This window comes from Coregonus lavaretus (genome assembly GCF_964263955.1).
Source record: "Coregonus lavaretus genome assembly, chromosome: 31".
NCBI lineage: Eukaryota > Metazoa > Chordata > Actinopteri > Salmoniformes > Salmonidae > Coregonus > Coregonus lavaretus.
This window is the reverse complement of record NC_140018.1, coordinates 17,118,750-17,368,489: the sequence shown is the minus strand read 5'-3', so window position 1 is coordinate 17,368,489 and position 249,740 is coordinate 17,118,750. Positions and strand designations below refer to the sequence as shown.

At 43.9% G+C, this 249,740-nt stretch overlaps 2 protein-coding genes and 1 long non-coding RNA gene across 3 annotated transcripts; 1 reads left to right on the top strand and 2 right to left on the bottom strand.

Annotated features, from left to right (window-relative positions):
- Positions 1-41,509: 41,509 nt before the first annotated feature.
- LOC311106490 lies at positions 41,510-42,392 on the bottom strand. The gene is made up of 3 exons (XR_014610333.1): positions 42,269-42,392; positions 41,728-41,839; positions 41,510-41,639 (listed from the first exon to the last, which is right to left on the bottom strand). It is a non-coding gene; the product is annotated as an uncharacterized lncRNA (long non-coding RNA).
- A 55,601-nt stretch (positions 42,393-97,993) lies between these two features.
- On the top strand, positions 97,994-201,344 carry LOC311107199 (tyrosine-protein phosphatase non-receptor type 14-like). Its single transcript, XM_084149692.1, has 19 exons — positions 97,994-98,465; positions 120,579-120,963; positions 131,217-131,392; positions 172,781-172,878; positions 174,815-174,882; positions 180,942-181,012; positions 184,933-185,020; positions 185,104-185,192; positions 185,446-185,533; positions 185,827-185,909; positions 186,928-186,988; positions 187,819-187,897; positions 188,600-190,287; positions 191,670-191,807; positions 192,672-192,890; positions 198,696-198,824; positions 199,332-199,566; positions 199,848-200,011; positions 200,385-201,344. Exons 2-19 carry the CDS (start codon positions 120,790-120,792, stop codon positions 200,511-200,513), a joined length of 3,777 nt encoding a protein of 1,258 aa, XP_084005818.1. The 5' UTR covers positions 97,994-98,465; positions 120,579-120,789; the 3' UTR covers positions 200,514-201,344.
- Positions 201,345-205,619: 4,275 nt separating this feature from the next.
- LOC311106659 (N-lysine methyltransferase SMYD2-A-like) lies at positions 205,620-224,118 on the bottom strand. The gene is made up of 12 exons (XM_084149053.1): positions 223,865-224,118; positions 213,894-213,957; positions 211,384-211,494; positions 210,727-210,787; positions 209,558-209,682; positions 209,334-209,401; positions 207,824-207,926; positions 207,173-207,283; positions 206,930-207,065; positions 206,536-206,710; positions 206,084-206,192; positions 205,620-205,925 (listed from the first exon to the last, which is right to left on the bottom strand). The coding sequence occupies exons 1-12, from the start codon at positions 224,032-224,034 to the stop codon at positions 205,842-205,844; spliced, it is 1,317 nt and encodes a 438-aa protein (XP_084005179.1). The 5' UTR covers positions 224,035-224,118; the 3' UTR covers positions 205,620-205,841.
- Positions 224,119-249,740: the final 25,622 nt, after the last annotated feature.

Below are 249,740 nucleotides of genomic sequence, written 5' to 3'. Positions count from 1 at the left end.
TATCCGTCCAGTTCTTTCCAAACATAGTGCCCTGGGAAGAACGCATAGGTCCCTTTCAGATTCTGTGCGTCCACTGGCGAACGGCAGTAACTCGTGCGGGGTTATAATAAAGAGGGGCGCCCACAATTCAAGCGAGTTGGAGTGCGAACCCACGGGAGAACGCACAGACTCCAAGACAGGTTCTTTATCTGAAAGATTTCTAGTTTGACTGTTCTTTTGTGTTCTTCATGCCTTTGAAGAGCTGAATTGCGTCCTCACGCTGGTCTTTCTGCCTTGCCTGTGTCCTTCTCTGTTGTGTCTACGGTGTCCATCAAAGGCACACAATCCTACAGTATCAGTTATGGTGTGCTGTGTTGCTCCCTCCTCATTCAGAAATGTTGGGTAAAAGGTCACATTACTTATTCAACATTGGGTTCTATCTATTCATTGCATATTCTGTGTTATGCAGGGCTAATGTAGGCCAAAGTAAATTACTTATTCAGAGGTTCCAGCCCTAACACTTAATTTTGACATGCTGTCATATATGTATTTTCTGTTTATGTCAATGGCCAGCTGGTCTTAATGGTTAGTGATGGAGTAAGACATGTCTTGCATAATTAGGGGTGACAGACATTTTTCAATTAATTTGACTTTTACTCAAGGTTCACATCTGGGAGAATGTGTGTGTTTCTTATTCATTCTGCACACAGCTCAGCTTCACTAACTTCACACACTTTATCTCTCACTATCTTAAAGAGCCTGCACAGGCATACCTGTCAAAATGTTTTGTTTTTGCATTGTGCTTAAAAAAGAAGCAGTTATTAATAATTGTAATGTTTTTTTAGGGGCAAAATGACAGACAATGGTGTTGTCCCCCCAGATTTTGTTCTTGGCTCTGTTTCTGGTCTATTTGAACAACGTTGACTTAGCAAGTATTATCTTGTAGTCTATGTCAGGTGCATAGGCCTAATCTTGTATTATATGTTTGGGAAAAGTTCACAGATAATGTCTCTGGTTCAATTCAAAATGACTTATTGAAAATCCCATTTGTGCTTAAGCTGACAAAATATATAATTGCCTGCTGTACCCTTCTCCTCAAGAGAAATGCAATAATCAATACTCTGTGTGACATGAGCCCTCCTCTCCCTCCTCCTCTCCCTTCCCCCTCTCTCTTTCTCTCACTCCACATCCTCAAAGCTGACTTGTTTTATTTTTCACCATACACAAGGCTTCAAATCGGTCATTTTCCCCACGTATACTCATTAGTCTGCAGGTGTGAATGTGTATGCATTAGTGTTATATTTAGTGAAACCACTACCATTTTTCAACACATAATTACCCTATTTCCATACTAGGATTTTGGACCGTGGGTAGTTGTTGACAGTGGTGAGTTAACATGTGACCCACATTCAGGTGTACCTGTGCTGCGCTACACACACTAGTCATGTTGGGAGTCTGTGGCCCACTCTAAGGTGTTCAGATGCACCTGTGCTGCACTACATTTGAAGTATGGATAGCACTCACTCATGAATCAATACTTCTTCTTAACTAAAGGTACTTGGGTTTTAAGTGATGATTGATACTATCTGAGCTTGGTCTGTGTCTCAATGGGTTTTAAAGCTACAGTATATCTCTCTTAACGTCCTTTCCCTCGTCATCACAATTGCAAATTGGCATGATGTGTGACATCACTATGGTTGAAAACCCCTCCAGCCATCTTACCTCTAGGTGGCCATGAAAGGAAAGGATACAAGGTAAGGAGTATTTGAATCAAGCCTGAGTGTTTGTGGTAATCATCTTACCTTGTATTCAGTGTCTTTGCTCAGACAAGCCTGGTGCCATTCAGATAAGCTCTCATATGGTTCGACAGACTACTACAGTACAGTCTGCTGTTTGTCTTTTACAAGCCACACAGCACTTAGCGGCGCTAAGTTATGAGCTTGGCTGGGACAGCTGTGTGACTCAGGCTGCTAGCTGTACTGTGTTGTTTTCTGTGTTGTTACTTGTTTGGCTTTGCTTTGGGTCTGTGTTGTAACTGCTCTCTCTCTACTCTTCTTTGATGAGCTATCACTAACATTTGTGATTTGACAATGACATTGGCTATTAATTGTATACATTTAGGCCTTGATTGGATATTGATGTGGCTCACTTGTTCCTTACTGGCTGTATTGTGATGTGTCAGACTTAGGCCCTGATTGGCTGGGTTATGGTTAATTTGACCCTTATTATGGCCTGTTTTATAGCTGGATTGATGGCCTTTATGGGTTCTGTGTTCCCAAGCACTCACTTCAACAGTCTGATGGTTTTAAACAGTGTTGCGTGAGATGATGGAAGATTATGGTATCCTGATGGCATCAGCTGGATGAGTGGTAAGGGTCCATTTCAAGGCCTCTCTCTCTCCATCAAATAGACCATTATGGTCCAGGTCAACTATATTTATAAAATAGTCACATCTCCTGATAATTGCCTTCAAGCTATTCACAGATGAGTGATCTGATATGAGGAGGATCATGGTATGGTTGTATGTTGAAGGGACATAGAATAAAACAACCTGGTCTCTTGAATCAGGACAATGCAGGCAACTGTCCTCTGGCCACCAGCAGTAATATATTTTACAGATCAATGAGTTGAGCTGGGAGGTGAATTGCTATTTATGGTCTCAGTGTGTAGAAGTGAGGAAAGGGACAATAACCTGACTGGATGAGAGCTGAGTTGAAAAGAGGTCTAGGCCCATACTAGCCTGCTTTGACTCCAGATCTTTGTTGGCTTACATTTACATTTACATTTTAGTCATTTAGCAGACGCTCTTATCCAGAGCGACTTACAGTTAGTGAATACATATTTTTTTTATACTGGCCCCCCGTGACGAGTCATTCAAACATCATATTCAGTGGAATCTCGTCCCCAGGCTAATTGCGCATATACAGTGAGGGAAAAAAGTATTTGATCCCCTGCTGATCAGTCTATAATTTTAATGGTAGGCTTATTTGAACAGTGAGAGACAGAATAACAACAACAAAAATCCAGAAAAACGCATGTCAAAAATGTTATAAATGTATTTGCATTTTAATGAGGGAAATAAGTATTTGACCCATCTGCAAAACATGACTTAGTACTTGGTGGCAAAACCCTTGTTGGCAATCACAGAGGTCAGACGTTTCTTGTAGTTGGCCACCAGGTTTGCACACATCTCAGGAGGGATTTTGTCCCACTCCTCTTTGCAGATCTTCTCCAAGTCATTAAGGTTTCGAGGCTGACGTTTGGCAACTCAAACCTTCAGCTCCCTCCACAGATTTTCTATGGGATTAAGGTCTGGAGACTGGCTAGGCCACTCCAGGACCTTAATGTGCTTCTTCTTGAGCCACTCCTTTGTTGCCTTGGCCGTGTGTTTTGGGTCATTGTCATGCTGGAATACCCATCCACGACCCATTTTCAATGCCCTGGCTGAGGGAAGGAGGTTCTCACCCAAGATTTGACGGTACATGGCCTCGTCCATCGTTCCTTTGATGTGGTGAAGTTGTCCTGTCCCCTTAGCAGAAAAACACCCCCAAAGCATAATGTTTCCACCTCCATGTTTGACGGTGGGGATGGTATTCTTGGGGTCATAGACAGCATTCCTCCTCCTCCAAACACGGCGAGTTGAGTTGATGCCAAAGAGCTCGATTTTGGTCTCATCTGACCACAACACTTTCACCCAGTTCTCTTCTGAGTCATTCAGATGTTCATTGGCAAACTTCAGACGGGCCTGTATATGTGCTTTCTTGAGCAGGGGGACCTTGCGGGCGCTGCAGGATTTCAGTCCTTCACGGCGTAGTGTGTTACCAATTGTTTTCTTGGTGACTATGGTCCCAGCTGCCTTGAGATCATTGACAAGATCCACCCGTGTAGTTCTGGGCTGATTCCTCACTGATCTCATGATCATTGCAACTCCACGAGGTGAGAACTTGCATGGAGCCCCAGGCCGAGGGAGATTGACAGTTATTTTGTGTTATTTTCACCTTCTCACCAAGCTGCTTGGCGATGGTCTTGTAGCCCATTCCAGCCTTGTGTAGGTCTACAATCTTGTCCCTGACATCCTTGGAGAGCTCTTTGGTCTTGGCCATGGTGGAGAGTTTGGAATCTGATTGATTGATTGCTTCTGTGGACAGGTGTCTTTTATACAGGTAACAATCTGAGATTAGGAGCACTCTCAGCTCGTTACCTGTATAAAAGACACCTGGGAGCCAGAAATCTTTCTGATTGAGAGGGGGTCAAATACATATTTCCCTCATTATAATGCAAATAAATGTATAACATTTTTGACATGCGTTTTTCTGGATTTTTTTGTTGTTATTCTGTCTCTCACTGTTCAAATAAACCTACCATTCAAATTATAGACTGATCATTTCTTTGACAGTGGGCAAACGTACAAAATCAGCAGGGGATCAAATACTTTTTTCCCTCACTGTATAGGCAGAAGTGGTAAACAAGATTAGCCTACTTTCAGTGCTACTTTCCCGTATAGTAATTTAAGTAGCCTTAAATTCACACCTCAAGATTCTGAGCCTGCCTGGCAGGGTTGGTCCTACAAAGCCAGAGCCCCCGATGGGGGAGCATAATATACAAGGAAATTCTCAAAGCTGCTAATGAGAACCTTGACGACCTTGTACCTAGCCGGTGGGGATTCCGGTGGGGTACCCCCACCCAGGTAGTGGCAGTTCTGGCAACACTGGCTGCAGTATCCCATGGGGAGGGGGTCACACTCGGACAATCAGAGAGGGGGCTTACTATTGTGGCCCAAGTGGCACAAAATAATCAAAGGTATGACTGCACAGAGATGCTTGGGAAAATGGTTACAACGGGGGTCCAGAGTGTTTGTGTCTCAGGTGAAGAGGGTGGATCTGATCTCCATCACCTAGGACTTAACATAGATTAAATAGATTAATCAAATCTCACATTGTTGTTCACTTTTGCTCAATCTTGCATGCTTTCTCAAACGGCTGTAACTGTATATGCATTCGTAAATCAGGTCCTTTCTTGAGTTGGGCTCTGGGTTGTATCAACCATTGAGCATCTGATCTTGTGGCTGGTTGTAGGGGGGGGGGGGGGGGGGTTGAGTGTGTGTGCGTGTGTGTGTGAGTTTGTGTCCAGCATCAGTTGAATATATATTTTTTAAATAGCTATATAAATATATTGAGGTGAGAGCATTGGAAATGCTTTTGGCGGTTTACCTGCTTCTGTTTTGTGGGTGGCCTGGCCACTCGGGGGCATAGGGATCCGGGGGGACAGGGGTGGTATGATGATCACTGGGATGACGGCCCAACTTGGGATGGGGAGGGGTTTTAGCGGGGGAATTAGTGGAGAACAATTGGAGGGTTATTTAGTAACATTGCAAATATCATGGTATAGCTATATGGACACTCAATCACTATGGTATTTTCTATTGATAAATTTACAAACATACAGTGGGGAGAACAAGTATTTGATACACTGCCGATTTTGTAAGTTTTCCTACTTACAAAGCATGTAGAGGTCTGTAATTTTTATCATAGGTACACTTAAACTGTGAGAGACGGAATCTAAAACAAAAAAAAATCACATTGTATGATTTTTAAGTAATTAATTTGCATTTTATTGCATGACATAAGTATTTGATACATCAGAAAAGCAGAACTTAATATTTGGTACAGAAACCTTTGTTTTCAATTACAGAGATCATACGTTTCCTGTAGGTCTTGACCAGGTTTGCACACACTGCAGCAGGGATTTTGGCCCACTCCTCCATACAGACCTTCTCCAGATCCTTCAGGTTTCAGGGCTGTCGCTGGGCAATACAGACTTTCAGCTCCCTCCAAAGATTTTCTATTGGGTTCAGGTCTGGAGACTGGCTAGGCCACTCCAGGACCTTGAGATGCTTCTTACGGAGCCACTCCTTAGTTGCCCTGGCTATGTGTTTCGGGTCGTTGTCATGCTGGAAGACCCAGCCACGACCCATCTTCAATGCTCTTACTGAGGGAAGGAGGTTGTTGGCCAAGATCTCGCGATACATGGCCCCATCCATCCTCCCCTCAATACGGTGCAGTCGTCCTGTCCCCTTTGCAGAAAAGCATCCCCAAAGAATGAGGTTTCCACCTCCATGCTTCACGGTTGGGATGGTGTTCTTGGGGTTGTACTCATCCTTCTTCTTCCTCCAAACACGGCAAATGGAGTTTAGACCAAAAAGCTATATTTTTGTCTCATCAGACCACATGACCTTCTCCCATTCCTCCTCTGGATCATCCAGATGGTCATTGGCAAACTTCAGATGGGCCTGGACATGCGCTGGCTTGAGCAGGGGGACCTTGCGTGCGCTGCAGGATTTTAATCCATGATGGCGTAGTGTGTTACTAATGGTTTTCTTTGAGACTGTGGTCCCAGCTCTCTTCAGGTTATTGACCAGGTCCTGCCGTGTAGTTCTGGGCTGATCCCTCACCTTCCTCATGATCATTGATGCCCCACGAGGTGAGATCTTGCATGGAGCCCCAGACTGAGGGCGATTGACCGTCATCTTGAACTTCTACCATTTTCTAATAATTGCGCCAACAGTTGTTGCCTTCTCACCAAGCTGCTTGCCTATTGTCCTGTAGCCCATCCCAGCCTTGTGCAGGTCTACAATTTTATCCCTGATGTCCTTACACAGCTCTCTGGTCTTGGCCATTGTGGAGAGGTTGGAGTCTGTTTGATTGAGTGTGTGGACAGGTGTCTTTTATACAGGTAACGAGTTCAAACAGGTGCAGTTAATACAGGTAATGAGTGGAGAACAGGAGAGCTTCTTAAAGAAAAACTAACAGGTCTGTGAGAGCCGGAATTCTTACTGGTTGGTAGGTGATCAAATACTTATGTCTTGCAATAAAATGCAAATTAATTACTTAAAAATCATACAATGTCATTTTCTGGATTTTTTGTTTTAGATCCCGTCTCTCACAGTTGAAGTGTACCTATGATAAAAATTAAAGACCTCTACATGCTTTGTAAGTAGGAAAACCTGCAAAATCGGCAGTGTATCAAATACTTGTTCTCCCCACTGTATGTATATATGTATGTATGTGTATCTATGTATGTATGTGTATATACAGTGGGGAGAACAAGTATTTGATACACTGCCGATTTTGCAGGTTTTCCTACTTACAAAGCATGTAGAGGTCTGTAATTTTTATCATAGGTACACTTCAACTGTGAGAGACGGGATCTAAAACAAAAATCCAGAAAATCACATTGTATGATTTTTAAGTAATTAATTTGCATTTTATTGCATGACATAAGTATTTGATCACCTACCAACCAGTAAGAATTCCGGCTCTCACAGACCTGTTAGTTTTTCTTTAAGAAGCCCTCCTGTTCTCCACTCATTACCTGTATTAACTGCACCTGTTTGAACTCGTTACCTGTATAAAAGACACCTGTCCACACACTCAATCAAACAGACTCCAACCTCTCCACAATGGCCAAGACCAGAGAGCTGTGTAAGGACATCAGGGATAACATTGTAGACCTGCACAAGGCTGGGATGGGCTACAGGACAATAGGCAAGCAGCTTGGTGAGAAGGCAACAACTGTTGGCGCAATTATTAGAAAATTGAAGAAGTTCAAGATGACGGTCAATCACACTCGGTCTGGGGCTCCATGCAAGATCTCACCTTGTGGGGCATCAATGACCATGAGGAAGGTGAGGAATCAGCCCAGAACTACACAGCAGGACCTGGTCAATGACCTGAAGAGAGCTGGGACCACAGTCTCAAAGAAAGCCATTAGTAACACACTACGCCGTCATGGATTAAAATCCTGCAACGCACGCAAGGTCCCCCTGCTCAAGCCAGCGCAGGTCCAGGCCCGTCTGAAGTTTGCCAATGACCATCTGGATGATCCAGAGGAGGAATGGGGGAAGGTCATGTGGTCTGATGAGACAAAAATAGAGCTTTTTGGTCTAAACTCCACTCGCCGTGTTTGGAGGAAGAAGAAGGATGAGTACAACCCCAAGAACACCATCCCAACCGTGAAGCATGGAGGTGGAAACATCATTCTTTGGGGATGCTTTTCTGCAAAGGGGACAGGACGACTGCACCGTATTGAGGGGAGGATGGATGGGACCATGTATCGCGAGATCTTGGCCAACAACCTCCTTCCCTCAGTAAGAACATTGAAGATGGGTCGTGGCTGGGTCTTCCAGCATGACAACGACCCGAAACACACAGCCAGGGCAACTAAGGAGTGGCTCCGAAAGAAGCATCTCAAAGTCCTGGAGTGGCCTAGCCAGTCTCCAGACCTGAACCCAATAGAAAATCTTTGGAGGGAGCTGAAAGTCTTTATTGCCCAGCGACAGCCCCGAAACCTGAAGGGTCTGTATGGAGGAGTGGGCCAAAATCCCTGCTGCAGTGTGTGCAAACCTGGTCAAGACCTACAGGAAACGTATGATCTCTGTAATTGCAAACAAAAGTTTCTCTACCAAATATTAAGTTCTGCTTTTCTGATGTATCAATTACTTATGTCATGCAATAAAATGCAAATTAATTACTTTAAAATCATACAATGTGATTTTCTGGATTTTTGTTTTAGATTCCGTCTCTCACAGTTGAAGTGTACCTATGATAAACATTACAGACCTCTACATGCTTTGTAAGTAGGAAAACCTGCAAAATCGGCAGTGTATCAAATACTTGTTCTCCCCACTGTATATACAGTGGGGAAAAAAAGTATTTAGTCAGCCACCAATTGTGCAAGTTCTCCCACTTAAAAAGATGAGAGAGGCCTGTAATTTTCATCATAGGTACACGTCAACTATGACAGACAAATTGAGATTTTTTTTCCCAGAAAATCACATTGTAGGATTTTTAATGAATTTATTTGCAAATTATGGTGGAAAATAAGTATTTGGTCACCTACAAACAAGCAAGATTTCTGGCTCTCACAGACCTGTAACTTCTTCTTTAAGAGGCTCCTCTGTCCTCCACTCGTTACCTGTATTAATGGCACCTGTTTGAACTTGTTATCAGTATAAAAGACACCTGTCCACAACCTCAAACAGTCACACTCCAAGCTCCACTATGGCCAAGACCAAAGAGCTGTCAAAGAACACCAGAAACAAAATTGTAGACCTTCCCCAGGCTGGGAAGACTGAATCTGCAATAGGTAAGCAGCTTGGTTTGAAGAAATCAACTGTGGGAGCAATTATTAGGAAATGGAAGACATACAAGACCACTGATAATCTCCCTCGATCTGGGGCTCCACGCAAGATCTCACCCCGTGGGGTCAAAATGATCACAAGAACGGTGAGCAAAAATCCCAGAACCACACGGGGGGACCTAGTGAATGACCTGCAGAGAGCTGGGACCAAAGTAACAAAGCCTACCATCAGTAACACACTACGCCGCCAGGGACTCAAATCTCAAATGTATCGTGAGATTTTGAGTGAAAACCTCCTTCCATCAGCAAGGGCATTGAAGATGAAACGTGGCTGGGTCTTTCAGCATGACAATGATCCTAAACACACCGCCCGGGCAACGAAGGAGTGGCTTCGTAAGAAGCATTTCAAGGTCCTGGAGTTGCCTAGCCAGTCTCCAGATCTCAACCCCATAGAAAATCTTTGGAGGGAGTTGAACGTCCGTGTTGCCCAGCGACAGCCCCAAAACATCACTGCTCTAGAGGTGATCTGCATGGAGGAATGGGCCAAAATACCAGCAACAATGTGTGAAAACCTTGTGAAGACTTACAGAAAACGTTTGACCTGTGTCATTGCCAACAAAGGGTATATAACAAAGTATTGAGAAACTTTTGTTATTGACCTAATACTTATTTTCCACCATAATTTGCAAATAAATTCGTTAAAAATCCTACAATGTGATTTTCTGGAATTTTCTTTCTCATTTTGTCTGTCATAGTTGACGTGTACCTATGATGAAAATTACAGGCCTCTCTCATCTTTTTAAGTGGGAGAACTTGCACAATTGGTGGCTGACTAAATACTTTTTTCCCCCACTGTATATATGTATGTATGTATATATGCGAGAAAAAACAAAACATATGGGGGATTGGAAGTGATGCAGACAATTACATTGATGGAAGTTACAATTTATCTGCAATATTAAAGCTGATCTACCCCCTAAAAAAAATTATAATAATAATAAAAAAATACAATAAATAAATACAAGTTCACACTGTCAACAAAGTTAGAGTAATTTGATGTTCAGAAGCCCTTCAAAAGAGCCATGTGGTCATTTGTAAAGAAATAATCTCAGAACATGGTTGACTCTGTTCTATTTTGTTTCTCATTAATGGTCACTTCAGGAAGTAAAAGTCTGACCGTCAAACCAAGGCACGTGCGTCCGCATCTTTCATCAGAATCCGCTGACAGTTTCCCGCACGCAGACTTCCACCTGTGGCGGGAAGATGCTGCCTTTGTTTTGTGAGTAATAAACGGATTATAGCGTTACTGGCGACTGCATTAATGCCCGTTATTACTATGGTAATCTATTGTAATATTGCTAAAAACGGACGGAACGCAGAAGCGCAGTGGGCCTTGAGGAGGGGAATTATCTGGGTTGAGATGACACGGCGTGATTACTACGAGGCGACCTCGTGACCCTTTGAATTCAATTTGTATGGTGATGTAACATGATGTAAAGTAGTGTTTTCACCAACAACGAATTCAACAGGAGAAGTTCCGCCCCAAGGAATTTTCAACAAGTGCACGAGGTGAAATGTGCGGGGGATTGTGGAAAGGTTAGCGGCAAGAACCCTGCTTGTGGAGCGGTAGAGAAAATGGAGCTCTGCTCTACTTTATGCAAATTTCAAGTAAATCACCGCCTCTGGTTAAAACCCACTGTAAGGGAAATAATGCACACACAGGCATACAGTTATTCACCTCCTTAAACTTAAGCTACTTTACATTGATTCTGACAGCATTATACAGTGCCTTCGGAAAGTATTCAGACCCCTTGACTTTTCCACATTTTGTTACGTTACAGCCTTATTCTAAAATGGATTAAACTGTTTTATTTCCTCGTCAATCTACACACAATACCCCATAATGACAAAGCCAAAACAGGTTTTTAGAAATCTTTGCTAATTTATTAAAAATAAAAACTGAAATATCACATTTACATAAGTATTCAGACCATTTACACAGTCCTTTGTTTAAGCATATTTGGCAGCGATTACAGCATCGAGTCTTCTTGGCACACCTGTATTTGGGGAGTTTCTCCCATTCTTCTCTGCAGATCCTCTCAAGCTCTGTCAGGTTGGATGGGGAGCATCGCTGCACAGCTATTTTCAGGTCTCTCCAGAGATGTTCGATTGGGTTCAAGTCTGGGATCTGGCTGGGCCACTCAAGGACATTCAGAGACTTGTCCCGAAGCCACTCCTGCATTGTCCTGGCTGTGTGCTTAGGGTCGTTGTCCTGTTGGAAGGTAAACCTTCGCCCCAGTCTGAGGTCCTGAGCGCTCTGCAGCAGGTTTTCATCAATGATCTCTCTGTACTTTGCTCTGCTCATTTTTGCCTCGATCCTGACTAGTCTCCCAGTCCCTGCCGCTGAAAAACATCCCCACAGCATGATGCTGCCACCACCATGCTTTACCGTAGGGATGGTGCCAGGTTTCCTCCAGACGTGACGTTTGGCATTCAGGCCAAAGAGTTCAACCTTGGTTTCATCAGATCAGAGAATCTTGTTTCTCATGGTCTGAGAGTCTTTAGGTGCCTTTTGGCAAACTCCAAGCGGGCTGTAATTTGCCTTTTACTAAGGAGTGGCTTCCGTCTGGCCACTCTACCATAAAGGCCTGATTGGTGGAGTGCTGCAGAGATGGTTGTCCTTCTGGAAGGTTCTCCCATCTCCACAGAGGAACTCTAGAGCTCTGTCAGAGTGACCATCAGGTTCTTGGTCACCTCCCTGACCAAGGCCCTTCTCCCCCGATTGCTCAGTTTGGCTGGGCGGCCAGCTCTAGGAAGAGTCTTGGTGGTTTCAAACTTCTTCCATTTAAGAATGATGGAGGCCACTGTGTTCTTGGGGATTTTACGGACAATTCCTTTGACCTCATGGTTTGGTTTTTGCTCTGACATGCACTGTGGGACCTTATATAGACAGGTGTGTGTGCCTTTCCAAATCATGTCCAATCTATTGAATTTACCACAGGTGGACTGCAATCAAGTTGTAGAAACAGCTGAAGGATAATCAATGGAAACAGGATGCACCTAAGATCAATTTCGAATCTCATAGCAAAGGGTCTGAATACTTATGTAAATAAGGTATTTCAGTTTTTTATTTTTAATAAATTAGCAAACATTTCTAAACCTGTTTTTGCCTTGTCATTATGGGGTATTGTGTGTAGATTGCTTAGGATTTCTTTTTTTAATCCATCTTAGAATAAGGCTGTAACGTAACAAAATGTGGAAAAGGTCAAGGGGTCTGAATACTTTCCGAAGGCACTGTAGATACTTTTTTAGTGTTGACATATTTACATTTACGTCATTTAGCAGATGCTCTTATCCCGAGCGATTTACAGTAGTTAATACATACTGGTCCCTCGTGGGAATCAAACCCACAACCCTGTTGTTGCAATCGCCATGCTCTATCAACTGAGCCACACGGGAAATATCTATGTGAGTTACATACAAATATAAATTAAGCCAACAGACTTGGATGATAGAGTAGGCTAGCCAATCATAATAAAGAAGCCTGACAACTTGTCAACAATGTTCTTGGAAAGAAGAGCTTTGAAGGAAGAAGTTACTTGGCAGGCTTCTGGTGAAATTAGGATGGAGAAGAAGATGAGGAGAAAGAGAGAGAGAAAAAAAGTGCTGCTGTCAGTTTACCATAAGGTATGTGTTACGGATACAGGTATCCTGGATGGGTTTTTGTGTTTTTCCTCTCCTTCTGCCCTAATCACAGGTGTCCTTTGTGTTCCTGATTGGTGGTCGTTGGGGTGTCCCACCTGTCCGACATCCGTTTGTCTGCTGATTGCTGAGGTGGACCAATCAGTGGACATTCCTCTGCATTGCACCACCTGTTTCTGGTTTTTCACTCACACCTCCCATTGTTTTAAAAGCCAGTCAGTTGTGTTTGTTGAGAAAGACAATTTTTCGTATGTGAGTATGGATACTGTGGTGTCCTGTTTTTTTGTGTACTCTATGTTGTGTGTTTCTGGGAAAAGGGGGATTTAGCAAGTTGCCCTTGGGCTTACATTACCCGTAGAAAGAACATTGTCTAAAAACATTAGTTAGACCTGAGCGGACCACCCACTGTAATTTTTGTATGGTTAGCAGTAGCTTAGCGGTTCTTGAGGCAGGCAAGATCAGTTTAGTTTTTTTTTAACATTATTGTTTCATTCCTTGGGTTCTGCTCAGCCCTTTTTCCCAAACCTTTACCGTGTGTTCACAATAAACATTTTGTGTTTGACGGTAGCATGGTGGTCAGTGTATTTCTTGTTCTCACTGTTTCCGTGTCACGATTCTAATTTGCATGAATTATGTTACGGGTCTCTTTTCCATCCACCCTAGATTTTTAAAGCCACGGGGTTCGTAACATAACGTGGGGGTTCGTCCGGGATCTATCTCATTGATACCCATGCTACTCATGCAAATTGGTTTAGTGTCTGGTTCAGTGTTGAGCTTGGAAGCTGTGACTAACTGGTTTTGTGTTCAGTATTCGTCGGCTCGTGTTGCTAGCTTAAGATGGCTACTTTTGAGTTGGATGCCTTTTTGGAAAACCCTACGTGGGAGGTTTTTGATAATTGCCGTAGATTGGATCTACAGGCTTTGGCTGACCACTTTTCTGTACCCATACCAAGGGTTTTAGTGAAAGCAGAAGTTAGGAAAGCGGTGTTAGAGATATTATTGAACGAGCGAGTGCTTGAGTTACCGCCGCCTGAGCCTGCTGCTCCTGTAGGGGATGTGGCTGCTGCTCCGGTAAGCCCGTCGGTGTCTGAGGACGAGGCTAAGGCTCCAGCCATATTGCCCCGTTTTGACCCACTCTCCCCACTGTCCGACAGTGATGCCAGGATGGATGTCCGCTCGACACGGCTCCAAATGGAGGCGGAAGAGAGGGCACAAATCAGGCAAGACAAGCTGGAGACGCGTAAGCTAGAGGCAGAACAGGAGACGCGTAAGATGGATCTGGAGACGCGTAGGCTTGATCAAGAACTGGAGACGCGTAGACTTGATCAGGAACTGGAGATGCGTAAACTGAAACTGGAGGCAGAAACAGCGAGGTTAGTCTGCTCATACTATGCCTGCTAGTGAGCCGTCCTCACCAGTTGTGTCATCTGCTACTTTTGATATTAGTAGACAGATCACCTTGGTACCTGTGTTTAGGGAGTCAGAGGTTGATTCCTATTTCAGTGTTTATGAGCGTATAGCAGTAGCATTGAAATGGCCCGAAGAGGTATGGTGCCTATTACTTCAGTGTAAATTAACAGGTAAAGCCCAAGAGGTTCTGTCAGCGCTACCTCTTGAAGACAGCTTGAATTATGACGTGGTCAAAGCTACTGTTCTTCGTGCCTATGAGCTGGTTCCTGAGGCATATCGACAGAGATTTAGGTCTCATAAAAAGTATTCTACTCAGACTTATGTGGAGTTTGCTAGAGACAAAATAAATCTGTTTGACAAATGGCACACTGCTAGTAAGGTAACTGATTTTAACTCTCTACGGGAGTTAATCTTGTTAGAAGAGTTTAAAAATTGCTTACCTGAACGCATTGTAGTTTATCTGAACGAACAGAAAGTATCCTCACTGTCGGAAGCGTCTGTATTGGCAGACGAGTTTGTGTTGACGCATAAGAGTGTGTTTTCGGCTCCTACGGAGAGCAGGGCCGCGGAGTAGCTAACTTTTAGTCCTAGTCGACCAGCAGTACATCCAGCACGCCCAAAAGATGTGCGTCACTGTTTCTATTGTCATAAGGTGGGACATATGGTTAATGATTGCTTTCTGCTAAAACGCAAACAGGGGATGCCTCAGCACACCAGGCCGCCAACAGGTGTTGGGCGGATTCGTACGGTTGTAAGGCCGGAATCAAAACAGATGCCTCATAGTGAATGTGGTTTGAAAGTCCCAGTCCCAGATCACAGTTATGAACCGTTCATTTTTGAGGGGTTTGTTTCCATATCAGATGACGAAGCGTCTCAGCGTCCGGTTAGAATCCTCAGAGATACTGGTGCGGCGCAGACGTTCATACTATCTGATGTGTTGCCCGATAATACATATTGTGGTTCCAGTGTGTTAGTACAAGGAATTGAAATGGGATTCGTCCCAGTGCCATTGCACTTTGTGAACGTACACTCTGAGTTAGTCAGTGGATTGTTCAGAGTTGGGGTACGTCCTATGTTGCCAGTAAAAGGTGTAACATTTATAATGGGCAACGATATTGCCGGAGGAAAGGTGATACCCCTATTGGAGGTAATGGACAAAAGTGACCAGTCTCTCTCCGAGGAGCTGGCACAGGGTTATCCAGATGTGTTCCCCGCTTGTGCTGTCACACGTGCTCAAGCACGACAAGTGGGTGACGTGATAGATTTGTTGAACACGATTCTATTCAGAGAGTGTGACCCAGAGGATAGCTTGGGTGCTACCTCTGGTAAGCTGGTGCAGTCTGACCAACAGCCCAGGGAAAGGAAGAAGTATGTGGAACTTGTTGCTGAGGCAATACAGTTACCAGTCACTCGTGAGCAGCTGATCTCTAACCAGAAGGTTGACATTAGCCTGGCTAAATGTTTTTCTAGTGTTGTCTCAGTGGAGGAGCTAAAGAAGAAAAACATGGCATATTTCATTGATGGTAATCTCCTCATGCCTAAATGGACATCCCATGTTGACGCTGGCGGAGAATGGAATGCTGTTTACCAAATAGTGATTCCTACAGCCTTTCGACAAAATGTTTTATCCCTCGCTCATGATCACCAGTGGTCCGGACATCTGGGAGTCACCAAGACTTATGATCGGGTTTTGCGACATTTCTTTTGGCCTGGTTTAAAACAAGATGTGGTTCAGTTCTGTCGGACTTGCCACACCTGTCAAGTAACTGGGAAACCGAACCAGGTTATTCCTCCCGCGCCACTTTGTCCCATACCTGCCATAGGTGAACCATTCGAACATGTGATGGTTGATTGTGTTGGACCATTACCAAAGACAAAATCTGGTAACCAGTTTCTGTTGAGGATTATGTGTGTGGCCACCAGGTACCCAGAGGCCATTCCTCTGCGAAGGATTACTGCTCCGGTGGTGAGTAAAGCTTTGATCAAATTATTCTCAACTTTTGGGTTACCTAAGGTGGTACAAACTGATCAGGGTACGAATGTCCTTTCTAAGCTTTTCAAACAAGTGTTAAAATCCTTGTCAGTTACACACCGTGTGTCAAGCGCATATCACCCAGAGTCTCAGGGTGCGCTTGAACGTTGGCATCAGACACTGAAGTCTATGCTCCGTAAATATTGCTTGGAATCTGAGAAGGATTGGGATGAGGGAGTTCCTCTTGTTTTGTTTGCTGTTCGTGAGATGGTACAGGAATCCCTAGGGTTCAGCCCAGCTGAACTGGTGTTTGGACACACCATGAGAGGACCTATGAAAGTCCTTAAGGATCAGTTTTTATCACAAGAGTTGTGTGTGAAAGAAAATGTGTTGGACTATGTTAGTCGCTTTCGTGAGCGCCTACATAGTGCCTGTGCTCTAGCAAAGGAAGCGCTGTCTTTCTCACAGAGACGGATGAAACGGCACTATGACAATCTGGCTGTTTCTCGTTCACTGCAGCCAGGTGACCAAGTTCTTGTATTGTTGCCTGTACCAGGAGCGTCATTGTCAGCACGTTTCTCTGGTCCTTATGTAATTGAAAAAAACTAAGTGAAACTGACTACGTGATACAGACTCCTGATCGAAAACGCCAATCTCGTGTGTGCCACGTTAACATGTTGAAGACATACCACACCAGACCCGTCACTCAGATAGACAGTCCAGAGAAACTGGCCGAGTCGGCTGTCTCTATTGCTGCTGCGGCTGTAGTGGGAGGTCATGTTAATGATGTGGACGGAGATGGTTTGGAGTTGCGCAATACTCAGCAGCAATGTGCTAGATTGCCCAATTCAGAGATGCTGCTGTCTCTCCCGTCAAGCCTGATTCATTTAACGGATGGACAGTCAGATGATATTGTGAGGCTATTACACAGCTTTCCATGTCTTTTTAATGATGTTCCTACATGCACAAATGTGTTAGAACATTACATTAATGTTGGAAACGCTGCACCTATCAAGCAACATGCTTATCGTGTCAACGTCTCTAAAAGAAAGATAATGAGGGATGAGGTCGGTTATTTGCTGGAGAATAACCTGGCTATGCCGAGTTCAAGTCCTTGGAGTTCTCCGTGCATTCTGGTTCCCAAACCTGATGGGACATCCAGGTTATGTACGGACTATCGAAAGGTTAATGCTGTCACAGTGCCCGACTCGTTCCCGTTACCCAGACTGGATGACTGTATTGACACTGTTGGTGCTGCTACTTATGTAACCAAACTAGATCTTCTAAAAGGTTACTGGCAGGTGCCGTTAACCTCACGTGCCTCCGACATCTCTGCCTTTGTGACCCCAGACCACTTCCTACAATATGCTGTCATGGCATTTGGGATGCGGAACGCACCAGCCACATTCCAACGCCTGGTTAACACAGTATTGGCTGGAGTTCCTAATTGTAGTGCTTACCTTGATGATCTTGTCATTTATTCAACTGAGTGGTCAGATCATGTTAACACAGATTCAAAATCTGCAAGTGTATTTTTGATTCACAGCAGAATATTCATAGTCCTAAATGGATTTGCAATAATTCTGAAAATAAATTATGCTCGCAAATCTTATTGAATATATTCAAATATCAAGTTACAAGTTTGCGATCGTTGTTAAATCTTTAACACATTATACAATCTTGCGAAATTAAATGAAACATGAATCGTCCTTGCAACCATGAATCTGAATGTGCGACCACGAAATTCAAAATACAAACTCACGTAGTTCTGTCATCATTATAATCCCATAGATTAAAGGAACAATTATAAATGGTTTTGTACACATTTATCGTTCACCTGGAACCAGTTGTTGTGATGAATTATATTTAGCTCATTCTTTTCCCTCATTAAAGCAGCAATCAGTAGTTTAAACAATAACAAAGCACTCTCCGCCCCTGTTTCGGTAAAAATCTGAGGGATGGAGCAGGAGAAATATAATCACTCTCAAATTCATAGCCATAGCTATGTTTGTTTACATTTACTTGGTTTACAAACATTGGAGTAAAATAAGCTTATATTTTGGGTATGACAGTTGAACTATGCTCATGAGGCATTTATAAGTTATGTTCTTCAAGAATTAATGGGTACATATCATTTTTTTATAAATCCAAAAATGGATGTAGCAACAGCAGATTGCACCTTTAATGTATGTGTTTTGGTAACACTACTCTGTGTGAGTGTTTGATGTTGTAATGGTTCTGAGTGTTCCAGTCACTAGGTTTGAAAGAGAACTTAGTTCAAAAAGAATAATTTCAGCGTCACGGTTGACAGTCTTATCTCTTGCTCAGTGCACTGAACACTTGAAAATCTATCTCATCATGAACAACCCACTGAAATAAATGCACACTGGATTGAATGTGTGTATATACTCAATCAACATACACACACACACACACAGCGCTGATACAGTATATAATTCACATTCTCACACAAGTGCAATCAAATCTCATTCACATTTTCAAACACATATGCCTGTATAGAGTAGATACATCAATACTCGCTGTGCTTTGGAATTTAAAAAGCTCATTTAGCACAGTTGGGTTAAATGGATGTTGAAGTTTATTGTGCTGTAGTTGTATTCTGCCTCTAAAACCTCAGCTCTCTTTTTTATTGGAATAGTGTTGTACTTCTACTATATTCTTAATGCTGTTAAAGTGAGATTCGGTTAGCTAACATGGTTATGTTAAGTAATTAAGTATTTTATAATTGATGAAGGAAAAATATATTTTCTTTAAAGACTGTTGGGAGAGAGTGATGGGTTGTTAAAAAGAAAAGGTATAGAGTATGGTTCAATAAGGTCATTATAGATAGGGAAGAGAATCAATAAACGGACCCTATATTTTAAGATGAGTTTAGTTAAGCCAATGTTGGAAGTTTGGTTGTGATTCGTCTTTCCACGGCATGAGAATATATATTTTTTGCTGCTATTGCAGCAAGGACTATAAATTGTTATTTATGCGAATCAGTTTCATCTGAGAGGATGAATACGTGTGGTTCACATGGGAGTTTTGTTTGAACAGTTTTGAGGACTGTTTCCGAAAAGTTATATTTCTTTTAGACCAGTAATGTCAGTGAAAAATATGCTAACATGATTGCCCGCTAGCTCGGTTAAGCTAGCGAGAACTTAATAAGATAGTTAAGAAGATATTTGAGGTAAGAAAATCATGAATTCTTAAGAAATGTTTGAGGAATTGCACTTACGAACTATCTTATGTTTTTTGAATCTGGGCACTGAAGCATAAGTGAGCTTCGAATCACAGCTCAATTTAGACTGCGCCAGATTTCAATGAGCAGGGGGGGAATTTACACTTGATTGTTGGTAATGTAATATTCTCAGTTCTCTCAGACTTGTGTGTGTGTGTGTGTGCTACTAGCATCAGGGTATGTTTGTATATTTTAAAATTACATGTATCACCCTATTGTGTTGGCACAGGGGTGAGACACACACCATGCAATTCGAACACAAATTATCAGCCATCTGCCATCGGCACTGCTCCAGACTTCTGTCCCTATCATAACCCTGTGAGGACTAGCCAAAGCTGGGACACTACTTGGCCTGACCCTGGCCAACCCAGGAAAATACCTAAAGGTTATTAATGTAATGGAAGGAATGCACTGTATTAAATTAACCAACAGTGGTGTAATATACTTAAGTAAAAATACTTTGAAGTACTACTTATGTCATTTATTGGGAGTATCTGTACTTTACTATTTATATTTTTGACTTTTTCTTCACTACAATCCTAAAGAAAACAATGTACTTTTTACCCTATACATTTTCCCTGACACCCAAAAGTACTCATACATTTTGAATGCTTAGCAGGACAGGAAAGGGGTCCAATTCACACATTTATAAAGAGAACATCCCTGGTCATCCCTACTGCCTCTGATCTGGCGGAATCATTAAAAAACAATGCTTTGTTTGTAAATTATGTCTGAGTGTTGGAGTGGCGATCTGTAAATAAAACAAATATACAAAACATTGTGCTGTCTGGTTTGTTTAATATAAGGAATTTTAAATGATTTATACTTTTACTTTTAATACTTAATTATATTTTAGCAATTGCATTTACTTTTGATACTTAAGTATATTTCAAAGCAGATACCTATGGACTTTTACTCAAGTAGTATTTTACTGGGTGACTTTCACTTGAGTCATTTTCTGTTGTGCTTGTGACTCTGCACTTTCCGGCTCTTCCTGTTGTTGTCTCTGGGATTGTTATGGAGGCACTGACACATCCTGTTACCCAGAATATGAGGAAGCTTTCCCTGTGGGGATGTATGTCTGAGGGAGAAGATAACTATGAGACCACCCATCCTCTCATCTCTCCAGGAAGGGTGAAGGGAGATATCTGGAATAATTATATTCCCTGTGGTGAGCCTTACACATCATCCATTCGTCAAACCTGCCATATGTCAGTCCCAAGTCAAATGGATGACGCTTTTGCCCTTTTGGGTCCATATCTTTAAATTCAATTCAATATGGTTTCATTAATCTCCTAAGGAGCAATTTAGAAGGCATTGTCAAAGCTCAAGAGCACATACAGTGCATTCGGAAAGCATTCAGACCCCTTGACTTTTTCCACATTTTGTTAAGTTACAGCCTTATTCTAAAATGGATTACATTTATATTTTTCCTCAGCAATCTACACACAATACCCTATAATGACGAAGCGAAAACAGGTTTTTAGACATTTTTGCAAAAACAGAAATACCTTATTTAAATAAGTATTCTGACCCTTTGCTATGAGACTCGAAATTGAGGTCAGGTGCATCCTGTTTCCATTAATCATCCTTGATGTTTCTATAACTTGATTGGAGTCCACCTGTGGTAAATTCAATTGATTGGACATGATTTGGAAAGGCACCTGTCTATATAAGGTCCCACAGTTGACACTGCATGTCAGAGCAAAAACAAGCCATGAGGTCGAAGGAATTGTCCGTAGAGCTCAGAGACAGGATTTTGTCGAGGCACAGATCTGGGGAAGGGTACCAAAAAAATATCTGCATTATTGAAGGTCCCCGAGAACATAATTTTTAAATGGAAGGAGTTTGGAACTACCAATACTTTTCTTAGAGCTGGCAGCCCAGCCAAACTGAGCAATCGGGGGAGAAGGGCCTTGGTCAGCAACCAACAACCCGATGGTCACACTGACAGAGCTCCAGAGTTCCTCTGTGGAGATGGGAGAACCTTCCAGAAGGACAACCATCTCTGCAGCACTCCACCAATCAGGCCTTTGTGGTAGAGTGGCTAGAAGGAATCCACTCCTCAGTAAAAGGCACATGACAGCCCGCTTGGAGCATGACAGCCCGCTTGGAGCCTGAATGCCAAGCGTCATGTCTGGAGGAAACCTGGCACCATCCCTACGGTGAAGTGTGGTGGTGGCAGCATCATGCTGTGGGGATGTTTTTCAGTGGCAGGGACTGGGAGACTAGTCAGGATCGAGGCAAAGATGAACGGAGCAAAGTACAGAACGATCCTTGATGAAAACCTGCTCCAGAGCGTTAAGGACCACAGACTGGGGGCGACCCTAAGCACACAGCCAAGACAATGCAGGAGTGGCTTCGGGACAAGCCTCAATGTCCTTGAGTGGCCTAGCCAGAGCCCGGACTTGAACCCGATCGAATATCTCTGGAGAGTCCTGAAAATAGCTGTGCAGTGACACTCCCCATCCAACCTGACAGAGCTTGAGAGGATCTGCATAGAAGAATGGGAGAAACTCCCCAAATACAGGTGTGCCAAGCTTGTAGCGTCATACCCAAGAAAACACAAGGCTGTAATCGCTGCCAAAGGTGCTTCAACAAAGTACTGAGTCAAAAGTTTGAATAATGATGTAAATGTCAAATTTCATTTTACAAGTTTGGAAAAATGTCTAAAAACCTGTTTTTGCTTTGTCATTGTGGGGTATTGTGTGTAGATTGATGAGGGGAAAATCAATTTTAGAATAAGGCTGTAATTTAACAAAATGTGGAAAAAGTGAAGGGGTATGAATATTTTCCGAATGCACTGTATTTGACAGACATATGATACATAAATATGAGTAACCAAAAATGTATAATTAATCAAATCCCAAACCCGATACACACACACACACACACACACACACACACACAGACAACCGCAAACGTGATCGTCTGTCTTTGAGAGCTCTAGCTCCTCCAGTGTTTTTTGTGAACCTTCCAATCTCCCTCCAGACTAGTGCTTCACAAACAGCTGTCAGGAGCTGTGACAGGTTAATCAATACAGGGCTGAAATGAGAGGAGCACACGAGGGACTTGGCCTCTCAGATCTAAGTCCCACGAAACCCCGCTTTTCAGACTAGACCTAAGAATGCTACACGCTAACAACAACAAATAACTGACACTGTCTCTTTTAACTTTCCCCCTGCTGTCTGAGGGATGTGTCTGGGCGTATCAGGTCGTCGAAGGAGGAGGGCGTCGGGTAAGCTTGGCTTTATACATAGCTTGGGCTTTGTCGAGTAAGGCTTAAACTATGTATTTAGATTGTAGTTAGGTATTGTAGGTAGTTATCGTGGGTTGTTGTATGTAATTATTGTAGGTTAGTATTGTATTCGGCTGTGCCGGGTGTAGCACGAAGCTAGCTGGCTAACCCACCACCTGGACTAGCTGGCAAGTAGCTATTAGCAACGGTATAGTTGTTTCACGCCTGAGAGTGCCTGTAATTACGCCAGCTGGCTGCCTACAATAATTACATACAATTATTGCCTACCATTCAGCTGTTTTCTAACCTCATTGTCTGAACCGTTAACGTTAGGTAGCAAGTGGCTACTGTGCTTGAAATTCAGCTAGCTTATTGCTACCTGGATAGCTACTAGTAAACAATAGCTGGAACGACCGAGCGAACAGACGCGAACTGGCTGAGTCAATTCAGTGGCTAGCTTTGCACTTGGCTAGCTAACAGTAGCTGCTAGGGGTAAGTCATAACCTACATTTGTGTTTTGTTTTTTTACATATTGATAGCCCGAGTCGTTCAAGGAATTCGGGACATGGGTGACTAGTTAACGTTAGTTTGGCTCTCTCTGTGTGTTCGTGCCGTGAAAGGAGGGGTTCTTCTTTGTCTGAAAGCAATGGCTAGCTAGTTTGCTAACTATTCTAGCTAACTAACTGGCTGAATAAGTTGACGACGGACTCGCTCAAGCTGTCGGGACTAACCCACAACGTTAGACACGGACACGAACGATCTGCTTGCGTGTTGATACACTGGTGGTTTGTTGTGGCCGGCATGCCAGCTGGCTGTGGCGTCTTATGACGAGGTGCCCGGACGATTTTCACGGAATAATACTGCACCTAGTTAGCTAGCTGAATAAACTAAGTTAGTCTATTCCTAGAAAACATTGAACCGCTGTAGTTTACAACAATTATAGTTTCTGAGGTGGAAGTTGGGAGAGTTATATTTGGGGGTTGTGGTGAGGGAGGCCCCGCTCTCTCCTTTCCCAGATGTTTAGTTCATTTCATTCCGATCTCCTCTGCATTATTGTAGCCATCTGCTGCAGCCTGTCAACTATGCCTCTGCCTATCCCTGTTCTCTCCTCTCCGCACAGGCTACACAAACTCCTCACACCACGTGGCTGCTGCCTCTCTAACCTGATGGTCCCTGCACGCACCTCCCACGTGGAGTTCCAGGTCTCAGGCAGCCTCTGGAACTGCCGTTCTGCTGCCAACAAGGCAGAGTTCATCTCAGCCTATGCTACCCTCCAGTCCCTCGACTTCTTGGCGCTGACGGAAACATGGATTACCACTGAAAACACTGCTACTCCTGCTGCTCTCTCCTCGTCTGACCATGTGTTCTCGCATACCCCGAGAGCATCTGGTCAGCGGGGTGGTGGCACAGGAATCCTCATCTCTCCCAAGTGGACATTCTCAATTTTTCCCCTGACCCATCTGTCTATCTCCTCATTTGAATTCCATGCTGTCACAGTCACTAGCCCATTTAAGCTTAATATCCTTGTCATTGGGGCTCCTGAGTGGCGCAGTGGTCTAAGGCACTGCATCGCAGTGCTAACTGTGCCACTAGAGATCCTGGTTCGAATCCAGGCTCTGTCGCAGCCGGCCGCGACCGGGAGACTCATGGGCGACGCACAATTGGCCCAGCGTTGTCCAGGGTAGGGGAGGGAATGGCCGGCAGGGATGTAGCTCAGTTGATAGAGCATGGCGTTTGCAACGCCAGGGTTGTGGGTTCGATTCCCACGGGGGGCCAGTATAAAAAAAATATGTATTCACTAACTGTAAGTCGCTCTGGATAAGAGCGTCTGCTAAATGACTAAAATGTAAATGTAAATGTAATCTATCACCCTCCAGGTTCCCTTGGAGAGTTCATCAATGAGCTTGATGCCTTGATAAGTTCCTTTCCTGAGGATGGCTCACCCCTCACAGTTCTGGGGGATTTCAACCTCCCTACGTCTACATTTCTCTCTGCCTCCTTCTTTCCACTCCTCTCCTCTTTTGACCTCACCCTCTCACCGTCCCCCCCTACTCACAAGGCAGGCAATACGCTTGACCTCATCTTTACTAGATGCTGTTGTTCTACTAATCTCACTGCAACTTCCCTCCAAGTCTCCGACCACTACTTTGTATCCTTTTCTCTCTCCCTCTCCTCCAACACTACTCACTCTGCCCCTACACAGATGGTAATGCGCCGTCGCAACCTTCGCTCTCTCTCTCCCGCTACTCTCTCCTCTTCCATCCTATCATCTCTTCCCTCTGCTCAATCCTTCTCCCTCCAATCTCCTGATTATGCCTCCTCAACCCTCCTCTCCTCCCTTTCTGCATCCTTTGACTCTCTATGTCCCCTATCCTCCCGGCCGGCTCGGTCCACCCCTCCAGCTCCGTGGCTTGATGACTCATTGCGAGCTCACAGAACAGAGCTCCGGGCAGCTGAGCGGAAATGGAAGAAAACTAGACTCCCTGCGGACCTGGCATCTTTTCACTCCCTCCTCTCTACATTTTCTTCATCTGTTTCTGCTGCTAAGGCCACTTTCTACCACTCTAAATTCCAAGCATCTGCCTCTAACCCTAGGAAGCTCTTTGCCACATTCTCCTCCCTGCTGAATCCCCCCCCCCCCCCCCCCATCCTCCCTCTCTGTGGATGACTTCGTCAACCATTTTGAAAAGAAGGTTGACGACATCCGATCCTCGTTTGTTAAGTCAAATGACACTGCTGGTCCTGCTCACACTGCCCTACCCTATGCTTTGACTTCTTTCTCCCCTCTCTCTCCAGATAAAATCTTGCGACTTGTGACGGCAGGCCGCCCAACAACCTGCCCGCTTGACCCTATCCCCTCCTCTCTTCTCCAGACCATCTCCGGTGACCTTCTCCATTACCTCACCTCGCTGATCAACTCATCCTTGACCGCTGGCTATGTCCCTTCCGTCTTCAAGAGAGCGAGAGTTGCACCCCTTCTCAAAAAACCAACACTCGATCCCTCTGATGTCAACAACTACAGACCAGTATCCCTTCTTTCTTTTCTCTCCAAAACTATTGAGCGTGCCGTCTTTAGCCAACTCTCTTGCTATCTCTCTCAGAATGACCATCTTGATCCAAACCAGTCAGGTTTCAAGACTGGTCATTCAACTGAGACTGCTCTTCTCTGTGTCACGGAGGCTCTCTGCACTGCTAAAGCTAACTCTCTCTCCTCTGCTCTTGTCCTTCTAGACCTGTCTGCTGCCTTTGATACTGTGAACCATCAGATCCTCCTCTCCACCCTCTCCGAGCTGGGCATCTCCGGCGCGGCTCACTCTTGGATTGCGTCCTACCTGACCGGTCGCTCCTACCAAGTGGCGTGGCGAGAAGCTGTCTCCGCACCACGTGCTCTCACCACTGGTGTCCCCCAGGGCTCAGTTCTAGGCCCTCTCCTATTCTCGCTATACACCAAGTCACTTGGCTCTGTCATATCCTCACATGGCCTCTCCTATCATTGCTACGCTGACGACACACAACTAATCTTCTCCTTTCCCCCTTCTGATAACCAGGTGACGAATCGCATCTCTGCATGTCTGGCAGACATATCAGTATGGATGACGGATCACCACCTCAAGCTGAACCTTGGCAAGACGGAGCTGCTCTTCCTCCCGGGGAAGGAATGCCTGTTCCATGATCTCGCCATCACGGTTGACAACTCCGTTGTGTCCTCCTCCCAGAGTGCGAAGAGCCTTGGCGTGACCCTGGACAACACCCTGTCGTTCTCCGCAAACATCAAGGCGGTGACCCGATCCTGTAGGTTCATGCTCTACAACATTCGGAGAGTACGACCCTGCCTTACACAGAAAGCGGCACAGGTCCTAATCCAGGCACTTGTCATCTCCCGTCTGGATTACTGCAACTCGCTGTTGGCTGGGCTCCCTGCCTGTGCCATTAAACCCCTACAACTCATCCAGAATGCCGCAGCCCGTCTGGTGTTCAACCTTCCCAAGTTCTCTCACGTCACCCCGCTCCTCCGCACACTCCACTGGCTTCCAGTTGAAGCTCACATCTGCTACAAGACCATGGTGCTTGCCTACGGAGCTGTGAGGGGAACGGCACCTCCGTACCTTCAGGCTCTGATCAGTCCCTACACCCAAACGAGGGCATTGCGTTCATCCACCTCTGGCCTGCTGGCTCCCCTACCTCTGCGGAAGCATAGTTCCCGCTCAGCCCAGTCAAAACTGTTCGCTGCTCTGGCACCCCAATGGTGGAACAAGCTCCCTCACGACGCCAGGACAGCGGAGTCACTCACCACCTTACGGAGACATTTGAAACCCCACCTCTTTAAAGAATACCTGGGATAGGATAAAGTAATCCTTCTACCCCCCCCTTACCCCAACCCCCCCCCCCCCCCCCCCCCCCCCCCCCCCCAAAAAAAAATAATAATAAAAAAAAACATTGTAAAGTGGTTATCCCACTGGCTATAAGGTGAATGCACCTATTTGTAAGTCGCTCTGGATAAGAGCGTCTGCTAAATGACGTAAATGTAAATGTTAACTCTTCTTATCAAACAGATATTGGCATTTCTATGGGCTAGAGCTGTAGCAAGCTCTTCATGAGTGCAATTCAATTCCACAACTTTGTGAAAACAAATTCTTTAGGAATTTTTACATAGCCTATAGCAAATTAACCTGATAATCTACATGTCATTTGCTTTATAAATAGGCTTTAAAAAATAACATAACTCAATACTCACATACCCACAATCCCCTTGGTGAGCTATTTCCCTTTGGAGCCTTGCAGCCCATGGCAACCTACAATACTCACTCCAAACATTCATTATTTATTGGCTGACACGGTCCTCATGGAGTTGATGATGCCATACCTCACAGTCTCACCTGAATAGACGTGTTATTAAAGGTGAGCTGTGAGTAGCAGTGTACCTGCTGTCCTAGATTACCTGAGAATATGTTTGAATTCAAGTCAGTACAATACCTCAGTTGTATTTTTTCTGTGCTGTCCTTTCAACGTTGAGTGTTTTGTGTTTGAGTCAGGGTTGGACACGTCTCATTGTGGATCATTCCCTTCTCTCTTGACAGGAGCAGATGGAGATGATTGTCCAACACAGAGGTCAGTGGGAATCCGTCACTCCATCTTTCTAAAAACGGTGCCATTAGACTGACTGACAACTCAGTGAAGTGCTTCTGGCTCAGCTAATAATATCTTATAATTAGAGTGAATATTCAGTACCATTAGTGTAGCATGCACTGCACTATAGGTAGATCAGAGATGAAGGCAACACAAGCCTATTCATTCACATACAATACATGAAATGACTAGTGTCACAAGTACATTGTTTTGATCCCATGTAGTGATGTGAAATGTTGTTTTCCAGTTTAAACATGAAAGGGACACTCATGTCCTTGACACCCAGTGTGACCATCTGTGCACCACTGCAATGCCTATGCTGTAATGCATTCAAGCTTGTGATGTGAAACATGTTACAGTGCCGTACCATACCATGGATTCTGCATAGCTTGAAAAGTGATGTAATAATTGTAGCACTTCAAATTGTGTCATTTTTTCATGTACAAACAGCTCATCTATTGACAGAGGTCAAATGCTTTGTTATCCTTTCATATCATCATTCACTTCAAACATTCATTGTTTCACACATCTGTTAGATGAATCAATTGGTGTAGGTGTGTTAGATCTAACAGTTCCCCATCACTCACGTCACTATAGCTTGTACGCACAAGCACACACACACAGTGGGAGTCGGAGATCCAAATGAGCAGGGAATCTGTTTATAGGTGTCACACACACACTTCATGTTCTCATGTTCACATAATAGCTAATTTACCTTGCCCTATTACTTGAGCAATGTTCTACACCGTATGGTTTCATTCTCGGCTCTTTGGTTTACATCTAATCTAGATAAAAAGTTCAATAATCTTGTGTAGGATTTGCTTCAACAATGCAGAGATATAAAATACCTGTGTTAATCCATCACATTCTGTTTACCTGTATCGAACAGCTTATCACAATAATCAGACAATTATCTGTCAGTGCCACTGTTACCAGGATTACGTTGTTTATTCTGGCGCCAATGGAGACCATTTCCAGTGGCTGCACCTAATCCAAAGCATCACAGAGGTCTGTTAGGGTGAATGTTAAGCAATAACAAAGTCTACAGACGTATATGTTTGTGTGTGTGTGTCTGTGTGCATGTGAATGCATATGTGCGTGTGTATTGGGGGTATTGAGTGTGTGTGTGTGTGGGTGGATATGTGTGTGGTTGTCCGTGTGTGGGGCTATGGTTGCCAAGAGAGACGGTGGGCAGATTTGTGTGGGTGTGTAGCTAGTGTTCGTAGATCATTCATTATGCATAACATTAGCATTATAAAACTGTATACATTACATTACTGCTGTTAAACAATGTTTCAGCATGATCATTAGTTAGTGAATCTAACTATATAGCCACAATACATTGTAGGTTGCCGTTTATTGTCATCAATCTTGCCCTGGAGGCAGAACTGAGTGATGTGCACTAAAATTGGCTATATCGTAAACATTTATGAAAACGAAAATGTGCTTAGATTTGATGACTTTGTGGCTATGCTAGCTAGTGACCATTCTGCAGAGTTGCCTCCAGGTCAAGATTCATGACAATAAATGACAACCTGGCCATTCATTACCCAAGTCTGCTCACTCATGTCCCTCTTGAGGCAGGGTTGGACACGTCTCATTGTGGATCATTCCCCACAAGTTATGATCTGGTTTACATCCTATGCAAATACTGTTCTTATCTTTATATAAACTATCCTCATACCATTTCCTACTTCTTATGTTTACCCTTCCTTTCAACTTTTTCTCCAACTTCTCCAAATCCCTCCCTATTTAAAAGGCATTTGGAATTTCATTATTGTGCAAATACCAGCATCCATTTGATATCCCTTTAAATGTGAACAAGGGAAATAAGTGATTTATCCGCAGATCAAAACTGCATTAAGCAGACAGTCCGGCAGAGCCCCAGCTAGCTGGCTCCCTGCTGTGTTCATCTGTTCTACACAAAACAGTTGTGGCTTAAATATCATCCCATATTGATGTGTTGTCCCAACATCTCCATAAATAACGACTGGGCTGTTCTCGACACCACTGTGCCAATGATGGAGATGTTGATAAAACTTTAACGTTACGAATGAGTTATGGCCAACTGAATAGGAGAGAGTTTAAGCATGGTGGCAAATGCATGAGCAACAAAAAACGTCCGGACTGATTCACTTGTAGGAAAGAGCACTTCGTCCTGTTCATTTTAATGGATTGACATTTGGAGGGAAGCGGTGTTGATTAATGGGGGAGAGGGTTGGCGGAGAGGGTTTGTCTCAGGTGAATTGAAAAATGTTTCCTTCCTGATTGTCCCTAAATGGGTTCCTCTTTAAATTGAAACTCAATACTTAACTCTCCAATAAAACATTGATTATATTCAATTGGATTGAGTTTCATTACTATCACTTTAAAAGATGCATCCATTGAGATTTTGGTATAACCTACTAGAATATTGCAGCTTGATCATCAAGCTCTCCATTGAAGCTATTAAGAGACTATACCCATAAAAAATAGTTAGTAAGGGAAGTAACCAGATTATGCCAAGAGCAATGGGGTTAGACAGAATCTTCTCTGGTCATCAGTACACCACATCAGGTGCGCAACTTTGGTTTTAGAAGTGGGGGGGGACATTTCAATTATAAAACTGGGGGGGACAAAAATGCAATTTCAGAATGTGGGGGGGACATGTCCCCGTCCCCAGTGAAAGTTGCGCCCCTGCACCACATGACCATGTTATGGTGCTTTCAAGACAACTGGGAATTCGGAAAAGAACGAGGTCAAATCGTGACGTCAGTGATCTTCAGGTGAGAAAGTCAGAGCTCTAGGAAGATGCCAGAGTTTCCGACTTGGAATTCTGAGTTGGAAGCTAATTTCTTTCTGAGTTCCCAGTTGTCTTGAACGCACTGAAGTTGGAGATTTCTCAGTTCCCAGTTGTCTTAAACACGGCATTAGCTTCTATAATGACCTCGTAGGTGGAGGTTAGTGTCACATGTGTGGTAGTGCAAAACCAAGACTAATTTCCAGTTCTCAAATGGGGATCTATTAACTCATGAGGCTTAAGAGGTAGTTTGGGGAATCTTCATGTCCCAAAATAAAGTACACTCAAACATGGCAAACACTCCCAAATCAAACACTGGCCCTTTAAAGCAATATCTAAAGTAAACTTAAGTACTGGGAAATATATTATTCAACCAGGGCAGACAGAGCTTCAAAACTTATCATATTGGGGTTCTGTTCTGACTGGTCCAATGACTGCAACAGAGCTTCGTCTCCTTACAGCTCGCTCGCTCTCACCCATTTTAATGCCACTGCGTAGCCTTTGTACTGCTGCTGCAGCCCTAATTGCAAATCTTGGGGCATTGGCCACTACAACCCACAGGTTGAAGCTGAGGTGGGAGGTGTGTGAGCACCTGAGGGGTGTGCAGCTGAGTCAATTAAGTTACTGTGGAGAGCTGCCACACCTAGCCACCAAATGGGGCCAAAAGCGGGCCTTTCCCATCCCTAAAACCCTCGGGTGCTCGCACATCTACGACCTCAGCTTCAACCTGTGGGTTGTAGCAGCCAATGCCCCTAGAGCGTTTTCGCTTGACAGGGCATCTGATCCAAAGCCATTGAGGTTCAGCCTCACCCTGGTTCACCCTCTTCATGGGTCGGGATCACTGCCACTTTCTGGGAGACACACATGACAACTGGTTATTGAGAGGGAGGAGTTTCTCACCTCAATGCATCTGTACCTCCTCACCAGCCTTCCTGTTCTCCTTTGAATGCCTAGCAAGTGTCCTCCTTGAGCGGCTTGACTCCATCCAATTGTGCCTCAGCGTTCTGAGTCTTGTTCTTTCGTCACAGAACTGTTCAGAAATTGTATTGTCCTTAACAGATTATTTTGCTTTATCACCTCCGGTCTTTCTTGCAAAACCATGCTTCTTCAACCTACTTCTCAGAGTAGAGCAGGTGTCTTCAACCTTTTCTTGCCCAGGGACCCCCTCCCAGGCAAACCGGCAACCCAGGGACCCCCCTTAATCTGTTAGCAAAAAAAAAAAGTTCATGTCTTATCATCAGGTGAATGATAATGGAACATTCCCTTGTTGACGGGCAACAATTGTTCCTTCCATTTCACTCTATCCTGTGGCACACGGCAGGGCTGTTCGCGCTCTCCTCTGTTATTTGCCTTATCTTTGGAGCCTGTCGCCCAGACGGTCCGCCAATCCACTATTCACACACCAATCATTATACAGGACACCAAGCATTACATCTACATATATGCCGACAATATACTGCTATTCCTCCAAAATACCCAGCCATCTCTACCTCATATTCTTGACATCTTTAATGAATTTAGCCAAATTTCAGGCTATAAAATCAACTGGGTCAAGTCTGTCCTTTTTCCTCTAATTGATATGGGAGATTATCCAATGGCAACACTTGGTACCCCTGTAGTAAAACAGTTTAGATACCTGGGAGATGATATTCACCCACAATCCAATCCATAGTTGACCCTGCAAAGGCAAAAAAGCGCAGGTAGCCAAGGCCTTCCACATTTTTTGTATTATTTCTGGTAATTTGTTCTCCGCCCTCATTCTACATGGTTTGATCCAGACGCTCAGGTGGCTTGGCGTCCCATAGAGGAGAACCTAGTATATCTGCACAGGATCTGGTCCACTCCAACGTCTCCTTGAGATACTCCCCAAAACAATTTGGTGCCTTAATAAGGCACCGCCAAAAACGTATCCAAAACCAATTGGCACAATCACATATTATTTATACTTCACATACTATATCCTTCCACTGGTGGAGTGACAAGGGTGCACACATCGCAGCTGATGTTCCTTGATGAGGGAGGGCTCCGTGCATTTCAGGATTTACAAACAACTTTTAATTTACTGGGCAAATCCTTTTTCTTTTATTTACAACTTTGCTCCGCAAATTTATGGTGTCCATCTGCCCAATTTTTGAGAACCGGCCTAAACCCAGGGGACTGGTTTCTGATCAATACTTGCATTTCTTAAAAGCATCTCAGAAGCCTTGACAAGAGAGACCTCTCACCTTCAGTCACTGAAATTAAAGAGTGACTGCCCCTAAAAAACACCTAATCCATTTGAAAACAGCCTATGTGGCATCAATTTGAGTCAGAAACATTTATTCTAGTGTCAAAATTGACTCAAGTCTAAATAGGATAATTTTAGTCATAAAGTCAGCCTTGTCTAAAACTAAGTTTGGAACCTCGGTGCGTCACAACGAGTAAATGAAGGTTGGGTTTGGATTACAATTATGTCTTCTTCTTCTTCTTCAGTGGGGTTTATCGGTGGTTGGCATCCAACATTATGGTGCATTACCACCACCTACCGTACTGGAATGTGGGCCAGAGACAGGGAGAAACTAAATCCTACCTGCCAACCCTATTTCTCTTAACAAAGATAACAAAATATTTGAGACTATATCTAATGACATTTTGCTCAATATACCCTTTCAACTAATTTCCTGTATCCCCTTCTCCCTCATACTAAATCTCATCCTCTCTCTTTCCCTCTGATACTGCCCACACTGTAGCAATACATGCTCCACAGTCTCTATTTCCTGACAATAATCACACTTTCCTAATGGATGCTTTCCTATCACGTTTAATGTCTTATTCAACTGGCTGTGTCCCAACCTTGATCTTGTAAAAATAGCCTCCTCTTCTGTCCCTTCCTGCCGTCCTCCCCTCGCCGACTTTCCTCTGTACCTGAAATAAATGCCTTCCCTTATTATTTTTATTCCACTGCTCCTGCCATCTCTGCACCATCACTGTATATATCAGTATTTTTGCCTCTGCCTTGCTCATTGACACTTCAACATCAACATCCCCACTACTAAGTGCTTGTTTAGCCTGTTCATCTACTGCCTCGTTCCCCTCCACCCCCACATGGGTTGGAACCCAAGTAAATCTTATCTGAATACCCATCTGTTTAATCAATATTTTATCAAATAATTTTTCTAAAATTCCAAATCAAATAGCTAAATGATCCATGGTATGACCATCTTAAAACAATTCCCCCCTCCCCCTACGGCTTAGACTTTTAGAGGTTAACTGACAAACTGTATGGTCTAACCTAATTCTCTCTTTTAGAAATCCTAATCTCCTGAGTGGCGCAGTGGTCTAAGGCACTGCATCGCAGTGCTAACTGTGCCACTAGAGATCCTGGTTCGAATCCAGGCTCTGTCACAGCCGGCCGCGACCGGGAGACTCATGGGCGGCGCACAATTCGTCCAGGGTAGGGGAGGGAATGGCCAGCAGGGATGTAGCTCAGTTGATAGAGCATGGTGTTGCAACGCCAGGGTTGTGGGTTCGATTCCCATGGGGGGCCAGTATAAAAAATATATATATATGTATTCACTAACTGTAAGTCGCTCTGGATAAGAGCGTCTGCTAAATGACTAAAATGTAATAAAAATTATCCATTTAGGCCTCCCGAGTGGCGCAGCGGTCTACAAATCCTGGTTCGATACCGGGCTGTGTCGCAGCCGGCCGCGACTGGGAGACCCATGAGGTGACGCCCAATTGGCCTGGCGTTGTCTGGGTTTGGTCAGCTGGGATGTCCTTGTCCTATCGCGCTGTAGCGACTCCGGTGGTGGGCCGGGCGCATGCACGCTGACACGGTCGCCAGGTTCGGTGTTTCCTCTGACACATTGGTGCGGCTGGCTTCCGGGTTAAGCGTGCATTGTGTCAAGAAGCAGTGCGGCTTGGCGGGGTTGTGTTTTGGAGGACGCACAGCTCTGTCACGAGCTGATGTGGATGTGGTGTTGGAGTCAGGCGCAGGACACAGAAGCTTAGTCAAACCGACTTTACTTGTCAAACACGACAATACAAAATAACGGGCCTCAAAACAATGGAGGCGAGCGATTACGCATACAGTGCGTCTATACACTAAATACAAGAGAGCAATAACAAATCACCAACGGACAGGCGGACAACTGCAAACAAAACCAAAGGAAACTTATAGGTGACATAATCAATACATAAAACGAAACAGGTGCACCAACAGACAAAACCAAACAAACATAGAGAACATCAAGCGGTAGTAGCTAGTACTCCGTGGACGACGAACGCCGAAGCCTGCCCGAACAAGGAGGAGGAGCAGTCTCGGCGGAATTCGTGACAGGCTCTCGACCTTCGCTTCTCCTGAGTCTGTACGGGAGTTGCAGCGATGGGACAAGACTGTAACTACCAATTGTAAAGGGGGTAAAAAAAAAACATATATATATATATATACATGGGCCTGGTCTCTGCAGGGTATGATCTGTGGACAAAATGTAAATGGATATATCTATATATTAATATCTCCATTTAAATTTAGCAGAGACCAGGACCAGATTCCTGAACAGGCACACAGGGCACGTGCCCCTGGGTCCCGACCTCCAAGGGGCCTCCTGGAGGTCGTTGTCCCCCAGATAGCATATGAACATATCATAAGCAATGTCAAAATGTGTAGAAACGCAGAAAACGTTCTCTCATCCTCATGGCAAAATGTGAAGAATAGCATGAGATGAGATTTTTCACTCTGTCCCATGGCAAAATGTGTAGAATTGCAGAAAACTATCTCTCAGCCTCATGACAAAATGTGTAGAATAAAGTTATTATAAAACTGCTTTTAGCAGTTTTCCCCCCCAAAAAACTAAATATTGGGGGATTCTGGGGCCCCCTGGAGGTAGGTGCCCCGGGGCCCCAAATGCGGTAGTCCGGCCCTGGCGTAGATGGTTCCAAATGAAAATACATCCAACCCCAAAATGCTCTCTATGCCCTCAGGGTGCTCCTGGTACCTTTATTCATATGGTCTGAGAGTGCCCTGAGGTATCCCAATTCTGGAGACTAGTCTCCAATATGCTCTCCACAATTCTCGAAACATATTCCATGCTCAATGACACTCCAAATTGCATCTGTCTTTTCAGGAAAAGTAGGAAGAGAGGGTAAATGATTAGCATCCTGCTCTTTTCTTTTTTGTTTGTTTAATTTCATGACTGAGTGTGGGCGGGGGGAGGGTGGGGGTGACAGAGGGCTAATGTGACTCTTCATTGCTTTCTTTGTACCCCTCAGTCAATATACATTAATATAAATGAAATAAAAATTGTATTAAAAAAAAGGTGAACGATAATGGCAAGAAGAAGTAATCAACATTTTAAAATGAATAGATTTGGCAGGTAGTTGTTTTATTATTTTTACCTCCCCACATTATAATTGGAAGAAGTGTATACTCTAACATACCTTTATAGCTAATAGGCTAACTCCAAACACTTTTTCACTAAGCGCAGCTGTTTAGCTGGTTAAACAAAGGTCAGCAATGTGTTGGCAAAAATGTCCAAGTCAAGAAAGCTTACCAGAGGCACTTGCTGCACTGGTAGCCTATTCACAGATGCTTTTTCAAAGCCTTTGTCAGATTCTCCAGTAAGTGTAATTGGCTCCAATGAGTGTAAGTTGGACAGTCAATTAGTTAATAGACCAATAAGAGAGTTCCAAACAAATAACAGCTAGTTTTCAGTTTCCCCTCCCCACTCAGACCACTCCCAGACAGTCCTAGCTAAATTCTTGCTTGAGAAATTGCTCTTTGCTAAGAAGCTGTTTTTGTTTCTTTTTGACCATTGAAAACAATCACAGTAAGGTACTTAATTGTTAGTCAGAAATTATTTGATATTGAGATTTAAAAAACGGCTGCATTGGACCTTTAAGTTTATTTCAGTGTTTGATTTGGAGTGTTTGTCATGTTTGAGTGAGGACTTTCTTTTGGGACATGAAGAATCCCCAAGCTACCTGTTGAGCCTTATTAAAGGGTAATTGCACCCGCTGGCCTCGTTTTTTTTTTTTGGGCTTGCACCTCAAGAAATGCAGCCAGTCATGACAGAAGTCAAACGTGAGTTGGCTTGGGGGTGTGGTTTGATGTGGGTGTTTCTTTTGTGTGTCCTTGCCACCACCAAGACACACACATCTGTCAGAACATTGCCCGCAGCTGATTCCTTCCACTCAATCACGACAAACAAACCTCCTGTATGTTGAGTTCAATAACTACATGCAGATGTATGGTGAGATGCCGGAGGAAGCTTTGAATAGGTCAGAGTGATATGCAGTGCTTAATTTGAGCCGGCACCTCTCAGATTTGACTTTCTTTGTTCCGGCACCTATTTACCCGGATCCGGTACCTCTCGCGGCATGATTTATTAATTGTTTAACAGTTCGCACTGTAGACATTCTAATAAAAGCGATCAGCATTAAATCAAGTTGCCTCCTTGTTATTTCTCCCGATCCCCAGAAAGACCATCATGTAAAAGCGCGGTGATCCTTCTATTTAATCATCCTATCCTGCCACACTGATTCCAGACCTGCTCTCTTATTTGTACATAGAGGTTATGGGGAGGGCCAGTGGGGTAAGTAACTAATCTTGACACAGGTCTTGGTAGTGGTGGTCAGCTAGTGAAGAGGTTCCTACATAATCACATCACGTAGCCTAGTCTAGTTGTCTCCCTACTGAATTTCAATCGTGGGAAAGTCAAATAAAAAATTGATGAGAAAAGGCAATAGATTTTGATGACATTTTTAAAGTCCAAAAATCCAGAGAAAGATGGTGAATCAAACCCGGAACGAGCCAGAGAACTGTCAGTGCCAGAGGAGAGGAGTGAGGGGCAAACTGTTCCTGATGGCGATGCCTTAGCTAGCAGCGATACTAGTCCCGCATCACCACCGGCACCTCCACTAGCTAGTGAGCCTACTAGCGAGAAGTCAGACACAGCGGGAGAGAGAGACTGGGAGCTGGGGGGCAGTGCATCCACCGATGAAGTGCTCGGAGCTGGTGCAATTTGCTGTTCAAGAACAAGCAAACGTATAACCCCTGGCTTGTCATGCAGAATTCAAAGTTGGGCTGTACAACATGCAAAAAGGTAGGGAGCTTGGGTCTAGAAATGACTGGAGGGATTAAACTAGCAAAAGAGTGGGTGGAATGTACAGTAATTTAACATCCTATGCCTCAGACGTTAAAAAAACAAAACAACAAAGAGCCCTCAGAAAAAAAGGGGTTTGAACATGCCCGAACCAAGGCGAATTTGGTGGCAGCAAGCCTTGTAGACAAGGCTAAAGAGGACACGCAGGTTATAGTTAACACTCAAAATTAGAAAATAGACACTACAGCCAGAGTCTTCAGAACAGCCTTAGAAGGAGGCTAAACGTCACAGCCACAGGCCGGAGGTAAGATCTTTGCCTGTATCCCATTGATGGGCATGGCAGCGTAGATCAGCTCTTGGCCCCTCATCAAAGATACTGGTCGGACACACGCACAGAGCACTGATTACATTATGAATGGTGGTTAAGATTAGCATGGTGGAACCAACCTGATCGTTGCATTCAACTTTCTATTTCACTTCAGATATCATGATATGTGTGTGAAGTGAAATAGAAAGGTAAACGCAGCAATCAGGCTGGTTCCACCAGGTTAAGTTATGAAGGTGAAATGGGACAAAACTCGAAACTGTTTTGACCAGGTCTAATTTCACCAAGCTGAATCAAGTGTCCTCCCAGTTCCATTTATAGGAATGCTCACAGCGAGGGCATGTCTGCATGATGCTGAGGGTTCCCTTGCTGGTCTTCTCTATGTTGCATGTTCGGCTGCAAACTGGACCTTTATTTTTTTTTTTACATTTTGGTCATTTCAACAGACGCTCTTATCCAGAGCGACTTACAGTTAGTGAATGCATACATGTTTTATTTTATTTCATACTGGCCCCCCGTGGGAAACAAACCCACATCCCTGCCGGCCAACGTGGACCAATTGTGTGCCGCCCATGGGTCTCCCGGTCGCGGCCGGCTGCGACAGAGCCTGGACTTGAACCAGGATCTCTAGTGGCACAGCTAGCACTGCAATGCAGTGCCTTAGACCACTGCGCCACTCGGGAGACATCTCTCAAACAACTGCAGCAGGCAATCCTCATAAACAATATACTTCCTCATCTTATGAGGTGGTGTTGACTGGGAGGGCCTGTGACAGGGTGATACAATAGATGGCCAAGTGGTCAATTGCATTTTGTAATAAAGAAAGAACAAAGCTTTTTGATAAACTTCACAACCAAAATGACTCTACTACTTGTATCTGCATGGCTGGGTAATTAATCTACTTGTTTATCAAACCGGGTATTTTTTAAATCAACTTTATGTTGATGAAGCAGTCTGTGTAATCAGGGCAGTAACTCAGGTCAAGCTAATTCTAGGTCGTCACTAGTTACAACAGCCACAAAGTCATAAATCCCACCTATTTCTACAATTTCTCTTCATAATGTGATTTTAAACCTAACCATAACCACACTGCTAACCTTATGCCTAACCTTAAATTAAGATCAAAAAGCGAATTGTTGTTTTTATGAATTTTTACAATTTAGCCAAGTTTGACTTTGTGCTTGTGGTAACTACTGGAAACCCTAATTCAATGCTTTACAGATGCAGACTGACAGTACAGTAGCTCCAGATTGGATTAGATTCAGGCCGGTGACGCCATTAAGGTCTATTGCTCCTAGTTCACAGTATTAGTCAGACTCAGACATGAGTTAGCTACCGCCATAGCTGCATCCATTATTTAGTTTTGCTCTAGACAATACAGAAACCACTTATATGAGCTACGAACTAAATTGCAAATCCGACTTGGAGGCTAACATCGCTAGCATTATCAAATGATAACATTACATAACCAGCAATTTCTAGACAATAAACAATAAACTTGTATGAGCTACGACCTAACTAAGTTGTAATGAGGTAGCTAGCTACTTATCTAGCTAGCTACGCTAACATTAACTAAAACATTAGCTAGCCTGCCTCGCTAGCTAATGTTAGCTAGCTAGACTCCCTCTATCAAAAGATAGCTACCTACATAGCCAGGAGTAACGTTATCTAACATCGTTATACAGAGAGCAGTAGCGGTGCGTGGGTAAAATCATTGGGGAAGCCAATGAAACAAAACCGGATAGCAACCTCTGTCCAGTGAAGTCCACAAAGCATATTGCATGTACAGTAACAGACAGTTACATGACCTACAGCATGGTCACCTCTGCTTAGTCTAATACAATGACAACTAAAAGATACCAAAAGCTAAATATGATGTGGCTATCCATGGTTCTGATTTCTGTGTGCGTGTGTTTTTGTGTGTGTGTGCGTTCGTGCAAGTAGAAAAACATGTTGACTCACCCTACTTGTAGAAAAACGCCAATGCCATCCTCCTTTCTTTCATGTTGATGAAATTGTCTATCACTCTGTCATACAGTACACACTTTTATTTTTTGTTGTCCTAGGCTACCTGGCTAAAATGCTTGCTCGCTAGCCTAACTTCCATTCATGGGCAACGTTAGCTAGTAACATTAGCCTTCTACTTGTAGCTACATATTGAACTTTCATCCTCTCAGGCCAGGGGCACAACAATGTATGAATGAATGGTTGGATCAGAATCACTGTTGTAATCATTGGCCAGTACGAATAATTAAGTAAAACCACAAGTTCAAATCCCTATCTCCATCCACATACCTGCCAACTTTTCAAAAAACCTTGGAGTGAGATTTTGTCCTGGGTCCGCCTGGGTCCTGCAGTCGGTGAAAAGCAATTGCACTGCCTGCGTCTCAGAACTGCGGCCGCCTTGATCTCATGAGGTTATCGTTGCCCACGTGTGCATGACGTCAGAGAAAGTCGGGATCAAGTCGGACACAAATCTAACCAGCATGCATTGGGCGGTGATCGCCGGTGATCGATTCTGCGCAGACCTGGCTCATCTCAAATGAGCCTCTTGTCTATGATCTGTCGGCATGGTTATACTGGCCTGTGGCCTTCTTGGAGGCCTTGATGATATCGGAGGGGGGCTCCCATTTGAAGTAGGGCTCCAGATTGGCCATCTTTATGGTCATTATTGAGGACAGGGTGCCATCCAATGCTAGGCTGTTTCTTCTCTTGGTTTTGTACAGTCCTACAACTGAAAACACCCTCTCAGCATCTGCGTTTGCATGGGGCAACACCATGACAAGCTTGGCGACGGCAGTAAGCCTCTCGAATTATTTGGCTCCTGTCACCTATGGAAAACGCACCAAAACACAATGGAAAAACATACCTTGATTTTTGATAGATTAATACTGTAAGTATACTGTAGGTTGATCCATTAACAAAGTTCAGATAAAAACATGCATAATTTGCAACATGCATGACACATATATACATGCAACAATTTTAAGCAACAGATGTAGCCAAGCCACACCTGCCAAAAGGAAAGACAAAAAATGAAAAAATGTTTACCTTATGCTTCCGGGTTGCCATTTCAGCCCAGAAGCTTTCCATTTCAGTTTCGTCCTGCAGGGATATCATTGGCATGGTCTGATAATTTAGAAACTCCTCACCCAGAAGGTCATGCTCCTCTGGCCCATGGTATGGGAGGAGATGGGGAAACCTATTTATGAAAGTAGAGTCACAAGTTGTTACGTTTTAGGTATATAGTCATCAACCAGCAGCAGTTCATACACATCTTTGAGGAGAAGCCACATAAGAATATATCATGTGCAGTTTAGGAGTGAACACACCTCATCATAAAACAAAGGGTATTTTAGCTAAGATGATAGACAATAATTAGAGAAAAAAACTAACCTTTCAATAAAGTACAGGACATCTTCGATGTCACTTTCAGCCCTCTGCCGTACATTTACAAATTGTGCGTGCTTGATCAGTGGCTCTTCCAGTGGCAGCTTCTTAAGTGCATAGTCCACAGCACTTGTCAGGAAACACAACACAGCTTCATGGAATGAATCCACCTGCTGTGGTGTGATGTCACCCTCGTCGAGTAATCTGTTAAGTTTAGCCCTGGTTGTGAACCCAATGTTCAACTTTCTTCCTGTCACAGATACAGCATATCGGTATAAGGTACAAGTTTAAATATCACATATCACAGTGTTTGATCATAATAATAGTCAAATACTAACCTGGTAAATGGTTTGCCTTTTCTTTAAAGGCAATTTCACAAGGCTCCTCATGGCACTGCAGAGCTGCTGGAACCATAAACTTGGAACATAGCTTGCGTACGAATTTCACCATCTATAACAGACATTTACAAAAATAGTAGGTGAAACCTGTTTTAGAGGATCCCTGCAGAAATCAGCAAGAAACACAGAATGGAAAAAAACAGCAAAATCCAATCCCACCTCATCATGTAACAAAAATATTGATGACTGCTCTCTCTGAAGCAGCAAGTTGAAAGAAGTAAAAGTTGGTACGGTGGCTTGGAAGAACAGCAGGTACACTTCTGTCATGGGGTCAGTGAATGTCTGCACAAGTCTACTTCTATTGCACACATTTCCTGTATTTATGTTAAATTCTTTGGAATACATCTTACCTGTTCGAAATCAGCTGAGTTTACATTCACCACACTAAATCATGTTCACACGCACAAACAAATAATTTCTTTCAAGATTTAAAGTTTAGGAGAGTGAGTACTCAATTGGACGACATTTCATTGTTACATACCTAGTCTCAGCTCAGCTTCTTATCAGACTTCTTGAGGTAGTGACCGTTTCTTCTCCTGTTGTCTTTCGCGGCAATGGTATCTCTTCTTCTGTCGCTAACTTCGGGGTGCAGCGCATATGGTTCAGTGGCGCTCATCAGCACCATCTACCGTCGGGGAGTTTGAAAAAAGGAACGAACGAGTCTCGGACTATTTTTTTTTGCATGAGAAATTGGATGTGTGGCGTGAGTGCGTGTGAAAACAGGCAAAAACGTGTGTCACACAGCGAAAGCGTGATAGTTGGCAGCTCTGCATCCATGGCTGTACAAACAATAGTACGCAAGTATAAACACCATGGGACCACGCAGCCGTCATACAGCTCAGGAAGGAGACGCGTTCTGTCTCCTAGAGATGAACATACTTTGGTGCGAAAAGTGCAAATCAATCCCAGAACAACAGCAAAGGACCTTGTGAAGATGCTGAAGGAACAGGTACAAAAGTATCTATATCCACAGTGAAACGAGTCCTATATCAACATAACCTGAAAGGCCGCTCAGCAAGGAAGAAGCCACTGCTCCAAAACCGACATAAAAAAGCCAGACTACGGTTTGGAACTGCACATGGGGACAAGGATCGTACTTTTTGGAGAAATGTCCTCTGGTCTGATGAAACAAAAATAAACTGTTTGGCCATAATGACCATCGTTATGTTTGGAGGAAAAAGGGGGATGCTTGCAAGCCGAAGAACACCATCCCAACCGTGAAGCATGGGGGTGGCAGCATCATGCTGTGGGGGTGCTTTGCTGCAGGAGGGACTAGTGCACTTCACAAAAAAGATGGCATCATGAGGAAGGAAAATTATGTAGATATATTGAAGCAACATCTCAAGACCTCAGTCAGGAAGTTAAAGCTTGGTCGCAAATGGGTCTTCCAAATGGACAATGACCCCAAGAATACTTCCAAAGTTGTGGCAAAATGGCTTAAGGACAACAAAGTCAAGGTATTGGAGTGGCCATTACAAAGCCCTGACCTCAATCCTATAGAACATTTGTGGGCAAAACTGAAAAAGCGTGTGCGAGCAAGGAGGCCTACAAACCTGACTCAGTTACACCAGCTCTGTCAGGAGGAATGGGCCAAAATTCACCCAACTTATTGTGGGAAGCTTGTGGAAGGCTACCTGAAACGTTTGACCCAAGTTAAACAATTTAAAGGCAATGCTACCAAATACTAATTGAGTGTATGTAAACTTCTGACCCACTGGGAATGTGATGAAATAAATAAAAGCTTAAATAAATCATTCTCTCTACTATTATTCTGACATTTCACATTCTTAAAATAAAGTGGTGATCCTAACTGACCTAAGACAGGGAATTTTTACTAGGATTAAATGTCAGGAATTGTGAAAAACTGAGTTGAAATGTATTTGGCTAAGGTGTATGTAAACTTCCGACTTCAACTGTGTATATATATATATATATATATATATATATATATATATATATATATATATATATATATATATATATATATATATTTGCGAGAAAAAAACATATGGGGGATTGGAAGTGATGCAGACAATTACATTGATGGAAGTTACAATCTATCTGCAATATTAAAGCTGAACTTCCCCCTAAAAAAAATATATAAAAAAAACAGCAAAGGACCTTGTGAAGATGCTGGAGGAAACAGGTACAAAAGTATCTATATCCACAGTAAAACAAGTCCTTTATTGACATAACCTGAAAGGCCGCTCAGCAAGGAAGAAGCCACTGCTCCAAAACCGACATAAAAAAGCCAGACTACGGTTTGCAACTGCACATGAGGACGAAGATCGTACTTTTTTGAGAAAAGTGTGAAGCACGGGGGTGGCAGCATCTTGCTGTGGGGGTGCTTTGCTGCAGGAGGGACTGGTGCACTTCACAAAATAGATGGCCTAGTCAAAGTCCAGACCTAATCCCAATTGAGATGTTGTGGCAGGACTTGAAATGAGCAGTTCATGCTTGAACACCCACACGTCACTGAGTTAAAGCAGTTCTGCATGGAAGAGTGGGCCAAAATTCCTCCACAGCGACGTGAGAGACTGATCAACAACTACAGGAAGCATTTGGTTGGAGTCATTGCAGCTAAAGGTGGCACAACCAGTTATTGAGTGTAAGGGGGCAATTACCTTTTCACACAGGGGAATTGGGTGTTGCATAACTTTGTTTATGAAATAAATGAAATAAATATATAATTGTTGTGTTATTTGTTCACTGATGTTCCCTTTATCTAATATTAGGTTTTGGTTGAAGATCTGATAACATTCAGTATCACAAATATGCAAAAGTAGAGAACATTAGAAAGGGGGCAAATACTTTTTTGTAGCACTGTATATATATATCTATCTATATATCTATCTATATATCTATATATATATATATATATATATATATATATATATATATATATATATATATATATTCTTTTTTATTGGTCAGTTTTTTGGGGAAGCCTGGCTTCCCTTGGCATCCATAAATACACGCCACTGACAGAGAGGTCATTATATTCCAGTATCTCTGGTTATACTCACCACCACCGGTTGTTGCACACCAAGCTAGCATTACTGGTGCAAATTTGGGGACCGACGAACTCCAATCACCTATTCCACATACTAGTTAGGGTCCTTCGGCAGGGCATGCAATCTATAGAACTTTGGCTGTGGAGGCATGGTTATTCCGTATAGGGCTTTTCAGTCTGCCGTCATTGTGGGCGATGAAACAATGGAGTCCCATTCAATGAAGGGAAGCGAAGTGGGTGGAGGGGCAATTTGCACGTAGAGCTTGGCTTAAAGGGCCATGATTTGTTGACATAATTTTAATCCAAACCTTCATTTACAAACTCCATTTTAGACGAGACTGACTTTATGCCTAAAATTATCCTATTTACACTTTGTTGTCAATTTTGACACTAGAATAAATGTTTCTGACTCGTATCCGTGTCACATAGGCCGTTTTCAAAGGAAGAAGTTGCTTTTTAGTGGCAGTCGCTCTTTATGAGTTTAATAATTCCCCATTTGAGAACTGAATTGCTTCTTCTGACTCTTGGGTTCCACTACCACATGTGACAAACTCCTCCACCTACGGAGTTGTTACACTTCCTAAACTAAAGCCTTGTCAAAACCTAGTTTCTGCCACATATATTGTATATTGAGGTACGTGACTATTCATCACAACAGGTATCTTCATGCAAGGAAACTCATCACACATGGCTGTAGCTATAGCCCCCACCCCAAACTACTGCCACTCTCAACCTCCGCTACATATTCCTCTCCCCCAGCCTGTGCTGCTGCCCTGCCCTCCATCTCCGATCCAGATCCCCCGTGTGACTCAGCTATGTGTCAGGATCCTCTGCACGTCTTTCTCTCTCTCTGTAAATAACAGCTCCTTTCTCCTATAATAGGGTCATTTTATGTTTTCCACACACGGCCCAGTAATTGCAATTTGTTCTGCTCCTGTGGCCCATATGTTTCACTCGTCAGTCCCTCTGTTAACCTGCCTTGCGTTGTAGCCATCAATGGCTAATAGTCCTGAGAGAGAGACAGAGATCTTTTCCATTATACAATGTTTAATTTTCACCCTGCATTACCTTGGTTTAATGGAAATGTGACAGCCATTTCAGGGAATAGCTGAGAACATTGTGCCTCAGTGGATAATCAAACCCTGGTCTCCCAATTAAACCTGAACACCATCCCACTTAACCCAAATTAGACTGAAGCAGTGTCACATATAGTTGAATTGGCTCCTTATTTGAACCAAGATGCAATACAGAGAGCCCCATCCCTCTGTCATTGCTTAACCATTATGTTTATTTTTCAATATCCAGGGTCCCCTTGTAAATACTCAACCCTACTCCTTATTTGAGACAAAATGGATGCCCACTACAGAGTGGTGCTCTCTGCTAAAGGTACAGTACTCTCAATTTCACCCTCACTATGGCACGCACCGTGCAAAGCATAACAGCTGGTCAGCACAAACACACTGTCTTGTTCTATTGTGTTCTGCAGCTTGTGTGGACTGCTCCCCGCCCAGATCTCTCCTCACCAGTATCAAATGTAAGTGCTTTTGATATAACCTCTGGGCTGCTGTGCCATCTTAAATATACATATATACAGTACATATACATACTGAATCTAAGTAGGTAGGACTGCAGAGGAGGCAAACAGATGGTGATAGCACACTGGGTGCTTCTAAAGTGCTTCTCTTCTTCCTCTCCTTCCTCCCAGAAGCAATTTAGAACCAGTGGAGAAGACAGTCTGTCCGATTAGTGTCTTTCTGATGTGGTGTTCACAACCCTGTAACTAATATAGCTGTCTCTGCCACTGCCAGAGTCAGTATCTCTCTGAGAAAATGGGGGCTTAAATTGCTAATATATTCCCACAGACGCTACATTGTAGACACTCTCAAGCATCATTAGCTTGTTGGTAGTTGATTTAAGAGAGGATAGAGTAGTGATGTCCACATTCAACACACACTTAGGAGGGATTCTCTAGAGAATTATGATATGTACTGTATCTCACACATTTGTTTCACGTTTGTAATTCCTACGTTTTATTAATGCAATCAACCATTTGGGAGTGACATCCGCTGAACTGATGTGAGTGCACTTATCCCAAAATATAAATATACTTGAGACACCTTGGCTAATGATATGTTGATTGGGCCATCACTTCAGTATGATTGTGAATAGATTACTTCTATTTGGTATGATAACTGTCAAATCTTATAATATTGTTGTTGTCTATGCCACAGACTGTGACTGGCAGAGGAGAGAGAGATCCAGACAGAGGAGAGGAGACCAGAATGACAACCATGCAAACCCAGCCAATCCCAGCGTACAAACAGCTCTCAGTGTGAGACTTGTCTGTCTCTTATCTAACACCGGACACGTATGGCCCAAATATCCTCAGACCTGGCTAACAGCTGCTCTTCGAAAACAACTTCTCAAATCGTTCACGATGGACCAAGCTGACCACAGCCTTTGTGTCCACACCTGGTATTAAATTGTTGTTTTTATCTAAATGCATCATCATCTAGATAAATACAATAGTGGTCCCCATGGACTGATCTCGATCCCATCACAATACCCATTTTCCATGTCTACACCAAGTCAGAAACATGTAATCTCACTGAATGCACTGCCAACAATCCAATCGCGGGATGCGTTTTAATATCAATTGTAGGTGTTGCCTACTTGGCGAGGGCTAAACATTTTCAAGAATTTAGATAGCCATTTACCCTTGGTTCTCTTTGGGGATTGAGCACATTTTACGTCATTCATCTCATGTCAGTCATCCACCAATCCCTGTAGAGCCCCTTTCCATCTGCTTCATGTATCCTTCAATCAGTTGGTTGGGACTGCAATTGATCATATGGAATGTTTCATATATACTGTACAGTACAGAAGATCCCCCATATATTGTTGCATATACTTATGGAGTCTGTGAATGTCACTAGCTTTAAATGTAGACGACTGATGGTTCAAATAAGTGACGTTTCAATTACTGTTTGTTTTGTGAATATTTGTAGATAGCAGGTGAAAATTAGAACTTATTAAGCAAGATACATTTCTGCACACATGTTGAGATTCTCTCTCATTATTCCAATTGGTTTGTTACCGATTTGCAACAAAACAGGTTTTTTGGATTTGGATGTTTGTGCACAGGTTACGATTACATCGTTGCAGATGATTGAACAAAATCCACTGCCAAAGCAAAAGTAAGCAGGTGCTGGAATTTAAAAAAAACACAAGTACATTTAATGGGAATAAGTGAGAAGCATAGAGAGATGGGCTGCTGACATTCTGACATAATGATGAACCTGTAATTGCATTCCCTGTGTGGACCGTGAATGCATCTCATCTCCGTATAGGATATACTGAATGCAGAGTATTTTCATTTTTATTTTTTTTAGGGGGAAGTTCAGCTTTAATATTGCAGATAGATTGTAACTTCCATCAATGTAATTGTCTGCATCACTTCCAATCCCCCATATGTTTTTTTTCTCGCAAATATATATATATATATATATACACAGTTGAAGTCGGAAGTTTACATACACCTTAGCCAAATACATTTAAGCTCTGATTTTCACAATTCCTGACATTTAATCCTAGTAAAAATTCCCTGTCTTAGGTCAGTTAGGATCACCACTTTATTTTAAGAATGTGAAATGTCAGAATAATAGTAGAGAGAATTATTTATTTCAGCTTTTATTTCTTTCATCACATTCCCAGTGGGTCAGAAGTTTACATACACTCAATTAGTATTTGGTAGCATTACCTTTAAATTGTTTAACTTGGGTCAAACGTTTCGGGTAGCCTTCCACAAGCTTCCCACAATAAGTTGGGTGAATTCATAATTTTCCTTCCTCATGATGCCATCTATTTTGTGAAGTGCACTAGTCCCTCCTGCAGCAAAGCACCCCCACAGCATGATGCTGCCACCCCTGTGCTTCACGGTTGGGATGGTGTTCTTCGGCTTGCAAGCACCCCCTTTTTCCTCCAAACAAAACGATGGTCATTATGGCCAAGCAGTTCTATTTTTGTTTCATCAGACCAGAGGACATTCTCCAAAAAGTACGATCTTTGTCCCCATGTGCAATTGCAAACCGTAGTCTGGCTTTTTTATGGCGGTTTTGGAGCAATGGCTTCTTCCTTGCTGAGCGGCCTTTCAGGTTATGTCGATATAGGACTTGTTTTACTGTGGATATACTGTAGATACTTTGGTACCTGTTTCCTCCAGCATCTTCACACGGTCCTTTGCTGTTGTTCTGGGATTGATTTGCACTTTTCGCACTAAAGTACGTTCATCTCTAGGAAACAGAACACGTCTCCTTCCTGAGCGGAATGACGGCTGCGTGGTCCCATGGTGTTTATACTTGCGTACTATTGTTGTACAGATGAACGTGGTACCTTCAGGCATTTGGAAATTGCTCTCAAGGATGAACCAGACTTGTGGAGGTCTACAAAAAAAAAATATGAGGTCTTGGCTGATTTCTTTTGATTTTCCCATGATGTCAAGCAAAGAGGCACTGAGTTGCAAAGAAAAAGCCATATCCCAGACTGGCCAATAAGTAGAAAACATTAAGATGGGCAAAAGAACACAGACACTGGACTTTTCTTTGCAACTCTGCCTAGAAGGTCAGCATCCCGGAGTCGCCTCTTCACTGTTGATGTTGAGACTGGTGTTTTGCGGGTACTATTTAATGAAGCTGCCAGTTGAGGACCTGTGAGGCGTCTGTTTCTCAAACTAGACACTAATGTATTTGTCCTCTTGTTTAGTTGTGCACCGGGGCCTCCCACTCCTTTTTATTCTAGTTAGAGCCAGTTTGCGCTGTTCTGTGAAGGGAGTAGTCCACAGCGTTGTACGAGATCTTCAATTTCTTGGCAATTTCTCGCATGGAATAGCCTTCATTTCTCAGAACAAGAATAGACTGACGAGTTTCAGAAGAAAGTTATTTGTTTCTAGCCATTTTGAGCCTGTAATCGAACCCACAATTGCTGATGCTCCAGATACTCAACTAGTCTCAAGAAGGCCAGTTTTATTGCTTCTTTAATCAGCACAACAGTTTTCAGCTGTGCTAACATAATTGCAAAAGGGTTTTCTAATGATCAATTAGCCTTTTAAAATGATCAACTTGGATTAGCAAACACAACGTACCATTGGAACATAGGACTGATGGTTGCTGATAATGGGCCTCTGTATGCCTATGTAGATATTCCATTAGAAATCAGCCGTTTCCAGCTACAATAGCCATCTACAACATTAATAATGTCTACACAGTATTTCTGATCAATTTGATGTTATTTTAATGGACAATTTGTTTTATTTTATTTAAAAAACAAGGACATTTCTAAGTGACCCCAAACTTTTGAACGGTAGTGTATATGCATATGTATACATATACTTTAAAAATATATATATTTCCCTTTATGACTTTCCAACCCCACCACCCCTTCCCAAATTGGAGTAAACTAGTGAACAACAATGCTTAGGCCCCTACTTCCAGCTTATACATACTATATACATTTTATGGACACAGTCAATTTTACAATAATTATATTTTGTTTGTTTTTACTCCTGAACTTCCTCAACCGCTCCGATCATTTTCATGATGTCCATCCGGTTTGCTTCTATATGCCATATCTTTCTAACTGTGCTCTTTCACAAAAGCTCTCAACCTATAACCTACATACTTATTATGGACACAGTATGTTTTACATTAGTTATCTTGTTGTTATTAGTTGTTGTTAGTTGTTATTAGTCCCATCCTTCAATTCCATTCAACACCTCCCATCTATCTCTTAACACCATCCATATTGGATTTCTATTTGCCATATATTCTTCAACTGTACTGTGATGTTTCACAAAAGTTCTGAACCCTTCTATTCTCATTGTTTCTACAGATTGTAAATTGAAAAAAAAACATTTTTGCAAAAAGTACTATTATATTATTGATCGATTGACTATGAATTTTCAGATCACCCAGTAGTGATAACTGCAGGGTTAGCTCCAGGTAAAAATTGCAATCCTTCAGCCATTCCTGGACCTGTGTCCAAAAACAAGCTACAAATGGACAGTACCAAAACAAATGATCTAATGATTCTGTCTCTTCACAGCAAAATCTGCAGAGCTGGGAAGATTGTATCCCCCATGTAAATAACATTCTATTGGAAGCAAGAATTTGGTATAATAATTTAAATTGAAAAATTCTAAGTTTTGAATCCGGCATTTTGCGTATCAGTTCATAAACACTATGCCATGGAATCGGTACATCAAAAATCTCTTTCCAACTATTTTGCAATCTATATGGGACGGCTGTCAATCCTTTGGTCTTTAAATTAAACTGGTATACTTTTTTATTTATCATAATTTTCTTTAACCAATTATGTTCTTTAATGCAGGGCCGACAGACAAGTTCCTTACTTTCCCCCCTTCCACTTTCCTCTTCCATTTTTGCGGTAAAACTGCAATTATTTGGTTGTAATTTTGGGTAGAGCAGACATTTCCATATGTTTTTGTTAGCTGCATGTGCAACATAACTCCACCAGTCCTACCTATGATATCAATGGTTTTTTATCAATTAGTATATTTGAGTTTAACCACAATATTTGTTGCATTATTTGTTCGGTAATTTCTGGAAGATTAAATTGAAATTGCAACCAACATTCTATGGCTTGTTTTAGAAATAATGATATTTGGGAGATGATTTCCTTTTCAAATAACTGAAAGTGAGAGGTTGTCATCTGAATAAAGGGAAAAAAGGCCATTCTTGAACATTGGGTGAGACAATCTTACTAATTTGCTAGAGAACCAGTTCGGATTGAAGTATAACTTTTGAATGACTGAAGCTTTTAGTGATAGGTCCAATGCTTTAAAATTGTATCATTTCTGTCCTCTAAATTCATATTCATTATATAAATAGGCCTGTTTAATTTTGTCTGGCTTGCCATTCCAAATAAAATTGAATATTTTTTTCTCATATAATTAAAAAAACTGTTCACTAGGCGAAGGCAAGACCATAAGCAAATAGGTAAACTGGGATAATACTAAAGAGTTAATCAGGGTGATTTTTCCACAAATTGACAGGTATTTACCTTTCCATGGTAGCAAGATCTTATCTATTATTGCTAACTTTCTATTAAAATGTATTGGAGTGAGATCATATATTTCATTTGGGATATGTATTCCGAGTATATCGACATCACCATCATACCATTTTATTGGTAAACTACATGGTAATGTAAAAATTGTATTTTTTTGTGATCCAATACGTAATATAGTACATTTATCATACTTTGGTTGTAATCCAGAGAGGTTAGAAAATGTATCTACAGTGGTGGTCAAAAGTTTTGAGAATGGCAATTTGCATATACTCCAGAATGTCATGAAGAGTGATCAGATGAATTGCAATTAATTGCAAAGTCCCTCTTTGCCATGAAAATGAACTTAATCCCCCAAAAACATTTCCACTGCATTTCAGCCCTGCCACAAAATGACCAGCTGCCATCATGTCAGTGATTCTCTCGTTAACACAGGTGAGAGTGTTAACGAGGACAAGGCTGGAGATCACTCTGTCATGCTGATTGAGTTAGAATAACAGACTGGAAGCTTTAAAAGGAGGGTGGTGCTTGAAATCATTGTTCTTCCTCTGTTAACCATGGTTACCCTGCAAGGAAACACATGTCGTCATCATTGCGTTGCACAAAAAGGACTTCACAGGTGAGGATATTGCTGCTAGTAAGATTGCACCTAAATCAACCATTTTTCGGATCATCAAGAACGTCAAGGAGAGAGGTTCAATCGTTGTGAAGAAGGCGTGAGGCCGCCCAAGAAAGTCCAGCAAGCGCCAGGACCGTCTCCTAAAGTTGATTCAGCTGCGGGATCGGGGCACCACCAGTGCAGAGCTTGCTCAGGAATGGCAGCAGGCAGGTGTGAGTGCATCTGCACACACAGTGAGGCGAAGACTTTTGGAGGATGGCCTGTTGTCAAGAAGGGCAGCAAAGAAGCCACTTCTCTCCAGGAAAAACATCAGGGACAGACTGATATTCTGCAAAAGGTACAGGGATTGGACTGCTGAGGACTAGGGTAAAGTCATTTTCTCTGATGAATCCCCTTTCCGATTGTTTGGGGCATCTGGAAAACACCTTGTCCGGAGAAGACAAGGTGAGCGCTACCATCAGTCCTGTGTCATGGCAACAGTAAAGCATCCTGAGACCATTCATGTGTGGGGTTGCTTCTCAGCCAAGGGAGTGGGCTCACTCACAATTTTGCCTAAGAACACAGCCATGAATAAAGAATGGTACCAACACATCCTCCGAGAGCAACTTCTCCCAACCATCCAAGAACAGTTTGGTGACGACCAATGCCTTTTCCAGCATGATGGAGCACCTTGCCATAAGGCAAAAGTGATAACTAAGTGGCTCTGGGAACAAAACATTGAAATGTTAGGTCCATGGCCAGGAAACTCCCCAGACCTTAATCCCATTGAGAATTTGTGGTCGATCCTCAAGAGGCGGGTGGACAAACAAAAACCCACAAATTCTGACAAACTCCAAGCATTGATTATGCAAGAATGGGCTGCCATCAGTCAGGATGTGGCCCAGAGGTTAATTGACAGGTCTTGAAAAAGAAGGGTCAACACTGCGAATATTGACTCTTTGCATAAACTTAATGTAATTGTCAATAAAAGCCTTTGATACTTATGGAATGCTTGTAATTATACTTCAGTATACCATAGTAACATCTGAGAAAATTATCTCATAACACTGAAGCAGCGAACTTTGTGAAGACCAATACTTGTGTCATTCTCAAAACGTTTGACCACGACTCTGGCCGTGGAGGGATTCAAGTTGTGAATTTAAAAGAAAACATGAATCATCAGCGTACAATGACACCTTTGTTTTTATGCCCTGGATTTCTAATCCCTTGATATTATTGTTGGATCTGATTTTATTAGCTAACATTTCGATGGCCATAATAAATAGATATGCCGATAGTGGACAACCTTGTTTCACTCCTCTTGACAGTTTAAAACTTTCGGAGAAATAGCCATTATTTACTAATTTACACCTAGGGTTACTATACATGATTTTAACCCATTTCATAAGAGATTCTCCAAAATTGAAATACTCCAGGCGTTTATATATAAACTCCAGTCGTACTTTATCAAATGCCTTTTCAAAGTCTGCTATGAATAGCAGGCCTGGTTTCCCAGATGTTTCATATTGTTCTATTGTTTCCAATACTTGCCTTATATTATTTCCAATGTATCATCCATGTAAAAAACCTGTCTGAGTAGAATGAATAATGTCCGACAATACCTTTTTAATTCTATGCGCTATACATTTTGCAAATTTTTTTGCATCACAACACTGAAGTGTAAGGGGCATCCATTTTTTTTATGGACTGGATCTTTATATTTTCCACTTGTATCCTGTTTCAGTAATAATTAAATCAGACCTTCTTCTTGAGTGTCTGATAATCTACCATTTACATAGGAGTGGTTAAAACATGCTAAAAACGGTCCTCTGAGTATATCAAAAAAGGTTTGGTATACCTCGACTGGTATGCCATCCAACCCTGGAGTTTTCCCGGACTTAAAGTCTTTAATTGCATCCAGAAGTTCCTCCTCTGTAATTTCACCTTCACATGAGTCTTTCTGTATGGCTGTTAATTTTACATTATCAATAGAAAAAATATCCCAAAATTAGCTTCAGTTAGAGGAGATGGAGGCGACTGAAACAAAAACATATGCTTAAAGTACTTTGCTTCCTCCTTCAAAATATAATTAGGTGAATCATGGGTGACTCCGTCATTTGTAACCAGTTTCAGTAACTTCTTTTTGGTAGCATTTCTATGTTGAAGATTAAAAAAGGATTTGGTGCATTCTTCCCCATTTTCCATCCAGTTTGCTTTATTTTTATAATATATTACACTTGATCTTTCTTGAATAAGTTTCTCAATTTCTTTTTATTTTTCCTCTAATTTATTCTGAGCCTCTATGTTACTGTTTTTATTGCTACAGTGAGGGAAAAAAGTATTTGATCCCCTGTTGATTTTGCACGTTTGCCCACTGACAAAGAAATGATCAGTCTATAATTTTAATGGTAGGTTTATTTGAACAGTGAGAGACAGAATAACAACAAAAAAATCCAGAAAAACGCATGTCAAAAATGTTATAAATTGATTTGCATTTTAATGAGGGAAATAATTATTTGACCCCCTCTCAATCAGAAAGATTTCTGGCTCCCAGGTGTCTTTTATACAGGTAACTGTCACAAGAATTTTGTTATCTCAATGGTTGAAGTCAAATACTTCTTAAATCTCTGAATAATTCCCAAAAGGTTGTAAATCTCTTAGTTTTAATAAATTAAACAAAGACTCAATCCTGCAATGGTCAGCATATTTATTCATGAGAGCACTCTGAAACAAAATGGTTGTACAATATTTTTATATGCACACGTCAGTGGAAAAATCCCACCCCTCTTTAGGCGGGCTGTGGTTTTCCACTGGAAAACTGCTCTCCTGACCATCAGGTCACACACACACACACACACACACACACACACACACACACACACATACACACACACACATGCACTCTTCCAAGCCTAACCGTTTCTCTCCTCCCTAAATTGTGAGGTCTCTTTTTCTTGGTTTCTCAGTTGTCTGTAGACAGTTCTCCTTGTCCTTTGTTATCTGGTCTAACTTCTATTCACATTGCTAAATAGTAACACAATGTCATAATCTTTACTGGTCCTACACACACACACATTATTAGATTATAGTCTCAGGATTCTAACACAATTAATAAAGTGGAGTGTAATAATTAGTCATTACCTAATTGTTCTATCAGTAACGAGCTGAGATTAGGAGCACACTCTTTAAGGGAGTGCTCCTAATCTCAGCTTGTTACCTGTATAAAAGACACCTGTCCACAGAAGCAATCAATCAATCAGATTCCAAACTCTCCACCATGGCCAAGACCAAGGAGCTCTCCAAGGATGTCAGGGACAAGATTGTAGACCTACACAAGGCTGGAATGGGCTACAAGACCATCGCCAAGCAGCTTGGTGAGAAGGTGACAACAGTTGGTGCGATTATTCGCAAATGGAAGAAACACAAAATAACTGTCAATCTCCCTCGGCCTGGGGCTCCATGCAAGATCTCACCTCGTGGAGTTGCAATGATCATGAGAACGGTGAGGAATCAGCCCAGAACTACACGGGAGGATCTTGTCATTGATCTTAAGGCAGCTGGGACCATAGTCACCAAGAAAACAATTGGTAACACACTACGCCGTGAAGGACTGAAATCCTGCAGCGCCCGCAAGGTCCCCCTGCTCAAGAAAGCACATATACAGGGCCGTCTGAAGTTTGCCAATGAACATCTGAATGACTCAGAGGAGAACTGGGTGAAAGTGTTGTGGTCAGATGAGACCAAAATGGAGCTCTTTGGCATCAACTCAACTCGCCGTGTTTGGAGGAGGAGGAATGCTGCCTATGACCCCAAGAACACCATCCCCACCGTCAAACATGGAGGTGGAAACATTATGCTTTGGGGGTGTTTTTCTGCTAAGGGGACAGGACAACTTCACCGCATCAAAGGGACGATGGACGGGGCCATGTACCGTCAAATCTTGGGTGAGAACCTCCTTCCCTCAGCCAGGGCATTGAAAATGGGTCGTGGATGTGTATTCCAGCATGTCAATGACCCAAAACACACGGCCAAGGCAACAAAGGAGTGGCTCAAGAAGAAGCACATTAAGGTCCTGGAGTGGCCTAGCCAGTCTCCAGACCTTAATCCCATAGAAAATCTGTGGCGGGAGCTGAAGGTTCGAGTTGCCAAACGTCAGCCTCGAAATCTTAATGACTTGGAGAAGATCTGCAAAGAGGAGTGGGACAAAATCCCTCCTGAGATGTGTGCAAACCTGGTGGCCAACTACAAGAAACGTCTGACCTCTGTGATTGCCAACAAGGGTTTTGCCACCAAGTACTAAGTCATGTTTTGAAGAGGGGTCAAATACTTATTTCCCTCATTAAAATGCAAATCAATTCATAACATTTTTGACATGCGTTTTTCTGGATTTCTTTGTTGTTATTCTATCTCTCACTGTTCAAATAAACCTACCATTAAAATGATAGACTGATCATGTCTTTGTCAGTGGGCAAACGTATAAAATCAGCAGGGGATCAAATACTTTTTTCCCTCACTGTATCTATCTGTTTTGTTAGACCTTCTATTTCCTTTGTTAGTATGGACTCTTTTGACCTAAATTGCTTTTGTTTTCGAGATGAGTACTGAATTGCATGGCCTCTAAAGGCACATTTGAAAGTGTCCCATACAATAAGGGGATTTGCTGTACCTATGTTATAAATTCCTCTGTCCTAGTTAAAAGTATTCTTTACCCAAAGTCCCCGCACTCACGCACACACACAAACCCATTCCAAACAGAGTTCCTGAGCGCACATCAGTTCGCTGAGGTCAACATTAAAACATGCAACAGCATCATTACGTGTCCTGCACCATCATCTCCCTATAGTACAGTAGCATATTGAAGTCCCATGCAGACGATGCAGAATGGAAGGGGAAGTGCTCAAGGTTGCAGGTTAAAATTAAAGACGTAAAAGAGCTGCAGTTTTCCCCTGGTATCATCCTTATTCTTCACTCTGACTAACAATCCGCTTTCTTTTTAGGAGTCTTTTAGAGACTGTATCAAGGAGTACCACTGTTAGCTGTGTTGAATCAAATAAGATCACTTGATAGTTTGATAATGCTGTGATTGTGCAGTGGTCTGCTCGTTCTCTCTCACACTTACTCACCCTCTATCCATCTCTCCCTCTCTCTCTTTCAATCCCCTTCTCTCTATTTCTCCCTCTCCAAGTAAAGACTGGGACTGTTAGCTCATCCACTGGATTGAAGGGATGGAGTGACTCATAACTTACTGTGGGTGTTGGCTTAATTCCATTCTGATAACTTGCTTCCTTGATGTCCTTACGCCCTTGCAGATCTGAGAGAAAAAATTCCATCATTTTTCTCCCTGAATTACCTTCATTTTTACATATCGATTGAGAATACATTCTCATTTAGAACAATGACTTGTAGCCAGCCACAGTAGTCCTTTCAGACATTCTAGAGCCAGAAGGGCTAAGAAAATGGTTGTCACCATCCTACTGGAATCCAGCCTTAGTAGCCATCTTTACTGTCAGGATGACAAATCGAGTGTGCTACGTAATGACCATACAGTGTTCCGTGCCAACAGAGCTGACCAGATGACAGTGACCGTTCAACCATGCCAGCGAGTGGTTGACGGTGTGACAGGTGACCACGCTGAACGCATTGATCGAGCACGGTTGTGGTTATCGTGCATTGATTTCTACAGATAGCCCCACGCTACAAACCCTCTGCTGAGAGTGTGTGTGTGAGAGAGTGAGTATCTGTCTGCCTGTGTATCAGGTCACAGATATGAGGAAGCTGCCACCCCCATAGTGATGATTATACAGAAGGACTTTAGTTCACTTCAAAGCTCATACTCAGGCCACCCTTGTAATGTCCTTGGCCTTTAAAGTGTTACTGTACAGTATACATCATTACATTTATAGCCTACTATAGAATGAAACAGTCGTAATTGACAAATGTCTCAGACTATTGTCCCGGACAAACCCATTAGACCCTGTCTGACTGGAACTACTTCACTTTGACCTTCCCCATATAAAGAGTGATATGACATACAGTCATCTTCTCCCTATAGGCACCCCAGCCTGGCCACCTCACCTCTAGGGACAAGCAACAGGCCCAGGGGCCCTACCAGAGCCCAGCTCAAAGGACCTACAGCGGGGATGTCCTGGACAGACACCCAGGGGTGTTCCACAGGGCTGGCCAGCAACCTTTCACCCCCAGGACCCACAGGAAGCAGCATGACTCCTTCCTGTCTCAGTATTGCTACTACACCCCACCGCCAGGCCAGAAGGGACAGACTGAGAGGTGATGCGAATTGCTTTTGGGAGACAATTGCTGTTACAAAATATAAATGTACATAAGCCATGATTATAAAAGAGAACAAGCATATGCCTTATACCTCTGAGTCTACTGAATAACAGAGTTATTGAATGCTAGCAGCATTGTTCAAATATATCTAATAAAAACACATTGTTCCATAAACCTAATAGTTAGAGGCAGTAGAGTGCATTAATTATAGAGAGTGAAAAGGAAGAGAGAGAGGAAACACAGATAAAGACACATGCATGCACAGTCATTGTCATAATGCAAATGCCAGTCCAGAATGCTAGCAGTGTGTTGTCATTATTAGGCCAATCATCTACATGCAGTGGGCAGTAAGCTTCACGCTAAGCAGACAGAGAGAGCTGGCCGTTAAACACTCAAAATGCTTAAAAAGTACTGAGAATAAAAACAGTTCAAAAGTACTTAATTTATTTAAAACTGCAGTAGCAGAGCAAGTTAAAAAACATACAAAACTGGCACCTAAAACAGATGTGGCTCACCATAGCTAAAAGACATTCCACTGACAAACATTCTGGCACAACTTCTTTAAGATGGCAGATGACCCAATTGCTGAATGGAAACACCTTTGTCAATTAACCACTTCCATTTGCTGGACCAATTGAAAACAAGAAACACTTAACAATGAATACCTGACTACAACTGGTTGAAAATGATGGAAAATATCTAGTATCTGGAATGTATGATAAATTACTGAATGAAAAAAGGACATACACAAACACAACTTGCTCTAATTAATGCTTGGAATAAATACACTTTAAAATGTCTTTAGTGAAGGCCACTCCTTCACACAGATCCAGAGGAAGGAAGCAGTTTTTTTATTTTTTTATGTGAGGGATTAGGGAAACGCACACTCACTGTTAATCACAAACACATAAACAGATGACACTTGTACCTGTTGGTGTTTTCAATGGCTCATCACTATTCCTGTGCAGGCATCGGTCCTGACTCTCCAGACAATGATGATTAGCCCTCCCGTCTTCTTCATTATCTCCATCTGTTTTCCATCCGTCTATTTCCTCCTCTCCCTCTTGACAGGCAGAAGCATCCCTCTTCATCACAGAATACCTCTGGGGGTAGTTGCCATGGTCACAAGGTCAGGTCAACAAGGAAGCACCTCTGTTTTATATTACCTTTGTGTAAAATGTTCCATTACAAGTGGCACTAACCACATACACCACCTTATATCTACAAGAGCTTGATTGAACCCATGTTGATATGTCAATGATCCAGAGTTAGCATTGTGGCATACCGGCATAGCACCTTCATCATTAACGTGTTTATCCCTTCTGCTCTTTCTAGTATCCTGCACAGTGGTCCATGAAATACAGTGCGACAAACACAGGAGCCGATCAAGCTGACAGTTTAGATCATAAGTAATTATTATGTCATTAATGAATAATATACACAGTTATGTAATAGAGTATGTAGCACAGACATGCATGGAAGAGCTGCTAATGCCCATAGCTGAAAGAGGAAGATCTGTATTTGACCTGGAGTTAAGACACGTGATAGATAGTAGAATACACTGAGTTGTGTCCCGTTACATTGAGCTGATATCAATATACACTACCGTTCAAAAGTTTGGGGTCACTTAGAAATGTCCTTGCTTTCCATGAAAACATACATTGAATTAGTTTCAATAGGAAATATAGCAAAATGCATAGGTAATGTAGTCATTGACAAGGTTAGAAATAATGATTTTTAATAAAATAATAATTGTGTCCTTCAAACTTTGCTTTCGTCAAAGAATCCTCCATTTGCAGCAATTACAGCCTTGCAGACCTTTGGCATTCTAGTTGTCAATTTGTTGAGGTAATCTGAAGAGATTTCACCCCATGCTTCCTGAAGAACCTCCCACAAGTTGAATTGGCTTGATGGGCACTTCTTACGTACCATACGGTCAAGCTGCTCCCACAACAGCTCAATAGGGTTGAGATCTGGTGACTGTGCTGGCCACTCCATTATATACAGAATACCAGCTGACTGCTTCTTCCCTAAATAGTTATTGCATAGTTTGGAGCTGTGCTTTGGGTCATTGTCCTGTTGTAGGAGGAAATTGGCTCCAATCAAGCGCTGTCCACAGGGTATGGCATGGCGTTGCAAAATGGAGTGATAGCCTTCCTTCTTCAAGATCCCTTTTACCCTGTACAAATCTCCCACTTTACCACCACCAAAGCACCCCCAGACCATCACATTGCCTCCACCATGCTTGACAGATGGCATCAAGCACTTCTCCATCATCTTTTCATTTGGTCTGCGTCTCACAAATGTTCTTCTTTGTGATCCGAACACCTCAAACTTCGATTTGTCTGTCCATAACACTTTTTTCCAATCTTCCTCTGTCCAGTGTCTGTGTTCTTTTGCCCGTCTTAATCTTTTCTTTTTATTGGCCAGTCTGAGATATGGCTAGAAGGTCAACATCCCGGAGTCGCCTCTTCACTGTTGACGTTGAGACTGTGGTTTTGCGGGTACTATTTAATGAAGCTGCCAGTTGAGGACCTGTGAGGCATCTGTTTCTCAAACTAGGCACTCTAATGTATTTGTCCTCTTGCTCAGTTGTGCACCGGGGCCTCCCACTCCTCTTTCTATTCTGGTTAGAGCCAGTTTGCGCTGTTCTGTGAAGGGAGTAGTACACAGCGTTGTCCGAGATCTTCAGTTTCTTGGCAATTTCTCGCATGGAATAGCCTTCATTTCTCAGAACAAGAATAGACTGACGAGTTTCAGAAGAAAGTTATTTGTTTCTAGCCATTTTGAGCCTGTAATCGAACCAACAATTGCTGATGCTCCAGATACTCAACTAGTCTCAAGAAGGCCAGTTTTATTGCTTCTTTAATCAGCACAACAGTTTTCAGCTGTGCTAACATAATTGCAAAAGGGTTTTCTAATGATCAATTTGCCTTTTAAAATGATAAACTTGGATTAGCAAACACAACGTGCCATTGGAACACAGGACTGATGGTTGCTGATAATGGGCCTCTGTACGCCTATGTAGATATTCCATTAAAAATCAGCCGTTTCCAGCTACAATAGCCATTTACAACATTAACAATGTCTACACTGTATTTCTGATCAATTTTATGTTATTTTAATGGACAAAAAATGTGCTTTTCTTTCAAAAACAAGGACATTTCGAAGTGACCCCAAACGTTTGAACGGTAGTGTACATGAATACTGTATGTTTATAGATTTCCAATCCACTGTATTGATTGTGTGGAATTATATTCATATTCCCTACGGAGGAAGAGGAGAAAGAGGGGGATGAGGAGGAAAAGGAGGGGAAATATCTACAGTTCTTGGAAGACGTGACCAATTATGTTTTACGCTACGGGTTCTACTCTGACAGGTGAAGCGTTACATTAATGTTTTCCATTACATTTAATTGTTCCTTTTTTACTTAGCAGACACTCTTATCCAGCTTACAGAACAGTGTAAACAATACAATGTGGGGAGAAGAAATGTATTTTATGCAATGTCTCCATCGAAATCCAGTGTCACTCTGTAAAATACAACAGCAGAGAGAGGGAAGAGGTCAGAGATAGAGGAGAGACAGGAAAGTACAATATAAAGTCAAGGAAAAATAGTTGGTTTATTATTAAGTTATGCCCTTTAATTACAGGACATTAGCTTTGAAACTCACATTTTTTTCTCAACCTCAGAATAATAATCATAATAATTTACGCAGCTTCTATAGCTCTTTTCATTACAGAAATAATCTCAAAGCGCTTGAAAATAAAAATAAAGAAGCAAAAAAAAGTTTGGACTCACCTACTCATTCAAGGGTTTTTCTTTATTTTTACTATTTTTTACCTTGTAGAATAATAGTGAAGACATCAAAACTATGAAATAACACATATGGAATCATGTAGTAATCAAAAAAGTGTTAAACAAATCAAAATATATTTTATATTTGAGATTCTTCAAATAGCCACCCTTTGCCTTGATGACAGTTTTGCACACTCTTGGCATTCCCTCAACCCACATATGTTCCCACATATGCTGAGCACTTGTTGGTTGCTTTTCTTTCACTCTGCAGTCCGACTCATGCCAAACCATCTCAATTGGGTTGAGGTCGGGGGATTGTGGAGGCCAAGGTCATCTGATGCAGCACTCCATCACTCTCCTTCTTTGTAAAATAGCCCTTACACAGCCTGGAGGTGTGTTGGGTCATTGTCCTGTTGAAAAACAAATGATAGTCCCACTAAGCCCAAACCAGATGGGATGGCGTATCGATGTAGAATGCTGTGGTAGCCATGCTGGTTAAGTGTGCCTTGAAATCTAAATAAATCACAGACAGTGTCAACAGCAAAGCACCCCCACACCATAACACCTTCTCCTCCATGCTTTACGGTGTGAACTACAGTCGTGGTCAAAAGTTTTGAGAATGACACAAATACTAATTTTCACATAGTCTGCTGCTTCAGTTTTGATGATGGCAATTTGCATATACTCCAGAATGTCATGAAGAGTGATCAGATGAATTGCAATTAATTGCAAAGTCCCTCTTTGCCATGAAAATGAACTTAATCCCCCAAAAAAACATTCCACTGCATTTCAGCCCTGCCACAAAATGACCAGCTGCCATCATGTCAGTGATTCTCTCGTTAACACAGGTGAGAGTGTTGACGAGGACAAGGCTGGAGATCACTCTGTCATGTTGATTGAGTTAGAATAACAGACTGGAAGCTTTAAAAGGAGGGTGGTGCTTGAAATCATTGTTCTTCCTCTGTTAACCATGGTTACCTGCAAGGAAACACGTGCCGTCATCATTGCTTTGCACAAAAAGGGCTTCACAGGCAAAGATATTGCTGCTAGTAAGATTGCACCTAAATCAACCATTTTTCGGATCATCAAGAACGTCAAGGAGAGAGGTTCAATTGTTGTGAAGAAGGCAAGCGCCAGGACTGTCTCCTAAAGTTGATTCAGCTGCGGGATCGGGGCACCACCAGTGCAGAGCTTGCTCAGGAATGGCAGCAGGAAGGTGTGAGTGCATCTGCACGCACAGTGAGGCAAAGACTTTTGGAGGATGGCCTGGTCTCAAGAAGGGCAGCAAAGAAGCCACTTCTCTCCAGGAAAAACATCAGGGACAGACTATAATTCTGCAAAAGGTACAGGGATTGGACTGCTGAGGACTGGGGTAAAGTCATTTTCTCTGATGAATCCCCTTTCCGATTGTTTGGGGCATCCGGAAAACACCTTGTCCGGAGAAGACAAGGTGAGCGCTACCATCAGTCCTGTGTTATGCCAACAGTAAAGCATCCTGAGACCATTCATGTGTGGGGTTGCTTCTCAGCCAAAGGAGTGGGCTCACTCACAATTTTGCCTAAGAACACAGCCATGAATAAAGAATGGTACCAACACATCCTCCGAGAGCAACTTCTCCCAACCATCCAAGAACAGTTTGGTGATGACCAATGCCTTTTCCAGCATGATGGAGCACCTTGCCATAAGGCAAAAGTGATAACTAAGTGTCTCTGGGAACAAAATATCGATATTTTGGGTCCATGGCCAGGTAACTTCCAAAACCTTAATCCCATTGAGAACTTGTGGTCGATCCTCAAGAGGCGGGTGGACAAACAAAATCCCACAAATTCTGACAAACTCCAAGCATTGATTATGCAAGAATGGGCTGCCATCAGTCAGGATGTGGCCCAGAAATTAATTGACAGCATGCCAGGGTGGATTGCAGAGGTCTTGAAAAAGAAGGGTCAACACTGCATATATTGACTCTTTGCATAAACTTAATGTAATTGTCAATAAAAACCTTAGACAGTTATGGAATGCTTGTAATTATACTTCAGAATACCATAGTAACATCTGACAAAAATATCTCATAACACTGAAGCAGCGAACTTTGTGAAGACCAATACTTGTGTCATTCTTAAAACTTTTGACCACGACTGTACACATACGGATATCATCCATTCACCCACACCGCGTCTCACGAAGACACAGCGCTCTAATGTCCATTGCTAGTGTTTCTTGGCCCAAGCAGGTCTCTTCTTATTATTGGTGTCCTTTAGTAGTGGTTTCTTTGCAGCAATTCGACCATGAAGGCCTGATTCACACAGTCCGCTCTGAACAGTTGATGTTGAGATGTGTCTGTTACTGGAACTCTGTGAAGCATTTATTTGGGCTGCAATTTCTGAGGCTGGTAACTCTAATGAACTTATCCTCTGCAGCAGAGTGTCACGATCGTTGATGAACGGGACGGACCAAGGCGCAGCGTGATATGCGTACATGTTTATTTTACCGAATAAACAACTGACAAAACAACAAATGAAACTTGAAGTCCAAGGTACACAAAACCAACATACCTATCACGGAACAAGATCCCACAACCCACTAGTGCCAATAGGCTGCCTAAGTATGGTCCCCAATCAGAGACAACAAGCAACAGCTGCCTCTGATTGGGAACCACACCGGCCAACATAGATCTAGAAATACTAGATTCACAACATAGAACAAAACACAGCAAGGAAAATACACACCCTGACTCAACATACAAGCGTCCTCTGAGTCAGGGCGTGACAGTACCCCCCCCCCCAAAGGTGCGGACTCCGACCGCACAACATAAACATAACAGGGTAGGGGCCGGGTGGGCATTCCGCCTCGGAGGTGGATCCGGCTCAGGGCGTGACGACCACTTACTCTCCGCCTCCCTGTTGCGCCCCTGGTCTGGTCTGGACCTCGGCGCGCTGCTTCCCCTCTCCTTCCTCCCATAAAGTACCAAGCCCTGTCTGGACCCTGGTGTGGGAGACCCCGAACCTGGAGAGGGGCTGACGTCTGTGTCTGGACTGGAGCCGCTGACCGGAGCTGGACCGAGCACCGGTGGAGCGGACTGCACAGGCTCCGGACTGGAGCCGCTGACCGGAGCTGGACTAGGCACCGGTGGAGCGGACTGCTCTGGCTCCGGAGTGGAGCCGCTGACCGGATCTGGACTGGACCCCGGTGAAGCGGATTGCTCTGGCTCCGGAGTGGAGCAGCTGACCGGAGCTGAACTGGGCACCGGTGGAGCAGACTGCTCTGGCTCCGGAGTGGAACAGCTGACCGCTGCCGGACCAGGCACCGGTGGAACAGGCACGGGCCGTGCCGGACTGGACACACGCACCACTGGCTTGGTGCGAGGGGAAGGAACAGGCCGGGCCGGGCTGGCGACGCGCACCACTGGCTTGGTGCGAGGGGCAGGAACAGGCCGGGCTGGACTGGCAACGCGCACCACTGGCTTGGTGCGAGGGACAGGAACAGGCCGGACCGGGCTGGCGACGCGCGCCACTGGCTTGGTGCGAGGGGCAGGAACAGGCCGGGCCGGGCTGGCGACGCGCGCCACTGGCTTGGTGCGAGGGGCAGGAACAGGTCGGGCCGGGCTGGTGACGCGCGCCACTGGCTTGGTGCGAGGGGCAGGAACAGGCCGGGCCGGGCTGGCAACGCGCGCCACTGGCTTGCTGCGAGGGGCAGGAACAGGCCGGACCGGGCTGGCGACGCGCACCACTGGCTTGGTGCGAGGGGCAGGAACAGGCCGGGCCGGGCTGGCGACGTGCACCACTGGCTTGGTGCGAGGGGCAGGAACAGGCCGGGCCGGGCTGGCGACGCGCACCACTGGCTTGGTGCGAGGGGCAGGAACAGGCCGGACCGGGCTGGCGACGCGCGGGGCAGGAACAGGCCGGACCGGGCTGGCGACGCGCACCACTGGCTTGGTGCGAGGGGCAGGAACAGGCCGGGCCGGGCTGGCGACGCGCGCCACTGGCTTGGTGCGAGGGGCAGGAACAGGTCGGGCCGGGCTGGTGACGCGCGCCACTGGCTTGGTGCGAGGGGCAGGAACAGGCCGGGCCGGGCTGGCAACGCGCGCCACTGGCTTGCTACGAGGGGCAGGAACAGGCCGGACCGGGCTGGCGACTCGCACCACTGGCTTGGTGCGAGGGGCAGGAACAGGCCGGGCCGGGCTGGCGACGCGCACCACTGGCTTGGTGCGAGGGGCAGGAACAGGCCGGGCCGGGCTGGCGACGCGCGCCATTGTCTTGGTGCGAGGGGCAGGAACAGGCCGGACCGGGCTGGCGACGCGCGGGGCAGGAACAGGCCGGGCCGGGCTGGCGACGCGCGCCACTGGCTTGCTGCGAGGGGCAGGAACAGGCCGGACCGGGCTGGCGACGCGCACCACTGGCTTGGTGCGAGGGGCAGGAACAGGCCGGGCCGGGCTGGCGACGCGCACCACTGGCTTGGTGCGAGGGGCAGGAACAGGCCAGGCCGGGCTGGCGACGCGCACCGCTGGCTTGGTGCGAGGGGCAGGAACAGGCCGGGCCGGGCTGGCGACGCGCACCACTGTCTTGGTGCGAGGGGCAGGAACAGGCCGGACCGGGCTGGCGACGCGCACCACTGGCTTGGTGTGAGGGCAGGAACAGGCCGGGCCGGGCTGGCGACGCGCACCACTGGCTTGGTGCGAGGGGCAGGAACAGGCCGGGCCGTACTGGGAACACGCACCACTGGCTTAGTGCGGGAAGCAGGAACAGGACGGGCCGGACTGGCGACGCGCATCACTGGCTTGGTGCGAGGGGCAGGAACGGGTCGGGCTGTACTGGGAACACGCACCACTGGCTTAGTGCGGGAACCAGGAACGGGCCGGACCGGACTGGCGACACGCACCACTTGCTTGGTGCGAGGAGCGGGACTGGGTTCCTTTATTAACCCCCGCTCCTTCTGCTGCCTAACCAGCTCCTCTCGCCGTGCCTCTACACTTTCCTTCTCCCTTATAGCCTCCTGTAGCGCCTCCCTCTGACCGAATAACTCCTGCTCCCTCTGAACCAATAGCCCCCGTAACATGGTGGCCTCCTCTCCTAACCTGCAGACCCGCCCTTTAACGGCCTCCTGCTGCCTCGTCGTCCACACCGTGTGCCCCCCCAAAAAATTTTCTTGGGGTTGCCTCTCGGGTCTCCGTCGTCGCCACTCCTCTTCCTGTGAGGACTCCTCCGGGAGCCCCCACGAGTTAGGGAGCAGAACTGTTCCGACTCCTCTTCCCATGGTCGTAGGGACCCAATCTGAAAACCGACCGGGTGCAGTGGTCGGGGCTCTTCTCTCTCGCTCCCCGACCACCCCTTTATCCCCCCCCAAAAAAATTATTGGGGCTGTCTCACGGGCTTCCTCCTCGACCGGCGTCCTCTGCGTTGCCGTTGCTCCTCTCCTGCCTGGGTATCTACCTTCGCCCATGGCCCTTTCCCCGCGAATATCTCTTCCCATGACCACAATTTGCCCACCTGGGACATGGCTATTCGCTCCTCCTGGGCACGCTGCTTGGTCCTCGTTTGGTGGGATCTTCTGTCACTATCGTTGATGAACGGGACGGACCAAGGCGCAGCGTGATATGCGTACATGTTTATTTTACAGAATAAACAACTGACAAAACACCAAACAAAACGTGAAGTCCAAGGTACACAAAACAAACATACCTAACACGGAACAAGATCCCACAACCCACTTGTGCCAATATGCTGCCTAAGTATGGTCCCCAATCAGAGACAACGAGCGACAGCTGCCTCTGATTGGGAACCACACAGGCCAACATAGATCTAGAAATACTAGATTCACAACATAGAACAAAACACAGCAAGGAAAATACACACCCTGACTAAAACATACAAGCGTCCTCTGAGTCAGGGCGTGACACAGAGGTAACTCTGGGTCTTTTATTTCTGTTGCGGTCCTCATGAGAGCCAGTTTCATCATAGCGCTTGATGGTTTTTGCGACTGCACTTGAAGAAATGTTCAAAGTCTTGAAATGTTCCATATTGACTGACCTTTATGTCTTAAAGTAATGATGGACTGTCGTTTCTCTTTGCTTATTTGAGCTGTTCTTGCCACAATATGGACTTGGTATTTTACCAAATAGGGCTATCTTCTGTATACCCCCCCTACCTTGTCACAACACAACTGATTGGCTCAAACACATTAAGAAGGAAAGAAATTCCACAAATTAACTTTTAATTAGGCACACCTGTTAATTGAAATGCATTCCAGGCATTCCAGGTGACTACCTCATTAAGCTGGTTGAGAGAATGCCAAGAGTGTGCAAAGCTATCATCAAGGCAAAGGGTGGCTATTTGAAGAATCTCAAATATAAAATATATTTTGATTTGTTTAACACTTTTTTGGTTACTACATAATTCCATATGTGTTATTTCATAGTTTTGATGTCTTCACTATTATTCTACAATGTAGAAAATAGTAAAAATAAAGAAAAACCCTTGAATGAGTAGGTGTGTCCAAACTTTTGACTGGAACTGTATATGCAGTGCATTCAGAAAGTATTCAGACCCCTTGACTCTTTCCACATTTTGTTACGTTACATCCTTATTCTAAAATGGATTAAATAGTATTTTTCACTCATCAATCTACACACAATACCCCATAATGACAATGCAAAAACAGGTTTTTATAAATGTTTGCATATGTATAAAAAATAAAAATAAAAACTGATAATCACATTTACACAAGTATTCAGACCCTTTACTCAGTACTTTGTTGAAGCACCTTTGGCAGCGATTACAGCCTCGAGTCTTCTTGGGTATAACCCTACAAGCTCGGCACACCTGTATTTGGGGAGTTTCTCCCATTCTTCTCTGCAGATCCTCTCAAGCTCTGTCAGGTTGGATGGGGAGCGTCGCTGCACAGGTATTTTCAGGTCTCTCCAGAGTTGTTCGATTGGGTTCAAGTCTGGGCTCTGGCTGGGCCACTCAAGGACATTCAGAGACTTGTCCCGAAGCCTCTCCTGAGTTGTCTTGGCTGTGTGGTTAGGGTCGTTGTCTTGTTGGATGGTGAACCTTCGCCCCAGTCTGAGGTCCTGAGCGCTCTGGAGCAGGTTTTCATCAAGGATCTCTCTGTACTTTGCTCCGTTCAGCTTTCCCTCGATCCTGACTATTCTCCCAGTCCCTGCCACTGAAAAACATCCCCACTGCACGATGCTGCCACCACCATGCTTCACCGTAGGGATGGTGCCACGTTTCCTCAAGACGTGACGGTTGGCATTCAGGCCAAAGATATCAGTGTTGGTTACATCAGACCAGAGAATCTTGTTTCTCATGGTCTGAGAGTCTTTAGGTGCTCCAAGCAGGCTGTTATGTGCCTTTTACTGAGGAGTGGCTTTCGTCTGTCCACTTTACCGTAAAGGCCTGATTGGTGGAGTGCTGCAGAGATGGTTGTCCTTCTGGAAGGTTCTCCCATCTCCACAGAGGATCTCTGGAGCTCTGTAAGAGTGACCATTGGGTTCTTGGTCACCTCCCTGACGAAGGCCCTTCTCCCCCAATTGTTCAGTTTGGTCAGGCGGCCAGCTCTAGGAAGAGTCTTGGTGGTTCCAAACTTCTTCCATTTAAGAATGATGGAGGCCACTGTGTTCTTGGGGACCTGCAATGCTGCAGAAATGTTTTGGTACCCTTCCCCAGATCTGTGCCTCGACTCAATCCTGTCTCGGAGCTCTACGGACAAAAATTCCTTTGACCTCATGGCTTGGTTTTTGCTCTGACATGCACTGTCAGCTGTGGGACCTTATATAGACAGTTGTGTGCCTTTCCAAATCATGTCCAATCCATTGAATTGACCACAGGTGGACTTCAATCAAGTTATAGAAACATCTCAGGGATGATCAATGGAAACAGGATGCACCTGAGCTAATTTCGAGTCTCATAGCAAAGGGTCTGAATACTTATGTAAATAAGACATTTCTGTTTTTTTTTTTCTAAAAACCTGTTTTCACTTTGTCATTATGGGGTATTGTGTGTAGATTGATTAGGATTTTTATTTATTTATTCCTATTTGGATTAAGGCTGTAACATAACAAAATGTGGAAAAAGTCAATGAGTCTGAATACTTTCCAAACAGATAGTAGGTCTGGATTATGTTTCAAGCCTCCAAAAGATGGGGCGACAGAGAGGGATCCACATAGCTGGAGCAGAGGGAGGGGTTTGTCAACAGGGGCAGGTCCTCCGGTGGCTGGCAGGTAGCACAGTTCACTCTCCATTCAAGCCATCTCACCGGTGCCTCACCGTCCCTCCGTCACCTTGCTGGGGGGCCCCGTTGAAAATGCGCTACGCTACTGCTCAGACTTTTTATTTATTGAGGTCCTAAATTCGAATTGAGTGTGAGATTGTGTTGTAAATTCCCAAGTAGGCCACTGAGTATGACTGTCGAAAAGGTAAATATAAGTGTCAAAAGTGGTGCTCTCTCTTCTCCTAAAGTGTTCTGGAGTCCGTCCTCAGCTGGCAGATGACAAGGAGACATGACCTGAGGCAGGTTAGTGCAAAGACACACACACACACACACACACACACACACACACACAGAGCTTGACTTGAACTGAAATAGCTGCCAGTACTCAGTTTGGGTGCTGGTACAGTTTATATTTAGGTGCAGGAGCTCCACAATACTTTTGAGCTAATATTCTATAAGTGGAACAGGAGCTCAAGCAGTAGAACATTTTAGTTGCCGGTACTCAGCTCCGGTGAGCTCCTGCCCAAGTCAAGCACTGCACACACACACACACACACACACACACACACACACACACACACACACACACACACACACACACACACACACACACACACACACACACACACACACACACACACACACACACACACACACACACACACACACACACACACACACACACACACACACACACACACACACACACACACCTTTATCAAACACCTGTCTTACAAACTCCTCACATCTTTGCAGTGTAGTTTATTCACTTGAAGTGTTTACTCTCATTTTGTATTCCAGTGCGGTATCTAAATCTGTTTAAGACTATGCTAACTTGAGATACATACAGTGAGTGAAAAAAGTATTTGATCCCCTGCTGATTTTGTACGTTTGCCCACTGACAAAGAAATGATCAGTCTATAATTTTAATGGTAGGTTTATTTGAACAGTGAGAGACAGAATAACATCAACATAATCCAGAAAAACGCATGTCAAAAATGTTATAAATTGATTTGCATTTTAATGAGGGAAATAAGTATTTGACCCCCTCTCAATCAGAAAGATTTCTGGCTCCCAGGTGTCTTTTATACAGGTAACGAGCTGAGAATAGGAGCACACTCTTAAAGGGAGTGCTCCTAATCTCAGCTTGTTACCTGTATAAAAGACACCTGTCCACAGAAGCAATCAATCAATCAGATTCCAAACTCTCCACCATGGCCAAGACCAAGGAGCTCTCTAAGGATGTCAGGGACAAGATTGTAGACCTATACAAGGCTGGAATGGACTACAAGACCATCGCCAAGCAGCTTGGTGAGAAGGTGACAACAGTTGGTTTGATTATTCGCAAATGGAAGAAACACAAAATAACTGTAAATCTCCCTCGGCCTTGGGCTCCATGCAAGATCTCACCTCGTGGAGTTGCAATGATCATGAGAACAGTGAGGAATCAGCCAATAACTACACAGGAGGATCTTGTCAATGATCTCAAGGCAGCTGGGACCATAGTCACCAAGAAAACAATTGGTAACACACTACGCCGTGAAGGACTGAAATCCTGCAGCGCCCGCAAGGTCCCCCTGCTCAAGAAAGCACATATACAGGCCCGTCTGAAGTTTGCCAATGAACATCTGAATGATTCAGAGGAGAACTGGGTGAAAGTGTTGTGGACAGATGAGACCAAAATCGAGCTCTTTGGCATCAACTCAACTCGCCGTGTTTGGAGGAGGAGGAATGCTGCCTAAGACCCCAAGAACACCATCCCCACCGTCAAACATGGAGGTGGAAACATGATTTGGGGGTGTTTTTCTGCTAAGGGGACAGGACAACTTCACCACATCAAAGGGACGATGGACGGGGCCATGTACCGTCAAATCTTGGGTGAGAACCTCCTTCCCTCAGCCAGGGCATTGAAAATGGGTCGTGAATGGGTATTCCAGCATGACAATGACCCAAAACACGCGGCCAAGGCAACAAAGGAGTGGCTCAAGAAGAAGCACATTAAGGTCCTGGAGTGGCCTAGCCAGTCTCCAGACCATAATCCCATAGAAAATCTGTGGAGGGAGCTGAAGGTTTGAGTTGCCAAACGTCAGCCTCGAAACCTTAATGACTTGGAGAAGATCTGCAAAGAGGAGTGGGACAAAATCCCTCCTGAGATGTGTGCAAACCTGGTGGCCAACTACAAGAAACGTCTGACCTCTGTGATTGCCAACAAGGGTTTTGCCACCAAGTACTAAGTCATGTTTTGCAGAGGGGTCAAATACTTATTTCCCTCATTAAAATGCTAATCAATTTATAACATTTTTGACATGCGTTTTTCTGGATTTTTTTGGTAGTTTTTCTGTCTCTCACTGTTCAAATAAGCCTACCATTAAAATTATAGACTGATAATTTCTTTGGCAGTGGGCAAACGTACAAAATCAGCAGGGGATCAAATACTTTTGTCCCTCACTGTACGTGGAACTCAATGTCTCCACCAATAATTTACATGAACGTTGTGCATGCTTATCTGAGGTTAGGAGTCAACGCCTCACGTGATAGTATATGCAGACTTTACTTCTAGTTTTACCAGCCCGTCTGTTGTGTGTGTGTGTGTGTGTTTGTGTGTTTTGTGAGTTAGATTAAATGTGTTTTGAGCCATCTGAACAGAACAGTTGGTTTGGCTCCACAGGAGTCCCTCAGGAACAGTGAAACATCTGCAAGCCTCTGTTTCAAATCAATAAGTAGCCCTGTCTTCAGTGGGAAACACACAGATAACAGGGAGTAAATAAAACCAGATAAAACTAAAACTCCTTGTTAAGCCAGAGAATTCAATTGGAATGGCTACAGCTTGATGGACGTGTGTACGTGCATTAGCGAGCGGGCAGAGATCTTATCAGTCACATTTATTTAACAGGCACAGTTTCTCCACCGTATCACTGTCGTCCCATGCTGTGCCAAACTTGCCAGGGCACCTGTCTCGTCTCTGCTGCTCATACTGTTTACTTTTCTCTGCGTGACAGAGCCGAGGCAGCGTCAATACACACACACACGTTGCTGTGTGATCACATGACAGCAAGCTACTGCCCTGTTTAGGCCTGTTCTTTGTTTTTGACTCGTTCTTTTATTATTAGTTGATCCCACTGATTGGAAATCTGTTCTACATGTCCTAAGTTGGCAGCAAACAGACAGTGAGCTACAAGGCCTTGTTTGGCCCTGACAGAGAGAAAGAAAGCCACTTGACCCTGTTCTTAACATGTTGTTTGTGATAAAGAGTGAGTTAAAGTGCTAGGGCCTGTGTTTGCCCATTCTTCGAGTTAGAAATTAGATATCTAGAAAGACATATTTGTGGTCAGAAAGGGTGGTACTTGTAAAACAATGAGCTAGTTGGCCTTATTCATTGAACCAGAGTGTAAGAGATACAAGGCCCTGTTTGGCCGTATTACATGTGTCAGTAGTATTACTGAACTGCATCACTTTCTTCTATCTTGCCTTGTCCGTCATCCTTCTCTGTGTTCTTTGTGATAGACCGTCCAAAGTAACACTTGGCCCAGCTTGGCCCCATGTTTTGTGACAGAGTGAGCTACTTGGTCCTAGTTGGCTCCCTGTTAGTCAGTACACACACTCTTAGAAAAAAAAGGTGCTATCTAGAACCTAAAAAGGTTCTTCGGCTGTCCCAAAAGGAGAACCCTTTGAAGAACCCTTTTGGTTCCAGGTAGAACCTTTTGGTTCTACCTGGAACCAAAAAGGGTTCTCCTATGGGGACAGCCGAAGAACCCTTTTGGAACCCTTTTTTCTAAGAGTGTAGTAAAGCACTCACCTCATTTTTCCTGTGTTAGTCTCGCTCTCTCTCTCGCTCTCTCTCTTGTGTGTTTATTTGTGCTGACTGTGCCAGTCTCGTGGGATTTGTGTTTTTATGAGTTGTATTTGTTTTTCCATACGGTGCAGTATTAAATTCCTCCAGAGTGGCGCAGTGGTCTAAGGCACTGCATCACAGTGCTAGCTGTAGCCACTAGAGATCCTGGTTCGAATCCAGGCTCTGTAGTAGCCGGCCGTGACCGGGAGACCCATGGGGCGGCGCACAATTCGTCCAGGTTAGGGGAGGGAACGGCCGGCAGGGATGTAGCTCAGTTGGTAGAGCATGGCATTTGCAACGCCAGGGTTGTGGGTTCGATTCCAGTATAAAAAATAAAAATGTATGCACTCACTAACTGTAAGTCGCTCTGGATAAGAGCGTCTGCTAAATGACGTAAATGTAAAAATTAATGATTTACGCAAGCAAACATCCTACAGTATTATCCTGGATTTTGTATTGAGCTGTTTACCAACCAAACCAACAACATAAAATATTATAGGTTGTTCATCAACATGTTATCTTCATATAGCCACAGTCTTCCTGCAGAAAACGAATACATTATTTTCCAGAGAATTCTTTATTTACCTGGTTCATTCAGTACTTGAGGCTTTGTTGGTCATGGGGAAACATATTGCTGATAATTTGTCCCGTCTTAGAAATCCTGCACAGTGGGTGTGTGTGACCTGTGGTTCAGGGTCTTCTGGGGGTCAGAGTGTGTGTGTGTGTCCCATGTTTCCCTCTGGGTCACGATGTCCCTGAGGTGCCGTTGACCTGAGGGTGTGTATGGGTACAGGAGCAATGACTAGGACAGAAATAGCAGCCAACCGATTCAATCAGCAGCCTTGATCTAATTTTAGTGCATGGTCTTAACTCTGTGTGAGCCGATATGTGTTTGTTTGTCGAGGTTGGGGGTAGGGAGTAAAGGTGTGTGTAAAAACCCAGGTCATGGAAAAACTCCTTGCTCTAAAAAATGTTTATGAAGATTGTACTTCACTTACAAAACCAATGTATCCAAAGTCAGTCTGTGCAACCACATCAGAGTGAAAACAACAGGTTGAGAAAGGACATCCAAACCAATTAAACTGAACAACTAATAAGTCACAAAATCAATTACTCAGCCCTCAATTAGAAGCACAGCTTTAAAGTCATGGCCATGAGGATTGGTCACACCCCTCACATCCCCTAAAGCCTTTTCTTTGAATGGGATGTTTTAGGTGTCAGGGAAGGGAGGAAAAGTCTCCAAACTTTTTTTAAGAAACAGAAACACTGAAATGAAAATGACCCGAAATGCTACCATACCACCAATAGAACATATTTTAAAATGCATAAAGTTCATTCATTCAAATTCACTCATTTGAAATCCATTTTATCACAGGAAAAAAGGGAGAAAAAACATTTTGCATTTGGCAAGCTGTTGCCGACAGCAACTCTATCCGTTATTTATTGACAAATTCATCTTTAAGTCTTCCTGGATTTGCTTCCTAGTTGCATATTTCTCATTTTTTACAATTTCCATGGGGGCTTCCCACTGGGGACAGACGTCAATTCAACATCTATTCCACGTTGGTTCCACGCCATTTCAATGAAACAACGTTGATTCAACCAGTGTGTGCCCAGTGGTTTACTACTATAACCGCATGAAAATTAATTCCTTAATCCTGATGTGTGTGAAACCTAACCCCTTTTAACCGAGTGTTCCTATTTCTGGAACATTTTCTCTATAGCCCTATTGCCTCCACAATGAACGTTGTGACTGTTCAGTGACCCGACTAACTGGTTTATAAATAGACTGTATCATTGCTATTCATCAAGGTCAAAGAGCCAGATGCATGATGAGACTGCGTCGACGAGTGGATAATCCACCTTTACCCTCCGTTCTACTGGCGAACGTGCAATCACTGCAGAATAAACTGTTCTCCGTTCGAGACTATCCTATCAATGGGACATTAAAAACTGTAATATCCTATTTTTCACAGAGTCGTGGCTGAACAAGGACATAGATAATAAACAGTTAGCTGTGTTTTCTGTGTATCGGCAAGAGAGAACGGCAGCCTCCGGTAAGATCCGGGGGGGTGGTGTGTGTCTCTTTGTCAACAACAGCTGATGCACGGTCTCTAATATTAAGGAAGTCTCAAGGTTTTGCTCGCCTGAGTTAGAGTACCTCATGATAAGCTGTAGACCACACTATTTACCAAGAGAGTTTTCATCTATATTCTTCATAGCTGTCTATTTACCACCACAAACTGATGCTGGCACTAAGACCACACTCAACGAGCTGTATAAGACCATAAGCAAACAAGAAAATGCTCATCCAGAGGCGGCACTCCTAGTGGCATGGGACTTTAGTGCAGGAAAACTGAAACCTGTTTTACCTCATTTCTACCAGCATGTCACATGTGCAACTAGAGAAGAAAAAAACTCTAGAACACCTTTACTCCACACACGGAGATGTGAATCCTACATCGGCTCTGACGCTCGTCAGATGTGGCAGGGCTTGCAAACTATCACGGATTACAAAGGGAAACCCAGCCGCCCAGTGATGCGAGCCTACCATACGAGCTAAATGCCTTCTATGTTTGCTTCGAGGCAAGCAACACTGAATCATGCATGAGAGTACCAGCTGTTCCGGACGACTGTGTGATCACGCTCTCCGTAGCCGATGTGAGTAAGACCTTTTAAACAGGTTAACATTCACAAGGCCACAGGGCCAGACAGATTACCAGGATGCGTACTCAGAGCATACACTGACATTTTCACCCTCTCCCTGACCCAGTCTGTAATACCTACATGTTTCAAGCAGACCACCATAGTCCCTGTGCCCAAGAACGCCAAGGTAACCTGCCTAAATGACTAGCGCCCCGTAGCACTCCCATCTGTAGCCATGAAATGCTTTGAAAGGCTGGTCTTGGCTCACATCAACACCATCAACACCATCATCCCAGAAACCCTAGACCCACTCCAATTTGCATACCGCCCCAACAGATCCACAGATGATGCAATCTCTATTGCACTCCACACTGCCCTTTCCCACCTGGACAAAAGGAACACCTACGTGAGAATGCTGTTCATTGACTACAGCTCAGCGTTCAACACCATTGTGCCCTCCAAGCTCATGCTAAGCTAAGGACCCTGGGACTGAACACCTCCCTCTGCAACTGGATCCTGGACATCCTGACGGGCTGCCCCCAGGTGTTGAGGGTAGGCAACAACACATCCGCCACACTGACCCTCAACACGGTGGCCACACAGGGGTGCGTGCTTAGTCCCCTCCTGTTCGCCCACGACAGCGTGGCCACGCACGACTCCAACACTATCATTAAATTTGCAGACAACACAATGGTGGTAGGCCTGATCAACGATGACGATGAGACAGCCTATATGGAGGAGGTCAGAGACATGGCAGTATGGTGCCAGGACAACAATCTCTCCCTCAATGTGAGCAAGACAAAGGAGCTGATCGTGGACTACAGGAAAAGGAGGGCAGAGCACGCCCCATTCACATCGATGGGGCTGTAGTGGAGCGGGTCGAAAGCTTCAGGTTCCTTGGTGTCCACATCACTAAGGACCTATCATGGTCCAAACACACCAAGACAGTCATGAAGAGGGCATGACAATGCCATTCCCCCTCCAGAGGCATGGGACCTCAGATAATCAAAAAGATCTACAGCTGCACGATCGAGAGCATCCTGACTGGTTGCATCATCGCTTGGTATGGCAACTGCTCGGCATTCGACCACAAGGCGCTGCAAAGGGTACTGCATACGGCCCCGAACTTCCTGCCATCCAGGACCTCTATACCAGGCGGTGTCAGAGGAAGCCCTAAAAATCGTCAAAGACTCCAGCCACCCAAGTCTTAGACTGTTCTCTCTCACGGCAAGCGGTACCGGAGCGGCAAGTCTGGGACCAGAAGCCTCCTTAACAGCTACACCCCCAAGCCATAAGACTGCTGAACAGTTAATCAAATAGCTACCCCCCTTTTTTTCTGCACTGACTCTCTAGCACAGGCTCAATGTACGCTCACTGGACACACACACAAACACACACGGACACACACACACACATGCATATCGATGCCACACACACACACACACACACATACATTCCTTCACACTCTTCACATGATGCTGCTAGTCTCTGTTTATTATCTATGCATAGTCACTTTAGCCCTACCTACATGTACATATTACCTCAGTTACCTCGACTAACCCGTACCTCTGCACAATGACTCGGTAACGGTACTCCTTGTATATAGACTCGTTATTGTTACTTTATTGTGTTATTATTTTTAACAAGTTTATTTAGCAATTTTTTTGTACAACTCTGCATTGTTGGTTAAGGGCTCGTAAGTAAGCATTTCATGGTTGTATTCAGCGCATGTGCCAAATAACATTTGATTTTAAATAGATTAGGTGTCAGCCGGACGGCATTCGTGCTGAACATACACTACTCTGCATCCATAATCAGATTATTTAAGAGACCAATCTTTACTATGGTAGTTTATCTGTGGCATGTTGGGGCGACCTTACTCTCATTTTTGACCGTGCATTTTAGTGAGTTTCAATGTGTGTGTGTGTGTGTGTGTGGGTGTGTGTGTGTGTGCGCGTGTGTGTGTGTGTGTGCGAGAGAGAGAGAGACTTAGAAAAAGGGGTTCTTCGGCTGTCCCCATAGGAGAACACTTTTTGGTTCGAGGTAGAACCCTTTTGGGTTCCATGTAGAACCCTCTGTGGAAAGGGTTCTTCAAAGGGTTCTCCTATGGGGACAGCCAAAGTACCCTTTTAGGTTCTAGATATAACCATTTTTTCTAAGAGTGTAGGCAGTGAGAGAAAGAGAGAGAGGGGAAGCTAATTTACGCTTGCGCCTTGATGAATGTGCCTTGATGAATGCAATCTCCATGAACATCAGGGAAATTTCATTTGAAGGCACATTGTCGACAGTGAAATCCACTTGTTAACAACGCGCTTTTGATTGAATTCCAGCCTCAGTCTGTTTGACAGGAATGAACACACCCTGTCCTATCTGTTGCTTCTCACTCAACTGTTTCTTTCTAACCTTCAGTAACCCTCTGACCTAAACACTCTCTCTCTCTCTCTCTCTCTCTCTCTCTCTCTCTCTCTCTCTCTCTCTCTCTCTCTCTCTCTCTCTCTCTCTCTCTCTCTCTCTCTCTCTCTCTCTCTCTCTCTCTCTCTCTCTCTCTCTCTCTCTCTCTCTCTCTCTCTCTCACACACACACGATACCCTGGGCTGTCTGTTTACTTGACGAAGGGAGTGAATGGCATTTGGGAAGATTATATTGAGTTCTCCATGTTCTTAAATACAGAAAAGTCCTAACAGGAGAGAGAACACCTTTGTTGCTGAAGGGGTCCAATCTCACAAACACACAGACATGTGGACACAGTAGACCAGGAGGGAATGAGGTGTAATTTGTTTTGTTGCTGTGCAAGCGTGATGAGGGGGTAAATAGAAATGGGTCTGGCCAACAAATAGTTTCAGCGGAATCACGCACGCAAGCACACAGAGATAGAGACATCAAGATGAACTCTCATTCAGAAACCGAAGGGGATATGTTACCTGATCTTATCTCTTTCTCAAACCACCTACCCACCCCTTAGGATACCAACCTGTTTTTAGTGATATGGGGAAGGACAATGTGCTTCAATAACACCCCTCACACACACACACACACACACAGTCTTGTACAGCTAACCATGTCACGGATTCTGCCGAGGCTGCTCCTCCTCCTTGCTCGGGCAGGCTTCGGCGTTCGTCGTCCCCGGAGTACTAGCTACTGCCGATCGATGTTTCTGTGTTTGTCTTGAGTAGTTACACCTGTTGTCTATTATGTTTGATTGTTTAGCCTATAATTTCCCTTGTCTCACGTTTGGTATTTGTGTGTTATTGTTTTATGTCTAGTCGATGTTCGGCCTTGCTGTTATTCCATATTTCGTATATGGTGTTTTTCCCTCCAGTTGCGGAGGTGTTTGTTTTGTACTTTACATTTAGTAAAGTAGTCTGCCTGAATCTCTGTGTCCTGCGTCTGACTTCACTCGCCGCGTACACATTACTCCCTGACAAACCTTGTGGGGACACACAATTCAGTTCCATTTAAAATCCTATTTTCCCTAACCCCTAACCCTTAACCCTAACCCTAACCCTAACCTGTACTCTTACCCTTATCCTAAACTTAACCCTAACCCTAACCTTAAACCAAAAAACGAACCTTAACCCTAAACCTAACTCCTAACCCTAACCCTAATCCTAAAACTAACCCTAGCTCCTAACCCTTAATGTAATTCTAACCCTAATACTAATTCTAGCCTTAACCCTAAACCCCCTAGAAATAGCATTTCACCCTGTGGGGACTAACAAAATGTCCCCAGTTGGTCACATTTTTGTTCGTTTACTATTCTTGTGGGGACTTCTGTTATTAAGAGTAAGGATTAATGTTGAGGTTTATAAACTGACAGAAATCTAGATTCTTATCCCTCCTCTCCAGCTGTTACAGGGCCACCTCTGCCTGTCACCGGTTGTTTTTCCCAACAGTGTTGTGTGGAGCTGGAGGAGGCATGAATCCATTTTAATGGTTCCGTATCTCTAACCGAGCCTGGGAAGATTGACTCAGCTCTAGGCTACACTCTTAGAAAAAAAGCCTTTGAAGAACCCTTTTTGGTTCCAGGTAGAACCTTTTTGTTTCCAGGTAGAACCCTTTTGTGTTCCATGTAGGACCCTTTTCACAGAGGGTTCTACATGGAACGGAAAATAGTTCTACCTGCTACCAAAAAGCATTCTACCTGGACCCAAACAAGGTTTTCCTATGGGGACAGCCGAAAAACCCTTTTTCTAAGAGTGTACCCTGAGGATGGTGTCTCTACTAGCCTGTCATTATAGTCAGTGGAGGGTGAGGCAGTCAAACAACTAATCTCTCTCTATCTCTGTGTGTCTGTGTCTGTGTGTGTGTGTGTGCCTGTGTATAGGAAGTCCCGGACATTAGGTATGCTGGCCACCCCCTCTCTATATTCAATGTGAATGCATCACATACAAATGACATCACAGTTATCCATCACCTCAGTGTAGGAAGACATCTGTCTTTTATTCCGGGATCGGAAATCAATAACTAAGGTCTCACTCCCCTGGTGACCTACTCAGATCCCACAGGACAACTCAATCCATCTCAGAGCTCTTTTTGTTTACCTATTAGTCACTCTGTTGTATAGGGTCCTGCTGTGAAAACCTTTTCTTCAGGGTTACTGACAAAATGGCCACCATCAGCCCCCCGACCCTCTGTTTCACCTCAATAAAGGGTAGGAAGCAGAAATGGCTGCCACTGTAAATAATAAATACAAATAAGTTGAGTCAACTTGAAAAATCATGGTAACCAGCTGCAACACAATTTCTAGTTTATTCAATTTTAGGGCAGGAAAGTTCTGCTAACATGCATTCCTGAGTTGTCTCAACACATTTGCAAAGTTCTAGTAAACTAGAATGCGTATTGCAGCTGGCTGCCTTGATTTCTTAAAGTTGACTCAACTTTTGATTTCAAGTCCTCTCAACTTAAGGATGTAAGGATATCATCAGTTGAACTATACTGTCACGATCGTTCATGAACGGGACGGACCAAGGCGCAGCGTGATATGCATACATGTTTATTTATACTGAATAAACACCACGACAAAACAACAAATGAAACGAAACGTGAAGTCCAAGGTAGACAAACAACATACCTCACACAGAACAAGATCCCACAACCCACTAGTGCCAATAAGCTGCCTAAGTATGGTCCCCAATCAGAGACAACGAGCGACAGCTGCCTCTGATTGGGAACCACACCGGCCAACATAGAAATAGACATACTAGAATCTCAACATAGAAATATACAACATAGAACATACACACCCTGACTCAACATATACAAGTCCCCTGAGTCAGGGCGTGACATATACATTTTAAGGGATAAACTATACTATAGATGTTTGCTATGGAAATGATTTTGTTATCGACAGATGGCTGTTTTATAGTTTTTATATATATATATATATATATATATATATATATATATATATATATATATATCCTGACTAACCACAGACCAGATAAACAGGTACAACAATCTCACTAATGGTTAAAACAAATCCACTTATTTTTTTGATATATCTGATGTAATGCATCGTATTTCAGCCTCTGTATTTTAAGTTGCAGGTCTCAACAAACTAAACTCTCTTGTGTGATCACTTCCGCTATATGTGTTGCAAACTTCATTATTTAAGTTACTCACATTATGCAGAATCATTGAGTTAGAGGAGAATTGCATGTCAGCTCAACAATTTCCAGACAACTTTAAAGCTGGATCCCTTAATAGTGATTTAAAGCCGTAATCCATTAATGGTGAAACTGCCACACCCGTTTGGGATATTACAACAACAAAGAAGTTACTGTAACCAACAAACATTATTGTTGTTTTTGTCTCTTACATCATTGTACACACGATATAACAGCAGAATATGTACAGCTTTTCTTTTTTTTTACCACACTGCTCGACGCACCTCACCTCCTTTTCATCCACAAAACAAAAACAATAACTAAGTTGCTGGGGCGGACGGTGGCACTGTTTCCCCTCATGAGGATTCCATCTTTAAGATACATGGATTTTGTTCTTAGTTCCATTTTTTACAGTGTGCTATTCAGGGTTTCCCAAACTCGGTCCTGTAGCGTAATCCCAGAGCCCAATGAATAAAATCCATCAACTGATCAGATACAGGTCTTTGGCGTTTAACGATGGGGATTAGACCCTTATCGCCAACCATTTGGGCCTTGGAGACTAGTATGTGACCCTTATCTATGGGCCCCCATCATAATGCATTGGTGTGACTGTTGCCACAGGGGGAGAGGGAGATAATCAGCTCCTCTTCAGACCACACCACACTGACTTAGCTTCCAGCCCTGTCACCATGGACCATGATGTCTGTACCAGTGGAGGCTGCTGAGGGGAGGACGGCTCATAATAATGGCTGGAACGCAGCTAATGGAATGGCATCAAACACATGAAAACCATGTGTTTGATGTATTTGATACCATTCCACTGATTCAGCTCCAGCCATTACCATGAGCCCGTCCTCCCCAATTAAGGTGCAACCAACCTCCTGTGGTCTGTACACTAGCTTAGCTTCCAGCCCTGTCACCATGGACCATAATGTCTGTACACTAGTTTAGCTTCCAGCCCTGTCACCATGGACCATGATGTCTGTATACTGGCTTCGCAGGGTGAAGAAATTGTTCTGGAACTAAGTAAGATGTATGGAACTTCTATTTGAGAGAAATACATACAGTAACATTAGAGTTGTGATGTTTGGGATCGTATGAGCTGATTGATGGAAAATACTCAGATCACACAGACAGACCTCTCTAGCCTGTTCTCCATGCCGGGTCCTGGAGGGCCACAATGTGCGGGGCTTTTGTTCCAGCCCAGCCTAACACAACTGATACTGTTCAGCTTAATCAAAGTGTTGATGATTTGTTGACTAGTTCAATCAGGGGGTAAAAGGCTGGGACAAACCCCTGGAGACACCATAGCTCAACTCGGGACCTGGAGAGAAGCACACTGCTGTAACTGTTTTAGTATGTCACATGAGGCAACAGTGGAGCTGTTGATTTCATTCAGAACAGTTTGATCTAGTGTGTAGCCCAGCGTTGGTTTACGTATGAACTGAACCTCGGGGGCATGTGTCTGTAATTAGCCATTATTAGTGGTCAGCGGTTAGAGTCCCGTTCCTTGAAAGCGGCAGCTCTACCCTTTAGCTCAGTGCGGATGTTTCCTGTAATCCATGGCTTCTGGTTGGGGTATGTACGTACGGTCACTGTGGGGACGACATCATCGATGCACTTATTGATGAAGCCAGTGACTGATGTGGTGTACTCCTCAATGCTGTCTGAAGAATCCCGGAACATGTTCCAGTCTGTGCTAGCAAAACAGTCCTGTAGCTTAGCATCTGCGTCATCTGACCACTTTTTTATTAACCGAATCACTGGTGCTTCCTGCTTCAGTTTTTGCTTATAAGCAGGAATCAGGAGGATAGAGTTATGGTCAGATTTGCCAAATGGAGGGCGAGGGAGAGCTTTGTATGCGTCTCTGTGTGTGGAGTAAAGGTGGTCTAGAGTTTTTTTCCCTCTGGTTGCACATTTAACATGCTGGTAGAAATTAGGTAGAACGGATTTAAGTTTCCCTGCATTAAAGTCCCCGGCTACTAGGAGCGCTGCATCTGGATGAGCGTTTTCCTGTTGATTAATGGCCTTGTACAACTCATTCAGTGCAATCTTAATCCCAGCATTGGTTTGTTGTGGTAAATAGACAGCTATGAAAAATATAGATGAAAACTCTCTTGGTAAATAGTGTGGTCTACAGCTTATCATAAGATACTCTACCTCAGGCGAGCAAAACCTCGAGACTTCCTTAGTATTTGATTTTGTGCACCAGCTGTTGTTTACAAATATACAGAGACCGCCACCCCTTGTCTTACCGGAGTCTGCCGTTCTGTCCTGTCGATGTAGCGTATAGCCTGCTAGCTGAATGTTATCATTGTTGTCGTTCAGCCACGACTCCGTGAAACATAAGATATTACAGTTTTTAATGTCCCGTTGGTAGGATAACCGTAATCTTAAATCGTCAATTTTATTCTCAAAAGATTGAACGTTGGCTAATAGGATTGATGGGAGAGGCAGTTTACTCGCTCGCCGTCGGATCCTTACAAGGCACCCGGATCTGCGTCCACGATATCTCCGTCTCTTCCTCACGCGAATGACGGGGATCTGGGCCTTGTCGGGTGTCTGTAGGAAATCCTTCGCGAACGCCTCGTTGAAGAAAAAATCTTCGTCCAATGCTAGGTGAGTAATCGCTGTCCTGATATCCAGAAGCTCTCTTTGGTTATAAGAGACGATGGCAGAAACATTATGTACAAAATAAATTACAAATAATGCGGAAAAACACACATAATAGTACAATTGGTTAGAGGGCTGTAAAACGGCAGCCATCTTCTCCGGCGCTGTCCAACATGTTTCAAGCAGACCACCATAGTCCCCGTGCCCAAGAACTCTAAGATAACCTGCCTAAATGACTACCGACCCGTAGCACTGACGTCTGTAGCCATGAAGTGCTTTGAAAGACTGGTCATGGCTCACATCAACAGCATAATCCCAGAAACCCTAGACCCACTCCAATTTGCATACCGCCCCAACAGATCCACAGATGATGCAATCTCTATCGCACTCCACACTGCCCTTTCCCACCTGGACAAGAGGAACACCTACGTGAGAATGCTATTCATTGACTACAGCTCAGCATTCAACACCATAGTGCCCTCTAAGCTCATCACTAAGCTAAGGATCCTGGGACTAAACACCTCCCTCTGCAACTGGATCCTGGACTTCCTGACGGGCCGCCCCCAGGTGGTAAGGGTAGGTAACAACACATCTGCCACACTGATCCTCAACACGGGGGCCCCTCAGGGGTGCGTGCTCAGTCCCCTCCTGTACTCTCTGTTCACCCATGACTGCATGGCCAGGCACGACTCCAACACCATCATTAAGTTTGCCGACGACACAACAGTGGTAGGCCTGATCACCGACAACGATGAGTCAGCCTATAGGGAGGAGGTCAGAGATCTGGCCGTGTGGTGCCAGGACAACAACCTCTCCCTCAACGTGACCAAGACAAAGGAGATGATTGTGGACTACAGGAAAAAAAAGAGGACTGAGCACGCCCCCATTCTCATCGACGGGGCTGTAGTGGAACAGGTTGAGAGCTTCAAGTTCCTTGGTGTCCACATCACCAACGAACTATCATGGTCCAAACACACCAAGACAGTCGTGAAGAGGGCACGACAAAGCCTATTCCCCCTCAGGAGACTAAAAAGATTTGGCATGGGTCCTCAGATCCTCAAAAAATTATACAGCTGCACCATCGAGAGCATCCTGACTGGTTGCATCATCCTGACTGGTATGGCAACTGCTTGGCCTCTGACCGCAAGGCACTACAGAGGGTAGTGCGTACGGCCCAGTACATCACTGGGGCAAAGCTCCCTGCCATCCAGGACCTCTATACCAGGCGGTGTCAGAGGAAGGCCCTCAAAATTGTCAAAGACTCCAGCCACCCTAGTCATAGACTGTTCTCTCTGCTACCGCACGGCAAGCGGTACCGGAGTGCCAAGTCTAGGTCCAAAAGACTTCTCAACAGCTTCTACCCCCAAGCCATAAGACTCCTGAACAGCTAATCATGGCTACCCGGACTATTTGCACTGCCCCCCCACCCCATCCTTTTTACGCTGCTGCTACTCTGTTAAGTAAGTATTTATGCATAGTCACTTTAACTCTACCCACATGTACATATTACCTCAACTACCTCAACTAGCCGGTGCCCCCGCACATTGACTCTGCAACGGTACCCCCCTGTATATATAGCCTCCCTACTGTCACTTTATTTTACTGTATATATAGCCTCCCTACTGTCACTTTATTTTACTTCTGCTGTTTTTTTCTCAACACTTTTTTTGTTGTTGTTTTATTCTTACTTTTTTTGTTTAAAATAAATGCACTGTTGGTTAAGGGCTGTAAGTAAGCATTTCACTGTAATGTCTGCACCTGTTGTATTCGGCGCATGTGACCAATAAAATTTGATTTGATTTGATTTGATTAGGAGATGAGAGGACTCCAGACCAGCCAGTCACTATTATGGTCTATTTGGATGACTCAAACCCCTTCTCCCAGCTCTTCATCAGATCAACCATGAGCACACAAACTGCCCAGGGCATATGGGTGAATTAAGCATCTCTCTTTGATTTTATGACAGTGTTATTAGTCGAGTGTAACTGTTAAGTTAGTCTGCATGCAGGGAATAGCTGTTGCTGCTTTGTTGTGTGCAACGGGATGTTTTATAAGCTGTTGTGTGTTCAACTGAGTCTGTTCAAGGCTGTAGAATAATTAGATAGCAATGAAAAAAAGTTGCTGTGTGTGTGGACCCATAAGATGAGATTGGACCCCTTCAGCATCAAAGGTGTTCTCTCTCCTGTTTGGATTGATCTGTATTTAAAGGTCCAATGCAGCCATTTTTATCTCAATATCAAATCATTTCTGGGTAACAATTAAGTATCTTACTGTGATTATTACCAATTAAAATGATTTAAAAAATTAACAAAAATAGCTTCTTAGCAAAGGGCAATTTATAAAGCAAGAATTTTGCTAGGACTGTCTGGGAGTGGTCTGAGTGGGGACAGGAAAACTGAAACCTAGCTCTTATTGGCAGAGAGGTTTGGAACTCTCTTTCTTATTGGTCTGTTAAATTGAAGCTCCAGAGCTTTTGTATAATTTCAGACAGTAGTTTTGAGAGTAGTGCTCACGAGCCAAAACATGTCCCCCAATTGTGTACTACATCATCCATTTCGTATACGTTATGTCCTGCAAAGAAAGATGTATATGATATGTTACAAATTCCATTTCGTACAATATGTTACGAATTTGTAAGTGCTTAATATCCTGGACCGCATCTTTAACTAATTTACCACCTGCTGATGTCACCAGGCAGGCCAAAACATCCCACCAAAACAGGCTGAAATTTCAGGTGGTCTTTTCATACATACAGCTCTTACACTAAAAGTGCATTATCATAATTTTCACAATTTCACAGTATTATTGCCCTTCACCAAATAAACAGAGAGCCCTGTGTGTGTGCGTGCGTGCGTGAGCGTGCGTCAGTGTGTTAAAAAAGTGGAGAGAAACTATTTACTATAACATTTTTGGAAGAACTATGCCTTTGGTTGTGATTTTATGGCCAGTTTCTCAGTTTGAAAAGGACTTGGATATCCAGCCTTTGAGCATAACTGATGCTTTTCAGGTTTAGTTGTGTCATTGTACTGTACAGCCTTTTAGAAGGCAGAGAATAGTCACTGTATGGCAGACTAGACTTATGTTGTCACTACACTACACAGGTTCCAAAAGGGTTCTTCGGCTTTCCCCATAGGAACACTTTTTTGGTTTCAGGTAGAACCGCTTTTGGTTTCAGGTAGAACCCTTTTGGGTTCCATGTAGAACCCTCTGTGGAAACGGTTCTTCATGGAACCCAAAAGGGTTCTAACGGGAACCAAAAGGGTTCTACCTGGAACCAAAAGGATTCTACCTGGAACCAAAAATGGTTCTTCAAAGGTTTCTCCTATGGGGACAGCCGAATAACCATTTTAGGTTCTAGATAGCACCTTTTTTTCTAAGAGTGTAGGATGATACATAGATTGGAGGTGTCACACACATGTTTTTGTTTTTTCAATAGGCATTATTCCTCCTGCCTCAGATGGCCACAAAGTGGCACCTGCCTCTCCATAATAGCTCCTTAGATGGTACACTTGACCTGATACTAGGTCTAGGTGATACCTTGATACTTGTGTCCTACATCAAAACATTTGCCTGTATAAGCATGTACTCCAAATTGGCGTGAAGGGTTTTTGGCCAACTCTAGTTTAATCAAACTCACTTTAATATAAGTGTTCAGCGTGTGACAGAGTTTAACGTTTTCGAAATATTAAATTACAAAAATCAAATCCGACTGTGCAGAGGGATTTGCCAGAGGCTAGACAGAGATGGCGGGCTAGTTGGCTTTAAAAGAAGAGCATTTGGGATATCCTGAGATATTCATGTTATTACTAATGTCTTCAGAGCCAAATGGATAATTTCCTGTATGCTGTGGTGGTATTTCAACACATCACTCTCAATTATCCTTTTATCCTGAAGATTCTTGTCTTCTTGCTTAACAGGTAAAGATGAGGATGCTTACTGAGGAGCTGAGAGCTTCCCTGAACTCCTGAGTCCACCTGGCTGGTCGTCGAGCAGAGCAGAGAGATCGATGTTTGGCGGCCCCTTTGGCTCATATTTAAACATGGATCAGCAGCTAACACAGTGCATGTAGTGCAGTAGAGAAGACAAATATCTGACCCTGTATCAGGAGAACGTCTGCCTACTCCAGCGCAGGGGTGTGGTTGGAGGATAGAAATAATGACCATTGGATTGCTGGGTTTAAAACCAAGGTGGGATTGTCTGTTATTGTATGATGCTCAAGTTATATTTCCTTAATAAAACAATTCTGAAGCTCATCCAAATTACTATCTAGATTTCCTTTATAATAGGTGTGCAAAAGCAATTTAAAACAGTTTGAATGCACAGAAAGTACAAAGGCTATAAAGCCAAAATGTCTGTATTTTACCCCTGCTGCACAATAAAAAATCACTAAATAATTGTTAAAGAAGTATATTTGATTCTTTGTACTTAATGTATGTGAAATATTGGAGTATGTGAAACTAAAATACAACATTTGAATGATTTATATTTGAATAATGTATGAATAATTTATTATGAAAATAAAGTGGAAAGTTGAAAATCGGTGACTCAAATCCTTTGGTCTTGACAGGAAAGATGGTATTTGATTGGAGTCACTCCATCACTTGAGCCCAGTGAATGAGCTAACAATCCTACAGTCTTTACTTAAAGAGGGAGAGAGAGAAATAGAGAGAGAGTGAGAAACAGAGACAAAGAGAGAGGGAAATAAGAGACATCCTGCCAGCTGCATTTGACACATCTCCAAATCCCCTCTTCTCTCTTGACAGTTTTAATCAGGCGCGGAGGACTGCCCTTAGCTCTCAAGGCTCAGAGGCTTGTCTGTCTACTGGGTGGTGAGAGGAAATTATGAACCCCTTTATCCTTTCTTCAACTCTGCCCCTCTTTTTCCTTCTCTCTTTTCCTCCATTTAGTAATATAATATATGCCATTTAGCAGACGCTTTTATCCACAGCGACTTAGAGTCATGCGTGCATACATTTTACCTAAGGGTGGTCCCGGGAATCAAACTAACTATACTGGCATTGTAAGTGCCATTCTCTACCAACTGAGCTACAGAGGACCAGCATTCTAAAGTGTTTGAGTCAACCATTACCATTACACGTAATGGGGCAAGTTATGCACTCAATAATGATCCAAATCAACCAGGGGGAACCAGACCCCAGTATACATCCCCAGTATACACACCAGGGGAATATGTGGAGAGCTATTGCATTGGGAAGCTAGTGAAAATAAGTGCTTTGTCTCCCTCTGCAGGTACATGGTTGTTATCAAATCAAATCAAATTGTATTTTTCTCGTACACGTACAGTGCATTAATACCTAACAACACAAAACAATACACGCAAATCCAACAAATTTAAATAAAGGAATTAAGAAATGTAGAAATATTAGAATGAGTAATGCCAGAGTCCAGAATATAAATATATATGTATATGATGGCGTGTATATAGACAGTATGGACAGTATATGAATAGAAAAGGTGTGTACGGCAGTAGTTATATATGATGAGCCTTGACTAGAATACAGTATATACATATGAAGTGGGTAAAACAGTATGTAAACATTATTAAAGTGACCAGTGTTCAATGACTATGTACTGTACAGTCTCTAAGGTGCAGGGTTGAGTACCGGGTGGTAGCCGGCTAGTAACAGTGACTAAAGTTCAGGGCAGGGTACTAGTTCCAAATGTCCCCGCTTACTTAAAGGCCCAGTGCTGTCAAAAACAGTATTTTCCTGTGTTTTATATATATTTCCACACTATGAGTTTGGAATAATTCTGTGAAATTGTGAAAATTATGATAATGCCCTTTTAGCGTAAGAGCTGTTTGAAAAGACCACCTGAAATTTCTATCTGTTTTGGTGGGATGGTGTTTTGGCCTGCCTGGTGGTAGATTAGTTAATTGACCAATGAGAAAGAGAGTTTTAAACCTCTCTGCCAATAACAGCTTGTTTTCAGTTGTCCCCTCCCCACTTAGACCACTCCCAGCCAGTCCTAGCAAAATTTGTCTTTGCTAGGAAGCAATTTTGGTTTATTTTTTACCATTATAATTTAAAACAATCACAGTAAGGTACTTCTTGTTACCAAGAAATTATTTGATATTGAGATAAAAACGGCTGCAATGGACCTTTAAGTTGCCTACATGAGTAGCATGTCACACAAAATGAATTGCCACCTAAAACCATGGAAATAGATCTCTAGAATAAATGTTTATGTGAAGGTTAGCTGTGTGTTGCTTTATGTTCCTTGTAGCCAGGGACGGCGTTGTGGGTGGGCCCTAGGGGGCCTGGCCCACCCTACCGTCCAAATCAAATATTTAAATATCGATCATTTATTTGACCGAAACGCACACCAACAGAGACGCATCAATCTCACATAAAGCATCCAAGCGAGTGAAACAGCGCCCCTTTGTCTCCGTATGTGTAGACCATGTATCTGATGCTTTCTGGACAAAAGGAGTATGACCAGACAGCATCAGACACAATGGGGAAAAAAAGTATTTAGTCAGCCACCAATTGTGCAAGTTCTCCCACTTAAAAAGATGAGAGAGGCATGTAATTTTCATCATAGGTACACGTCAACTATGACAGACAAAATGAGAAAAAAAATCCTGAAAATCACATTGTAGGATTTTTAATGAATTTATTTGCAAATTATGGTGGAAATTAAGTATTTGGTCAATAACAAAAGTTTCTCAATACTTTGTTATATACCCTTTGTTGGCAATGACACAGGTCAAACGTTTTCTGTAAGTCTTCACAAGGTTTTCACACACTGTTGCTGGTATTTTGGCCCATTCCTCCATGCAGATCTCCTCTAGAGCAGTGATGTTTTGGGGCTGTCGCTGGGCAACACGGACTTTCAACTCCCTCCAAAGATTTTCTATGGGGTTGAGATCTGGAGACTGGCTAGGCCACTCCAGGACCTTGAAATGCTTCTTACGAAGCCACTCCTTCGTTGCCCGGGCGGTGTGTTTGGGATCATTGTCATGCTGAAAGACCCAGCCACGTTTCATCTTCAATGCCCTTGCTGATGGAAGGAGGTTTTCATTCAAAATCTCACGATACATGGCCCCATTCATTCTTTTCTTTACACGGAGCAGTCGTCCTGGTCCCTTTGCAGAAAAACAGCCCCAAAGCATGATGTTTCCACCCCCATGCTTCACAGTAGGTATTGTGTTCTTTGGATGCAACTCAGCATTCTTTGTCCTCCAAACACGACGAGTTGAGTTTTTACCAAAAAGTTCTATTTTGGTTTCATCTGACCATATGACATTCTCCCAATCCTCTTCTGGATCATCCAAATGCACTCTAGCAAACTTCAGATGGGCCTGGACATGTACTGGCTTAAGCAGGGGGACACGTCTGGCACTGCAGGATTTGAGTCCCTGGCGGCGTAGTGTGTTACTGATGGTAGGCTTTGTTACTTTGGTCCCAGCTCACTGCAGGTCATTCACTAGGTCCCCCCGTGTGGTTCTGGGATTTTTGCTCACCGTTCTTTTTATCATTTTGACCCCATGGGGTGAGATCTTGCATGGAGCCCCAGATCGAGGGAGATTATCAGTGGTCTTGTATGTCTTCCATTTCCTAATAATTGCTCCCACAGTTGATTTCTTCAAACCAAGCTGCTTACCTATTGCAGATTCAGTCTTCCCAGCCTGGTGCAGGTCTACAATTTTGTTTCTGGTGTCCTTTGACAGCTCTTTGGTCTTGGCCATAGTGGAGTTTGGAGTGTGACTGTTTGAGGTTGTGGACAGGTGTCTTTTATACTGATAACAAGTTCAGACAGGTGCCATTAATACAGGTAACGAGTGGAGGACAGAGGAGCCTCTTAAAGAAGAAGTTACAGGTCTGTGAGAGCCAGAAATCTTGCTTGTTTGTAGGTGACCAAATACTTATTTTCCACCATAATTTGCAAATAAATTCATTAAAAATCCTACAATGTGATTTTCTGGAGAAAAAAATTCTCATTTTGTCTGTCATAGTTGACGTGTACATATGATGAAAATTACAGGCCTCTCTCATCTTTTTAAGTGGGAGAACTTGCACAATTGGTGGCTGACTAAATACTTTCTTCCCCCACTGTACATGGGCTACATACAGTAAGACAGAGCGGCGCTTGTTTCACTCGCTAGTTTCAACAGAGAGGGCTCACTTTTGCCAGAATCTGTCCTGAATAAGCCCAATGCATTTCTATGGGCATAATATGCTAACTTTAGCTTGTTGCCTGCATTCCCACCTTTGGGACCACTCACATTTTTAGGGCGGAGACATGAGCATCTCGTCATTATGTACAGATCTCTGGTTTCAGCCACTTGCGAATTAGAAAGGAAGGTTGGCGGGTGCACTGTTCTGATGCTGGCTTCCCCTAAAGTAAATTGATGTTTTGCTAAAATTATATAATTACTCCTGTCTAAATAAAATAATTCAGAATACTTTACCAGAGAGCTTGACTTAGCCACATAGGATCATTAGCTTCTTTAAAAAAATAGCTGTGGAGTATTTCACTTCACAAGTGCATTGGCCTATGCCTATTTGGGAAGCCAGCAATTTGGGCAGTGCAAATGGCAACAGGCCTTGTTGATTATTGAGTTCCGGCTGTCAGTGAAAAGCATCTCAAATGTGTGAAGATAATGTGTCTTGAGTATAATAAAAAATGTTGAGTCAAGAAGAAGGGGAGGGGTGTGTGGCGAAGATATGGGCATCTTTTTTCAGAATGCATGCACTCAGCTCTACAGAATGTGCTCCACTGTCTCCCGCCAATTCTTGCACATTCATTGTTTTCAATGTACCGTTAATCCCAGTCATTTGGTTGCATTAATTTACACTGCATGACCAAAAGTATGCAATTTCCCTTCACTGGAACTAAGGGGCCTAACCGAACCATAAATAACAGCCCCAGACCATTATTCCTCCTCCACCAAACTTTACAGTTGGCACTATGCATTGGGGCAGGTAGCGTTCTCCTGGCATCCGCCAAACCCAGATTTGTCCGTCAGACTGCCAGATGGTGTAGCGTGATTCATCACTCCAGAGTTCAATGGCGGCGAGCTTTACACCACTCCAGCCGACGCCTGACATTGCTCATGGTGATCTTAGGCTTGTGCACATGGTGATCTTAGGCTTGTGTGCAGCTGCTCGGCCATGGAAACCCATTTCATGAAGCGCCCTACGAACAGTTATTGTGCTGACGTTGCTTCCAGAGGCAGTTTGGAGCTCGGTAGTGAGTGTTGCAACCGAGGACAGATTATATTTATGCGCTACGCACTTCAGCACTCCGCGGTCCCGTTTTGTGCGCTTGTGTGGCCTACATCTTCCCGGCTCAGCACTGTTTGCTCCTAGACATTTCCCCTTTTCAATACACCTGTCAGCAACAGGTGTGGCTGAAATAGCCAAATCCACTAATTTGAAGGGGTGTCCACATACATTTGTACATATAGTGTATGTTAATGCGTGCATTACAGTGGAAAGGTTGTTTGCAGACTTCACAACCTGCTACACTTGTGAGAAACAAGTTTTGGTTTATTTCATAACCATCATTCAGGGTTTTGTCAATTTTTTCATTGTCTTTTGTTTGGAGTGCTCCATGTGAGCAATGAGCATGTGTGTGGTTTCTCTGTCCTGTTAACGTTGAGGGAGCGCACGCACCTGAGCACGCCAACCTGTACAATGTTGCACTTCACTAGTGTTAGCTCAAGTCAAGACAGTGGCTAAGCCCCACCTCTTTTGAGCCCCACCTGTTTAGCTAAAAATAAGTTGTTGCCTGTTTTGCATGTTATTTCGGCATTAATACGTGTCACATATCAGTTTGCAAACAATGTAAAAAAATATATAATTGAGTTAATAAAGCCGCATACAAACATGGTCTCTTTTTTGTTTTCTTGAGTAAGGCAGCTCCAAAATGCAGGTGTTTCAGCCTAGCTCAGTGCTTTTCAGCCAGCGGAAAATACGTAGCGTAGGGGTTGGTAATGTTCTCTAGTTGCACCGTGATTGGCTCAGTGTTCTGTCACTCATGGGGACGCTACGTCACCGCAAAATCTACGGGGAGAGCTCGAAAATTTAAGCCCCTTGGGTGCTGCCATAGATTTATATTAGAAGTGCCCATCCAAGAAGGCTCAAGGTCATTGGCCACAGATAAAATGAAGTCAAATCACGTTATATCTACCATAGCTTTGATTGGACTGATCATGTCAACATCATACTTTCAAAATCTTAGCTAACAAGCAGTCATCATCATGAATCAAGTCGACAATCTACTGGCAAATCCTTTTCAATCCTTGTCATATGAAGAGAAATTATAGATGAAACATATCGGTGCTCATCGGCCTTTGGACATAAACATTACACAACAAGTTGGAAATAGCAAATTCAACAATGAGGGGTTTGGAAGGAATCAGTGGCTAACTGAAGCATTGCGAAACAATCACTCGCCTGCTATTCAGTGGAGAGGGTGTTTGGTCCAAGTCTGGGTTTAAGGGTCTCTTTTCCAAGCTTAAAGGGATAAACATTCACTCGCAACACACCATTGGCCAGAAAAGGTTGAATACATTGGCCATGCTGTCAATCCAGCATGACTTCTACTGCGTTCAAAACAACTGGAAACTCAGAACTGGGAAATTCTCAAACTTCAGTGAGTTTAAGACAGCTGGGAACTCGGGGAAAAAACTAGCTCTGACTGGGAAAATACATTTTGAACGGTCATCCAACTCGGAATTCCAAGTCGGGAACTCTGGCCTCTTTCTAGAGCTCCGACCTGAAGATCACTAGCGTCATGATTCTACCTTGTTTTTTCAGAGTTCCCATAAATTCCAGAGAATGACAGACTTTCATGACAAAGTTTGAGGACAAAATTTGCCCACAAGAAGGACTGCCGCACCAACGCCCTTTTCAAGTGAGCACAGCACAACAAGGGGAGTCCAAAAATGTATTGTATGCTTCTGTATAAATTATGTAATATGCCAGGGAGATATGTATACCGTAGCTAAGAAAGCAATACTAAGTGTATGTTGTGTAGTAAGCTGTTAGTAGCCCATGTGCTTCATCCTAATAATTTGGTCCCTTTCCCCTTCATAACTTAGCCTACCGTTCTGACTTGGTGGTGCACATGTAGCCTATAGCCTGTTTTAGAGAAATTTAATAATCAAATATTGTAAGAGCTTTCATTTTCTGCTTATATGCCCACTTTATTTATCCTACGGTTCTGACTTGGTGTACAGGGAGAACACTGTAAGAACGGCACATGTTCTGAATTCTGTCGCTGTACATTTCAAAAGTGCTGAACAAATAGTTATATTGACTACGTCAGTCCTAGCTCAGTCATTAATGTCTTAAACAAAATTACGGATTGCCTCTTATCAGCTCGCTCGTTGTACATCTCAATTGTCAGTAGAAATCACATTTGTTTAAGCAAGTCAGCCATATCAGCTTTGTTTTAAAAAAAGCCAGTAAATGAGGCTGAAGGAACTGTTTCACTGCCAGACAAGGCTCCGCTGATAGCCAGGTGTAGCGGTGGTAAGGATTCACTCCATGGTGCTGAAAAGAAAGCTCTGCTGTTGGGACAGCTTTATGTAGGCCCTAACAGTTTGTTGGCACCGTTTGTCACCGTTATAGTGCAATTAATGTATTATTTAGTATTGTGTTGTGTAGTGGCTTTGCTGGCATGCATTAAAATAAATTGGGGGGAGTTTGCCCCACCAAGATTGACATGCTAAAATCGGCACTGGCCTATAGGTTATCTCTGAGTTCCATGCGCTAATTTCTTTAGCCGCCAGTGGATCATGGTGTAGGCTATCAATGTGTCCATATGGCCTGCATGCACACAGGAGGTCCTGTGAAAAAAACGGGCCTATAGAAATCAAATACTGTCCAGCTGATTCGTTCTGGCGCCTGCCCTGCATGTACAGGCCTAATGTTGTTTTATGCACTGAAATAGATCTAGTAATTCAATTGAATCTCAATTATTGATCAGCACCAAGAATGGAGTCTAGGTAGTTTATATGACTGAAACTGAGTGAATAGGCCTAGTAAGACAATGTTTAGGATTTGTTTTTCATCATAATATTGCTTACCCCAAAGCCAATCTGAACTGGAAAGGATATGGCCACCAGAGGATGCAGTTTGGTTACTAATCCAAACTAACAGTCTCCAAACGTCTGTTGAAGTTCATGGTAATACTAAAGCATCCGACCCGTATCTCATCAGATTATGTTGGGACATGTGTTGATTAGGAGAAATGCTTATGCCTATGAAATATTGAATAAATAAATAATTAGAGAAGTTCCAAATAAATTATAGCTACATGTCCTATGTGAAATGTCTTTATTGAATTTAAGGGGGAAAAGTAGCAGGAACTGTTTGGGAGAAAGGCTTTTATATATAGGCTAGGTTACTACCAAAGGCGAAAGGACATAAATATCTGAGCGGGTCCCCTTTGTTCCCCGTTTAGTCATCTCTCGCCTAAAACCATTAAAAGAGGAGCCGCCACTTCTCCGTTAGCCTTGCATTCCTAAAATTCCATGATGTGATGTCAGAAGGGCCGGGACATAGGCTACGTATCTGAACCTATGCGCTGGTCTTGGCTGCTCCAGAGTCGTCGAGTCGACGTTATATCACAAAACCCAGGGTCTAAGGGAAAGTCGAATACCTACTTTTTTATTCTTGGCACAACTTGGATAACTTTGCCGAATGTTGTTTTGCTTTTGGGGCACATGAACTTCACTCAGTTGAAGACTAGGATATAGCCTACGACTCGCATCTTGAGGGGTAAAGTTCCTTTGGAGTTTTTTTTCTTTCTTCTCCTTTTCGACAGATTTTGTGTATTCTGGAATAAAATACTCAATTTTAACAGTTTCGGACAGAATGTTGACAAATGGAAATGGAGATTAAAACAATTTTGAGGATTAACTCAATTTTGCGGATTTGAGGAGGCCGTTCCACTCCGTCGAGCTCACAGAATTTCCTCAGCGCAGACACAACTTCGGCATGTAGCAAAGGAAATACGGTGGGTGTCTCAACCAGTCGGTTGGCTGCTTTTTATAGATTTTTTTTCCTTTCAAGGGACTGTTTTTAGTGCAACAAAATAACGGCGCTTTGTTACCATGTTAAAATCTCAATACTATTGTATGGGTTATTCTTAATTTAGCCAAGGCTAAAGCTTGTTTAGTAGGCTAAACCCATGTAAATCGTAGTTTTATGCAGGGAGCAGGCAAAGTGAAGGCCATATGCGTTCGCCTCGCCTGCCTGCCTGTCCACGTAGAGCAACTTTTTTCGTCAACCAAACGGGAACATTCCAGGGGGTCTCGCGGCGGGGTTTCAGGGCAAGCCGCGACCTGCAATTGGAAAGGGTTCATCTGTTCAATGCGCTTTTGTGTTTGCTTCCAAAAACGAAAACTCATAAAAAACATCTGCTGTCTTGAGTAGGCCTAGGCTAGAAGTAGGCTTAGACCGTATTGTGTGTCTGGTTTTCTCTCCATGTAGGCTACAATAGCTGTATTATAACATGCATATACCAGCTTCCATAGAGCACATTTTCAGAGAACTGGAGAATTCAGATGATGAAACAGCTCAAGGCAAGGCCATGAAAGAGAACGAAAGGAGAGGAGAGAGCAGATGAGTGTTGAGTCCAAGGTCTATGCAAGAGTCATATAGAAATGCAAGCCAGCTCCATGGTGGCAACACCACTGTCTGTCCATGGCATGTGATTACTGACCTCTGAAAAGAAGATAACATAATTCAGAAACCAATACTGTGTGTGTACGCAGGTGTTGACGCATGGGAAAAAGGGTTTGTATGCATGTGTGTTTGCATGTGTCTGTGGGTATGCAAGTGTGTGTGTTTACACATGTCTAGCTCCCTCTCTGTCTCCCACTCTATACTGGTGGTGATGACATTAGCATTAGCACATTGCTGGGAAACAGTAAGGCTCCAGCACTGTGTGTTCAGAATGGTGTGTGTGAGTGAGAGCAATCTGTTTGGACATGCACCTAGAATTACAACCACTGTAAAGTAGGAGACTACAGTAATGGCATATATAGCATAGCTGCTGGAGGCGTGCCCCCCACACACACATCTGGTCGCCTTTATAACCTCAATGGCATGCTGAGCAAATTATATGGTGCCAGCACAAGTGGACTGGGAGTACACAGCAGCAGCTTTCTAAACACTGGTGGAGGAGCTGAAGAGCTTGACTGGCAGTGGCTTTAAAGACATGCTCCAGAACATTGGTGACTAGTAAGTATTTTTTAAACCTCCCGCTGGATGTGTTGATGTGTAGTTTATACTGTACATGCATAATCTATGAGCAGAATAACAGTTTTACTTCAATTAGCCAAAAAATCCCTATTTTGAAAGCGACTGTTTACAAAAAGCTGTGCAGTGCCATTTTCCCTACATTTCCCCCCACGTGGGCCAGCCCCCAGCAATTCGAGTTTTAACCAATGAAGCTCAGCCCCTCGATATTTGAGCGACAGCTAGCAAGATGCACACACAGCGGAGCGAGAGAGAGCAATGATGTGGTTCACATATGTGACGTAGTACGCAATTTCTGGGGACCACTTTTGGCTCGTGAGCACTACTTTCAGAACTACTGGCTAAAAAAGTATAAAAAAGCACTGGAGAATACCTTTAAGAATGTTGCTAGTAGCCAGCTGTATCGCTTGGGTTACCTACTTCTGTGCAGCTCTATTTTATTTCATTCTATCCTGTTCTATACTCTTTTATTGTTTGGGAAGTGTACAGAGAGGATAGTGCTGCTGTTTGTGAGTTGAATAAGGCAGCTCTACTCTACAGCAGCACCTCACCTCAGACAATGACAGAGGCAGACATGTCTCAACCCATCCCTCTATCCCAGGTACTCATTCCACTCACCTGCTGCTGCAGGAAGCTGTCAATCACTCTACAGCCCGCCCTCCTGGCCAGTCAGGTACACAACATGCACGCATACACACAAGCACACATTCCCTTGCACACTCACATTCATTCACACACACACACACACACACATACACGCACACTCACATTCATTCACACACACATACACACACACACACACACACACTCACAGAAAGCCTCTTCTGTCATCATTCTCACTTCTCTATCTCTGTATTGCAGAGAGAAAGAGTAGACAGGAGAAAAAGCGGCATAGCAATATTGTATAGTATTTTGTTGGGAAGCCCCTCGGAGATTGAATGTTGACTGAGGGTTTGGCATGAGAAAGCACGGTTAGTGGTTTTTGGTGAGTGAGTTATTTTGTGTTGGGTGTGTGTGTGAATGTGCATGTATGTTTCTGTGTGTGTTTGTGTGTTTTTGCATTTGTGTGTGTGTGTGTGTGTGTGTATGTGTGGCCTACATGCTGCTTTTACGTGTTTCTGTGTGTGTGTGTGATGTGGTTGGGGGGGGGGGGGGCATGGAAAATCTAGCTGTAAAGTGATGGCTGCTACTAAATTTCAGTAGACAGCCTGGGGCTGTTAGTCCCATACTGCTGTGTTGGAGGTAGTTGCTCAGATATGGTTCCATGTTGATAACCCCCCCACCCCCCCTTCCCTCCATCCCTCCCTCCCTCTGTCCCCAACACCCCCTCAACCAACTGGACTAACATGATAAGAGGCTGGGATAGGGGTGACAGGGATTTCACCAGCCCCCCTCTCTCTGTTCTCTGTCCCTCTATCATTGTTTGCCTCTTTCTCTCCATTTTCTCATCCTCTCATTAGAAGGATAGTAGTAGTGTTGGGTGGGTTAATTTTCTCTCTCCAACTCTCTCTCACATACACACTTTCTCACTTGGTGTCCCCCTTTTTTTCTCTCTTTATCTCTCCCTCCTCTCATTCGCTCCCTACTCTCTCCATGACGTCAGCGACTGTTTCCTGTGGCACAGGATGAGTCGTGGTGCGGCGTTCCAGGTTCGGAAAAACGTCTCTGCCGAGTGTCACTGAGACTTGTCCTCTTTGATCCTCCTCCTCCTGTCCATGTCAGGGTGACAGCTCTGTTTACATGGGAACGGCAGTCAGGAACACTGAACATTACCAGTTAATTCCAGTCCAGAACACCAGAGAACTGATGCCAGGAAAATGTTAGGAAAATGTGGTGCCGGACATTTGACCGGCAGCATTTTAATTTACCGGACAGTTGAGAAATGTACCAGACCCATATGCATTGGGTGTGTAACCTGATTAGGGCGTCCACCCACGGTGCTCAGAATGACAGAAATCACATTCAGTTTATGCTAATTCATGTTAACAGCACTTGCAAGTCGAGGATGCAACAATGTGCGGTTCTTCTTACCGAATTCTGATGCGCACTTTGAAGATGTTAGAATAACTGTCCATATTTACTCATTTAGCAATGAGTCTGATGCAACAGATCAGAAAGTTTCGCTTAAAATGTTGATAAACAATTATTTCTTCATATTATAAGCGCAGCATTGCGCAGAAGGCAGTAGGCTACGCTCGAATGTTCGCTCCATAATGAAATTAATGGAAAACACCTTTGTCAAAGCACACTGCACATGCGAGCGGTTTCATGTGACAGAGATTAAAATATCCGTTAGAAATTTAGAAAGAGGGGAGGTCTAATATGCAAGAACTAGCATGGGTTGCTAATAATGTTCCCTCTAATATTTTGCGGCACTGAGCAAATTTCTGGTCTGCTGAGCGCAAACTTGAACATTGTGAAAATTCAGCGTTTACTGTGAACACTGAGGCTGTACCCGCTTTAAGTTACAGTTTTAACAGTGGCCAATTAAGCTACTGTGGCTATTTGATCATAATGTAGGTCTACCAGAGTGGCCTACCATCAGAAACTATGTAGAAAAACACATCCCATAACATTTTAACATGGAAATAGCTGTTCTATCATTCAGCCTACCGTAGCAGTCAACATGTGGTGTTTACTGCCCACATTCCATAAGACTTGAAAAAAAACATGCAGGTCTTGACATTAACCTGTTTATCCACTTGTCCTTTAGACAAGAAGGTGACTGAAAATGTTGTTTTTGATGCAAGAAACCACTTTATAAAATAAAATAATTACAGAGAATGCATACTAAATCTTGCGTAGTTTGTTTTGTTTCGGTATATTACATTGAAAGTGGCTAATATTGCGTTGATTCAATCACAGTTCCCACAGTAGAGCGAAACCTCGATAGTGTTAACAAAAAATGTCAGGTTTCAAACAATTAAATATACTTTTTCAAAATTCATAGCCTTATTGCCTCCAGCTCATTGTAAAGTGGTGTGTGACGCGCTGATGAAGCCTGCCTTCCGTTGCCTATGCGTTTGCTGTTTAAGATGCTGTAGCAACAGCTCTCGCGCTGTCTGACAGATTTTACGTTCAAAGGCTGAGAATCTGTATGCTTTACGCGTGTGATAGATAAGATACAGAACTAATATACTGTATACACGCGCCAATTTAATTCCACAAAATTATGCAAATTAACCTATAGACCAATAAGCATGACTAGTCAAATGTATTTCCATCGACTGGTATTTCCATCATTTAATTGGCTAAGAAGCATTATTTCGCAATGGGATTTTGGTCCCTAATGGCTAGCTACTTAATCCCACCGCTGACACCAATGGTACTTTTGAATATCCAGTCATGCAATGTTTGCATGAAACCGCATTGTCACACATTGTTATTGGTTTAACACCTGCTTTATCATTAAGCAAGGCCTAACTACAGTATCAGTATGTATCATATGAATGTGCATTCTTGTAAGTTATATCTGCTATGCACTGTACGATAGAGCACTATAAACACATTCCTTTATCTTTAACAGAGCTCTGTCAACCCTTAACTTGACCCTCTCATACGTTAACAAGGCTGAGGTGGCTCCCTGCTCCCTCCCTGTCTGAGTCTCACCTTAGTGTGAATGCTCAACACTGTGTCTGTCAGTGTCTCAGTGTTCTCACACACCACAGAGAGAGAGAGGAGAGAGAGAGAGTCAAGAGAAAAACCGAGACTTAATGAAGAGTGAAACGGCAGATGCATTTCTAACAAGGACCCTGACTGTCTGGCTCTACAATCTGCTTGCAGCTGCTTGTGCGTGTGTGTGTGGTGTGTATGTTTGTGCGTGTTTGTGTGTGTGATCATTTGCACAGATGAGAAGAGTTAAGGCTATTGTCCTAACTGAGCAACATGATACCGCTAAACTCTTAACAGAGAGTTTCTGAGTCAGTTTTCCGAGGCAGACAGAAACACACATGGCTAGTGTGTCAGGTAACAAAGGGGCACCCAGGGGTGTGTTGCGTAGTCCAGTGAGGCATCAAAAAAAATAACTCCTTCCTTCACTGCCCCTTAGGCAGTCTGGGGAATCAGAGATGCCGGAACCATAGTGTGTGCGTGTGTGTATGAGTCCATGTGTCTGCTGGATTTGTGTGTGTGATGTGTCCCTATCCTTTCTTTCCCCTTACTTGTTGAAGTCAGATTTCTTTGAGGAGCTTTTTGATCAGTAGTTCAACCAGCAATGAACATCCAGACAGATTCAACACAACCCTTTGAAGAACAATCAGCATAAACTGGAACCTGAAATAGTGAAGGTTCTTTATCTGAGTCAGGTGGTTTGTGGTTGTCTGTCTGTCTGTGTTGTTAACAGTAGTCCTCAGAGGTACCGTAGCATCTGTGTGTGTTGGGTTGGAGAACACAGAACACGTCGTAAAAACGAGACTAGTGACAGAACAGCCCCGGGCACTAAAGCACTAAACCCGTTTGTTTTGCTAAAGTGCTCATGTGTAGCGAGAGACAGAGAGAGACTCAGAGAGAGAGAAAGAGACAGGGAAAGAAGGGAAGCGTGAGAGATCAGATTGATTAAGTTACACATGATACACTTACGTCCTCACTCCAAATGCCCTGTGTCTAATGGTTTTAACAGTAGGTGACAAAGTGCTGTTTTGTTCCCTCCTTTGTGTGGGCTTGAATAGAGAAGAATCGTCAAAGGGGCCGTGCTTTGACAGAACACCCACACTACATGCTTTTTGTAAGATGTGTTGTGTTTACTTTGGGGTGATTTGCTTTTTCCATCAGGATTCATCAAACAGAGTTTTTGAATAGCCACACAAGATTCTTCACTGTGTATGATAGTGTTGTTTTACTACTGGTAACCTGATAGCTGGCTACTACAGAAATCATAACCTATGTCCCTGTGTGTGAGATTAGGTTACATATCTGGAGAGGAGACAAAAAGAGTCCGATGAGTGTGTTTAATTCCTGAAGGAGTTGAAATGGTTGACTGTCCAATTACCACAGATCTGTTGACCTTACTGTTTCTGTGTTAGTTGGGTGTGAAGTTATTGTCGACTTGTGTGTATGGACACATTGTTCAGTAATAGGTTCACAGTGTGTATGTGTGTGTGAATGTGTTCGTTTGACACTGAAGTGTTGTCATGTAATGGGAGTTACTAAAGACTTGTGCTGTCAATAGATTGAGTTTGAGCATGGTAGGACAGTGTTGTTCTTTGTTGACGTTTCAGGCGGTCTTTGTCTTGTGGGTGGAGAGAAAGTTCTATTGTATTCTACACAGCTGTAAGATGTCTGTCAGACAGATAGTATGATTTATGGTCAGTAGATTGATACTTGTGTGTGTGTGTGTTGGGGGAGTATTTTACACAGTGTTTTACACTGTTACGCTATGCTGGAAGCCAAACATCAAAAAGCTGTTAGTGCCTTTGTCTGTGTGCCTCTAGTAGTGGGGAGAAAGAAATATGCCCTAGACAAGATGGTCTCTGTTCTGCAGACTTGATTTTCCAACACACACACACACACCACAGATCAGTATGCGTGGGGGCTGCCCAGAGTCTGCCTGTTTTTCGAAGTTCAGTGAAACACGATAATATGTATTGTCCTCACTTCTTGTAGAGAACCAGTTTACGGGGTTTGGTTTGTATCATGACTATTTAAGACGCTGCTTTGGTTTTGCAATATTAAATGATTGTTATTTGCAGTATTCTGTAGATAGTGTTTCAGTATGACTAGCATATTTAGGTGTGTAGTGAGACAGTAATACTGTGTTTTGTTTGTGCTATGTAAGCAGGTTTTGGTGTGTAGCAGGCCTGTGTTTTGGTTGTGTAATATTAGTCTGCTCTGGTATGTAGGCTAGCATGACTCTGTAAGAGCATGTTTTGGTTAGGGTAATCTCCATAGGCCCTATGTTTTAGTTCCGCAGCTGACCGGACAGAAAGGTCACTGCATAAACATCCTTGTGTGTGTATACAGCCATCTGCCCATAGAGCTACAGGCAAAACTTACACAGGCCTTGTTAGGGTTAGCTTAAAGACCCAATGCAGCCATTTTTATATCAATATAAAATCATTTCTGGGTAACTATTAAGTACCTTACTGAAATAGATTTGCATTAAAATGGGTAAAAGTAGCATTTTAGCAAAACACTATTTCTCAAGCAAGAATTTAGCTAGGACTGTCTGGCAGTGGTCTGAGTGGGGAGGGGAAAACTGAAAACTAGCTATTATTGGTAGAGAGGTTTGGAACTCTCTTTGTTGTTGGTCTATTAAGCCAAAACTCTCGCCCATGAAAACCTGCTGATTAGAAGGTCCTGTGTAGATCGTATTTTCAACCAGCAACTTTTTAGGAAATAATACTGATCCATTTATTTCACACTTTTACAGTGTTAGTTTCATCAGCTGTAAAATAAACACTTAATTTTGACTGCACTGGAAAGAGTTGTTAGCATCTTTTTGGGGCCTTTTTTGTTCGCATCAAGGGAGCCCCTGGTTTGGATTTGGATTTATGTTTTTTGTCCCTTTTCACTGTAGTTAGGTTAGCTTGTCACTCATTCAAATCCAGAAAACCAAACAGCAGAGGAATCAATGATAAGGCTATATGGATCTGACTTCATTTATCCATGAGTCCACCGTTTATCTTTCTAAACAAACCCCCAATGAGGTCAGATAGACAACAAGCTGAGAAAGAGATAAAGCCTAATAAAAACAGGATGGGTGGGAGTTTACTCTCTTTTATTACCTTGGAGCGACACCCCACAGTGGCACCTCACGCTCTTCACCAAACTGACAGAGGAACAGCTGTCTCCCAGCCAGCCAACACAGAGAGGGGGAGCGGAAAAAAAAGAGAGAGAGGGAAAAACTCTGGAAGGGTTTCATAGTAAACGCGGCTATATTGGAAACTAAAAACAACTGTCGCTCACCCTCACTCTCTCTCTGTGTCTTTCTCTGCTACCCCTTGCATTTTGGGCACCGCAAAATTACAACGTGCAAATTCATAAATGTATAGGCTGTTTATGTGAGCTGAAAATAAACCAGCTGGCAGGGGGAATGTTGTGGCTGCGTTTATGTAACGTTGTGCCTGAAGTGGGAAGGTTTGGTCTCAATCTATTGTCTGTCTGTGTATCCTCAACCACAGACAAAATGATGCAGTTGATTGCTAGTTTTAGATTGCAATAACTGCTGTCTGGTCTCTTGGCTAACCTCTGAAGGGTGTGCTTACTGTGTGTGTGTGTGTGTTTGTGTGTGTGTGCTTACTGTGTGTGTGTGTGTGTGTGCTTACTGTGTGTGTGTGTGTGTGTGTGTGTGTCGTGCGCGCGCACATGTGTGTTTGCTTGCTTGTTTGCTTAATCAGTTGCCCTCCCCTAGTGATTTAGCTGGTTTGTGTGCGTGAGAACATTTCTATGGCGGTTTGGGTTAAGTGGGGTTTACTGTCAGCTGGTGATGCCACTTCCCCCAATCTCATGCCACAGTCGGGGTCAGAAAGACTGTGGCTCAGGTCAGGTGACCACAGTGCTTAACAAACCAAAGTCCACCAATCAGAAAACAAAGCCGATTTAGTCACCCATTGTTAACTAATTATAGTGAAAAACACATGAACAAGAAGCTACAATAGCAAGTGTTTGTTTGCTCAGAGGGATTGAGGATTCCAGGATAAGGAATGTGTAATGCCCCATCCATGAAGCCCAGTCAGGTTGGGGTTGTTGTTGTGATACCAACCTATTATTGGATTTATTGTTCAGAAGTTCCAACTGCACCAATTGGCCATACAGCCACCTCCTCCAATCTCTCTCTTTATCTCTTACTCACACACACACACACACACACGCACACACACACACACACACACACACACACACATGAATACACACACACTCACACCCTCCTCCCGGACGCATACTTCTGTCAGGTGTGCTCTGTTTTTCTAGTCGGGGTAGAGAGGAATCTGGGCTTGGATCCAAACTGACTATCAGCACCACACTGCCAGAGCCCAGACAAGAAGCAACACATTCCCACTGTCTCTCCTCTCCTCCTCCTCCCCTTTTCCTCCTCTCCTTCTTCTCCCTCTTCCTTGCTCACTTGAGCCTTTTTTACACTCCTTTTAAGTCCTAGCCCACATCTTCTCCCCCTCTTTCCTCTCTGTCTCTCTCTCTCCCTCTCTGAGGTCTTGGGTTGCCACTACTTCTCAGCATGTTTTGTTTGGGGATGGAGGATTTTTGTAGGTTGTAGTTCTCTACAGGAGGTATGGGGGATTTTGATTGGTGTTGTGGGCTCCCTTTAGCCTATCAATCCTGCCTGAGGCCAGTTAATTCTCTGGAAGCCTCTTCCCAATAGGAAAAAATCAGAAGCTTCTGGACGTGCGGGATTCTCTATTTTACGCACAGTGATGAATAGAGAATGGTGCTGGTTTAATAAAAATAAAAAAAAGTCTGCAAGATCACATAATGATAGTATTCTACATAACAGTACCGAATATAATAGCATAGTATAACGTTACTTACTGTAAGACAAAAAACACCACTTCATTTTAGGATGATTGTTCGAATGGTCACATTTTTCTCTCATGCGGCCAAAACTCAAATATGTGCTTTGATTGAACCAAACACAGGTATGCTACAGTTTGTTAACACCATCTGCTCTACAATTCGCTCATTGTATATAATTCAAAACAATACTGTACTTCGAAACAACACTGTAGATCTACAGTTGAAGTCGGAAGTTTACATACACCTTAGCCAAATACATTTCAACTCAGTTTTTCACAATTCCTGACTAATCCTAGTAAAATTCCCTGTCTTAGGTCAGTTAGGATCACCACTTTATTTTAAGAATGTGAAATGTCAGAATAATAGTAGAGAGAATTAATTATTTCAGCTTTTATTTCTTTCATCACATTCCCAGTGGGTCAGAAGTTTAGTTTAGTATTTGGTAGCATTGCCTTTAAATTGTTTAACTTGGGTCAAACGTTTCGGGTAGCCTTCCACAATAACTTGGGTGAATTTTGGCCCATTCCTCCTGACAGAGCTGGTGTAACTGAGTCAGGTTTGTAGGCCTCCTTGCTCGCACACACTTTTTTTCAGTTCTGCCCTCAAATGTTTTATAGGATTGGGGTCAGGGCTTTGTGATGGCCACTCCAATACCTTGACTTTGTTGTCCTTTAGCCATTTTGCCACAACTTTGGAAGTATGCTTGGGGTCATTGTCCATTTGGAAGACCCATTTGCGAACAAGCTTTAACTTCCTGACTGATGTCTTGAGATGTTGCTTCAATATATCCACATAATTTTCCTTCCTCATGTGCACCAGTCCCTCCTGCAGCAAAGCACCCCCACAGCATGATGCTGCCATCCCCGTGCTTCACGGTTGGGATGGTGTTTTTCGGCTTGCAAGCTCCTCTTTTTCCTCCAATCATAACGATGGTCATTATGGCCAAACAGTTCTATTTTTGTTTCATCAGACCAGAGGACATTTCTCCAAAAAGTACGATCTTTGTCCCCATGTGCAGTTGCAAACCGTAGTCTGGCTTTTTTATGGCGGTTTTGGAGCAGTGGCTTCTTCCTTGCTGAGCGGCCTTTCAGGTTATGTGGATATAGGACTCGTTTTACTGTGGATATAGATACTTTTGTACCTGTTTCCTCCAGCATCTTCACAAGGTCCTTTGCTGTTGTTCTGGGATTGATTTGCACTTTTCGCACCAAAGTACGTTCATCTCTAGGAGACAGAACGCGTCTCCTTCCTGAGCGGTATGACGGCTGTGTGGTCCCATGGTGTTTATACTTGCGTAGTATTGTTTGTACAGATGAACGTGGTACCTTCAGGCGTTTGGAAATTGCTCCCAAGGATGAACCAGACTTGTGGAGGTCTACAATCTTTTTCTGAGGTCTTGGCTGATTTCTTTTGATTTTCCCATGATGTCAAGCAAATAGGCACTGAGTTTGAAGGTAGGCCTTGAAATACATCCACAGGTACACCTCCAATTGACTCAAATTATGTCAATTAGCCTATCAGAAGCTTCTAAAGCCATGACATCATTTTCTGGAATTTTCCAATTTGTTCAAAGGCACGGTCAACTTAGTGTATGTAAACTTCTGACCCACTGGAATTGTGATACAATGAATTATAAGTGAAATAATCTGTCTGTTAACAATTGTTGGAAAAATGACTTGTGTCATGCACAAAGTAGATGTCCTAACCGACTTTCCAAAGCTATAGTTTGTTAACAAGAAATTTGTGGAGTGGTTGAAAAACGAGTTTTAATGACTCCAACCTAAGTGTATGTAAATTTCCGACTTCAACTGTAAATGCATATTCCCATGAAACTGATTGTGATCAAATGTATGCAGATTCTGCATGGACGTTTCAATAGTAAAACTTGAAGAATGATAATTCACGATTGACAGTGAACACCAAAATGTGTACGTGTAAAGTAGAGGTAAAGAAACACATGTGCAGAATGTGCTACAGATTTTTAGCACTGGGGAAGAGACTTCCAAGAGGTCGGGATGGGGGCGGAACAGGGCGGTTACCTTTGGAACCGCAGCCTCTGCCTTAATTAAAACAGACACTACTGTTAGTGATGCTAATGTTAATGCTATCTCAGCTCCCCACTACTGTTAGTGATGCTAATGTTAATGCTAGCTCAGCTCCCCACTACTGTTAGTGATGCTAATGTTAATGCTAGCTCAGCTCCCCACGACTGTCGAGACAGTCATGTTGGACAATCTGACCGTTTTAGATTTTGTAATTGACTTTTCCTCAATATGTGTATTTTACACTCTAGCAGCACTTTGAGATAAAATCATAAAATACAAAAACGTTCTACCTCAAAACGCTATTACGGTCAAAATGACCGCATGCATATTTAGTAGTTGATTAGCCGGGCCTCGACAAGTACCAATAGCCTACCAGTCTAATAAATCCATTTAATATACACAATCATTAAGAAATCCATTAATATTTAGTTTAAGAAGGAAATTTAAAACATGATACTAAGACAATTTATTTCAAAAGAACAGAATAGCATGTTTTTAGTTTTATTTATCTGTGCTTAGTAGCCGAGGCTATATGGCTTCGCCATGCCAATGAAATCAACTTGTTCATTTAGCTGACATCACACATGTAAGGTTCTGTATTTATTTTCTTAGTCAACCTTGTGTTCTTGAACGTAGCCCTGTTGCTTTGTGTTCTTGAACGTAGCCCTGTTGCTTTGTGTTCTTGAACGTAGCCCTGTTTCTTTGTGTTCTTGAACGTAGCCCTGTCTTTCATTTTTGTTCATTGATTTCACCTGTATTAGTTACTCACCTGGTCTCATCAGCTCCTTATTTAGTTCAGTTCATTCTGTTTGTGCCTTGTGAGGTATTGTTCATTTTGACTCTACTAAGCCTTTTCCTAGCTCGTTTGTGAGAACCAGTTATAGCCTTCAGTCCTAGTTTTGATTCTCCTGCCTGTTTGCCTACCGGTGTATGACCATTGCCTGCCTGTGACCACGATTCCTGCCTTCTGCGAAGGCTAAATAAACACCTGCCGCGCTCTGCGCGTGAATCTACACCTTTTTCTCCTGGAGTATTCATTACAACACGTTTGTATTCCCCTGCCCTACCACAGTCACCACACACAGATTTTACAGTAATAATATAATGGAATATAACAGAATAAAATAGAAGGATATTTAAACCCGAATGACTATTGCTGATTGTCACCAGTACTCACAAAGTTATATTTTGAAACTGAGCCCATCTGCGCAAATTGAGAGTTCATTAGAAACCTTAGATCAGGTATAGCAATCAAAACGTCTGGCCTGCATGGACCTCTAAAGGATGAGTTGAAAAAGTGCTTTTTGGTAAGCTCCGTTCCCTTCTATGCCAATGCACAATTGCTGGTCATCAGTCTCTTCATTCTCAATTTGACAATTGATATTATTGTCACCCATCAGACTATTGTCAATTTAATCTTGTCTTTAGGCCACATCTATTATTATAAGTTTGACATTTGTTTAAATATAGTTTAGAATGTTGTTTTGGATGGGCCATTAGCTGGCCAGGCAACTGTTGTCTTACAGTCAGAAAAAACAGTATCGTCGAATTTTAGTATTTACAGTCTATGTGCTTCTGGATCAATCAATAGATTTTCTTTCTCATTAAATATACATTTGGTGTCCTGAGGTTTCTTATGACCTATTTTAACATAATAAATGCATTCATTTGGCTATTTATTATGGAATATTTACACAATTGAAATATGAACAGTCAGAATGACCATCATGGCCATTCTAGTAGTTATGTAATTCCAGCGCTTTGAGTGTTAAGCTATATGATATCACTTCTGGGTGGTAACTATGTAATAACTCTTAACTTATCATTCCCTGTATGCGTTCAGTGTTTATAAAAATAGTATTGATATAATAATATAATAATAATATGCCATTTAGCAGACGCTTTTACCCAAAGCGACATACAGTCATGCATGCATAAATGTTTTGTGTATGGACTCATTGCTAACTGGATATAACGCCCATTAGAATAAGGTTGATGACTTTACATTATTGGTTGCTTTTTTTTATCTGGAGTGTTTGCTTATTACTGTCCCAGCTAGCACATAACGTTCTGAGAACCATATGTTTCTTAGAGATTGGTGAGAGCGTGGTTGTCCTAGGGTTATTTTGCATTCAACCTTCCCACAACTTTCTGGGAATGATGCAGGATAGTTGCTTGGCTTTGGAACATTCTCAGCACATTTAAGGAACTTGACAAAAAAACAAAAAAAAAGCGTGGTATTTCATTAATTTAACAGAACGTTTCCTAAAAGTTCAAACATGGTTACATTTAATAAAAATGTTGGTAATGTTCTAGAAACATTCTCCAACTGGTTTGACATTGGGAATGTTCTCAAATAGTTCAGAGAAGGTTAAGAAACAATGACATGTGGGAATTTCAGTACTTCAGCATAACGTTTCCTACATGTTTCCTCATGGTTCTATTTAAAGTCGTGTTCTCAAATTGTTCCAAGAATGTTAAGAAAACTTTCCATAAAACTTTACTAACATTCAGAGAACGTTCTAAGGATGTTATTAAAAATATATACTGTACATTCCATTTTCAGCATAAAAAAAACTCTATCCTCTGTCTTGTTAAGTATGTTCAAGTGTGTTGGCCGTTCCCATTAATTGGACAGACCTGATCTTAATGAGTACTTGTTTCCTTTTAAATGGGGTCTGTTTGAATATACTAAAATAAACAGCTTTGTGGGCGTAAAAAAACATGGCATGCTAGCTCCATCCTGGTGGCACAGTGGACTAATTCCATGGATAGAGAACAGAAGATAGGTTAGAATCTCTGATGCCAATAAATAATACATGTGTTTGTATGATTAATGCTTAAGGAAATTAATTTCCAAGTGTCCTATCTGTGCTTGTTCAAAAAAGTTAACCCAAAATAAGCTAACAGTGTTATTAAAAGTCTTATTGAAACATTCAGTGAAAGTTTTAAGGAAGTTATTAAAAAAAACTCAAAATAACCTATAATTTCTGTTCTTGCAACGTTAATAAAACCTCCCAGGAAAACTTTCAAGGAACCAGAGAAAAATGTTCTCAGAACCTCCCTGCAACCTGAAAATAAAAGTTCCCAGAACAATCGAAATGTTCACTTTTACCAGTCAGGAAATGTATGGCTTCGTTCCCAAAACCAATGTGAAACTAAAAACATACGTTCCCACAACTTCCAAGAAACCAAATGTACAGTGGCTTGCGAAAGTATTCACCCCCCTTGGCATTTTTCCTATTTTGTTGCCTTACAACCTGGAATTAAAATAGATTTTTGGGGGGCTAGTATCATTTGATTTACACAACGTGCATACCACTTTGAAGATGCCAAATATTTTTTATTGTGAAACAAACAAGAAATAAGACAAAAAAACAGAACTTGAGCGTGCATAACTATTCACCCCCCCCCCCCCCCCCCCCCAAAGTCAATACTTTGTAGAGCCATATTTTTCAGCAATTACAGCTGCAAGTGTGTTGGTATGTCTCTATAAGCTTGGCACGTCTTGCCACTGGGATTTTTGCCCATTCTTCAAGGCAAAACTGCTCCAGCTCTTTCAAGTTGGATGGGTTCCGCTGGTGTACAGCAATCTTTAAGTCATACCACAGATTCTCAATTGGATTGAGGTCTGGGCTTTGACTAGGCCATTCCAATACATTTAAATGTTTCCCCTTAAACCACGCAAGTGTTGCTTTAGCAGTATGCTTAGGGTCATTGTCCTGCTGGAAGGTGAACCTCCATCCCAGTCTCTCATCTCTGGAAGACTGAAACAGGTTTCCCTCAAGAATTTCCCTGTATTTAGCGGCATCCATCATTCCTTCAATTCTTACCAGTTTCCAGTCCCTACCGATGGAAAAACATCCCCACAGCATGATGCTGCCACCACCACGGGGATGGTGTTCTCGGGGTGATGAGAGGTGTTGGGTTTGCGCCAGACATAGCGTTTTCCTTGGTGGCCAAAAAGCTCAATTTTAGTCTCATCTGAACAGAGTACCTTCTTCCATATGTTTGGGGAGTCTCCCACATGCCTTTTGGCGAACACCAAACGTGTTTGCTTATTTTTTTCTTTAAGCAATGGCTTTTTTCTGGCCACTCTTCCGTAAAGCCCAGCTCTGTGGAGTGTACGGCTTAAAGGGGCCCTATGGACAGATACTCCAATCTCCGCTGTGGGGCTTTGCAGCTCCTTCAAGGTTACAGTGGGGGAAAAAAGTATTTAGTCAGCCACCAATTGTGCAAGTTCTCCCACTTAAAAAGATGAGAGAGGCCTGTAATTTTCATCATAGGTACACGTCAACTATGACAGACAAATTGAGCATTTTTTTTCCAGAAAATCACATTGTAGGATTTTTTATGAATTTATTTGCAAGTTATGGTGGAAAATAAGTATTTGGTCACCTACAAACAAGCAAGATTTCTGGCTCTCACAGACCTGTAACTTCTTCTTTAAGAGGCTCCTCTGTCCTCCACTCGTTACCTGTATTAATGGCACCTGTTTGAACTTGTTATCAGTATAAAAGACACCTGTCCACAACCTCAAACAGTCACACTCCAAACTCCAATATGGCCAAGACCAAAGAGCTGTCAAAGGACACCAGAAACAAAATTGTAGACCTGCACCAGGCTGGGAAGACTGAATCTGCAATAGGTAAGCAGCTTGGTTTGAAGAAATCAACTGTGGGAGCAATTATTAGGAAATGGAAGACATACAAGACCACTGATAATCTCCCTCGATCTGGGGCTCCACGCAAGATCTCACCCCGTGGGGACAAAATGATCACAAGAACGGTGAGCAAAAATCCCAGAACCACACGGGGTGACCTAGTGAATGACCTGCAGAGAGCTGGGACCAAAGTAACAAAGCCTACCATCAGTAACACACTACGCCGCCAGGGACTCAAATCCTGCAGTGCCAGACGTGTCCCCCTGCTTAAGCCAGTACATGTCCAGGCCCGTCTGAAGTTTGCTAGAGTGCATTTGGATGATCCAGAAGAGGATTGGGAGAATGTCATATGGTCAGATGAAACCAAAATAGAACTTTTTGGTAAAAACTCAACTCGTCGTGTTTGGAGGACAAAGAATGCTGAGTTGCATCCAAAGAACACCATACCTACTGTGAAGCATGGGGGTGGAAACATCATGCTTTGGGGCTGTTTTTCTGCAAAGGGACCAGGACGACTGATCCGTGTAAAGGAAAGAATGAATGGGGCCATGTATCGTGAGATTTTGAGTGAAAACCTCCTTCCATCAGCAAGGGCATTGAAGATGAAACGTGGCTGGGTCTTTCAGCATGACAATGATCCCAAACACACCGCCCGGCAACGAAGGAGTGGCTTCGTAAGAAGCATTTCAAGGTCCTGGAGTGGCCTAGCCAGTCTCCAGATCTCAACCCCATAGAACATCTTTGGAGGGAGTTGAAAGTCTGTGTTGCCCAGTGACAGCCCCAAAACATCACTGCTCTAGAGGAGATCTGCATGGAGGAATGGGCCAAAATACCAGCAACAGTGTGTGAAAACCTTGTGAAGACTTACAGAAAACGTTTGACCTGTGTCATTGCCAACAAAGGGTATATAACAAAGTATTGAGAAACTTTTGTTATTGACCAAATACTTATTTTCCACCATAATTTGCAAATAAATTCATAAAAAATCCTACAATGTGATTTTCAGGAAAGAAAATTCTCATTTTGTCTGTCATAGTTGACGTGTACCTATGATGAAAATTACAGGCCTCTCTCATCTTTTTAAGTGGGAGAACTTGCACAATTGGTGGCTGACTAAATACTTTTTTCCCCCACTGTATATTTGGTCTCTTTGTTGCCTCTGATTAATGCCCTCCTTGCCTGGTCTGTGAGTTTTGGTGGGCGGCCTTCTCTTGGCAGGTTTGTTGTGGTGCCATATAATTTTTTATAACCCAACCCTGATCTGTACTTCTCCACAACTTTGTCCCTGACCTGTTTGGAGACATCCTTGGTCTTCATGGTGCCGCTTGCTTGGTGGTGCCCCTTGCTTAGTGGTGTTGCAGACTCTGGGGCCTTTCAGAACAAGTGTGTGTATATATACTGAGATCATGTGACAGATCATGTGACACTTAGATTGCACACAGGTGTACTTTATTGAACTAATTATGTGACTTATGAAGGTAATTTGTTGCACCAGATCTTATTTAGGGGCTTCATAGCAAAGGGGGTGAATACATACACGCACCACTTTTCCGTTATTCATTTTTTTTGAATTTTTTCAAACAAGTTATTTTTTTCATTTCACTTCACCAATTTGGACTATTTTGTGTATGTCCATTACATGAAATCCAAATAAAAATCCGTTTAAATTACAGATTGTAATGCAACAAAATAGGAAAAACGCTAAGGGGGATTAATACTTTTGCAAGGCACTGTACTAGCTGGGGTCTGAGTGTGTGTGTGTGTGTGTGTGTGTGTGTGTGTGTGTGTGTGTGTGTGTGTGTGTGTGTGTGTGTGTGTGTGTGTGTGTGTGTCAGGGTTTCCGTTAGCCAGTAATAGCCGGCTTTTGGCTGATAAAAAAATTGCAAAGCTGATAAATACAATTGGCACCGGCCAATTGTTCGGGAGAAGAAAGAAAATCCCATTGCAAAATAATGATTTTCAGGCTATTCATGGTTGGAAATACCAGTTGATGTAAATACATTTGACTGGTCATGCTTATCAGTCTATTGGTTCATTTGCATAATTTAGTGGAATTAAATTGGTGCATGTGTATATTCGTTATGTATCTTATTTATCACACACGCACAGCATACAGATACAGAGTCTTGAAACGGAAAATCTGTCAGACAGCGCTATTATAAGCCCAATCACTGCACAACAATTCTAAATGCAATCGTGTGTTTTTAAAATTGTTTTTGGGCCACGATTAAAAATACATACTTTTTATTTCTCAACTGGTAATTGAAGCACGCTTCCCATTCGCCTTTCAAATGCATAGGCAATGGAAGGCAGGCTTCATCAGCACGTCACACACCACTTTCAATGAGCTGGAGGCAGTATGCATTTTGAAAACATATAGATACTTAATTGTTTGAAACCTGAACACTTTACTACATTTTATGAGGCATGTTTTACCTTGCTTCAAAGTAGCCCAGGCAAAATCCGACCATATCCGTGGAGGCAATTATTTTATAAAGATTTCCATATGCCATTGAAACCATTAGCCTATTTCTCTCATATACTATTCGTTTTCAACTTTCTTTCATTGTCTGGTAGCCAAATGCACATTCTCGCATAGCCTACTACCTTGTGCACATTGGTGCGCTAATAATGTTAAGAAATAATAGTTTATCAACATTTTAAGCTAAACCTTCTGATCTGTTGCAACACTCATTGCTTTTTAAATTTTTAAAGAAATGTAGCCTAGGCCTACTGCTTTCTCGACAAGCTGACCAATAGAATAGGTCAACTTTTCTACTATGGTAGATAGTAGATTGACATAGGCTCATAGGCGGCACGTCCATTGTTGGGTCAGTGCTACTTAAACGTTTGTTTTTGGACATTGATTTCGTCCTCCAGTTTAGATGGACGTCATATTCTATTTGTTCGAAAATTCGCTTCCCAAAACGTTCAACTCATGTGCCACCAATGCATTTTGCTGTTCGTTACTCATCTTGTTGGCTTAGGAAAAGTAAATGTGGAAAGTTAAGTGCGCGGTAAGAAGGACACAAATCATTGCATACTCGACTTGCATGTTCTTTTAAGATGAATTACCATAATCTAAAGTGATTTCTGTCATTCTGAGCACCGTGAGTGGACGTCCTAATCAGGTTACACACCCAATGGATAGGCCTATGGGTCCGGTACATTTCTCAAATGAAAATGCTGCTGGTCAAATGTCCAGCACCACATTTTCATAACGGAAACCCTGGTGTGAGTGTGAGTGTGTGTGTGTCTGTGTGTGTGTGTGTGTCTGTTGAACAACTTCAAAGCCCCTTTTCTCTCCTGATGGTAGGCTCTTCTGCAGAACATGAAAGCCCAGACCTGATAATTAATCCAGGGATAGTGTTCAAAGGGTTCCCCTTCTAGTACTCTCTGAACCCTACTAACCACACACTGAGCACACTGAGTGTGTATGTGTGTGTGCGTGTGTGTGTCTTTGTCTAAAATATTCACATGTTAGGGAGTGTACATGTACATCTAAGTTGTAGGAATTCTGTGTTAGTGTATGAGAGTTATATTTGGAGTAGAGTGTGTGTGTATAATGTAACGCTACACTGTATAGTGTCTGGTGTGCTGGCCTCTTTGGCTGAGCCAGATAAAAAGAAAAGGACTCCCACTCAGGAGATATGAGAAGAGAAGCTCCATTAGTTCCTCCAAAGCCAGCTGCTGTCTCGCATGAATTCCTCTTTCTACTGTTTGAACTTGATCCATCCATGTCTTCACATCTTCCCCCAGACTCAAACAGCTCTCAAATGGAGATTTAAAGAAGCCAGCTGCTTGGCTTGAAGCACCAGTACTACTACTAGTTGGTTGTGCCATTTCTGTGATTTTAGTTGACAAATTTACTGTTCTGTCCTTTAAATTCATTCACTTGTGTTAAATTATTTAGGCAGGGCGCCCCACCTACTAGCTTATCCTCACCTGAAAGATTTAGGCTTATATTGGTCCTGCTTCAGGGCTTTTGAGTTACAGTGAGGGAAGAAAGTATTTGATCCCCTGCTGATTTTGTACGTTTGCCCACTGACAAAGAAATTATCAGTCTATAATTTTAATGGTAGGTTTATTTGAACAGTGAGAGACAGAATAACAACAAAAAAATGTTATGAATTGATTTGCATTTTAATGAGGGAAATAAGTATGTGACCCATCTGCAAAACATGACTTAGTACTTGGTGGCAAAACCCTTGTTGGCAATCACAGAGGTCAGACGTTTCTTGTAGTTGGCCACCAGGTTTGCACACATCTCAGGAGGGATTTTGTCCCACTCCTCTTTGCAGATCTTCTTCAAGTCATTAAGGTTTCGAGGCTGGCGTTTGGTAACTCGAACCTTCAGCTCCCTCCACAGATTTTCTATGGGATTAAGGTCTGGAGACTGGCTAGGCCACTCCAGGACCTTAATGTGCTTCTTCTTGAGCCACTCCTTTGTTGACTTGGCCGTGTGTTTTGGGTCATTGTCATGCTGGAATACCCATCCACGACCCATTTTCAATGCCCTGGCTGAGGAAAGGAGGTTCTCACCCAAGCTTTGACGGTACATGGCAACGTCCATCGTCCCTTTGATGCGGTGAAGTTGTCCTGTCCCCTTAGCAGAAAAACACCCCCAAAGCATAATGTTTCCACCTCCATGTTTGACGGTGGGGATGATGTTCTTGGGGTCATAGGCAGCATTCCTCCTCCTCCAAACACGGCGAGTTGAGTTGATGCCAAAGAGATCGATTTTGGTCTCATCTGACAACAACACTTTCACCCAGTTCTCCTCTGAATCATTCAGATGTTAATTGGCAAACTTCAGACGGGCATGTATATGTGCTTTCTTGAGCAGGGGGACCTTGCGGGCGCTGCAGGATTTCAGTCCGTAGTGTGTTACCAATTGTTTTCTTGGTGACTATGGTCCCAGCTGCCTTGAGATCATTGACAAGATCCTCCCATGTAGTTCTGGGCTGATTCCTCACCGTTCTCATGATCATTGCAACTCCACGAGGTGAGATCTTGCATGGCGCCCCAGGCCGAGGGAGATTGACAGTTATTTTGTGTTTCTTCCATTTGCGAATAATCGCACCAACTGTTGTCACCTTCTCACCAAGCTGCTTGGCGATGGTCTTGTAGCCCATTCCAGCCTTGTGTAGGTCTACAATCTTGTCCCTGACATCCTTGGAGAGCTCTTTGGTCTTGGCCATGGTGAAGAGTTTGGAATCTGATTGATTGATTGCTTCTGTGGACAGGTGTCTTTTATACAGGTAACAAGCTGAGATTAGGAGCACTCCCTTTAAGAGTGTGCTCCTAATCTCAGCTCGTTACCTGTATAAAAGACACCTGGGAGCCAGAAATCTTTCTGATTGAGAGGGGGTCAAATACTTATTTCCCTCATTAAAATGCAAATCAATTTATAACATTTTTGACATGTGTTTTTCTGAATTTCTTTGTTGTTATTCTGTCTCTCACTGTTCAGATAAACCTACCATTAAAATTATAGACTGATCATTTCTTTGTCAGTGGGCAAACGTACAAAATCAGCAGGGGATCAAATACTTTTTACATCAAAAGAGATCTAGAGGAATCAATAACTGCTCAATGATTCACAAGTACTGCAGTGTCCTGTATTGTTATTCTAGCTGGTATATATTTTTTCTGATATTAAATCTTTCTTCTTTCCCATCTCTCCCTGCAGCGTCCAGTGATCCTCCTCCTCATCCACCTCTCCTCTTTCTCCTCTTCCGGACGTCTCAGGGAATGGGCCAGCGCCTTCCCAGAGAGCACTGCTTCACCCTGGGGTGTGGCTGCCACGCGAGGGTGGGAAGAGCAGCATCAACGTCCTAAAGCCCCGCTCCCCTCATTCTCTTGTGACCTTTCACCTCTCACCCCACCGTGACCTCTGAGCCATGCCGTTCAGGCTGATGCTGCGTCGGACACGGCGCTACAACGTGCTAAGCAAGAACTACTTTGTGACGCGGATTCGTCTGCTGGACAACAACGTGATCGAGTGTACTCTGTCTGTGGAGAGTACGGGGCAGGAATGTCTGGAGGCAGTGGCCCAGAGACTTGAACTACGAGAGGTGAGGGGGAAAACACACATTAGCTTTGCAACTACATTCTATCTATCGCTAGCACACACCTCCCACAGCTTACAGTGCATTATGTTGATTCCACATAAACAGAAAGATATGCGTACACACACACAAACACCATACAGTCCACAATCAGCACCACTGAATGGGAAAATAACTCATAGTTATTGTGTGTGTGCTTGTCTGTGTATGTCAGAGAAGGTGAGATGGCATGGTTAGATCAAGGGAAGATAGACATACAGTGCCTTCAGAAAGTATTCACACCCCTTGACTTATCCCACATTTTGTTGTGTTACAGCCTGAATTCAAAATGGATTAAATACACACAATACCCCATAATGACAGAGTGAAAACATGTTTTTATAAGTGTTTGCTAATTTATTGGATATGAAATACAGAACTTTCTCATTTACATAAGTATTCACACCCCTGAGTCAATACATGTTAGAATCACCTTTGGCAGCGATTACAGCTTTGAGACTTTCTGTGTAAGTCTCTAAGAGCCTTGCACACCTGGATTGTACAATATTTGTCCATTAATCTTTTAAAAATTCTTCAAGCTCTGTCAAGTTGATTGCTGATCATTGCCATACAGCCATTTTCAAGTCTTGCCATAGATTTTCAAGCCGATTTAAGTCAAAACTGTAACTAGGAGTGTTTTAGGTTATTGTCCTGCTGAAAGGTGAATTTGTCGCCCAGTGTCTGTTGGAAAGCAGAATGAACCAGGTTTTCCTCTAGGATTTTGCCTGTGCTTATAGCTGTATTCCGTATATTTATATCCCAAAAAACTCCCTAGTCCTTGCCGATGACAAGCATACTCATAACATGATGCAGCCATCACCATGCTTGAAAATATGAAGAGTGGTACTTAGTGATGTGTTGGATTTGCCCCAAATATAAAGCTTTGTATTCAGGACATATTTTTGCAAATGTATTGAAAATGAAATACAGAAATATCTCATTTACATAGGTATTCACATCGCTGAGTCAATACATTTTAGAATCCTCTTTGGCAGTGATTACAGCAGTGAGTCTTTATGGGTAAGTCTCTTAAGAGCTTTTCACACCTGGATTGTACAATATTTGAACATTATTCTTTTTAAAATTCTTCAAGCTCTGTCAAGTTGGTTGTTGATCATTGCTAGACAACAATTTTAAAGTATTGCCATAGATTTTCAAGCCGATTTAAGTCAAAACTTTAACTAAGCCACTCAGGAACATTCAATATCATCTTGGTAAGAAACTCCAGTGTAGATTTCAGCTAGTGTTTTAGGTTATTTTCCTGCTGAAAGGTGAATTCGTCTCCCGGTGTCTGTTGGAAAGCAGACTGAACCAGGTTTTCCTCTAGGATTTTGCCTGTGCTTATAGCTGTATTCAGTTTTACTTTAGTGCCTTATTGCAAGCAGGATGCATGTTTTGGAATATTTGTATTCTGTACAGGCTTCCTTCTTTTCACTCTGTCATTTAGGTTAGTATTGTGGAGTAACTACAATGTTGTTGATCCATCCTCAGTTTTCTCCTGTCACAGCCATTAAACTCTGTAACTGTTTTAAAGTCCCCATTGGCCTCATGTTGAAATCCCTGAGCGGTTTCCTTCCTCTCCGGCAACTGGGTTAGGAAGGACACCTGTATCTTTGCAGTAACTGGGTGTATTGATACACTATCCAAAGTGTAATTAATAACTTCACCATGCTCAAAGGGATATTCAATGTCAGCTTTTTTTTTTTACCTATCTACCAATAAGTGCCATGCTTTGTGAGGCATTGGAAAACCTCCCTGGTCTTTGTGGTTGAATCTGTGTTTGAAATTCACTGCTCGACTGAGGGGCATTACATATAATTGTATGTGTGAGGTACAGAGATGAGGTAGTCATTCAAAAGTCATTCAACTTATTATGTGACTTGTTAAACACATATTTACTCCTGAACTTATTTAGGCTTGCCATGACAAAGGGGTTGAATACTTATTGACTCAAGACATTTCAGCTTATCATTTTTAGTAATTTGTAAAAATTTGTAAAAACATAATTCCACTTTGACATTATGGGGTGTTGTGTGTAGGCCAGTGACACAAAATCTCAATTTAATCAATTTTAAATGCAGGCTGTAATACAACAAAATGTGGACAAAGTGAAGGGGTGTGAATACTTTCTGAAGGCACTGTAGGTGTTGTGTGTGTTTGACAGAGACAGAGGACTGTGTGTGTGTGTATCTCTGCCACGTGTCTCTCTGCAGGCCCTGTGTGTTTCTCTCTGCCCTCTGCTCCGTCTCTCCATAGGGGCTCTTGTCTTTCTCTAACGAAGCGTAGCATCCCTCTGTCCTCCATTCACTGCAGGAGAAAGAGATACCCCTTCCAGTCCCACTATCAACCCTCCCTCCCTTCCATCCCCCTCTCTCTAACTCTCACCTCCTCCTCGTCCATCGATGCTCAACTGCCAAACAGATAAATATCTGCTGGTTTAGAGACTGAGCTAGTGTTTCTTTGTCATTCACTTCCTTTCTTGTTCTCTCCTTCCTCACTCCTTTTCTCACTCTCTTTTTTCTTCCTTTTCTTTGCCCTCCAACTTTTTTCTCTCTCTCCTTACTGCTCCTTTGCTCCTTTACACACTATCTCCTCTTTTTCTCTCACTCTCAGCTCGTCTCCTCCCTCTCCCTCACGCTCTCCCCCTCCTCATCCTGTTTGACTGTTCTGGCCTATATGGAGGTTTTCCTCATTACAGCCCAGTTCAGAGTTAACAATGCTTGTTAAAGCTTCAAACCCATTTAAGACAGACTTGGACTTGGTCTGCAGTGTTTAGTGTGTGTGTGTTTGTTCACTGTTGTAAACACAGATCAAGTTGTGTGTGTGTGTGTGTGTGTATGCCTGTGTGAACCTGTGTGTACTTGTGTGTGTAAGTGTGTTTGCGTGTGTTGTGCATGCGTGTATGTGGGAGAGGCAATGTAGTGCGTACTCACACAATGTTGTGATATTTCCCAGGCATCAGATATGTCATAAATACAAGGTACAGTTACACCCCCGCTTCGGCCTCTGTCTAACCCCCTCTCTTCCCCACCTACCCAAACACTACACCTACACGGCAGGCTGGATGGACTATTGGAAAAAACTATTTATCTCGCTCTCTCTCTCTTTCTCTCTTTCGCTCTCTTTCTCTCTCTCTCTTTCTCCTCTCTTCACTGCGGATGGAAATGTGTCTCTTCTTTCACCACAGCTCCTCCTGACAGCGCCAGTGTGTGATTGATTGGTTTCTGAGGCTATGTGTGAGGCTGTGTGTGTGTGTGTGTGTATATGTATGTATGTATGTACACTACATGACCAAAAGTATGTGGACACCTGTTTGTCGAACATCTCATTCCAAAATCATGGGCATTAATATGGAGTTGGTCCCCCCTTTGCTGCTGTAACTGCCTCCACTCTTCTGGGAAGGCTTTCAACTAGATGTTGGAACATTGCTGCGGGGACTTGCTTCCATTCAGCCACAAGAGCATTAGTGAGGTTGGGCACTGATGTTGGGTGATTAGGCCTGGCTCGCAGTTGGTGTTCCAATTCATCCCAAAGGTGTAAGATGGGGTTGAGATCAGGGCTCTGTGCAGGCCAGTCAAGTTCTGCCACACCGATCTTGACAAACAATTTCTGTATGGATCTTGCTTTGTGCACGGGGGCATTGTCATGCTGAAACAGGAAAGTGCCTCCCCCAAACTGTTGCCACAAAGTTGGAAGCACAGAATCGCCTAGAATGTCATTGTATGCTGTAGCATTAAGATTTCCCTTCACTGGAACTAATGAGCCTGAACCATGAAAAACAGCCCAAGACCATTATTCCTCCTCCACCAAGCGTTACAGTTGCCACTATGCATTGGGGCAGGTAGCGTTCTCCTGGCATCCGCCAAACCCAGTTTCTTCCATCGGCCTGCCAGATGGTGAAGCGTGATTCATCACTCCAGAGAACACGTTTCCACTGCTCCAGTCCAATGGCGGCAAGCTTTACACCACTCCAGCCGACGCTTGGCATTCCGCATGGTGATCTTAGGCTTGTGTGCAGCTGCTCGGCCATGGAAACCCATTTCATGATGCTCCCGACGAACAGTTCTTGTGCTGATGTTGCTTCCAGAGGCAATTTGGAACTCGGTAGTGAGTGTTGCAACCTAGGACAGACGATTTTAACATGCTACGCGCTTCAGCACTCGGAGGTCCCGTTCTGTGAGCTTGTGTAGCCTCCCACTTTGCGGCTGAGCCATTGTTGCTCGTAGACGTTTCCACTTCACAATAACAACGCTTACAGTTGACCGGGACAGCTCTTAACAGCGCAGACATTTTACAAACTGACTTGTTGGAAAGGTGGCATCCTATGACGGTGCCACGTTGAAAGTCACAGAAGCCGTTCTACTGCCAATGTTTGTCTATGGAGATTGCAGGTGACACATACACACACTCCACACATACAATTACTTTACGGTCACACTCTGACGCACCTAACAAATCATTGACTTTGCACCTGGTCCTGGCTTTTAGAAACAGGTGTGCTGAACACACACATACATACACACACACACACACACACACACACACACATAGAGGTATTTTTTTAATTACAACAGCAGGATAAACATACTGTTGATTTGGAACATTCCATTCTCAATCCAATTGAAGTCAAACTAGACACTACAGGGGCCTCATTTATTAACCGGCGTATTCACAAATCTGTGTGTATTCCATGCGTGGGATCATTTCCACGCAAAGTGTGAAATGTATCAATATGAACGTTTGTTTGAGAGTGTGCGTAAATGTATGCACAGCCATGAGCATGCGTAGGCACAGTGCCAAGTGGTGGAATAAGGGAATTGCTTGTCAAGCATGGGGAAAATATATGTTGAAATTGGGAGAGTAGTAATTAAATCCTTTTTCTATTTAATTGTATTTCCATTTTGAATTCATGCAACAGATGTTGACAGGCTATATATAATTTGACCACATCAGTGCATTTGTTACGATAATAATCCATATAAAGTACAGTAATTTGTTAAATTAGAGGCATGTGTGAAGGTGAAACCATTTTGTAAATACTATAAAAGACTGAGATAATGGAAATTGAAAGAGAGATGGCTGATCTTGCTGTGTTGGAAGATTTGGTACATGCTGCATTTCGCACAATGCGTTTTTAGAGATCGGTAGGACTTTTTTCCCAGAAAGTACAGATTGGCTCATCAGATATTGTTTCACAAAACCAATCGTATAGGATCTTTTTTTTTTTCTTCTCTTTTTTTCTTCCTTTTATTCATTTTTTAAATCTTTTTTTTTACGGGGGTAGATCAGCTTTAATATTGTAGATAGATTGTAACTTCCATCAATGTAATTGTCTGCATCACTTCCAATCCCCCATATGTTGTTTTTTTCTCTCGCATATATATATATACACATATATATATATATATATATATATAAATATATAGATATATATACACACATACATACATATATATACATACATATCCTTTAAAAATATATATATATCCCTTTATTACTTTCCAACCCCTCCATCCCCTCCTTAATTGGAGTAAACTAGTGAACAACAATGCTTAGTTAGGCCTCTACTTCATGCTTATACATACTATATACATTTTATGGACACAGTCAATAATTATATATTTTTTGTTTTTACTCCTGAACTTCCTCTGATCATTTTCATGATGTCCATCTGGTATGCTTCTATATGCCATATCTTTCTAACTGTGCTCTTTCACAAAAGCTCACAATATATAACCTATATACTTATTATGGACACAGCATGTCTTATACTAGTTATCTTGTTGTTATTAGTTGTTGTTATTAGTCCCATCCTTCAGCTCCATTCAACACCTCCCATCTATCTCTTAACACCATCCATATTGGATTTCTATTTGCCATATATTTTTCAACTGTACTGTGATGTTTTACAAAAGTTCTGAACCTTTCTATTCTCATAGTTTCTACAGTTTGTGAATTGAAAATAAACATCTTTGCTAAAAGTATTATTATATTATTGATCGATTGACTATGACTTTTCAGATCACCCAGTAATGCTATCTGCAGGGTCAGCTCCATGCAAATATTGCAATCCTTCAGCCATTCCTGGACCTGTGTCCAGAAACAAGCTACAAATGGACAGTACCAAAACAAATGATCTAATGATTCTGTCTCTTCGCAGCAAAATCTGTAGAGCTGGGAAGATTGTATCCCCCATACAAATAACATTCTATTGGTAGCAAGAATTTTATATAATAATTTAAATTGAAAAATTATAAGTTTTGAATCCGGCGTCGTTTTGCGTATCAGTTCATAAACACTATGCCATGGAATCGGTACGTCAAAAATCTCTTCCCAACTATTTTGCAATCTATATGGGATGGCTGTCAATCTTTTGGTCCTTAAATGAAACTGGTAAACTTTTTTATTTATCACAATTTTCTTTAACCAATTATGTTCTTTAATGCAAGGCCGACAGACAAGTTCCTTACTTTTTCCTCCTTCCACTTTCCTCTTCCATTTTTGCGGTAATGCTGCAATTATTTGGTTGTAATTTTGGGTAGAGCAGACATTTCCATATGTTATTGTTAGCTGCATGTGCGACATAACTCCACCATTCCTACCGATAATATAATTTACGAAGGTTATACCCTTTTTAAACATTTTCTCAAAAAAGAACGGTTTTTTATCAATTAGTATGTTTGAGTTTAACCACAATATTTGTTGCAATATTTGTTCTGTCATTTATGGAGGATTAAATTGAGATTTCAACCAACTTTCTATGGCTTGTTTTAGAAATAGTGATATTTGGGAGATTATTTCCTTTTCAAATACCTGAAAGTGAGGGGTTGTAATCTGAATAAAGGGAAAAAGTCCCTTCTTGAACATTGGGTGAGACAATCTTACTAGTTTGCTAGAGAACCAGTTCGGATTTAAGTATAATTTTTGTATGACTGAAGCTTTTAGTGATAGGTCTAATGCTTTAACGTTTAATAATTTCTGTCCTCTGAATTCATATTCATTATATAAATAGGCCCGTTTAATTTTGTCTGGCTTGCCGTTCCAAATAAAATTGAATATTTTTTTCTCATATAATTTAAAAAACTGTTCGCTAGGCGTAGGCAAGACCATAAGCAAATAGGTAAACTGGGATAATACTAAAGAGTTAATCAGGGTGATTTTCCCACAAATTGACAGGTATTTACCTTTCCATGGTAGCAAGATCTTATCTATTTTTGCTAACTTTCTATCAACATTTTTTGGAGTGAGATCATTTATTTCATTTGGGATATCTATTCCGAGTATATCCACATCACCATCAGACCATTTTATTGGTAAACTACATGGTAATGTAACAATTGTATTTTTTAGTGATCCAATACGTAATATAGTACATTTATCATAATTTGGTTGTAATCCAGAGAGGTTAGAAAATGTATCTAGATCCTCTATGAGGCTGTGGAGGGATTCAAGTTGTGGATTTAAAAAAAACATGAATCATCAGCGTACAATGACACCTTTGTTTTTAAGCCCTGGATTTCTAATCCCTTGATATTATTGTTGTATCTGATTTTAATTGCTAACATCTCGATGGCAATAATAAATAGATATGCCGATAGTGGACAACCTTGTTTCACTCCTCTTGACAGTTTAAAACTTTCGGAGAAATAGCCATTATTTACTATTTTACACCTAGGGTTACTATACATGATTTTAACCCAATTTATAAGATAATTTGAAATGCTCCAGGCATTTATATATAAACCCAAGTCGTACTTTATCAAATGCCTTTTCGAAGTGTGCTATGAATAGTAGGCCTGGCTTCCCAGATTTTTCATAGTGTTCTATTGTTTCCAGTACTTGCCTTATATTATCTCCAATGTATCGCCCATGTAAAAAACCTGTCTGATTAGAATGAATAATGTCCGACAATACCTTTTTAATTCTATGCGCTATACATTTTGCTAGAATCTTTTCATCACAACACTGAAGTGTAAGGGGCCGCCACATTTTTTTATGGACTGGATCTTTATATTTTCCACTTGCATCCTGTTTCAGTAATAATGAAATCAGACCTTCTTCTTGAGTGTCTGATAATCTACCATTTACATAGGAGTGGTTAAAACATGCTAATAACGGTCCTCTGAGTATATCAAAAAAGGTTTGGTATACCTCGACTGGTATGTCATCCAACCCTGAAGTTTTCCCAGACTTAAAGTCTTTAATTGCATCCAGAAGTTCCTCCTCTGTAATTTCACCTTCACATGAGTCTTTCTGTATGGCTGTTAATTTTACATTATCAATAGAAAAAAGATCCCTACAATTAGCTTCAGTTAGAGGAGATGGAGGCGACTGAAATGAAAATATATGCTTAAAGTACTTTGCTTCCTCCTTCAAAATATCATTTGGTGAATCATGGGTGACTCCGTCATTTGTAACCAGTTTCAATAAATTATTTTTGGTAGCATTCCTATGTTGAAGATTAAAAAAGAATTTGGTGCATTTTACCCCATATTCCATCCAGTTTGCTTTATTTTTATAATATATTACACTTGATCTTTCTTGAATAAGTTTCTCCATTTCTTTTTGTTTTTCCTCTAATTTATTCTGAGCCTCTATGTTACAGTTTTTATTGCTATCTATCTGTTCTGTTAGACCTTCTATTTCCTTTGTTAGTGTGGACTCTTTTGACCTAAATGCTTTTGTTTTCGAGATGAGTACAGAATTGCATGGCCTCTAAAGGCACATTTAAAGGTGTCCCATACAATAAGGGGATTTGCTGTACCTATGTTATGTCGGAAAAAATTTGTTATAAATTCCTCTGTCCTAGTTAAAAACATAATCCAATAGGCTTTGATTAAATTGCCAATATCCTCGCCCACGTGGAAATTCAGTAAGAGTAATGTATATGCCAATTATATGATGGTTCGTATAGGATCTTTGCGAGGATTGAATTACTACTTTAGAGAAGCAAACACATGCCATTCCGGTGCACATCAATTTCGGAACCAATTGATGTTTTCTTTTACCATCAATTGGTTCCCAAATACGAACGGAGCAATAGCCATAAAAACACCATACCAAAACGAGTTCAACTATGTGAACAGAAAATGCTTCCACTCTTAATGTGCTGGTGATAGGTTATGGCAAGGTGTCCAGGTGGAACGCACAACTCGTTCATTCTGCAGCAATGTTGGCCTATACGCCTACAGGAAGGACCTGTTGAGGATGGTGAGTGTTGCCTACTCATTTGAAGTAAATTTGCCATCGCTAAAGCAACATTAATTGTCTTAATGGGCCTCTCTTTGTAGCTGCTTCTTTTTTTACTGGTCAAACCTCAACTGAGCAAGCCAAAAAAAACTTTTGGTTGTATTCAATCTCTTACACTAGCACGTCTGTCACGTCTCCCCTCCGGCGCTCTGATTTGCCGGTCTATTGAGCCACCGGTCTGAGCGCACCACCTCGGCAACACTGGAATGGAAACCCAACGCACCCTAGTCACCTCCAGCGCACCTGCATCTCATCATCTCATCACCACCCCTATTTAGCCCTGGACTGTTCTGTAATATGTTGTGTGTGATTGTTTTTGCTTCTTGTCATGTACTCTCTCTTTGTTAATTATCTTTGTCATTGTTTGAGTAAAACCTTGACCTTGTTAATTCCTGCGTCTGCGTCCTGCCTCTTCGTATCCTCAGTACTTGTCACAACCTCTATTGCAGTCTTGAAAAAAATGCTAAGGTTTTTTTGCGCTGTTGTAGTCTACTTCATGGTATAGTGTTGTATATTCCCACCGGTTTTTAAAGGGATGACCATATATGGTTAAATGGGGGCGTTTCAAAATGCAAATAGCCAAGGTCGTTCACAAGCACTGAGGCTGAGAACAATTGGTATTTATCAACGTTTATCTCCTACCGGTGTGCGCATGACGCGCATAGGATTGTTTGATAAATCACACTTTTTCTATGCGTATGAACATCAAAAATTCTGTTTCTTAAGTAGTATTTTAGAATAGTTTCTACGCAATATTGATAAATGAGGTCCCTGGCCTCTACTTATCATTGTCCACAACAAATCACAAAAACATCACAAGACAACAGATACAGTATCTCAGGCAGGACCACCATACCTTTCTCGACATGCTGCTGCTGTTGTATCTCTCTGGAAACAAACCCTCTTTCAGATGCAATAAAATATGTCTGTAATGTGTAATCCTTACTTTCTGTCTCTGTCTCCCCCCCCAGACCCATTATTTTGGCCTGTGGTTCCAGGGGAAGGCCCAGCCCCAGTCCCAGCGCTGGGTAGAGCTGGAGAAGCCTCTGAAGAAACAGCTGGATAAGTTTGGCAACGAGCCACTGCTCTTCTTCGGGGTCATGTTCTACGTCCCCAATGTGTCACGCCTTGAGCAGGAGGTCACCAGGTAACACTATGTACTACAGCCAAAACCCTACACCCTACACACTAAACCCTTCACCCCGACGTGTACCGCCTGGAGCAGGAGGTCACCAGGTAACACTACACACTACAGCCTAAACCCTACACCCTACACACTAAACCCTTCACCCCAACCAGGTAACTCTACAGCCTAAACCCATTCTTGCGTTAGCAGTTACTGGTTGATATCATAACTTGGAACATCTTTCCTACCCCTGTCGGTCTTTGCTCCATGCAACAACCAGCTGTTGGAGATCTGTGCGCTCTCTCTTCCCCACAGATAATCTAGGTTATACTGTATGTGTGCAGTGCGTGTGATAAATAATCGACATAACGAACAAACAGCTTTGGAAATCCATCAGTTTTTGTATAAATTATATAGCCTAGATTAAAAATAGCATTATTACAATATTTTTTCCGCTGGCCCAAGTGGGCCACTGACGGGGATGACTGGCCCGGATGTCGAGCCTTGACACACACAGACGGGCATTCCCATGCCATTGTTGCCTCTTCAGAAAGTTGGTTTATTTTTGGTCAATTGCACATTACTGTCTGAATAAAATTGTGAACCTAAAACTAACGTGACCAGGTCAAATTTTTTCACTGGCACCCTTGAGACCAATAAAAAATGTGTGTAGCACTGCCAAGTCAAACGTCGCAAATGCGACTGTTTTGGTTGCAGTATTGAACCCTGGGTCACCAGGTAACACTACAGCCTAAACCCTAAACACTAAACCCTGCACCCTAAACCAAACACTCTACCATGGCTCCATACCATACCCATCCACTGTCCCTGACCTGTACCTTTTTGTATGTGCTCAATGTGTGCCACCTGGAGTAGGTCACCAGGTAACATACACTACACCCTACACCTTCATACCCTACACTCTACCTCTATCCTCTATCATGGCCCAATACCATACTGATTCTCTGTCCCTGTTCCCACATGCCTCACGACAGGCCACAGGCAGGACAGTACCATACCACATCCTCAATGAGATGGTGTTGTATCACACCCTAGACACGGGTTAAGTAGTGTTATTGTGGTGTTTTCCCTCCATAACCCAGGCTTGTTGTTGAGCCTGCTTCAGAGGACTGACTGTTGGGTTGGAGTGGCAGGGCAGGCAGTGGGGACCATAACAATGTCTAGACAGACAGAGAGAGAACGCTTATTAAAACAGGCCTCAAACCCTAGTTATAGGAACGCATACTGACACACTCACACACACCACACACATTCCTCCCTCTGTTTACTACGGGGCATGACACCACAATCTAATTTGTCTAGCATATTGTCTGCTGCAGTGGCAAGTGGTTTGCTCCCTATTTGAGAGAAAAATGTTTTCTCTGTGAGAGGTTTGATTGAATCTTATGCTACAGAGGCATAGCAGAGTATCAACCATTTCACTCAAAGCTTTAGAATCAGCCTGAGGGCATTATGAAATGACATTCGATGTGTGTGGCTCTGGATGAGTAGATTGAGCCCGTCTAGATCTAGGTACAGTACAGTAGCTGCCTGGCTCTTTGAAGAGTTGGACTGGAAACTAGACCACATTTCTGTTTATGTAAAAAGCTGCATGGCTTTTTAAAGATGTTCTGTTCTGTTGAGCTCTCTAAGGCCTGGAGGTTAACTGGCAGGGGGCAGACAGCCCTGTGATGTCGGTGAAATGTGTCCCTCTGATGTTGCCGTAGTGGGCTTGACCTCTGTGTAGAATTTCTCAGGGTCAGACACAGATGGGTCTATATCACCACAGGCCGTTTTCAACTTACCATCAAAACATCAAGAGGTGTGTGTAGGGGAGGTGGGATTGTGTGTGTGTGTGTGTGAGAATCTTGTCCAAAGCAACTTCAGCTAAGAAAAACAGTGTCAGACAGTGGTGGAAGTGGACACCAGCGCTTGAGTGAGAGTGAGGGGTTTGCGTGAGTGTGTGTGTTTGTGAGAGAGAGAGAAAGAGAGGTGGGGTTTGTTTATTATCTATTCCACTTGCTTTGGCAATGTAAACATGTTTCCCATGCCAATAAATCCCATTGAATTGAAAGTATCATGGCTTAGGATAAGACCCAGATGCAGACAGTTCGAAATAGCAAAAGTTTTTTACAAAAACAGGGGGCAGGCAAATGACCGGTCAAGGGCAGGCAGAGGTGAGTAATCCAGAGCAGAGTCCGAAAGGTACAGAAACGTCAGGCAGGCTCAGGGTCGGGGCAGGCAGAGGTCGGTAATCCAGAACAGTGTCACAAGGTAAAGAACGGCAGGCTGAGGGTCAGGACAGGCAGAATGGTCAAAACCGGGGATAACGGGCTAGAGAAAAACAGGAGTACGGGAAAAAATATGGTAGGCTTGACAAGACGAACTGGCAACAGACAAACAGAGAACACAGGTATAAATACACAGTGGATAATGTGGAAGATGGGCGACACCTGGAGTGGGGTGGAGCCAATCACAAAGACAGGTGAAACAGATCAGGGTGTGACAGAAAGAGAGAGAGAGAGAGAGACACACAGAGAAGGAGTGTGTGTGAGAGAGAGAGAGGGAAAGGGGGAGATAGAGGAAGAGACTGGTAGCAGAGAGGTCATGGGCTCCTGTTTTTTTCTGCCCAAAAATTGATTTAGAGTTGCATAATCTTATATAAACTTTGATTTTTTTCAGAAGGACTTATACAGTATACTATCCTCTAAATCAAAACCTTTACTCCAAATCAAAATTCCAAACCTAAAATGTTTAGTTTGGGCAAAATTACCTGGAAGGATTCTTACTACCAAGGACTTTCCAGAAAAACCTGGAAATACCATCCAACCCAAAACTGAGTGAGTAATGTTCAGTCTGAAGCTACTTCTGAAGCTAAAAAGTAAAAGACAATCATCTCTAGATATTTTATATATAATGACTTGATGCTAAGTGTAGGCTACTAAGCTACCAAGCTTGCTAGGACAGGACAGACCTCCCGGCTGCAACTTAAATTTGCACTGAGGTGTGAAGTGAGAGGTGTGAAACCCTTGAGCCCAACAATGCATCACAGCCTCCCCCACCCAAATTCAGAGGCCTCTGAGGCCCTCTGCTCCATGGCTTCCTCCTGTGCAGAGGTCATCACAGTACAGTACCCCTTAAATATAAAAAATAATACTGCACGGAATAAGTACAAAAAGAAGCTCCTCAATGACAATTCAGAGACACTATTTGCTGATCGTTACAACGTAAGTAGCTTTCCTCACAGACCATCCCCTGGCATGGCACAGTGCTATAAGAGCACACTACCCCTCTGTCGAGAGAGGTGTTAGGTTGTGAACAAACAGAGTAAAAAACTCAAACGGACGACTAGGAAAACCTCAAACCAAGTTTATTCAACCCACATACAAGTCACACAAGCACATATTTATACCTTCCAACTAGGCGGAGTCATCTCCTTGCATTTCTAAGATAGACACTCCTTCTCTGTTGTTAGGCAGAAAACACAGTGGGTTCCTCTTACTGGTATTGTCATGGCCCTGCCTAAGTATAGGACTCTCATGGGCGCGGAAATGTGTGTGTGTGTGAGATAGGACTGTAATCAGATGGTCTTTGGGGTGGGCCCCTGTGGACCCCCTCCCAGCAGTGTCTTCTCTCTTCAACTGTTGACCTTATCTCGAGTTGAGTTCCACATCCCTCATGGCCCTGTTTCCTCAGCAACTGACCTGCCTTATCAGGAACTGGAACTAGACTGTTGATCTTTGCCTCCTTCCTTAGGAATATTAATATTCAGCAATAACATGTTTGAACAGAATATTAACTTTCTGCACTTCCCCTTGTCTCACTCAGTAACTTTCTATACACCAAGTTCCTATTCACCCTTCATTGACCCCAACATATACATTTCTTATACATGTAAAGTACTCAATAAATTCTGATATGATAACATGAATAAGTATATTTCAAGCTAGAATCCAACAGAGGGTATTGGCCCATGGTGGAAACTCACCATGGGCCATTGAGGATCATGAAACTGAAACAGCTCTGTCAACTTGTACAAGGCTTGAACAGTGATGGTGCATGGCAAAATCAAACAGTTTCAGCAGGACTTTTACAGGATCAAAGAGAGCGCAGCAGGAGAAGCTCACTCTTGGTGACGACTCCCCCATCCTGAGTGAGTCTAATCAAACCCCCACCTCAAATTGCCCAGCAGACGAGCAGCCCCAAAAGGAGAGTCAACCCCTAGCACTGAACAGACCCAGGTCCCACAACTGCACTGCTCTTCTATTGTTGAGAGAGATAAATCCACCGAGCTGGAGAGAGAGATGGTGGAGCTCAGAGAGCTAGTCCATACACCCCAGACAGAACAGACTAGGGTGGAATAGCAGGAACCAGGTTACCGAGATTTACAGAGATTTCCCGCCCAAACCCACTTCCTTTTCCCGGGATAAATAACTGTGAGAATCCGGTAAATAATAATAAATTATTTATATGAACGGCATGACGTGAAATGGAACTGCTAAATTATATGTGATGTCTAAATCTGGCTTCTCTACGGCCTTCTCTCTGCTTTCTGCGTGATCAATCATCAACGCTCAGAGTGGGGACAGACAGCCCATCTCAGTATGGAACGCAGTTCACAATGCATGTAGACCTATCATCTCATCATGGTAAAAACATTTTTTGTAACAGGTAGACCTACATTTGCTGCAGCACAGCCTATGCTACAGTAATACAGTGAGGGAAAAAAGTATTTGATCCCCTGCTGATTTTGTACGTTTGCCCACTGACAAAGAAATGATCAGTCTATAATTTTAATGGTATGTTTATTTGAACAGTGAGAGACAGAATTACAACAAAAAAATCCAGAAAAACGGATGTCAAAAATGTTATGAATTGATTTGCATTTTAATGAGGGAAATAAGTATTTGACCCCTCTGCAAAACATGACTTAGTACTTGGTGGCAAAACCCTTGTTGGCAATAACAGAGGTCAGACGTTTCTTGTAGTTGGCCACAAGGTTTGCACACATCTCAGGAGGGATTTTGTCCCACTCCTCTTTGCAGTTCTTTTCCAAGTCATTAAGGTTTCGAGGCTGACGTTTGGCAACTCAAATCTTTAGCTCCCTCCACAGATTTTTATGGGATTAAGGTCTGGAGACTGGCTAGGCCACTCCAGGACCTTAATGTGCTTCTTCTTGAGCCACTCCTTTGTTGCCTTGGCTATGTGTTTTGGGTCATTGTCATGCTGGAATACCCATCCACGACCCATTTTCAATGCCCTGGCTGAGGGAAAGAGGTTCTCACCCAAGATTTGACGGTACATGACCCCGTCCATCGTCCCTTTGATGCGGTGAAGTTGTCCTGTCCCCTTAGCAGAAAAACACCCCCAAAGCATAATGTTTCCACCTCCATGTTTGACGGTGGGGATGGTGTTCTTGGGGTCATAGGCAGCATTCCTCCTCCTCCAAATACGGCGAGTTGAGTTGATGCCAAAGAGCTCCATTTTGGTCTCATCTGACCACAACACTTTCACCCAGTTCTCCTCTGAATCATTCAGATGTTCATTGGCAAACTTCAGACGGGCATGTATATGTGCTTTCTTGAGCAGGGGGACCTTGCAGGCGCTGCAGGATTTCAGTCCTTCACGGCGTAGTGTGTTACCAATTGTTTTCTTGGTGACTATGGTCCCAGCTGCCTTGAGATCATTGACAAGATCCTCCCGTGTAGTTCTGGGCTGATTCCTCACCGTTCTCATGATCATTGCAACTCCACAAGGTGAGATCTTGCATGGAGCCCCAGGCCGAGGGAGATTGACAGTCCTTTTGTGTTTCTTCCATTTGCGAATAATCGCACCAACTGTTGTCACCTTCTCACCAAGCTGCTTGGTGATGGTCTTGTAGCCCATTCCAGCCTGTAGGTCTACAATCTTGTCCCTGACATCCTTGGAGAGCTCTTTGGTCTTGGCCATTGTGGAGAGTTTGGAATCTGATTGATTGGTTGCTTCTGTGGACAGGTGTCTTTTATACAGGTAACAACCTGAGATTAGGAGCACTCCCTAATCTCAGCTCTTTACCTGTATAAAAGACACCTGGGAGCCAGAAATCTTTCTGATTAAGAGGGGGTCAAATACTTATTTCCCTCATTAAAATGCAAATCAATTTATAACATTTTTGACATGCGTTTTTCTGGATTGTGTTGTTGTTATTCTGTCTCTCACTGTTCAAATAAGCCTACCATTAAAATTATAGACTGATCATTTCTTTGTCAGTGGGCAAACGTACAAAATCAGCAGGGGATCAAATACTTTTTTCCCTCACTGTATAAGGACTGAATGCGCGTCTAATTTACACATATCCATCTGGCTTTCGATGGTCACCTTATTTTTTGATTGTAACAATTATTTTTTTAAATTGCTGCTGCAGAGTTTTAAAACAGCCTATCGCTCGAATATCTTGCTTTAAATCCAACCGCCCAGTTTAAATTAGTGCACACGCGAGCACTCTCTCCCAGTCTTTCTCTCTCCATCAATTCCATTCAGATTGCATCCAAAATAGATCATCCTGTTTAAGATTGATATATATGTATAAATGTCCTAGCCTACCTCTTCCAGGTATTAAATTAAATGCAGTATTAGCCTTATATTTAGCTAATGAATAATGGGTTATGCATAATAAGTTATTTATTCAGACACATAACCATTCAGTCTTCGTGAAGAGAAGTGTAAGACGTCTGCATCTTATTTTAGTCCTATATTATTCAAGCATGTCATTACAATGATGAAGATAAGGACAACAACACTTATTTCATTTAACTGTTGAAAGGGAGGAAAGAATGAAGCAACAATAGAGAGAGAAAGAGGAGGTAGACTAATAGCATTAGGGGAAATATTATGAAAGGTATATATGCGTCAGCCTACAAATTATACAAATGTGAAATAGGCCCTATTATATTTCAAAATTTAAATCAAATTTGCTAGCCTACAATTGTAACTTTGTAGGCCGCATGTCCTGCACCAGCATCGCATGTTCTCTCCCAGCTTCATGGTTTGAACGAGGTGTGTAATTCCAGTCCATATAATGTTGTATAATACAATACAATACAGTACAGTAATACAGTCCACTCTCACAAATAGTAACCTGCTTGAGCTTGTTTCATTTATTTACACAAGGAGCATAGCTACATCTGTGGGCTTTTATGTTGTTCTGTCATGCGTACTGTGCGGTAGCCTATATAACAGGCTATGTATTGGATAATGACACAATCATTTAGTATTTTTTGGGCTTGGGATCATAAAATGTCTTTAATGTAGGGCTCATCAGGCTCAGGTAGCATCAGGCTTGAATTTTCATGCGGATCAAAGCTGTAATCAAATCCAGACATACACTGAGTATACAAAACATTAAAGACACCTGCTCTTTCCATGACGTAGATCAGTGTTTCCCAACCCTGGTCCTCGAGTACCCCCAACAGTACACAGTTTTGTTGTAGCCCTTGAAAAAACACCTTATCCAACTCATTGAGGGCTTGATGATTAGTTGACAAGTTGAATTTGGTGTGCTTGTCCAGGGTTACATAAAAAATGTGTACTGTTGGGGGTACTCGAGGACTAGGGATGGGAAACACTGACGTAGACTGACCAGGTGAATCCATGTGAAAGCTATGATCCTTATTGATGTCACTTCTTAAATCCACTTCAATCAGTGTGGATGAAGGGGAGTAGACAGATTAAAGAAGGATTTTTAAGCCTTGAGAGAATTGAGACATGGATTGTGTACGTGTGCCATTCACTGGGTGAATGGGCAAGACCCAAGATTGAAAGTGCATTCAGAAAGTATTCAGACCCCTTGACTTTTTCCAAATTTTGTTACATTACAGCCTTATTCTAAAATGGATTAAATTATTTTTTCCCCCCCTCATCAATCTACACACAATACCCCATAATGACAAAGCAAAAACAGGTTTTTAGAAATTTTAGCAAATGTATAAAAAAACGGAAATATTACATTTACATAAGTATTCAGACCCGTTACTCAGTACTTTGTTGAAGCACCTTTGGCAACGATTACAGCCTAGAGTCTTCTTGGGTATGACGCTACAAGCTTGGCACACCTGTATTTGGGGAGTTTCTCACATTCTTCTCTGCATCGCCTCTCAAGCTCTGTCAGGTTGGATGGGGAGCGTCGCTGCTCAGCTATTTTCAGGTCTCTCCAGAGATGTTAGATCGGGGTCTGGCTGGGCCACTCAAGGACATTCAGAGACTTGTCCCGAAGCCACTCCTGTGTTGTCTTGGCTGTGTGCTTAGGGTCGTTGTCCTGTTGGAAGGTGAACCTTCGCCCCAGTCTGAGGTCCTGAGCGCTCTGGAGCAGGTTTTCATCAAGGATCTCTCTGTACTTTGCTCCGTTCATCTTTCCCTCAATCCTGACTAGTCTTCCAGTCCCTGCTACTGAAAAACATCCCCACATCAAGATGCTGCCACCACCATGCTTCACCCTAGGGATGGTGCCAGGTTTCCTCCAGAAGTGATGCTTGGCATTCAGGCCCAGGAGTTCAATCTTGGTTTCATCAGACCAGAGAATCTTTTCTCATGGTCTGAGAGTCTTTAGATGCCTTTTGGCAAACTCCAAGCGGACTGTCATGTGCCTTTTACTAAGGAGTGGCTTCCATCTGGCCACTCTACCATAAAGGCCTGATTGGTGGAGTGCTGCAGAGATGGTTGTCCTTCTGGAAGGTTCTCCCATCTCTACAGAGGAACTCTAGAGCTCTGTCAGAGTGACCATCGGGTTCTTGGTCACCTCCCTGACCAAGGCCCTTCTACCCCGATTGCTCAGTTTGTTTGGTGGATCCAAACTTCTTCCGTTTAAGAATGATGGAGGCCACTGTGTTCTTGGGGACCTTCAATGCTGCAGCTCCTGTGTCGGAGCTCTACGGACAATTCCTTTGACCTCATGGCTTGGTTTTTGCTCTGACATGCAGTGTCAACTGTGGGACCTTATATAGACAGATGTGTGCCTTTCCAAATCATGTCCAATTAATTGAATTTACCACAGGTGGACTCCAATCAAGTTGTAGAAACATCTCAAGGATGATTTATGGAAACAGGATGCACCTGAGCTCTATTTCGAGTCCCAAAGCAAAGTGTCTGAATACTTATGTAAATAAGGTATTTCTGTTTTTTGTTTTTTAAATATACATTTACAAGAATGTCTAAAAACCTGTTTTCGCTTTGTCGTTATGGGGTATTGTGTGTAGATTGCTGAGGGAATGTTTTTATTTAATCATTTTTAGATGAAGGCTGTATTGTAACAAAATGTGGAAAAAGTAAAGGGTTCTGAATACTTTCCAAAGGCACTGTAAATAAGGAATTTATCTCAACAGAGAAAAATGTCCTCATGTTGTCATGGGCCTCTCACTCCACCGGGTTACCACCTTAATTTTCTTCCACTCTGCTCACCACTCTCTCTACTCAGCCTAACTAGCTCCACCTGTCCCTGCTCTGCTCTGCTCTAATTACTCTGCCAGCTGCGCTGCATTACCCACTACCTCTCCCAGTATTTAAGGCCCTGTCTTTCAGCTCTCCGGTGTCAGATCGTCTGCAAAGCTCACACCCGGAACCTGTTTGCTCGCGCTTCTGGCTCACCCTGGTTTTGTGACCCCGGACCTGCCTGTTTTTTGGATACTCTTCTGCCTCAGGAGATCCAGACCTGCTTCTGCCATTACGACTCCTGACTACTCTTCAATCCCGGTAACTCTGACCAGCCTTCTGCCTTGCTACTACGTATTTTGGATTTCCCTTGAACTGTACTGCTGCCTGGTTTCATTCCGCCCTGTTGTGTCTGTGTCTCCCCCCCCCAGGACTTCTGGACCACCCACCACCGGCTTCATAGGACGCATCGCTGCCACTGGGGGGGGCACAGACCCAGCGCATTGGACGGGATCCCTGTTACCCCTGGAGCCTTCATTCACTCCCTACTTCCCTTTTCCCTTAAGTTTAATAAACTTTCTGGTGTGACGCTATTGTGGTCCTCTGGTCGTCTGTCTGAACCGTGACAGTACGATCTGACCATTATGGACTCAGCGCACACTTTCCCCGACATGGAAACCGATGAGCATGAGCAGCAGTTCCAGCAGCAGCAACAACAACTCGCCATGATCATTCAACTCCTCACCAACCTTACCCCAGCCAGTCTGCCCACCAGCCCAGCCCCCGAGTTACCTGCCCCGGTCATTGCAGCCGCTGCTCCGGAACCCAAGATTGGAAACCCCGAGCGGTTCAACGGCGATTCAACCCAGGTCCGGCCATTCCTGACTAGCTGCCGACTTCAGTTCTCCTTGCAGCCAAGGACCTTCGCCACGGAGGGGGCTAAAGTTGGGTATGCCATCACTCACCTGACGGGCCGAGCTCGACTCTGGGGAACAGCAGAGTTCGAACGTCAAACCCCCGCATGTGCAACCTTCGACCTGTTTGCTGAGGAGATGCTGAAGGTGTTTGACCTGGATTCACCCACCGCAGAGGCGTCTCGTGAACTGTTCAGTATTCGACAAGGCAGACGTACAGTCGCAGACCATTCCATCGACTTCCGAACCCTGGCTAGACGAAGTTCTTGGAACACACCATCGTTGGTGGACGCGTTCTTCCATAGTTTGGCTGACTATATCAAGGACGAGTTGGTCTCCCATGAACTGCCTTCCACTCTTGATGAAGCCATCGCACTGACTGTCAGGATCGACAGAAGGATACAGACCCGTCGTCGTGAGAGGGGGCGCCAAGGTCCACCTACTACCGGCATTCGGAGAGATCCGACTGGGCTCCTGTCATCTACTGCCACTCACCCAGGTCAGCTTGATCAGTCTGAGCCTATGGAGATTGGGCGAGCCTCCCTCACTCCTGCAGAGCGCCAGCGCCGCTTCACCTCAAACCTCTGCCTCTATTGTGGAGGTGATGGACATCGTGTGGTAACCTGCCCTTTAAAGGGCCGAAGCTCACCGGGCATAGGGGGAGTCCGGTTGAGTTCAATGACCATCCAGTCCTCCGACCGCAAACCCCTGCTGCAAGTTCACCTCCGCCTCTCTGACTCAACTCACACCCTGGCTGCTCTGGTGGATTCTGGCGCCGAAGCCAACATAATGGACATCAAGCTGGCACGCCAACTGGGACTGGAGAACCTCCGTTTGACACCTCCTATTCCTGCCCGGGCACTGGACGGACACTTACTCGGATCGGTCACTCATGTCACGGCCCCGGTCTCGATGGGTCTGTCCGGAAACCATCAAGAAACTATCCAGTTTCACCTGCTCCCCTCTCCAGGCCAACCCCTCATCCTGGGTTACCCATGGCTCCGCCGGCACAACCCTCAGCTCGACTGGGTGACCGGGGTGATCAGGGAGTGGGGAGAGGACTGCCACCGAACCTGCCTGCTTGCTGCCGCACTACCCCCTCGGCCAGTACCTACTAACTCCGCTCCTGACCTCTCCAATGTCCCAGAATGCTACCATGGTCTCAGAGAGGTGTTTAACAAAGCAAGAGCCACATCTCTGCCCCCTCACCGACCGTACGACTGTGCCATCGACCTCCTCCCTGGAACAGCTCCTCCAAGGGGTCGTCTTTATTCGTTGTCTGCTCCTGAAAGAAAGTCCATGGAGGACTACATCAATGGCTCTCTGTCCGCAGGATTAATCCGTTCATCTTCATCTCCTGCTGGTGCTGGCTTCTTCTTTGTGGGGAAGAAGGACGGATCTCTTCGCCCCTGCATCGACTACAGGGGACTCAACGACATCACAGTGAAAAACCGTTACCCTCTGCCTCTGCTCACCTCTGCTTTTGAGTTGCTCCAGGGAGCCACTGTTTTTACCAAGTTGGATCTCAGAAACGCTTACCACCTAGTGCGGATCCGGGAGGGAGATGAATGGAAAACCGCATTCAATACACCAACAGGCCACTACGAGTATCTGGTTATGCCTTTTGGCCTCACCAATGCTCCTGCTGTGTTCCAGGCTCTAGTGAATGATGTACTGCGGGACATGTTAAACAAGTTTGTCTTCGTTTACCTGGATGACATCTTAATCTACTCCAGAAACCTGTCTGAACACACCCGCCATGTCCAGCAAGTCCTTCATCGTCTTCTGGAGAATTCCCTCTACGCCAAGGCAGAGAAATGTGAGTTTCACGTCAAGACAGTGGCCTTCCTGGGGTACATAGTGGCAGAGGGAAGTATCCAAATGGATCCTGCCAAAGTATCAGCAGTCACTTCATGGCCAGTTCCGGAGAACAGAAAGAAGCTGCAACAGTTTCTGGGGTTTGCTAACTTCTATAGGAAGTTTATCCGGAACTACAGTACCGTTGCTGCCCCTCTCACTGCTCTAACCAGCACCAAGCAACCCTTCACCTGGACCCCAGCAGCCGACAAAGCCTTCAGTACCCTCAAGGTGAGGTTCACCTCCGCTCCCATCCTCCAGATGCCTGATGTGGACCGGCAATTCATTGTGGAGGTGGACGCCTCGGATGTGGGAGTTGGTGCTGTGATTTCTCAGTGGGCTGCGGAGGATAGGAAGCTCCATCCCTGTGCCTTTTTCTCACGTCGGTTGTCCCCCTCTGAGTGCAATTACGACATAGGGAACCGTGAGCTGCTGGCTGTGAAGCTTGCCTTGGAGGAGTGGCGTCACTGGCTGGAGGGGTCCACCATTCCATTTCTCGTTTGGACCGATCATAAGAACTTGGAGTACATCCGCACGGCCAAACGGTTGAACTCCAGGCAGTCCCGCTGGGCCCTGTTCTTCACCAGGTTTAATTTCACTCTGTCATACCGGCCTGGATCACGCAACACCAAGCCAGACGCCCTCTCCCGTCAATTCCAGAAGGATGACACCCCCTCCAAGGACCCTGTGTCGATTCTGCCAAGTCCCTGCATCGTTGCAGCTCTGACCTGGGCTGTTGAGGAACAGGTGCTGGAGGCTCTCCGTAACCAGCCAGGTCCCAGCACTTGCCCAGCTGACCGCCTTTTTGTCCCCGAAGACCTGAGGTCCCAGGTCGTTCAGTGGGGACATGACTCCCGCCTAGCTTGTCACCCTGGCTCCACCCGCACTTACAACCTGCTCGCCCAGAGGTTCTGGTGGCCCTCTCTGAGGAAGGATGTACGGGAATTCGTCCAAGCCTGCCCCATCTGCAACCAACACAAGTCGTCCTGCCAGCCCCCAGCCGGATTGCTGCAGCCCCTGCCTGTGCCCAGACGTCCCTGGTCTCACATCGCCCTTGACTTTGTCACGGGGCTGCCCCCTTCAAGTGGCATGACCGTCATTCTCACCATCGTTGACCGTTTCAGCAAGATGGCACACTTCATTCCCCTCCCCAAGCTCCCAACCGCCAAGGAGACCGCCCAGGTGGTCCTGGAACACGTCTTCCGGATCCACGGACTGCCAAAGGATGTAGTTTCTGACCGTGGTCCACAATTCTCCTCCGCTTTTTGGAAGGAGTTCTGTCACCTGCTGGGAGCCACAGTCAGTCTGACTTCCGGATTCCATCCCCAATCCAATGGGCAGTCAGAGCGGGCTAATCAGGAGCTCGAGAAGGCACTGCGATGCATGACTTCACGCAACCCCCACTCCTGGTCGCAGCAATTGACATGGGTGGAGTACGCACACAATTCTCTGACCTGCTCTGCCATCGGTATGTCCCCTTTCCAATGTGTTTATGGATACCAGCCTCCTCTATTTGCCAGCCAGGAGGAGGAGGTTACTTGCCCATCTGCACTTGCTTTTGCCCGTCGATGTCGCCGCACCTGGTCACAAGCCCGAGCCACACTCCTCAGATCCGTTGCCAGCTACACTACCGGGGCCAACCGTCGGAGAATTCCTGCTCCCACCTACCATGTTGGTCAAAGGGTGTGGTTGTCATCGAAGAACCTGCCACTCAGGGTGGAGTCGCAGAAGCTGGCACCTCGGTTCATTGGCCCATTCCCTATCATAAGAGTGATTAGCCCAACTGCTGTCCGGCTCCAACTGCCTAATTCCCTGAGGGTGCACCCCACTTTCCATGTGTCTAAGATTAAGCCCATCCATGAGAGTCCGCTGGTCCCTGCTGCGCCTGGTCCTCCTCCTCCACGGCTCGTCGATGGTGGTCTGGTTTACACCGTCCGCCGCCTGCTTCGGTCCAGACGGAGGGGTAGGGGTCTCCAGTACCTCATTGACTGGGAGGGCTATGGACCTGAGGAAAGGACCTGGGTGCCAGCTAGTCGGATTGTGGATAGGACTCTCATCACCGCTTTCCACCAACGGCATCCTGATCAACCTGCAATCCGTAGGGGCCGCCCCAGAGGGGTCCCTAACCGTCCGGCCCGCTCGGCTTCCTGTCCTGTGCCTGATCCTGTCTCGGGACCTGTCCCATCTCCCGACCACGGCCCTCCGGCTTCCTCCGAGGATGAGGACGTTCACTCGGACCGTTCGGAGGAGTTCTAGCCCTCCTCCGGCTCCCCTCCTCCCGCCCGGCGTGGTGTTGCTCTTGGGACTTCTGGGGCCGTCCCTTGGGGGGGGGGTTCTGTCATGGGCCTCTCACTCCACCGGGTTACCACCTTAATTTTCTTCCACTCTGCTCACCACTCTCTCTACTCAGCCTAACTAGCTCCACCTGTCCCTGCTCTGCTCTGCTCTAATTACTCTGCCAGCTGCGCTGCATTACCCACTACCTCTCCCAGTATTTAAGGCCCTGTCTTTCAGCTCTCCGGTGTCAGATCGTCTGCAAAGCTCACACCCGGAACCTGTTTGCTCGCGCTTCTGGCTCACCCTGGTTTTGTGACCCCGGACCTGCCTGTTTTTTGGATACTCTTCTGCCTCAGGAGATCCAGACCTGCTTCTGCCATTACGACTCCTGACTACTCTTCAATCCCGGTAACTCTGACCAGCCTTCTGCCTTGCTACTACGTATTTTGGATTTCCCTTGAACTGTACTGCTGCCTGGTTTCATTCCGCCCTGTTGTGTCTGTGTCTCCCCCCCCCAGGACTTCTGGACCACCCACCACCGGCTTCATAGGACGCATCGCTGCCACTGGGGGGGGCACAGACCCAGCGCATTGGACGGGATCCCTGTTACCCCTGGAGCCTTCATTCACTCCCTACTTCCCTTTTCCCTTAAGTTTAATAAACTTTCTGGTGTGACGCTATTGTGGTCCTCTGGTCGTCTGTCTGAACCGTGACACATGTGTGCTACCTACAGTACACCCCCCCCCCCCCCCCCCCCCCCAATAGCATCCCCATACTTTAACGATGACAGCTTCTCCATCCTAGAGGGGGAGATCAACCACTTCCAGGCCCAGTCTGTGGCGACCTAAATGCCAGAATTGTACAAGGACCTGACACTCTCAGCCCACAGGGGGAGGAACACCTACCTGAAGGTGACAGCATTCCCAATATGCCCCCCTAGAGACAACTACGGCAAAACAACCAACAAAAATGGGCCACAACTCCTGCAGCTCTGTCGCTCCCTGGGTCTGTACATAGTCAATGATACAGTGAGGGGAAAAAAGTATTTGATCCCCTGCTGATTTTGTACGTTTGCCCACTGACAAAGAAATGATCAGTCTATAATTTTAATGGTAGGTTTATTTGAACAGTGAGAGACAGAATAACAACAACAAAATCCAGAAAAACCCATGTCAAAAATATTATAAATTGATTTGCATTTTAATGAGGGAAATAACAGGTCCCTCATACATGATCAATTACAGATCTTAGAATGAGCTATTAAAGACTACCAAAACCCACTGGATTCTCCAATTACATTGAATGAAACTACAGGACAAAATACAAACTCTCCAACCCAAAAAGGCCTGTGGTGTTGATGGTATCCTAAATGAAGTGATAAAATATAGAGACCTGAAATTCCAATTGGCTAAACTTAAACTTATCATCATCCTCAGCTCTAGCAATATTTGGAACCAAGGACTGATCACCCCAATCCACAAAAGCGGAGACAAATTGGACCCCAATAACTACCATGGGATCTGTGTCAACAGCAACCTCGGGAAAATCCTCTACATTATCATTAACAGCAGACTCCTACATTTCCTCAATGAAACAACGTCCTGAGCAAATGTCAAATTGGCTTTTTACCAAATTACCCTACGAAAGAATACGTATTCACCCTGCACACACTAATTGACAAACAAACAAAATAAACAAAAGCAAAGTCTTCTCATGCTTTGTCGATTTCAAAAAAGCTTTTGACTCAATTTGGCATCAGATTTCTTTCCTCAGGGCTGTGGGTTGAGACAGGGATGCAGCTTGATCCCCACCCTCTTCAACATATACACTACATGACCAAAAGTATGTGGACACCTGCTCGTCGAAAATCTCATTCCAAAATCATGGGCATTAATATGGAGTTGGTCCACCACTTTGCTGCAATAACAGCCTCTCTCTTCTGGGAAAGCTTTCCACTAGATTTTGGAACATTGCTGCAGGGACTTGCTTCCATTCAGTCACAAGAGCATTAGCGAGGTCAGGCACTGATGTTGTGCGATTAGGCCTGGCTCGCAGTCAGCGCTCCAATTCATCCCAAAGGTGTTCAATGGGGTTGAGGTCAGGGCTCTGTGCAGGCCAGTCAAGTTCTTCCACACCGATCTCGACAAACCATTTATGTATCGACCTCGCTTTGTGCACTGGGACATTGTCATGCTGAAACAGGAAAGGGCCTTCCCCAAACTGTTACCACAAAGTTGGAAGCACAGAATCGTCTAGAATGTCATTGTATGCTGTAGCGTTAAGATTTCCCTTCACTGGAACTAAGAGGCCTATCCCGAACCATGTCCATATACTTTTGTATATACAGTGCATTCGGAAAGTATTCAGACCCCTTCACTTTTTCCACATTTTGTTACGGTACAGCCTTATTCTAAAATTGATAAAATTAATTTGAGTCCACCTGTGGTAAATTCAATTGATTGGACATGATTTGGAAAGGCACACTCCCTCAGTTGACAGTGCATGTCAGAGCAAAACCAAGCCATGAGGTCGAAGGAATTGTCTGTAGAGTTCTGAGACAGGATTGTGTCGAGGCACAGATCTGGGGAAGGGTACCAAAACATTTCTGCAGCATTGAAGGTCCCCAAGAACACAGCGGCCTCCATCATTCTTAACACTAGAACCGCCATTGGCCAATGGCCACTGATGTTTGATTTTGTAAATTAACAAAATCTGCCAAAAAAAAGTAATGTCCTGTTCCTTCCCTGACTTTTCCTAAATGTTTGTATTTTACACTGCTCATTTGTCTGAATTTTGAAATCACAAACAGAAAAGTATTTAGTATTTTTACCTGTTTTATTCACACCTACAGTGGGGGAAAAAAAGTATTTAGTCAGCCACCAATTGTGCAAGTTCTCCCACTTAAAAAGATGAGAGAGGCCTGTAATTTTCATCATAGGTACATGTCAACTATGACAGACAAAATGAGAAGAATAAAATCCAGAAAATCACATTGTAGGATTTTTAATGAATTTATTTGCAAATTATGGTGGAAAATAAGTATTTGGTCAATAACAAAAGTTTCTCAATACTTTGTTATATACCCTTTGTTGGCAATGACACAGGTCAAACGTTTTCTGTAAGTCTTCACAAGGTTTTCACACACTGTTGCTGGTATTTTGGCCCATTCCTCCATGCAGATCTCCTCTAGAGCAGTGATGTTTTGGGGCTGTCGCTGGGCAACACGGACTTTCAACTCCCTCCAAAGATGTTCTATGGGGTTGAGATCTGGAGACTGGCTAGGCCACTCCAGGACCTTGAAATGCTTCTTACGAAGCCACTCCTTCGTTGCCCGGGCGGTGTGTTTGGGATCATTGTCATGCTAAAAAACCCAGCCACGTTTCATCTTCAATGCCCTTGCTGATGGAAGGAGGTTTTCACTCAAAATCTCACGATACATGGCCCCATTCATTCTTTCCTTTACATCAGTCGTCCTGGTCCCTTTGCAGAAAAACAGCCCCAAAGCATGATGTTTCCAACCCATGCTTCACAGTAGGTATGGTGTTCTTTGGATGCAACTCAGCATTCTTTGTCCTCCAAACACGACGAGTTGAGTTTTTACCAAAAAGTTCTATTTTGGTTTCATCTGACCATATGACATTCTCCCAATCCTCTTCTGGATCATCCAAATGCACTCTAGCAAACTTCAGACGGGCCTGGACATGTACTGGCTTAAGCAGGGGGACACGTCTGGCACTGCAGGATTTGAGTCCCTGGCGGCGTAGTGTGTTACTGATGGTAGGCTTTGTTACTTTGGTCCCAGCTCTCTGCAGGTCATTCACTAGGTCCCCCCGTGTGGTTCTGGGATTTTTGCTCACCGTTCTTGTGATCATTTTGACCCCACGGGGTGACATCTTGCGTGGAGCCCCAGATCGAGGGAGATTATCAGTGGTCTTGTATGTCTTCAATTTCCTAATAATTGCTCCCACATCTGATTTCTTCAAACCAAGCTGCTTACCTATTGCAGATTCAGTCTTCCCAGCCTGGTGCAGGTCTACAATTTTGTTTCTGGTGTCCTTTGACAGCTCTTTGGTCTTGGCCATAGTGGAGTTTGGAGTGTGACTGTTTGAGGTTGTGGACAGGTGTCTTTTATACTGATAACAAGTTCAAACAGGTGCCATTAATACAGGTAACGAGTGGAGGACAGAGGAGCCTCTTAAAGAAGTTACAGGTCTGTGAGAGCCAGAAATCTTGCTTGTTTGTAGGTGACCAAATACTTATTTTCCACCATAATTTGCAAATAAATTCATTAAAAATCCTACAATGTGATTTTCTGGATTCTTTTTTCTCAATTTGTCTGTCATAGTTGACGTGTACCTATGATGAAAATTACAGGCCTCTCTCATCTTTGGGAGAACTTGCACAATTGGTGGCTGACTAAATACTTTCCCCCCCCACTGTACACACTATACACACGTACACCTGGATTGTGTGTTGTAGTAGAGTAGTGTCCTGAGGGCACACACTTAATGTATTATGAAATCTGTTATAAAATGTAATTTCATGTTTAAAATTGGTATTATAATGTATATTACTGCCTTAATTTTTGCTGGACCCCATGAACAGGAGCCTTGGCAGCAGCTAATGGGGATCCATAATAAATACAAATACAAATATGAGAAAACTGAAGATGGATAAACATTTAACATTTAAGTCATTTAGCAGACGCTCTTATCCAGAGCGACTTACAAATTGGTGCATTCAATTTAGGATAGCCATTGGGACAACCACCCTTTTAATTTTTTTGATGGGGGGGGGGGGGGGGGGGGAGGTAGAAGGATTACTGTTATACTATTCCAGGTATTCCTTAAAGAGGTAGGGTTTCAAGTGTCTCCGGAAGGTGGTCAGTGACTCCGCTGTCCTGGCGTTGTGGGGGAGCTTGTTCCACCATTGGGGTGCCAGAGCAGCGAATAGCTTTGACTGGGCTGAGCGGGAACTGTGCTTCCGTAGAGGTAGGGGGGCTAGCAGGCCAGAGGTGGATGAACTTAGTGCCCTCGTTTGGGTGTAGGGTCTGATCAGAGCCTGAAGGTAAGGAGGTGCCGTTCCCCTCACAGCTCCGTAGGCAAGCACCATGGTTTTGTAGTAGATACAAGCTTCAACTGGAAGCCAGTGGAGTGTGCGGAGGAGCGGGGTGACATGAGAGAACTTGGGAAGGTTGAACACCAGACGGGCTGCGGCGTTCTGGATAAGTTGTAGGGGTTTAATGGCACAGGCAGGGAGCCCAGCCAACAGTGAGTTGCAGTAATCCAGACGGGAGATGACAAGTGCCTGGATTAGGACCTGTGCCGCTTTCTGTGTAAGGTACGGTCGTACTCTGCGAATGTTGTAGAGCATGAACCTGCAGGATCAGGTCAACGCTTTGATGTTAGCGGAGAACGACAGGGTGTTGTCCAGGGTCACGCCAAGGTTCCTTGCACTCTGGGAGGAGGACACAATGGAGTTGTCAACTGTGATGGCGAGATCATGGAGCGGGCAGTCCTTCCCTGGGAGGAAGAGCAGCTCTGTCTTGCCGAGGTTCAGCTTGAGGTGGTGATCCAACATCCACACTGATATGTCCGCCAGACATGCAGAGATGTGATTCGCCACCTGGTTATCAGAAGGGGGAAAGGAGAAAATGAATTGTGTGTTGTCTGCGTAGCAATGATAGGAGAGACCATGTGAGGATATGACAGAGCCAAGTGACTTGGTGTACAGAGAGAATAGGAGAGGGCCTAGAACTGAGCCCTGGGGGACACCAGTGGTGAGAGCACGTGGTGCGGAGACAGATTCTCGCCATGCCACCTGGTAGGAGCGACCTGTCAGGTAGGACGCAATCCAAGAGTTAGCAGTGCCGGAGATGCCCAACTCGGAGAGGGTGGAGAGGAGGATCTGATGGTTCACAGTATCAAAGGCAGCAGATAGGTCTAGAAGGATAAGAGCAGAGGAGAGAGAGTTAGCTTTAGCAGTGCGGAGAGCGTCCGTGACACAAGAGAAGAGCAGTCTCAGTTGAATGACCAGTCTTGAAACCTGACTGGTTTGGATCAAGAAGGTCATTCTGAGAGAGATAGCAGGAGAGTTGGCTAGAGACTGCACGCTCAAGAGTTTTGGAGAGAAAAGAAAGAAGGGATACTGGTCTGTAGTTGTTGACATCGGAGGGATCGAGTGTAGGTTTTTTGAGGAGGGGTGCAATAAACGACATTGTAGTTACTCCACAATACTAACATAAAAGACAGAGTGAAAAGATGGAAGCCTATACAGTATTAAAACATATTCCAAAACATGCATCCTGTTTCAACAAGGCACTTAAGTAATACAGCAAAACATGTGGCAAAGAAATTAACTTTTTGTCCTCAATACAAAGCTTTATGTTTGGGGAAAATCCAACACAACACATCACCAAGTGCTACTCTTCATATTTTCAAGCATGGTGATGGCTGCATCATGTTATCGGTATGCTTGTCATCAGCAGGGACTAGGGAGTTTTTGTTGGATATAAATATATACGGAATACAGCTATAAGCACAGGCAAAATCCTAGAGGAAAACCTGGTTCAGTCTGCTTTCCAACAGACACTGGGCGACGAATTCACCTTTCATGTCAGTGTAGCTGTAGGTGGGTGTGGTGGTGGAATCAGGCGCAGGACGCACAAAGTAAGTCCAAAAGACTTTAGTGGGTTGGCAACAAAACACAGCACGAAAAACAAACGCCCTGAGGCGAGAAACTCCGCACACAGGCGAAATAAAGCGGGCGCACAAAATACGTGCGACAAAATACTCCAAAAACACAGAATGGAGAGCAGCTCAACCGAGCAAACTGTACATACAAAAGCTAAGCGCACGACAGTGAAAACAATCACACACAACACTAGACAAACACAACGAGAACTTATAGGACACTAATTACACTAAACGATAACAGGTGTAACAACAATCAGACAAAAGCAAACGAACATAGAAACATGCAACGGTGGCAGCTAGTATTCCGGAGACGACGAACGCCGAAGCCTGCCCGAGCAAGGAAGAGAGGCAGCCTCGGCCGAAACCGTGACATTTCAGCAGGACAATAACCTAAAACACTAGCTGAAATCTACACTGGAGTTTCTTACCAAGATGATTGAATGTTCCTGAGTGGCCTAGTTACAGTTTTGACTTAAATCGGCTTGAAAATCTATGGCAAGACTTGAAAATGGCTGTATGGCAATGATCAACAATCAACTTGACAGAGCTTGAATAATTGTTAAAAGAAAAATGGACAAATATTGTACAATCCAGGTGTGCAAGGCTGTTAGAGACTCACCCAGAAAGACTCACAGCTGTAATAGCTGCCAAAGGTGATTCTAACATGTTTTGACTCAGGGGTGTGAATACTTATGTAAATGAGAAATGTATGTATTTCATTTCCAATAAATTTGCAAAAACTTCTAAAAACATGTTTTCACTTTTTCATATGGGGTATTGTCTGTAGATATATTAAATCCATTTTTAATTCAGGCTGTATCACAACAAAATGTGGAATAAGTCTAGGGGTATGAATACTTTCTGAAGGCACTGCATCTGTCTATTTATTTTCCCTTTCGTACTTCAAATATTTGCACATTGTTACAACACTGCATATAGCCAGTAATATAACATTTGAAATGCCTCCATTCTTTTGAACATTTTGTGAGTGTAATGTTTAATGTTAATTTCTGATTATTTATTTCACTTTTGTTTATTATCCATTTCACTTGCTTTGGCAATGTAAACATGTTTCCCATGCCAATAAAGCCCTTTGAATTGAGTTGAGAGAGGGAGAGAGAGGGAGTGGGAGAAAGGGATAGGGAACGTGAGCTAGCTGTGAAAAGGGCATGGAGGGGTCAGTGTGTAGACAGGGCAGCAGTGTCTGCCATCTCAGATTCACACACACTCGCACACACACCCTGGGTTCCCGCCGTGAGTCTGATAGCACTGAGCTGCTGAATTTGCGGCTGCTGCTTGACTGGATGTGGGAAAGGTCGTTCGTAAGTCAGAGTGTGCTGTTTGACACGGAAGCAGGCGTATGTGTGTGTGTGTGTTGTGTTTCATTCCATGAAATCACTTAATTTCTGAACCATTTCATCAGTGTATTTACATGTAGTTAGGGGTTGGGCAGTGGACAGGACTGAACATGCTAGTATTATAGTATGCATTAATCAATGAACTTGTCAACAATTCACTTAAATTCAAAGGGCTTTATTGGCATGGGAAGCAAGTCAAATAGATAATAAATGAAAGTGAAATAAACAATCAAAAATGAACAGTAAACATTACACTCACAAAAGTTTAAAAGGAATAGAGACATTTCAAATGTCATATTAGGGCTATGTACAGTGGGGGAAAAAAGTATTTAGTCAGCCACCAATTGTGCAAGTTCTCCCACTTAAAAAGATGAGAGAGGCCTGTAATTTTCATCATAGGTACACGTCAACTATGACAGACAAAATGAGACATTTTTTTTCCAGAAAATCACATTGTAGAATTTTTTATGAATTTATTTGCAAATTATGGTGGAAAATAAGTATTTGGTCAATAACAAAAGTTTCTCAATACTTTGTTATATACCCTTTGTTGGCAATGACACAGGTCAAATGTTTTCTGTAAGTCTTCACAAGGTTTTCACACACTGTTGCTGGTATTTTGGCCCATTCCTCCATGCAGATCTCCTCTAGAGCAGTGATGTTTTGGGGCTGTCGCTGGGCAACACAGACTTTCAACTCCCTCCAAAGATTTTCTATGGGGTTGAGATCTGGAGACTGGCTAGGCCACTCCAGGTCCTTGAAATGCTTCTTACGAAGCCACTCTTTCGTTGCCCGGGCGGTGTGTTTGGGATCATTGTCATGCTGAAAGACCCAGCCACGTTTCATCTTCAATGCCCTTGCTGATGGAAGGAGGTTTTCACTCAAAATCTCACGATACATGGCCCCATTCATTCTTTCCTTTACACCGATCAGTCGTCCTGGTCCCTTTGCAGAAAAAGCACGATGTTTCAAAGCATGATGTTTCCACCCCCATGCTTCACAGTAGGTATGGTGTTCTTTGGATGCAACTCAGCATCTGACCATATGACATTCTCCCAATCCTCTTCTGGATCGTCCAAATGCACTCTAGCAAACTTCAGACGGGCCTGGACATTTTTGATCACCGTTCTTGTGATCATTTTGACCCCACGGGGTGAGATCTTGCGTGGAGCCCCAGATCGAGGGAGATTATCAGTGGTCTTGTATGTCTTCCATTTCCTAATAATTGCTCCCACAGTTGATTTCTTCAAACCAAGCTGCTTACCTATTGCAGATTCAGTCTTCCCAGCCTGGTGCAGGTCTACAATTTTGTTTCTGGTGTCCTTTGACAGCTCTTTGGTCTTGGCCATAGTGGAGTTTGGAGTGTGACTGTTTGAGGTTGTGGACAGGTGTCTTTTATACTGATAACAAGTTCAAACAGGTGCCATTAATACAGGTAACGAGTGGAGGACAGAGGAGCCTCTTAAAGAAGAAGTTACAGGTCTGTGAGAGCCAGAAATCTTGCTTGTTTGTAGGTGACCAAATACTTATTTTCCACCATAATTTGCAAAGAAATTCATTAAAAATCCTACAATGTGATTCTCTGGATTTTTTTCCTCAATTTGTCTGTCATAGTTGACGTGTACCTATGATGAAAATTACAGGCCTCTCTCATCTTTTTAAGTGGGAGAACTTGCACAATTGGTGGCTGACTAAATACTTTTTCCCCCCACTGTACAGTGTTATAATGGTGTGCAAATAGTTAAAGTTCTCTCTCTCTCTGGTGTGTGGTTAGGAGTCCGTGTGGAATGTTGGCACAGCCGTAGGAGGAGTAGGAGTGGAGGAGGAAGGAGGACCACACATTCCTCCCAGCAGAAGTGTTAGGCATGGGGTGGGGTTGAGGTGGGGGCCATGGCAAAAGTCTGCCTGACACACACACACACACCCTCCCGCTCGTCTCCAAGAATCTGTTCAGTAAAGCCGAAGAATCGATCCACTTTCTTTAACAGCCTTCAGCAGCATCATTTGTAACTTCTCACCCCTTCGTTCTACGGTCATTATAATGTGTAAAACAGGTGTGAGTGCCATAGCAGCCAGCTGGGTCCTCCTGGCAGCAGTCTGCTGCTCCAGGTAGAAGTTGCACTAGGCACAGATCTAAGATCAGTTTACCTTAGCCCAATCCTAACATTAATTATTAGGGAGGGGGACACAAACTAACCTTAGATCAGTGTCTTGGGGCAACTTTATACAACTTTGAATCTGGTAGAATGGTTTAAAGAGTCATTCGCAGGATGAGAGTAAAACCAGTGACCCATGTCTTTGGTGTCGTGGTGTCTCCCATAGCAACGAGCTGGGCGGTCATTCTATTGCTTACACACCTGGGGGGGGGATTGAGGGTGAGGGGGAAGAGGAGTATTGGGGGAATGAGAAAGAGGGAGAGAAGGAGGGGGAAAAGGGAAATAAGGTTGTAAACACAGATAAGATTGGTTGGCTTCAGTTCCGGCAATGGTTTCAGTTGTGAATTGTGTCTTTGAAGTGAAGAAGGGTGCTTTTGATGTGAAACCTGATACTAGATCCCTCCATCCCTCCCTCCTTCATTACATCTCTCTCTGCAGCTGTGGAAATCACCCGAGGCAGGGTTAACTAGGGTTGGGAGGTGGGGATGCGGTGTTGGGTGCAGCATGGTTTGTCTCCCTCTGCCTGAAGGAACCAAACTCACGATGTACTGATTTTAGACCAAATCACATTAGCGTCTAACTATGCTAATGTTAGCCGCTGTGTGTTGTCCAAACCCTATACACCATGCTGGAATTGTTGAAGCAATATGATGGAAATGTCCAACCCCTTCATCCAGACCAGACCTCATCACCTGGCCCCAGTGAGCCATGGGGGCAGCGGCACATACTGCCTTGAAATCCCAGCTTTGTTCAGCTAGTTATCAGAGCTCTTCTCCCACAGACACACATTTTACCCTCTGTCGGTTCAACGATAATACCATGTAAAAGCATGGAATCCCCCCACCTCCCACACACACTGGCTGGCCCCATCTGGGGGTGCGGGGGTGGACGCGGCCTCTCTGTGTGAGGGGGTTGCCTGGATGTTTTTTTGGCGTTGGGGGAGTAGGCCTCTTGAGTTGAGGATACACTAGAGCAAACTGTGAGATAAACATAACAAAGCTGTCTTTGCTGAAGGAGTGAGGTGAAGTGAAACACACATGTCTGATGTTTTGGGGGCTGAGAAAGTATGGGAAAATAAGATAACCATAAAGCTCTGAACACTGAATATCCAAATGTTCAGGGCTGCTTTTATGGGAGTGAATAAACACATCATTGTCACATCTGAAACCATTGCCTGAACACACGTGGGCATATAACGGGTCTTTGTGTTGTTGTGTTGGGGGTTCGAACTCCAGTGATGTCAGTCCTACACTCTAACATGGTAAAACATGGTACACGTCAGCTGTAACTCTTACAATAGTGTCAGGGAATGTCCCGGTGCATGTGCATGTGTTATTACACCACTATGACATCATTATAAAGGGAATACCAGGTAGGGCTGGGCAGTAAACCGTATTTTACTATATACTGGTATTGATGCACGAACCAGTTTGGATTTTTACTTTACCTTACATAACGGTATTTCAATGTTTGGTTTGTTAAATGTAATATAAATAATAATAATATAAAAAACAGAAATACCTTATTTACATAAGTATTCAGATCCTTTGCTATGAGACTCGAAATTGAGCTCAGGTGCATCCTGTTTCCATTGATCATCCTTGAGATGTTTCAACAACTTGATTGGATCCACCTGTGGTAAATTCAATTGATTGGACATTATTTGGAAAGGCACACACCTGTCTATATAAGGTCCCACAGTTGACACTGCATGTCAGAGAAAAAAAACCAAGCCATGAGGTCGAAGGAATTGTCCGAAGAGCTCCGAGACAGGAGGCACAGATTTGGGGAAGGGTACCAAAAATGTCTGCAGCATAGAAGTTCCCCATGAACACAGTGGCCTCCATCATTCTTAAATGGAAGAAGTTTGGAACCACCAAGACTCTTCCTAGAGCTGGCCAAACTAAGCAATCGGGGGAGAAGGGCCTTGGTCAGGGAGGTGACCAAGAACCTGATAGTCACTCTGACAGAGCTCCAGAGTTCCTTTGTGGAGATGGGAGAAACTTCCAGAAGGACAACTATCTCTGCAGCACTCCACCAATCAGGCATTTATGGTAGAGTGGCGAGATGGAAGCCACTCCTCAGTAAAAGGCACATGACAGCCCGCTTGGAGTTTGCCAAAAAGCACCTAAAGACTCTCAGACCATGAGAAACAAGATTCTCTGGTCTGATGAAACCAAGATTGAACTCTTTGGCCTGAATGCCAAGCGTCACTTCTGGAAGAAACCTGGCAGCATCCCTACAGTGAAGCATGGTGGTGGCAGTATCATGATGTGGGGATGTTTTTCAGCGGCAGGGACTGGGAGACTAGTCAGGATCAAGGGAGAGATGAACGGAGCAAAGTACAGAGAGATCCTTGATGAAAACCTGCTCCAGAGTGCTCAGGACGTCAGACTTGGGAGAAGGTTTACCTTCCGACAGGACATCTCTGGAGAGATCTGAAAATAGCTGTGCAGCGATGCTCCCCATCCAACCTGACAGAGCTTGAGAGGATCTGCAGAGAAGAATGAGAGAAACCCAAGAAGGCTTGAGGCTGTAATCGCTGCCAAATGTGCGTCAGCAAAGTACTGAGTAAAGGGTGTGAATACTTATGTAAATGTGATATTTCGGTTTTTAATATTTAATAAATGTGCAAACATTTCTATAAACCTGTTTTTGCTCTGTCGTCATGGGGTATTGTGTGTAGATTAATGAAGGCGAAAAAACAATTAAATCATTTTTAAAACAAGGCTGTAACGTAACTGTCAGCTTCCTGCTTCTCCTGTTTGTCTCCGGGCCTCTAGAGGTCAGCTGTGTTCCCCTCTGCCTTAGTTCTTCCTCGTGTGTCCTCATTAGTTTGATCCAGGTCACCTGTGCCTTGTTTGCCCTTTAGTATTTTAGCTGTGTGTTTTCCCCTTGTTTCTCACTTGGTTATTGCGTCCTGACTATGTGTCTCCTGCTGTGTCCCACCGTGTCTGTCCTAGTAAGCTGTTCGAAGTTATCTTTAGTTTGTTTTTCTCCCCTCGTGGAGTTGTTTTGTTTTGCCTCCTGTTTTGGAACATTAAATCAACTTACCTGGAGTATTGCCTTGGGTGTTTCATTTGGGTCCTACAACACCTCCTCTGTGGCTAAGGGGTAGTACCCCCAGCTTTCCACATCTGAGACCGGAGTTCTAGCCCGGCTTGTGACAGAATAACCAAGTCACTCATGGACCCAGAAACACTCAGTTCCCAGGACCTGTTGGCGGTGATCACTCGACATGAGGCTTCTTTCCAGCGCCATGAAGCCGTTCTCAGCCGACAAGAGGAGCTGATGGCTAGTCATTCTCAACTCCTGGCCGAAATGATGAGTTCCCTCCGCCAGCTCTTTGAACGCCTCCCTGGTCCTCTCCCTTCCCCCAGGTCACCCCCCAGTGACGACCGGCCTTCTCGGTTGGCGGAGCCCCGACTACCACCTCCCAAGCCCTTTTCTGGGGATCCAAGCTCTTGCCAGGGTTTCCTCACCCAATGCTCCCTCACCTTCGAGCTCCAACCCTCAAGTTTTCCCACAGACCGTTCCAAGATTGCCTACATCATTACCCTTCTTTCAGACAAGGCGCTCGCCTGGGCTTCTGCGGTGTGGCAGTCCCAGGAGGCCTGTTGTGACTCCCACGCTGCATTTGTAGAAGAGTTCAAGCGGGTGTTCGATCATCCTGTCAGTGGGCGGGAGGCTTCCAAGCGCCTACTGTCTCTCCGTCAGGGCCCCCGAAGCACGGCAGATTTTGCCATTGAGTTCCGGACCATAGCAGCAAGGAGCGGATGGAATGATGAAGCGCTGAGGGTCTGCTTTCAGGGAGGGTTATCTGAGCCCCTTCAAGATGAGTTAGCCACCCGGGAACCAGCTGGAGATCTCGAGTCCCTCATAGCCTTGGCCATCCGCCTGGACAATCGTCTAAGAGAGCGGAGAACGGCTCGCCGTCAGGTGTCTCAGTCCCAAGTTCCTCTGAGCAGCTCTGTTTCTCCTGTTTGGACTCCGTCATTCAGAGCTTCCCCGGCTCCGGAACTGCTCCAGGATTCCCCGGAGAGCATGCAGTTAGGCCGTTCCAGGCTTTCTCCCAACGAAAGGGAACGTCGCATGAGGGAGCGTCGGTGCCTCTACTGCGGGGTTGCCGGCCACTTCCGCTCCACTTGCCCCGAGCTTTCGGGAAACGCCTGTCCCCGCCCAGCTACAGGAGGGCTGTGATGGGGAGAATTAGAGCGCCTCCTACTAACGCTGTCCTGGCTATTCCAGCCACTCTGTCCTGGGGGGGCCACCAGCATCGGGTCCAGGCTATGATCGATTCCGGTGCCGCAGGTGATTTCCTGGATGTAACCTTGGCTAAGGAACTTAAGATCCCTACCCAACTACTTCCTCAACCCCAGGCCGTTACAGCCTTAGATGGCAGACCTCTGGAACCAGGAAAGGTTACCGAGGCGACTCAGTCCCTGCGACTTACCATCTCTCAACACCAGCAGGAGGAGACCTTCTATCTTATTGACTCTCCCGAGTATCCTATTATCCTGGGTCACCCTTGGCTATGCAGACATAATCCCCAGATCGACTGGCCTACTGGCACCATTCTAAGCTGGGGTCCCACTTGCCAACTCACCTGCATGCTTCAGAGTCCCTCAGCCCCTAGTACCCAGTTTCAAGAGTCTGTTGACGTCTCCCGAGTCCCCAGTGTTTACCATCGGTTCAAGGCAGTGTTCAGCAAGGCCCGGGCTACTGCCTTACCGCCTCATCGCACGTATGACTGTGCCATTGATCTACTCCCTGGGTGCTGCCCTCCTAGAGGTCGGATCTTTTCCTTGTCCTCCCCCGAGCACGCAGCTATGGACACCTACATTAAGGAGTCCTTGGCAGCCGGCCTCATCTATGCCTCTACTTCCCCGGCTGGGGCGGGCTTCTTTTTTGTTGAAAAGAAAGACGGGGGTCTTAGGCCTTGTATTGATTACCGGGGACTCAACAAGATCACGGTTCGGAATCGATACCCCCTTCCTCTCATGGCCACTGCTTTTGAGCTGCTTCAAGGGGCTTCCATTTTTACTAAGCTGGATCTCCGCAATGCTTACCATCTCGTGCGGATCCGGCCAGGAGACGAATGGAAGACGGCGTTCAACACGCCCACGGGGCACTATGAATATCGGGTGATGCCGTTCGGGCTCACCAATGCCCCCGCAGTATTCCAAGCCCTGATTAATGATGTTCTCCGGGATATGCTTAATCTGTTCGTTTTCGTGTACCTGGACGATATCCTCATCTTCTCGAGGTCACTGAAGGAGCATGAGGGGCATGTTAGCCGGGTTCTCCAGAGGCTCCTTGACAATCACCTCTACGTTAAGCCTGAGAAGTGTGAATTTCATGTTTCTCAGACTCAGTTTCTCGGGTTTATTGTCACTCCTGGGCACCTAGAGATGGATCCCAAGAAGGTCAAGGCGGTCCACGATTGGCCCACACCTGCCACGGTCAAGGAGGTTCAACGGTTCATTGGCTTTTCTAACTTCTATCGGAAGTTCATCAAGAATTTCAGCTCGGTGGTAGCCCCCTTGACGACGCTTACCAAGGGAGGAGGGACCAGGATTCACTGGGGTCCGGAAGCAGCAGGGGCCTTCGAGGATCTCAAGCGCCGCTTCACTTCTGCTCCGATTCTGGTGACCCCTGACCCAGAAAGACCTTTCGTGGTGGAGGTGGACGCCTCAGAGGTGGGGGTGGGAGCCGTCCTGTCACAGAGGGGTGCGGATGGGAGATTACACCCTTGTGCCTTCATGTCTCGCCGCCTGTCTGAGGCCGAGCGCAACTACCACGTGGGGGATCTAGAGTTGCTTGCGGTAAAACTGGCCTTGGAGGAGTGGCGCCATTGGCTTGAGGGGGCTCAGCACCCTTTCCAGGTTCTCACAGACCACAAGAACCTGGAATATCTCCAACAGGCTAAGCGGATGAACCCTCGGCAAGCACGATGGTCCCTTTTCTTCAATCGATTCCAGTTCCTCCTGTCTTACCGACCTGGCACCAAGAACGTCAAGCCGGATGCCCTGTCTCGAGTCTATTCTCCCGAGGTACGAGAGAAGCCCTTGGCATCGATTATTCCGAGGTCTAGGATCGTCGCACCTCTTCAGTGGGAACTAGAAAGAGGGGTACGAGAAGCTCTTGTCCATGAGCCCGATCCAGGCGGTGGTCCTGCCGGTCGCCTGTACGTTCCTCTCTCTGTTCGGGCCCGCGTCTTGCAGTGGGGTCATGAGTCGCCCTTGACATGCCATCCAGGCAGTGCTCGCACACTGGAGTTCCTCCGACGGCGGTTTTGGTGGCCGTCCATCAAGAAGGACGTGCAGGTCTATGTGGAGGCCTGCCCGGTGTGCAACCAGGGAAAGTCGACACGCCAGCGACCCCAGGGACTGCTCCATCCCTTACCTGTTCCTCGAAGGCCATGGTCACACCTGTCTCTGGACTTTGTTACGGGACTTCCTCTATCCCAGGGCAACACCGTCATCCTAGTGGTGGTAGACCGTTTCTCTAAGGCTGCCCGGTTTATTCCCCTGCCCAAGCTGCCCTCGGCTAAGGAGACTGCTGAGCTCCTCATGAACCATGTCTTCCGGATATTTGGTATTCCCCTGGACGTGGTCTCTGACCGAGGTCCCCAATTCTCGTCCCGGTTTTGGGGGGCCTTCTGCAGGCTTGTTGGGGCCACAGCCAGCCTATCGTCAGGGTTCCATCCAGAGTCTAATGGTCAAACGGAACGGATTAATCAGGATCTGGAGACCACCCTGCGGTGTATGGCGGCCAGTAATCCCACGTCTTGGGCCACCTATATCATTTGGGCTGAATATGCCCACAACACCCTCCAGTCCTCAGCCACCGGATTGTCCCCCTTCGAATGCCAGTTCGGTTACAACCCTCCATTATTTCCAGAGGAGGAGGCGCAAGTTGGTGTTCCCTCGGCCCAGCGCTTTGTCCAACGCTGTAGGCGGACCTGGAAGAAGGCCAGGCGTGCCCTCCTTCGGACCTCCCAGAGATACCAAAGTCAGGCTAATCGCCACCGCCGGACGGCCCCTAGTTTCCGAGCTGGTCAGAGAGTTTGGTTGGCCACCAAGAACCTGCCCCTCCGGGTCGAGTCCAAGAAGCTTTCCCAGAGATACATCGGCCCTTTCCGCATTGCTAGAAAGGTTAACCCTGTGTCTTATCGTTTGGTTCTCCCTCGTTCCCTTAGAATTAACCCCACTTTCCATGTTTCACTTATTAAACCTGTCTTGTCTTCTCCCTTTGCCCCCCCACGCAGACCCCCGCCACCTCCCAGGATCATTGACGGCCAGCCAGCCTACACAGTCCGCCGGATACTGGACTCCCGGAGGGTCCAGAACTCTCTGCAGTATCTGGTGGACTGGGAGGGCTACGGGCCAGAGGAGCGCTCCTGGGTTCCAGCCAGGGACATCCTGGACCCAGGGTTGATCCGAGATTTTCGCACCCGGGGGCCAGGGTGTTCTGGAAGGAACGTCAGGAGTCGTTCCTAGAGGAGGGGGTCCTGTCAGCTTCCTGCTTCTCCTGTTTGTCTCCGGGCCTCTAGAGGTCAGCTGTGTTCCCCTCTGCCTTAGTTCTTCCTCGTGTGTCCTCATTAGTTTGATCCAGGTCACCTGTGCCTTGTTTGCCCTTTAGTATTTTAGCTGTGTGTTTTCCCCTTGTTTCTCACTTGGTTATTGCGTCCTGACTATGTGTCTCCTGCTGTGTCCCACCGTGTCTGTCCTAGTAAGCTGTTCGAAGTTATCTTTAGTTTGTTTTTCTCCCCTCGTGGAGTTGTTTTGTTTTGCCTCCTGTTTTGGAACATTAAATCAACTTACCTGGAGTATTGCCTTGGGTGTTTCATTTGGGTCCTACAACACCTCCTCTGTGGCTAAGGGGTAGTACCCCCAGCTTTCCACATCTGAGACCGGAGTTCTAGCCCGGCTTGTGACAGTAACAAAATGTTGAAAAAGTACTTGTCCGGTCTGAGACAGAGAGAAGAGACAGAAGAGAGTGCAATCGAGAGGGATAGAGAGCAGTTATCTCTACCTGAAAATACATGATCGAAGATTGATAGTTGGAATTCAGCAGTCATAAAAGTATGCCTTATTTACTTTGAAGAACTACTAAAATAGTGATTTTGTTAGACAGCATAGGCAGCAGCTCTATAGAGATGAGATGATGACTTGGAATAGAATAATAAAGTAATCAAATAGGCCTAAAACAAATGTAAAATACACAGCAACTGAAATATTTTAGTAAAGTAATGTGAATAAATTATGTTTAATAAGTGATAAGCAGTAATGGGCATTCACTAGCATCATGGGATTTTTATGAATGGTTTTATTCTGTGTTGATAGAGCATTCAACCCACATAATGTATAGTGCATTTCATGTAAAAAAAAAAAAAAAAAAGTAAATATTGAAACCAAAATAAAAAACGTGATATTGTTGGGGGGAATCGAACCGAATCCAAACCGACCTCAAAAAGCACTAATCTCTCAGCACTACTTGTGTATGTATTCATGTGCTTCTCAAATACAGGCTCAGAAACCTCAAGCTAAATAAGAAACAATTTGACCTTTTTTCAATTTCAATCAAAACATAGAAATGCATGCAATACCCATTCTGAAAAATGATGATACATAATAAATATTCAGGTTCAATTCTATAATATTTTATTGATTTAAAGATTGCAGCTGTTTTTATCTCAATACCAAATCATTTCTGGGTAACAATTAAGTACCTTACTAGTTTTGGTACTGTCCATATGTACATTTACATTTTAGTCATTTAGCAGACGCTCTTATCCAGAGCGACTTACAGTTAGAACATACATTATTTTATTGAACCCACAACCCTGGCATTGCAAACGCCATGCTCTACCAACTGAGCTACATCCCCTGCCGGCCATTCCCTCCCCTACCCTGGACGAATTGTGCGCCGCCCCATGGGTCTCCCGGTCACGGCCGGCTACGACAGAGCCTGGATTCGAACCAGGATCTCTAGTGGCACAGCTAGCACTGCGATGCAGTGCCTTAGACCACTGCGCCACTCGGGAGACTCTCGGGAGACATATGTAGCTTGTTTTTGGTCGCAGGTTCAGGAATGGCTGAAGAATTGCAACATTTACCTGGAGCTAACTCTGCAAATAGCACTGCTGGGTGATTTGAAAAGTCATAGTCAGTCAATCAAAATATAATAATACTCTTAGCAAAAATGTTTATCTTTAATTATCTGTAGAAATTATGAGAATAGAAAGGTTCAGAACTTTTGTGAAACATCACAACACAGTTGAAAAATATATGGCAATTAGAAATGAAACTGGATGGTGTTCAGAGATAGATGGTAGGGTTTGAGGGGAGCTGAAGGGTTGGACTAAAAATAACAAAAAAACAAGATAACTAATGTAAAATATACTGTGTCCATATATAGGTTCAGACCTTTTGTGAAACATCACAGCACAGTTGAAAAAGATATGGCAAATAGAAATCAAAACTGGACGATCTTCAAAGATAGATGGGAGGGGTTGAGGGTAGCTGAAGAATGAGACTAATAACAAACAAAAGATAACTAATGTAAAATATACTGTGTCCTTAAAATAGTACAGTGAGGGAAAAAGGTATTTGATCCCCTGCTGATTTTGTACGTTTGCCCACTGACAAAGAAATGATCAGTCTATAATTTTAATGGTAGGCTTATTTGAACAGTGAGAGACAGAATAACAACAACAAAATCCATAAAAACGCATGTCAAAAAAGTTATAAATTGATTTGCATTTTAATGAGGGAAATAAGTATTTGACCCCCTCTTAATCAGAAAGATTTCTGGCTCCCAAGTGTCTTTTATACAGGTAACGAGCTGAGATTAGGAGCACACTCTTAAAGGGAATGCTCCTAATCTCAGCTTGTTACCTGTATAAAAGACACCTGTCCACAGAAGCAATCAATCAATCAGATTCCAAACTCTCCACCATGGCCAAGACCAAAGAGCTACCCATAGACCTACACAAGGCTGGAATGGGCTACAAGACCATCACCAAGCAGCTTGGTGAGAAGGTGACCACAGTTGGTGCAATTATTCGCAAATGGAAGAAACACAAAAGGACTGTCAATCTCCCTCGGCCTGGGGCTCCATGCAAGATCTCACCTCGTGGAGTTGCAATGATCATGAGAACGGTGAGGAATCAGCCCAGAACTACACGGGAGGATATTGTCAATGATCTCAAGGCAGCTTGGACCATAGTCACCAAGAAAACAATTGGTAACACACTACGCCGTGAAGGACTGAAATCCTGCAGCGCCCGCAAGGTCCCCCTGCTCAAGAAAGCACATATACATGCCCGTCTGAAGTTTGCCAATGAACATCTGAATGATTCAGAGGAGAACTGGGTGAAAGTGTTGTGGTCAGATGAGACCAAAATCGAGCTCTTTGGCATCAACTCAACTCGCCGTATTTGGAGGAGGAGGAATGCTGCCTATGACCCCAAGAACACCATCCCCACCGTCAAACATGGAGGTGGAAACATTATGCTTTGGGGGTGTTTTTCTGCTAAGGGGACAGGACAACTTCACCGCATCAAAGGGACGATGGACGGGGTCATGTACCGTCAAATCTTGGGTGAGAACCTCCTTCCCTCAGCCAGGGCATTGAAAATGGGTCGTGGATGGGTATTCCAGCATGACAATGACCCAAAACACACAGCCAAGGCAACAAAGGAGTGGCTCAAGAAGAAGCACATTAAGGTCCTGGAGTGGCCTAGCCAGTCTCCAGACCTTAATCCCATAAAAATCTGTGGAGGGAGCTGAAGATTCGAGTTGCCAAACGTCAGCCTCGAAACCTTAATGACTTGGAAAAGATCTGCAAAGAGGAGTGGGACAAAATCCCTCCTGAGATGTGTGCAAACCTTGTGGCCAACTACAAGAACCGTCTGACCGCTGTTATTGCCAACAAGGGTTTTGCCACCAAGTACTAAGTCATGTTTTGCAGAGGGGTCAAATACGTATTTCCCTCATTAAAATGCAAATCAATTCATAACATTTTTGACATGCGTTTTTCTGGATTTTTTTGTTGTAATTCTGTCTCTCACTGTTCAAATAAACATACCATTAAAATTATAGACTGATCATTTCTTTGTCAGTGGGCAAACGTACAAAATCAGCAGGGGATCAAATACTTTTTTCCCTCACTGTATGTAGAAGCTTGAGGTAGAAGCCTAAGTTTAGTTGTCCATTAGTTTACTCCAACTAGGGTAGGGGTGGTAGGGTTAGGGGAAAATAATAAAGGAAAATATATATAAAGAAATATATTTTTTTAGGGGGTAGATCAGCTTTAATATTGCAGATAGATTGTGGCTTCTATCAAGCCACAATCTATCTGCAATATTAAAGCTGATCTACCCCCTAAAGAAATTAAGAAAAAAATGTAAAGTGCAATAGCAAAAAGCAAAATCATAAAATATGAATATGAAGAGGATGGGAACATTTTAATAACTCAGAAATTGTGTTCTGTGTTCTGATTAACCATATTAGACTGAAAAAACTCTGCAATGCCACAGCTATCCCCTGGTGGCGCAGAGGGTTAACGATCTGGATGCAGATCTGAATATTGCAGGTTTCTTATTTTTGTTAAACAAAATTTAAGAAGACCAGTCAAATTCTTCCACACCGATCTCGACAAACCATTTCTGTATGGGACCTCGCTTTGTGCACGGGGGCATTATCATGCTGAAACAGGAAAAGGCCTTCCCCAAACTGTTGCCACAAATTTGGAAGCACAGAATAATCTAGAATGCCATTGTATGCTGTAGCATTAAGATTTCCCTTCACTGGAACTAAGGGGCCTAGCCCGAACCATAAAAAACAGCCCCAGACCATTATTCCTCCTCCACCAAACTTTACAGTTTGCACTATGCATTCGGGCAAGTTGCGTTCTCCTGACATCTGCCAAACCCAGATTCGTCCGTCAGACTGCCAGATGGTGAAGCGTGATTCATCACTCCAGAGAACGCGTTTCCACACGTCCAATGGTGACGAGTCCAATGGCGGCAAGCTTTACACCACTCCAGCCGACGCTTGGCATTGTGCATGGTGATCTTAGGCTTGTGTGCAGCTGCTCAGCCATAGAAACCCATTTCATGAAGCTCCCGACGAACAGTTCTTGTGCTGACATTGCTTTCAGAGGCAGTTTGGAACTCTGTAGCGAGTGTTGCAACCGAGGTCAGACAATTTGTACGCACTTCAGGACTCTGCGGTCCCGTGAGCTTGTGAGGCCTACCACTTCGCGGCTGAGCCGTTGTTGCTCTTAGACATTTCCACTTCGCAATAACAGCACTTACAGTTGACCGGGGCAGCTCTAGCAGGGCAGATATTTGACGAACTTACTTGTTGCAAAGGTGGCATCCTATCCACTAATTTGAAGGGGTGTCCAAATACTTTTGTATATACAGTGCATTCCGAAAGTATTCAGACCCCTTGACTTTTTCCACATTTTGTTATGTTAGTCTTATTCTAAAATGGATTAACTTGTTTTTTTTCCTCATCAATCTACACACAATACCCCATAATAACAAACCAAAAACAGGTTTTTAGAAATGTAAAAAACAGAAATATGACATTTACACAAGTATTCAGACCCTTTACTCAGTACTTTGTTGAAGCGCCTTTGGCAGCGATTACAGCCTCGAGTCTTCTTGGGTATGACGCTACAAGCTTGGCACACCTGTATTTGGGGAGTTTCTCCCATTCTTCTCTGCAGATCCTCTCAGGTTGGATGGGGAGCATTGCTGCACAGCTATTTTCAGGTGTCTCCAGAGATGTTCGATCGGGTTCTAGTCCGGGCTCTGGCTGGGCCAATCAAGGACATTCAGAGACTTGTCCCGAAGCCACTCCTGCGTCGTCTTGGCTGTGTGCTTAGGGTCGTTGTCCTGTTGGAAGGTGAACCTTCTCCCCAGTCTGAGGTCCTGAGTGCTCTGAAGCAGGTTTTCATCAAGGATCTCTCTGTACTTTGCTCCATTAATCTTTTCCTCGATCCTGACTAGTCTCCCAGTCCCTGCCGCTGAAAAACATCTCCACAGCATAATGCTGCCACCACCATGCTTCACCGTAGGGATGGTGCCAGGTTTCCTCCAGACATGACGCTTGGCATTCAGGCCAAAGAGTTCAATCTTGGTTTCATCAGACCAGAGCATCTTGTTTCTCATTGTCTGAGAGTCTTTAGGTGCCTTTTGGCAAACTCCAAGCGGGTTGTCATGTGCCTTTTACTGAGGAGTGGCTTCCGTCTGGCCACTCTACCATAAAGGCCTGATTGGTGGGAGTGCTGCAGAGATGGTTGTCCTTCTGGAAGTTTCTCCCATCTCCACAGAGGAAATCTAGAGCTCTGTCAGAGTGACCATCGGGTTCTTGGTCACCTCCCTGACCAAGGCCCTTCTCCCCAGATTGCTTAGTTTGGCCAGGTGGCCAGCTCTAGGAAGAGCCTTGGTGGTTCCAAACTTATTCCATTTAAGAATGATGGAGGTTACTGTGTTCTTGGGGACCTTCAATGCTGCAAACATTTTTGGTACCCTTCCCCAGATCCGTGCCTCAACACAATCCTGTCTCTGAGCTCTACGGACAATTCCTTCGACCTCATGGCTTGGTTTTTTCTCTGACATGCACTGTCAACTGTGGGACCTTATATAGACAGGTGTGTGCCTTTCCAAATTATGTCCAATCAATTGAATTTACCACAGGTGGATTCCAATCAAGTTGTAGAAACATCTCAAAGATGATCAATGGAAACAGGATGCACCTGAGCTCAATTTCGAGTCTCATAGCAAAGGGTCTGAATACTTATGTAAATAAGGTATTTCTGTTTTTAAATATTATACATTTGCAAAAATGTCAAAAAAACAGTTTTCGCTTCGTCATTATGGGGTATTGTGTGTTGATTGCTGGGGATTTTTATTTATTTAATCCATTTTAGAATACGGCTGTAATGTAATAAAATGTGGAAACAGTCAAGGGTTCTGAATACTTTCCGAAGGCACTGTATATTTGTTGCCACCCTAGTGTCATGCACTACTCATGAAGTATATTTAGAACTTGTATTATTAAAAAACAAAATACCGTCATACCGTCGAAAATGAGGAAAATATTGTGATATGATATTTTAGCCATATCGCCCTAATACCAGGTGTGACCTAAACAGCTGGTTTTCTAAGCCTGAGTAACCAACCAGGTGAGATAAAAATCAACCAGCAGACACTGTTGGCCCTAAGGACTGTATATGACTATTTCATGCTCTCTTTCAATCTGATTCAATTCAAATCTATAAAACTTCATTTATCCCTTAAGAGATGTAATTGTGCTGAAGACGGTCTACTTTAAGTGGCCCGGCTTGCTTCTCAATCATCATGTCTACAGTCTGCCACTCTGCCATGGCTGCTCACATATATAAATATAAACATCATCATTTTGTTATCCTTCTGCCAATGAGAAAGAGACAGCCGCACCGAGACACCATTTCCCCTCTGACCCAAGAGGGTGTTAAGCGTTGAGGGAACGTTCACTCAACATAACTAGAACCCATTCCAGAACCTCTGCAGTGTTTTCCTGCTGAAGCACCGCCCACTTGACCACAGTGGGCTCCTCCCCATCCAGGGGTTAGCTAATTAGAGGGTTGCCAGGGGAACAGAATGGCAGCTCAGCTAACCGGTGTAATGACAGGGTGAGGGAGGAGGGCGCGGTCAGATTATAGATCCCGAGTACACACAGTGGAGCTAAAAAAAGAACCAGAGAGACGAGAGGGAGAGAGCGAGGAGAGAGAGGGGGGAAGAGGGAGATATAGGTGAGAAAAGAAAGAGAGAAAGGGAGACAAGGCAGGGGAGAGAGAGAGAGACAGGAATAGAGAAGAGTTTGAGAATGATAAAGTAAGGTAGAGAGACAAAGAAAGTTAAGAACACAGTAAGACCGTGGCATATGATAGTGGTTTGTAGTTGACACTTGACTTTAACAAGTCTCGCTCCTGACATTCTCTCTCTATGGGTTATCCCTGGACTTCCCCTGTGTGGCTGAACTGAACAGAGCTGCACTTGTCTATAGCAGGCTGGAGTGACTAAGCATGCAGGGATGGCTTGGTGATTTCCAGACCACAGTTTGTAGACTCTGGCATATACAGCCTGATGCATGTTCCCCAATGAACTCCCCACTGCCCTGTGTGTGTGTGTGTGTGTGTGTGTGTGTGTGTGTGTGTGTGTGTGTGTGTGTGTGTGTGTGTGTGTGTGTGTGTGTGTGTGTGTGTGTGTGTGTGTGTGTGTGTGTGTGCGTGTGTTTGTGCATGCGTGCGTGTGTAAAGGTGTCTCACAGCCTCCAGTGGAAACACGCACTGTGGTAGCCATGGTAACAAACAGGAAACCAGCAAGTTCTGTGTAGCTGAAACTGGTCAGCTGGACTCACCCCTGACACTGCTCTGTTTTGATAATGGACCGTTTTAACTTTCTCTCACACATTCCTTCTCTACGCCTCCCTCTCTCATTAACTCCCCTCTCTCTTTCCCTCATTCTCTCTCTCTCCCATTCCCTCTCTTTCACTCCCTCTTCTCTAATGTGTGGCCTTTTGTGACTACTTCACCCTGCCCAAAAGTCAAACACAAAATTGAATCAAGGCTAAAAATGGGGAAAACATGATCTGGAATCCCTGAAAAGCTGGACGTTTCGTCCTGTTCTTTCACTTTATTTTGGCACTCTAACCACACTCTGTGAAGGTCGCTCTGGGCCAAGTCTGAAAAGTATCATATCAACTTACCTCTGGCAAACCAGTGGCCGAGCCACCCACAGTCATAACACTAGCCCAGCCCCACCTAGCCCTAGCTAGTAGTCTTTCTAGACCAGTGGTATTCAAACTTTTTCAGAGGGGACCCCTCACAAACCCACCCCAAATCTAATGAAACAACCTTAAAATCGGTACATTTTGATTTTTACATTAAAAATAACCTTCAATGTGTTCGATTTTCATAATGTATAAAAATGAAAAGAAACCAATAAATACATTTATTCAATACAATTGTATTTTTCAAGTGATCTTTCTCAAAAGCGTTTGTATATTGTCCCATACAAGAATCTGTACTTTAAATTTTGTTTTGTTTTGTGACCACACTGCAGTTCCCCCACGACCCCGACTTTGAATACCACTGCTCTAGACAGATGCGTTGTCTCCAATGTACCAATGTTCCAGCTTCGCTGCCCTAGGTTTGGGATTTCCGAGACTACCTAGCTAGCACTCTGCTCCAACCCACAGTCATAACTCTAGCACAGCCACAGCTAGCCATAGCTGGTGCATAACTCCAACCAAGAACATGAGTCAGTGTTGCACAAACTGGCGGCTACAACCCTCCATAGTAGTGATTCACTTATTCCTAGTAATTTTGAAACAACAACAGTGTGGTAATATTTCCGGTGCTAGTACTACCGGAGTTTACAGGTAACATTTCTACAGGATCTTAATTTGAGCACCCTGTTGCAGGAGAACGTTCTTGCAATGCAGGAAATGTAAAACGTGTATTTGAGGTTTTAAAAGGTTTCTGAAATTTGTAATTTCCACTTAGAAATGTCATACTTGATGAAGACCTAAAAAAATGTCCATTAATTCTAATCCAAATAATAATTCACATTTCCTGTTGCTGCAAATTAAGATCCTACATCTGTATGTTGCTTTCTTCTTGTGTTTAGTAACTCCCTTACTGTGTGTTTTGAGCTGTCAGTATGTGACACTTCTCTTCTCGCTAGGTATCAGTACTACCTGCAGGTGAAGAAGGAGGTGCTGGATGGACGTCTCCACTGTACTGTAGAGCAGGGCATCAGACTAGCAGGCCTAGCAGTGCAAGGTAAGACAGAGTACACACAGGAGTATACCCCATTGCTTTACCACTAACCTCGTTTTATGTCCTACTTAAACCCTAAGTCCAGAGGGAGATAGAGAGAGAGACTCACACTTTCTTAGCTCATCCTGGGTTCACTACCTAATATGGCTGCATACCGCCAGAAGAGCTGAGTCCACTTGAGTTCCTATCAGGATTCCTTTCCCCAACACACACACACAAACACACGCACGCACATGCATGCACACTAATCTTCCAACCCCGCAACACAAACACACACACTCTCTCTCCTGCTGTCCCTGGGCCCTGTGTCTCAGGGGAGAATGTAAACAGTCGTTAGCTTATCGCTAACACCAAGGTTAGCCAAGGCAGGAAGAACCTTATCTGTAGGGAGGACAGATTCTACACTACACCCCTCTATGTCAGACATACATTACATTACATTAGAGCAGCCCTAAAGGATGTAGCTACCTCTGTATATCTGGAGATAGTACTGTACATTATCCAGACAGACAGTAGCTGTATGTAATATCCTTTTATCATTGGAAGGTTGGGTAGGATTAACCAAGATAGACCCAAACCCCAACAAGACATCACAATATGACATGAGCATGCCTGCTACAGATACTGTAGGTACTATTAGGGTTTGTAGTTTCTATGTGTCTTTGAGGTCGTCAGACTACAGTTCCTGTCCATGCCTATTGAATGTGTTTCCCTCTTGTGTTTTATAGTTCATATATCCTTGAGAGTACACTCTTAGAAAAAAAGGGTTCCAAAAGGAAAGGGTTCAACATAGAACCCAAAAGGGTTCTACCTGGAACCAAAAGGGTTCTACCTATGGGGACAGCTGAAGAACCCTTTCAGGTTCTAATAGCACCTTTTTTTCTAAGAGCGTATACCATCCTTAGATTATGTATGTTTTCCATGTGTAGGGTTGCAAAATTCCATGAACTTTGCCTAAATTCCCAGGTTTTCCTGAAATCCCAGTTGGAAGATTCACAGAATTAGGAGGGAATAAGTAGGAAATCTGTAATTCTCCAACAAGGACTTCTGCAAACCTGGGAATCTGGGGAAAGTTACTGGAACTCTATCCATGTGTTTCATGTCAATGAGTTGGTGAGTTGAGTGTAGATCTCAGTGTGTTTAGAGTTGAGTGTAGATCTCAGTGTGTGTAGAGTGTAGATCTCAGTGTGTGTAGAGTTGAGTGTAGATCTCAGTGTGTTTAGAGTTGAGTGTAGATCTCAGTGTGTGTAGAGTGTAGATCTCAGTGTGTGTAGAGTTGAGTGTAGATCTCAGTGTGTTTAGAGTTGAGTGTAGATCTCAGTGTGTGTAGAGTGTAGATCTCAGTGTGTGTAGAGTTGAGTGTAGATCTCAGTGTGTTTAGAGTTGAGTGTAGATCTCAGTGTGTGTAGAGTTGAGTGTAGATCTCAGTGTGTGTAGAGTTGAGTGTAGATCTCAGTGTGTGTAGAGTTGAGTGTAGATCTCAGTGTGTGTAGAGTTGAGTGTAGATCTCAGTGTGTGTAGAGTGTAGATCTCAGTGTGTTTAGAGTTGAGTGTAGATCTCAGTGTGTTTAGAGTTGAGTGTAGATCTCAGTGTGTGTAGAGTGTAGATCTCAGTGTGTGTAGAGTTGAGTGTAGATCTCAGTGTGTTTAGAGTTGAGTGTAGATCTCAGTGTGTGTAGAGTTGAGTGTAGATCTCAGTGTGTTTAGAGTTGAGTGTAGATCTCAGTGTGTGTAGAGTTGAGTGTAGATCTCAGTGTGTGTAGAGTTGAGTGTAGATCTCAGTGTGTGTAGAGTTGAGTGTAGATCTCAGTGTGTGTAGAGTTGAGTGTAGATCTCAGTGTGTGTAGAGTGTAGATCTCAGTGTGTGTAGAGTTGAGTGTAGATCTCAGTGTGTGTAGAGTTGAGTGTAGATCTCAGTGTGTTCTCTCCTCTCTTATAGCTGATTTTGGGGATTTCACACAGTTCCTGTCTCAGGACTTCCTCAGGGAGTATGTGCTCTTCCCAGTGGTGAGTCAACCCTCACACTACACCTCTCAGTGTGTGTGTGTGTGTGTGTGTGTGTGTGTGTGTGTGTGTGTGTGTGTGTGTGTGTGTGTGTGTGTGTGTGCGCATGTGTGTGTGTGATCGTATATGTTTTTCAGTGTTCAGGTGTGTGTGCTCTCAGTAGGTATTCTCAGGTGTATGTTTGATGTGTGTATGTTTGATGTTGCCTGTCTCAGAAGTTTTTCAAGCTCAGGTGTGTGTGCATGAGTGAGTGAGTGCTTGCGTGTGTAGCCTGAGGCCACAGATTCCTAGCTCTCCTGTGTACGTCCTCCTCCTGTGTTCTACCTGCATACCTGACTGACACAGAGACAAGACAGACAAGAGGCCCTGCTTAGAGAGGGGGAGGGAGAGGGAGAGATGGAGGGAGGGAGAGATGAACTGAGAGGCAGGAAGAAAGAGGAAGAGGTGAGTGTGTGTGGGGGGGGGGGGGGGGGGGGGGGGGGGGGGGGGGGGGGGGGGGGGGGGAGGGGGGGGGAAGGAGGGAGTAGAGAGAGTGAGAATTAACCTTTTCACATGTGAGTTCCAAATATCTCTAACTGAGTTGTTTTATGCACGTGATGTCAGAATGCACTCACTGTTCCAAAATGTGATTGTTACGCAACAGGACAGTTAACACACGCCGCCTGCTAATTATCTATAGGCTATGTTTCAACTTGTCAATTTCAAATTATTTTCGAACAAGTTTTATTTTCTAACAACAGTTTGAATTGAGGTGTGTTCTGCCTCCTCATTAATTCACATACAAGTAGCCCATTTCCGCGTTGTGGACAATTTATGTTTGAGGCTTTACTGAGCCGGACAAACTTCTCTCTTCGAGGAGAGCCCAAGCACCTCCCCAGTGTTTCCGCAGATCAAGTATGCAGACATTTGCGCAGTCTTGCACGAATTGGAACATTTTCTGGTTGGCGCTAGCATTGTCTTCCTTGTTGTTTTCCTTACAAATAATACCTTTGGACATGTGTGCGTTCCAATCAAAGTAAGTGCCTTATTTTCTGTATATCGTGTTGTCGTTTCTATTGTAGCATACAGTAGAACTGTCGTTTCTCTTTACTTATTTGAACTGTTCTTGTCATAATATGGATTTGGTCTTTTACCAAATAGGGCTATGTTCTGTATAACCCCCCCCCCCCCCCCCCCCCCCTTTTAACAAGGCACACCTGTTAATTGAAATGTATTCCAGGTGACTACCTCATGAAGCTGGTTGAGAGAATGCCAAGCTTGTGCAAAGCTGTCATCAAGGCAAAGGGTGGCTATTAAAATATATTTTGATTTGTTTAACACTTTTTTTGGTTACTACATGATTCGATATGTGTTATTTCATAGTTTTGATGTCTTCACTATTATTCTACAATGTAGAAAAACCCTTGAATGAGTAGGTGTGTCCAAACTTTTGACTGGTACTGTATGTACAGTGAGGGAAAAAAGTATTTGATCCCCTGCTGATTTTGTACGTTTGCCCACTGACAAAGAAATTATCAGTCTATAATGTTAATGGTAGGTTTATTTGAACAGGGAGAGACAACAACATAAATCCAGAAAAACGCATGTCAAAAATGTTATAAATTGATTTGCATTTTAATAAGAAATAAGTATTTGACCCCCTCTCAATCACAAAGATTTCTGTCTCCCAGGTGTCTTTTATACAGGTAACGAGCTGAGATTAGGAGCACACTCTTAAAGGGAGTGCTCCTAATCTCAGCTTGTTACCTGTATAAAAGACACCTGTCCACAGAAGCAACCAATCAATCAGATTCCAAACTCTCCACCATGGCCAAGACCAGTTGGTGCGATTATTCGCAAATGGAAGAAACACAAAAGATCTGTCAATCTCCCTCGGCCTGGGGCTCCATGCAAGATGTCACCTCGTGGAGTTGCAATGATCATGAGAACGGTGAGGAATCAGCCCAGAACTACACGGGAGGATCTTGTCAATGATCTCAAGGCAGCTGGGACCATAGTCACCAAGAAAACAATTGGTAACACACTACGCCGTGAAGGACTGAAATCCTGCAGCGCCCGCAAGGTCCCCCTGCTCAAGAAAGCACAAATACAGGCCCGTCTGAAGTTTGCCAATGAACATCTGAATGATTCAGAGGAGAACTGGGTGAAAGTGTTGTGGTCAGATGAGACCAAAATCATCAACTCAACTCGCCGTGTTTGGAGGAGGAGGAATGCTGTCTATGACCCCAAGAACACCATCCCCACCGTCAAACATGGAGGTGGAAACATTATGCTTTGGGGGTGTTTTTCTGCTAAGGGGACAGGACAACTTCACTGCATCAAAGGGACGATGGACGGGGCCATGTACCGTCAAATCTGGGGTGAGAACCTCCTTGCCTCAGCCACGGCATTGAAAATGGGTCGTGGATGGGTATTCCAGCATGACAATGACCCAAAACACACGGCCAAGTCAACAAAGGAGTGGCTCAAGAAGAAGCACATTAAGGTCCTGGAGTGGCCTAGCCAGTCTCCAGACCTTAATCCCATAGAAAATCTGTGGAGGGAGCTGAAGGTTCGAGTTGCCAAACGTCAGCCTCGAAACCTTAATGACTTGTAGAAGATCTGCAAAGAGGAGTGGAACAAAATCCCTCCTGAGATGTGTGCAAACCTGGTGGCCAACTACAAGAAACATCTGACCTCTGTGATTGCCAACAAGGGTTTTGCCACCAAGTACTAAGTCATGTTTTGCAGAGGGGTCAAATACTTATTTCCCTCATTAAAATGCAAATCAATTTATAACATTTCGGACATGCGTTTTTCTGGATTTCTTTGTTGTTATTCTGTCTCTCACTGTTCAAATAAACCTACCATTAAAATTATAGACTGATCATGTCTTTGTCAGTGGGCAAACGTACAAAATCAGCAGGGGATAAAATACTTTTTTCCCTCACTGTATGTATGTATGTATGTATGTATGTATGTATGTATGTATGTATGTATGTATGTATGTATGTATGTACAGTGGGGAGAACAAGTATATGATACACTGCCGATTTTGCAGGTTTTCCTACTTACAAAGCATGTAGAGGTCTGTCATTTTTATCATAGGTACACTTCAACTGTGAGAGACAGAATCTAAAACACAAATCCAGAAAATCACATTGTATGATTTTTAAGTAATTAATTTGCATTTTATTGCATGACATAAGTATTTGATCACCTACCAACCAGTAAGAATTCTGGCTCGCACAGACATGTTAGTTTTTATTTAAGAAGCCCTCCTGTTCTCCACTCATTACCTGTATTAACTGCACCTGTTTGAACTCGTTACCTGTATAAAAGACACCTGTCCACACACTCAATCAAACAGACTCCAACCTCTCCACAATGGCCAAGACCAGAGAGCTGTGTAAGGACATCAGGGATAAAATTGTAGACCTGCACAAGGCTGGGATGGGCTACAGGACAATAGGCAAGCAGCTTGGTGAGAAGGCAACAACTGTTGGCGCAATTATTAGAAAATTGAAGAAGTTCAAGATGACGGTCAATCACCCTCTGTCTGGGGCTCCATGCAAGATCTCACCTTGTGGGGCATCAATGATCATGAGGAAGGTGAGGGATCAGCCCAGAACTACACGGCAGGACCTGGTCAATAACCTGAAGAGAGCTGGGACCACAGTCTCAAAGAAAACCGTTAGTAACACACTACGCCGTCATGGATTAAAATCCTGCAGCGCACGCAAGGTCCCCCTGCTCAAGCCAGCGCATGTCCAGGCCCATCTGAAGTTTGCCAATGACCATCTGGATGATCCAGAGGAGGAATGGGAGAAGGTCATGTGGTCTAATGAGACAAAAATAGAGCTTTTTGGTCTAAACTCCACTCGCCGTGTTTGGAGGAAGAAGAAGGATGAGTACAACCTCAAGAACACCATCCCAACCGTGAAGCATGGAGATGGAAACATCATTCTTTGGGGATGCTTTTCTGCAAAGGGGACAGGACGACTGCACCGTATTGAGGGGAGGATGGATGGGGCCATGTATTGCGAGATCTTGGCCAACAACCGCCCTCCCTCAGTAAGAGCATTGAAGATGGGTCGTTGCTGGGTCTTCCAGCATGACAACGACCCGAAACACACAGCCAGGGCAACTAAGGAGTGGCTCCGTAAGAAGCATCTCAAGGTCCTGGAGTGGCCTAGCCAGTCTCCAGACCTGAACCCAATAGAAAATCTTTGGAGGGAGCTGAAAGTCCGTATTGCCCAGCGACAGCCCCGAAACCTGAAGGATCTGGAGAAGGTCTGTATGGAGGAGTGGGCCAAAATCCCTGCTGCAGTGTGTGCAAACCTGGTCAAGACCTACAGGAAACTTATGATCTCTGTAATTGCAAACAAAGGTTTCTGTACCATATATTAAGTTATGCTTTTCTGATGTATCAAATACTTATGTCATGCAATACAATGCAAATGAATTACTTAAAAATCATACAATGTGATTTTCTGGATTTTTGTTTTAGATTTGTCTCTCACAGTTGAAGTGTACCTATGATAAAAATTACAGACCTCTACATGCTTTGTAAGTAGGAAAACCTGCAAAATCAGCAGTGTATCAAATACTTGTTCTCCCCACTGTATGTATGGAGCATAATGTATTTACAGTTTTATTCACATGTTTTGAAGTACTGGTGACAAATAATGCATTCCGATTATTGCATAGATTGTAATGGATGTGTGTAAAATAATTTTCTGAAGGTTGTACTGATTATAATGAGCTAATGCTAAGCTATTTGCCAGCTATGTGTGGCGCCATGTTTGTTGACATTATACAATGCATTTTGGGTGTCACGTAAACGTCTGTCAGACCAAAGATGTTATAATGAGGTGAAGGGTAAACTTCCGAAAGTGAATGAAGGGAAGTGAATGATCGTAGACAACACACCCCCTTCAACATGCATACTGCAAACAGACCAAACTCATCTTGTCTCCTATTATTATCTTTGGTTGACGCGAAAAAACAAGCATTGCGCACAAACTACTCATCGTCGGATTACTTTCGATTTCTAGAAAGTGTTTTACTCAATTATTTCGATCAATGGTGAGCTCACCCATGATGTGATGAAATATAAATAGTAATTGCTATTAGCTACGTCATATTGTGGTTTCTGACAGCCGAATGTTATCTAAATATGACCCCTTGTGTTACCTCAATCTTTCCTCAGTTAGCGCTAGGACTAATGTAGCCTACATTTTCCGGTTTGGATGATTGTGTATGCAGTCGCTACTTCTGTGAATGTCTGAACATTGCATCCAAAAATAAACTGGTCACATTCAGGACATAACTTTGTAAGGACTGTGTTTGTGCAAAATGTTTCTGTGAAAAAACCTTGTGGCTATAAATGCTGACGTTCTAAATAAGCTTTCTAATCACACCGGTTTGAGCGTACGCTGCAGGGACCACTGTAGAATGGTCACACCTGTTTGTTGGTACATGTGAAAAGGTTAAAGGAAGAGGCATATAGGAAGGAGAGGGATAGAGGATAAAGAAGGTGGTTACAGAGACAAACTAATAGGGCACAGAGAAACATAGAGGAGGGGGCAGAAAGAGAGAGCGAGCGATGACAATGGATATCTGAGGCCTGCATAGAGTAATTTTTCTCTCCCGGTCTGAAACACACAAACACACACACACAAACTGAGTGATGGAGTGCTCTAATGGAGGGGTAGTGAGTGGGTGTTGAAGGGGTAAATATGGAGGCTGTGTGTGTAATCTGATATAGCTCATTCTCTCTGTTCGCTCTAGTCCTGCAGAGATTAATGTCCACTTTCTCTTTCACCCCATCACTCTTTTCCCTGTCACCCCCCTATACCTCCCTGGCTTGCTTTCTCTTTCTTTATCTGCCTGTACCTCCCCTCTCTTCTTCCCAAACTTTATGCTACATCTCTCTCTCTCCTCCCCCTCCCCTCTCCCTCTCCCTCCAACCCCATGTGCTTCTTTCTCTTTCACTTCCTCTATTGCTCTCTCTCTCCCTCTCTCTCTCCCTCTCTCTCTCTCTCTCTCTCCCTCTCTCTCTCTCTCTCTCTCTCTCTCAGAACTGGCCTCATGTAGATGAGATGTTGGAGGAGTGGACTCAGAAGGTGGCAGAGGAACATAAGAGTCACTGGTAGGCTTCCTGTTCATAACACTATCCTACAGTCTACCAAGCCCTACTATAAACTACACTGAACCTACAGGCTTCCTGTTCATAACACTATCCTACAGTCTACCAAGCCCTACTATAAACAACACTTCTCCTACAGGCTTCCTATTCATAACTTTACATTTTAGTCATTTAGCAGACGCTCTTATCCAGAGCGACTTATAGGAGCAATTAGGGTTAAGTGCCTTGCTTAAGGGCACATCGACAGATTTTTCACCTAGTCGGCTCGGGGATTAGAACCAGCGACCTTTCGGTTACTGACACAACGCTCTTACCCACTAAGCTACCTGCCACTACCCTACAGTCTACCAAGCCCTACTATAAACTACACTGAACCTACAGGCTTCCTGTTCATAACACTACCCTAAAGTCTACCAAGCCCTACAATCTTAGAAAAAAGGGTTCCAAAAGGGTTCTTTGGCCGTCACCATAGGATATATAAATATTTTTGGTTCCAGGTAGAACCCTTTTTGGTTCTAAGAAGAACCCTTTTGGATTCCATGTAGAACTCTGTGGAAGGGATTCTAAATGGAACCGAAAAGGGTTCTACCTGGAATCAAAAGGGTTCTACCTGAAACCAAAAAGGGTTCTTCAAAGGGTTCTCCTATGGGGACAGCTGAAAATCCCTTTTAGGATCTAGATAGCACCTTTTTTTCTAAGAGTGTACTATACACTACACTGCTCATGTGTCCACTCAAAATACAACTCACTGCTTATTCTAAGTCTTTGTATAGAATACCTGTATGTATATTAGTGTAATGATTATATGTATTATAAATTGCAATTGTATATCATTAGAATGATATAAGCTGTATCAATGCCTCATGAGGACTTGCTTGGTCCAAGCATGTGACCAGCCCTTAAAATATTCATATTTGGGTCCAATGTTTCAGTGCAATGCAGTGTTTCAGTGCCTTCAGAAAGTATTCATACCCCTTGACTTTTTCCACATTTTGTTGTGTTACAGCCTGAATTTAAAATGTATTACATTGAGATTTTGTGTCACTGGCCTACACACAATAACCCATAATATCAAAGTGGAATTATGTTTTCAGAAATGTTTACAAATTAATTAAAAATGAAAAGCTGAAATGTCTTGAGTCAATAAGTATTCAACCCCTTTGTTATGGCAAGCCTAAATAAGTTCAGGAGTAAAAAAGTTTCTTAACAAGTCACATAATAAGTTGCATGGACTCACTCTATATACAATAATAGTGTTTAACATAATTTTTTTATGACTAGCTCATCTCTGTACCCCACATATACAATTATCAGTAAGGTCCCTCAGTCGAGCAGTGAATTTCAAACACAGATTCAACCTCATAGACCAGGGAGGTTTTCCAATGCCTTGCAAAGAAGGGCACCTATTGGTAGATGAGTAAAGTTATTAATTACACTTTGGATGGTGTATCGATAGACCCAGTCACTACAAAGATACAGGCGTCCTTCCTTACTCAGTTGCCGGAGAGGAAGGAAACCGCTCAGGGATTTCACCATGGGGCCAATGGTGACTTTAAAACAGTTACTGAGTTTAATGGTTGTGATAGGAGAAAACTGAGGCTGGATCAACAACATTGTAGTTACTCCACAATACTAACCTAAATGACAGAGTTAAAATGAAGCCTATACAGAATAAAAAATAAGGCAATAAGGCACTAAAGTAAAACGGCCAAAAATTTGGCTAATAAATGTACATCATGTCCTGCATCATGTTATGGGTATGCTTGTCATCGGCAAGGACTACGGAGTTTTTGAGGACAAAAATAAATGGAATAGAGTTAAGCACAGGCAAAATCCTAGAGGAAAACCTGGTTCAGTCTGCTTTCCAACAGACACTGGAAGACAAATTTACCTTTCAGCAGGACAATAACCTAAAACACAAGGCCAAATATACACTGGAGTTGCTTACCAAGACGACATTGAATGTTCCTGATTGGCCTAGTTACAGTTTTGACTTAAATCGTCTTGATAATTTATGACTTGTAAATGGCTGTCTAACAATGATAAACAACCAACTTGACAGAGCTTGAAGAATTTTGAAAATAATAATGTTCAAATATTGTACAATCCTGGTGTGCAAAGCTCTTAAGAGACTTACCCTGAAAGGCTCACAGCTGTAATCGCTGCCAAAGATGATTCTAACATGCATTGACTAAGGATTGTAAATACTTCTGTATTTAATTTTCAATGCATTTGCCAACATTTCTAAAAACATGTTTTCACTTTGTCATTATTGGGTATTGTGTGTATATAAAAAATTAAAAGCTATTTAATCCATTTTGAATTCAGGCTGTAACAACAAAATGTTGATTAAGTCAAGGGTATGAATACTTTCTGAAGGCGCTGTAAGTATTCCGATTGTGTGTGTGTGATATATCTATGATATATGTGTGTTTGTGTGTGCATATGATACAGTATTTATGATATGTGTGTGTATGTGTATAAGGGTTGATATGGGGACTAAATAGATCCTAACGTAGCTACTGATATGTCTCACCAAGTCACCTAACGTGTAACTTAGCGCCTAAGAAACCATCTTGAATTGACATGGACTGTCAATGGAGACGCGCGGACACGTTCACACACCTTGTTCACACACCTATTTTTTGTCAATATATTCTAGGCTATAAAATCACCCAGCTCCACAGGCATTTCAAGTGATGGATAAAAGGCCTATAACCTATGCACTGTGTTCGTTACTTTAAGTTAGGCTATATGTTGCATGAGATGTTTTGTTCTGTTATAGCGAACATGGTTTTGATATAACATGGAAAGAAAGAATATTGTTTTATTAAACAAGAGCCTTTGTGTTTTTAGCCAGCCCTGTCGTTTATTTCAGATTAACTGTTTTATCGAGAGAGAAAAAACTATTGAATATGTTTTTATTATGTGTTCATCTCAATGACACCAACCTGTTTAAATAAAGGTGAAATACCTGTTTAATTAAAACTAATTAACCTGGTTAAATAAAAATGAAGCTTAAATGAAATGATATGAATGGTCTCTGTGTGCGGCAACATGCGCTTTCATTATTATTGCTTTCAATTATATTATTTCTTGTTTTACTTTAGTGGGCAATTAACAAAATGTTTGTGGGCACAGTTCGTTACACACGCACTGATAACGTTTTACAAGTTTGAATAGGCTAATAAGCAGTTATTCTCATGTTCATTCAACAGTAGTCTAACCTGAAAATTGCAAAGAAAATTGCATTTAGGACTACCTTTACTTTTAAATGAAGTCCATTTGTCTGTCCTTATATCACTGACTGCTTCAATGAAATAATTCTGTTTTGTGTTTGATGTATCCGAAAACACAGTGGCAGTCTAGGTAATCTTTTGTCTTTCTCAGCAAAGGTAGGCTATACAATAACTCTAAGAATTTAACCGCCATTAGCTCAGCTGACTCTCTTTTCGAAACAATATTACATTTCTCTGATGTGCTCACCAGAGATGTGGTAAACTGTAAACAATTCTAGCTGTTAGGTCGCTAATCTATTTTTTGTTTTCTGTCAGTGCAACCTGTAATTTAGACTGGTTTATATTTTGTTTCATAGAGCTGCCAAAATGATGGTTTTGATTTATGGACACTATTCCTTTGATGCGTTCGATTTATCAAGATAGAATTCCGTTGTGATGCGACTCGTTCAACAAAGCGTTAGTAAGGTGTTCAGTCGACCCCTTCGGTTCATTTATGGCCTTTATCACCCCTTTTGTGTGTGTGTGTGTGTGTGTGTGTGTGTGTTTGTGTGTGTGTGTGTGTGTGTGTGTGTGTGTGTGTGTGTGTGTGCATGCGTGTGTGTGTGTGTGCGTGTGTGTGTGTGTGCATGTGTGTGTGTGTGTATGTATGATATTTATGATGTGTGTGTGTGTGTGTGTGTTCAGTCGAATGCAGCTTGCAGAAGCAGAGTTGCTCTATATCAAGGAGGTAGAGAAGCTGGATGGTTTTGGACAGGAGAGCTTTGCTGCTAAGGTATGTCTACACACACACACACATACACACACACACCACCACATTATTTTCCATACTTTAATACAGAAGTATTTGTTTCACAGGACATCTACACCAATGACATCTTCCTTGGTGTGTCCTTCATCGGAGTCTTCGTCAAACACAGGAACGGCAGGTCCATCATGCACCACAGGTGGGTCTTCCTCTCACCTCTGACCCCTCGACACCTTTTGCTATTGGTTAGGTTTGCCTTGCTAAAGGAAATAAGTAACATTAACCTCTACTAAACTGTATGTATATGTGTCCCTGTGTGGGTGTGTTTGTTTGTTTGTGGGTGTGCGTGCGTGCGTGCATGCCTGTGGATCTGTGCACATGCATGGGTGTGTGTGTGTGTGTGGGGTCTGTCTGTGTGTGTGTGTGTGTGTGTGTGCGTGTGTGTGAGACAGATGGAAAGACATTGGTAACATAGCGCACAACAAGTCGGCCATCACAGTAGAGATAACCAGTAAAGACGACACCATCACGTTTCACACGGTGAGTGTCGTGTCTAACAACGGAACACACAAAGGCCTTCGCACGGGAAACTGATAAATATACACACACACACACTCGGATACGATGTGGGGGGAGGAGGTTTCCCTTTTGGAAAATATTTGCCATTTGTATCACATTATACAATAGAAATCATTTCTAAATGTGCCAGTCATAAACACCCAATGTTGTGTGTAACCCTACAATAAAGAAGCTGAAATGTTGATGTTGTGTGTCATGGTGTGTTGACATCGTGTACATGTGTTGTGTGTCGTGGTGTGTGTGTGTGTCCACAGGATGACATAGAGCTGTCCAAGTACATCGCTCGGCTCTTCACGGCCAGACACAAGTTCTACAAACAGAACAAGATCTGTGCAGAGTGAGTCTTAACATGAACTTCAAAGTTATACTGTCAGGTTTCCACAATGGCGAACGTGCATAAAGACGGTAGAATTCAGATATGACGTCATTGCTTTAGCATTATCCACTGAGTTTTTAAACTATGGTTCGCGCATGGTTCAATGTGTCAATAAATCAGCATAATCTACTTTTTTGTTTTTTCAAATTGCCGGCATCTTGAAGCAAAAATTGGGATCATGTATACTCTGCTAATGACCATGCAAGAAAAGAGTAATGGAGAGCATTGTACAATATGGCGAACTTAGCTAAACTAGGAATTTGTGGTAAGTGCATGGGGGCCACCATCTTTATTAGTGATGGGTCGTTTGCGAACGAACAGCTCTTTTTGAACAGATCTTTCTTGGTGAACGTCGGGAAGTGATTCGCATCGGTGAAAGAGACGTTCGTTTGGCTCCTTGATTTGCATAATGCTACTACTGCTTTTTGATCTTATCTGCAGATAAGTTACAAAATAATTCTCTAAGAGGGTGAATCCTCACTGCAGAAAAAAAAATTACTGCGCGTCAATTTGGTCCACGCTGATTTTTTCATTTTTTTTTTGCAGGCCATCTAATAATTTAGCCAGGTCAACATTTATTTGAATGCGCATTTCACGATCTGACATAATGATAGCCTACCTTTTGGGCTGTACATTGGAGATTAGCAATTTTTTCATGACTCTAGGTCGATTTTTAAGCATTATGAGCGAAGAGCCGTTTGGGAGCCAAATGCTCTTTTATGTGAATGGAGCCAAATGAGCCAGCTCACCGAAAAGACTCGGAATGCCCATCACAAATCTTTATGCACCTCTGCTATTGCTCCTGGAACAATGCTCCATCTCTGTACCATACTGCCTCTAGTGGTCAACAGATATCCCTTCATGTGTAACAAGTAACATCTCCCTCGCCCCCTTTCTCCATCTCTCTCCCTTTCTCTCTTTCTCGCCCTCAATTTGTCTCTCTCTCTCTTTCTCTCTCTCTCTGTCTCTCTCTCCTTAGACCCGCCCACTCCCCTGCACCTATCAGGAGGCGCCCCACCTGGAACCCCCGCCTCTCTCTGGTACTGTCAATCACTCAGTCATGTCTGATTTGTTTGGCTCCTCTTGCATGTTAGATATTAATTAGAAATACAATAGATTTTCAATAGAAGTTCCTTGCTATCTTTGCTTGCCACCGGTCGAGCTCTGAAGAGTAGATTGTGTATTACAGGGTTAGAGTTTTAGTTCAGACTGTAGGATGATTTAAAACCCCTCTATCAGGGCGGCCCTAACCCAGGTGGTGGTGGTGGTGGTGGGTGGTTAGGGCGTTGTTTGAGTGTTGTGTGGCTGTTGTGTGGGCGTTGTTGGGGCGTTGTGTGGGCATTGTTGGGGCGTTGTGTTTCCGATGTGACTGACAATAGAGTCAGTGATTTCCCTCTCTCCCTCCCTGCTGGTGGGACAATGAGAGGCTATATGTGGCACAATGGTGGTACAGTCCAAATCAGACTCTCTGGAGGACCCCAGTCCACTGTGGGAGACCCCTTAGATCACAGGCTTTAATTAACCTCTCTCTCTCTCTCTGTCTCTCTCTCTCTCTCTCTCTCTCTCTCTCTCTCTCTCTCTCTCTCTCTCTCTCTCTCTCTCTCTCTCTCTCTCTCTCTCTCTCTCTCTCTCTCTCTCTCTCTCTCTCTCTCTCTCTCTCTCTCTCTCTCTCTCTCTCTCTCTCTCTCTCTCTCTCTCTCTCTCTCTCTCTCTCTCTCTCTCTCTCTCTCTCTCTCTCTCTCTCTCTCTGTCTCTCTCTCTCTCTCTCTCTCTCTCTCTCTCTCTCTCTCTCTCTCTCTCTCTCTCTCTCCTCTCTCTCTCTCTCTCTCTCTCTCTCTCTCTCTCTCTCTCTCTCTCTGTCTCTCTCTAGCCACGGCCCCAGTCCTGTATCCTCCAACCATTGCACTCCCAGTATGCAGAGCATTACCAGGACACACAGAGCTCTCAAGGTACTGGACAAATACACATTTACATGACTTTTACATTTTGGTCATGTAGGTTACAGTTCAACACGGGACTCATGTATGACGCTTATCTCCTTTATACTGTATAACATTCACTTATATCATCATCAGTCACAATCACTGCTCCATCTGGCTTATAACCTGAAGTATTCTTGATATGAATTAACTCATTCAAGTGTTTACTCCTTCCACGCTTTGTTTTAATGAATAAAGCCACTCACAGCTAAATAGATGTATCCATCTACACAGGAAGTCCTTGTATGGTCATAAAGGTCAACCATTAAATCAAGCTCACTATGTATTTCCCAGCAGTAGTATGAGTCAATGTCTATTTGGGTTTTAACAATCTCTCAGCCAATCGGATCACTTTGTTTGGAGTGCTGAGAAACTGAGTAATGTGGTGGCGTTCACTCTTTCATTCTCTCGTTCACCCACTTACTCTGCCCTCTAATCCAGAGCACTTCAATCATGATCTCTGACACTTTGGAGAAAGGGGGAGAAAACACTGTGTATGTGTTACCCAGTGTGGGTAACTCTGTGTGGGTGTGTGATAATTATTTGAAGGGTGGCATCGATCATTTGAAAGTGTATGAAAACAGTATGTGAATATGTGCGTTTGGATGCTTTCTGTGTGTGTGTGAATCTGTAATGCATTGCTTCTCCTATGTCTTCCCCCTCCCTTTACAGACAGCATATTCCATGACGACCCCTACTACAAGTCTGAGACCAGTCTGGACCGGTGTCCGGTCGAATTCGGCTTCCGCAATGGAACTGTTCCCAACGGCAGCATGTACAGTAGCCCCAGCCTCAGCTCCCTTAACCACTCCCAAACCTTTGTACAACCTTCGCCCATCTCCTCTAACCTCAGTATCCCTGGCAGCGAGCTGATGCGCCCTGACTACATCCCTAGTCATCGCCATAGTGCCATCATCGCCCCTTCCTATAGGCCCACGCCAGAGTACGAAGCTGTGATGCGCCAGAAGTGCCACATGCTCCCCGCCCACCATGACCTTCACAGCCAATCACTGAGGAGTCTCAATATTAGTAATGCCTACGCATATCGTCAGCCAGAGGCGTTGGTTTATAGCCAGCCAGAGATGAGAGAGAGGAGCCCCTATCCAGGACCAAACCCTTACGCCCCACAGGTCAGCTACAGTAAGCCAGTGAACCCTGCTCCTCACCTGGGCCCCGGAGCCAGTCAGGGCCCCTGTCAGTCTGCATGTGGAGGAGGAGGAGGGGGTGGGAGCTCCATCTCTCACACGGTCAGCACGCCTGAACTAGCCAACACCAAACAGGGGGCTACTACAGGGAGCTACGGCGCTACGGCTAACATGCTGAGGAACCACATGTCGCGGCCGCCCCCTCCCTACCCGTCCTTCCGACCCGCCACAAGTACCCCGGACCTGGCCAGCCACCGGCACCGCTGCATGGGCGGCAGCAGCCCTGAGCTGGTCACCCGCATGGTGCAGCTGTCTGTGAAGACCTTCCAGCCGGACAGCTGTGCTGTGGTGCACCAGTCTCTGCAGGAGGTTAGCGAACCGCTAACGGCGGCTAAGCACCGATCAGCCCTGGGGAAGAGACACAGCATGGAAGTGACCAGCAGCATGAGGGGGGGAGGAGGGGGAGGTATGGAGGGCATGGTGGTTCTGAAGGGGATGGCTGCCCCACTAAACAGGAGGAATACTCTCAGAGAGCATGTGATGCCACCCCAACCTCAGACCCAGCCTCAACTACAACCACCCCAACCCCAATCTCCACACCAGCCCAAAGAGCTGCCCGTGCAGAGAGCCCCAGAGGCCCCCATCCCGTCCTCCACGGCGCAGGGGGTGGGCGCAGCCTACCAGCACCAGAAGACACTCTCCAACGCTACCATGCTGATCCACAGCAGTGAGAGCGAGGAAGAGGAGGAGGAGGAAGAGGAGAGGCCTGAGCTGGACGTTCAGATCCCAGGTCTGAATGAGGACATTAATGCCCAGCTCCAGGCCGCCCTTGCCAAGCTCCCCAACAAGCCCCCTCCGGAGTACCCCGGCCCCCATAGACCAGCCACCAGCGCCCCCCTCCGCTCCCGCGATCACAGCCACCCTCACCACCACAACCAGGGACACCAGACCCAGGGAACCAAGGACCCAAGCCAAGCCCAGGCCCGGGTGCTGAAAGCTGGGCAGAGTCAAGGCGGTGTAGGGGGTGGTGGTGGTGGTACCCTGACCCGTGGGGATCAGGCTGGGATGAATGGGGCAGTTCTGGGGCCGTCAATCTCTGAACCAGACCTGACCAGTGTGAAGGAGAGGGTCCGGAAGGAGCCAGTCAAAGAGAGGCCAGTGTCTGAGATGTTCTCTCTTGAGGATAGCATAGTGGAGAGAGAGATTGCACAGAGGGTAAGATACACATTACTCCAATCTATTCTATTAAATCTATTATATTCTAGATTCTATTCTGGTGTGTAGAAAACAAAAATATACTGTATGTCTGTAATGTGGGGAAAATGTATTCTGTATGAATCCATTGTTATAACATGGCTTTAGAAATTGTTACAACAACCGTCACATATCCACTTCATCAATTCACTTCATTAAGTCCTCCTCAATAGTCCAAGGCTTTGAGGAAGTAAACAGTGTAATGCTGTATGTGGCCAATAGAGAGAGGTGCTCAGACCTGTACAGTACAGCAGGTGAGTGAACCGTGCCTAAAAGAAAGATGTGTTTAAGATATGTCTAAAACATCACCCTTGCTGTAAACAAACAAACAGTTTGGACTTTGTCTAAAGTGTACTTTCCCAGTAAGTGATTAACACAGTAATCTGGAGTTCAGCACCTGAGGGTAACATTAGGTTCCAGTCCTTACAGCTTATCACCATTAATCCATTAGATTATGCTTTGGGGTGGGGGGTTGTTGTGTTGCACTGTTGTTCGATGTTAAGACAATAACATTTGACACAGTACTAATGTCCAGGTCTGTAGTTAAAACATGTAATTGGCCTCATGCTGTGCTGTGCTGTGCGTGCGCGTGCATGCGTGTTTGTTTGCATGTTGAAAGTCCCCATTCTTTCCACTCAACTTTAAAGCCTCCCTGTCCAGCCACCCTTTACTTTCCATATGGCTATATGCCCCTATATGTTTTCTCCATTATACCTATCCCCCTCTCATCCATAAGCCTATAGCGCCCATACGTCTACCCACCCCCATTCTCCCCCACCTGCTCCCCTATAGATTTTGGCCAGACCCTAAGGGTTCCCCCTTGACCCCCAAGCTGTTGTTTGGGCTGATCCAGGAGGGCTGAAGGGGGGAGAGGTGGAGGGGAGATTAGGAGAAGTAATCCTGGAGGGAGGGACCAGGCAATGTGGGCCAGGGTTTGGTGTCTCAGAGAGAAGAAGGAAAAGAAAGAAAGGAAAAACGAGAGAGAGAGAGAGAGAGAGAGAGAGGGAAAGAGAGAGGGGGAGGATAGTACGAGAGGAGGGAGTGAAGAGAGGAAAGAAAGAGAGACAGAGAGAGAAGAGAAGCAACAGGTCTAGTCTGTAACGAGCTCAGACAATGTGGTCAGATAGATCAGGGGAGTGAGTCTTCTGTAGGATCCATAGACAGACCGTCTACAGCTAGCAGAGCATCAGGTCTACTCCTTCGCCAAGGGCACCCAGGACAGATCAGCAAAGTTTAGCAACAAACAGATCTAATCTACACACTCACCAGGGCGGGTACAGTTCAGTCTTTGCATCGCTACAGTAACTGTAACCATGACAGCGGGCTTGTCCTCTTTCCTGAAGACGCTGGAGAGACAGAAGATGTCGGTGGACTCCATGAAGAGACCTCTGATGATGGCGGCCCTCAACGGGCTCTATGTAGCCAGGGTGCCTGTACCAGAGAACCCCCGGGAGGATGGGTCCAAGGCTGCTGATGAACGGGTAAGACAACACCAACAGGGGAGAGGGGGGCGACACAGTGTCAGAAAGTACCTGAGATTCCGGGGGTCTGGTTTTCTACTTACTTACTATATTTTCTACTTACTATACTCACCCCATAGTTCTGTTTTTTGTATTTTATTAGGATCCCCATTAGCTGTTGCGAAAGCAGCAGCTACTGTTCCTTGGGTAAACCTTCACCTGTGCACATTATCAACCACCATGGCTAGTGTTATTAACTAACATATTGTTGTCCTTTAGCATTGTTTGGCTGTGTAGGTTAGGCTACAGTAGAGCAGTATTTCATGGCTAACACAGCTAGCAGTGGTTGTCGGTCTGCTGCACCAGACCAGACAGTTGAGCTGGGAGGTGTGAAACACAGCCTTTGTCCCAGGCGTTGCTAGGCTAGCGGGGACTAGCAGAGCGCTAAGTGGGCTGTGGAACGTGTGGCATGACCGTGCTTATCGCCTCTGGGCCCGCTGCTATGTCAGGAATGTGACCCAGGGGGGAGAGAGAGAGAGAGAGACAGACAGACTCCCCCCAGCCCCTGACTGCATACCCTCTCACTCACAGCCCAGCCACAATAAGCCCCAGCCCAACAACACATTCCACTGACTCCGCCACACATAGAAGACTGTGGGGATGGAGAATAGGAATTCATAGTGTAGGTAGGGTCATATGGGTTGGAATGTTTTAGGATGGATTATCAAAAAGTTGCATTATAGACATTTTGGAATTGAGTGAGAGTCCTATCACTGGCGTGTCACTCTGGAATTCAACTAAACTCTTTACATGTCCTTTCATCCCTCTCATTTATTCCCTCTCTTCTATCTCTCTCCATCCTGCCCTCACCCTCTCTCTCTCCAGTGTAAGACCCTAGAGTTTAAGTTGGAGGAGGAGAGGGTCTTCACGGAATACGAGCAGATTCCGAAGAAGAGGGCCGACTGCGTGGTCACCACGGCAACGCTGGCCGACAACGGCGAGCGGAACCGGTTCCGTGACGTGGTTCCGTACGAGGAGAACCGGGTGGAGCTGGTTCCCAACAAGGAGAACAACACAGGCTACATCAATGCTTCACACATCAAGGTGGGGTCAGGACACAGAGTCTACTCAAGTAGACTGATCAGAGTTAACTTAAGTATATCCCTTTGCTCTAACTAACTCAAGTATTGTTTAGTATGCTGCTGTAACCAAGTGTAAGTGTGGAAAAACCTTTTCACCTATCCAGTCCTTTTAGATTAGTGGTCACCTTTGAGGAAGGAAGGAAGGAGGGAGGGAGGGAGGGAGGGAAGGAAGGAATCAAGGAAGGAAGTAAATTGGTCCTTTAAAGACTATTTATACATATTCTCTACATCTACAAATTATAGACTCAATGGAATTCCCTGGGAATGTGGTCCAAACCCCAAACCCTCTTAAATGAGCTTGAGCTGTTCTCTCACTTTGTGCCCATGCTCTTAGCTCCTCAGTGTGTGTGAATGGAATGCTAACTCAGTGCTGAATCATGGCCTAATAACATGTAAACCTCTTATTTCAGTCATCTGAGGTAGTTGAGGACAAAAGCCCCTGTTTGTTCCTGAACACTGTGTTTATGGTCACGAGGTGGCCTGATCACTCAGCTGGTTGCATTGGGTTGGGATTTTATTTTTAGTCATTTAGCAGATGCTCTTATCCAGAGCGACTTACATGAGCAATTAGGGTTAAGTTCCTTGCTCAAGGGCACATCGACAGATTTTTCACCTAGTCGACTCAGGGATTAGAACCAGCGACCTTTCGGTTACTGGCACAACGCTCTTGACCACTAAGCTACCTGTGTTGCATTCATGGCCATTACGTAATGGCACTCCATTTCCAGCCCCTAGTTAATATGGGCTTCCTGAGGTGTTGAGGGTGAAAGTGTATTGAGGAATATACACTACATTTATTTTATTTATTTATTTCACCTTTATTTAACCAGGTAAACCAGTTGAGAACAAGTTAATGACCAAATGTATGTGGACATCTCATTCCAAAATCATGGGCATTAATACAGTCGTATTAAAAAGTTTGGGCACCCCTGACAATATCCATGATTTCCATTTTTAAATAATTGGGTGTTTGGATCAGCAATTTCATTTTGATCTATCAAATAACTGATGGATACAGTAATATTTCAGTAGTGAAATGAGGTTTATTGGATTAACAGAAAATGTGCAATATGCATCAAAAACAAAATTAGACAGGTGCATAAATTTGGGCACCCCAACAGAAAAATCACATAAATATTTAGTAGAGCCTCCTTTTGCTAAAATAACAGCCTCTAGACGCTTCCTATAGCCTCTAATGAGTGTCTGGATTCTGGATGAAGGTATTTTGGACCATTCCTCCTTACAAAACATCTCCAGTTCAGTTAGGTTTGATGGTTGCCGAGCATGGACAGCCCGCTTCAAATCATCCCACAGATTCTCAATGATATTCAGGTCTGGGGACTGGGATGGCCATTCCAGAACATTGTACTTGTTCCTCTGCATAAATGCCCGGGTAGATTTTGAGCAGTGTTTTGGGTCGTTGTCTTGTTGAAATATCCAGCCCCGGCGTAACTTCAACTTTGTGACTGATTCTTCAACATTATTCCCAAGAATCTGCTGATATTGAGTGGAATCCATGCGACCCTCAACTTAAACAAGATTCCCAGAACCGGCACTGGCCACACAGCCCCACAACATGATGGAACCCCCACCAAATTTTACTGTGGGTAGCAAGTGTTTTTCTTGGAACGCTGTGTTCTTTTGCCGCCATGCATAACGCCCCTTGGGCGCCATTTGTCGTATCGCGTCGAATGCTGGAGCTCATTGCTGTCAAACAAAGGAGTCCGCTCATACTGAACCTGGATCATAAGTTTTATTTATATCACAAGCTTTCAGCATGAGTTACAGACTTGCAGGGTCTGGAGAGCAGTGTCCTCGAATTCTAATGGCTGCTCTGACTTCTACTTCGTCCTGCATATACTTATAAACAATGCAAACAGATGGGTTGCTCCCTCTTCTGGCCAATCACCAGTCTCCCCTGGGGCGTCACCCCACAACTGGCTACTTTTGACCTAACATAAACAACATTCCATTTCTTCATGAAAAACATTTAACAAAGGCATAATCCTAATACACTACATTTATGACCAAATAACTCAATCTTTGTTTCATCAGTCCACAGCACCTTATTCCAAAATGAAGCTGGCTTGTCCAAATGTGCGTTTGCATACCTCAAGCGACTCTGTTTGTGGCGTGTGTGCAGAAAAGGCTTCTTCAGCATCACTCTCCCGTACAGCTCCTCCTTGTGCAAAGTGCGCTGAATTGTTGAACGATGCACAGTGACACCATCTGCAGCAAGATGATGTTGTAGGTCTTTGGAAGTGGTCTGTGGGCTGTTTTTGACCGTTCTCACCATCCTTCGCCTTTGCCTCTCCGATATTTTACTTGGCCTGCCACTTCTGGCCTTAACAAGAACTGTGCCTGTGGTCTTCCATTTCCTCACTATGTTCCTCACAGTGGACACTGACAGCTTACATCTCTGCGATAGCTTTTTGTAGCCTTCCCCTAAGCCATAATGTTGAACAATCTTTGTTTTCAGGTCATTTGAGAGTTGTTTTGAGGCCCCCACGTTGCCACTCTTCAGAGGAGAATCAAAGAGAACAACAACTTGCAATTGGCCAACTTAAATACCTTTTATCATGATTGGATGCACTTGTCTATGAAGTTCAAGGCTTAATGAGTTTACCAAACAATGGTGTGTTCCAATTAATCAGTGCTAAGTAGTTACAGGTATTCAAATCAACAGAATGACAAGGGTGCCCAAATTTTTGCATAGCCTATTTTTCACATCTGATTTAATTTCATACAACTTAATATTGCTACACAAAAAATATTTGTCTGGACAATACCCCAGTACTACCCCAGTACTTAGAAAATGAATGGCATGCCACTGTGATCATTTTCTGTGACGACAGAGTAAATGATTATGCAGCCTCAGAGGGGTACCCAAACTTTTTCATACGACTGTATGGAGTTAGTCCCCCCTTTGCTGCTATAACAGCCTCCACTCTTCTGGGATGGCTTTCCAGTAGATGTTGGAACATTGCTGCGGGGACTTCCATTCAGCCACAAGAGCTGTGAGGTCAGGCACTGATGTTGTGCGATTGGGCCTGGTCAGTCGGCGTTCCAATTCATCCCAAAGGTGTTCGATGGGGTTGAGGTCAGGGCTCTGTGCAGGCCAGTCAAGTCCTTCCACACCGATCTCGACAAACCATTTCTGTATGGACCTCGCTTTGTGCACGGGGCATTGTCATGCTGAAACAGGAAATGGCCTTCCCCAAACTGTTGCCACAAAGTTTGAAGCACAGAATCGTCTATAATGTCATTGTATGCTGTAGCGTTAAGATTTCCCTGCACTGGAACTAAGGGGCCAAGCCCGAAGCATGAAAAACAGCCCAAGACCATTATTCCTCCTCCACCAAACTTTACAGTTGGCACTATGCATTGGGGCAGGTAGCGTTCTCCTGGCATCCGCCAAATCCAGATTAGTTCGTCAGACTGCCAGATGGTGAAGCGTGATTCATCACTCCAGAGAACGCGTTTCCACTGCTCCAGAGTCCAATGGCGGCGACCTTTACACCATTCTAGCCGACGCTTGGTTTTGCGCATGGTGATCTTAGAGTTGTATGCGGCTGCTCGGCCATGGAAACCTATTTCATGAAGCTCCCGACGAACAGTTATTGTGCTGACATTGCTTTCAGAGGCAGTTTGGAACTCGGTAGCGAGTGTTGCAACCGAGGACAGACAATTCTTACGCACTTCAGAACTCGCCGGTCCCGTTCTGTGAGCTTGTGTGGCCTACCACTTTGCGGCTGAGCCGTTGTTGCTCCTAGACGTTTCCACTTCACAATAACAGCACTTACAGTTGACCGGGGCAGCTCTAGCAAGGCAGAAATTTTATGAACTGACTTGTTGGAAAGGTGGCATCCTATCCACTAATTGGAAGGGGTGTCAACATACTTTTGTATATACAGTGCATTCGGAAAGTATCCACATTTTGTTACGTTTCAGCCTTATTCTAAAATGGATTAAATTGTTTTTCCCCTCATAAATCTACACACAATACCCCATAATGACAAAGAAAAAACAGGTTTTTAGATTTTTTTTGCAAACGCATAAAATAAAAGAACACGGAAATATCACATTTACATAAGTATTCAGACCCTTTACTCAGTACTTTGTTGAAGCACCTTTGGCAGCGATTACAGCCTCAAGTCTACTTGGGTATGACGCTACAAGCTTGGCACACCTGTATTTGGGGAGTTTCTCCAATTCTTCTCTGCAGATCCTCTCAAGCTCTGTCAGGTTGGATGGGGAGCATCGCTGCACAGCTATTTTCAGGTCTCCAGAGATGTTCAATTGGGTTTAAGTCCAGGCTCTGGCTGGGTCACTCAAGGACATTCAGAGACTTGTCCCGAAGCCACTCCTGCGTTGTCTTGGCTGTGTGCTTAGGGTCGTTGTCCTGTTGGAAGGTGAACCTTCGCCCCAGTCTGAGGTCCTGAGCGCTCTGGAGCAAGTTTTCATCAAGGATCTCGCTGTACTTTGCTCCGTTCATCATTCCCTCGATCCTGACTAGTCTCCCATTCCCTGCCGCTGAAAAACATCTCCACAGCATGATGCTGCCACCACGATGCTTCACCAGGTTGGCAGACGTGACGCTTGGCATTCAGGCCAAAGAGTTCAACCTTGGTTTCATCAGACTAGTGAATCTTGTTTCTCATTGTCTGAGAGTCCTTTAGGTGCCTTCTGGCAAACTCCAAGCGGGCTGTCATGTGCCTTTTACTGAGGAGTGGCTTTCGTCTGGCCACTCTACCACAAAGGCCTGATTGGCGGAGTGCTGCAGAGATGGTTCTCCCATCTCCACAGAGGAACTCTGGAGCTCTGTCAGAGTGACCATCGGGTTCTTGGTCACCTCCCTGACCAAGGCCCTTCTCCCCCGATTGCTCAGTTTGGCCGGGCAGCCAGCTCTAGGAAGAGTCTTGGTGGTTCCAAACTTCTTCCATTTAGGAATGATGGAGGCCACTGTGTTCTTGGGGACATTACATGCTGCAGAAATTTTTTGGCACCCTTCTCCAGATCTGTGCCTCCACACAATCCTGTCTCGGATCTCTACAGACAATTCCTTCGACCCCGTGGCTTGGTTTTTGCTCTGACGTGCACTGTCAACTGTGGGACCTTATATAGACAGGTGTGCGCCTTTCGAAATAATGTCCAATCAATTGAATTTACCACAAGTGGACTCCAATGAAGTTGTAGAAACAGCTCAAGAATGATCAATGGAAACAGGATGCACCTGTGCTCAATTTCGAGTCTCATAGCAAAGGATCTGAATACTTATATAAATAAGGTTTTTCTGTTTTTTATTTGTAATACATTTGCACAATTTTCTATAAAACAGTTTTTGCTTTGTTGTTATGGAGTATTGTGTGTGAATTGATGAGGAACATTTTTTATTTAATCAATTTTAGAATAAGGCTGTAAGTAACAAAATGTGGAAAAAGTCAAGGGGTCTGAATACCACCAAGCCCTATATGAACCATGGCAACATTGCCCTCCTGTGGTAGACCAGTATATTGTACAGCTCTCTTTGTGCTCAATACACTTTCTGAAAAATGAATGTGAAAGGTATAGTCTGAACTGGTTTGGTTTTTTGTTGTCTGTTTATGTGCATGTGTGTGTTTTTCTTTCAGAAGATGCATGTGTGAGGGTATCCCTGTGTGTGTTTAATGGATTCTAACCTGTGTGTGTGTGTGTGTGTGTGTGTGTGTGTGTGTGTGTGTGTGTGTGTGTGTGTGTGTGTGTGTGTGTGTGTGTGTGTCCTATGCAGGTGATGATCAGTGGGGAGGAATGGCACTATATCGCCACCCATGGACCGCTGGCCAACACCTGTGCAGACTTCTGGCAGATGGTCTGGGAGCAGGGAGTCAACGTCATCGCCATGGTTACTGCCGAGGAGGTACACTACACACATACACACATACACACACACACACACACACTGGTTAGAACCCATTAAACACACACAGTATAAAGAGAAACATCAGTGGATTGAAGGCCTTGCCAGGTTTCAGAACAGTGAATTATTGAATGTGTGAATGTGTGTGATATATTATTAATATGCAGTGAGAACACAGTCAAAACAGAACACAGTGGTGTGTGAATAATGAAGGAGCAGAGCTTGGCTGATGTTTTATTCCATACACACTCTGTGACCAGTGTCCTCAGCCCCTCAGAAGTCGTTTTACATTGTTCTCTATGTTTCAAAAGGGAGTGATATGGCACCAATATGTCATAGTAGAATTGTGTGTCAGTGTGTTTGTGCCTGCATGCATGTGTATCTGTGTTCCTGCACCTGTGACCATGTGCGTTTTTCCTTGTCGGTATGCATATGTTTGTATATCCACCCCACATGTACATTAACCTTACATTCAACCTCTGTCTGCCTCCCTCTCCTCTCTCTCAGGAGGGTGGTAGGTCTAAGAGCCACCGCTACTGGCCCAAGCTGGGCTCCAAGCACAACTCAGCCACCCACGGCAAATTCAAGGTGACCACCAAGTTCCGTACGGACTCAGGCTGCTACGCCACCACAGGGTTAAAGGTCAAACACCTGCTGTCGGGCCAGGAGCGCACTGTGTGGCATCTGCAGTACACAGACTGGCCAGACCACGGCTGCCCCGAATACGTCCAGGGATTCCTCTGTAAGTCACACCTAAAGGACTTTAAATTACTTTAAAAGTCTGTAGATTCTCTTCATTGACTTTGTTTAGTTTATTCCACAAAGAGAATGGAGTAAAAGGGAGCCCTGTGTAGTGGCCAAATGCAACACTGCAACTTAGATGTGAAAACGGAATATTGATTAATATGCATTGTCCCTGACAACTAAATGAGAGAGAAGTATGAATTAATAGGACTGTTCTGGCCTGAAATATGATTGATACAGGACTACACTAAACCCCTCCCTCCCCCTTCTCCCTCCCAGCTTACCTGGAGGAGATCCAGTCAGTGAGGAGACACACTAACAGCATGCTGGACACCTCCAAGAGCCTCAACCCCCCTGTGGTGGTCCACTGTAGCGCTGGGGTGGGCCGCACCGGGGTCGTCATCCTCACCGAACTAATGATCAGCTGCCTGGAGCACAACGAGGTGAGATTAATGCTGTCACTGTTACTCTCCAAAATGTTACACTGTTACAACAGCATGTATTGTATATCATCACCTCCAGATAGTTTGGGATATTTGTGTATGGACGCCTCCCATATGGCCTCAAGTATGGTCCTGATTTATAATGTAATTGTACTGTACTTAACTTGACTGATTTTTTTTCTCTCTCTCTCTTTCTCTCTCTCTCTCTCTCTCTCTCTCTCTCTCTCTCTCTCTCTCTCTCTCTCTCTCTCTCTCTCTCTCTCTCTCTCTCTCTCTCTCTCTCTCTCTCTCTCTCTCTCTCTCTCTCTCTCTCTCTCTCTCTCTCTCTCTCTCTCTCTCTCTCTCTCTCTCTCTCTCTCTCTCTCTCTCTCAGAGGGTGGAGGTCCCTATGATGTTGAGTCACCTGAGGCAGCAGAGGATGCTCATGGTCCAGACCATTTCCCAGTACAAGTTTGTTTACCAGGTCCTCATCCAGTTCCTCAAAAACTCCCGTCTCATCTAAACCCTCACCCCTCACCCCTGACCCTTGACCTGCTCCCACATGACCTGACACAAGGGCAATGGAATACTGGTGCCGCAAATTACCCCCCTCCTCACACTGGATAAGTGTGAGTAGCATGGTGATAGCCTCACTCAGCCCTCTGGTATGGTAGGAGGAGTTTCTGCCTTTCTATCTAGCCCTATCAAAGACAGGGGAAAGTAGGTATGTTTTCAGATTTGAACACAGCCAGGGATGACTAATATCTCCTAACAGTTATTATACAGTGTATATTTCAGACCTCCACATTTAATCTGAAAAGTGTTGTACTATTCAGTCAGTCTGTCTTCTTTATCTTGGCTTTTCCTTTGTATTAGTGATAGCCTCTCCTATGTCTGGTCAGTGGAGAAACCTGAGAGAGATACAGACCAGACTAGCATTCTAGATGTTAGCGTTTAAAGTCACATGCTAAAGGATGAGTGTTGGTCGTTCCTTACCTGGGTTTAAACCAGGTAAACCCAGGAGACAATTATCTCAGCATTTTCACATGTATTCCTTTAAAACAAATCCTAATTGAATAACTTTTTTGAATATGGTTTCCCATTTGATAGTAATGGCATTTCAAATGTAAGGCTAATGCACCCTTTGTTAATCAAAGTGAACCGAAATGTATAAAAAGGTTAATGACATTGCATTGTTTTTCATTGAATATAATGCAGAGCACTGTATTATTAAAATGAAAAACTGTCATTTATTCCACTAAATTAGATGATAAAGTTCCATACATTTCTCCATTTAAAAAAAGCAAACATTACATAAATGTTTTTTTCAGGTGTCACTTTAAAAAAGCAGGAGATGGCACTGTTGGCTGTTATTTCAAGTTATGTAGAATCATATGTTTTTCTAAGCTGTCATAAACCTTTCTAAATCTATGGGAAGGCAGACAATTGTAAGATACAGTGAAGACTTGTCTCAACATTTCAATATTTAATATTGTTGTATTTGTTTTTTTTTTACTTTTATTTATTTCTCCTAACACCATCCTCATCTTTTTCCTGAATGTGGATCATTGGAGTGCATGTTGACAGTCTGATCGTCTTTGCAACTAAATTAGTTATGTGGACGTTTGAGGAGAATATGTCTAAAATTGTTGTCTTATGCTAGTAGTACAGTTATTGCCCTTCAAGTATTCCACTCTCCACTCACCTACTTCCAGATATTTCAAATTCCTAATTGTCTTGACTGGTAGTACATCCTCAAGGTACATCTATTGTTCTTTTTCATCCTCAGCCATTACAGTATGTTCATATACAGAGGCATGTAAAAGACATACAGTGAGGGAAAAAAGTATTTGATCCCCTGCTGATTTTGTACGTTTGCCCACTGACAAAGACATGATCAGTCTATAATATTAATGGTAGGTTTATTTGAACAGTGAGAGACAGAATAACAACAACAAAATCCAGAAAAATGCATGTCAAAAATGTTATAAATTGATTTGCATTTTAATGAGGGAAATAAGTATTTGACCCCTCTGCAAAACATGACTTAGTACTTGGTGGCAAAACCCTTGTTGGCAATCACAGTGTTCAGACGTTTCTTGTAGTTGGCCACCAGGTTTGCACACATCTCAGGACGGATTTTGTCCCACTCCTCTTTGCAGATCTTCTCCAAGTCATTAAGGTTTCGAGGCTGACGTTTGGCAACTCGAACCATCAGCTCCCTCCACAGATTTTCTATGGGATTAAGGTCTGGAGACTGGCTAGGCCACTCCAGGACCTTAATGTGCTTTTTCTTGAGCCACTCCTTTGTTGCCTTGGCCGTGTGTTTTGGGTCATTGTCATGCTGGAATACCCATCCACGACCCATTTTCAATGCCCTGGCTGAGGGAAGGAGGTTCTCACCCAAGATTTGACGATACATGGCCCCGTCCATCGTCCCTTTGATGCGGTGAAGTTCTCCTGTCCCCTTAGCAGAAAAACACCCCCAAAGCATAATGTTTCCACCTCCATGTTTGACGGTGGGGATGGTGTTCTTGGGGTCATAGGCAGCATTCCTCCTCCTCCAAACACGGCGAGTTGAGTTGATGCCAAAGAGCTCGATTTTGGTCTCATCTGACCACAACACTTTCACCCAGTTCTCCTCTGAATCATTCAGATGTTCATTGGCAAACTTCAGACGGCCCTGTATATGTGCTTTCTTGAGCAGGGGGACCTTGCGGGCGCTGCAGGATTTCAGTCCTTCACGGCGTAGTGTGTTACCAATTGTTTTCTTGGTGACTATGGTCCCAGCTGCCTTGAGATCATTGACAAGATCCTCCCGGGTAGTTATGGGATGATTCCTCACCATTCTCATGATCATTGCAACTCCACGAGGTGAGATCTTGCATGGAGCCCCAGGCCGAGGGAGATTGACAGTTATTTTGTGTTTCTTCCATTTGCGAATAATCGCACCAACTGTTGTCACCTTCTCACCAAGCTGCTTGGCGATGGTCTTGTAGCCCATTCCAGCCTTGTGTAGGTCTACAATCTTGTCCCTGACATCCTTGGAGAGCTCTTTGGTCTTGGCCATGGTGGAGAGTTTGGAATCTGATTGATTGATTGCTTCTGTGGACAGGTGTGTTTTATACAGGTAACAAGCTGAGTGTGCTCCTAATCTCAGCTCGTTACCTCTATAAAAGACACCTGGGAGCCAACTATCTTTCTGATTGAGAGGGGGTCAAATACTTATTTCCCTCATTATAATGCAAATCAATTTATAACATTTTTGACATGCGTTTTTCTGGATTTTTTTGTTGTTATTCTGTCTCTCACTGTTCAAATAAACCTACCATTAAAATTATAGACTGATAATTTCTTTGTCAGTGGGAATATGTACAAAATCAGCAGGGGATCAAATACTTTTTTCCCTCACTGTATGTGTATCCCAGACATTTCCATTGTAATTGTAATTATCTACTGTGTTCTCTCCCAAGCAGTTTCACATATTGTAGGCATTCCTTTATCTTTCTTGAGAGAAACACCCTTTCTTTTCATGAGTCTAAATGTTGCCCAATGCCCAAAGTTCCTATAGTTGTAGATCCTACATGTGTGTAGCCCAGATGCCAGTATGGCTCTGCTCTAGTTGGCTAAAACAGACTGACACTCAGGCTACTGCATGTTATGGTGGCCCCAGTGTGTCACACTGTGCCACTCTACAGAGGAGTCCATGACAGTTCTGATATGGTGACAGTGACCCAAATCCAGAAGGACAGATAGAGCTGATCTCTAAGATGGAGGACAGAGCTTAGCCCTTAGATGGAGGACAGACACTAACAGTAGTTTTGTGCCTTATTAAAGCGCAGGGATGGGCTACCCGGATGTTTGTTTCCATAGGGAGGGACTGGTAGAGACCAATCAGATTCAGAGCTATAGATCTACAGAGTTTGGCAAACTTCCTTCCATCTTGGCACCAAAGGTTCCATTTAGATTTGGCCTATTTTATAAAATGGTATTGTCTCTTGGTGCCAATATAGTGTCCAATGCATTTTTAAATCTCAAGTTGAGTTTGCCAAACGGTATATCAATGGCTCTGAATTGATGTTAAATCTGTTTTGATATTATAGACCAGCTAGATATGATCTATTTATCGACCAACATGGGTTGTGTCTAGGGTTGCAAAATTCCAGGAACTTCAATAAATTCCCAGGTTTTCCAGAAATCCTGGTTGGAGGACTCCGGATTTCCTGCTTATTCTGGGAATTTCTGGGAAACCAGGGAATTTATTGAAAGTTCCAGGAATTTTGCAACCCTAGTTGTGTCCCAAAACAATTTCAGTGACCAACCAGTCAAAGCCTCAATGGCAGCCATTTGTTTCTGTATAACTGTAAGATCTATCCCTGTAAGGATCTTAGGGCTCGAATCAATCTGTATCGCTGAAGCGCTACAGATTGCGTGATTGAAATTAAATTTCTGATTGAGCTGACATATGCAGCGTTTACCATGAATGCAGTCCCCGCGAACGCAGGAAGATTGCCTTTAAATTTCAATCACACTGTAATGCTGAACTTCAGCACTACAAATTGAATCCAGCCGTTAGTGTTCCTATGTGCCTAAACCCAGCTGCATCCTATAGAATCTGTGTTATGTTGTTTTTCTATATCTGTGAGTTGTGATGCAAAGCCAGCCATGTCTAAATTAACGTTTGTATACCGGGCATGCGAGAAAAGATTTCTACAAATGTTTTATTTTTTTTGACTTGGTACCCTTAAAATACCGTAAGATAATGAACTATGCATGCTTTTTTATATTCCAATGTATATATCTATACTCAGATACGTATATAAGCTTTATGCTCTCTTGACATATGAGTGTTCTATTGTACTTCTCTTCTGTTTGTGAGTATTTTCCCAAATTGCATTAATATTAATGTGTTATTTTCCATTTCATGTTTTTGGCATAATTCCTGAGAAACTTTCAATATATGTTGTGTACATATGTTTTGTATATGCTTTTGCCAGTGCATCAAATCTTTTTTTCTTCCTACCCCCAGTTATGTACGAAGCTGTCATACTTGCTTATTATGCAATAAAGCATTATTTTCTCTACATGTCTGTTCTTGCCGAGGACATTTCTGTACAGTAACTATGACATTGTTTATGTGATTTTAAAATCCACCGTTACTAACAGACGCGTGTGTTTTCGCCTCTCACACCATTCGAGATGGTAGTTAACACCAACCAACCACACAGCATAAGAACTGGGCGAGGTGCTAATGTTCTCTAACCGCCTTCCATTGTGACAGGGTCACATTCACAAGCGTTCTTTAGACCCACCGTGACAAATCAGCTGCCAACACCCAGGCAACAGCTCATCTCATTGGCTGAGAATGACTTTGTTGACATGCAGAGCCCGCCCACATGTAAACAACTCAGCATTTATGAAAGACCACAAACAGCTGAGATGTCTATTTTATGGCAATTCTATGGATGATCTTTTCTCATAAAACAAGTATGAGTTTGGGAGAGAATTGTCCCTTTGCCTTAAAAACAACATGAATAAAAACAAGTGCTCCTCAATCCATGAAAACATTGACAGGAATCAAAGATCTGCTCAGTATGAAGGTATTCAATATTTAATAACTGCACTCGTAGTCAAGACCTCCCATGTATAAAATACTTTAACCACAGAATTAAATAGATCATTTCTCCATGACTGTAACTTCACCATTCTCCTCCTACTGTGCTTCAAAACCAAGGAGAAGGGAAAGTGCCATACACGGTAGATCTTTGTGTGTGAGAGAGAGACAGAGAAAGAAAGAGAGGCTTCATTTCTGTTGTTTGATCTCTGTTCTCAGGGTGTGAGGTCAGTTTCTTTATTTCTGCATCTCGATCTCTTTACGAAGCTCTATCAGATACTGATGATCCTTTCCATGAGCCACCTCCATTATCGCCATCGCCTGGACACAAACACACAAAGATAAGAGTTTAACAGTCCGCTATGTCTTTCACTCATATTGACAGATTCAATAGAAGCATATCTTTTCATATCTCTCACTACATGTTATAACAAGTAGCCGCTATGGAAATGGTACTGAGAGGCTTCTAGTGTTGTTACCTTCTTCAGGGCGTCGATGCCCGATAACTTTCTCTCCAGGCCCAGGTACAGACGGCCCAACTTCAGATACATGGAGGCCACATTCATGGAGTAAGGAGGGTACAGTACGCTAGAGAGGACAATAAAATGTATATGGTTACTATACAGACATCAGCTGACTTAGAAAGGTAGGAATCATCACTGTACAAACCTGGGGAGATAAACATTACAGCTATAATGTATCAATTTGACAGGTGAGGAAAACAGATTCAGTACTTATTTAAGGTTCTATCGGATCATAACCTGAAGGGTTCTAGGTGTATGTATGGATCAGTCCCTGAAGGGTTCTAGGTGTATGTATGGATCAGTACTTGAAGGGTTCTAGGTGTATGTATGGATCAGTCCCTGAAGGGTTCTAGGTGTATGTATGGATCAGTCCCTGAAGGGTTCTAGGTGTGTGTATGGATCAGTACCTGTAGGGTTTGAGGACCTTCTCTCCATAGCGGATGGCTTCGTCCCAATCCCCCATGTAGAGACACACTCCCATGGCCTGGTACATCATGTGCAGCATGTACACGTTGGAGTCCTCAAACACTTCACCCATCTTGTCCAGGCTCAGCTGGCACATCTCCATCAGCTCACCAGGGGGTGCTCAAGAGTCAAGGTCAAGACTGAATTTACAGAATCAGGAACATAGCCAGTGAGACTGACTGTAAGCCAACTTCGCCAACTTCTTCGCTATAAATATTTGAGCTGTGTTGGGCAGAAATTAAAACCTACAATATAAGACACATTTGTATCTCTAAACTCATCCACTTTAGCTCAGGTTGAGAAGCTACATGGAGAGAGAAGGACCAAAAAGGATATTTTTCTGATATTTTTCTGCTATTTGTTTGGCGGAGCGGAACTCTTTGATGATGTTCCTAGCGTAGCGCATCATGCTACTGATCTCCTCCGGTCCGGGAGGCTTGTTTCTCTTACGCACCTTCAGCTTCATCTTGTCCTAAAACAATGAACATTTGGGTGACGTATCCCTTTAAAATCTTAATTATTCAAATATGAATATTCAAGGTGGAGGAAGTAACTGATGATCATACATTGGCCTCTTACTTTAGATTTGGTTTTACACTCTTTGCAGTCGCAGGTGAAATAGTATGCGTCTCTCAACCTCTCGTTTCTGTCTGCTGTAGGGTAGAGGAGGTCTATGTAGCTGGTGAACACCTGGGAACACACACACACACAATACAAGTGTTCAGTTAATAAACATTCACCATTGAAATTCACTATTCATACAAGTCATATATTGAGATCAGTGAGATCTATTTCATATCGCCTCAGTTTTTTTGACCACCAGTCCTCAGAACAGGTTTTAAAATAACCCTGCAAAGCTATTTAATCAGCTGCTGTGTCTGCTCCATCTCCTCCTCCCTCCCTCCTTCATCTTCTGCGACGCCACTAAGACCCCCAGCCACACACTCCACTATCTATGTTCCAAAAGCTCCCTTGCCAAGACAAGAGACACAGATTAGACTACGGCAAGCCACCTATGACCTAACTTCCTGTCACCTGTCTACAACCAACCCCGGTCCCACTATGCACTTCTCTGACTCAGCAGTGTACTAGCAATTCAATACATGACACTGGTGCCCACTTCTACCTGCCCCTTCCCTTAACCCCTCAACACTCTCCCCCTTCCTACCTGAAACATTGAGCCTTGACACCAATCCCCCACTGCCTTTCGACAGCTGTCCCCATCCTCACCTCTTCCCCAGGGGTCATGTCCTGCACGGCCCGGACCTCAGCCACATTCCCCTTGTACGTGACTATGACGTTAGGACAGCAGCTGTGGTTTACCAGGGCCACACTGAGAGAGAGAGAGAGAGAGAGAGATAGAGAGAGAGAGCGAGAGAGAGAGAAAGAAACGGAGAGAAAAGGAGATAGATGGGGTGAGCATGGGAACAAAGAGGGAGAGAAATGGGAAAGAAATGGGAGACAGAGAGATACAGAGAGAGAGAGAGAGAGAGAGAGAGAGAGAGAGAGAGAAGGGGGAAAATATGGAAGAAGGGTGCTACTAACATCGCCATAGGAACGACATAAACATTCTCTGAGAGAACAGCTTCATCATAACATTTACATGGACTTTTTGGTGTTAACATACACTATATAGAGTGTATACTGAGGTCACATAGGCCTCTTTTTTTGGTTTTTATTAACTTTTTTTATTTCACAACAACAACAAAAAGGACATGAAAAATGTATATATAATAACACTGATTTCAGATATATTCATGTCACCTTTAAGGTTCATTTGACCAAGCAATGAAGGGGCCCCAAGTATATTCAAAGTGGTCTAGTTTACCCAGATGCGAATAAGAAACTCTTTCATAGTTAGCCAGCTGTGCCATGGCACTGGCCCATTCATCAAAGGGAGTGGGATATTCTTTCTTCCAATGCCTTAAGAGTAAGCTCTTAGCTGTTGTGTCGGCCAGGAAAAGCCATCTCTTTTCAAATGAAACATAGGCCTTAAATGGCATGGGCATGAGCTGAAAATAGCTCTACCACAGGCTGAGTGGGCAAATACAGACACTTTACTACACAATCACCATCCAAGGAGATTTACAACCAAACAGCCTGTGTGTGTGTGACAACATTTACAAATTGCCCACCACCACAGAAGGGATTGTTACCTTTTTATGCTGGTCTAGGATTAGCTTTCCCTTGCCTGTCTGTGTGTCTGTGTGTGTGTATGTGTGTGTGTGTGTGTGTGTGTGTGTGTGTGTGTAGTGGTGGAAAAAGTACCCAATTGTCATACTTGAGTAAAAGTAAAAGATACCTTAATAGAAAATGACTCAAGTAAAAGTGAAAGTCACCCAGTAAAATACTACTTGAGTAAAAGTATTAAAGTATTTGGTTTAAAATATACTTAAGTATCAAAAGTAAAAGTAAAAGTATGAATAATTTAAAATTACTTATATTAAGCAAACCAGACAACACAATTGTATTGTTTTTAAAATGTATGGATAGCCAGGGGCATACTCCAACACTCAGACATCATTTACAAATGAAACATATGTGTTTAGTGAGTCCACCAGATCAGAGGCAGTAGGGATGACCAGGGTTGTTCTCTTGATAAGTGTGTGAATTGGACCATTTCCTGTCCTGCTATGCATTCATAATGTAACAAGTACTTTTAGGTGTCAGGGAAAATGTATGGAGTAAATGTAGTGGAGTTGGGGGGGGGGGGGGGGGGGGGGGGGGGTTGTATTCTTACTCTGGGTAGACTGCTGAGCCCATTTTCGACAGCTCCTCATCCTCCACTGTGAAGCCATTACAATTGACCTGGAAGACAGAACAGGGAGGGAGTCCCAGAATGGGTACAGGCCTACTATAAGAAAGAGGGACACTGAGGTGATATGAAAGACAATAGTTTTCTTTGTAATTAACTCTGCAGAGAAAATGTGTGTGTGTGTGTCTCTATGTGTGCGTGTGTTTTACCTGTGAGAAGAGTGTGAGGAGGGCTGTTTTGCTGGGGAAGTCCAGGTTTTTGGAGTAGAACTGGTGCAGGCTGGCTATGTCTCCCTCATGAATCTCCCGCTTCTCATTGTCTACATCGTCTGTGTCTGAGAGACACAATGAAGGGGGATGAATAGCAGGAGAGGGAGACAGAGAGAAACTCATTCAAAGATCATGTAAAATATTACAAATGATGGTGTCTCCACAAACATTATTGTGGAATAGATATGAAATGAATAAAGTTGATCTAAACTCTTACTGCTGTTGACTCATTGAGAGGGTCTTTCATTCCATGCTAATCCTTGGACAGCTGCAAAGAGCTTCCAATCAAGCATCCTTCCTCCCACCACTCTCTCTCAACCTCACACACCCCTCTCAATGCCCCTTCAGTACGTAGCAAATGTGACTTTATCATATCATTAATTGTATTTTCAATGTATGTAAAGCTGCTGTGCTATCAGGATGAATGGGTTTATTCTATAAGGGGGACATTCGCTGGGTGGCTCTGGTAAAGGCCTGGTAGTGGAGGGTGTCGGGTGACACTTATCACTAATGTATAAATAGTGCCAGCTTGACAACACTATTCTGTCTGTCTCTCTGAAGACTAGGTTTGAAGATAAGCTGCTGTTGAAAAGCAATCAGTATTAGGGCCAAAGAATGGATGAATATGATAATTACACTATATTACAATTATACTGTATATCCAGTATATTGTAGCGACCTTAACCCAACACCTAGAAACCTCGTCATGAGTTTTGGATCTCTTGGTGTAACAGCTAAGGGGTTGGGTTGACAGTCACTGGACCCGGATTCGGGTCCCGATCGGGGCTAAACCCCGAATTTGCTACATTGGTGTAAGAAGTGGGATAGCGCGCATGAGGCCATTGGATAGGCGGGTACACGTGAGGGACTTGGTATAGAAAAGAGTAGGGACACACTCGGTTGACAGTCACTGGACCCGGGTTTGAGTCCCGGTCGGGGCTAACCCCGCCCGAATTCATTACAATATCATTTTATCTTCCTTTACTTTGTGTCACTTCCAGTACCATGATGAAAGAGATGCCTCTCACACATAATTACAATAAGCAGACAGAACACAAAGGAACACTCAGCGTAATGACTCATTCTCTCTGTGTGTGTTTTGTTAGTACGTGATTCCAGCTCTCCAATCAGCAGGAGCTTCTCTGACGTACTCCTCTCTTTCTGGGCTTTCTGCAAAAACAGAGCGAGACAGTTGAGTTAACACCCTCTGTCTGCCAAAATAAGCATCCCAGAACAACTAGCAGCACTAACAACACTTACAGATCCCATACAGACCTTAACCTTTTACTGCAGTGGGCTAAATCAGGATAACACAGAGTGTTTATTGGTGGTCTTAAACAAATCTACTTTGAAACAAAAGTATACACCTCACACACATGGTTATGGGCTTAAAAAAAGAAGACACCTGTACCATGTCAGATATAGAGTTGACATTTTTTCAATTTTGAGTTAGCATCCCAATATGACACTTTATATACATCACAGAAGACTGAAATATAACAAAACCATTTGACATAGAAAAACCGGACTTTTACAATTATATTTATTAATTATGAAATTATGAAAAATATTAATAACATTCCACCCATGAGGCCAGTAGGTCATTTGACTGCAGGAAAGGGCTACACATCTTGTTGACATACAGTATAGGCTATATATAAGGCTTATCTTACAGTAGACCAATTACAGGGTAATTACATAGGTTATCATCACACTGGTAGAGTTACTTGTAGTGACTGTGCTATAGAGCTACTTTTCTCTCTCACCTGTTTGGCGATTATCCTAGCCACCAGTCGGACGGACTCAGATGGACACCAGTTCTCCCCGTACGCTATCATGGCCCCGCACTCCAGCTTGTGCATCGCCCAGTCCCCTTTCTGAAGAACACACACAGGAGTTATGTATGAAGTACACTACCGGTCAAAAGTTTTAGAACACCTACTCATTCAAGGTTTTTTCTATATTTTTACTATTTTTACTATTTTCTACATTGTAGAATAATAGTGAAGACATCAAAACTGTGAAATAACACATAATGTAGTAATCAAAAAAGTATTAAACAAATCAAAATATATTTTATATTTGAGATTCTTCAAATAGCCACCCTTTGTCTTGATGACAGCCTTGCACACTCTTGGTGCTGTGTGATATTTAAGATACTCTTTGAAGAGGTAGGGTTTCAGACCTACACCCCCATTCCTCATACCCCACAGAAAACATCCCGACCACGCTGACCCACATTTCAAAACAACCAGTGTTTAGGGATGACCCTAACCCAAACCCTAACCCTAACTATATGCTTTCCCCTAACCCTGCCGATTTGGTATATCCTCTACCCCCTTCCTTCCCATTCCAAACTAACCCCTCTACCCTAGCCCCATCCATTCCCCCAGCCATTCCTGGAACTATAGGCATTCTGTCTATATGATATTAATGACACATTATCTGCCTTCACATTCAGAACATTCAGAACTGAGAGTATAGTACACACTGAGTCTGGAAGAGAATGCACAGCTAGGTATTCAGACCACTTGACTTTTTCCACATTTTGATACGTTACAGCCTTATTCTAAAATTGATTAAATAAAATATTTTCCTGAGCAATCTACACACAATACCCCACAATAACAAAGCGAAAACAGGTTTTTAGACATTTTTGAAAATGTATTAAAAATAAAAAACATAAATACCTTATTTACATAAGTATTCAGACCCTTTGCTAAATTGAGCTCAGGTGCATCCTGTTTCCATCCTGTTTCCATTTATTATCCTTGAGATGTTTATACAACTTGATTGGAGTCTTGACTGGTACAGTCAATTGATTGGACATGATTTGGAAAGGCACACACCTGTCTATATAAGGTCCCACTGTTCACAGTGCATGTCAGATTAAAAACCAAGGTATGAGGTCGAAGGAATTGTCTGTAGAGCGCCGAGACAAGATTGAGTCGAGGCACAGATCTGGGGAAGGGTACCAAAACATTTCTGCAGCATTGAAGATCCCCAAGAACACAGTGGCCTCCATCATTCTTAAATGGAAGAAGTTTGGAACCACCAAGACTCTTCCTAGAGCTGGCCACCTGGCCAAACTGAGCAATCGGGGGAGAAGGGCCTTGGTCAGGGATGTGACCAAGAACCCGTTGGTCACTATGACAGAGCTCTAGAGTTCCTCTATGGAGATGGGAGAACCTTCCAGAAGGACAACCATCTCTGCAGCACTCCACCAATCAGGCCTTTATGGTAGAGTGGCCAGACGGAAGCCACTCCTCAGTAAAAGGCACATGACAGCCCGCTTGAAGTTTGCCAAAAGGCACCTAAAGACTCTCAGACCATGAGAAACAAGATTCTCTGGTCTGATGAAACCAAGATTGAACTCTTTGGCTTGAATGCCAAGCGTCACGCCTGGAGGAAACCCGGCACCATCCCTACAGTGAAGCATGGTGGTGGCAGCATCATGCTGTGGGGATGTTTTTCAGCTGTAGGGACTGGGAGACTAGTCAGGTTCGAGGGAAAGATGAACGGAGAGATCCTTGATGAAAACCTGCACCAGAGCGCTCAGGACCTCAGACTGGGACCTTCAAACAGGACAACGACCCTAAGCACACAGCCAAGACAACGCAGGAGTGGCTTCGGCAGGTAGCTTAGTGGTTAAGAGTGTTGTGCCAGTAACCAAAAGGTTGCTGGTTCTAATCCCCGAGCCGACTAGGTGAAAAATCTGTCGATGTGCCCTTGAGCAAGGCACTTAACACTAATTGCTCCTGTAAGTCGCTCTGGATAAGAGCGTCTGCTAAATGACTAAAATGTAAGTCTCTGAATGTCCTTGAGTGGCCCAGCCAGACCCCGGAGTTGAACACGATCGAACATCTTTGGAGAGTAACCCTAACGCTCCCCATCCAAACTGACGGATCTGCAGAGAAGAATGGGAGAAACTCCCCAAATACAGGTGTGCCAAGCTTGTAGCATCATACCCAAGAAGACTCGCTGCTGTAATCGCTGACAAATGTGCTTCAACAAAGTACTGAGTAAAGGGTCTGAATACTTATGTAAATGCACTATTACAGTTTTTATTTTTAATAAATTAGCAAACATTTCTAAAAACCTGTTTTTGCTTCGTCATTATGGGGTATTGTGTGTAGATTGATGAGGAAAAAATACAATTTAATCAATTTTAGAATAAGGCTGTAATGGAACAAAATGTGGAAAAGGTCAAGGTGTCTGAATACTTTCCGAAGGCACTGTATGTGCAATGTCATCATCCATCACCATCATGTCTTACCTGACATTTCACATTGCAATACAACGCTTTTTTGCACTTCCCACATTTTGCCAAGCCCTCCTTCCTATGGATGACAAGACAATGGGTTAGTAGGGAATGAGTACTAAAACATCCATAGCTTGTTGTCACATTTTCACCTTACAGTTACAAACATGGCATTACAGCCAGGTAAATACTGTATCACACAGCACAGTGGTGTGCTATCATGGCACAGTTTAGCAGCCACTGCCAAACATAGTAAGGAGTCAATTCCATTTCAATTAACTTCCTGCATTGACTGAGTTGAAATTGATTGGGCCCCAACCCTGAATATGGTGCCTGATGAACATGGCATACACAACTACTGTAGATACACACACATGACATGTATGGCTGATACATGACAGTCTGTAGATGATCTTCACAGTCATATTCAGAGTGCCTGTTCAAAGAGAGAGAACAAAGGCGGAGGAAGGCAAGACAACTGCTGTCTTCATCACTGTGTGTTGTGTGTGTCTGTCTGTGTTGTCAGTTTTACGGAGCAACCCATTCCTCCTGAGGCAGGGGCAGGAGTTGTTAATGGGGTTTCTCCCGTCGTAACCGAGAGGGACTGTAGGCTTTGAAACATTCTGGGGTATTAATAGATGTGCCCTTGGTGTTGGACCAGCTGCCATTTCATACACAGAGAACAAGAACAGTAGAAAACCCCAAACACTCCACTGATACTGCAGGGAGTCTATGGAGCTGGGAGTCAAGACCTACCGTTGCAGGGGTTGTAGGCTATCTAGTTCCTTTAGGGTTATGGCTAAAGACTGAACTACTGGTCTCAAGACCAAAGAACTGTACTAATCCCGCAGGTATTGTCTACAGACAAAAAGGGGGTTGCAACTTCCAAATGGTTATCTTACTCCCCTTTTTGACTAAACAGCAGCAGCATCGAGCAGCATCATCAATCCATCAATTGCAGAATAGTGACATAGACTACATTACAGCAATTAAAGCAGCAAACTCAAGGTTTAAAAAAAGGTACTAAAGTTTGTAATTTAGATTTTAAAATGTCAGACTTGATTTGCAAAAACGAAATATGTATCACCCCTAGAAAAAATGTCCATTAATTATAATCTATATATTTCTTGTTAATATCAACTATCTGCTTGCACCTGTTGCGCCTGTTATGCACAGCAGGTGTGCCTTCTTAAGTATGTGTCTTCTTAATTTGTTTGTACAGCACTGATGAAGGCATAAATCCGAAACGTATGCTCCATTCCTTTTTAATCTTTATTTAGCACCTTGTACTTGTGCGAGTACTTTTTCAACTCTACAGATATTTTCTCTCCCACGCACCGGCCGCCTTTCATTTTAGCCTGAGCGCAAACCCTCATACCGGCTTTCCCCATTATAATCCACATAATAATTTGCATTTCCTATTGCTGCAGGGAATCGATAAAACACCACTCAGACACGCACAAAAACAATATAACATTCAAAATGGGTGAACCTTTCCTTTCATTTTAGCCAGTTTACTACAGCAGGAAAATAATCCTGCAGCAATTTGAGACTGGGACGGAGGTTTACCTTCCAGCAGGACAATGACCCTAAGCATACTGCTAAAGCAACACTCGAGTGGTTTAAGGGGAAACATTTAAATGTCTTGGAATGGCCTAGTCAAAGCCCAGACCTCAATCCAATTGAGAATCTGTGGTATGACTTAAAGATTGCTGTACACCAGCGGAACCGGAGCAGTTTTGCCTTGAAGAATGGACAAAAATCCCAGTGGCTAGATGTGCCAAGCTTATAGAGACATACCCCAAGAGACTTGCAGCTATAATTGCTGCAAAAGGTGGCTCTACATAGTATTGACTTTGGGGGGGTGAATAGTTATGCATGCTCAAGTTCTGTTTTTTTGTCTTATTTCTTGTTTGTTTAAAAAATATATATATTTTGCATCTTCAAAGTGGTAGGCATGTTGTGTAAATCAAATGATAAAATTTTAATTCCAGGTTGTAAGACAACAAAATAGGAAAAATGCCAAGGGGGGTGAATACTTTCGCAAGCCACTGTATATGTAGAGAAACGTGCCCATTTTCCTCGAAAGAACGGAATGTCACAATTCCAAAGCTATACGATATTACAGACAAAGATTTTTTCTTCAAAGAGTCGGACGCTAAGGATATACTTCAGACACCCGACAAGGCCCAAATCGCTGTCATTCGCAGGAGAAAGAGAAGGAGATATCGGGGACGTAGCTCGGGGTGCCTTGTAAGGATCCGACGGCGAGTGAATAATTTGCCTCTTCCATCAGTCCTATTAGCCAACGTACAATCAATGGATAATAAAATAGACGAGCTATGATCAAGAACATCCTACCAACGGGACATTAAAAACTGTAATATCTTATGTTTCACCGAGTCGTGGCTGAACGACGACATGGATAACATACAGCTGGCGGGTTTTACGCTGCATCGTCAAGATAGAAGAATGGTGTCCGGTAAGACAAGGGGTGGCGGTCTGTGTATATTTGTAAACAACAGCTGGTGCACGAAATGTAATATTAAGGAAGTCTCTAGGTTTTATAGGTCCCCTGTAGCTAAGTTGGTAGAGCATGGCGCTTGCAATGCCAGGGTTGTGGGTTCGTTTCCCACGGTGGGCCAGTATGAAAATGTATGCACTAACTGTAAGTCGCTCTGGATAAGAGCGTCTGCTAAAATAACTAAAAAAATTTAAAAAATTCTGCTTGCCTGAGTTAGTGTATCTCATGATAAGCTGTAGACCACACTATTTACCAAGAGAGTTTTCATCTATATTCTTCATAGCTGTCTATTTACCACCACAAACTGATGCTGGCACTAAGACTATACTCAATGAGCTGTATAAGGCCATAATCTAACAGGAAAACGGTCATCCAGAGGCGGCACTCCTAGTGGCCGGGGACTTTAATGCAGGGAAACTTATATCCGTTTTACCCAATTTATATGTGCAACCTGAGGGGAAAAAAACTCTAGACCACCTTTACTCCACACACAGAGAAGCGTACAAAGCTCTCCCACACCCTCCATTTGGCAAATCTGACCATAACTCTATCCTCCTGATTCCTGCTTACAAGCAAAAACTAAAGCAGGAAGCACCAGTGAATCAGTCAATAAAGAAGTGGTCAGATGACGCAGATGCTAAGCTACAGGACTGTTTTGCTAGCACAGACTGGAATATGTTCTGGGATTCTTCCGATGGCATTGAGGAGTACACCACATCAGTCACTGGCTTCATCAATAAGTGCATCGATGACGTCGTCCTCACAGTGACCATACGTACATACCCCAACCAGAAGCCATGGATTACAGGCGACATCAGCACTGAGCTAAAGGGTAGAGCTGCCGCTTTCAAGGAGCGGAACTCTAACCCAGACCCTTAAAAGAAATCCCGCTATTCCCTCCGATGAACCATCAAATAGGCAAAGCGTCAATACAGGACTAAGATTGAATCGTACTACGCCGGCTCCGACGCTCGTCGGATGTGGCAGGGCTTGCAAACTATTACAGACTACAAAGGGAAGCACAGCCGCGAGCTGTCCAGTGACACAAGCCTACCAGACGAGCTAAAATCACTTCTATGCTCGCTTCGAGGCAAGCAACACTGAGGCATGCATGAGAGCATCAGCTGTTCCGGACGACTGTGTGATCACGCTCTCCGTAGCCGATGTGAGTAAAACCTTTAAACAGGTCAACATTCACAAGATTACCAGGACGTGTACTCCGAGCATGCGCTGACCAACTTGCAAGTGTCTTCACTGACATTTTCAACCTGTCCCTGACTGAGTCTGTAATACGAAAATGTTTCAAGCAGAACACCATAATCCCTGTGCCCAAGAACACTAAGGTAATCTGCCTAAATGACTACAGACCTGTAGCACTCACGTCTGTAGCCATGAAGTGATTTGAAAGGCTGGTCATGGCTCACATCAACACCATTATCCCAGAAACCCTAGACCCACTCCAATTTGCATACCGCCCCAATAGATCCACAGATGATGCAATCTCTATTGCACTCCACACCGCCCTTCCACACCTGTACAAAAGGAACACCTACGTGAGAATGCTATTCATTGACTACAGCTCAGCGTTCAACACCATAGTGCCCTCAAAGCTCATCACTAACCTAAGGATCCTGGGACTAAACACCTCCCTCTGCAACTGAATCCTGGACTTCCTGACGGGCCGTCCCCAGGTGGTAAGGGTAGGTAACAACACATCTGCCACGCTGATCCTCAACACAGGGGCCCCTCAGGGGTGCGTGCTCAGTCCCCTCCTGTACTCCCTGTTCACCCATGACTGCATGGCCAGGCATGACTCCAACACCATCATTAAGTTTGCCGACGACACAACAGTGGTAGGCCTGATCACCGACAACGATGAGACAGCCTATAGGGAGGAGGTCAGAGACCTGGCCATGTGGTGCCAGGATAACAACCTCTCCCTCAACGTGATCAAGACAAAGGATAAGATTGTGGACTACAGGAAAAAGAAGAGGACTGAGCACGCCCCCATTCTCATCGACGGGGCTGTAGTGGAGCAGGTTGAGAGCTTCAAGTTCCTTAGTGTCCACATCACCAACATACTATCATTGTCCAAACACACCAAGACAGTTGTGAAGAGGGCACAAAACGTTTGCTAGCTAGCTAGCCAGCCAGCCCATAGAGAGAGCTTTGCATTGTGGGTTTTGTAGTCAACTATTTTTCATGTTGCTACCAACCTTATTATAACCCCAAAATGATACATTGTTCTCACATATTAGTGTTATTTAACATGTATTTACTACTAGGCCATAGCAAAGACAAGCAGCCAGCCTCAGAGAAGCTGTCACAAAGACAAAGACAAAGGAATTTTCTGCCTGCGGGAGGATGGAATGATCCCTCGTGACGGGAAAAGAGAAGGATTGGAGAAAGAGGAAACACTATCTAGATCTTTCAAGGTGTTGACTGTTGAGTAAAGGACTATGTAGACACCACCCACTGGGCAAAAACTGGTTGAATCAACGTTGTTTCCATGTCATTTCAACCAAAAAATGCAATGTAATGACGTTGAATCAACGTGGAGAATGTCGTACTTTTAACCTAAATCCAATGACATGGTGAAATGTTTTGTTGATTTCAGGTTGAATTCACGTAAGTTGAGAACTCAACAAAATTGTTATCAAAACTAGACGTTGAACTGGCATCTACAGTATGCCTAGTGTGCAGGTGTTCTTGTAGATGAGAGGACATGCGCCTGTACTTACAGGGACCTCACCCCAGGACAACTCCAGTTTCAGGTGTATATCAAGCGTGTGTGTTTGCGTGTGTGTCTGTTAAAATAATAAATGAAAATTTACATTAATATGTGTGTATCTAGAAATCATGATGAAATTATGAAACAGCACCCCCTACCTCCAAGAAACAACATATACTGACTTGAATTGAATGACAAAGTTGACTGACAAATATATCCCCAAACTCTTAGAATCTCTTAGAAATCTTAGAAAGTACCCATCTTGATTTATGTCAGGTCATGTAGCTGTTTGTTTACCACCCATTTGATTAAAAGCTGTTCTATTACTGTACTACAATTTGTGTTGCCACATGGACCCGTTATGTGGAATAGGCGTACAGAAAGATGAGCCCCACCACTGCTGCATACAGAAATAGATTTTATAGATTGTGTTGTAGTTTGTCATGATGGGGCCAAACTGCTCTGCAAAAGAGGCCTGGCCACCCCACAAGCTCATGGTTTTGGTAGTAGGTGAGCAGGGCACCAATGAATTGACAATATATGAAGAGTTTAATTCCAAAACACTATATATCCATTGTCAGAAATGTTGGTAAATTAGCTTATTGTTGAAAGAAATTATGAAAGAGATTGGTGTGCTTTTTCACTATATAATCATGACAATCAATGACAAACATGAATTTATTTAAAATCTATCACTTGATGGTTTCATTTCAGAGAGGCAAATAATATTTTTTTTTTGCTAAATGCTAATGTTTTACACAGTGAAATGTAACAAATAACTACATTTTAAAAATAAAGAAATGCACAAATGATACATATTACAAATATTTAGTAATGTGAGATCTGTATGTAAAACATTTACATTTGACATTTATCAACCCCTACAACAATGTCCATTAATTATAATCCACATAATAATTCACATTTCCTGATACTGCAGGATTATTTTCCTGCTATAGCCAACTGGCTCAAATTAAGATTCAACATCTTTATAGAAGGGTGTTGTATTTGTATTTGTATTTATTAGGGATCCCCATTAGCTGCTGCCAAGGCAGAAGCTACTCTTCCTAGGGTCAAAACACATTAAGACACTTACATCACACAAACAAAATATAAAACAGTACATCATATAACATTATTACACCACTACATATCTAGAATACAAAATGTATAATACCACCATACAACAATATTACAATGTACATGTGTGTAGTAGCGCTGACCCGATTTAGTCGACTGGTCGATTGTTTGGTCGATAGGCTGTTGGTCGACCAAGATTTTTTTAGTCGAGCAGTAGCAAAAATATTATTGGCACACAAGACACGTCTGATTCATGCCTGTCACACCAGTATCACCACTAGTACATTTAACGTTAATTCCCATAATTTCTCATCTACAATGCTTGTTTGGTTACAGTAATTTCTGTTAATGCATTCAGTATATTATCATTACAGTCTTACCGTTGTCATTGTAGGAGTGGACACGTTGTTTGCAGAGCACACAACAGGCTACTCTTGTGAGAAAAAAGTTTTTGTTTATTTCATTCCACTTATGAGTTGTCCATTTATTAATTGTCTTTTGTTTGGAGCGCTTCTGTCAGCAGCAGCGGGCAGCATGAGGAGGAGGAGGAGGGAGCAGGTGTTTTTATTCTGGTTAGTCTATATTGATCTCTGGCTCCCTCTTTAGTAATTTGTGTGTCTTCATTTTTAATCGCAGTGCTTAAAGCATCAGACAAGCTCAGTAGCCTACATATAGTTATTCAAACATAGGGTGTGTCTATATATGGAAAAATATATGTTTTAAACAAATCGATTGTTCGAAAGAACAGATGACTCTCGGTCGACAATTTTGTTGTTGTTGTAGGGGACTGCCCTAGCAGGTAGAGTGCGTGTGCTAGCTTTTGTGTGCGTATGCGTGTGTCTGTATCTGTGTGTGTGTCTCTTCACAATACTCACTGTTCCATAAGATGTATTTTTATCTGTTTTTAAAATCTGCTACTTGCATCAGTTACCTGATGTGGAATAGAGTTCCATGTAGTCATAGCTCTATGTAATACTGTGTGCCTCCCATAGTCTGTTCTGGACTTGGGGATTGTGAAGAGACCACTGGTGGTATGTCTTGTGGAGTATGCATGGGTGTCCGGTGCATTCAGCTTGTCAACACTTCTTACAAAAACATACGTTTTTCCAGCAGCAGACTATGATCAATAATGTCAAGAGCCGCACTGAAGTCTAACAAAACAGCCCCCACAATCTTTTTATCATCAATTTCTCTCAGCCAATCATTAGTAATTTGTGTAAGTGCTGTGCTTGTTGAATGTCCTTCCCTATAAGCGTGCCGAAAGTCTCTTGTAAATTAGTTTACTGTAAAATAGCATTGTACCTGGTCAAACACCATTTTTCAAAAGTTTACTAAGGGTTGGTAACAGGCTGATTGGTCGGCTGTTTGAGCCAGTAAAAGGTGCTTTACTATTCTTGGGTAGCCTAATAACTTTTGCTTCCCTCCAGGCCTGAGGGAACACAGTTTCTAGTAGGCTTAGATTGAAGATATGGCGAATAGGAGTGGCAATATCGTCCATATTCTCATTAACCGTGAGTCCAAATAACACCAACTTCGGTATGTAGACCCATGGTACATCTCTTAACTTAAAAAAAAAAAAAAGCCAATAAACAGTTACATGACCTAGAGCATGGTCAATCAAGTTATTGTTTCCAACATTTTAGAACTACTAAACAACTATTGATTTAGAACACTGGAGAGTTACCGCAAGTCGCAAAGAAAACAGGAGTTGCCTTCACTATTCCAGCACCATTTCAACTTCAACATTTCAACATCATCAAATCACCTATGCTTAGTCTAATACAGTGACAACTAAAAGATTCCAAAAACAATTTAGTCCAATCAACGTAAGCTTGTGGCTGTCCATGGTACTGATTTATGTGTGTGTGTGTGTGTGTGTGTGTGTGTGTGTGTGTGTGTGTGTGTGTGTGTGTGTGTGTGTGTGTGTGTGTGTGTGTGTGTGTGTGTGTGTGTGTGTGTTTGTGTGTGTGTGTGTGTGCGTGCGTGCGTGCGTGCATGCATGCGTAAGTAGAAAAAACATGTTGACTCACCCTACTTGTAGAGAAAAGCCAATCCCATCCCCCTCTCTTTCATGTTGCCGAAACGGTCTATGACTCTGTCATACAGTAGACACTTCGTTTTTGTTGTCCTAGGCTACCTGGCTAAAATGCTTGCTCGCAAGCCTAACTTCATTTCATGGGCAACAATTAGCCAGCTAGTTAACATTAGCCTACTACATCTAGCTACATATTGAACTTCCATCCTCTCAGGCCTTTATAATCATTGGCCAGTACGAAGAATTAAGTAAATCCAAATCCTATTTCCACCTATGGCTACTTTAGGAAAGGGACAATTTTAGCTAGCTAGCTAGCCACCAGAGGACAACAACACAATATGCAACAATTCAAGTTTTTTTCTGTCAATGACGTTTGGCTTTTGATGTGATGTGATTGGCAAAGCTCATTGTTCTATCTGTGTGATTGGTGTGAAGCCAAATCCAAACTGGCTTCCCGTGACACTTTTTTTTGGTTCGCCAGGACCATTCACAGTTGAGCTCACTTAGTTTAGCTCAACGCTGATTGGCTATTATTGTACAATTTTTTTATCAAGTGAGACCAAATGCTTGTTGGCTTCTCTTGCATTCAATGCTACGTGCGGCAACAATGTCATGCTCTGTTTGACCAGACTACATCAGATAGATGGGCTACACATACAGAGATAGAGGGGCGCTGTTTTGCTCGCTCTAATGCTTTCTCCGGTGAGATACATTCAGCCTCTTGCGAATTGAAGGAAAATTATGAAACACAGAGAGACTAAATATACATTTTTTTTTTTTATTGGTCCATTTTTTGGAGAAGCCTGGCTTCCCTTGGTCTCCATGAATACAGGACACTGAATGGATTGGTTAAGAGATGGCTGAGTTATTGCTAAATCAGGAAATCTGATTTTACATGTCCATTTAAATCCTTTGTAAATCCACTTCACAATGTCCTATCAACTTGAAACTTGCAACCACTATCATGGACGTCCATAAGATGAACCACACTGAATTTGGTATTGATATCTCAAAAAACCAGTAAACTATTAACAACTCATTATTTGCATATGTAACGCTTATGCTAATGCTGAAAATCATCTGCAATCATCTTCTCCTCATGAACCATAGGTCAGATTCACTCCAGATGTTGTATTTTAGACTCATGATTGCACATAAAGGAATACATGATCGAGTGCTTGCTTTGTTATCCAACTGTTCTTTTCTGTCATCCTGTGAAATCCAGCATGGCTGCTTGCAACTATATTTACATTGTCGCCATTAAGCAGACACTCTCATAAAGAGTGATTTAGGCCTACAGTTAGTGCATTCATCCTAACGTAGCTAGCTAGGTGAGACAACCACATATCACAGTCATAGTATGCAATTTTTTCCTAAATAAAGCAGCTATCAGCAAAGTCAATGCTAAGAAAAGACAAGTGCAAGTGTTAGTGCAGTAATTGCTGTTTCTCTTCTGGTGACAATTGTGAGCTCACACCCGCGTCGCTGCGTTTCACTCACCTGTCAAATACAGTCAAATACATCCGTTATGGAGAGGAATAAACAAATTAGTTCACCTACACATGCAAGACAAGAGAAAAGTGGTTGACACTTGTCACGGTGGAGTGATAGCTTACCTTGTGAAGCAGAATTCACAGTTAGAGCCTCTCTCGCTGGCAGTCAGGACGTAAGTATATGGAAGACTAGCGAAGAGAAGCTCCCCAACTTTGAAGGGTTTGGTGACCCGGAGTCCTCGCCCTTTGCCCGGACTGACGAACCTCTCAATTCCCTCAATGCTCTCCTTCATTCTGTCGCCTATAGGTCCGCCGAGTGCCCTTCCTTCCGAATTCCACTATTCACCTAGAATCAGCTACAATGAACCCACGCTCAGCGCGGCAATTGACTATGGCTAGGTGTCGTTAAAATTACACTGGTATGATTTAATGCCCCTTCCCTATAAAAGCGAACGCGTCACCGTCCCCAATAACGGTTCATACATGGTAACATCAGCGCCGCATCCCTCAAGGATTCCGGGGGGTCATAAAGTCCGCTCTTAAATAAGTTTATCTCTGAGCACCCGACAGAGGTCTGCGTGTGGAATAGGCTCCCCGTGGCGCGGTGCAACTCATTGTCGTTATGAATATGATGACATATTTCCATCATATGCAATACACATTTTAAGTTCCAACTGAGAAGTGGGTAAAACGTGTTGTGTATTTAACACAAGTGCTAATATGATTTGATTCTAATCTGGACAGAAAAAAGCTAATAGTCTTCATTGATAATGAATAATAATGATAGGCTAATACAAATAAACTGTTTTTCATTCAGTTTTTTTTCTTCAGAGTTATCATACATATCCTGATGATTCTACATTTCTAAACCACCTTACATCAAAAGCATCAAAGTCACAAATCAACAATTAACTATTTAATGAGCTGAGATATTAGCAGGATTTAAATGACCATCATGGTCATCATGTGGCAGGTGGTTCGTAGGGGAGAGCAGGGATGGGTGTAACACTTTTCACCTTTTCGTCAGTTTCTCAGAGATCGTTTATGGTAATGTTTTCTAAACTTGATACAAACAACCTACATCTGTCCTTTACAACTTGTGGTTATTATATATGTAAATCAAACTGCAAATGCATGGTGTTGTCTTAAATACAAGGAGTGAAGTGTTTCAATTTACCCCATAGTCTGGGTTAGTTGTAACAGAATGAAAAAGTGCATAAATCATGACATGCAACTAATTATTGAATGCCTTTATTGAGACAATGAGAGCAACATTGCCATGTTTAACATTTTGTTTGGCAGAAATAATAATAAATATAAATAATACAATGTTTATTATTATACCCACCACTAAATGGTATTTCTCAACCAAACAACATCTAAGCTAAACTAAACATCTGAACGTTTGTGGTGTGTGTGTGTGTGTGAGTTTGTGTGTGTGTGTGTGTGTGTGTGTGTGTGTGTGTGTGTGTGTGTGTGTGTGTGTGTGTGTACGTGCGTGTCTGTGTGTGTGGGTGTGTTTGTCTGTGTGTGTGTGTGACTGAATGTATAGCTTTCCTGGGGTACAGGCTTGGTGGGCCCATCATTTGCATTTCCAGCACTGCACCCAGACCTCCTTGGACTTGGAATTGTTAAAGTGCTCCATGCACACAATGCAGAAGTTTTCCTCGTTGGAGGAATCTGAATCTTCTGGTTCAACATGCTTTGTTTTGGCTTTTTTCTTAGGCAGGACAGTTTTTTTGTTGTTGTTCAGTGTGGTTTGTCTTGGCTTGCTTCTTTCCAGCTGTTTTTTTAGGCAGGGCAATTTTACTTTCTGCCTTCTGAGTGCTAGATTTTGATGCTCTTCTTCCAGTGCCTGATTGACGGGGGTATCTGTCAATATCGCAGTTTTGTAATTTTCCTGGGCCCTGCTTTTGGGAAGGGGCGTATATCAACTGGGTTGAAACCAGAAGAGTAATCACGTGTTTCCCAGCCACAGCCTGATACATGTGGGTAGGTGCCCTGTGATGTGGCTGGAGAGTGGGGCTGGAAGGCAGCTGGAGAGGTGGGCAGGAAGGCAGCTGGAGAATTGGGCTGGGAGGCAGCTGGAGAGGTGACCTGGAAGGCAGCTGCTGGAGAGGTGACCTGGAAGGCAGCTGGAGAGTTGGGCTGGAAGGAAGCTGGAGAGGTGACCTGGAAGGCAGCTGGAGAGGTGACCTGGAAGGCAGCTGGAGAGGTGGCCTGGAAGGCAGCTGGAGAGGTGACCTGGAAGGCAGCTGGAGAGGTGATCTGTAAGGCAGCTGGAGAGGTGATCTGGAAGGCAGCTGGAGAGGTGGCCTGGAAGGCAGCTGGAGAGGTGGCCTGCGTGGGAAAACAACAGTTGGGGGGATTGAGTTTCCTATTGCATTTATAGCACATGCCATTGACAGTAGTGTAAACCTTTCTGCTGAGGTGATTGCTCCAACCTGTTTGGTGCCATGTTTCACAACCACTCTATCTGGTGTTTGTGTTGTGGTTATTCCTGTCTCGTCAACATTCCATATGTCATTGCCATCAAAGCTTTATTTATTTATCACCTCTCCTAGTTTGCTGAAAAACTCTGCCACATTTGTTCTTTTGAAACTTGTGGCCCACGACAGACTAGTGCTTCAGCACTCCTAATGGAGAGGAGTAGGGTGCCGCTTTAGGTAAGACGAGAACCAGTCTGCTCCCGCCATAGAGGTCTCATCCCATGACTGAGGATGCTTGTAACCATATTGTACAGCGAGTTGGTAGGCAAATTTCCTGACCTGTAATAATATAATAAAATATGTTCAATACTTCCCCCAATTAATACTTTACATTAATCCTTTACATTAGTAGTCCCTCACTAATTCCTATCAAGTGCTTACCTCACGGGGAGACAATCCATAATATAAATCAGCTGCCCTCAAGAGATACTCTGACAACTTCTGCTCCTGCTCATCCATGAAGACCCTGTTTCCACTACGTTAGCCAACATGGGGAAGCTCTCTCGACCCCTTCTCCAGTAGCTTCTTTCTCTCTTTGCAGAATCTGTACAGCGTCACATGACATATGCCATACAACTTAGCAACCGATCTGATTGACTTCCCCAGGTGTGCTACATCATCTACTCCCCTGTCTGTCTTTCTTTTACATGATCTAGGTATGCTGAAAGTAAAAGAAAGCATGTACCAAAAACATTGAGTTTTACTCTGGGTTAATTGTAACATTTTCTCACAAGCTGTTACATCTAACCCAGACCCTTGCAGCCATTAGCTAGCTTCCATTTTAGCTAAATGTTAATACTGTTAATGCATCAAATATCTCTACAAAGACTGGTTATAAACCTGATATAAGTTTGGTGAATGGAACTACAAAGCAGTTGATGCCATCACAAAAACAAAGAAATCAGAAATGTTGGGTTCTATTTTTCTCATAATTGGATCTGTATGTGATGAATAGCTTGGAAGGAATGCATTAATGAGGACACTGTACTGATATGGATTGTTTCACATAACAGCCTGTGATTCATGTGGGGAACGTTAGGGGCTAGGATGGGATAAGACTTGTATTTCTCACAGATACGAACACTCTCTCTTTGTTGTCTGTGAAACCGTCCTTGAACGTGGGTACATGGAGTACAGTGGAATGGTGTCTTTTGGGTGCTGACTCCACAGGTTATTGTGATAGCAACTTATGCCTGGCAACAGTGTGCAATAAATGGAGAAGAGGAGTTGGGACCAACCCCTGCGCCAACGGATTGGCTGAACCACACTCAGTCCTTTACTCTGATTGACCAACAGAAGAGGTGGGAACTATCTGTCAGAGTATTTGGGGGGGAATCTGTGAGCGGTGTTTTAGTTCTCTGAGTGCCCTGCGTGGTATTTCAGTGGACCCGTATATACGAACCTTCATACTTATCATACATACATTTTGCATATAATAAATTAAGCTTGGATTGAAGATCTCTTGATTCTTATTCCAATACCAGATTTGAATTACGCAATTTCTAACAGAAATCAGATTTCTGTTAATAGAATCTGCAGAGTTTATCACAGGGACTTGCTTTTTCACATGAGAGTTCAGGACTAAACTGAGCATGTGCTCAGTCAATCACATTATTTTACCTCGCTCCTGATTGGAGGAATTGCAAGTGTTACAACTATCCAGTGTTACACCCATCCCCGGTCTCCCCTACTCCTCCAGAGTATCATCAGTGGTATGCAGGATATGTTGCACATGGGTCAGAAGAAATAGTCTATTTATTGTGGTGTTGAAAAAGTAAACCATGACATTGAAGTTCCCTAAGTCGGTAAGCTTTGTTTATTGGTTGTGTGGTTCATTGGAACAGAAACCTGTTGGTAGAAAATAAGTTGCATGTATTTTAAATAATGATAAATATGGCATCAAAATGTTGAAAATCAGATTTCCCTCTAGCTGATCATTGTCTGCAGTCGGCTCTGATTGTAGTGTAATGAAACAGGCAGGGGGAGTGAGCTCGTCCATGGTGGTCGGCGAACCCCCAACCTGCGTGGCATCAACTGTGCCACAAAAGCATGCTGAAGTGGTAAAGTCGATATCCACGTTTAAAAACACAGAGTCGCTACCGTTATTTATATTTTCTGACTGAAAGGCAGCGTTGTTGGTATTTAATATTTATAAAATGTACACAGTGAGAGCAAGATAAAGAGAGAGAGAAAGAGAGAGAATAAATAGGAAAAGAAAGTTAGAGTAAGTAAAGTTTGTATCTTCTCGCTGATTGCAGAGCCAAAGATGGGAAGGTGACTGATTGTTCCATACAAAAAGTCAAGGGGTCTGAATACTTTCTGAATGCACTGTAATACCAAAATTTGAATGGGCCAATGACTTTTTCACCCAGGGTGTTGCATAACTTTGTTTATTAAATAAAAGAAATAAGTATGTAATTGTTGTGTTATTTCACTCAGGTTCCTTATATCTAATATTAGGTTTTGGTTGAAGATCTGATAACATTCAGTGTCAAAAATATCAGAAAGGGGGCAAATATATACCCCACACACCCAACCCCAATGAGAGGCTTGATTATGAGCTGAATAGTTGAATAAAGTGTGTGAGAGCTAGGGCAAGATAAAAAATTATGTGCTCCCCCTCGGGCCCCCAGGACCAAGAAACACAGCTCGAAGGTACAGTATATGGACAGGTATGGTAGCAGATTTCCAGCAGGACCAAGCCAGCCACACAGAATGGAGGCAAATCAGATATTTAAAATAACTAATAATAACAACAAAAACAGCCAGGCAAGCAATTTACAAGTCGAAAGGAGGGCCTCTGTAGAAGGTCCATGAAGGGCCCCCAGGTGGAATAAAATACATATTGTTCCCCTTTTAAAGTATAACATATTTTTTCTAGTTTCAAAAAGTTCCAATTGAAAAGCAGGTAAAACATAGTGTTTATTGAACACAAGTGTTAATGTGATTTGATTCTAATCATAATAGAAAAAAACAAATAGTCTTCATTGATAATAATAATAATGATAGAAACTGGTTTTCTTTCAGAACTTTTCAGAATTATCATACATATCCTGATGATTCTACAGTTCCAAACCACCTTACATCAAAAGCATCAAAGACACAAAACAACAATTAGCCTATCTATTTCCTGAGCTGAGATATTAGCAGGATTGAAATGACCATCATGGTCATCATGTGGCAGGTGGTTTACACTCCTTCAGAGCATCATCAGCAGTATGCAGGATGTAGCACAGCGGTCAGAAGGAGGATGTCAGCGTTGCAGTCGACAGATATCTCTCTGGACTAGTTCTTCACAGGAAAGACAAAAGACAGGGGAAGGTCCACCATCTCTGCTGCCCGCTGCATCTGTTTATGATGGGTACAGGAAATCTCACACAACAATCCACAAGGAAAGTAAACAAGTGTAGCCTATTTGTAATTAAACCCTTTGCATGTTCAACAAACTTGAATCCTATTCTATTTAATTACCTTTTTTGATTGAAGTTCTGTTGTCACTCATGGAGTAACATCCACAACACAAGGCAATCCCTTGAGGTAAACCTCTGTCTGAATACCTTCTCTAGCAGGGTGTGGCTGGTGTAGATGTTTCTTAAATCCTTATTGATGGCAATGCACACTTGATCCACATGGGTCAGTAGAACCACCTGGGGAATGTTGTCTGGAGGGGTAACAAGGAGTGAAGGGAGGAGGAGGTAAGCGCAGTGCACAATGTTGTACGAGTTTGCATATCTGAGCTACAGAAAAAAAGCAATACAAATCCTTGTGGGGAAAAAGATCACCAAGGTCTGGAATCTCATCTTGAAGTTTCCGTAACGTATTTTGTTCATAATCACTGTCGGTTGATCACAGTCATGTTTCTTAACTTTGTATTGTATGACATTTCAGATGTATATATTATAATTTTTCATAATGTAGTTTGGATGTGGTAACATTAGGTGAACAAACTATATTTCTCTCATGGGTAGATTTACTGTAGCCCCACTTCTTCCAGTGTGAAGTAATAGGTAGCTTGGCAAACTATATTTTCAGAGTGGCTTCCCCAACATTGATTATAGGTTAAGATATGGGTGTGGGCCTGAGAATATTTTCTTTCAATTTATTAAGTTGCTGTCTCCGTTATTAATTAAATCTGTTGGTTCTCACTGATCAAATAATGATCTACATTGGAGAAAACTGGTGGTAAATGTACCACATATGCAAAGTTTTCTCTTGGATGTCTGCTACATCAAAGAGTGCATTCTCTGGATGTTTGCTCCAACAAAAAGAGAAAAAATGACAAGACAGAAACAGCAGGCGTTAACTGTTTCTATATGTTCTCATAGGGCCAACTAGGGCCATCTACTGGTGATTATGAAGAATGCACTGAAGTAAAACCACAGCATTATTTCAGCAGAGCAACAGCCACAGAGATACTACTGAATTCTATATGTAATTATATGGCAACAGCTCTGTGGATAGCTTGGTTCACAACAATTAGCGGTGATGATGTTGCCCTATTTGTGTGACCTCTTGACCTTGAGAGAGAGAGTGAGTTAGAGCTTCTCTTTCCTTACCCACATATCCTCCTCTTCTTGTCAATTAGACTGGATTAACATAACCCCTCTGACATCATTTATGATAAACTCACTGCCCTCTTGTGGTTGTTCATTGTAGGTGATAACCGGGTGGACAGACACCTCATCACTGACTGTCTCTACTATGTCATAAGAAGAAGTTGACTCCATGCCTCAATCATTTGTTGTTGCTTACAGCTTACATTTGCCACAGAATATAGTCAGCTATATGACATGACACAATATAGAATGATAGTCTTACTTGTCCCCAAGGTGAAAGTTGTCTTGGACACACAATATTATTTTGCGTTATAACGATTGTCATAAACATCACAGTTGCATAATGCATCATGACAGCGCTATATAATCAGGTGTATCATCAGTTGCTATGACTACTATAAATGGTGTCTGTTATTATCTCACAACGAACCAAATTTAAGCAGTTGTCTGCTGATTATTTTGCCACAGGAGTCAGAGGAATTTGAGATTATGCATAGAGTCTTTGCACTGAGATTGGGAAAAAATAATGGTTTCTGCACAGCACTTGCGCTGTAGACAATATGATATTTCATTATTTGTACGTGTGCAAACACGCACGCACACGCACACACAAACACACACACACATACATACACACTACATTAAAGTGAAGATTTGTCTCACATCTGTATCAGAGGGCTTTAGCCAACCTTGCCCCAGTTTTTCCCTGATTTACTGTAATTCCATTTTTTCAATCTTTCAATCTAAAGACTTGTTTCTCCCCATTTTTAATAATATCTAGGCAAGGCAGGCATGTCCCTTAGTGATTATGTTGTGGTCTCTGCCATCTCGTCTTGATTATATCAGAGGAATCTGATTTGTTTCAGAAGAAAAACATTGTATCTCTTTAGACCTCTCTCCAACAGTGATTTCTTGATCTGTCAGTGAGGATGCTCTTGATGAATATGATTTGAAAAAGAGGGAGGGAGAGATGGATTAGATGAACCGGATTATAATTTGGAATGAAGGGAAATGATAAGGAACGATAAATCGTAAGTAGATTTAGTTCTCAAGGAAACCCTGTTAGGATGAATTGAAAGAATGCAAAAAAGAAACATTTTAAATACACCCGCACGCAGGCATGCATGTGTGTGCGACTGTCTGTCCACAAATGCATACAAGACTGTGTGAGCATGTCTACATGACCTGTGTGTGCATTTGCACTTGACCATTTGTCTATGTGAAGACGTATGTATGCGTGCATGTCAAGAATCAACAACAGAAGATTGGCCTATTCCCACAGGCCCAGCCCAAGTATGTACTGTGATGAACCCAGTGACTTCACTGAGACAATGTCTACAATCCACCACCATTCAGCCATCCCCGTCAGGGAGCCATGCCTTAAGCCTAGCCCCCCTGTCTCCCCTGGTCTTAGCCCAGCCGGCTTTACAGGCGTGGAGTGTCATCTGGGCCTGTTTATCTATGTGTCTTTGCTTTGGCCTGGGCTCTGTGCTGGGGACCATGTGGGCCGGAGAGGGACCACTGCCCTGTGTCACTCCCGTAAGCTCTGCTTTCACTGTGAGGCTTAACGCCTCAGACCTCAGCCTCTTTATCAGCCGACAGCTGGAGCCCTCGGTAACCCACCACCCTACCGCCGTCGCCGACTCCCGTCTCGCCTCTATCTCCTGTCTTCCATCCACTACCCCTCCATTCCCAGCCAGGTCACCCGAGGTACGAGTCAGTATTTGACATCCATCCATGTGTGAGGACATCGGGAGAAGACATGGAAACTGGCCACTAGGGGCAACAGTGAGCACTGTTACTTTGAAGTAGGTTTCGTTTTTTTGCTAGGGTGTTGTGGATGGAGATGGCGAATGGGCGTAATCATCTGGTGCCAAAGGTTGCATGTTCCAATTCAGCGATAGAAAGTTGTTTTTGAGATAAAACATTTAGAGTGAATTCCTAAACTTAACTTTAAACACTTTGAAATTTGACGTTTGGAACAACTTTGAAATTTGACTTTTGAGAAACATGGATGAACGTCTAATTCTGACGTGAGACTGTGAGAGCATGTTGCCATTCCCTCCTGTCTTCCTGTCTCCCTTCATCTTCTCCTTCCTCCCCTTGACACACTCTGTCTTCCCCTTTCCCCCTTGCCTCCCTGTCTCCATCTGTCTCTCTCTGTCTCCCCCTTTCTCCCCTCCTGCCTACTCGTCTCCCCTTTGTTTACCCTGTCTTCTACTGTCTTTCCCTGTCTGCCCACACCTCAGTCCCTCCTCCCTCTCTTTCCTTCCTCCAGTCGAGCCGTCCAGCTAAACTTAGAAGTGACAACAGTTGCAGGGTGACACCAGGGCTAAATCAGAGGAGAACAATAGCCTCCATCTCCCCCCTCTCCCCCACTCCCCCCTTTAATAGACTGATATTGTTCTCTCCCGCTGTTACTCTTTCTGGGTTTGTTAGCTATGCTAATGACCGCTGGCCAGTGTGGATTTAGCACACAGGATTTGATGCTCTTTAACTGGGCACTTTTAGAAAGGAGAAGAGTGTGTCAGGGAAAGTCAAAATGTCAGAGTTTGTAAATTGTATGATGACAATCGTTACATTACAGCGTTGTTATTCGGCCTGTTATTACTGTGGAGGTTAGGTTTAAGGCTAGGGTAAGGGTTACTGCTTTTACTGTGGTTACCGCAGTGTAATCTACCATCTCTTACAGTCTCACGTCAAAATTAGACGTTCATCCATGTTTCTCAAATGTCAAATTTCGATGTTGTTCCAAACGTCAAATTTCAAAGTGTTTAAGGTTAAGTTTAGGTATTAAATCCAAATTCTTGATGAATATGATTTGAGGTAAGGGTTAAGGTTTGGGATAGGCTTAAAACAAAAATATAAAAAACAACTTTCTAAGGCTGGTTTCAAACGTGCAACCTGTGGAGTAAGCGGCAGGTGCTTGCACCCATTCGCCATCCCTGCCCACAACATCCTAACAAACCCAAACTTACTTGAAGGTAACAGTGCTCACTGTTGCCCCTAGTGGCCGGTTTCCACATAATCTCCCGATGTCCTCAGACATGGATGGACGTCGAATACTGACTTGTATCATGGGTGACCTTGCTGGTGTAATACCAACAGTGTAATACCAATTCTTGTTAGAATGTACTTAAATAAATAACTACATAGTAATAAGAACACTGTAATGTGTTACTACTAGTCCAAGACAGCAGAAGCAGGGTCAATAATAAATACGAGCTATGTAGATCTTAAAGACTAAAATATATATTACTACCAGGAGGTATACAGTAGTGTTAACATACATACAGTGAATCTGTAAATAGAGTGGCCACTAGCTACCTCCTCTGAGCCCTCCTCTCCTCTCCTCTCCTCTCCTCTCCTCCTCTCCTCTCCTCTCCTCTCCTCTCCTCTCCTCTCCTCTCCTCTCCTCTCCTCTCCTCTCCTCTCCTCTCCTCTCCTCTCATCTCCTTTCTTCTCCTCTCATCTTAGAGGAATTTTCTTTCTCCATGACTTATTAATAGCTCCTGTGCATTGTTTCCTACCCTAACATTGTTTCCTACCCTAACACTGCAGCAATCAAAGGAAGTTGGCCTGCCAAGTATACACAAATACTTTCCTTTGTCCCTATGTTTAGCTGGCATGTGAAAGCGAGGTGTGTGTGTGGTGTGTGTGTGTGCGTGCACGTGCGTGATTGTGTTTTATGAGCCAGTGAGTGAACTTAACCTCCAAATGACCTACCTCGTTATCACGTCCTGAGAGATGAAAGGTCATGGACCGGGGTCATTGCCCTCAGTGCTGTAGTATGATCAGCCCTGATATGATCAGTCCATCCTATCATCTCTTCCCTCTGCTAAATCCTTCTCCCTCCGATCTCCTGATTCTGCCTCCTCAACCCTCCTCTCCTCCCTTTCTGCATCTTTTGACTCTCTATGTCCCTTATCCTCCCGGCCGGCTCGGTCGTCCCCTCCTGCTCTGTGGCTTGACGACTCATTGCGAGCTCACAGAAGAGGGCTCCGGGCAGGCGAGCGGAAATGGAGGAAAACTAGACTCCCTGCGGACCTGTCATCTTTTCACTCCCTCCTCTCTACATTCTCTTCCTCTGTTTCCGCTGCTAAAGCCACTTTCTACCACTCTAAATTTCAAGCCTCTGCCTCTAACCCTAGGAAGCTCTTTGCCACCTTCTCCTCCCTGCTGAATCCTCCTCCTCCTCCCCCTCCCTCCTCCCTCTCTGTGGATGACTTCGTCAACCATTTTGAAAAGAAGGTTGACGACATCCGATCCTCATTTATTAAGTCAAATGACACCGCTGGTTCTGCTCACACTGCCCTACCCTATGCTTTGACTTCTTTCTCCCCTCTCTCTCCAGATGAAATCTTGCGACTTGTGACGGCCGGCCGCCCAACAACCTGCCCGCTTGACCCTATTCCCTCCTCTCTTCTCCAGACCATTTCCAGAGACCTTCTCCCTTACCTCACCTTGCTCATCAACTCATCCTTGACCGCTGTCCATGTCCCTTCCGTCTTCAAGAGAGCGAGAATTGCACCCCTCCTCAAAAAACCTACACTCGATCCCTCCAATGTCAACAACTACAGACCAGTATCCCTTCTTTCTTTTCTCTCCAAAACTCTTGAGCGTGCCGTCTCTAGCCAACTCTCCTGCTATCTCTCTCAGAATGACCTTCTTGATCCAAACCAGTCAGGTTTCAAGACTGGTCATTCAACTGAGACTGCTCTTCTCTGTGTCACAGAGGCTATCCGCACTGCTAAAGCTAACTCTCTCTCCTCTGCTCTTATCCTTCTAGACCTATCCGCTGCTTTTGATACTGTGAACCATCAGATCCTCCTCTCCACCCTCTCCGAGTTGGGCATCTCCGGCGCTGCTCACTCTTGGATTGCGTCCTACCTGACAGGTCGCTCCTACCAGGTGGCGTGGCGAGAATCTGTCTCCACACCACGTGCTCTCACCACTGGTGTCCCCCAGGGCTCAGTTCTAGGCCCTCTCCTATTCTCTCTATACACCAAGTCACTTGGCTCTGTCATATCCTCACATGGTCTCTCCTATCATTGCTACGCAGACGACACACAATTCATTTTCTCCTTTCCCCCATTGCTACGCAGACGACACACAATTCATTTTCTCCTTTCCCCCTTCTGATAACCAGGTGGCGAATCGCATCTCTGCATGTCTGGCAGACATATCAGTGTGGATGTCGGATCACCACCTCAAGCTGAACCTCGGCAAGACGGAGCTGCTCTTCCTCCCTGGGAAGGACTGCCCGCTCCATGATCTTGCCATCACGGTTGACAACTCCATTGTGTCCTCCTCCCAGAGTGCAAAGAGCCTTGGCATGACCCTGGACAACACCCTGTCGTTCTCTGCTAACATCAAAGCGGTGACCCGATCCTGCAGGTTCATACTCTACAACATTCGCAGAGTACGACCCTACCTTACACAGAAAGCGGCACAGGTCCTAATCCAGGCACTTGTCATCTCCCGTCTGGATTACTGCAACTCGCTGTTGGCTGGGCTCCCTGTCTGTGCCATTAAACCCCTACAACTTATCCAGAACGCCGCAGCCCGTCTGGTGTTCGACCTTCCCAAGTTCTCTCATGTCACCCCGCTCCTCCGCACACTCCACTGACTTCCAGTTGAGGCTCGCATCTACTACAAGACCATGGTGCTTGCCTACGGAGCTGTGAGGGGAACGGCACCTCCTTACCTTCAGGCTCTGATCAGACCCTACACCCAAACAAGGGCACTACGTTCATCCACCTCTGGCCTGCTAGCTCCCCTACCTCTACAGAAGCACAGTTCCCGCTCAGCCCAGTCAAAGCTATTTGCTGTTCTGGCTCCCCAATGGTGGAACAAGCTCCCCCACGACGCCAGGACAGCGGAGTCACTGACCACCTTCCGGAGACACTTGAAACCCTACCTCTTTAAGGAATACCTGGAATAGTATAAAGCAATCCTTCTACACCCCCCCCCCCCCCTCCCCCACCCCCCCATAAAAAATAAAAATAAATAAAAGAAAAAAAGTGGTTGTCCCACTTGCTATCATAAGTTGAATGCACCAATTTGTAAGTCGCTCTGGATAAGAGCGTCTGCTAAATGATGTAAATGTAAATGTAATGAGGACCAGTCCCTGCCTTTAGACTGCTTTCATAGTCATGTCAGGGGAGAGACACCATGGTTGCCTTTTTATTGTTATCTCTGTAACAGCTGCATGCCATTGTCTTGCAGTACATGTATTGTAATGTTTGATTGCATTGCTTCAGTAATACTTGAATGGATCTATATTTTGGATAATTTCATACTGTCACCCTTTGAATGAATGTTCAAGTAGAGATATCAGCCATGTTGTACTATTTTATACTGATGAATATAGGCATTATGATTAGATTTGTCTGATTGCTTTATAAATGCTGTTGATGTATGTGATATGTGAGAAGTAACCTTTTGATAGTGCAGTGACTTTCTCCTTTATTATGAAAATACTGCCCTCTGACACCCTCCATGGTCCAATTTCTTTATCCCAATCATCAGCCAAAGCATGATTTGTCCAGTATGCAGAAATTATCAGACCAAAGTCACAGGTACAACAACACCTTATTTAAACAGCACAAGGTTTGACATGTAGTCTTTCCTAGTCTTTCCATTGACAATACTCAATCCCTAATAACCCAAGCCTTAACCTTACCTATTATGAGGCAAACATCCAAACTGTGAATGATTAAGAGCACCAGCCGTGACACACACACAAACGCACGCTCACACACAAACGCACTCACACATGCACACACAGAGTAAAGAGCAGGCTGGTCGTCTGGTGGCCAAGTGGTGGCGTCGAGGCATCATCGGTCACTCGGAGCCCATCAGTGACACACCAAGGGCACGGTGGAATTAGTGGGATTCTCTGCTATGTGACAGCTTGCTCTGGCTAAATGGTATAATAATCTACACCCCCCCCCTCCCCCCCTCCAAATTCAACCCCCGCCTCCGCACACACACACACACAAACAAACACACACATACACACATATTCACACATATATATACACACACACACACCCCTCCCATCACCAACTGGCACAGATAACATTGTCTTAAGCTATAAAAAATATTTCCCCCCATTGCATTGCAGTAATTATGGAATTAATGCAGATGAAGGGAGACATCTGCATGTTAAAGTGTTGGCCCCTCTCTTATGCATAGCAGATGTTCTCCTGTCATTTACTCCAATTACACTGCTGAGATACACGGCCACGGAGAGAGAGCGAGAGAGAGAGAGAGAGAGCGAGAGAGAGAGAGAGAGAGAGAGAGAGAGAGAGAGAGAGAGAGAGAGAGAGAGAGAGAGAGAGAGAGAGAGAGAGAGAGAGAGAGAGAGAGAGAGAGAAAAGCGACATTATCTTACTTAGACAGCACGCCATCACAAAATCATTTTTTTCCTTTTTTAGCTTTATTTTACAGTCCTGGTATTTTACCTTGTAATTACATTATAATTACTGATGATTATCTTTTGGTGTCTTTCAGATCCGTTGCCTCAAGCATCACTACCAGATAGACACCAATTGATTTTTTTTTATTCTTTGAGTCTTTGAATGAATCAATGAAGGTGAATAGCAGCTGAAACTGGACTGTAAAGTAAAGTATTACCAACTTATTGACAATGCTGTAATGTTTGACTGGGTTGATTCATCCTAACTCCTGAATAACTGGATCTTACAGTGCATCATGCCAAAGTTCAAGCAGAGCTACCAGCAACCATACTGTATATTTATAGCTATACCAGCAACCGTACTGTATATTTATAGATATACCAGCAACCATACTGTATATTTATAGCTATACCAGCAACCATACTGTATATTTATAGCTATACCAGCAACCGTACTGTATATTTATAGATATACCAGCAACCATACTGTATATTTATAGCTATACCAGCAACCATACTGTATATTTATAGATATACCAGCAACCATACTGTATATTTATAGATATACCAGCAACCATACTGTATATTTATAGATATACCAGCAACCATACTGTATATTTATAGATATACCAGCAACCGTACTGTATATTTATAGCTATACCAGCAACCATACTGTATATTTATAGATATACCAGCAACCATACTGTATATTTATAGATATACCAGCAACCATACTGAATATTTATAGCTATACCAGTCTTCAGGGGTGGACTGGCCATCTGGCATTTTTGCCCATATAAATGGGCTGATCCATTTATATCCTACCGGGCCTGTCTGACTTGGGTTATTTGCGCAAAATGATCATTATCTGGCTAATAATGGGGGCCTCAATGAATAAAATGGTCTGGTGTGGGGGCCTCAGCGAAAAATCTGGGCTGTTGTAGGGGCCTCAAGGAAATAAATTGACCTGTGAATTAGAAATGCTGGAGCTGATTTCGGGTCCCGGTCCACCACGGCCAGTCTTGTTAGAGTAAAGCTATGGCCCAGTTGGCCTTTGAACCTCTAAAGCAGGGATCATCAACTGAATTTAGCCGCGGCCCGATTTGTTCTTGAGCGGATGGTCAGGGGGCCAGAACTTAAATACAAATAATTTGTAGACTGCAAATTGACAGCAAGAAGCCCAAACAGATATCATATTTGACTAAAACATAATCATTTCAAACCTTGCTTTCATTTGTATACGATCACATATACAGTACATGACCAAAAATATGTGGAGACCTGCTCATCGGACATCTCATTCCAAAATCATGGGCATTAACATGGAGTTGGTCCCCTCTTTGCTGCTATAATAGCCTCCACTCTTCTGGGTAGGCTTTCCATTAGATGTTGGAACATTGCTGCGGGGACTTGCTTCCATTCAGCCACAAGAGCATTAGTGAGGTCGGGCACTGATGTTGGGCGAATAGGCCTGGCTCGCAGTCGGAGGTCCAATTCATCCCAAAGGTGTTCGATGGGGTTTAGGTCAGGGCTCTGTGCAGGCCAGTCAAGTTCTTCCACACCGATCTAGACAAACCATTTCTGTATGGATCTTGCTTTGTGCATGGGGGCATTGTCATGCTGAAACAGGAAAGGGCCTTCCCCAAACTGTTGCCACAAAGTTGGAAGCACAAAATCGTTTAGAATGTCATTCTATCCTGTAGCGTTAAGATTTCCCTTCACTGGAACTAAGGGGCCTAGCCCGAACCATGAAAAACAGCCCCAGACCATTATTCCTCCTCCACCAAACTTTACATTTGGCAGTATGCATTGAGGCAGGTAGCGTTGAGATTCGTCCGTCGGACTGCCAGATGGTGAAGCGTGATTCATCACTCCAGAGAACACATTTCCACTGCTCCAGAGCCCAATGGCGGCAAGCTTTACACCACTCCAGCCGACGCTTGGCTTTGCGCATGGTGATCTTAGACTTGTGTGCGGCTGCTCGGCCATGGAAACCCATTTCATGAAGCTCCTGATGAACAGTTCTTGTGTTGAAGTTGCTTCCAGAGGCAGTTTGGTCCCATCCTGTGAGCTTGTGTGGCCTACAACTTGGAGGCTGAGCCATTGTTGCTCCTAGACTTTTCCACTTCACAATAACTGTTGACTGGGGCAGCTCTGGCAGGGCAGAAATTTGAGGAACTGACTTGTTGGAAAGGTGGCATCCTATGACGGTGCCGTTGAAAGTCACTGAGCTCTTCAGTAAGGCCATTCTATTGCCAATGTTTGTCTATGGAGATTGCATGGCTGTGTGCTCGATTTTATACACCTGACAGCAATGGGCAAGAGCGTCTGCTAAATGACTAAAATGTAAATGTAGTCACCTGGAATGCATTTCAATTAACAGGTGTGCCTTGTTAAAAGTTAATTTGTGGAATTTCTTAATGCGCTTGAGCCAATCAGTTGTGTTGTGACAAGATAGGGGTGGTATACAGAAGATAGCCCTATTTGGTAAAAGACCAATTCCATATTATGGCAAGAACAGCTCAAATAAGCAAAGAGAAACAACAGTCCATTATTACTTTAAGACATGAAGGTCAGTCAATTTGGAAAATTTCAAGAACTTTGAAAGTTTCTTCAAGTTCAGTCAGAAGAACTATCAAGCGCTATGATGAAACTGGCTCTCATGAGGACCGCCACAGGAAAGGAAGACACAGAGTTACCTCTGCTGCATAGGAGAAGTTCATTAGAGTTAACTACACCTCAGATTGCAGCCCAAATAGAGTTCAAGTAACCGACACATCTCAACATCAACTGTTCAGAGGAGAATGCGTGAATCAGGCCTTCATGGTCATATTGTAGCAAAGAAACCGCTACTAAAGGACACCAATAATAAGAAGAGACTTGCTTGGGCCAAGAAACACGAGCAATGGACATTAGACCGGTGGAAATCTGTCCTTTGATCTGATGAGTGCAAATGTGAGATTTGATGATCTCTGCATGTGTGGTTCCCACCGTGAAGCATGGAGGAGGAGGTGTGATGGTGTGGGGGTGCTTTGCTGGTGACACTGTCAGTGATTTATTTAGAATTCAAGGCACACTTAACCAGCATGGCTACCACAGCATTCTGCAGCGATACGCCATCCCATCTGGTTTGCGCTTAGTGGGACTATCATTTGTTTTTCAACAGGACAATGACCCAAAACACACCTCCAGGCTGTGTAAGGGCGATTTGACCAAGGAGAGTGATGGAGTGCTGCATCAGATGACCTGGCCTCCACAATCACCCGACCTCAACTCAATTGAGATGGTTTGGGATGAGTTGGACCGCAGAGTGAAGGAAAAGCAGCCAACAAGTGCTCAGTATATGTGGGAACTCCTTCAAGACAGTTGGAAAAGCATTCCTCATCAAGCTGGTTGAGAGAATGCCAAGAGTGTGCAAAGCTGCCATCAAGGCAAAGGGGGGCTACTTTGAAGAATCTAAAATCGAAAATATACTTTTTTGGTTATTACATGATTCTGTATGTGTTATTTTATAGTTTTGATGTCTTCACTATTATTCTACAATGTAGAAAATAGTAAAAATAAAGAAAACCTCTTGAATGAGTAGGTGTGTCCAAACTTTTGACTGGTACTGTATATATATTTTTTCTTAGTTTTTTTGCTGAGAAAACTTGGGAAGCCAAATAAAATCACCCACGGGCCAAATTTGGCCCAAAGGCTGCCAGTTGGGGAACTCTGTCCTAATGCTGTCTGTTGTGGAACACTTCAATAAAATGGACCTGTTGTTTGCTTATTTATTTATCTTTGTGGTGAGTGCAAGTCTCTGCTTCATGGTGTATAGGTCAAAGGTCATAGTGCAGATTTGAATGAAGTGACATGCTCTTAAAGATTATCTGTTGATTTAATAAGTGGGGATGAGATTGTAAGAGAGTATGTGTGTGTGTGTGTGTGTGTGTGTGTGTGTGTGTGTGTGTGTGTGTGTGTGTGTGTGTGTGTGTGTGTGTGTGTGTGTGTGTGTCCACCAGGGCCTATGAAAGATAACCAGGAGAGCTCCTTGGGATTATATTCCCAGGTTGGATCGGCCTCATCTCTCCGGATTATGTTCATAAAAACATCCTTGTATTATATTTTGCGTGCTTATTGTATTAATGCTCTGAGCTAGTTCCCGGAAAAACCTCCGTCCCACGCCTGCTTTAAGGTAATCTTCTTCCACTTGAGCTTTTAAAATGTATGGGTTCTCTGTCTTCCTAAAACCTTTTTTCCAAAAGATATGCTACAATTATACTGATATTGGGAAAATAAGTATTTTTACATTCACCTGTTTACACTGTAACACTGTACTCCGACAATACACACACAATGCTGCATATAATAGTCATCATATATAGCTTCCAGTGATTTTGTACCTCACTTTCATGTATGTCTTCATCTGGTTTTACTGTGTTCCCCTCCAATTTGACCCCTTGTGTTGGCTACCTACCAAGGCATAGGAATCCAACATGTTTACCTATCAAGGCATCCTCCATTTTCTTAAGCCTCAACATGGACATAATTTGTCCTTAGTCTACTGTGAAGCTGATCTCTCATATGTACTAATGTATAATGTAACTTTTTATTCAATTTCCTTAGAAGCCTTCTGTGACATCTGACAGACCAACGTGATTCAGAGTGAGGTCCATACCAACCCCACCCCACCCCATCCATCCATACGGACTCCTTCTGTTCAGCCCTCAAATCACAACCTTTATAACAACAGATGCTTCCAAACTCATTATCTATCTGAGTGGCTATCGAGACTTGACGTTCTGACCCACATGCTAAGGAGTTCAATTTATTAGATGTAATGGACAGGAGGGAGCATCCAGAATGCCGTTGCCTGATAGAAATAATATTTCATTTTTTCCCTTGTTGTTCTGAAATCCTGTCGGCAGTGCAGTAAGGAGCTCAGCATCTAAAGAGGCTTTGGTGCATTCAGGGGAAAGATGGGCCATATTACAGAGGAACAGAAGCCTGCTTGATTAATGGGCAGGATAATCACCTCATCAAATCACTCTCACTTATTAAATCTTGTTTAATATCGTAATGAGGGCCTCCTGAGCTGCTTTGGTAAATTCCCACTCTCTCTCTCTCTCTCTCTCTCTCTCTCTCTCTCTCTCTCTCTCTCTCTCTCTCTCTCTCTCTCTCTCTCTCTCTCTCTCTCTCTCTCTCTCTCTCTCTCTCTCTCTCTCTCTCTCACCCCTCCTCCTTTCGCTCCGAGTGTTTGCAAAGCCAAACCGTTAGGCTTGAAGGAAGCTATTCACTCTAATTCTCACGGTCCCTCTATCTCTCTCTGTAATTCTGTAATTCCTGTTTCCGGCACTCTCAATTGTGCCCTCTCTTGCCGTTTTGTCTGTTCCAAGCTCTTTCGCTCTTGTTTCTTTCTCTCGCCTTCTCCATGACTTTGTCCATAGAACATGAGCGATTGGAAAAGAGGAAGAAAAGAGAGTGCCTCCTGTTCCATCAATATGTTTGTCTCTGCTTCTCTCTCCCAATCATTTTGAACACCCTGAGTTAGGATATTATATGGACTGCTCTGTAGTCTAGGGGTTAGGGACATGGACTGCTCTGTAGTGTAGGGGTTAGGGACATGGACTGCTCTGTAGTGTAGGGGTTAGGGACATGGACTGTTCTGTAGTCTAGGGGTTAGGGACATGGACTGCTCTGTAGTGTAGGGGTTAGGGACATGGACTGTTCTGTAGTGTAGGGGTTAGGGACATGGACTGTTCTGTAGTCTAGGGGTTAGGGACATGGACTGCTCTGTAGTGTAGGGGTTAGGGACATGGACTGTTCTGTAGTCTAGGGGTTAGGGACATGGACTGTTCTGTAGTGTAGGGGTTAGGGACATGGACTGTTCTGTAGTGTAGGGGTTAGGGACATGGACTGCTCTGTAGTGTAGGGGTTAGGGACATGGACTGTTCTGTAGTGTAGGGGTTAGGGACATGGACTGCTCTGTAGTGTAGGGGTTAGGGACATGGACTGTTCTGTAGTGTAGGGGTTAGGGACATGGACTGTTCTGTAGTGTAGGGGTTAGGGACATGGACTGTTCTGTAGTCTAGGGGTTAGGGACATGGACTGTTCTGTAGTGTAGGGGTTAGGGACATGGACTGTTCTGTAGTGTAGGGGTTAGGGACATGGACTGTTCTGTAGTGTAGGGGTTAGGGACATGGACTGTTCTGTAGTCTAGGGGTTAGGGACATGGACTGTTCTGTAGTCTAGGGGTTAGGGACATGGACTGCTCTGTAGTGTAGGGGTTAGGGACATGGACTGCTCTGTAGTGTAGGGGTTAGGGACATGGACTGCTCTGTAGTGTAGGGGTTAGGGACATGGACCTTTCTGTAGTGTAGGGGTTAGGGACATGGACTGCTCTGTAGTGTAGGGGTTAGGGACATGGACTGTTCTGTAGTGTAGGGGTTAGGGACATGGACTGTTCTGTAGTGTAGGGGTTAGGGACATGGACTGTTCTGTAGTGTAGGGGTTAGGGACATGGACTGTTCTGTAGTGTAGGGGTTAGGGACATGGACTGTTCTGTAGTGTAGGGGTTAGGGACATGGACTGTTCTGTAGTGTAGGGGTTAGGGACATGGACTGTTCTGTAGTCTAGGGGTTAGGGACATGGACCTTTCTGTAGTGTAGGGGTTAGGGACATGGACTGCTCTGTAGTGTAGGGGTTAGGGACATGGACTGTTCTGTAGTCTAGGGGTTAGGGACATGGACTGCTCTGTAGTGTAGGGGTTAGGGACATGGACTGTTCTGTAGTGTAGGGGTTAGGGACATGGACTGCTCTGTAGTGTAGGGGTTAGGGACATGGACTGCTCTGTAGTGTAGGGGTTAGGGACATGGACTGTTCTGTAGTGTAGGGGTTAGGGACCTGGACTGCTCTGTAGTGTAGGGGTTAGGGACATGGACTGTTCTGTAGTGTAGGGGTTAGGGACATGGACTGCTCTGTAGTGTAGGGGTTAGGGACATGGACTGCTCTGTAGTGTAGGGGTTAGGGACATGGACTGCTCTGTAGTGTAGGGGTTAGGGACATGGACTGTTCTGTAGTGTAGGGTAGGGACATGGACTGTTCTGTAGTGTAGGGGTTAGGGACATGGACTGTTCTGTAGTGAAGGGGTTAGGGACATGGACTGTTCTGTAGTGTAGGGTTAGGGACATGGACTGTTCTGTAGTAGGGTTGGGTACTGTAGGGGTTAGGGACATGGACCTTTCTGTAGTGTAGGGGTTAGGACATGGACTGCTCTGTAGTGTAGGGGTTAGGGACATGGACTGTTCTGTAGTCTAGGGGTTAGGGACATGGACCTTTCTGTAGTGTAGGGGTTAGGGACATGGACCTTTCTGTAGTGTAGGGGTTAGGGACATGGACTGTTCTGTAGTCTAGGGGTTAGGGACATGGACTGCTCTGTAGTGGTAGGGGTTAGGGACATGGACTGCTCTGTAGTGTAGGGGTTAGGGACATGACTGCTCTGTAGTGTAGTTTTTTTCTTCTGTGCATCCAGATGCTTTATTCATCAATCATCTCAATTTATAGATGGATGACAAACAACAACTTTATGAATCAATTCAGAAACCAGTCTGATCCAGTTTGAGTAGTGATATAAGTTGACTAGGGTTTAGCTTGCCAGGGTTAATATAAGCACTTCAAACTGTGAGGTAATATTTCTCTGTCTCCTTACGGGTGATTGTATCTCCAGTATCACAATGTTCCCTATCTAACTCTGATCCTCCTCCACGGTGTGTGTCTCTCTCAGTGGGTGTGTGTGTGTGTGTGTGTGTGTGTGTATGTGTATGCATGCGTGGGTGTCCGTCAGGGCGCTGGATGGGGCCGACATCCCCTTCACACAACCTCCAGAGAGGCTTCCAGACGATCTCCTCGAAAAAGAACAACATGCCATTGTCTTATTTACGTCCGTCCATGTGTCACAGCGCCATCTTGGTGGCACAAACCACACCACGCGCTTCTCCAAAGGAAGGAAGGGAAAATATTTCCCACTCTTCCCTCCACCCATCTTCCCTTCCTCCTCTCTCTCTCTCCCTCTTCACATTGTGAATTATAGGTGTCCCTCTATAGCCATCCCCCGAGTTTGGTTCCAACTGCCACTGCCGCGGGCAACAACTGGCCCAAGGTGACCAGTCAGGGACAGGGAGGGAAGTTAGGAAGCATCTTCTCCGAGTGCCTCCCATTTTTCTGCCTTTATTGTTGGGAGAGCTGTTGCGTACCTGGCCCCCAGATGCAGCGTGTATGCCGGCTATCTTGGCAGCCAGCCTCCCTAGGCTTTAGATACCAGAGTGAATCAATTCCTTAAAGATGACTCGCCTGTCACATGGGGAGGGAGTCGAGGCTTAGGGGCTCTGGCGCTGGAATGCTCTTTGATGGAGGGAGGGAGAGGGGGAAAAAGGAGTGCGGATCCCATTGTTGTGCCAAGAGTGCCCTTGCTGGGGAGGAGGGCATTGTTTTGTTGAGATGGCTTGTTAGGTTGGCTTTTCACGCTGTGTCTGTAGCAGGTCGTTGGTCCTTCATAAACACAAAATCCCCTTAACGAGTAGTGTCTGGTTTGTCAGCTCCATCCTTCTGCTGTTTACTATCTGTTTAGAAGTCACCATTTGCTGTGGAATGTGTGAATGGCTGATCATTCACACCATGTCAGAGTGCAGAGGTCGGCCAATTATTTGACAGCCACACTATCCATAGACTCATTAATCACAGTTAGTGGTCTGGAGTGTCTAAGTGAAGGGAATATTAGTCATTCCTACCTTTCTCACTGTGCTAACCTGTCTAACCTCTCCGCCTAAGGTTCAACCTGAGAGACTGAAGACAGTCGGTCATAAAGGGAAGACACTCACAGACAGACACAAACAGTAACATCTCACTCTTCTCCTCTCTTTCTCTCTCTCTCTTTAGGCCTTTCCATTTATCCCTTACCGCTCCTTCCTTCTCTCTGGAAAACAATACCCTTCAGATCTGGCCTGCTGCTGCTGTACCTTGGGAAATGTGTGGTTATTATTAGTCTAGCCACAGGGGCCTTTGTTAGCGGTTAAGGAGGAGAGGAGGGGGCAGCAGGCTCGTCCTAGTGTCTTTTTTGGAGAGCCCCGTGTCCGTCCGTCCCGTATCCATTTCATGACAAATGAAATTCCTCGGGCCCTGCCAGAAACAATGAGCTGTTTGGCTGCTTGGCCCACCCCGCCTGATCACCGACTGGGTTGTAGGGGAGCTTGCCTTGCCGAGATCGGTTTCCAACTCCTGCAGCTGTCCTGGTTGTCACTCCTTGTCTTAAGACTCTCCCTGAGCTCAGGGCTAGATCCCATGGATCAGAGAGCTAGGGGGTGGTGGGGCTCTGTGGGGCCTGGGGGGGTGGAGGGCCTTGAGAGGTGATTCTCGGTACTCAACAGTGTCTGAAAAATGGCCCCAGACACAAAGGGAGTTGGATGGTGTTAAGACCCCTCGGAACGGAACAGAATGGACCTGGCACCCTGGCATGAGGTCACAGAACCCAGTTTAGATCCCTTTGTCCTGCTCTTTGATTGACAGGAGGAGTTGCTATCAGATACAATCATGATGTGATTTACTGTACACTGCTGCTTGAGACCACTACGCAGAAATACAGTATTTTCCTAGAACTTCAATACAATTTTGAGTACACTTTCCATAGAGAAGACAACAGGCCACGTACTGTAGGCATGCCCATACAGTAGCCTATATTACAATATAATACGTTCATATTCAAAGGGGAATCTGTTCCCCGTTATGCTGTTAACACAGTGTGTATCTGTGTTAGTGAATGTATGAATCTTTGAATCTGTGTTGATAACAGGTGGTAAACTTTAATACGGTGCTAATATTTAATGAATAACCCTCTGTGTGCTGTATCTGTTTTGAAGGAGAACACAAAGACAAATGCATCTCTCCATTTCTCTCTCTCTCTCTCTCTCTTTCCTCTTTCTCGCTCTCTCTCTCTCTTTCTCTCTTTCTCTCTTTCTCTCTTTCTCTCCCTCTCTCTCTCTCTCTCTCTCTCTCTCTCTCTCTCTCTCTCTCTCTCTCTCTCTCTCTCTCTCTCTCTCTCTCTCTCTCGGAGTCTATCGCTTATGTCTCAGAGATTAGCATTTGCTCAAACACCTCCTGTTCATCTAAGTAATTAAAACATTAGAATTACCCAGGATTATAAACTGCTTTAGATTTAATCCAGCTCTCCATGCGTGGCCATGTATCCAAATGGGTCAATAGGAAATATAATAGGACAGTGTGATTTCTGATTCAAGGATCTGGAAGAGGTGAATGATGCCAATAATGGCACCAAAAGACTGGATAGGGGTACGTGCGTTCGTGCGTGTGTGTGTGTGTTTTGGTAGGACAATCCAGCCTTGCCCTGAGTGCCATCTGCCTTGGACTCACTGGAACCAGTTTGAACTGGGAAGGCCAAGACCAGATCAGGGTCTCTCTCTCTCTCTCTCTCTCTCTCTCTCTCTCTCTCTCTCTCTCTCTCGCTCTCGCTCTCGCTCTCGCTCTCGCTCTCGCTCTCGCTCTCTCTTTCCATCTGTCTCTCTCTCTGTAGCTGGCTCCTCTCTCTCTCCTCGTATCTCCCTTGCCCAGAGCCATAGATGACAATACTGATGAGATTATAGAGAAACACTGACAACAAAGAAAATACTATTCAAGGTGTGCTGGGAGGCCCAGGGGCAAACACCTGTTACAGGGTCTATCATGAGACACACATACACACTGCGGTTTCACACCACACACAACGCACACACCCTTCTGACCACACATGTGCTTTGCTGTACAGTAGGAGACTATTTGACTCAGTGTGACCCCAAAACACAGACAGGCATAACTAATAATCCTCCACACATACACACCGACCGCGCGCTCTGCTGTGTGTGACCCCCTTTTCTCATAGTCACTAATACTCCCTCACCCCTCTCACCTCCCCACTCTAAAGGAGCACCATTTGAATGAACAGCTGTCACAGGACACGCACTGTAACAAACACACACACAAGTGTCTCCCCCTCAGTGTGTGTGTGTTTGTGTGCCTGCATACGTGCTGGCATGAGTGTGTTCATGCATACGTGTTTGTGTGTGTGTGTGGTTGACACACTGACAGAACAAGCGAGGGCCCATGCTTTCCAACAACGACTGCTTTGTGATGTAGCTCCACTTGGCGTGTTACAGAGTTCCTTCCCCCCCCCCCCCCCCCCCCCCCCTCTCTCTCTCTCTCACTTACTTTCTCTCTGTGTCTCATTCATCCTGGGTAGCGGCCCATTTTCCTCGTCTGAAGTCTTAATTTGGAGCGCCCGGCAGTGGGTAGGAGAGGAGGAGGAGGGGAGGGGAGGGGAGGGGAGGGGAGGGGAGGGGAGGGGAGGGGAGGAGGGGAGGGGAGGGGAGGAGGAGAGAAGTAAAGCAGAGGCGGCTGCAGACGGATGAGCGGTCCTTTGTTCTGCCGTTCCCAGGCTCCTCTCCTGAGCCTTGGAGGCTCCAGTTGCGTCGGGGGCCGTCCAGAGACAGAACCCCGGCAAGAAT

Coding starts and splice junctions, on each gene's coding strand:
- LOC311107199 (XM_084149692.1), top strand. CDS start 120,790: ATGCCGTTCAGGCTGATGCTGCGTCGGACACGGCGCTACAACGTGCTA. Junction 185,193..185,445: donor AGGTCCATCATGCACCACAG/GTGGGTCTTCCT, acceptor TGTGTGAGACAG/ATGGAAAGACATTGGTAACA. Junction 191,808..192,671: donor CCAAGGCTGCTGATGAACGG/GTAAGACAACAC, acceptor CTCTCTCTCCAG/TGTAAGACCCTAGAGTTTAA.
- LOC311106659 (XM_084149053.1), bottom strand. CDS start 224,034: ATGAAGGAGAGCATTGAGGGAATTGAGAGGTTCGTCAGTCCGGGCAAA. Junction 213,958..223,864: donor TGTGAATTCTGCTTCACAAG/GTAAGCTATCAC, acceptor TGTCATCCATAG/GAAGGAGGGCTTGGCAAAAT. Junction 209,402..209,557: donor TCCTCACACTCTTCTCACAG/GTAAAACACACG, acceptor TCTGTCTTCCAG/GTCAATTGTAATGGCTTCAC.